Source organism: Quercus robur, chromosome 8 (genome assembly GCF_932294415.1).
Source record: "Quercus robur chromosome 8, dhQueRobu3.1, whole genome shotgun sequence".
NCBI lineage: Eukaryota > Viridiplantae > Streptophyta > Magnoliopsida > Fagales > Fagaceae > Quercus > Quercus robur.
Window position 1 is genome coordinate 55,663,295 of NC_065541.1, and position 270,556 is coordinate 55,933,850.

Sequence of the window (270,556 nt, forward strand, 5' to 3'; positions counted from 1 at the left end):
AATCAATTTATTAGTAAATAATATCCAATATTTAAGGAAACAATTCAAGAAACATTAAAGAAATATTTGATTAGAATTTTTGGAAACCCGAGAGAGATCTTGGTGCATATTACCACCTTTGTACTAATGTGCGTTCAAGGCCCATTAGTCTCCTTTATGCATCTCGAGCCGGCCTTGATATATAGGTTATGTCTCCCCCAAGGGTGGTGGTGAAGCCACCATCAAAAGTCCTGAGATGGTGGACCTGGTCCATATTTGGTCCAGTTTTGAGCTCCCTTGCACCAAAAAATTGGATATAAGTTCAAGTACCTGGTGGGTTTCCCCTCTTAGTTATCGAGTCCTTATGTCTTCATGGTGGGGGATGATTAATCTCATCAATATGGTAGGTACCCTTATGGTCCGTTTGGATTGAAGGAGAGGGAGGGGGAGTAAAGTAAATTTAGTTCAAAATTAGCTTATTTTTAGCCAACTCTACTCTACTCCCCTCCACTCTCCTCCACTCCTCCTTTTTCCCCCCTCCATCCAAACACACCATTAGTGATCCAATTTGAAATGGATTCTTGGAGAACATGTGCTTGTTTTTTTTCAATTTTATATTGTTCCTTCTTCTCTATGGTTTGATTACTCTGCTCTTGTATTGAAGATTCTTATACTTTTGATTGGGTTAATTTATAATTTTTCTCTGAGAGATTCTCTCTAGAATATAATGTTTTTGTATATTTCTTTTTTACTTATAATATATTTCTAGCAATAAAATATTGTCTTTTTTCTTAATATATATATATATATATATATATAAATTTATAAAAAAAAATCACGCCTTCCTGAAAAAGATTACAAAAAGATAACCAGTAGCCTTAATCTTGAAACAACAATTCCATCTCCATCATCGGTTATCTTATAACTTGGATTTTTTTTTTTAATAGAAAAATAGTTGTCAGTTGTTGTTGTTAATATTTTGAATTTTGATAGTTACAATAAAAAATAAAAAATTTAAACTCTGGACATTTCCGTTGGAAACATTGTCAATTTTATACCTTCAAATCTTGACTAAAAGTAGAACTCCTTATCAACAATTCATTAAAGTGAATATAAATTATATTCATGATTGAGGGACCGGGTTTAAATGCCATATTTATGATATAGGAGTAATATATTAAGCTTCCAATTTGCTTGGGTTGAATGTCTTCTGGTATGGTTCAGCTGATGTACTTGGCCATGACTATTGTGGTTCTTAATTAGCACCTTCCTCTCAGCTACTAATTTTATTGCTTCATCATTTTAGTAGCTACTGAAACGGTTAATACTTTATGTACTTCAACACATGCATGCATATCAGAGACTTTATTATCATTTAGACATCAACGTAAGCTTTCATAAAGTTAAGAAGGTGCCAGCTTTATTTACATTACTGATTTGAAAGTCTATTTTATTGTTTATAAATTTAAAATAGCTTTTATATGTTACTGGTAATTTCATTATCATCGAGTAATAGTGCCATAGCGTTTCAACAACTTTCTGATAAAGGAGCAAGAGTGACCATGGAGAGCTAGAGAGTTGGCATATGGGTGTCATTCTCTAGTTATTTAAATTACCTTTGTTTCACAATTTGCATGGGGTTATACTTTTAACACTTTTTTTTATTCTTTATACATCGATGGTTGGGAGGGAGAATTTAGGCTTAGATATTTTTGTTAGAAACACCAAAGAGTATCAGATGAACTACAAGGCTGTTGACATATTTTTTTTCCCTTTAATTCATCCAAAAAAGTTTTCCCTATCTATAGTTCTAATCTTCTAAACTTTGATATGTTTTAATATTAGGAATGATGATAAATTAGGTTTGAGATGCAAAATTTTTTTTCCAAACCCAGACCTCTAAATCTTTTATATTTGGCACTAGCTTAATTATTTGGGTTTTCTTTTGCTAAAAATTGGTTAAAAAAAAGTGTGCTCCCTATAAAATAGTGATAATTTAAGAATTTGTACATAAGCAAATAAACTAAAAAGAAAGATAAAGTTGATGACAAAAAGACTCTAAACATTTTACATAACAAACTCTCAACCTAAATCCAATTATATTTGAAAGATCCAAACCGATCTGCTTATGTTACCACAAGTCTGTTCATATGGGACGGATTAAGCTAGGTTTACCTAAAATTGAACATCAAAAATACTATTTAACAACATTCAAGTATTAGTAAATACTTTTACACTAAACTAAACAATATTTTAAGAGAAAAATAAAGGCACATTTTACTTTTAATATTGTTATCTAATTTTTATGTTACAACAATTACTAATAGAATAATTTTAGTAATTTAATTATATAATCGGGTCAAATTCGGGTACTTAAGCTATAAAAACTAAACCACCAAGAACCTTTTAACTTAACAAGTGTTCTTCGAATGTTTCTAAGACATCCAAGGTTCAAATCCACTTTTTCTGTTATAACTATTGAATTATGTACTGGATCAAAAACTCACTGCTCGCTAGATCAAACCCATTGATATTCTGTATTAATTTTGCACCAAAATTTGACTCATGAATGCCTTCTAATTAAGGAAAAGAAAAGTAGTTCAATATTTTCTTCAAAATTTAGCAATTTTACATATGGGGCAGTCTTGTCAGAGAAAAACAAATTGTGACCTAGCTAGGCAAAGCCAATGCATGCTATGTTGGCATTACAACTTTTTGTCCATTGTTTTTATGCTTGATGATTCACCCTAGGCCCACGATCGATGCAGTGTAGTGAACGTTTGTCTCCTTTCAATTCTAACAATTAATTCTAACAATTATGTGTTTCTTTCTTTGACAATTGCGGAGGTGTTTAGTATCACAACTTAAACAATAGTTTTCAGTTTTTATACAACATTACACATATTTCTACATATTTTTTCACCCACATGTATTTCCAAAAAATACAAATAACGTTACTAGAACAACATTATCAAACGGGCCCGCAACATGTCTCTGATTTGTATATTATTGCCACCAGAACTTTGCAGTAAAGCAAAACCGAAAGTTGCTGAGTTGAAATACTCACACTTATAAATCCAAATCTACCCAGTTTATGTATTGGTCCAGATTATTATTATTATTATAGCCCACAGCGAAGTATGGTACTAGTCTAGTAGTCTGAGCTCTAAACACTACATCATTGTCCTTGAAGTATATCCAAATGATTGATCCCTCTGGCTCTGGCGTCCTTAAATGTGGAATGGACTTTACTTAAGCAACTACTATTCGTATTTTTCAAGAACTTTTACACAATAATTTTTGTAGTTTTTTTTTTTTAATTTTTTATTTATTTTTTAATTTTTTTACAACAAGTGTAGGATTTCAAATTAACCTAAATAAATTCTTCCTATATGAAAAGATTCCAAGAGTGCATTCCATTTTTCCATTGATTTGGCATTACGTAAATAAAGCTTCTAAACTATTGGTCCTAGAGGAAAGTTTGAGGTTTGACGGAGAATTAGAATGACCCAAATGATCTCACATCCATCCCCATATTTATAGATGAACATATACCATGGTTTTTTGAAAATCAAAATGTTAAAAGAACTAGAAAATGTAAAGCTCAAGGGTTTGGAGGTTTAATAAGGGTGGGATTGGAAGCCAAACTATGGTGTCAAGGACTCAAGAGTGTTATATCTCAATTGGTTCACATTTTTTGGTGTTTACAAATAAGACATTCAGAGTTCAGATCCACATACTCCAACTAAAAAAAAAAAAAAAAACTATGATGCTAACACAATTAATTAAAATTATAATCAATAGATCATACTTATAAAAATACAAAATACAAAATTTAAAAATATTTTTTTTTGAGAAGAAAATATTTAAAAAAAGATTAAAAATGAACTTTCACAACTTTTATATATATAAAAAAAATAAAGCATAAATAATACGTAAAAAAATATAAATAAATCATAGGATAATAATATCCTATTCTCAAATTAGTCTCATAATACCCTGTAACAAAATAAGCCTATCCTGTAACTTATTAAAAAAAAACTCCCACATTTAGAAAACTAATAAATAAAATCTTAATTTTAATGCATTATTATTGTTGTTGGATGGCCATCCAACAACAATAATAATGCATTAAAATTAAAGTCCCTATATATTTGTATTGTTTCTTGTTTCAAATACTTTTTTTTCCTTCCCATCATTATAAAAGAGAAACGTTTCAATGTTTTGGTGGCAGTTCAGCTGGATCTTTCTCCATTTTTTTTTTAACTATTCTTCATCCTACCTAATTGACACACATGTTTTTTTTTTTTTTAATCGATATGATAAATATCAACTTATGGCATTTGTTCTATAATATTTTTTTTAATCATCAAACCAAAATACCAATTAATTTTTATACAAATAGAATTCAAACCCAAATACTTTATTCGATAACAATGGACTTTACCTATTAACTCATTGAAATCCATTTAATCACATGTTTTAAAAACACTTAATCGCATACTTGTTAAACCAAAACAATGTTCTACAAACTCTAATCTAAAAGATTCAAATATTGCGTGTATTTCTAGCATCATGGAAGTAGCTAGATCTTGTCTTTATTTTTCATTGCACGTGTTTTGTATGAATGAGTTAGATGCAACACTAAGTACACGTATTGATTCCTGTAATACAGCTAAAAACACAGCTCATCTTCATCAAGCAAAAAAAGCAAGAAAATGGAATCCATCTCGAGCGTGAATAGTCTACTTTAAGTGAAACTTTTTTTTTTTTTTTGGGTTCCATGTGATACACATATGATACCTTTTCAATGGAAAAGCTGGCCTCTTAATTACTTGCAATAAACTACACTTCTTCGAACCAAGCCAGTCAAAGAACAAGAACCAATCTCTCTCCTTCTTTTGCTCCTCTCTTTACAGATTTGGTTCTTCTTAATTAAAAACAAACAGAAATTCTAATTCAAGGCTTGTTATGAACTCTTCTTTCTTCCTTTGGATCTGGGGGGGTTTTTTCTTTGTAAAAAAAGGATTTAAGAGAATATTATAAAAATGTAAAGAAATTGAGAAAAAGGTTAAAAATTCTTAACCAACATTGACATGAAGAATAAAGTGGTGGTTAACGAGGTAAGATTTGGAATGTCCTTGTCTGGATTAGGATTAGTCCAATTTTTCTTTATTATTATTATTAATTTTTTTTTTGCATTGAAGTTCATGTTACTGTTACCAAGGAGTGCACAGAATCTCCACACAACCATGCTGGAAAGCGTCACAATAGTGACCAAAGGATGAGTAAGTTTATTACCACAACAATTTTCACAACTTTGACCACAACTCGTCCACGTGATGAATTGTAAGTAATAGAAAAAAAATAACAGATTCATATGAGTTTATATTTTCACTGCTCATAAGTCGTTAAGTGGACAAATGATAACAAAGTTATTAAAATAATTATGGTATCAGACTTAGTTCCCAAAAAGAAAGCTAGCCTACAAGATACGACATAATCATATAGTATAAAAAACTTTTTTTCCATGAGAGATATAATAATTAAGAAATTGCTTGAAGGACGTGAATAATCAATATTGAATTGCATTTGACCTGCATTGTAATGCAAGCATGGTTTAGTTGTTGTTACCTCGGGATGATGATTGCATAGTATTCCATGAAAGTTAGAATTAAAATAAAATTGATGATGACTATAAAAATAATTTAATTATGAAACGTAAAGATTTGACCTTTTGTTTTTTTATATACTATAAGCTGATGATTAACGGTGAAAACCAAGCGGTGGGTACAATCAGACAGTTCACGTGGGAAGATTCATTTTTGATAATTAGTTGTTGTTTGGTAAACCCAATCCAAAACAAACCCGATTTTGTTTTTAATATATGGCAAGGAGAGATATGGCAGCTGGGTGTATTGAAGGCTCTAACATGGTATCCTATGCAAAATTGGTGAGGGTTGATGTGAGAGAAGCTAATAAGATGTGCCGTTTTTTAGAGGACGTGCAATATATATACCCTTCACGCTCATCTAAAGGGATTTGAAGAACACACACTTCAAAGACAAGGACGTATTAACTTCATTTCATTAAAGTCAATTCACAACAATCTGTTTAAGACTTATGTGTGTGGGATGACATAAGCTCGTTAATAATATCTATTTAGAATGTATTTTTAAGATTATTATTATTTTTTTATAGATAACTTCAATTTTTAGTGTCCGCTCCTGATGATAGTTTTTTTTATTATCAAATCAAGACATTAATCAATTTTTGGTGTATATGAGAATTGAACTCTCAATCTTTTATCCAATCGTCAGAAACTTTACCAGTTAAGCATGAGATAACTCCACTTTTTTTCAAATATATTTGAATAACATGAATACATTTTCTTCAAAATGCTTTTTTTTTTTTGGAAACTATGAGAATATTTAAAATTAAGGATTATCATCCTAAATTTTAGATATATATATATATATATAGTTAATGAGACTCATTTCAACACAATTCATGAGACCAAGCGTCTTTCTCCCCCCCCCCCCCCCCCCCACCACCCCGGCTGCCGCGGGTGTGTAGAACAAAACTAGTTCTCCCATTCTTTTTTTTTTTAGCCTAGTCCCAAAGGTGATCAAGGTCAAGCTATTGGTATAAAATTGTTTGTGTGTAGATTTAAAATTTGTAAAAAATAGGAAAAATTGGAAGAGATATTGTAGATAATTATAGAGGAATATAGAAATTGGTTGGAATATGGCTACATGCTTGTAAAATTGAATATTTAATTACATCAAAGGAAAAAAAAAAAAAAAAAAAGGAACATATCACCTTGTTATAGGAAAAAAAATGGATTTTTAAAAAATTTATAACTAAACACAATTACAATGAATATACTTGCTTTACAATAGAAGTTTTTTTTTTTTTTTTTTTTTTTTTTTTTTTTTTTTAAGGACAAAACTTAGGTACAACATTCAAGTGTTGTTCATTATGTTCCCTTCTTAAGATTCAGTTATGTGGCTTTTTTCTCATGTGCAGGAGTGTATTTTTAATTAAGTGTTGTCACATGGTTGAATATTAAGAGAGAAATTTAAGGAACAACACATAAGTATTGTACCTAAGTTTTTATTTTTATTTTTTTATTTAAATTTTTAACTAAATGATTGAAATTTTAAAGAAAAATGCATTATATTGGAATACATTTTGCCAGCAGAATTACCAAATACTACCTTAATAAATTAATGATAATGTGTTCTTGTATTGAAAAAAAGATACTATATGTTAGAGTGAGATAACTTGGATTTAGTAAGAAATATGTCAATTTTGGAAGTTAATTATCTATCCGCTTAACTTGCTTAAATTAGTCCTTCTAATTTTTTTTTTTTTTTTTTTAACTTTGGGCTAAAATGTTTCTTTCTTCTCTAAACTTTACATGAATTTTATTTTTCATTCATAAACTTTGAAAAAATCATTTTTTGTCTCTATACCATTAAAAATGTTACAATTATTAATTTTCAATTTAAAAAATTTATTTTTATCCCTAAATTATTGTAAAAAGTACTTTATTTGTTCATGTGTTAGTCCCTAACCCATTGAAAAAATCTCTCCTTTAAAATTTAGGGGAAAAAGTGAGATTTATGCAAACTTTGGGAATAGAAACAATATTTTAGCCAAAAAAAGTCTTAATTAGTGAATTGAATTATCTTTTCACAACATTATAAAAGAACATATAAAGAAAGAAAATGATATAGTCACACACTATTTTTTAAATTGTTAATGTGGTGAGGAGTTATTGGTAAGTAAAAAAGTGAAATATTAATAGTGGGTCCAGATTAGAATCAATAAAAATTTGCCACATCAATAGTTTATAAAATATTGTAAAATAGTTTATAACTGTAGTATTACTCAAATAAATAAGACAAGTGATTAAAATCTAATAATTTTTATTAAGAGTTTTGTATTTCAATTGATACTTCCAAGTGTTTCTAACGAGGTGTTAAGAATTCAAATTCTTCCTCTAATGATTGACATATTTATGTCGTCATGTAAGAATTGATCAAAAAACAAAAATCTATACATCTTACTCTATTGGTTGATTTTGTGGGGGAAAACTTATCACATCTTGGGTAAAGAATCTAGAAATGCACCATTACGAGGAGGAGTGCGTGTTGTTCACTCCAATAAAAGAGCGTAGGGCCGGTCGTTAGGCTACAAAGTTACTACCTTTTGCCCCTAACGTAAGATTTACGTTCCATATATTGTCAATCCAGAACCAGAAAAGCAAAAGGGTAACTATGTGAAATGAAATCTCAGATCATGCAAGGTGTTTTATGCTGTGGCCCTGTGCGATCAAGCTCAAAGATTGCCGGGAAAAAGGCTGCATTAACCCCTTATATTAGGCCACAGTACTCGGTTACTTTTAAAAAAATTAAAAAAATTAAAAAAAATCCCTTATCATTCCTTATAATAATTGTTATTTTGAATGGCTTTTAATCTATAAATCTATATAATTGGAAGATTAGTAATATAGGCATATATGAGTAGTAAAACAAAAGATTAACATACCATAATATAACGCACAAAAAAAAAGAAAGAAGAAGAAGAACCCATGATGATAAATTAATTTGTAATTATGGTCAATAAGTGGTAAAGTAATAATCACCATTCACTCCACAATGGACAATTCACATGGTGAAAATGACAAAACTTCCAAAACAAAAAAAACAAAAACAGTTAAAAACTGTTTTTAATACCAATACGCCAAAGTCCGTAACAAAGCTCAGCCAAATCTCTCAGCTGCAACGCTGCTTCCTATACTCATTCTATTTGTTACCTGAAAAAAAGAAGAAGCCAAACATGGAAACCCATCACACAGTTTATACACATGGAAATTAGCCCAAACCCAAAAAACACAATAAGCACATGAACCCAACATCACAAAAAACACAATAAGCACATGAACCCAACATCACATATTTGCACAACTATTATATATATGGACATATATTTCAATTGCAATAGACTGTGTCAATTCACTCAATTGTAACCTAGTATTAACCAAAAGAAAAAAGAAAAAAGAAAAAAAAAACCCCCAAAGTGCAATGACTCAGCCAAGTTTTAACTTTTAATACGACAACCAGGTCATTTTCCTAACAAGAGATATATAGAATAAAGAACCAGTAACAACCCTCTCTCTCTCTCTCTCTCTCTTACCTTCGAATGCACGCCTTCCCAACTCTTTTGGTCTTTTTTTTCCTACATATATAGCACGCCACTCCGCACCTCTCGCCTCTATTTCCATTCAATTCACAAACACAAAAACGACCTCGAACACAATATACCAAAACCATGTCCACCGATCTCGAATTCTTACACGACCTCTCCAAATCCAAAACCAAAACCAAACTACTCACGGTCAAGACTACTCGAACTACATCATCATCAACAACACCTCAAGTGGGTGGCTTCAACGATAATATTGGTGCCAACAACAACAACAACAACAACAACGTAGTCGAGACACAAAATAAGAATATTAATGTCGAGGAGGATGACAACAAAGAGGAGGAGGAGGACTGTTGTCGAACACCAACATCCAAGGAACATAGAATTCCTAAGATCCTAGATTGTCCCCCGGCGCCACGGAAGCCAAAAAGAGCACCCACATGCAAAAGAAAACTCTCCGAGCTTCAATTCTTCGAGATCGTGAACCGCGAAGAGGTCGATTCGTTTTTCAGATCGAGTTTCGAGCAGTTAGCTGTTATTACGTCTAACAAGAGGAACTGTTGCTCGTGTAAATGAAGAAGAAGAAGAAGAAGAAGAAGAAGAAGAAGAAGAAAAATACAGCTCGCCAGGGTTGAAAATTTTACACGACTATTTGTTTTCTTTTTCTTTTTAAAAATTTTTTTTTCGTTATATATAATTTGTAATGCTGGGTATATGGTTGACGTGTTCATATATATATATCCATCCCACTTCTGCATAAGATTTGGATTCTGGGTCCTAATGGGTGTCTGAAGTTTTAGATTATTTGGGATCTGAACCCTCTTGGTCATATAAATTAATTAAATTATGCATTTTATGTATTTCATTTTAGTGATGTGATTATCAGAACAAAGAAGAGTTAAATTCTGGATATCGTCGGTAAAAACATAAGAAGGTTTCGATAGTATTCAGTCGGATTTTATTTTTTACTTTTTGTTGGTTTTGTTTTTTACCCTGTTGTGGGGGCCGGAGAGATTAAAGAGGTTAAAAAGGTTAATGTGTATTGCAAAGTATAATTATGCAGAGAAGGATTTCGATTTGGTAGATGTGGTTGGTTGGTTATTTTATATTTTATAAATATAATTTTATAGGTACGTAGAAGATTGGGAATTATTTTACAGGTTGTTGGTTAATGGTTCATCTGTCTTGTGTTTGACATATTTGTGTTGAGTGATTGACACGGCTTTGGGATTGATAAACTTTGATTTTCAGAGAGAGAGAGAGAGAGAGATAGAGAGAAGTTTGTACGTGTTAATGACCAGAAAACGATGCAATGTGCTATGTCGTGCGGTACTTGTATTCAATTAAATATACGATCAAAATTCAAAACTGAAAGAAATAATTTATCACATACATCATCTTTGCGTCAAAACTGTAGTCATAATTATAACTAAACCATTAAGGCTGTTCAAGTATCCAATGTTTCATTTTGTCAAACATCCAATTTGCCATTTGGCACACATCAAATGACGTTTATTGCCTGCAAATAGACCTTAATAGCGTTAACATTCCAAAATTTTATCACATCCTATTTTACTATATCAAAAAACTACTCTATTAATTATGTTATATCATTTTACAATACCTTCAGTATCCTAATTTTATTTTATAATACAACTCATTAAAATAATATTTCTTCACAATAAAATAATATATCCCAAAACCTAAATAAAAACAAAAACCCAAAAACCCCCAGAGAGAGAGAGAGAAATTGATAAAGTAGATGAATAGAATATTATTATTTAATTTTTTTTTTTTTAAGAATTGAGTTACAGTGCAATTCTACTTTTAGAATTGCACTGTAGCACTATTGCAAATTTCTTTTGCAATAATTGGTTTTTACAAGTCCAAATGTGTGGGGGGTTTTGGACTTTTATGCTAAATTTTTCCTACATAAGGTATATGTCATTCCCAATGTGAATGCTCTTAAAAGCATCCTTATCAAGAATTGCAAAAATGCTAAAACTTAAATTTCAGTATCTGAAACTCAAAAAACCAACTCCATCAAAACTTGCATATGCTAAAAGATTTGTCATCTTGTTATAGTGCACTTTCATTTTTTAGAGTGCATTGTAGCTATTAGAGTTGTCCACAGGTTGGTCCGGGTTGGGTTTGTGCCCAACCCGGAATCGACCCGCTGGAATCAGGTGGAGAAAAAAGGCACCTGCCGTCGACCCGCTGGAGTAATCGGGTCGGGCGGTTCAGAACATCAACGGGTGGCAGGCGGGTTAGTTGGATTCGAGACAACGAGAAAACGGTGGAAAAAACCTAGATTTGGCGAAAATCTCACCGGATTTTATGAGATTTCGCCAGATCCGGTGAAAATCTCACTAGATTCGATGATATTTTGCCAAATCCGGTCAAAATCTCACCGGATCTAAGGAAAATAGTGCCGGAATCTAGAAAAATATCACCGAAATCTAGAAAATTTTGGTTGGAATCTAGAAATCTTTCAGTTGGTTTGGATTTTAAGGGAGGAAAACCGAAACCCGACCCGCCAGAATCGGTTTTTGGTGATGAAGACCCGCCGTCGACCAGTTGGAGTAGTCAGGTCTGCTGGTTTCGGGTTGGATCTGGTTGGTTCTTCAGGTGGGTCGAGTACTCGGATGAATTTGGAAAGCCCTAGTAGCTATATCTTATATATAAAAAAAAATTGTTTTAAAGCTCTCTCTCTCTTCTTCTCTTTAAAAAACATATTTTATTTCTTAATTTTTTTATTCTTTCCTTCTTCTTTGTTTAGACTTGCCGTTCCTCTATTTTTTTTTCTCGCTCTCTAAAATCGATCTCCCTGTGGCTCCCCCCTTGAAGCTATCTCACGACTTGGGCTTGAACCAATGAATCTACTTCCCTTCCAATTATTTATTTATTTTTTTTCAGTGAGTTTCGATGGTGGGTCACGGTGGCGGTGATGTATGAGTTTGATTTGGAGGCATGGTGGTGAGATCGGTGAGTCTGTGGGTTGGATCTTTGGGTAACAATTTTGTTTTGATGGCTGGTTGTTTTTGCTAGATGGTTGTGGTTTTTTTTTTTTTTTTTTTTTTTTTTTCCTTCTTCCTGCAATGGGTTAGATTAGCCACCGGTGAGTGCTTGGCTGAGATTTTGTTTTTGCAGTGGCTGGTTGTTTTTGTGGTGGTTGGTTGTGATTTTGGTGGATGGTTGTGGTTATACTTTGAGTTTTTTCTTTTTCTTTTCCTCCTGTAGGTGGTTGTGGTTGCCACAGTGGTGCTGTGACTTGTGGTGGTGGTGGCTATGGTGGGTTGTGGTTGCTACAATGGTGGTTATGACAAGTGGAGCGGTGGTAGGGGTGGTGGAGGAGGTGGTTGCTATAGTTTTTTGTGTAGTTGTTTTATTATTATTTTAATGAGTAGTTTATATTATCTAAATGAAATGGTAAAAAATATAGAAGTTTCGATGTTTGATGTATCTTAAAGTGGGGTGGTATAATAGATAAAGTAGGTTTTTGAAGCGTTAAATGCTAAAATTTTTAGAATCCTTGATGGGAATGCTCTAAAGCCACAATCTTGTTCATGAAAGTTTAGGGGTTAATTACCACAAATGTAGCAATTTTATTTTATTTTTCTTGCAAGCAATGGGATTTGAATCCATGAAATTGAGTTATTGTAAGCTCATCATGTCATGGGTTTCAATTGGGCCAAATTTTGAATTAATTAATAGGTAATTAATGATATGGCTACCTCTTTCTAACATGGTCAAATTTGTAGTGACTTTGACTAGTTATGTGACTTGAAACTCATTTAGAAGAACAATTTCTATCCGTAATAACGTATCCCAACCACCTTGATCAGGAAAGATCAAAATTATTGCCACCATTTCACTTAAATTGTTCACCATTAATATTGGAGGGGGAAAATTTCATAACATGAGACATATTCTGAAATTGAACAATTTTTTTTCTTAGTAAGTCTCATGCCACAAATTTTTCACAATTACTTTTATGATTTGTTGTTGCACAATAAAAATAGTGTCAATAAGAATTCATGTAAAAGTAATATTACTCTTAGGAAGAATAGGTCATATTAAGCAATCATGGAAAAAAAAACTGTGAAAAGTATTATGTTCCAGATATATATTACTCATTTTTTCATAGAATATGTTGAGATGCATTACATGTATAGATATACTACTAATAGGCTTTTATAGTTGAAATGCTAATCAATATATATATATATTTTTTTGGTAATAATCAATCAAAGTTAATTCACATGCATGTACCATGTGAAATAACTCATACCACGTTAATATAATATAAATCTAATTTGAGGCCATCTCTCCTAGAGTAGAAACCAGAAACTAAAACAAGACATCTTTTAGTCTTGTATCTCGAGCCACATCCACCTAATTGCCATCACTCCACTTCAATAATTAACCAGTTGTATAATGAAAAATAATAACACCATGATGTAAGACATTTGGCATATAGTCCAAAACTTAAGCATGTCTTACTAGTACATTATTGGAATCCATTTCGATTTATGATATATAATCTACATGTATAAATCATCTCAAATAATGTTTATATGTAAAATACTCGAATTAATTTTTTTTCCATTAAAAAAATGTCTCAAATCATCTGAGGGAATATATATCACCATCGATCCAAGATCATATACATATGGGACATGGTCTAGTTTAAGAGGTACTTCCATGTGACAATATAAAAAGCATAGACACACTAATTAATATAGCAAAAAAGAGGTCCCTTCTGGGGACAAATCAATCCCAAACAATATTGACATTGATTGAAAAAGCCATGCAATGCATATATTTTAATGGCAAATTATGTGCTTGGCTTCAGTTTTACGTGTCTTTGAGTTGCTGCAAAAGTGGGTTTAGAATATAAATAAGGAAAATTAGTCATCCATGACCAGGAATATATTAATAACAAGGCTTTGGAGAGAGCTTAAAATATAAGCAACTCTGTGTATCTCAATTTTGACGGAATAAAGTTCATTCAGTGCGAAGGAATATGAGACACAGAGAAAAAGAAGGCGAACAAATATGCATAAAGCAATGGTATATAGCAAGTAAGCATATAAAAAACCCAAGGGAAAAAAAAGAAAGATGGTAAGCATTATTAAGATTAAAAGAGGGATTGCTACTTTTACACAGTCCTAAAAGCCTGTGAGTCAGCCAATCACAAGCTTAGGAAGCGTCAATGTCAAGGATGCTAAAGGGATCATGAGAAACTAATGAGACAACCAATGAGAACTTTACAGGTATTAGAAAAAAAAGGTATTCTTTTTCGCTTTCTTTATTTATTTATTTTTATCTTTTTTCCATATACTCAATGTTATATATTTTTAACTTACTATATGGTCCAATGGTATAGTACATATGCTGTGGTGAACTATGTACTAAAAGTGTTTTCTCACGAGAAGTGAGAACCAAAAAATTCACGTAGTCCATGCCAATTCCTCAAGTTCCTATGTCTCTTATATTAATTTTTTTTAGAAGAATTATATTATATTAATTAACCTTTAAAACCTCTTACCGTCAATGTCATATACTCACAAATCGCTATTTTTTTGTTCAACTTATTTTTTAAGTCCAATAAACTCATGAAAATAAACTCTTCCAAACAAGCACACAGTCTAAATTACCCATTACTATCATCTAAGGAGATCATGAGAAGTGAATTTCTAGAATTATATTATATTATATCCAAATGGGTATTTTTTTTTCTTATCCCTCAAAATGATTTGAGTAAAATTGGACCTACATGTTCAACGTGTTTAATTATTTATGGATGGATACTTGGATAGTGGACAACACAATGTCCAAAAATGAGACTGAGATCAAGATCTGTCCATAAATATTGTGGTCTACCGTCCAAAACGTGATGCTAAAGCCGTTTATTAATCCTTTAATTAGTTTCCCTAAACAGTAAACAACCTCTTTCCACGTTCACTCTTAAGTATTAATGTGCTCTTTATTAATTTATTACTACCGAAAGAAAAAGGAAATCTCAAATGAAATGGGAAAGGAAAAGAAAATAAATAACAAAACCGTAGGAAAAAGAAAATCAAGGAAAAGTTAAGGAAAATGGATCCCGAGAGCTAGCAACCATTTTGCACTTGAAATGGATCCCTTTTGTCTTGTGAGGTAAGACAATGGTGTTTTTATCTGTGGAACAGTGGGAATTCGATCTTTTAGTTCTTTAAGTGGAGAAAAAGGAATATAATTTCTTGGGAATCGGGATTTTAGCCTTTTGTAGTTTGTACTTAATGTTGAGCCCTAGGTAAAAGAATAAGAAACAGGAGAATTTTCTGGGATTTGGAATAGCACATCTAGCTGGGAAAGTGTGATGCGGAAGTTCTTGTAACTTGGTCTTGGGATAAACTTACAAAAGATTAAAGAACAACAAAGGGCATCTAGAGATTCTAGAGCCACAACTTTTACAAAAAATAGTGCTAGCTAGCACATAGGAAATTTGGGACATGTCAAATAGAATTAAGTTCAACTATTTTTTTAAAATTTTTTTTTTCATAATAATTGAAGGCAATATATATTCCATCTTTGGTAAAAAAAATTTGACATTTGCATTTCATCAATTGGTGATGAACATTCTCTGACTGATCATCCCCACATTCAGAGGACCAGTGTCCTTATTTTCTGGGGAAACCGTAGCATCTTGATCAGTATTGTTCTGATTGTTGTATAGAGTAGATGTGTTTTATTCATATATTGACCAGTGTTGACTATAATTGGTTCCTACTAGATTTGTGATTGATTGCATTGCACATGATATGTTGGTTGTGAAGTGTACCCACCATTAATTGTCCTCTTATAGTTTAGAATGTGATCCTTAGGCCGCCAGGCCGCCATCTGTTTGTGTGGTCACCCTGCTCTATGCACATAATATTTAAGCAGAGGCATATAATCACTTCAATTAATTAATTTGATCAGTTTGCAGTAACATTACGTGATGGACATATATCAAAGCATTTGATACCATCACGACCCAAGTTCGACCCAAGTCAGGATTTCGAGTTAGGAGAACCGATGATCTATGAAATGTGATTATTTGAGCTTAATTTATAGAGGAGGCCAAGATTTTGGCGAGAGGGTGTAAAGTTTTATTTTCCTTAAAACCAATTCAAATAAGACTCTAATATGTCTACAATTTTATTTTTTGCACAACTCATGTAGGGTCGAGCCCCCTTGGGGCCTAATGTGACTCTAATAAGGCTCTAATATGTCTACAATTTTATTTCTTGTGCAACTCATGTAGGGTCGGGCCCCCTTGGGGCCTAGTGTGGCTCTGTGGGTGGCATATATAATATAAAGCATTTTGCATACTACTTGTTAGTTTATTACACCTTTATGGCTAGGGTCTTTAGCAAATTTCTAACTAAGTTTTTCTTTAGAAAGTCATTTTTACATTTTAGTTACATACCTTTCTGCTATATTTTTAAAAAAATTTAATTTAAATATTCTTTCTTTATTTCTTTTTGGTATTTTAGAAAGAGGAAGATCTGTTGGTGGACGAAATAAAAAATCGATGGAAAACTATTTATCAAAGCTATAATACCTCAGTGAGTATCATCTAAAAATAAAAATAAACATTAAAAGCTTTAGTACCTTACACTACTGTTGAAAAAGGGAACTAGTAAATGAGAAAATTAGTGACAGATCAGAAAACAGGAAAAATGAATTATCTTGTACTATTACTTTATGACAAATGGAAACATGTGATCTTGTTCAGTTGTTTGGTTCACACACAACAAAGGGTTTGACAAAATAATTTCCATAATTCCATTACATTAGTGTGAGTAATTTTTAGTATATAATTACGTTTTAGATAGTCATTAATTTTCTTCCTCTACTGTTCACTGGTTCACTGGTTCACTGGTTCTGTTCTTTTCTTCCATATCGTACCACTCAAACTCAAGTACTGTAACATCATCCACCACAACAGAAATGAAATCTCAACCTGAATTTCAGGAAATGCACGCTTTGTTGAAATGATATCTCAATATTGAAACGTTCATATTCAAACATTGACACCAATGAGAGTTTCACTACATGCATGTCTCACTCAAAAATGGTACAGACTCGTTGTTAAGGAGCTGTCATGGACAAAGACACGTCCTTGGACATGAATAAATTTATCATGTATGACTAAGTGTTTAATGTTATATGATAAAGATGTTGTTGGAGTTGAAAGTTTGAAAACCCTACCTGATGACAAAACCACTGGCTGAAAGTGGGTTGTAGAATCCAAAGAATATTATTGTTCAGGACATCATTGAGTAAGGCACAAAAAGACATGGTTCTCATTCTAATTTCTTTTTTTTTTTTTGGATAAAATGTGTGTAATTGTTATTGTCTAGATTTGAATAATGAATAAATTGAAATCTAATTACGCATGTGCCTAGGTTTGCCGACAAATAAAACTCCAAAATTGTGATTTTAAAAGCTAGCCATATAAATATATAACCACTACAGTTTTAAAAAGAAAAAAAAAAGGGTTTTTGCAATTAGTTTTCAAAGTAGTTTTAGACTTTTAGTACACTACTCTATCCCTTCAATTGAAGGGCCCAATCTTTTGGGGAAAAATTCAAAAACATAATTATTGAAGTAGAAGTGTTTGAGATATGGGCCCAAAAGCCCTATGGTTCTCTTCTATCAGATTTTTATTTTTGTACACTTTTGTGTGGTCCTTACTTCAAGGGCCACCTTTTGATGATGGAGCTCCAAATCAAAGGGCCTGAGCATGCCACAAATCCTAGGACTTTTTTTGGACTTAATTCTGAGGCTATCTTAGATTTTTCAATAGGCACGTTTTTCCACTAATCAACCCACCTGAAGTCTGTGGACCATTTTTAATATTTCACATATATGGCGATTTTTTTTTTTTTTTGATGAGAATCAATGAAAACACTCTTGAAAGATTGAAGCAATGAAAGTGGATTTCACTAGACCCATGGTCCGTCGGCAAAATTTGATTTTTAGTAAATTTTTTTTATGGAAAATTTTTTGGTAAAGATTTTTTTTTTTTTTTTTGAAAGACTTTAGTTTTACACAAACCCAGCAAACTTTTATTTTTTCCTTTTCTCCCATCGAAACACAATGGCGTTGCTAGATAAAATAATAATAATAGTAATATTGTCCTTTGAAGTTTCAAAAATAAAAAGAGAGGTATTTTAGAATACCTCATTTTTTCATATCTCTCTCTTTCTCTCTCTCACCAGCTCTCGAACCCAAGATCTGATACTCATTATAAGTAGTCAAACCATTGAGTTGCTAAGAGAGCCGGTACAAGATTTTGCATACTTAACTATATTAACATTTGAAAAACGCGCCCTAAAATATATCAAGAGAACAATGACAAAACTATAATAAATTTTTTTTTGAGGAAAACTAACTATAATACTTAATTGCAAATATCCAATCATATATAATGAAGTTATTATTAACCCACCCAAATTATATTCTTTGCAGTCAATATCTTAATTCAAGAAAAATTGAAATGTCCACATTGCTATCCAAAATATCAATGTTCGTGCATTACTTTTGATATGATTCTAATTACAAATAATAACATGGTTATAATATTGGTTGCAAGTTCAAGTATAGGGATGACAATTTTTCCCCGCCTCGCTTAATCCGTCCTTCCCTACTTCGCCCCACACGGGTTTTTCCCACCCCGCAAAGGTGGTGAGGCAGGGATGGGGCAAGATTTTAGCCCCGCCCCTCCCCGCCCTCACCCTGCTCCGCATTACTAGGGTTATAATTATAAATTTTTTATACCCTAAAACCCTACTATTTAAACAAACATATCAATATTAGCTTATTTTATTCTACCCAATGTGGTTCTCTGCCTTTATTTTGTTATGTGTTATACTATGAGATTTTTATTATTTTTTTTTATGATTGTCTTGTTAAACATTTAGATATATTATTCAATTTTTTCTAAAAATTGATTTGATTTGATGGGATAAATTTAGTTGTAATTTTAAGTATATTTTTATTAATGAAATATGTTTCATTAAAAAAATTGTACTAGTTGTAGGACAAATTAACAAAAAAGTAGAGTTTTACGGGGTGGGGCGGGGTCCTAAGGGGTGGGGATGGGGTTAGAAAGTTTTCCTAGTCATACGGGGTGGGGCAAGGATGGGCAAGACAAAACCATGCGGGGCAGGGATGAAGACTCCATCCTTCGGCCCCGCCCCATCCCATTGCTATCCCTACTCAAGTACGGTGAATTGTCAAAAGGTCTTTTATCAGTGCATACATGATATAACATAAAGAATGAATTATGAAATTCTGACTAAGGTTTGTGTTTGATACAATCTTCTTAAAATAGATCTCACCTTTCACAATTAATGAGTGTTTTGAGACTCTTAAGCTTTTATCTCTTAGAATACAATGATCACATACACAAATAATCCGGATACATAAAGCCATAAATTATCTTTCTTTTAATGATACCCTTGAATTTTTTTTTTTTCAGGAGTCAAGAGAATGAAAAAAAATATATTAAACATATATATAAGATGCAAACTTGAACAAGTCTGGGATATTGTTTTCTTACTAATAAGACACATGTATGATGTCAAGTGTTTTATATATGTGGATCCATATCAATTACAATGGTGAAAATTTATATATATATATATTTTATAATTATTAATATGGTATGTTGTGAATAAAGTTACATCACTTGATTTAATCTGATGGTATTTTTATTAAACACAAATCAAAAAACTAGTTTGACTTAGGATTGCCTCTTGGCAGCTATTAAGATAAGGGGTGACTTTGGCAGAGCCTTATAATTAAAATTGATTTTATATATTATTATTATTATTCCTGGTGATCACAGTTTTATATGTCAAATTTGATCCCGCCCAATAATGACAGCCTTTCCACCTAATGCACTGAGAGTGAGAGAATTGGGTTTCACAGAGAAGCAAGAAGCTTTGGTGAAAGAATCATGGAAGGTGATGAAGCAAAATATTCCTGAGCACAGCCTCCGTTTCTTCACCTTGTAAGTAGAGAGAGAGAGAGAGAGAGAGAGAGATAAAGAACAAAGATTAAGTCTTTTTTCACGTTCATTCCATATATAACAATTTTGTATGGTTGAATTAATTGCTGATGTTGAATATTCAGGATCCTGGAGATGGCACCAGCAGTGAAGAACATGTTCCCCTTTCTGAAAGACTCTGATGAAATACCACAAAATAATCCTAAGCTCAAGGCCCACGCTTTCATCGTTTTCAAGATGGTGAGTTTTTATTTTCCAAGATTACATTTGTGCATGAATATTGTAAACACCCTTTACTGTTTGTTTGATTTCTTAAGGCCCAAAGGATGAAATATTGTAAACACCCAGAAAACTCAAAACTGTACTTACTATTCAAGATCTCATAATCTAAATTTGATATTTTTAGATACTTTTTCAGACCTATTGGTAGCAGCCAAAAATTTGTCTGATTGTAAATGTAAACAATACATGCACCAGCACCACACAATCTTTGATGTTTCTGTATCAAACACGTGTCCGTGTCAGACACACCAGATATTCTACGTACGTGTCACTATATTGAGAAAAAAAAATTATTTATCAAAATTCCTTTGATTTTAAATACATTTTTAAGGTTTATTTGGATACTGTTTATTGTTAAAAACTGAAAACACTATAACAAAATAATTTTTAAATTATGAATAGTACCCGTGGGACCTAGATTTATTGCTTCTTGCTGCGTTTTCCGTACTTATGGGTCTTGTGAATAATGTGCAAGATCCAAAGAAAAATGCAAAATGCCTTCCGCGTTTGCTATGCAAACATTCACTTACTTGAAACTTGTTATTTATTTTTAAAACTTAAAATAAACACAAAAAATGCCTATAAATAATTAAAATATAATTAAAGTAAATATTAATTAATTAATTGTTTTATTTCCATTGCATTGTATTTTAATTTTTCAACAATTATATACCTTATTGTTTTATCTTATAAGTGTTTTACACACACACACATATATATATATATATATATACTTTTTAAAAGAAATTGTGATTAGTAGCCATGTTTATAACCTTGGTAAACTATTTAAAATAAGACAAAATTTAGGTAGAGTATCTTAGGTTCCTCCTTTAAGATTCAGCTATGGGACTATTCTAATGTCCAAGCACCACAAGAGATGTTGGAACCATTGAGATATACATTTAACCCCAATATTATAAAAATAAATAAATTATTTTCTTGTGATTAGTGATATATTAGGTTATAAAGCTTTATATGATAAAATTAGTAGTATTCCATTCATAATTGATTCACTATATATTTCGATGTATGCATCAAAGACATGCAACTCAGCTATTCAATTGCGGGAGAAAGGTCAAGTGGTGCTGCGCGATGTCCCTCTGAAGCATTTAGGGTCAGTCCATCTCGAGAAAGGAGTCGTCGATTCCCATTTTGAGGTAAACTCCCCTAATTGTATCTATGCTATCATGGGAAATTAGTTTGAGGTTTACATTTATATTACTTTGTTTTAGAAGAACATTTATATTACTAATTTCAAACATGGTATTTTAGTAAAGATATAGAAGAACATGTAGATACATTTGCATTGTGTAGTATTTGATTTTCTGATGATTTAGGTGGTGAAAGAAGCGCTACTAGGAACAATCAAAGAGGCAGTTGGAGAAAGTTGGAGTGATGAGATGGGCGGAGCCTGGGGTGAAGCCTACGATCAGTTGGCTGCAACTATCAAGACTCAGATGGAAGAAGAAGCTGCTCAGCCTCAGTTATCTTCAAATTAACTTTTCTATGTATATATATACTAGTGGCATTTGAACGTGTTATGCTCATTCTCCACACCGTTTGCAAAAGATAATTTGAAGACTTTTAACTCCCATGTGTTACTGTTCATTAGTTTCCAAGTGATTGTAGAGAAAAATTAATGGTTGTGTAATTTATGCTTGAGTTATGTTATGGAGTGTCATACATAAAGAAATAAAATATAATAATTAAAGAAGTGTTATAATTCAAAATATAACAAGTGAACATGATGGAAAAGGATTGATCCTCTCTATTTGATGAGAAGGGTAATTTCATTTTCAAATTAAAAATTAAAAATCTAAAAATATGTTCAATAAAATTTTAAATGACATGACACTCTATACAAATTAAATTTTTAGAAAATAAAATCTTAACCTTAAAATAAGGTTTCTCCATTTCACTAATGGAGAATCTTGTGCTAAGTTTGACCTGCCTAATAAACTTTTTGTGGAAAAAAAAAAAAAATAGATGACATCATCCACAACTGCCATGGAAAAGAAAATTAATGATGGTGGACGGCAGTCTCAAGAGAAGCAAAACAAGAAGGGTGAGATTGAGGGAATAAGTCAAAACTATGAAGACAATTGAGACTTCATAAGAAAAATTGAGACTGCAAAAGGAAATGAAAAAAAGTTTAGATGAAAAAAAAATTGAAATTGAGGAAAAGTGTTGGAAAAGATATTTTGAAATTTTGGGTTACTTCGTTTGTTTGTGTGTGCATATATATATATATATATATGTGTGTGTGTTTTGAGTAATTTTGAAATATACGACTATACATGAAGAAGTTGCATGAACTTGAATATAAAAGAATAATGAACATTGATGTTATTCAAATTTAAACTTAAATGTATGCAAAATTTTCAATACTTACACCTCAGTACCTTAATTCTTTTGTCTCATAAAGTTGTTTTGCTTTTTCTAGAATTATAGTATTAATGGGAAGATACAAAAGAACAATAATTGTATCTGTTAGAGTGAAAATTCACCTTCAATTAGGTAGTTCGTCCAGAGATGCCGATGGAAGATGTTTTCGAAGAAGTGACGTTGGATGATAAGACAAGACTGCAAAAGAGAGGATTGATTGGAGGAGGCACTGGCCTAAGAGTCTTTGATGCTTAAGTTAGGACTCCAAAGAGCTAATATGCATGATGTATAGTGAGCGTGTAAACACGTACTAGAAAGTGTATGGAAAGCGTATATTTAGTGTACCTTTATATATGGAGATGAGTTTCCTTTATAAGTGTATTTTCTAGTTATTGGTTGTTTGTCAATTAATGTTGTGCATTTATCTTATTAGTTTAATGTGATAGCTGTTATTCATCCATTGGCCAATGCTGGCATTGGATGATACTTATCATTTATTACTCTGATTGAAATGTCTTTTGACTTAATGGGCATGTAGCTATTGGGTAACAATTGTTTATTACACTATTAAATGTCTCTATCAGTTACATTTTTCATTTATTACTAAACAACTAGTGGTGGAAGATGGTCTTCTTATATAGACGATCTTTTAGGTAAGATCATTCATCTACATGGAAGACCTTTTCAATTGTCTACCTGAATATGGAAGACTTTCCTGATTTTTTCTGGTCTAACAATATCCAAAGCAATAGAAATTAGTTTTAAATTTGGCCATTTTTACATATACATTCCTAACAAAATTAATTAATCAAACCTAAGTGTAGACAAACTAGCTGTAAAATAAAACCAGTTCAAATTTTTTGAATTAGTTTTTGATTATACAAGAGTTTTGACAAGAATTTTGTAGCTGGCAATTAATGCATTTCCTTTAAGTGTTGGACTTTGATCCGACAAGCCTCTGTTCGAAATGGTCGAGCTGAACATGAGACTAGAACTACCTTGTCGACCTTATCCGTACCAATTTTATTTTCGATTGTACTTGTATTAAAAATAAGCTATGATATGGTTTTATGATTTGTCAACCCTTAAGAAAAATGGGGGAAAGCATGAAAGGTAAAAAGAAAAAGAAAAGCTTAATAAACATTAACTTTATCTTTATAAATGAATACACAATTTTGCTATTAAAAAAAAAAAAAAACATATGCAAGAATATACATATACACACACAAATATATATCATTTGTATAGGAACGGGAATAATTTAGGCTGCTTTCGAAGTCAATCTTGTTTCTATTTTCTTGGCTAATCAAAGCCAAGATCCAATATAAGATACAAACATATGCAAGAATCCAAATTTCAAAGAATATGTTATCTTATCAGGATTTAATTTTCTTCAAATGTCAACGAGCGAATGTATGTATACCATTTTAGTATTTGATATCATGCATGAATTAGGTTGAAGAACTCCTAATTTACTCTCACAAGTTTAATCTCCATAAACTAAAAGGAGAGACTTTGCCATTTGTTACAAATCTAAGGCTGGCGGTGGAATTAAGATGGCTTTTGTATTAACATATTTTGCTTAATTCTGGTCAGAATGAGATTTGATTGAACACTTTTTTTTTTCTTCTTCTTTTCGTTTTGAGATTGAGTTGAGGTTTCTTTACATCATGGATACAGCTTGCACTTACGCATCATAATCACACAAACGCGACGTATGGGTCAGTGAACTTAAACATTTATTTTCAAAAACTATCACTATTAAATTACTAAATTAAATATAAGACTTTTAACTAAGGACAATTGGTGACACAAAAGTCTACTGGTCCTGGCCCTCCTGGGAGTTGGATGACAGAACAAAAGAACAAGTGTTCCAGTTTTTCGTGTAAAATTAATACTGACAATATAGCTCATTATAAATGCTCGAAAAATTAAATGCTATACAATTAAATTGACCTGCTTGAGGTTTAAAAATAACATAAAAATCTTTGTACGTGTTGGATATTCTTATAAAAAATTATATATTTCAAGTAAAAATATATATTTCGGTTTTATTTTACTAACTTATTTCAGAAACTTACCAAATACGATAAGAATGACTTTTAGTGTGTTATAATGTCATGTGTTAATAGTTATAATTTTAATACATTGATTTTGTATACAGCTATAGCCTATATGGTTATTAGTTTATTAGATGGCGAGTAATGCTATAGATACAAATTATTTTACTACATTTTTACAAACTGTTGATGTATAATATCATCACTACAAGAAAATTGAGCTATTGCGGCGGGTTTTTTGCGGTAGTTGTGAAAAGTGCCGCTATATGTCACTTATTGCGGCACTTTTTTGGCCCGCCGCTGTAGATGAGATATATTGCGGTGTTTCATTGGACCGCCACAATAGATGTAGCCTTTTGCAGCATACTACAACAACGCTATATAAAACTATTGCAATATACATGTTTAGTGGCATTAGACTTAGCTATAGCAGCTCTCCATAAACCCACCGCAATAAATATATCCTTTTGTGGCATACTACAGCAGTGGTATATAAAACTAACGCAATATATAAGCTTTAGCGGCATTTCTGTTACTTATAGTGGCGGGTTAGATGACCGCCGCAATAGATACTGTTTTGAGGCGCTATTTTCGTAGTTATAGTGGTGGTTTGGACTGCCGCAATAAACCTTTTAATTGCCCGTACCTGGACCAATGTATCCCTCTGTTGTTTTGGCCTAAGTGCCATTTTGCCTTTTCATTTCCTTCCTTTTTCATTTTCCAATACACTCTCTCTGTTGTTAGCTCTAAGAAAAAACCCACACACACACTTTCTCTCTCTCTGTTGTTAGTTAAAAAATAAAAATAAAAAATAAAAACCCTCTCTGCCACACATCCTCACTCTCAAAATCCAGCTTGGGTCTCTCTCTATTAGCACTCTCCACCGCCGCTTACCAATTGAAGGCCCAAAAAACAACTATTGAGGCTTGGACGAAGCTAAATGCTTGGCTTTTTCCATTGACAATGCCGACGAAGCAATGTAAAAATTAGTTTTTTTTTTCTTTTTTCTTTTTTAATCTCAATGATATAAGATTTTCTTTTTTGGGTAATTAGTCTTTTTTTTTTAATTGTATTGTTAATACTCAAACTGGGACTTAAGGATTTTTCTAATAAATTGTAAATTTGTTTGTGTTATGCTAAATTTAAAGAGCTATGTGGTTGTTCTTTGTTTTAATTTTTCAAAAGATTAAAAAATAAAAATAAAAATTAGCGGTAGTAGAAATATAAATGAGAATTTCTTTTAGGATATAAAGTTGGATTAGTCAATTTTTGTTTCTTTTCTTGCATTTTCTTAGCAACCAAACACCAAAACCCATTGAGAACAAAACCCAGAAAACACCAAAACATCTCAAATCCAAAACACCAAAACCAATTGAAACCAAAAATCAAGCAATCAACAAACCCACCCCAGAACTCACCACCTAACTGACTACCACTTCCACAACCATGACTCACCATCAGACCTAACTGACCACCCCTTCCACAACCACTAACCATCATCACCATAGAGGGACGAGGTAGAAAGAGAGAGACCCACTAAAAGAGAGACATTGATTTGAGTGAAAGAGAGAGTGAAGCACCGATCTTTGAGAGAGAGACATCGATTTGAGCGAGAGAGAGATAGAGAGAGACCCATCGGTTTAAGAGAGAGAAACCGGCCTAAGAGAGGAGGAGTTTGAGACATTTGGGTATGATTTTGAGCAAAATTGACAGGTAGAGAGAGCGGATCGATGGGCAATGAGCGATGAGCAAAGATGGCAGTGCTTGGTCATGGAGTTAGAGAGAGATCTGGTGGTGGCGGTGTGATGAGCGAAGATGGCAATGCTCAATCATGGAGTTAGAGAGAGAGAGAGAGAGAGGAAGGATTAAAAATGTCTTAGAAGAGTTGGAGAACCAGTTTGAGAAGGAGGTTTTTGGGTTGAAGTTGATTGTGTGAAAAAATGCTTGATAAAATGTTATTTTGATTAATTGTTATTGATCTAAGAATATGAGTTATATTTTGGAAAGAACACAAAGAACATAAACATGTTCTTCCAAAAAATTAATAATAATGAAAGGAATAAAAAAATTAATTTAATTATCTTATTTTATTTTTAAAAAATTTAGAAATTCAAAAAAAAATTTATGTGATTTATTATTTATTAAATGTTGGCTTGGAATTTTTAAAAAGCTAAGTACGATTTTTTTTTAATAGTCATGTCAGCATTTAGTGTGTAAACAGTGAACTCCGTTTACCACGTAAGCAATTTTCATTAGTGAGATAACGATAAGGACCAAATTGGAACGCATTTTTTTATTTTAGGGACTAAAATCGGTAAAATAGAAAAGTAAGGACCAAAATAGAAATGACCCCAAACTATAGGGACAAAAAATGCATTTATGCCTTTTTTTTAAAATTTTTTATCCTTCTCACTCAAAATTTCCCACACCTAACTATTTTTTTCACTCTTTCCCCCCAATTGTCTTTTCCCTTCCCGCAAAAAATTTCCCCCAATTTTTTTACCCACTTACATCTTTCATTTCCCACACAAAAGTTTCATGGACCGAACTGAACCAATCGAATTGTATATATATAACTTTAAGACATAATTGATCAACGGCTTAGTGGTATGCTCCTTGTGTTCTGCCTAACTAATCCCAAGTTCAAGCCTTCGCGTGGGATTTCTGCTATTTAATTTTTTAAAACCCTAGTAGCATGATATAAATACCACATTTTATCTTCTCTTCTCTTTTCATCAGCCGCCTCCATCCCCAATTTTCTCTCTAAGTCTCTACTCTTTCTCACTTCAACCGCCTCATTATTTTCTTTTCTTTTCTTTCTTTGAGTCCCATGGACCATGGCCATGCCTCTTTCTTCCCTCTGACTAGAGGATAGGTCCACATATCTCTATTCTTTCTTCAATTCAAATTGAAAAATCACTATAGAGACATGGTGGCAGGCTCAAGCATTATGAGACATACTGTGGCTCTTGCTATGGTACAACAACGGTAAAGTTTTTCTGTTTGGGACTGAGAGGGACATCGATGCACACACACAGAAAGAGTATTTTTTTTTGGGAACATGTTCATACATTTTCTCTGTATCCAAACAAAAAGTTGATTTTTTATTTTATTTTTTTATTTAAGGATGTTTTTGGGTTCATTTTACTGCTTTCTATTTCCTTTCTCTTTACTCTACGTTTTGTTGCTTAGAAAATGTGCTCCAAGATTTGGTTAAATTAGTATATAAAGTTTTTTCCTTTTCTATGTATGACTTTTCTTGCATTCACCCAAATGGCCAACATTGGTTTCTATGTTGTTTTGATCAGGGGAAATTGTGTTTTTGATTATTGAGAAAACTCGTGGGAAATTATTTTTTGTTTGTCTACTGACCCAATAAGAATTTTGATTTAAAAAAAAAACTTAATTTGTAATTTTAATTTTGAATTTGACTACAATAATGTAGAAGGGGTAAAATATTCAATTTTTTGGGGGGTAATTTGTAATGTTTCTACCTTGTTGTGCTTAATTTTATACTGGGTTTATTCTTCCAAAGAAAAATTGATTCTAGGTTTAGTTAAGAGGCTAAACATGGTTAAACATGCACCAAAGGTGGTTAATTTTAAGGCTTTTGGGTTATATGTAGAAAATTTTAATTAGTTGAGTAACGCAGCCAAGTTAATTTAAACTAGGTGATACTGTTTACAAGAATTTGCTTTAGTGATAGAGTTTCAAGTCTTGCCAAGGTGGGAAAAATTCTTATACGTTACTTTTATAACATGATTTGGTCAATGAGAATATTGTGGTTGATTAAACTTAGTGATCATACTTGTAATATTTTTTTCAAAAAATTTAATTGTGATTTGCACATGCTTGATTTTTCTTTGGCTCCTTTCTCTGTTTCCTCTTGCAACAAATGCTAGCTTTATAGCATTCACTTTTGTCTAAGCTCAATCAATGGCAATCAACTCAGTGAGTGTGGATGTGTCTTGCTTGATTAGAATTTGGGATTGGTGCCGTTAGTTTGCTTGCTGCTAGGTTGTAATAAGATCATCTAGTTAGTGTGCTGGTGCAGTTACCTGATGAGTTATCAGAGTTGTTTCCTAGGTTGTAATTGCTTGCTAGAAATTGAATGAATCAATATACATGGCAACTAGTTTATGCCCCTTGATTATAAGCCTCTAATTGAGTATTATTTTTTGAATACTTCTTATGAAAGACAAATTTTGGATATATGGCCATTTTATACTGATCATATTGCCACTACTCTATTTACATCACTATGGACTAATTCAATTTCTCCATGGCTTGTCAAACACACCATTGTTTAAAATACTTGGGGTAAAAGATTCATTATCCCTCAATTTTGATGAATTGTCACTTCTTTATCTTAATTATGGATTATAGTGCCAATTTCTCCTTGTCTTGTCAAACATATTATCTGTGAAAGAGAAATACACCAAAAGGTTTTTAACTTGTGTTCTTCATATCGATTCATTTGCATTATGTTGACTAGCATTTATAAAATCAATTTGTTGACCCTTAATTATTTGTTGCTCGCTTGCAGGGATGGTGAAATGCTCCGCTATCAATAGCTTGTCGTTAGGTATGAGTCAAGAGTTTTACAACTTAACTGAAACCTCTTATTATTTCCTATAAAAACGTATAAAAATTGAGTTTCTATGAATTTGAAACGTATTATTTTCAATGGCTTATTTGTTTATGTAACTTTTTTAAAGTTATACTTTTTAAAATATAATTATACTTTGATAAACGTTCAATAAAATTGTTAATTAAATCACCCATTTAAATGAGGAATTAAAGTTGAAAGTCAGAAATTTTGTAGATTTTCATTTACATAATTTTCTCAGCAACCAAATTTAATGTTTATTGTTTTCTAATCTCTAAGGGATTTTGTTGATTCAGATGAAGATGGGGAAAAGTTTGTGGAAGTGTCTAAAAATGCAAATGTTGTTCCACTCTATCGATGCATATTCTCTGATTATCTTACTCCGGTTCTAGCATATCAGTGCTTGGTCGAAGAAGACAATTGAGAGGCTCCAAGTTTTCTTTTTGAGTCAGTGGAGCCACATCCTATTGTTTCTAGAATTGTAAGTGTGCTTCAAGATATATACTTTTTTTTTTATTAATAAAATTGAATTTATTGAAAAAGATGAAAAATAATTCTTATACAAGAATAAAATGTATGAAAAAAAAAAAAAAAAAAAAAGAGAAAGGAAGGGAAAAAAAAGTAAAGAGAGGAAAAAAAGAAAGAGAATGCATTGAATTAACATGATTTGGTCTTAAGTTGCCTAAGTCCATATACAAAATAACTTGATTGAAGGCTACGTATTATTGAAAGTAAAGTAGAATTTATGTGTCTCCATAATAATATTTTAAAAGGCAATACTGCATTAATTGTATTAGGGACGGTATAGTACAATTGGAGCTCAACCAACAATGGAAATTGTTGCAAAAGAAAATATGGTAACAATAATGGACCATGAGGAAGGGAGTTTGACTAAAGAGTTGGTTGAAGATCCAATGGTGATTACCAGAAGAATCTCAAAGGGCTGGAAACCTCAACTTATTGATGAACTCCCATGCACATTTTGTGGTAAGAAAACTTTGTTGTTGACTTGTACATGTTTCTTAGTAAAATCTTGTTAGGTATGCTTAGATATCATAACTTCGTGAGTTATTAAAATTTGGCTCTTGAGTCTTGACTATACATCCTGCATATAATTTAAGAGTTGGTTGGCATGTATTTACTAGCTAGGATCAAGCTAAATTGGAAGTGAAAATTAGTTCATGTTAATTTCTGATTCAACAGTGTCATGCATTTCTATTATTACAACCCACTTTGGATAGGAACAAGATCCTCGCCATTTATAAAGTTTCCATTTTATTGTGTCATACAACTCTTTGACAAACTCGGGTTTAGAAGTAGCTAGGGATGGTGAAAAGTCCCCTACCTACTTTAATTGTTCTGCTCCACTCTATCTCATGTGAGTTTTCCCTACTTTAATTAGGAGACAGGACAAGGACAGGTTTTGCTAATTCCACCTTATCTTGGATGTGTGTGTGCATATATTTACACATACTTTTATTTAATACATACTTATATATTGATCTAATATATAATTTATTTATTGTAAGTATTTTATTATCATCCTCTAAGCATGAGTTTTTCCTTTCTTTTAGTATTCTCTCAACTAACAATCCCCTTTTGTATTCAAATAACAAAATTCCTCTAACTTGCCATATCCCATCCTGCATGATCTTCCTTGCCATGTCTCAACTAACAATCCCTTTTTTCTTTCTTTTTTTGCTGAGTTATTCTTGTACCTCTCTTTGGTTAGTTTCTTCTCCTTAAAATTATATCAAAGGTATACTTTTTGAGTAAAGCAGGTGTATGATGTTATTTTAACTTGAATTAACTTTGTGCATATTTAAGCTCTCTTTTTCTTATTGCAGGACCATTGCCTCGTTGATTTGTTGCATGGATGGCAAGACGGAAGACTACCATATAACCTGTGGAATAAGGTGAAGTTTTGGGACTTCTACCCTTCAATGAATCCTTTACATTTTAAGGTTATGACTTTACTATGGAAGATTTGCTCTAATTCTCATAAATAACTATTCTCACATTATTGAGTAATCTTGGTTTGTATGCACTTATTGAATGAGCAAGATAAAAAGTCCTAAATCTCTAAGCTTTTCTTGTCATTCTATTCGATCCATTTATATGCACTTACTGAGTAATCTTGGTTTGTATGTAGGGCATTCCTTCGATCCAACAATCTCCAGCTCTCCAAAAATCATCAGTTGCATCCCATTAACCAAGTAGCTTATAAGCAATATTATGAATACCGTTTCGAACCTTGTTTTGATTTGTCCAGTGAAATGGAATATTTCGGTATCGGCTTATTTCGGTGTACCGTTTCAAGGTGTTTCGGGGTTCCTAAAAATTTATATATATATATAAATATATATTCTTATACAACATAAAATGATCAATTCAAAGAAAAGGCACCATTTAATTGTATAAAACTATAAATTAAACACAAATCTACAAATCACAAAGTGTCAAACAACATTTTAAAAAAATTACCCAAAATCGAAATCATTACACAAATCACAGATACTACAAATCAAAATTCATAATTAGATGTATACCATTTCCTTTAAAAAGATATATATATATATATATATATCTATATCATATTATTTATCACACACACACATATATATTAGTTTAATATCAATTAATAGAATATCTTATATATTTTACAGTCAAAATATATTTAAAATAAGATAAAATGGTATAATAAATTATAGTGCTCGGAGAGGAAAATGAATGATAACTTCATAAGTTCTTAGGTTTTTAATTTTTTAGAGAAAGAGAAAACAAATATAAAAAATAGAACATTGCTATGTAAGACAGAGAGTAAAGAAAAGACAAATGAGAGAAGCAAAGAAAAGGCAATAAATGTGAGGAAGAGTAAAAAGTAAAGTAGTAGTACCTGACAATATGACATGGATGGGAGAAACAAGTAAAAGAGAAAAGTTAAAAAAGCAAATGCAGCATAACATTGTTCCGCCTGAAATTCAAGTTTCGACCAGAATTGGCCAAAATAGTCCGGAATGGCTGGAATGCAATTCCCTGGAATTGAAGCCGAGGTGGAACAAGGGGGTTTAGTATGCCAGTTTCATGACTAGAATGGAATATTCCGCCCATTCCGGCTGAAACGGAACGGAATTCACAACAATGCTTATAAGTTTTATGTTAGTGTTCGATAACCTTTTGTGTACAAAGAACTACATTTGAACAACCACATTTTTTGGAAGTGTTGAAGGATATTTTTAAACACTTTGGAACTTTGATTATGGTATTAGCTTAATTTAAGCAGTAGTTTTATTCAAATGACCACATCTTTTTTTTGTTAATCTTATGATGATTGTTATAGACAATGTTATGTATTTGATAATATATTTCTATGTTAATATAATGTTAGTTTGTAGACATTTGTGGTGTTGTTAATTAGTTACATTTGTGTTATTGTCTCATTAGAAATAAAATTATTACAGGTTCTTTGTAATAGGACTGTGGTTTTAAAACCCAGGGGGAAAAAAAAAGTTGACCTATAGCGGTGGGCAAAAAGCACCGCTAAAAGTATAAAATTATGTTATAATTGAAGCCCTATAGCGGCATTTATAGTCCACCGCTAAAGCTTCACACATATAGCAACGATCGTAACTGCTGCTAAAAGGTGCATATGTTATGTTCTATATGAAGCCCTATAGCAGCGCTTATCACTCGCCGCTAAAGGTTGTCACCTATAGCGGTGCACATATACCACCGCTGAAGGTCAATTGACCCGAATTCTAACCTTATATGGCGGTGGTTATTCGCCCGCCGCAATAAACCAAAACCCCTGCAAAATGGTAGATTTATTGAGGCATTTTTTGTTACTGCCGCAATAGATCTATAGCGGCACCGCAACAATGGCGGGAAGAACTACTGCAACAGCACCTGCCGCTAAAGGTCAAATGTACCTTTAGCGACGCTTTTTTGGGCTTTAGCGACGTTTTTGGCCTGCCGTAATAGTCCATTTTTCTTGTAATGCATCATAATTATTTGATTTGAATATATAAACGTTTAATGGCTAAATGTATATAGTAATATTTCCTTACCAAATACATTTCATAATAAAACGTTTACTCTCAAGATAGTGACTTGGTCCATACCTCAACCCTGCCATCTAAAAACATATATGAATTAATGGTATATGCTTTTTGACATGAGATTAATTTAAGGGATAATTACGCATAACCCACCTGTGGTTTGGGCGAAAATCACTTTGCCTACCCGTGATTTGAAAAGTGTCACTTAACCCACCTGAGGTATGTTTCCGTTAATCTCTATAACCCACCTCAGTCTCTGCCGTTACAAAAACACCTTTTAACCCCAAAACAAAACATAACACGAATCAAAATACCCAAAAATCAAAAACTTTTCGAGAGAGGGACTTGAGGTGAGATCAGCTTGTTCTTCGTGGTTTGGAGCATTTGGAGGAGGAGAAAACACTTGTTTTGCATCATCGAAACTAGGCAAGGTATGTGTGACTGCTGTTCATCGCGACCCACCCACGCAATTAGAGTTTTCTCAAAATTTTACCATCTTTGATGAAGTGGGTCTCGGTGTTGGATTCGTTATAGAGGCGCTACACTGAGGGAAGATGGTACTGCTTAAAGGAGGGTGATCTGGGGAGATTAAGAAATTCAAGGGTGGGTAGAGAACGAAGAGCTTGTGCGTTAGTGGCAGGCCACAAGTTGTAAAGTACAGAAGCCAAAAAGGCAGAAAGAAGAGGGGAAAGCAGAGTAATCGGAGGAGGAGAAGCGATGGGAGAAGAGAGACCAAGTGAGGTACATGGTGGTGGCGGTGAGGGCTCCGTAGCCAACGCCGAAGAGGAGAGTGATGACGACATTCAAGATGTCCTTAGTGCGGTCACAGAGGGAGCTGAAGTCATAGGAGTGACGATGACACTCAAGATGTCCTGGGTTTTATTTTGATTTATAGCTCCTGTTTTGATGTTTTTTGTTGGTATTGGCTGCTTTTTGTAAAGAGTTTGAGTTTTATTTGATATGGGTTTCGAAAATTTTGTTCATTTTGATTCATAGAAATGGTATGGGATGTGTTTGATTTAAATCTTCTGTGCCGTGTGAGTATTGAAGAGATTTTGAGGTTTCCTGAACTGGGTTTTGATTGTTATTGTGAATGATGATGTTTATTTGGGTTTACTCAGGCACATTGGGGCTTGGTACTGTCGAAGAAAGAAGTATACTTCAGTGCAATATAGGAAACAAGAGTCCTATTTTGAAGGGAAATATTGTATAGTTTGGTTATTTGTGTAGGTTGATCTGGGTTTTATTTTTTTGGATATGTTCTTCATGTTCAAGATTTATGTGAATTAAGAGAGATCAATACCCCTTTTTGATCTTGTTTCTCTTATATTTTTGTGCTATTTTTTGTTTTGGGAGGAGAGAGACATAAAATTTGAGCAAAAATATCTATTTACCCCTGATTTTAACAGAGATGGGTTACAGAAAACAAACGGATCATACCTCAGATGGGTTAAGTGATACTTTTCAAACCACGGGTAGGCAAAGTGATTTTCGCCCAAACCACAGGTGGGTTTAGTGTAATTATCCCTTAATTTAAATTATCATAAAGGTAACATCTCTCCAGTAGTATTCTCTAATTTTATGGTAATCTAATTTATATGATATGTGATTATTTAATTGATATTTTGAAGATTATTAATTGATATTTAATTTATGGAAATGTTTGTCAACTCAAATGTATACACATATACCATGAGAGAGAGAGAGGCTAATTATTAGTTTTTTCACATTATTGTACTTGCTTGTACTACTAGCTTATTACTTGTATAGTATATATTGTCTACTTATGTAAAAAGCAGTTCCTTATACTTTATTTTGCACAATTCGGCTAATTATTAGTATTTTCACACTATTGTACTTGCTTGTACTACTAGCTTATTAATTGTATAGTATATATTGTCTACTTATGTAAAAAGCAATTCCTTATACTTTATTTTGCACAATTCAATATAATAAGTCATTCAAACTTAATTGTGGTATTAGAGTCAGTATTTGATCAAGGTCAAAATTAGAGCTCACTGCATTTGACCTTGAAACAAATTGATGCGATAATGGCATAGCCATAACTATTGCAGAATGATACATTGGAGAGACTTGTGAAACTAGAGTCAACAATACAGCTCTATTCCAATCTACGGTTTGTCAAGCCATGATCAAGATAAGAAGGAAAAAAAAAAGTGCTAAAGCATCTCTTAATAAAAACCCAAATATTTTATTATGATATTCAAATTTCAAACATTTGACCTTGAGACAATTTGATGCAATAATGGCAAGGTCCGTTACTATTGCGGAATGATACATAGGAGAACCCTATAAGACTAGAGTCAACAATACAGCTTTATTCCAAACTAGGGTTTGTCAAGTCAATCAAGATAAAGAGAAAGATAATTAAAAAAAAAGTACGAAAGCATCTCTTATGATCCGTTTGGATTTAGGGGGAGGAAGGGGGAGTAAAGTAGACTTAGCCTAAAATTAGCTTATTTTTAGCCAACTCTACTCTACTCCCCTCCACTCACCCTCCTTCCCCCCATTATCCAAACGGGCCATTAATAAAAACTCAAATATTTTATTATGATATTCAAATTTCAAATAGATCAAATGAATGGTAGACATCTGCCATAATCTCCTTACACTTCTTTTTAAAAAAATAATAAAAGATCACCTACCATACGACTAAGACTTCTAATGAAACATAATAAAAATAGAGATAAACTAGAAAAGAAAATAAATATATATTCTAAGCTCAACTAGTAAAGTCTTTTGCCGTTGAATAAATCGAAACAATGGCATGAATCATTAATTTGAACTACTATTGGACCTACCGGTTAGGAAAATTTCTTGCAAGTTCAAACAATTCCAACAACTTATTTTTAATCAACTCTCATCGAATATGACCAGTTGGATGTCTTGACTCACGTGCCAAGTGTTGTTGGGTAGTGTTGGGAATCTTGGGAGTAAAAATGAAAGAACAAAATGATCCAGTAGAGAAAACAGAAAATTTGATTGACTTAGAGGCACAATTGAATACTATTCTTAGACAATATTTGCCCCCACACAAGAGTTGCTAAAGGATTACTACAAATTTGTCCCCATGATACATCCAAGTTTATTGGGTTTTACAATTAATAATATTGGAGAAGACTCACGGGATTTATTGTATTTCTAAGAAAGTCAAAAGAGAGAAAAATAGTTCCCAAAATGAATATGAACAACTATTTATACCCAAATGATTATGACTATTCGATATGCACATTTTCACTCAATAGACACATTTTCCTTCAATAGGCACATTTTCATTCAATATACACCTTTAATATATATCCAATAAGGGTCATGATATTTCAATAGGTACCTTTGATATATCCAATATGAAGGATTATGACATTACAATAGGTACCTTTAGATATATCCAATCTGAAGGGTTATGACTCTTCAATAAATACCTTTTGGTATTTCCAATTTAAAGGGTTATGACTTTTCTATAGGCACCTTTTGGATTGTGATGGGTAAACTGTTGTTTGGTTACAAAGTAATATGCCTAGTTTAAGGATATCTATCTCTATCATTGATTTTATGATTTTATTTATTTTTATACTTGTTAATGACTATTATTTATGGCTTATTATTATGTTGCATTTGTTTTATAAAAAAATTGTGAAAGTATATCTAAAAGTTATTTAATTTTTTTAAAACAATTTTGTTATTTTTATAAAATATTATATATCATTAGTATTTTAGATAGTTATGACATCATCATAAATTAGCCTTTGTTTAACAAAAAATTTATTGATAGGAAGTTCGTTGCTTTTTAGGTAAATTACAATAGGATAAAATAAAATTTTTGAATGCCCTTTTGCATCCTAAACTATGACATTTACTACACTTTGCACCTAGATGTTAAGTTTATGGTTAACTTGGATGGAAAAATATGGCACTACTTGAAAAGACTTAATTATCATTCTTCTCAATTCTTTAAAAACAAATGATAAATTATACTTTACCACTCAAAACTATATCTCTAATTACATTTTGCACCCTAAACTTATAATTTGGGTGCAAAGTGTAACAAGAGTCATAGTTTAGGGTTCAAAACGTGTATTCGAAAATTTTTGGGTACAAAGTGTAATATGAGGTATAGTTTAGAGTGGTAAAATATAATTTGCCCTTATACTTGTTTATGTTTTTTAAATTAGTTGTCATACTATTATTATTTCTCAATCTATTTATATATATATATATATATATATATATCTAAAAGCTTAAACGTAGATTTATTGTTGCTATACTCCTGTTAAGCCAACTCATCACCACGCCATTGGCTACATAATTAATTTTTTTCATATTTTTTAATTTTTACCTTTAATTTTTTTACAATATTAAATTTATATATATATATATATATATATATTGGCTTTATAAATTCATCTTAGGCGGTTTTAACTTTACATAATCATCTACTTTAATTTTGATATTGTAATCTATATAATAAATCAATGGAAAATCAAACAAAAGTATTATTTATATATATTCATCTTGGGCAGATTTAACTTTACATATTATTTTTCTCCTTCATCTTCCTTTATTTTGGTTCTTCTTATTCTCATCATCTTACTATAAATTTACCAGACTCTCCCATTTTATGCATTTTTTTCCCATACAAAAAGGTTATCTCTCTCTCTCTTTCTCTCTCTCTCTCAATTTTTTTCATTTTTTGTTGATTTTTTTTTTTTAATTTTCCCTGTATCTCTACCTTAGATTGATGAATATTTGTTTTTAGAATTCTACTTTTTAAAAATTTTCTATAAAAAAATATTCACTGCCCATAGGAGGATCTCTTACTAGAGGTTCGTTCCCTTATTGTCCTATTGTTAACTAACTCATACGTGTTCCTTGATGCAAGTATTTTTATTATTATTTATTTACAAACTAAATACTTTTAATGAATGATGTTTGATGTTGATCTGAATTGGGAAAAAATCATTTTATAATATGTCATATTTTGTGTTGTTGTCAAATTTTAGTTTATTTGGGAAAATACAAGATAATCTAGACAAGTTAATGAAGAACAGTAAGTGTAATTGAGGACAATGGTCTTTGAGCAATTTCTTTTAACTGATTGTAAATATTATGTTTAATATATTAGCGGCAAATTGTTATGTCTTTATTATATGATGTTCTTAGATGCTTAACTAATTATTTTAAACACTTACGAATATTTTATATTGTTTTTCATCTTCTTTATTTCATTAGTGTGTTCTTTGAGATTTTTAAGAAAACAAATTCTATTTTGTGTTTAAAATTATTTATTTATCTATTCATTTTTCATATGTTGGATTAGATGTTAGTTTAGATTATGACAACATTAACAGAGTACTTCTTCTTCTTTTTTTTTTTAAAAAAAAAATCTCTACTTTTTCCCCTTTGGAATTGAACTCTTGGTTTTTTTTTTTGTTTTTTTTTTATTTTTTTTTTTAGGAAAAAGAATTGCAATCTTTTATTTATTTATTGAATTGTAGTTTTGTTGAGTTTTATTAATTTTTAAGATAAGTTTCTTGGTGTTCTTGATTGTAAGGTAGAAATTTTTTGGTTTGAGAAAGTTTGTTTAAAACTAAAAGAAAGATTTTCAGATTTTATATAATTTTAAATGATATGCAAAATATTATAAATAAATTTGATTAAATAGTTAATATTTTCGCTAACTTAGATTTGGAATTCTTGCAAAAAATTGTATTGTTTTGATTTGGTACGACAAAAATTATATAAATATGTGTGTATATATATATATATGTAAGGACACGATTTGTAACGAACCATAACAATGTTGGGTTCTCACGTAAAAAGGCCTAAACAACATCATTTGTAGAGCATGGGTTTGAAAGGCTAGGTCTTGGTCACCAGGCAGTGGGTTTTTCGTGATATCCATACATGGTTAAGTCGTCTTAGCTTTGGAATTCTTGCAAAAAATTGTATTGTTTTGATTTGGTACGAAAAAAATTATATAAATATGTGTGTATATATATATATATATGTAAGGACACGATTTGTAACGAACCGTAACAATGTTGGGTTCGCACGTAAAAAGGCCCAAACAACATCATTTGTAGAGCATGGGTTTGAAAGGCTAGGCCTTAGTCACCAGGCAGTGGGTTTTTCGTGATATCCATACATGGTTAAGTCGTCTTCGCCCTAGGAGTCTTTCTCCTGGAGGCGGGCTGGGAGGTTCTGGTTTTTGGCCCTCTTTCCCAGCCCCTGCTATGAATTGTTTACTTTTCCTTTTATACTAGCCTGTGTTTTTTATCCTTCGTCCACGTGTAGGATCGACATTCCAAGACTGATACTTATCCCATCAGCCCATACCCAGAGTGGTTGGGGGTGGTTGTAAAAGCTGGAGAGTATGGCTCTGTCAGGTGCAGAGTATTGAATGGCAGTAAGGGCAGCTTTTCCTGATCGTTACACTTTCCAGCATACCCCTTTCTATTGGCACAGATATTTTAGATTTTTTCCCAAGTTGTTTCTATACCATTTTTTCCCTTTCTTCTTGTGAGATCTCGGCTGTGTCCCAAGGCTATTTCGTACTTGTATTACCGAGCTTAGGCCATCACCTTCCTCGGCTTGGGCCTTTGGACCCCAACGAATAAATGGGCCTGGCCCACGAATTATTGGGCCCCACAATATATATATTACATTTGTGATTGTCCTTATAATAAATTAAAATATGATTATAAATTACATTACTATTTATTAAATTAGTTCAAAATGAAATTATAAATAAATTTAATGAGATTGCCCTAAAAAAATTATCATGCGCAACGCGCGAGGTCCGTGACTAGTGTTTTATAGAAATTGTGAGTGTATATCTAAAAGTTATTTAATTTTTTTAGATTTTTTAAAACATTTTATTATTTTTATAAATATTATATATCATTAGTATTTTAAATAGTTATGCCATCATCACGAATTAGCCCTTGTTTAGTGAAAATTTTGATGGGATTGACGAATTAAACCTCCCTAAACAATCTCATCAAGACTAACGAGTCCGTCCTCTGAGATGAGCTAACCACATGTCCATATCATTGACGAAAGTAACGAAGCCATTCAATGCAGCCAATAATGTCCCGAGCGGTTACAAGACCAACTGTACAAACCGTTGGAAACCTCATTAAGGCCCACATTACTGAGCATAAAGCGTTGCTAAGAGAGACATTAAAGCCACATTAACAACTACAATGGATAGGGGCTATGGAAACATATATAAAGCCCTCACAGCACTAATACAAGGTACAGAGACACACCTAAAAACACTACTAGTTATTCTGATACTCTGTTATTTCCTAAAAGCTTTCTTATAATGACTTTGGTATCGAAGACGTTGTGGCAGGCACCACACTGGTGACCACCTTAAGGGAGCTATCTTACCATTTTCAAGGTGACACAGACGAAGACTCGACTCCATCTGGACACACTTACAACGATTGAGGAATTTGCACTTCATCAAATTTTATTGATTGGAACTTCGGTGCTTTTCAGGTAAATTATAATAGGATAAAATTAAATTTTCTTTCTATTTATTTTCATCTCATTATGCATGGGTGTGAGTGACTCTACCTTGGTCACGGCAAGAGCCAAGGCTTTTATCATCCTGTTGTTTGTCACTTTCACATAGACCTTGAAGAGGAAAATTTTGGGCCTACCCTAGAAAGTGACGACTGAGGCTCAGAAGGGAGGATTGCCCCTCAAGAGGGACGATCAAACCCCTGAGGGATGATCAGTCCCGAAGGGACGACCAGTCCCGGAAGGACGATCAAGCCCCAATGAGGGACGGCCCTCTAGAGGGTCGTCGGGCCAGACGATCCCTGGACAGGATGACCCATCCCCTAGGGTTTTCCCACAACTATGTGGGGCCCATCCACGCAACCTTACATAGAAATTACTTGCACATCACGACCAAAGGCATTGTCGCGCAATCAGATCTCTTATATATGGAAAGGCAATCCTGAATATCTAGGAACCCTTCACTTTACAAGAAAAATCCTATGTAACAAGGAATTTGAGTCAGCTCTCTACCACTATATAAACCTCCAGTCTAACCTTTCTTGAGGTACGTGAATTCTCCCTAGCTCTTGCACTCTTGAGTTCTTGGAGATTCTTCTTTCACTGACTTAACCTTCGAAAGGTATTTGGTCGGTACCCCATCGATGCCCTTTAATTGGTTCTTCTCTTTTGTTCTCTAGGTACACCCATTGGCATGTGTGTGGACGATCAACTCACTAATGATTTTTGTGCATCATCAATTGGCGCCGTCTGTGGGAACGTGTGATAAGCCATATCGCCATTTCAAAGACAGAGTTTTATGGTCCAGACGCGATCAATGGCCACCACCAACCAAGAGACCGAGAACCCGTCCATTGCATTAGAGAGGCAGGTACAAACCCTGGCCGCAACAGTTGAACGACTCATTCAACGGAACCACGAGTTAGAACAGTAGAATGATCGGGAGTCAAATGATCGAAACCATGAGCAGAATAGGGACGAACACAACAATGATCGTCCTCCAATGAATAACCATCAAGAGAGGGACGACCAAAAGGAAAGCAATGCCATCAGTACGAGCAACCAACAGGATACCAGTCGTCCCTTCGAGTTGGAGGTCGACGCATTGTGCATGGCACAAAAGATGCAGGTGATGAAAGAAAAGATGAATATGATGATGAATGCCATGAAGGGTCGGGTGTCCACTAGCTTGGACGAATTAGTCCATCGTACCAACTCTCCTTTCACTGCATCGGTCACATCTTTCCCCCTTCCAACCAAGTTCAAAATTCCTCAAGTGAATGCCTACGATGGATCAAGGGACCCCTTTTGACCACCTGGAATCATTCAAAACCCTCATGCATCTGCAAAGGGTTCTGAACGAGATCATGTGCAGAGCCTTCCCCATCACTCTCAAAGGACCAGCTTGAGTATGGTTCAACAAGATAACTCCCAATACCATCTCAACCTTCAAGGAATTGAGTGGGATTTTCGTCACACATTTCATTGGAGGTCAGCGATACAAGAGTTCCTTGGTAAGCCTCCTAAACATCAAGCAGCGGGACGACAAGAGCTTGAGGTCCTATGTCACTCGATTCAATAAGGAGGCACTACTAATCAACAAAGCCAATGATAAGGTCTTGCTCATTGCCTTCACCAACAGACTCCAATCCGGGAAGTTCCTATTCTCGGTTTACAAGAATGACCTGAAGACCATGGGTGACATGTTGTACCAAGCCACGAAGTATATGAATGCTGAGGATGCTGTGATTGCTAGAGGGGGCAGACTAAAGAAGCGAGAGAAGCATAACGATCCCCGTCCGGAGTGGGGAAGGAAGGTAGCCAAAATAGGCGATAAAAGGGACGAACGAAGGTCAAGGCCCCCACCAAGACGAATGGCCAACTTCACTCCACTCAACGCCCTACTCGATCAGGTCCTGATGCAAATCAGGGACGACTCCACTTTGGCATGGCCCGATAAGCTAAAGGGCGACTTAATCAAAAGACCAAGGAATAAGTATTACCGCGACCATGGGCATGACACCTCTAATTGCTATGACCTAAAGCAACAAATAGAAGCCTTCATTAGATAAGGAAAATTGCAACAGTTTGTAAGGCGAGAAAGGGCAAGAGAAAACCCACTAAAGGACCAAGAGCCAAACTGATAGGTTGAGGAGCGACCTAAGGCACCACTTGGAGAAATAAGAGTGATCATCGTAGGAGGCACAATGATCGGATCCTCAAGGAAAGCAAGGAAGACATACCTATGGATGGTACAAAATGTCCAACTCATCGGTCATCCGCCCAAGCTTTCCCGAATGGATGATCCAATGATCAGCTTCATTGAGAAGGATGCCCGACGGGTCCATCACCCACATAACAATGCCTTGGTAATCAATCTAACCATTGCGAACTCCAATACCCGACGAGTTCTAGTGGACAACGAAAGCTCAGCCGACATCCTCTACTACCTAGCCTTCCAACAAATGAGGATCGGTAGGGAACGACTCACACCATCAGACGCCCCTCTGGTGGGCTTCGGTGGAATGAAGGTCATGCCCGTTAAATCCGTCATGTTGCCAGTCATCATCAACACCTATCCTCAGCAAATCATAAGGGATGTCACTTTCTTGGTAGTGGATTGTTCGTCAACTTACAATGCCATCATAAGGTGATCAACGCTCAATGCATGGAGGGCAGCTACATCCATATATCACCTACTACTAAAATTATCAACGGAGTATAGGATAGGAGAGACCCGAGGGGATCAGGTGGCAGCTCGGGAATGCTATGTAGCCATGCTGAAGATGGACGAACAAGTGACCACCATGAACATTGAAGAGCGACGGGTAAATGTAGAACCAATGGAGGGATTGGAGACCATCTCCTTAGACGAAGGACACCCGAATTGGGTAACTCGCATCAGCATGCAGGCCAGCCCTTCGATTCGGGATGGGCTAATCCTTTTCCTAAGGAACAACCTGGACATTTCTGCTTGGAGCCATGAAGATATGCCTGGGATCGACCCGAGCATCATGGTCCACTAGCTCAATGTTTCCCCATCCTTTCTGCCCGTTTGCCAAAGGAAATGGGTCTTCACTTAAGAAAGGGACAATGCCATAGCCGAAGAGTTTCGTAAGCTGTTGGACGCAGGCTTCATTAGAGAGATTTACTACCCCGAATGGTTGGCCAATGTGGTCATGGTCAAGAAAGCAAATGGGAAGTGGAGAATGTGCATGGATTTCACTAACCTAAATAAAGCTTGTCTAAAGGATAGCTACCCCCTCCCACGGATCGACCTCTTTGTTGATTCAACAGCTGGGCACCAGTTGTTAAGCTTTATGGATGCTTTCTCTAGTTACAACCAGATCAAGCTTGAGGACGGACCAAGAGAAGACATCATTCGTCACTAGCCAAGGCCTTTTTTGCTATAAGGTCATGCCCTTAGATTAAAGAATGCAGGGGCAACATACCAAAGGATTGTGAAAAAAATGTTCATCCAACAGATCGAATGGAAAGTTGAGGTATACGTAGACGACATGTTGGTGAAAAGCAAAAAAAAAGGATCACCTGTACGATCTTAGAGAGACATTCGAAACTCTTCGCCTTTACAGAATGAAGCTCAATCGCAACAAATGTGTCTTCGGGGTATCGTCAAGAAAGTTTCTTGGCTTCATGGTGTCCCAACGTGGCGTCGAAGCTAACCTTGATAAGATCCAAGCAATCCTAGAGATAAGCCCCCCAAAGAACATTAAGGAGGTACAAAGCCTGAACGGAAGAGTCACGGCACTCAACAGATTCGTCTCGCAGGCAATGGACAAATGCTTGCCATTCTTCAGAATTCTAAAGAAAGCATTTGAATGGACCAATGAATGTCAGAACGCATTCGAAGAGTTGAAAGCATACCTAGCATCCCCACCACTCCTAAGTCCATCCAAACCCAATGAAGAACTCTTCCTGTACCTGGCCGTATCCTCCACGGCCGACAGTTTAGCCTTGATTCGAGAAGAAGATCGCATACAATTGCCCATGTACTATATCAACCGAGCATTAAGGGGAGCGGAAGAAAGATATCCCCCCATGGAAAAGTTATCCTTCGCTTTGATCACAATAGCCCGCAAGCTCAAGCCATACTTCCAAGCCCATACCATAATAGTTCAAACCAGACAAGCCTCTTTGGAAGACAATGGATAATCCAGATGCCGCCGGATGATTGGTACTATAGGCGATAGAGCTGAGCAAATTTGACATAGAGTACAGCCCGAGGACCGCGATCAAGGCCTAGGCCTTAGCTGACTTCATCGCAAAATTCATGACAGGCGAGATCGGTAACTGAGGGGCAACCCCTTGGAAGGTTCAAACGAATGGATCGTCCAACAAACAAGCTGGAGGGATCGAAATGGCCCTTCAATCCCCCGAAGGGGATATCATCGAATGCGCTGTCCTACTCCAATTCCCAACAACTAATAATGAGGATGAATACGAAGCCATTCTCACGGGCCTTGATCTGGCCAAAGCAGCTGGGGCCATATCAATGGGGATTACGAAGCTAAGGGCAGACGAATGAAAATGTATCTCAGCCTTATTAGGAGGCAGACGATTCAAACCTAGGTAAAATGCTTACAAGTCCCGAGAGGAGAAAAAGAACACGCTGACCAATTGGCCAAAGCTGCATCCGCGGAACACATTACGATTGATCGATGGATCCTATCCTTCGTTCAACAGTCCCCTGCCATTGAGGAGTTGGAGATACTGATGATTCCATGGGGCGTTGACTGGACTACTCTGATCGTCACTTACCTTAAGAACAGGACACTTCCTGAAGATCGAGATGAATCCCGACGATTGAAAGTTTGGGCAGCACGCTTCGTGCTGATAGCGGATGTACTATACAAGAGAGGTTTCTCCCTACCATACCTAAGGTGTTTAATCCTCGACAAAGCAGACTACGTCATGAGGGAAGTCCATGAAGGGGTGTGCGGAAAACACTTAGGAGCACGATCATTAGTCCACAAGCTCATACGAGCAGAGTACTATTGGCCTACAATACAGAAGAATGCACAATCCTATGTAAAAGCATGTGACAAGTGCCAACGCTTCAGCAATGTCATAAGGCAACCGTCCAAACCACTCACCTCAATGAATGCCTATGGCCTTTCTCTCAATGGGGATTGGACATCATAGGACCCTTTTCTATGGCGATGCAACAACTCAAGTTCCTAGTTGTGGGGATCGACTACTTCACCAAATGGGTAGAGGCAAAACCACTAGCAACCATCATGGAGAAGAATGTCCATAGCTTCGTCTGGAAGAGTATCATCTGCCAGTTTAGGATTCCTAGGGTCATCATCTCTGACAATGGCAAACAGTTCAACAACGACGCGTTTAGAAACTTTTGCAATCAATTAGGGATCAAAAACCACTACTCTTCACTCGCCCACCCACAAGCCAATGGGCAAGTTGAGGTTACAAACTGATCCTTGCTCAAACTGATCAAAACTCAACTGGAGGGGACAAAGGGGATATGGCCAGACGAGCTACCAAGCTTCTTATGGGCATATGGAACAACCGCTCGAACACCCACAGGAGAAATGCCATTCTATCTAGCATTCAGGAGTAAGGCTATCATCCCCACAGAAGTGGGAATAGTAAGCTACAGGATAGCCCACCATAACGAAGGGAAAAACGAAGAAGGGATCCATCTGCACTTAGATCTACTGGACGAGGTAAGGGTGGCCACTGAACAACGAATGACCTGATACCAAGACCTCATGGCCAAACACTATAACACCAAGGTAAAGCCTCGACACTTCAACATCGGGGACCTTATCTTGAGGAAAGTGACCACGACCACCAAAGATCCCACGCAAGGGAAGTTAGGACCCAATTGGGAAGGCCCATACAGAATCATTGATTACAACAAGAAGGGTACCTACTACTTGGAGACACTCGATGAACAAAGGCTACACCATCCTTGGAATATTGACCACCTCAGGAGATACTATCAGTAGTACACTAGCAGCAACTTATGTTATCACTTATGTTATTGCTTTCCTTTTTGTCTAAGTAGTTGACACACCAACTTTTTGGCTGATCAGACAACAAGTTATCAACATTTTTATTCAGTTATTTTTAAGGGAATTATTATTTTCTACAAATGAGGAAAGGCTTATAAAAACTGTAGCCCTATTTCAGGGGTAGACAGAAGATCAAGGATGCCCTCGTGTACCTGATCCAATCCTAAGTCCTACCTAAGGGTTGGATAGACGATCAAGGATGCCCTCGTGCACCTGATCAAACTTAACCTGATCAAATCCTAAGTCCTATCTAATGGATGGATAGACGATCAAGGATGCCCTCGTGCACCTGATCAAACTTAACCTGATCAAATCCTAAGTCCTACCTAATGGATGGATAGACGATCAAGGATGGCCTTGTGCACCTGATCAAATCCTAAGTCCTTAGGCAAATCCTAAGTCCTACCTAAGGGATGGGTAGACGATCAAGGATGCCCTCGTGCACCTGATCCAATCTTAAGTCCTACCTAAAGGTTGGACAAGGGTTGGACCAACGATCAAGGATTTCCTCGCGCACTTGATTAAATCCTAAGTCCTACTTAAAGATTGGACAGACGATCAAGGATGCCCTCGTGCACCTGATCAGATCCTAAGTCTGACCTAAGGGATGGACAAAGGATTAAGGATGCCCTCATGCACTTGATCCAATCCTAAGTCCTACCTAAGGGTTGGACCGACGACCAAGGATGCCCTTGCACACCTGATCAAATCTTGAGTCCTACCCAAAGGTTAGACAGATGATCAAGGATGCCCTTACGCATCTGGTCAAATCCTAAGTCCTACATGAGGGATAGATAGATGATCAAGGATGCCCTCGTGCACCTGTCCAAGTCCTAAGTCCTACCTAGGGATTGGACGTTAACATACTTAATTTTTGCCAAAATCCAAAATGGGGTAACCTAACAGCTGGGGGGGCAAAAGGTATTAGATGAGATGACCCACGAATCATCAGACTTAAGTAGCCAACAAAGAAATAAAAACAGCGAAATCGACAATTCCACAATAAACTATGGTAAACCGACGACTCAATAATGGACTATGGTGAACCGACGATTTAATAAAAATTGTAATAAACTAACGATTCAAAAGTCAAAGTAAACCGATGAACATCAACACTTGCGCAAAATATGTTATAAAAGGTTAAAGTATGAGATGTCAGCCCAAAACAAGGGGCAAAGATAAAGTTAATGCCCAAAACAAAGGGACATCATTGTTCTTAACTTACAAACAAAAGCTGATAAAAAAAGGAATACAAGTAAAAATTTCTTTTAAGGACCAACAGGAGGATCATCACTTTACACTAGAGGGTTCACTAGATCGTCAACCACCCCACCTGGCCCTTCGGTCACTTCCACCTCTTTGTCAGTCTCCACATCCTCAGGAATTGGCTTAGCAGTAGGAGTCGTCAGGGCAGTAAGCCTAATCTGGATTTGGGAGAAGTCCAGGTCTGGGAACATAAGGATAGCCTGGTTTCAAAAGTCCTCGAAACCATCCCATAGTAACCCTTCATTTTATTGAAGTAGGGTTGAGATCCCTGATACTCCACAATGGCCTCCTCTTTCACCTTTCCCATATGCTCATGGAGTGTAGCCACTTCGGACTTTAGAAGAGCATTCTCCTTTACCAGATCGTCGGCCTGATAGGTCATCCAGCCCAGCTTAGCCTTTAGATCAACCACCTCTTAGCCAAGGGTCCGAGAAGATTCCTTGAATTTCTTTAAGGCATTTGCTTCGGACCTTATGCACTCCTTCAAGCATTTAATCGACGCCTTCCTAGATGCACAATGGACCTGTAAAGCCCGCATCCTCACCAAGCCCTAAGTAAGACCAGAGTCGCCTAAAGGGTCGGTCTCATGCTCCAAGCACTCGTCCAGATCAGCGTCTCGAACGATGGAGCAGGCAGTGTCTACGACATACTCCTTATCCTTCACTAGCAAGGGAAGGGGAGGAGGAACGACCTGGCCCTAGGAGGTTATGAAACCCTTCCCAACTCCATGACAAGGAGCATCAGCAGCCACCTCGCGCACCTCTGGACGAATGGATGGAACACCGGTGCCCTTGCTCAACGACTGAACGTCAGGGGTGTGCTTCCTCTTCTTGAAGGCATGAGGAGTTTGGGCCGACGACCCCTCGCCTTGGGCTCTCAAGGCAACGAGCTTCTTAATCTCTTCCTGTCTGTTTTTTGCTGCTTGCTTATTCTTTGATGACTCCATCTCTGAAACTGACGGGTAAGTTAGAAAGTGCACGGGTCCAAGGTAAAACAAAATAAGCATGACGAATGAAAGAAAAGCACTTACGAATTCTCAAAAAGCAATCTAGTTGTCGGGCTTCCTTAGTAGGGACGGGTCCACCACAATAGGCATGAAGCTTGTCCAAATTAACAAGCTTCTTCCAAGACCTCTCCTCAAAGAGAATCTCAAAACCCTATCCAAAAAGGCCTCTTGCTCAGGGAGGATCGTCAGGCAAGCTTTGGTTGAAACAAAACAAAAAGTTAGTCAGTTCAACAATAAATGTCTACCGACGATCTACATAGACCAACGACCCAAGAAGAGACTGACGACTCACCAAACTTAAGTAATTGCCCCCAAGAATGGTCGTAAAAAGACCCTACACTATTCCACTCGTAGGGACGACAAACCCAATTAACCCCCTACACAAAGAAAAACCTGGCCTTCCACTGACGATTAGAATCAAGCATGTTAGATATCAGCCTTAGGGAAGCCCGACAACACACAAAGTTGTAAAAACCCTTGGATCGGGGAATTTCCTAGGGTTTGTAGCAATGGAAAAAGTCCTCCAAAGTGAGGGAACGGTTGCCCCCACTAAGTTGTCCCCATAGCACCTTAACCTCGATGAAGATCCTCCAAGCATTCGAGGCTATTTGACTAACAGACACACCTAGGTAGGAGGCTAATTGATGATGCATGGTGGAGAGAGGTAGACAAAGCCCCGCTATGAAAGCAGCCTTGTGAAAGCCTACGTCAGATGACTTCCCGTCGTAACACTTCTCTCCTAAATCACCCTTCCTAATAGGCACATTGTCAGGTATCTAAAAACGAGGTCTTAGCTTGCCAAAGACCTCGTCACTCATATCTACGAGAAAATCATGGATGGACCAATTTTCGGGCAGAATGACCTCTCGTGGTTGTCGCCCCGATGAGCTGGCCTCCCTCGAAGAGGATTCTGAGGACGAACTCCTATCGAATACCGACAAGTCGTCGGAATAATACTCGAGCCTAGGACTAGACAAGTCGACGGGGTACGCTCACTCGTCACTTCATTATCTCCAGACATCCCTCACCTACAAGTGATGAATGAAAACTAAGATTCTACTCCGCTTCCTATGTCCACAAATTGACCCAAAAAAAAAAAAAAAAGGGAAAGTGGAAAGAAAAAATAGACAACAAAAATCGACGAACAAGGGATACCAACGAACAAGTGATACCGACGAATCAAGCAAGACCAACAATTGAGCTCTAGGATTGAAATGGAAGAACTTTCGGATAATGAGGACAATAACGGCATTAGGCTATTTATAGGACGACATGGCACAGAAAATGAAGCGTTGCAATGCTTGATTCCACGAGTCAAAAGGTGACACGTGTCAATAGCCCTGTTAGAAAGACATAATTTCCCCTATTCATTACACGCATTTATGACAACTTCGCAACCTGTCAACCATCCTGACGACTCACAGATTGGGGGGCAGCTGATGAGGAAAATATCAGACCTACCCTAGAAAGGGACGACTAAGGGTCAGAAGGGAGGATCGTCCTTCAAGAGGGACGATCAAACCCCTGAGGGATGATCAATCCTAAAGGGACAACCAATCCTAGAGGGACGATCAGGCCCTAATGAGGAACAGCCCTCCAGAGGGTCGTCAGGCCAAATGATCCCTAGACTGGACGACCCATCCCCTTAGGTTTTCCCATAGCTATGTGGGGCTCATCCACTCAACTTTACATGGAAATTACTTGCATATCATGACCAAAGGCATTACTGCGCAATCAGATCTTTTATATATGGAAAGGTAATCCCGAATATTTGGGAACCCTTCTCTCTACAAGGAAAATCCTCTGTATCAAGGAATTCAAATCAGCTCTCTATCACTATATAAACCTCCAGCCTAACCTTTCTTGAGATACGTGAATTCTCCCTAACTCTTGCACTCTTGAGTTCTTGGAAATTCTTCTTTCACTAACTTAACCTTTGGAGAGTCTTTGGTCGATACCACAACGGTATCCTTTGTTGGTTCTTCTCTTTTGTTCTTCAGATACACTTATTGGCACGTGTGTGAACGATCAACTCACTGACGATTGTTGTACATCATCAGACCCATATTGTTTTTCCACTATTTACATATACCATATCAAAATATTGACAAAGTTATAGTCTTTGATTTTCTCTTCCAAAGAGAGCTGCAAATGGTTGAAAGTTGAAACGTTCTGGAGGTACGGCGTCCCATGGAAATACTTCGTCCTCATCGCAGCCTCGTGATTTGACTAAACTTGGTCAAACTGTATTCTTTAATGCAACGTAACAAGTCCGTTGACTTCATCTCAATCCCAAAACCAGTTCAAGCAAAACCAGTTCACCAAATCTTTTCCACAGCTACTCCTTTGTTTTCTCTCCTATATAAGTGCACCACCTCTCAATTTCTTCTTGCTTCATTCCTCTCTCTCTCTCTCTCTCTCTCATAGTAGTTACTTTGTGATCCCAAGCTTTATATTTTGTGGTTTCCAAATTAGTACATTCTAGTAAGTCATTTATTTCTTGATATTATTTAAATTCTACAAGCACCTATATATTCTTAAAATTTTTATCATTACAAATTTTCTCTTTAAAGATATATAGTAGCTTTAATCAGCCATGTCACCAGGAATGAGTTTGGCAGGTAAAAATGAGTCATTAGAAAGAGAATTCCAAAAAGGAGTGAAACATTTATGTGAGAGAGGAATAAAAAGTGTTCCAAGCAAGTACATATTGCCAGTCCTTGACCAACCCAATTCAGGGAAAGGAATTTCTAGTGCTAGTAACTCCAATCTAAAGTTACCCGTTATTGATTTTGCAAAGTTGCAAGGCTCAAATAGATCCCATGCTGTCAACTCCCTCAGAAAAGCTTGCGAAGAATTTGGTTTCTTCCAGGTATAGTCTTTAAGTTTTCCTCAAATATATCTTCAAGGCCTTAAAGACATGCATGCATGCCACAATGAAATATGCTTTTCTTTAACTTCTTATTCGATTTGATGCAGTTGGTAAACCATGACATTCCAAGGGATGTGATTGAAAACATGGTTGATGTAAGTAAAAGGTTCTTTGAGCTCCCATTTGAGGAGAGATCAAAGTACATGTTAACTGATATGAATTCAGCAGTCAGGTATGGGACAAGCTTCAACCAGAATAAAGATGCTGTCTTTTGTTGGAGAGACTTCTTAAAGCTAAGCTGCCATCACTTGTCCGATGTTCTTCCTCTTTGGCCCTCTTCTCCTATGGACCTAAGGTGATCATCATAATTGTACTCTTATTTGCTTTCATCCACAAACACATGCACCAGTTGGTTACTAGCTTAGGTACTAATTTTATTTGCTAATTGCAAAAGTCAATTGTGTTTATTATTATTAACAAATATAACTTTTCAATATTTGAATAGGCAAGCTGTGATTAACTATTCGAACAATACTAAATTCTTGTATCAAATGCTAACGGAGGCTATCCTAGAGAGCCTAGGATTGGTGGATACTAATAACAATGAGAAAGAAAATAATGAATTAGAAGAATTCAAAGACGGAAGCCATCTCATTGTGATAAATTGCTATCCAGCGTGCCCTGAACCTGATTTGACACTAGGTATGCCACCCCATTCGGACTATGGCCTACTCACACTTCTTCTCCAAGATGAAGTTGAGGGTCTTCAAATACAACATGAAGGAAGATGGGTGACAGTCGAACCACTTCCTGATTCATTGGTTGTCAACATCGGTGACCATCTTGAGGTTGGTAAATATTAATCAAATTATTCAAATCCGTGTAGGAATTTTTTTTTTAAAAAAATTATGAAATTCAGTAAGTAAGGAATTTCATGCTCTATATATCTTTTGCAGGAACTTTAAAAATTAATAATAACTTCTTTATTTACTAATAATCATTCACCATATAAATAGTTTGTAAAAAAATTTATAAAATAATTTTCAACTCTAGTATTTTTCTTTAGATAATGATAATAGCTAATCAATCTTCATCTTTAATTTTTTTATTTTTTTTACATTGTTTGACAGATATTTAGCAATGGAATATACAAGAGTGTACTTCATAGGGTTCTTGTCAATCCTTCAAAGTCACGAATTTCCATTGCTTCATTGCATAGCCTGCCATTCAACAACGTGGTTCAGCCGTCACCGAAACTCATCGATGAAGACAATCCAAGGCATTACAAGGATACAGACTTTGCCACTTTTCTTGACTATAATTCTTCCTGTGAACCCAAGGAAAAGAGTTTCCTGGAGTCCAGGAAACTGACTTGATGGGGGACAAGTCTACGCAGTTTGATTTTTCCAGCACCGACCGGTGTGTAGCAAAGATTATCAGGATGTGAGAAATTTCTAGATAACTGGCTTTTGAATATTACGGTATAATAAAAGCATATACTTTTATGTTCATGATTGAGAATCTAGTCTACTGATACTATTCACAATCTTTTTTTTTTTTTTTTTGAGAAACTACTAGTCTCACAATCTTAATCAAGTCATCCAAATGAAAAAAATAGAAATAATGAAAGTACAATAAACCTTCATCACCACCAATTCTTTGACCTCACATATATATTAGGGTAGTCATCACATCCCCTTATATATCTCCTTTCATATATAGTTAAAATCTCGTCTTTTTTGAGGGTGGTTTGAGCGAAGGTGATCAGTAGCTTAGCTTTAAAGCTGATCCTCATCAGTGTCAAAACTTGTGAGGGCATGGTCTCGAGTGGTACCTCTCCTTCTCAGCCAATGAAATAGAAGACCAACCTTTTTCCAACATCTTCGATCGGTAACCATGAATCTGTTATGTTGGAGCAGCCAAGGGCTTAAGAACCTTCAGGTAATTTAAGTCCTACGTGATTATGTGAAGGAGAAGGCTCCCAAAGTTGTGTTCCTAATAGAGACAATGCTAGATGAGAACTTAAACTAGGTTTTCAAAGTGCTTTTTGTAAAAATAACGACTCGAGGGACTCAAATGAGTCACAAAGTGATGACTTAGCTAATAATATTTTTAACCAAAAAAAAAGAAACTAATAATATTTTACCCTCTAAATCGATAGTTTTACAATATTGCAGTTGCTACTTCTTTATTTAAGGAAAAAAAAAATTAAATATATCTTTATTTCATAAAAAATTCAAATTATAAAATAATTAAATAAATAAATAAAGAAAATTTTAATGTTTCTTCTCCTAGTTATAAACATGAAAAAATTACATTGCCATGAGACCATGAGCCCATGATTCTTCGTAACATTTTAAAAATGAAATAACATGAAGAGCTTGACATTAAACCCTTGATATATAGGAATTAACGGCCTTTCATGTTATGAACCCTTGATAAAAAGTTATGTTACAAGATGAAAATATGTTGGGCACCTATCCCCAGCCTAAGTTGGTCTTATATATAGGAATTAACAGCCTTTCATGTCAGGAACCATGCAATTTATCCGAAAATCTCATTTAAAGCATAAAAGCATAAAATAAAATGAAAAGAAAGAAATCATTCATGAAAAAATCTAGAATCAAAGAACAATTGGCTAGTCCATGTGAGATGATGAAATCTAAATTGATGGATAATCAACATTCATTTTTCAGCAAATTATAGGTCATGTGATTCATTTGCATGCATGTTACAACTTATCATGCTATCTAGGGGTGTCCACAAGTTGAGTCAGATTGAGTTTGGAGTGCACTTGGCACTCGTTGACTTGACAACTTTGGGTGTTGAATTAAGCACCCACTGCCAATTGTGGGTACACGGGTCTTTGATTGCTATGACTTAGTAATTCCACTGGTTAGATCAGTCGAAGCAACTAGATTTAGTTGAGATTGGATTAATCATAGCATAATTACCATGTCTAACAGAGACTCGTTGAATATCACCAGAATTGATCAAGACCTTACTAGAAACCTGACCAGATATGGCATGCAAAGTCTTTTTAAAGCGTTAAAGCTAGGATTGCCTTTATCCAAACCCTTTCACCCTCGATGAGCAAATCTCAAATTTATGTGAAGGGGGGCATGACTAAGGAGAGGACATAAAGTAAAACGTTTGCAAAAGTTTAAGAATGAAAAACAAAACTTTTAAAGTTTGAGGATAAAAATGAAATTTTTAATAAAGATGACAAATGAAAACAACATTTTAGCCTAGCTTTTATGTTCTCTCTCAAGTTGTCAATATGTATTATGTACTATAATGATTGGTATTTTTCATATCGCTCACTGAGCTGGTACAAATACACCAATCTATATTCTATACAACTTGTATCAATTATATTGGGATTTTTCAGTTATTTTGGCCAATAATAATATTCCAGCCAGTATTGTTCTTCTACTTATCAATCTGCCAACACTTTTTTCATATTAAAGCTCAATAATGAATCAACATAAACCCAAATAATTAGATTCAAATTCATATGAAAACACTAAATCCGAAAAAGGTGGGGAGGGTGGGGGAAATACGGAGAAGGCATCTTCTTCCCATGATCTGAAGATTCTAAATTCAAAACTCACCAAAGAACAAAAAATCAAAAGACGAATTAACAACTCTTTTTAGCAAGGAAGAAAAAATTCAACTATTTTTTTCTTCTTCCTTTTTGGGTTTATTTCCCAACTACCCCCTTCCCTGCTTCCATGCAAAGATTTATCTATTTGAGAATTGCTTATTTTCTATAGTTTATTTGCATAATGTGGGATAAAAATAAAAAAGCTAGCTTATTTTTAAAAATGTAAAAGTTAGATTATTTGAAATAAAGTTAAAAAAAAAAAAAAAAAAAAGTGTGAGACCCGCAAACAGTGAATAAGTTAAGCAAAATGCTATATTTTAATCAGTTGGCAAATGAACACTTTAGTCTTCTTTTTACTCCTATCAACAACAAAAAGGTCTTCTTTTATTACTCTAGTGTTTTTTATTTTTATTTTTTATAATTCAATTAAGCACAATCATAACGTCTTATTGAGTTTGGCATATTGTAATTTTTGGTAACTTATTATTAAATGTGAGACAAAAATATAAAAAAATTAATTTATTTTGAAAAATATAATTTTATTTTTAATTTAGTAAAACGTGAGATAAAAAGTAATAAAAAAAACAAAAAACTGGAAGTAGGGAAGCTAAGTCTTTAATGTCCAATATGTACATAAGATCATTGACATCGGGTGTGTCAAATGCCAAATTTTTTGCATTCGGAACAAAAAAATATCAAAATCTTTGCTACATTACGAGGTTTTCCAAATCTCAAAAAAAAAAAATTCTAACATGCTACAGTACCGTTCTATTACATGTGGCATCATTCAAATAAGTCTGTCCAATGTAACTGGACACTACACCTAATCCTAAGCCAATCGTCTCCCCCTTGCAATCGCACTAATTGGCTACTTTTTACTGTTTACTGTTTTAAATAGCATTGTCGGTGGGAATGATAGCCAATTAAGATGGCCCACAAGCTGCCCAACCCACGCAAAATTTGTCCTATTTAGATGCAAAGGGAGTTATTCTCAACAAATAAATAAATAAATAAAAGATGCAAAGAGAGTTCCGTATTAAAAAGTCACTTTTAGTCCCTATATTTTCAGACGATTCTTATTTTAGTCCTTATATTTTATTTTTAACTGTTTTTAGTTCCTATCCTAAAAAATGCTTCTCGTTTTGGTCTCTGCCGTTACATCAGAAACGGAAAAAACTGACGTGGCAAACGGCAAGAATAAATAATAGTAAATTAATGTCCACGTGGCCTAAATTAATAATAAAAAATGTTTTTTGGCATTAAAAAATGTCACATCAGCATCTAAATTAAAAACTAAAAATTACATGAATTGAGATATAAGTGTGTCTTGAACAAAAACACAAACCCAGATCTAAGAACACAAACCCAAAAATTAAAAATCACCATTTTCTCAAACCCAGCAATATCATCAAACCCTAAAGCCTCATAGTATCAAATCAATCCAAAAATACAACACAACCAATTCAAACAAAAAAATCTCAAACTCAGAACAACCCATCTCATTTAAAAAGAAACCCAGCAAACCCACCTCAAGCAAACCCAGATCCGGTGGCCATGCTCCCCGCTAACGAGCTCTTCTCCGACGAAAAGCTCGTTCCACTACAACTCTTGTCGGTCAAATGTGAGAGAGCACATCCACCTGAAAATCGCATAGCCCATCCACCTAAAAACCCATCAGCCCATCGTGAACCCATCAACCCAACCAAATCAGGTCCAAGGCAGCGGCACGGTGGCGTTGAGTTCTCTTTCTCTCCCTCTTTCGCATTTGGCTTTTGTCGCTAGTCTTGGATTTTTTTGGGGGGTGGGGGGGGGGGGGGGTTTGTTGATTGTGTTTGTTGGGAGTGGGCCACGGTGTTTGTTCTAAATTCGTGGGTTTCATGGGTAAATTTTTGTTTGGTTGTGGTTCCAATTCGGGTCAGAGTGGCGGTGGTTGGTGGTTCCGATCTGGGTTTGGTGCGTGGCTTGCTTCGTGGTTTGGTTCTTCATTTGTGGTTTGGTTTGTGATTTATTGGTGGGTTTGGTCATTGTGATTGTCCCTGGGTTCGTGGCTTGCTTCAGACGTGGTGGTTGATGGGTTGTTCTGAGTTTGAGATTTTTTTGTTTGGATTGGTTGTGTTGTATTTTTGGATTGATTTGATACTATGAGGCTTTAGGATTTGATGATATTGCTGGGTTTGAGAAAATGGTGATTTTGAGATTTTTAATTTTTGGATTTAAATTTTTGGGTTCGTGTTCTTAGATCTGGGTTTGTGTTCTTGTTCAAGACACACTTAGATCTCAATTCATGTAAATTTTAGTGTTTAATTTAGTTTTTAATTTTTTTTTTATTTAGTTAAAATTAATAAATTAATTTTTTTAATTTAGATGCTGACGTGGCATTTTTTAATGCCAAAAAATATTTTTTATTATTAATTTAGGCCACGTGGACATTAATTTACTATTATTTATTCCTGCTGTTTACCACATCAGCTTTCTCCGTTTCTGATGTAACGGCAGGGACCAAAACGAGAAGCGTTTTTCAAGATAGGGAATAAAAGCGATAAAAATAAAATGTAAGGACTAAAATGAGAATCGCCTGAAAATGTAGGGACTAAAAGTAACTTTTAGCCTTCTTTTTATGAGGGTGTTCCGTATTATTTCTAGTAAATTACAATTTGAGGTAGTAGGTAGTGATTAATATAGCTAGTGTTATTGTATATTAATTACAACCTGCCACCATAATAATAGCTAGTTTGTATATTAAATATACAAAGTGCAAATATTTTGACCTCATCGCGAAGTGGTATTTGACATAAAGGAAATATATAACATTTATCTTTCTAAGGTAACTCGCACACTCACTTTAATTCCACTCTATATGAAAGAGATGTTATATATAAAAATTTTATCATGGCTTGTGATTAATTTGATTAAATTTGTCTTAGGTATACACTTGTGAGCACAATCTCATATTAACTAATGATAAGTAGAATAAGTAGTTAATATAATATAGTTGAACTCATTCTTATTGAGTTCTTATGAGTTAAGTGTATCATATTTATTCTCAAAATAAAATAAAAAAAGTGTATCACTATATTTTATATTAATTATTTTGTTGCATTATTTATTGCATGCCAGAGAACAAGACCTTATTTTTGTTGCATTATTTATTGCTTAAAATGGAACAGGAGCAATTGACTCACATCTTTGTTGCTGTTACTCCCTGGATCTTTACTCCATTCCTCTCTCTCTCTCTCTCTCTCAAACACACAGTTTACTATAAATTTTGATCATTACAGATTGTCTCTCTAAAGACAGTACCTTCTATCGGCCATGTCAGCTGGAACGAGTTTGGCAGTTGAAACCAACGGGGAAAATGAGTCAATGGAAAGCGAATTACAAAAAGGAGTGAAACATTTATGTGAGAGAGGGATAACAAAAGTTCCAACCAAATACATATGGCCGATCCCTGACCGACCCAATTCAGGGAACGGAAATTCTAGTGCTAGCAACCCCAATCTAAAGCTACCCATTATTGATTTTGCAAAGTTGCAAGGCTCCAATAGATCACAAGCTATCAACTCCCTCAAAAATGCCTGCGAAAAATTTGGTTTCTTCCAGGTACGTATATATAGCCTCAAGTTTTCTTCATCTTCAAGGCCTTGAGATCATATGCCATTGAAACTTTCTCAACCCTTAAGTTTCTTTTTTTTTAATTTTTTTTTCTCTTGGATTTGATGCAGTTGGTAAACCATGACATTCCAAAGGATGTAATTGAAAGCATAATTGATGTAAGCAAAAGGTTTTTTGAGCTTCCATTTGAGGAGAGATCAAAGTACATGTCCACAGATATGCGTTCACCGGTGAGGTATGGGACAAGCTCCAACCAGAATAAAGATGATGTGTTTTGTTGGAGAGACTTCTTAAAGCTAAGCTGCCAGCCCTTGTCCGATGTTCTTCCTCTGTGGCCTTCTTCTCCTGTGGACCTAAGGTGATGACAGTTCACCTTCTCTCATCCCACAAACTCAAACACCAGTAATTCTTCTTCTTCCCCTAAACTTTTAGCTGAGCAGTTGAGCTAGAACCTACCATTAATAGTTTAACTAGGTAACAATTATTAGATTCTCCCATACTACCATTATTGTGGTACTTTATTTTTCTGAATTTATAAATAAATAAAAAAATGTACACAAGTGGAAAAACACTAACTTGCACACAGATCAGTTGTCTTTCCACCTGTATAGGACGTGTGTAACAAATTTTACCAACAAAATAATAATAGCAATAATAATAAATTTTCAAATTACATTATTACTTTATAGTATTTATTTATAATTTTATAAGTTGTTTGGTCACAAACTTAGTTATAGTCAATAGTTACAACTTTATTCAATATATACTTATTAAATGTGAATTTTGGCAAATCCACAATTAAATTACATTTTTTTCTTATTTTTTTCACAAATACAAAATTTTCATAAGATCAAAAATTAATAGTTATGTCATTAATTAAATATTTAAAATTCAAACTTTTATAGTCTACAATTATGCAAAAAGAATAAGTTTATGGATCGAATAGTAAATAACATTTAATTGATAAAAATCTTGACATGTGTGTTAAGAATATAAAAAAAAAAAAAAAAAATGTAATCTAACAATGAAATTTTCAAAATATGTATTTATGTTAAATTTTTTAGTGGAAGTTGTAATCATTGTCTACAACCAAGTTTGTATCCAAATTTTGTCTGACTTAATTTTATTAGAATAATGCTAAAGATACAAACTATTTTATAAAAAAATTTACAAACTGCTAATGTGATAAGTGATTATTGGTAAATGAAAAAATAATATTAATGGTAGATCTAAATAATTACCAATAAGAGATTGACCACATCAACATTTTATAAAAATATTGTAAAATAGTTTTTGGTTGTAGTGTTAGTCATTTTATTAATGGTGTATAGATATGGCAAAGCTAGCTAGATAGAATTCATTAACCCGCCCAAACCAAAGATTAAAAATGGTTACTCGTTTTTAGCTTACCTACTATAAAATCATTCGTTATTTTACTTGCTTGCAAGAGTCAATTGTGTTTATTATTAATATATATACCTTTTAAACATTTGAATAGGCAAGCGGTTCTTGACTACTCGAAGAATACTAAATTCTTGTATCTAATGCTAACGGAGGCCATCCTAGAGAGCCTAGGATTGAAGGATATTACTAAAAATGAGAACGAAAATGATGAATTTCGAGAATTCAAAGATGGGAGCCAACTCATTGTGGTGAATTGCTATCCAGCATGCCCTGAACCTGATTTGACACTAGGATTGCCACCCCATTCGGACTATGGCTTACTCACACTTCTTCTCCAAGATGAAGTTCAGGGTCTCCAGATACAGTATGAAGGAAGATGGGTCACAGTCGAACCACTTCCTGATTCTTTGGTTGTCAACATTGGTGACCATCTTGAGGTTTGCCAAAAGTTTGTTGAATTTCATTAGAGATATATATCTCTTTTGCAAGAACTTCAAGGAATAATCTAATTTTTTTTTTTTTTTTCATCTCTCTTTTACAATGATTAACAGATATTTAGCAATGGTAAATACAGGAGTTTAATTCACAGGGTTCTTGTCAATCCTTCAAAGTCTCGAATTTCCATTGCTTCATTGCATAGCCTGCCCTTCAACATCGTGGTTCAGCCGTCACCAAAACTCGTCAATGAGGACAATCCAAGGCGTTATCTGGATACAGACTTTGCCAGTTTTCTTGACTATAGTTCTTCCAGTGAATCCAAGAGAAAGAGCTTCCTGGAGTCCAGGAAATTGACTTAAGGGGTCATGAAGTCTGAGCAGTTTTATTTTTCCAGCACTGGTGTAGCGACGATTATTGGGATGTGAGGAATTTCTAAATAATTGACTTTTGAAAATTATGTTATAATAAAGGTTTTTTTTTTTATGGGATATAATAAAGGTTTTTGTTAATAGGCGTCCTTAGACATTAATTAAGAAAGTACTAATTGGATACTGTCTGCATCGAAAAGTAACAAAAAAAACAAGTGCAAAAGTTAATTAAAATATGGACTTCTTTTATTGAAATGTCAACCTTGACAGTTATTAATCGTCATTATAAATTACAAGTCATTCTTACCTCAATCTTATTAATAGTCATTATAAATCACAAGTCATTCAAACCTCAATCTCTTTCGACACTATTTTTGATGTGTTGTTAGGATTTATGAGTATTGGCTAATTCCTACAATTTTTATTGTATTTATTGGTTTTAACTTTTAATGAAAATAGTTGTAATGAAAGTTGAAGGTTTGAGCAATTGTTTACTGTGCAAGAATGAAGACCTTGGTTGAGCGAGAATCAAGCTCGGTTGGAAGATTAGATAGAAACTCTTACTAGATTCTTGTTAGACACTTGTTCAATGGAGATCTTATTATGGAAATTCCAAGATTTGCTTCTACAGCAATTTGCGTAGCCAACTCAATCCAAAAGCCAACTTGTAGAAAACCCTATTTGCAACCCGTAAAGGAAGATGGCCAGGAAAAAAACATAAAATACACTTAAAGATAGCCTTTTCTTAGTCTTCCAAACCTCTACCATTAATTTTCCTTGAGAAGTTGAGAGATCCAAACACAAAAATCACCTTCAAAATATTGGACATGCCTCCAAAACCATAAAGGAAACGTGAAATCTTTAAGAAGTCTTAGAGTACTCAAAGAGATCGATTTGCGGCCAATGTATCAACTTGTGATAACAAGTAAAGTAGATGGCATAGTGTAAGAGTCTTCATTAGCTCCACACACATACTTAATCTGCCCTTTTAGACATTTTTTGCATTTATAGCTCCTATCTACCTTTTTTTTATACAAGATAGAACTTTACTCTAGTTTAATCTAAGTGTATATGTGTATGAAACTCCCTCCTGGAGACTTAAACACCGGTCTTTGCCCTCCACACTCCATAAGCATTTATACTTGTAGAATGACCATCGCACCAATGATGTGTGGTGGTTCCTATCTACCTTAAAACTTGAATTGATTGCCTCACTTTCTTGGTTGCAATTACATTTACTGCATTCTTCACCCTGTATCTGGAATCTAGTCAACAATTGAGGTACTTGGGTTTGTGATTGGAATCTAGTCGACAATTGAGGTACTTGGGGTTTGTTATTGAAACTAACCTAAAAACCAAAGAGACGTAACCACCCAAGTACAAGGTGATATTAAATGTATTCTATACATGTATTCACTCTTTTATATGGGAGTAGACTCTACGTTAGCAATCGGTCTGCACACACATGAAATCTGTCTCAATGAAGGAGGAAAAGTCAGAGGACTAGATTCAATCAGGAAGATTAAATAATATGCATTAAGTAAAAATATGATATTAATAACGGATTCATATGAGAACTAATGAAAGCTTATCAACTTAACAAATGTAAAAATAATTGTCAACTTTTTTGTGTGTATAAATTAAATTACTCATAAATATGTCGAAAGTCCTTTTCAATCGGAAAGGAATAGAAGTAGAATGACTTTTTCCCCATATTTAACAATTAGAAAGACAGTTTGGTGTAGCTTTCAGAGTGGGAAAATATGAAAAAATAGTTTTATCCATCCATTGGTAAGATTCTAACTAGCATATGTTGATTTGTAATGAACAATTATAATTAGGCTTCATAAACATATCTATATAATAACTAATAGCCGAAACGTTTGACTTTTCGTTGACCACTCCTCATTCCGCCACATGGCTACATAAATTGCTGAAACGTTCACTTTAAAACACTAAACAATTGTATCTTTTCGGTGGTTTACTTATTTAGTTTCAGTGAGTAACTACTTATTATTGTTTATATATGTTGTTTATTTTTTGTTTTTTGTTTTTTTTTTCCCTCTGCGAGAACAAATCCAGCAAAGGTTATGGATAAAAAACAGAGTACCCTTGACAGTACTACTATTGGTAATTCTTTTCTTCACAATCATGCTATTGTTTTCTGTTTTTAATTTTTAATTTTTATAATAACAAACATTTATAACTAAGGCGTTAAAATATTTTGTGCACACCATGTGTTTGAGAAAATTTTGCGCAGAGTAAACCAATTACCGATAAAGTGTTTTGCCTTTGTCATATTTGCTGTGTTTGCTGTGTGTCTGAGATATTTTCCAACCATTGTATAAATTTGTTTTGATGCTTGACAGTAGTATTGGGATTAATTAAATTATATTATATTAAGATATTTGTCTTCTTGAATCTTTGTTTGACTGAGCATTGGTCTATATATTTGCTGGTCTGTGCGTATTGTGCGTGCGCTGCATTGTTTGGTTTTGAAATATAGTTGGCTTATAATATATTATATGATATTAAGCCTTTTTGTCTCTTACGGTTTATTGCTTGGCTGGGCATTACTTAGATTCTGTAGTGTGTTCGTACTGTACTGCTCTTTTTCTGCAATTCGGTGATGAAGTCAAAGCAAATGTTTTATTTGCATCTCTTGGTAAGTGGTGATTGGTCATTGTAGTACATACACGACAGTATATGGTAAGGCAATGAATAACTGCCTTAAGATTTTATGCTTCATACATTTTATGGATAACAGAGGATATTTAAGATTTAATTCTTTATTTTATTTTAAACTTAAGTTTGATTTCTATTTTTCATTAAGTAATTTAATGTTTCATTTTTATACAAAATAATTTTCTCGTGCATCGCACGGATTAGCGACTAATTAAAGATTAAAATTGAAAGTTCAGGTTGTGCTAATTAACGATTCATATTACGTAGCACAGGTGTTAATTAACTACTAAGTCCACGCGTCAGTTTGTGAGAGCTGTTTAAATTAATGTGTTTGTGAACCATTTACTAAAATTAAAAATTAATTAATTAATTAAAAAGGCCGAATTGGCCAATTCCTGAAGTCAAAACTTGTAAAGAAATCTTCCTAGATTTTGTGGCTGTTGCTGAACTGTTCACCATTTAAAAAAGAGACTGCAAAGTTCTTTATTGCTAGCTAAATCTTCTTTTGTTTTTTTTTCTCCATCAAGATTCAAGATTTTTTAGAGCTTTTCAAGAGTATGATTATTCCTTCATATATGTGTAGTCATTCCATTCCATACATATCAGATAATAATTATAGGGATGAATCTCTTGTAAGTGATCTTAAAATGTTGGTTAGAAGTTTAAAACTCATGACCTCATGAATCTTATAAAACCTTAGAGACTACTAAGCCAAAGCTTCAAAAACACAAAGTCATCAAAGCCCTAACAGTTAAAACGTGTATTTCAAAATTCACTTTTTATTGTTTATATATTGTATATTGTAAAATATAAAAACACTTTAAAAATGAATAAAATGTTGTAATTAACATCTAATAACTATATATACATATAAAATAAAACATTCATGCAGCTTTCAATTTTCATTCATTTTCTTAGAATCTCTTATACGGTATTTTTTATGTAGCTTCATTTTTTTTTTCAATTTACAATAATATTTCCAAGGTTCACAATATCCTTTATATATATATATATATATATATATAAACTTATAAAATAAAAAATAAAATAAAAAGTCTATAAACACAAAAAAAAAAAAAAAAAAATCCATAACAAATAATGTGGCATCTTGTTAATGGTAGGTAAAAAATGATTTTAGTGATGGATCTAAACAAGAACGAATAAAGCTTATCAAATCAACTATTGAAAAAAATATTAAGAATTTTTTTTTATTATTTTATATGTAACATTGCTCTATAAATTAACATAAACACAAACCATTTGAAACTAGCTTTAGGGGGTGTTTTATTTCAGCATTGATAACATCATAATACTGTTGGAATAGGACCATAACATAACTGTAATGTTTTGCCATTTATATATTCTATTACTTATGATAACATGTATGACATGATCTTGCATCATGAAATCTCCTACTTTGTATATTTCTATCATTTTTTAATCGTGTAATTAAATGGTATAATAATTTTAGAAATTTTAAATTCAAGTAACAATGAGAATTCTAAAACGGTAAAGCCCCAATTATAACAATTTTATTAGGAAAATTTTTTGAAGGAAATAATTATGAAAAATTATATATAAAAAAGTAAATAAAAATAATGCAAGTCAAATATGTTTATCATTGTTTTGTAATCTAAACTATTCAAAGAAAGAACTGAAAAAATGAGAGAGAAATTCTATCCAAAATAAAAAAACTGAAACTATGAGAGATTCAAAAATTTTAAGATCAAACCAAGATTCAACCGAAGTGAAATCATGACAATATAAAAATTATTAATTCAAATATATATAATAAATATAATATTTTATAATATAAAAACTCAAGAAATTGACTTGCCTTAATGGTTAGCGTGTGAGACTAAAAGTTCGAGTCCTTGCACATGCATTTTATCCAAAAATTTTCCAAAAAGACAGCTCCATTGAACTGCTTGCCAAAAAACCGGCTGGACCAGTATATTACATATTGGCAATCTCAAGAGCTCGAGTGGCTGCTAGAGCTTCAATATCCACTGCCGAAAAAGATTGTGAGAGTTTTTGAGAAGTGGAAGCAATTACCAAACCTTGACTGTTCCCGATAACAACTCCTATTCCAGCTTAATACCATTCAGAAGTCAGATTTGGAAAACTGATTAATATGAAAGTGCCATGTGATAGGACTCAAAAGAATTGGTTCCCATACAAAGAAAACTGAGTGCGGTCATATTCTCATGTCCCTAAATTCTTCTCTGTGGGCTGATTAATCTTTTGCGTGTGATGTTTGGTCATTTGGTTAGCACCTACCTCTCGACTACACAGTCTTTATCTGGAATTACAATCCCTATTTGATGAGTTGCAGTCATTTAAGGGCATTAGACTTTAAAGATCGGATATTTATTGACATCTCGAAAAGTTGATTTCGTTTTCTTCTTAAGAACCTTCCATGCTCATTTTCTGGTTTCATTTGACATTCAACATATCAAGCAGACCTACCTAGAACTTTCAAAAAAACAATTCAAACAGAATATTTTGGTTTCCCATTTTATTTGATTCAATATCATATGTCAAAACTCTCCTATCGTTTTCCAGCCATTGTGGACTATTAATCATGGAATTTTTCCAAATTTTCTTAAAAAATATTTAGGCTCAAGAAACGACTTGTTGTAAAGGGTAATTAACATTATTAGATGCTATATGGACCATATGATTGCTCAGTTAGGGTTAGGGCTAGCTAATACCCTAGTTTTGAGACCTGGACGAATTTGACATGGTCGAAACTCGAAAGGCCTAAAATCTTGACAGCCAAGCCAGGTCGCATTCATACTCATGTATTTTTTTTTTTCTTTTCCATTGCCCCCAAGAAGATTGTAATGGCCATTATTGGGAGAAAGCATGTGGTTCTCTCTTTGACCCTATTCCTTCTATCTCTCTATTTTTGCTCTATTGGTTCATGACATAAATCCAGTTGCTGACAGCTTCAATATTCCACTTTAGTCTTTAGAATAAAATTTGGATTGTGATCTCTTTTACAATGACTTCTGTTAAACTCAAATTTGAGCCCCTTCAATCAAATCCAACCCATTTAGCATTTCTTTGATTACTCTTTTTCAGAGATTTTTACAAAATTAATTGTTTAGCTATTTGGCTCTTTGGACTAAGGGAGCTTCTAAGTCGTAACCAATAAGAATCCTTTCGCTATTGTTATCTTGGATGTTAAACAAAAATAAGATATTCTTTCATAAATGCTATCTTTGATTTTTTTTTTTTTTTTTTTTTCCTAATAATGTTATCTTTGATTTTAACTACACCTGAATTTTGAAGTTTACTTGCTAACTCGAAGAACGTAGCCAAGTAAGCAGAAATTTTGTATTAAATAATTGTTCCAACAAATTTCTGATTCAAAGTATTCTATACTGTCTTGTTTCTCCAAAAATAAAAATAAAATTGAAAATCTATACTCTATATAAGTGTTTTGGGAAGTAATTCTAGTATCATATAAAAAGTTGCAACTTTTACTGCAATTATCTTACGTGACAAACTGTGATTCATTGTTCGTTACTTTTACATAAACCCATCATTTTTTTTCACTACTCACACTCTGCCATGTCATAATTATGACAAGATATTATAAAAAAAAATTGTGGTCTTAGACTTTCTCTGTTTTGGACCATATTTGGCTACAAGGTCTACCTACTGCAGACTAATTTTTTTCCTCCCCTGAAGATAACTGTAATGAACCCAAGTTGCAGCCCAGCCCAACAAAATATCTATGTACGTGTGAAGGACATAGTGAAAGCTTAAACGACAAATGATGATAAAACTTTAATGGATCTTACTCATCAAGGCAGTTGTTTCACAAATTTATTGATGCATTTAGAAATGCTTGTGTTGTGTGGGAGCGCTCCCACACAACACAAGAGTTTCTAAAAGATCACTGCAAATTTGTTCTCAATAAACAACTAAGCATGTTAAGTTCTATTACAAGTAACAATTTTGGAGAGACCCACAAGATTTATTGTGAGTTTAAGGAAAATAAAAAATTATATTAATAATGAGAGTTTAAACACACACACATATATATTGTGTGTAAAAAGAGACAAATAAAGTGTTCTAATTGTTAGAAAAGAAAAAGAAATATTGTCCTAACGGTCACAAACATTTTAAATATCAAATGATACAACTCTTGGCAATAAATTCTTAAGAAACACAATTCTGCTTAATCTCGCCTGAAATTCAACTGATCAAGTCTTTTAAAAGAACACTTAAAACTCTCAGATAGAAAAATTCATTAAGTCTTGTTAGAATCTTGGTCAACAAATTATTAACAAAAATATAATGAAAACATAAACATAACAAATGCATGTTTTCACTTGCATTACTATTTTTCTCTGTCTCTATCTCTTCAAAAGAGATAATGATACTCTTCAACTTCCAAAATAGGATCAAAATTGTATTACAACTTACTTGGATATAAAATATCAAATAATGTATTTATGGGAAATATAAAAGTAACGGGTTTTTAGTAAGAAATGGATACAAGTGCTGTTTTTTTTTTTTTTTTAATTTAAAGATAAATAAAACTTTTGTTAGGGTAAGGCATGTACATCTCTAACATCAAGGCTAGTTAGAGAGGGTGGATTGCCCTTCATCCACACCCTACATTATAATAGGACTTAGGACACATTTGGTACATTAAATGAAAATTAGGTTATAAATAATAATTTTTATTACTAGAAATAAAAAATGTTGCAATGAAATAATATTCCAGCTATCTCTTAGTATAAAATTAGGGATCCATGCATCAAGGCATTATGAAAATTATTCATTTTTCTGAAACTCTCTTCTAAGCTCTCTTCCGAATCCTCATTCTTCTTCTTGGAAAGTAACTACCTCAAATAAATCATTTCCCTTTGCATTTTCCCTAAACATATTCCATCCCATATCCCATTGGTCTTATCATTTGGTGATGGCAAAAATAGTGATGATGGTAATGGCAATAAGTGATGGTAGTGATAGTACGTAGTATAGTGGCAATGGTAATGGTTGTGATGGACAAGGCATTAATAGTTAAGGATATAAATGAGTTGAATCGAGTCGAGAATTAAAAGTACAGAATTGTACATTCATCTAATTTTATTTCAAATACAAGCCGAGCCTAAGCTTATGAACATACTATATTATGTTCAAGCTTGGTTCATTTTATTGTTAAATAAGCTCAAATTTGTTCATGAGCTACTTTTAAAAAAACAAACAAACACACACACACACACAAGAGAGAGGGAAAAGGGTTCTAACACAAAGGCACACCACAACTCCACTCAAAAGTAATAGTAACTTTTAAGAAAGGGTGAGGCAAGTTATACTACACACAATATACTCTCTTAAACTAATCAAGTTATACTTGATTAGCTTTTTTTCCCCCTTACTAAATAGCATGACTAAAATTTAGTATCCCTTCACAAATCTAAGCTAATAATTAGTAAATTCACTATAACTATAATTATATTATTTGATTGACTTAGATAGAATTGTTTTCATTTATAAACTAATAAAAATTAGATCAAACTTATATTATTTAAAATTATATATTATTTAACCATGAAATAGAGGAATTAAATTATTAAATAAATTACAAATACTAATTTGATATTTTAAAAACTTACTTACAAACTTACACAATTCAATATCCTGTTTATATAAGTATGTCTTTATATAAATATATGTACACATAAATATATAATATCATATATATCTAATCAATACGACTAATTACAACTGTACTCCAGACACTAGCCCTGCCTTTGGTATTCCTCTCCTTGTAAAATGTGTAATTGTTTTTTTTTTTTTTTTTTTGGTAAATAAATGTGTAATTGCTGTTCACATACATTTTCCGCCTGCAATTATGTTGCCTTTTTAATGTTCTCACACACACATTTTTTTTTTTTAATACAAGATAGAATTCTACTTTAGCCTAATCTAAGTGTATATGTGTGTAAAGCTCCCTCCTGGAGACTTAAACCCCGGCCCTTACCCCCTACACACCACAAGCACTTATATTTATGGAATGACCATCGCACCAAGGGTGTGCGGTGGTCACACACACATTTTTAGTAGTATATTTTTATTGGATTTATATGAACTGTTCTTTACCTATGAAGCTGATAGGTCGTATATATGACCTTAAAATTAATTGTTAATCTATTATAAACACCATTTCTTTTTCTTTTTCTTTTTTTTATGTATAGAGTACCTTTTCGTTGTAGACATAGCTTGTTTAGTAATTTTGTTTTAGTAACGTTGTTTGTATTTTTTGAAAATATGTATGAATAAAAAAGTATGTAAAAATAAGTGTAATGTTATTTAAACACTGAAAATTATTGTTTAAACAACAGTAACAAATGGGACCTGAGATTTTAGGTGTACGAGTTACTTTACGCAAGCAAGAAATGACATGTTTGTTTTCTTCTTATTAATGCTTATTTGTTTTCTTCTTTTTGTTTTCTTCTTATTTTTTTCTAGTTGTTTAGCGAAGAATGCTTATAGATTTTTTAAAATGAAGTTACTTTCGGTACTTTTTTTTTCCCAAATTTTATTGTCTTTAATGATACTAGACTACTAGCTCATCTGCAGTACATATTTGTAACTTAGCTTTGGACTGATGATTTTACTTTTTCAAACTATGAGCAATATTTTAACAAGCTTGAAACCCATGGGGTTTTGTAAAAAAAGTTTTTTGATTGAAAATTTTAAAACTTGAAAAAAAGTTTTGTAAGAAAGCAGTCCAACACTGTGGATTGGTGAATAAAATGAGCGCATTCCACATCACATGTGAGCCAAACAGTACTTTCCCCAAAAAAAAAAAAAAAAAAAAAAAAAAAAAAAAAAATTTGAAGGCCCTCTTTTCTACAACTAATCTAAGTCATTTGTAAACTTGTGAAACTGTTGTAATATAGACTATAGGTGTTATGTCCATACCAAAAAGAAAGAGAGAGAGAGAGAGAACAATATTGGCATTCCTTTTTATTTGCTAAGAAGATGCTGCGATCAAATTTATTAATTTGGTTATGATTGTTATGAGTCAGCCTGACCTTATACATTGAGCATGAGTTAAAGTGTGTCAAAGTCTAACAAGTTTAATAGAAAATACAAGGGGAAAAATTATAAGAATATATAAAACAAGAGAACTATTTATTTCTTCAAAAGAAGTCACGCTTTTTCTTGGGTTTTTTCTTTTTTGAGTGTTTGTACTATGTGTTTACATGTGATAGTATTTTCTCATATAACAATAAAGCAGAAAGAAGATACCACTACCCAAAAAAAAAGTCCTATAGCCGCATTTTTAAAACGTGACTATAGCTCATAAAAACGTGGCTATATGACGATTTAGCCTATAGCCGCGTTTACGACCGTGGCCTAAAACCCGTGACTATAGGCCAAGACCAATGATCGCATTTCTAAAAACGTGGCTATAGGTGAAAGCTATAGCCGCGTTTTAAAAACGCAGCTGTAGGTGACCACTATAGCCGTGTTTTTTTAATGTGGTTATAGGTCACTTGTTTCCGTGTGGAGGACATATTTTAGCCGCGTTCAAAAAAAATCAAAGAAGTTCAACTTATGAATGGAAAATCCCAATGAAAACCACAATCATTTCATACCCACAAATACATACAATCTTCAATACTTTTTTCTTCTTTACTTGTTTTGCATAAAGCCCATTAATCTCTTCAACCCAGGAAATAACACTAAAAGAGAAGATTTTGCGGATGGGTTCTCTTCCAGCAAGTATTCCTCAACCATCTCTTTCACAAACATAGCAGACAATGGATGAAAATCCACACTCCAATCTGAAGCAAACCTTTTAACCAAAACCCATTATTGATCCAACGCTACTAGCTACGTTCTCTTTTCTCTTAAGTCCCTTTAATATTAAGGCTCTAAACACAACAAAAAAATTTTATAGGTACAAAACCCCACCACCAAAATAATGAAACTATCAATGAGACCCGTACAGCCATGCACATTTAACCAACCTTCAACTCCAAAAGTCCCCCACTTCAACAAACTATCAACAATCAAAAGCAATTCCCTAGAATCAAAGTCGTACCAACGTGAAAACCAATCAGAACCTTAGAATAAAAAATATGAAGTTCAACAATCAGAAGCAATGCCCACACTTCCATACCTGATTTCAATCAAATAAGATGAGCAGCTTGAATCGCCGATCGAGGTCCTCAAACAAAATGTTTGAGAAAGCCTGCGAGAAACAAAAAAATGGAGGAAGTTAGGAAGTGATCTAAAAAACTGGGTTTAAAAATTTACCTGTGGGGTGTGAGGGCTTAAGATCGGAGAGATGGAGGGTGAGGGCTTGAGAGTGAAAAATGGAGGGTGAGGACTTGAGATCGGAGAGATGGAGGGTGAAGGTTGAGATCGGAGAGATGAAGGGTGAGGGCTTTAGAGATGGAGGCTTGGAGGGTGAAGGTTGAGATCAGATGGAGGGTGAGGGCTTGAGAGATGAAGGCTGATGATGTGTGATGGGAGAGGGTTGGAAATTTTTTACTATACTATTTATACAAAGCCTAAAGCCGCGTTTTTAACCTGCAGCTAGGCAAATCTGAAGCCACGTTTTAAACATGCGGCTATAGACTAAATTTATAGCCGACGTTTCCTAAATGCGACTAAAATTGAAATAGGAAGGTCCTATAGCCACGTGCTTAAAACGCGGCAATAGCTCCACCCCCAAAAATGCGGCTATAAACACTAAAAACGCAGTTCTAGACATATTCTATAGCCGTATGTTTAAAACGCAGCTAGTTTTCAATACTTTAAGATGCGTTTTTAAAAAACACGACTATAGCCCATCTGTAGCCGCATTTTTGAAAACGCGGCCTAAGACCCACGTGTTTTGTAATGTATATACTAAATAGTAGAGGTATGTATTCACTATTCATGAAAAGAAAACGAACCAAAGTAGTTATCCAGCACCAACAGCCATACTCTCTCTCTCTCTCTCTCTCTCTCTCTCTCTCTCTCTCTCTCTCTCTCTCTCTCTCTCTCTCTCTCTCTCTCTCTGTGTGCATGAGGTATAAGCATATATATGACAAGTGTTTCTATTTGTGGCAATGATGAAGAATATTTCATTGAAACTACGAAGGAATTGATCTTGCAACAAACATCTGGTTTCTTGAGAGTGAACCCTCTGAGGTTATGAGAGAAAGTAACATGTATAAAACTCAACTTAAGAGGTAGGTACAATAGTATATTTCTGTTTATAAATGTGCCAATTGTTTCCAAAGTAAGACAGACAAGTAGCAATTGAATGTTGAGTTCTCTGATTCCATTTCTCACATATAGATGTAGTTCTTTGAAAGTTTTGAGTTTTCAACTATTTACATCGGTCAAGCATCCTCCAGTATAACTTTACTGAGACTTGGAAGAGCTGCATTAATATTTTTACATCCCACAAAAGAATTTCTAAGTGCCCATAACCCATTGGCCTAATACGTGTGGCGCTTTATTGACCTCCCTATGCACCCAATCAAAACTGAACCTATGACACTCCTGAGCTAATTAATAACACTTTGAGATAATTGAGTGACTTTCCAGCTTGACTTCAATCCTTTTCCTTGAATAGAATCAAAACACAATTTAGTGTCTCCTCCTATGGTAACATTGTGGCTTCCTTGTTGCTCATTAGTGATCATAGCCTAGTTGATTCTGTTTCCACTATCGCTGGCTTAGTGGCTTGATAATTTTTAGATGTAGCATACAGCATGGCTCCCATGCTATCTTTAATTAATCTAGCTAAGACAGCGTGTGACGATGTCACAACTGTGTTACAATTGATCTTTAGGCTACTCTGATCTGATGTGCTCTACAAGTTCATGAATTGATTCTCATTTTTATACCCAAAAACTACCAACTCTTATAGATTCATAGAAATTCAAAATCAAAATATCCATCTAATTAATTGATAATTGACCTATTTTCAAATTTTGTAACTCCCACTATAACTATGGGTTCTATTGCATTGTGTTATAAAATTAAGTAATTTAAGATGTAGTCTTTTGGCCTTTGCTGATAGGTCAAGAATGTATTGACCCCTTATAATGAATTAATTAAGTAATTAGCTAAGTTTATTAATTAATCAAATTAACATGCAATGTACGTGGCAGCATAAACAAATCACCAATTAAACTAAGTATGCAGCGGAAATTAAATTAACATGGTGATTTGTTTACAAATGGGGAAAACCTACATGGCAAAAATCCCATCAGGTGATTTTAAGGTCACCATTCACGAGAATCCACTATTATCAAAACAAGTGGTTACAAATAAAGGAATCTCAGTTCCTTATACCAACCTACAGTTGAACCCTTACCCCAATACCCAATTGGACTTATTCTGTAGTAACAATCTCTCCTTTTAATGCACAGCTCTTAGTACATGACTAACCAATTACACGAATCACAGTACACGACTTCAATCACCAACTAGAGAAGGTTGTTGGCTACAAAGTTCTTCAATTCATCACATAATGAATATCGAGAAACTCCTTGGTTACAAAACCCTACGGTGCCCAAACACAGCAGCTTCTTCACAATAAAGATAAACTAGGGCAAATTCTGTCTCCGGTCACAATTTGCTTAAACAAACTTTTCTCAATACTTGTGCAACTTGTGTCACCTTTGACGGCTCTTAAAATAGTCATTTTATATGTCTAGAGTTGTGAAAAAAGAAAGCCCAAACATATAATCACGGACTGGATGAAAAACAGAACAGAAAATCTGAATTTCATAAACCTCGACAAATACCCTATCTGTTGAGCTGCTGTTAAGCTACGGGCTGGAATAGCTCTTCAATGCTCGATAGATGCTAGCTGTCGAGCTTTAATGAACAGCACTTTTCACACTTGAATCTTAGACAGACTTGCATAGCTTTAACACTTGAACTTGAAACCTTATTTCTTGAAATATTAAACACATCCTAGATCTACCCAAATACAAGTAAAGTGCGTTTTGTCAAAAGATTAGCCAATTACATAAAATAGTGACATATGTTCCTAACAATGGAATCACGTATGTCTTAACAGTAGGCCATTAGGCTGAACCACGTTTGTTCTTTTCTTTCTTATCTAATTTCTTTTGCTTCCTCATCTTCTACAATTTTCATTGTCCTCTTTAATTTTCACAATAATCCTCCATAAGTCAAGACCTCCATTCTTTTTTGGTTGGCAAAGAGCACTCCACACCTTTAAAGCTAAGAACCTTCCTTCCTCATTCTAAGGCTTCCACCAAAATATTTTTAAGCAAAGAGCCAATGAAATTACAGAATCAAATGACTTCACTATATCTGCTAGTATTATTTAATTGTTTCAAGCCAGAATATCAAAAATCTTACTGAGACATGGTTGTACATAATTCCCAAACCATTCTAATTAATGTCCTACCTAGAAAAACCATCCAAATGTTGTTCTCAAATAGCTAGCCTCATTTGCAACTCCAAGAACATACTACATCTCTATAAGATATAAGACACATACCTTGGCACAAAAGTCACATACTTGGTGGCAAATACAAAACTAATGTTAATGAAGAAACTAAAACTATTCCCATATTATGTAGTGATTCTAAGTTGCTAACCATTTTTGTTACTGCTTCTTTGTGTTCAGTTTATCATCTGAGGGACAAAATCAATATTTGGATACTCCAGAGAAGTTGACAGGCCAAGATCCAGTAGCAAATAAACAGGAATGTGAGCAAAGGATATCATTACTAGAGGTTGAGTTGAGAGACTTAAGTGAGCGTTACCTGCATTTGAGTCTAAAACATGCCAAGGTTAAGGACCAGCGTGAGTAACTGGTGATGAATCTCAAGGCCAATACTAATGGAACAAACCAGTTTCCATAGTTGTCATGGATTCCCAGTTCTTTGATTTCCATTATCCCCTTTTTCATTTTGTTCTTTTATTGATTTTGTATCCTAAATTCATATACTGGCTAAGTACCCTTTTATTATTTGGGGAAAGAAAATTGCTTCAAAATATTCATAAAATTTTTTCAAAAATAAAGGAATAGAAGCTTGAAAGTAATGCTTCATGGCAAAGGATATCATTACTAGAGGCTGAGTTGAGAGACTTAAGTGAGCGCTACCTGCATTTGAGTCTAAAACATGCCAAGGTTAAGGACCAACGTGAGTAACTGGTGATGAATCTTAAGGCCAATACTAATGGAACAAACCAGTTTCCATAGTTGTCATGGATTCCCAGTTCTTTGATCTCCATGATCCCCTTTTTCATTTTGTTCTTTTATTGATTTTGTATCCTAAATTCATATACTGGCTAAGTACCCTTTTATTATTTGGGGAAAGAAAATTGCTTCAAAATATTCATAAAATTTTTTCAAAGATAAAGGAATAGAAGCTTGAAAGTAATGCTTCATGGCAAAGGATATCATTATTAGAGGTTGAGTTGAGAGACTTAAGTGAGCGCTACCTGCATTTGAGTTTAAAACATGCCAAGGTTAAGGACCAACGTGAGTAACTGGTGATGAATCTTAAGGCCAATACTAATGGAACAAACCAGTTTCCATAGTTGTCATGGATTCCCAGTTCTTTGATTTCCATGATCCCTTTTTTCATTTTGTTCTTTTATTGATTTTGTATCCTAAATTCATATACTGGCTAAGTACCCTTTTATTATTTGGGGAAAGAAAATTGCTTCAAAATATTCATAAAATTTTTTCAAAGATAAAGGAATAGAAGCTTGAAAGTAATGCTTCATGGCCTAAATTCTACCACCATTGCATTTGGATGTAACTTTTTGTTGAAAGTTTGTCAAAATGTCATCTTAAGAAAAATATCGTTGCCAAATAGACATATAAATATATATACTAGTAAGCATCAACCCCAACTAAAGGGTACATTGTCGGCTCGCCCAGGCAACCCGGACCTGTCAACACCAATGTAGTTGGAGGGGATTCTTCCAACTATCATTTACTTGAAAAATTTTAGAAGGCCATTCATAAAATTGGCATTGTACAAATTTTATAATGAATTCGTAATTTTTTTTTCAAGTGTTATTTCAAATCTCATTGCTTCTACACCCTAAGCAGAAGGTTTGATTCATTTAAACGAGAAAATGAGTATTAATCACCAATTTCGTTTTTAATGGAATTGGGAAAAAAATCTCTAAAATATCATGTAGGGATGAAAGGCCCAGATAAGGATATTGGACTGTGGGCCGCACCCGAGGATGTCAAAGAGCCCGAGGACAGACAAGTTTTAGTGAAGGTAAGTAAGTTATTGGGCCGAGGAAAAGGTCTGGTCATAATAAACAGGTGATGTTGTTCGAGGAGCCACCCTTCCTCGGCCAACAGAGTGGAAGCCTGAAGTCCGACCACCCATCAAGTATTGGGCAATGGACAACCGTGCTTGGGAGGATAAGCTTTAGAGAGAAGTAAGTCAAAGGATTGAAAAATATCTGGGAAGAAAGCTGCTACCACCGCATTGAATGCTCTGCACCTAACCAACTAGCCACATTAATGTGGAGGTGATACCTGAATAGTGACTTCTAACCTCACAACTACCCATAAAAATTTCAGGAATGTGCTGATGGGACAAGTGTCAAGAAGATTAGCCATCTGATCTACACGTGGACGGCTAAAATGAAAGAATAAAATGGATATAAAAGGAGGAGGATTCCATTACAGGGGGGATCATCAGAAAACTAGAAAAGAAATGACTGTGTAACCAAGAACTTGAATATTTGTATAAATTTAAGGGAAATATATAAGAACATACCATCCTTGGACTTGACCGAGGAGTATTTTCTTTTCAAACTGTTTGTTTTATTCATTCTTACACCAACTAGCCTACTGTGATCTATACTTTAACTCATTGAACATTCATTAACAAGCCCACTCTCTAACAAATTTATTGTTTTGGGCTTATTGGGCCACTGTCCAAATCTCTTGGGTTGTGGATCAAAACGTGTCCTTACATATCCCATTACTACAATCATGCATATTATATCATTCTAATTTCATTATTGATGCATTTCGCTACATATATTTATGTCATATCGAATTTTCATATTTCATTTTTATTGGAAACACCACTTGGATTGCGGCTTATGGGTATTGGTTGAAAAACACAATCACATTCAAGAAGTATCATTATCAATATTAGTTTTAATCTTATGTTAATGTTTACGGTTATTTTGTTCATGTTTATGTGTATTGTTATTGATAGCATTATGGCCCTTAAAATGCATTCATTAGTGATAGTCTGCTAGAGTCTGTCCAAGTGTAAGTAGAAGAAAATAGTTCAATTTAATTCTCTTCTTCTTCTTCTTTTGGTTAGGCTTGGGTCTAGTGTCCAGTGACACTGGACCCGTTAAGATGGTGACACATGTCCACTTTTGGACACATGTTACCATCTGACTAGGTCCAGTGCACTGGACCTAACCAATTCCCTTTTTTTTTATGTGTTTACATCTAAACCAAGTCCTTTTTTTTATGTGTCTTAGTTTTTTTTTTTTTTTTTTTTTTTTTTTTTTTTTTTTTAATTCTTAGTTTTCTTAAATTTCAATGTTGAATTGTTATCAAACTACAAGTACTTAAAAGTTGAAATTGGATGCATGGTGTGGAGGGAATTTGTTTTTGGTTGTTGATTTTAATTTCTTCTCATTATTACCATACTCTTACTAGTTGTAGATCTGACAAGTTCAAATCTTGTGATCTTGATTTCATGATTATTTGAGGCAAAAAAAATTAGTTTCTAATTGAATGTTATTATATTCATTTCACTTTTTTTTTCTTTTCCCTCCTCATTGCTCTTTCTCTATGACCCTACCATTTATTTGACCTGACCACACCTTCATATGAATCCATCACAATGGGATATTATACTAGCTTCGATGTAGCCAATTTAATCGTGTTGGTGTAGGCACAAGCAATATGTTCCTAGCTTCTTCATACAATATATGGTTAGCCCAAGCACAAATTAAAATATTGTCCAGGTAGAACAGAGTTGGAGTGAATTTGGTGCTTCTACTAGAATTATAATGGATTTGCTCCTAACTTTATGACTACTGGTAGCAACTTATTTTAAATCTCATTGCTTCCACAACCTAGTCAAATAGGTTTTGACTAGATCATGAATGTTTGGAATCCATATTATGCCAGGAGAGATTACTTTTGCTAATTCAAATTGAAGGATTTGACAATATATATATATATATATATATCACATAACTATAATAGCGTATATTATATCTCATCTGGTTATCCATTTTCATTTTTGATGGTATTGGGAAAAAAAATCTAAACAATATCACATAACTACAATAGTGTATATTTTATTTTATCCAATTTTGGTCTTGATACATTTTAGTGGATTTGTCAGGCAGCCAAGCACATTTGTTGGGTTTACAATTTCAAGTCCAAATTATTAAAGCCAAAAATGCATGACAATAAAATAATTTAAGTATCCACATTTGGATGAACCCTTGCCAACTTATAATTATTGGTAAAAAAAAAATTTACTAATGAAGGCTTAAGGTTAAGGGTATTGCTTGGAAAACAAAATCACAATCAAGAAGTATCATCATCATGATTTTCTATCATTATTAGTTTTAATATTACGTTGATATTCATTATTATTTTTAGTTTATGTTTATGTTTATGTGTATTGTTATTAACAATATTATGTTGTAACCTATGCTTACACATAGAAACATTTAACTCTAGTGATGATGAGGTGGTCTTACCTAGGTGAGTAAGGTGGTCATCTCGTCTTTTGCGCTATGTATTATGAAGAGCCACTTGGATTCAAAATTAAAAAGATTAAATTGAACACATGGTGCAAAAGAATACAACAATTAAAAACTAATTTAGATTTTGATTGTGCTTCACCTTTAATATAATATATATGATATATGATAATCTTATTAACACACAATATCTATTGGAAATATGGGTTTTAGCAAGTGTTTGGTTTGCTATTTTTCAGCCAAACTTAAAGTGGGACGCATACGCATAGGTCCAAAGTGGAACATATTCTCGTCCATGAAGACATTATCATTACCTAAAACTATTTAAGGAGTGAATAAGAAATTGACTCTTAGAGGGCCCACTTATACGTGGTGTAAGTGGTAAAATCCGTGTTTCCCACATAAGAAAGATGATGGACATTTATGAGATTATGTCTGTTTATTGTGCAGTATTTTTTTATTATAGAACAATATGTCTATTCATGTTGCACCATCATAAATAGTAAATCTCTTATTTATTCTAGAAAAATTTTAGTTTTCCATTTCATGTTCATAGTCAGAGGGAGAGAGAGACCATTTTGTTCATTATAGCATTCCGACTGTTGTGCTTCGTTTGTTTGTCGTGATCAATGTATCCTGGGAGATAGAAGTCCAAGAAACTTAAAGCACTGATTGTGATTCCTCAAGGAGATAGTGTCAAACAGTAATCTTGATCAGATTTGCACCATTCATTCTTTACACATCCAACTTGTGAGTAATTCCATTTATTTTACAAATTTCTATTTGTTGTATTGTGTACAAATTCTATAATTGTTTTGTTTATAGCAACTGTTTGTGTTCTTCATAATTGGATTTTTTTGTGTTCTTATTTACATCATCAAAAAATTAAATTAATTTCGGCAAAACTTCCAACAATCCTACCATCAATCCTAAAGGAACAGCGATTTAGACAACTTAGGTGTCAACTTTATTGAGATCTCATCAAATCTCTTCGAGATCTCTTCGACACTGTTTAGATCTCATCAAATCTAGTCAAGATTTGACCAAAATATCGCAGAGAATGGTAAAGAAACCATCATATCGGCAAAAAATGGCAACGTCTAACGATGGAGATTGCTCGGATCGATTGGAATCAAATTTTCTTGCAAAGACCCACTACTCATCCCGCCGTCAACCATCACATTGTATGGATTCGATCAAGTCTCAAATCAATCCCAATCAAATCACTTGGTTTATTGGGTACCAGATCGGATTTGGACAGCCTCATTGTCACACATTATGAAGGAATTACACCTCATGTAGACTTCTATTAGGATTGATGAAAGTGTTCCTAATTTAATTTGTGACATTTCTCTCTTTTTCTTTGACTTCCTTTTTTTTCTTTTTATAATACAATGATTTTGTCTGTTTCAAGGATTATTATTCTCACCAAGGCAAATCCACATCTAAATTACTGGCTTTATAGTTCAACCCCCATAATTTTCCTTTTCCCGCAAGACATGAGTAACATGGCCCTCTAAAGACAATGGCGTACAAACATTATATTTCTTGTGTTCTTTGAAAAGTGGCTAGAGTTCAAATCCCAACAAGAGTATTATTGTAATGGAAAGAGAGGGGTTTTTTGTTTTTTGTTTTTTTTTTTTTTTTTTTGAGAAACCAAAAGAGAGGGAATATAAGAGGTTGTTTGGATGGCTTGTTTCCATAACTCAATTCTCTATTTCCATAACTCATAACTCAAAAATGGTGGGACCCATAGCTAGAAGTCTGTTTGGCTGCACCATAACTTTGTTTCCATAACTCTGTTTCCATCACTCAATTCTCTAATTTTTTAGTTATGAGTTATGGAAACTGAAAACATATTTTGGCTGTTTTCAATTTCCATAACTCATAACTCAATGGCATTTTTGTAATTAAACACACATGGGACCCACTAGTAATAATTCAGTCGCAACTTTTGACCAATCTACTTTTTTTTTCCTTTCTTCTCCTGGTTCGGTCTTCAGTTCTTCCCTTTCTTTTTTCTTTGTTCTTTCTTCTTTCACTAGGTTCGGTCTTCAGTTCTTTCTTTCTTTCTTCTTTTTTTCTTTTTTTCCTTCTTCTTTCACTGGGTTCGGTCTTTAGTTCTGGGTTTCTTTCTTCTTTTTTCTTCTTTTTTTTTCTTTTTTTTTTTTTCATTGGGTTATGTCTTCAATTCTGGGTTTCTTCTTTTTTCTTTTTTTCTTTTTTTCTTCTTTCACTGGGTTCGGGTTTCTAGGTTTCCTTTTTTTTTCTTTTTTTTTTTCACTGGGTTCGGTGAGTTTGGGTACTTGGAAAAAAAAAAAAAAAAGTTGCACTAAGTGACAAGTATGGGGCCCACAAACAGTGTGAAAAATATCAAGTGATGAGTAATGAGTGATAGTGCCAAACGGATAGGGTATTTTAAGTGATGAATAATGAGTGACGGAAATTAAGTGATGAAAAAAAGTGATCCAAACAGCCTCTAAAGGCTTCTATCTTTACTTTATTCAAGGAAAAAAAAAAAAACTTTGTTCTGACTTTTTTTTTTTCCCGTAATTACTGTTGTGACGTGATTGGTTCATATGAAAATCGTGTTGCACCTATAGTAATTTGTTACCTCAATATGCTGTGAAAAAGGTAGTTACATTTTTTGCGCTTTAGCATTGCTCATCTTAAGGATTAGCACATAGGATGGAGAAATCTAGTAACACTGTTAATTAAACAAAGATAAAAACAAAAACAAAAACAAAAAACAAAAATATATATATATATATATAAATAGAATTTTGGTGAGGGAGAGAGAGAGGAGTCCGTTTTTGTTATATGGACAAGGTGAGAGAGTCCATGAAGAGAGACATCAGGAGTTCGGGAGGTATGGTTTTATCAGATTATTCATAAGTGTTGTTGGTTTTAGTAAGAGGAAAATTCTATCAAAAGTTGTAATCTTGATTGCTTGAAGAGTTCGTTTTAAAAACGGTCTATTAGGGAATTTTTATTGTAGATGGAAACTAGCAATTGTCTTAAGAACTGGATGATTTCTCAAACATATACTAGAGACGTAACAGAAGGGGAATAAATAAAAAGAATCGACATTTTATTTACGCAAGAATGATGAATCAACAATGCCATTTGTTATTCCAATTATACAATGCATGATGTTCCATATATAATCAGAAAAACATTGGCAATTACTAAAACACTCTACTACTCTACAGACAAGACAAGAACCTCAAGAGCTTCCATTTGATGCAAGTGAAATGACATTTACTCCCTCAGATCTCACCGCACATTTTACTCATAATTTTTATTCTTCTTTTTTTCTTTTTCTTGTAAACCTTTCTTTTTACAGTATGGAGTATGCTCGGATCACCTCAACAATTGGCGCTCGGCACAATGGGCATTTTCCTCCACCACGAACCAACTCATTTGCACATTTTGAACAAGTGCACATGTGCCCGCATCTGCAAAAGGTTACAGTTTTTAAGGGAAGGAACACGGCCAACAACGAAAATCAGCACACCCTCAGAACAGAAAATAATAAAAGTTGTTCAAAATATTGGTGCAAGTATACCTGTACAAGAGTGAATCAATATGGCTATCACAACAAACACAGCAAGTTCCTTTCCTCACATGACCCCATTTAGACCCATCTTCTGATGTCTCAGCACCCAAGCCTGTAACATAATTGCTTCTTTCAGCTCAATTATATAAGATCAAAGATAGAAGCATAAACAATCAATGTATTTCATGATTATGATAAAAGAAAATCAACAATGAAGGAAATGTGAATGGAAGGAGCTGCACTTACATTCTGTTCCCACCCCCCAAAAAAATACATATATATTTTTAAATTTTAAAAAAGTAGAATAATGATGAACGGTATTGAGTATGTAAACAAACCTTTTTCACCAGCTGATCGATTCAGAGCCGCAGAGACTTCCTGTCTGACAGAACGCTGCAACTCTAGTTGCATATCCATGCAGGCCTCCAACATCCTCTGCATGTGGCTCATGCCTTGATGAAGTCTTGCCATGTCTGCCCTCAGATCATTAATCATCTCCCATTCCTGATCCAAATCAATATCCACATTAGGGGCAACTTAAAAGGCAGATATAATATGTAAACTGGAGATAGATCTGGAATTCACAGGTTTTGGACAACATAAGAGAAAAAACCACAGCCCACAACAACAACAACCAAGCCTTAGTCCCAAATGACAGCACACTTCCCATTTATGTTAATCATCAGCAGAACATGTCTTATTGGCACTGCAAACAAGACTTACTAACCTGGACATCCCATGAATAATTAAGTTACATCAATAATATTCCATATAAATACACATTAGATGATTTCAGATGGCCACAACCATAACACACGATTGTAACAAAATATTGGAATGACCTCAATCTTAATATCCTCGATTATAGTTCCAATACTTCAATGACCCCATATCTGGTTAAGGGTCGTACCTTAAAAGGCTATGTAAAACATGCCATTTAGTCAGGAAGTCCTAATGCTAGCTTCAACTTGTTCTACCGTTATGATAAAAAGAAACAAAATGCATGACATGAAACTTAATGGGGAAAATTGAGTTTATTAGCAACAGCAATATTTGGTTCCATAATTTGTAGAAGAAAGATTGCTCACCATTTCTGAGCGATGCATGCTATGACGAGACCAGCCAGTGTGATGCAAGTCCTGGTGCCAAAGCGGCTGTGGAGGGGGCACTGGTGGAGATGGTAGAACAAGAGAAGGTCTGTTAATGGCATCACGTTGATCCTCATTCTGGTCATCCCTCTGCTCCTGATCCCGCTCAGGTGAAGTAGGAGTTGGTGTAGGTAAGTTTCTATGCAAATCCCAGTCAATGGGAGCCCGACCCTGCCTCTCCACATATGACTGTATTAATTGGTCCAGACTTTCACGGAACCCACTACGAAGAAGATTAGAAACACTTCTCCTACAACATTAAGGAAAAAAAGTCCATCATGTGTGTTAAATTACCGATTGTCCCAAAAGCTTAAGCTTTTAGGAAATTGTGAATTTAATCACTTAACCATAAGTCTAACACTCCCCCTCACTTGTGGGCCTAAACTTTCCCTTAATAAGTGGGAGCCCAGCAAATGGGAATTTAACATTTTTAAAATGAGAGGTAGAGTAAAGCCAGGGATCGAACTCAGAATCTCCTACTCTGATACCATGTTAAATTACCGATTGTCCCAAAAGCTTAAGCTTTTAGGAAATTGTGAATTTAATCACTTAACCATAAGTCTAACAATGTGAATGTCAAAAGCAAAGGTTCAACATCCACGGGGGTCTTAACACCTATGAAAATTCTGAAAATGATCAAATACCTGCTCAAAAGTTCCCGGAGTTCCATACTGTACACATTATCATCATCTGGCGGATGAAATCTATTGAATCTTCTAAATGGAACAGCACGACGATTTCTTGGAGGAGCAGAAGGCCCTTCTGACCAATTTTCAACAGTTTCCCGAGAGCCATCCTCACGCCAAACCCCTTGAGCTTCTTGTCGATGCCCCTCCTCCCCACTTGTATTCCTTAAAGGTTCCTGAGTCCAATCATTGACTGAGTTTTCTTGCCAATTTGTATCCATATCTTCAACATTGTCATCTCTCCACCCGTTAAACTGACCATAGGTTGTCTGTTGCCAGTTTGCTCTCTCATCTTCAGTAATTTGTTCCTGCCAATCCCCTCCTTGATTAGCAGTTTCTTGCCAAGTTATATTCTCAACACCTCTGTGGGTTTCCAAGTTCACTGTTTGATCAGGCAACTGATTGACGTCACTTTCCTGACTCCTGGACTGTAATTGTTCATGATTTTCATGTTGGATGTCCTGTGAAGAGTTTGTTTGAGTCCGATCATTTCTAGAATCATTGACATTATTGTTAGATGTGGTATCGGAATGGCTGCCTACTTGACCACGAACAATAGTTTCTAATCTGGAGCGGAATCCATCCCTAAAAGAGAAAGTGAACCTGTTATTGAACCAATCAACTAACAATCACTACAGTTCCTTTTATGTTTCAGCAACAATCAATATAATTCTTGTGCTTCTTAAAATAAAAGACAATGACTATCAATACAAAAATTTGTAAAATAAATTGGGAAAAAAAAAATTGAAGAGAAATGCCCAATGTACACCACATGCAGATGAGCTTTGTATTTCTATAAATGCAAAGTATACATCCAAGCTCCAACCATCTAAAGGGGAGAATTTAGAAAACAAATAGAAAAGAAACTGAATATAACTGCATATAAGAAGATAATGTGCAGGCATGTGTCACACATGCTACAGAGCAAGCAAGACACAGAAAATTTTTTATCAAGGTACTTAAAAGTTATCCCAAAATGCTAAAAAAATTATATTTTCAGAAATCTTATTTTATACATATTCAACAAAGGATCAAGCAGACATGAGAACAATCAAGAGATGACCAAACAGATTAGGTAAAACAATGAAGATTGGACAGGATGTTGTCCAATCATTTAAAACCATGTAAATTCTCCATCATCTTTTTTCCCAATGATCAAGGCTACTAATACAAAGCCAGAGAGTATATACTATGGGCTATCCCAAAACACATAACATGATCAGATCTCCCCCCCCCCCCCCCCCCCAAAAAAAAAAAAAAAAAACCAACAACAAAAAAAATCTGAAGGATTATAAAATAAATAAAAAGTTTGTGTACCTTAAACCAGAAACAGTATGTCGTTGTCTCAACTGAACTAACTCACTCGCTGCCATAGAAGGAGGTCTCTCCTCTTCAACAGGTCTTTCATTTCGCAAGAATCTGCCTCTAAGTAGTGACTGGAAAATGTATTGGCATTAGTAGCAAACCATGGCTATACTGGCAAGCAAAACATCCTAATGTTGTATAACAAAACATCACATCAGCTAAAAAAGTGCTAAAGCTGACCTCACTGAAAATGTTTTTGAGTACCAAGTACAAAAAACACACAATCACAAGCTAGGACACCATTAGTATAATAAAATCTATTGAAACTTGAAATATATACATGTAAAAAATAAAAATCTTAAACTAGCAAATGACATAAAGTCAATTGATAGGAACTGATTCCATAATAACATGTTACAATCATTTACCTTACATCAAAAGAATTCCAGAAAAAAACAAATCTAATCTCACCTAAGCGAAGACTTAATACAAGTATAGCAAGTTTAGCCTTCTCTCAACAATAAATATTACCTTTTATAATATAATTACAATTAATAAGCATCCAATCATACAAGCATGATTTTATTCTGGTGATTTAATATCTACAACTAAAGGAGGAAAAAAACAGATGGTGAAGGAGTGTTTTGCAATATATAAATACATGAAAATATCTTCATGTCAACCTAGAATAGAAGGAAGTGCAATGTGCTAGACAAGACCTATCTAATATAATTTTTTTTCAAAAAGACTAATATTTACATAATCATATAGATCTAGATAAGTTTCAACAAATTCAAGCTTCTTAATGAAGAAAACTAGAAAGAAAAGTCCAGTAGTCCAGACTATATCCTAATGAGATAAAAGCAAACAGGGAGAAAATCCCAGTAAAAACTGTAAAGAAGCAGAACGAAAAAGAGTATTTACATAACTTGCAGGTTCAGCCTATACTCTGCAAGGAAGAACTTTGGGAGTTACACACTAAAACATTTCTTGGGGCAGGGGAAAGCTATCCTTCAGAAACTGATTTATCAATTCCAAAACAAATGCAGAGTATTTTAATTACAATGGTATACAGCTACATGACACACCATGGAATTCTATTCTACAAATAAAATCTATAAACATTATGCAGCTCAATTCCACAATCAAATACTATTTGCCAACTTTTATCCATTTTCCAGTAGCTTATTTGCATAGTGTTTATCAAAAGATATAATTTTTGGTAGCTTTTATACAAATTTGTGGCAAAAAGCTAAAAGCTAGCTTATTTTAATTTTTAGGCTTGCTAAACACACAGGCTTGCTAAACGCACAATTATACTGTCGATTTCCTGTTGATGGGGGGAAATATAACATATTCAATATCATGGGACTTAAATTAGTAGCTTAGAAGTATGAAAAATTGAACAACCTTCTTGATAAGCAACTGACCTGAATGCGGTTGCGATGAGCAAAATCTGAGACAGCCCGATGCTCCAACAAACCCTGAAGTTCCCTCTGCCTTTCTCTCTCAATCCTCACAAGCAAATCAAGTAGAGCCTGTCTTCCACGCAACCTCAGCATATCCCTACGGATATGCTCAGGTTGGCCTTCATCATGGTCAGTAACCAACCCATCACGAACTTGATCCACCTGATCACCAGGTCCAGTGGGCTGATCTTCCCGCCGGCTCCCACGAGCTCCTCTCTGCTGACTTGTCATTTGCACCCACTCCCGAACAATTCTCACCCTTTCACGCTCTGTTTCACCAAGCCATTCTGATCTGGGACTATTGTTCCTCTGAGCAACATTTGAAGAAGGCTCACTAATGCCACTCTCCATCCAGCCCCGAACTATTTGCCTCACTCTCTCCCTCTCAACATCGCCAAGATCGGGAGATTGCTCCCTACTAGACCTGTTATTATCCACACGTTCATTCTGCAACCCCATCTGATCATGGGCCCAACTGCCAAAGTCATTTTCACTCTCACTCACGTCTCCCAAACTCCCCTGAATCTCACTCTCCCGACTATCTGACATGTTTGTACTGGACATATTAGTATTAGAGTCCTCAACACTCCTCCGTTGCCTCAACCTCTCCCTCACTCTGTCACGAGCCCGACTCAACAAATGCTCATCCTCCAACTCGCGCCACATTTGCAAAATCGTAGATGCCTGAGTGCTCGGCCTCTCCACAGCCCCCTGCCGCCTAGAGGTCGGGGACTGCGACTCCCTCAAAAAGGAGGAGTCCAGCATCGAAACAGTGTGCAAACCCGCGAGAGCCATCAACTCTGACTCCCGATTCCTCCTCTCAATGGTGGTTATCATCTCCTGCGCCTGGCGGGCAGCCCACCTACTCAAAATACGAGAGTGGCGATGCCTTGCAGCCGAAGACTCTGCCAAATCATCACCCTCCAAAGCAGACCTCCTCCTCCTCCTCACGAGCTGATCACCACCCTCATCATCCTCATCATCTGGAGTCCGTGCAGAGCTACACGAAGCGAATGACATACATTCATCCAAGTGCCCACGCATGAATTCCTCCAATCCACGCTCAAAATCAGAGCAGGCATCAGTGGATTCCGGTTTCTGTTGCAGTGGTTCAAAATCGGTCATCCTCACCCAATTCCCAATTCCCCCACCAACAGAACCCACCACCACCTTCAATCCCTCTAACAATGCAACCCCACCATTACAATTGAACCCTTAACCCTCCATTTCTCAACCAAAAAAAAAACAAACAAACCTTTTGCTCTATAATACAAAACCCCCAAATAAAAAAAGCAAAAAAAGAAAAACCCAATTTGGGTTTTCTCAAACTCATACAAAAAAAAAAAAAAAAAAAAACAGTACCCCACTAATCAGAATTAAAATTCACAGTGTCATTAACACACACCACCTGATAAACAATAACAAAGTCAAAATAAATAAATAAATAAATAAATAAAAATTTCCAAACCCTATCTAAAAATATATATACCCACAATTTAAAATTTTTGACTGGATCAATTGGAAGATGGAAGAAAAAGATTGAAGCTTTGAAATGAATTGTGGAAATTAGGGCAAAATGGCAGAACAAGGAAACGTACCTTTGAAGAAGCTCCTATATGTGTATATATATATTTATATATGTATTGTATGTGTGTGTTATGTTTGCAAAACCCTAAACTTTTTTTTTTTTTGGGTGAAAATGGTGAAAATTTTTGTTGAAGACCCAGAAAAAGAGAGATCAAAGAAGAGGATGGTATGAGAATTTATAAATTACAAAAATGAGAGAGAGAAAGAGATGGCTTTTTTTATTTTTTATAATTGAAAATGGATTTTTTTTTTTTTTTTTTTTTTTTTTATAAATTTTTATTGCTTTGTGAATTGAAAGGAGAGACAGCGGATCTAAAGATCAGAGAGAGAGGGGTGATCCATAGTGGATGAACACGTAGATTTTTTGAGATTAATAATTTGGATTTTGACACGTCATAATGTGTGATTAGAGAAGCCAATAATAAAGAAGGACATTAGTGTTTTTTTTTTTTTTTTTTTAACTTTTAGTAAAGCACATAGTTCCCACTAAACTCCACATAATTAACCCTTGGGATATGGTTTGCGTATTTATTAAGTGATTGAGCAAGGATTGAAAATTAGAATGTGTTTTGTATTTTCCGTAAAGTTGAGTTTTGGATACTTGAATTTGGATTTGAATTTTAAAGTGATAGATTTAAAATGGTTTAATTTTAAATTTCTAAATATTAAATAGATTTCTAAGATTCTATGGGTTTAAAAGTTTATTTCAAATTCAATGATTTTAGAGTTTAAAATCTTTAGTGGATTTATCAAATCCAAATCTTTGATTCTTTTTAAATTATTCAAACAAAGTATTTGGATTTTAATCACTCAAATCCAAATTTATGTGTCCATATCCTGCCATCCAAACATTTTTGCATTCATACAAATTGTATGGATTCTAAAAAAAAGGTTGTATAATAGTAATAAAATTATGATTATATTTAGAAGAAATGATATATTGTATATAAATTGACCCTAAAAATAAGAGACATTTTAAGTTCAAACAAATAAGAACTTAAATTTTTTTTTTTTTTTTTTTTTTGGGGGAGTAACAATAGGCCCTTAAATTAGTTGGAAGAAGTAGATAAATTCGTTACTCAAAGAAATCTTTATTAGACAAGTTTAAACGCGTGCCCATCATGTCCAAGAAGTTCTATCAAACTGAAATTAAGAAACAAAGAAATTGCCTTTTTTTGGGTAAGAGATTCACAATTTTTAGTAACAAATATTTTATGGGTTTTCTTTTACTAATTAGAGGAAAATATTGTTTGTAAGGTTTTTTTTTTTTTTAAGCTTTACAAAGGGACCAAAGACATTCCTTAAAATTGTGTTGTTATTAAGAGAGTGCTTTAGTTTTTTTTTTTTTTTTTTCAAATGATTTATCAATGAGTTATTTTTTCCAATTATGTTGTAAGTGTTTTGAAAATATTAGAATAATTGTATATTATTCAGCTGTATATAGAAACTGTACAAAGAAAAAACTTATTTATAAGGACAAATTACAACTTACCCACATGTGGTTTGGCCGAAATTTAAGTTGTCTAGTTTCTCAAAAAAAAAAAAAAAAAATTTAAGTTGTCTACCTGTAATTTAAAATATAACATTTTACCCACTTGAAGTTAGTTCAATTAGATTTCCTTAACCCACCTTTATTTAAAAAATGGCTAAATATGTGATTTTGCTTCACTTTTATGTTTTTCTCCTCAAAAAAAAAAAAAAAACAAAACAAAACAAAAAAAAAACCCATAAAAATACAAGATCAAAAAGAATCTAGCGGAACACTTGCATCATGGGATTTCAAATCACAGGTAAGCAACTTAAATTTCAGTCAAACTTCAGGTAAATAAAGTGTAAAATTTTAAACCATAGATAGGTAACTTAAATTTTAGTCAAATCACATATAGGTAAGTTGTAATTTGCCCTATTTTTAATCATATTTTGTGAGTGAAGTATAAGTAAAATGAGTATTATACAGGTAATGGGCTATGACTCTTATGTATAGCCTACAACTAATGAATGATTTAATAGCATTGCTCAAACTCAATATGGATTTGTAGAAAGCCAAGTTGAGTGATACAAGATCATGGAATCAGTTTGGCAAATGAGATTTAGTAAAGATGTCAACTACTTGATCATCAAAAGGAATGGATCGTAGATGTAAAGTACCCTGAAGAAGATAGTGATGAACAAAGTGGCAAACGATGTCAATGTTTTTGGTCCTCTCGTAAAAGACATTATTGTGTACAATCTATGTTGGACGCAAGCCCTCTCCTCTCTGTCTTTCCCTTTGTTGGAGTGATCAATAAAGTATTTATTCAGCAAAAAAAAAAAAAAAAACACCCACATTCTGAAGAAATCAATGCAACTAAAAAAAAAAACTCAAATGTAATATCAATAATTGCCCTATATTTTGCTATTGTGCTAGAAATGCAACAATATATATCTTCTTGCTACACTAAGACAAGTGAGTTGCCAAGTATAAAACATAAGCCAATAGTAGATAAATGATCAATTGGATTTCAAGCCTAATTCGCATCAATGTAGGCACATAATGTAGGTGGTGATTTTGAGGAGAAATTGAATCTAAGAAACAGCGTACCCTTTAATAAATATAAAGAATAGTTGTAAAGTGAGTGGTTTGTGAATTGTGGTATACTAAAATGTACTGACTGACTATATGAACTACATTACAAATGTTTAGATGAGTCAATGTAAGGTATTCTAGGTTGCCAACTAGGTGTTGCCTTTTATTAGAAAGTGGTATAACATGAAGAGTTTAGCCACCACATGAGTTAAATCGTGTGTTAAGCTCGAGTTGTGTATCGATAATCTTTTTTTTATTATAAGGTGTATCAATAATCTTACTATCATCAATCTTGGCAATGGAAATTAGATCATAAATGCACTTGGCTTGAGTGAAATAGTAGTAGTATAAAAACGATGTTACTTATTACCTCAAGACAAGTAGTAAGTTGTCCAAGATTTTCTTTCCATATTTAGTAAATGCATTTGATAAATAACACTTAAGTCATACAAACAAGCAAAATAATTAAGATGACCTGTACTAGTGTTGAATTTTTTGCTTTTAAACATTAGTATAAACCGCTTAGCCTGACTAAGGTAAATGCCTCTAAATTACCTAAAAATTAGCTTTGGTCGGTGAAGACAATTACTCATGAGTTTTACTTGTTAGAGGCAAGTCCAAATAGCTCTTCTTTAGAATGGTTTTCTACATTCTCTTTTTCTTTTTTCTTTTTTAAAGTTGAATTTTGCAAGCTAAGTTTGAGTTGCTTTTATAAGTTCAGGGCATAACCAAGTTGACACAACTTGCTAGGATAATGAGGTATGTAGCACTTTGTTTCTTCATAAAATTTGAACTCTAGACATTAAAAGAGGTTAAAATAAATAATCAAGCCTCAATGAAGCTTATAAAACTTGTTGAAGTCATCTTAACTAACATAGGCCATGTTTAGTATGCTATAATAGATCATATAATGCAATGATTATTCATGAAGAATAACAATTCGGTTATTTGATTACATCTTCATTATGGAGAATAGTTATTCCTTAGTAATGACTATTCCTTAAATTGAGGAGTAGATATTCATCTCTAAATGGTTTGTAATAACTACTCTATAGTAGGTGTAATAAATTTTAAAATTAATATATCTCTTAAAAAAAATACAAACTATCCACATTCACATAACAATTATAAAAAGATAATCTCTCTTTCTATCTACCCAAATAGAAACTTTCTATATGCACATAACAATTATTTTATTCTATTTTTTTATAATTAACAATTAATTTTATTCTAATTTTACAACAAAATGTATGACTGGTAATAGTTATTAATATTACAACATCTTTTATTATTAGGAAAAAAAATTACCATTCCTATCACAATTTTCATTTAGTACACCAAACGGGTCATTAAATGATAATGAAAAGGAAAATAACTTATAAGATTAGCATATAGGGGCATAATTTAATTCCATTTTGATGGCAATAATTGGCCCTTTTGTTCAATACAGATTATTGAATGGAAATTTTACTTCCACAGAGGCAATAGTAAACGAAGAATAGATTTATTTTCCAAAAAGAGAGTGGCTAAAGACCCTTTTTGTTCTTTTTCAAGAAATAAATTTAAAGCATTTTTCACCATATAAAAAGAAACAATAAGTTTATTCATTAAAATGTCAAGGGGAAAAAAACTTTAAATTTTAAGAAGTACCAAAAGAAAAAGACGTTAGTTGTGATCTTTCACAAACAATTTGGTGTCGGTGCATATAAATTAAAAACTTATCTTGGGAAATTGTCATTGTCATAGCTACCATAGAAAAAATTATTCCTAATGAGAAACACATGTCCAAACATCAATTTTCGGGAAATTCGTATGGGAGTCATTAGTAAAACATGTGTTTTTAGATTTTCACAATTGCAAGTAAACATGTCTTTCTCATTAGTGGTCTCAGATTTTCGGGAAATCTTTTTTTTTTTAAAAGAAATAATTACAGCATGCTGCTAACTCCGCAGTTTGAACCTTTTTTTCCCTAGATCCCCAAAAACTTTGTATATGGAGAGATGTCAATTCAACTACAAGGCCTTCGGCAGATTTTCGGGAATTCTTATGATCAATTTAATCAATAATGTTTATGAAAAAAATTAACGAATATTCTAAGAGCATTTATTAGTAAATTATTTTTAAAATTTTTTTATTAGAAAAGAAAAAAAACAATTAATATTTTGATAAATTTTTCAATTTCTCATAAAAATGTATAAAAAAAATTCTTAAAATAATTTATTAACAATTGTCTTAAAAGCACCCATTAACATGACCCTTCATTTATAATTAAGATCAATTATTTTTTGTTTGAGAATATAATTGAGATCAATTAATTTCTGACTCATGGGAAATATTATTTTTAGGAACTTACTATTTTTAGATGTTTTTCGGTATTGATTATAAAAGATTTCTCTTAGACTTTGTCAATTTCTGGCGGAATTTCCATTGTGGTTTCTCTTACTTAATTCTCAATAGTAACAACTATTTTAAAAAATAAAATAAAATAAAATATATTCTTGAATATTTCCACATTGTAGGTCTTATGTACGTTAAGATGTCAAAGTCCTTCTTAAGTCCTAATGTTGACTTGTGCCTTTGTGCGAGCATAAAGGTAGGAATTTACCTATCCAAAAAAATAAGGTAGAGAAATTTAAGCGAAATTTTTGGAAAGTTCTCAGAGGAATGATTAATATTAATAAAATAAGTTCGATAGAAAACGAAGAAAAATACACCAATAAAAAAAACTTTTTTAAAAGTTTGACTACATTTTGGTTTATTTCTTTATTTAATTATTATATAACTCTGAACAACAAATAAGGAAGAGGGATTTGAACTCAAAAATAACACCACTTAGCCAAAGAGGCTTCTTTTCTTTTTCTTTTTCTTTTTTTATGGAACCAAAAAGGCATTCAGATGTGGGTTCTAATTAACTCAGCTGATAAAGTCTCTAATAGTTAAATAAAAATTCTGGATTTCAATCTCGGTCTACACCAAAAACCAAAAAATCTTTTTTTTTTTTTTTTTGAACAAAAAAATCTCTAGGCATTCAGTAAACTCAAATTTGCTACTGATTTTTAATATACAAAAAGAGATGAATGAATGGAAAATTATAATACTAAACCAAAAATAAAAAATAAAAAACCTTAACAAAACAAAATATATTGATTTCAAATTTTCAACTATGTACAACTCAGCAAAATCAATAGTGCTTTATCATATTTTTGTTGTAACTTGTAATAAGGGAATATTAACTTGCCTCCTCAACGAAAAATTATAAGGTTCTCATGGTGGACAAATAATGTGGTTCATCATTCCACTAAAAGAATCCTACTTACTTAAAATTGCTGGGTCAAAAAAAAATTTAAATAGAAACTGATTACTAATTCAACAATTTTGAACAAGTGAGAGTTTTTTAGTGGAATAATGAACAACTGACGTAGTCAACCATGAGGACTGTATAATTTCTCTTTTTCAACTGCATTATCTATTCTTTGTCATTTAAAAATTAAAATACCTCCATAAAATCAAAAATATTTCAGAATTTGTGCAATCAATATGTACTATATATGTTTATCAAAAATAAAAGAAAAAATATGTACTATATATGGAATTTGGATAAAGAAATGTGTGAGCCAGACATCGAGACTAGGAAAATGTACAGTTTTAGGATCAAATTATGACAAATTAAGAGACTGTTTGGATCACTTTTTTTCATCACTCAATTTCCGTCACTCATCACTCATCACTTAAAATACCCTACTCGTTTGGCACCATTACTCATTACTCATCACTCAATATTTTTCACATTGTTTATGGGCCCCATACCTGTCACTCAGTGCAGCTTTTTTTTTTTTTTTTTTTTTTTCATTCAAGTACCCAAACTCACCGAACCCAGTGAAATAAAAAAATAAAAAAATAAATTAAAAAAAAAAAAGGTAGATTGGTCAAAAGTTGCGGTTGAGTTATGACTAATGGGTCTCATGTGTGTTTAATTACAAAAATGCCATTGAGTTATGAGTTATGGAAACTGAAAACAGCCAAAATGTGTTTTCAGTTTCCATAACTCAAAAATCAGAAAATTGAGTGATGAAAACAGAGTTATGGAAACAAAGATATCGTGCAGCCAAACGGACTTCTAGCTATGGGTCCCACCATTTTTGAGTTATGAGTTATGGAAACAAAGAATTGAGTTATGGAAACAAGCCATCCAAACAGCCTCTAAGCTTCACTTAAAAATTGAGAAAGATACACAATTATGGGAAAACCGAAAACCACATTAGATTAATAAGATGCTTAAGTGATAATGATGACAATGATATATATACACACAAACATGTTGAAAGTGCTACAGTTCAGTTCTCTCTACCGCAAAAATAAATAAATAAATTGTAGGTGAAACAAGCTTACTTTTATGTGTGTGAGAGAGAGAGAAATTGGATTACAATACTTACCCATAAGGCCACGGGTGATACTTAGTGAAAAAGTGGATTTATAACACTAATTACAAATTGACATATAAACTTGATGTGAATTTAGGTGTGAGTTTGGATGTGTCACTAGAGTTTATATATATATTGGTCTCACCAACATTAGGAAGGCCATGTTGTTATATCTAATAAGGACTGAAACATCAATAGGCTGTCAAACACACGAAGAATTATCTTTTGCATTTGATGCACGTATTTGAGGTCTTATAACATGTAGCATGTAGGTTATACAAGTGTCTAAATCCTACTAATTATGACATGTCTGTTACATACAACAGATACATGAGATATTTTCTTCACATACATAGACACATCTATTGACAATATACTGATATAAAATTCTGAGTTAAGGCAATTAATTTTGATGGCAGTTGAAGATAATTTCCTATAAAATAAATATGTGTATAATTTGAATTTTCCTAAGATTTTTTTTTTTAAATGATTCCTTCCTATTTGTCACTAAGGCCTCCAAAGTTATGATATTCTTCAAATAGAAATCTCAAAGAGGAAATCTGACTTGGTCAGTGTCGGCAAATGAGGGTGTAAAGCTTAATTAGTTTTGACTGTTCATATTAGATTGATGCCAACTAGGTAGCCATTTGGTTCATTTCAATATAGAGCTGGTCTAGACTCTAGAGCTAACAAGGTACGTAGGGGCAGCAAAACGGACACTACAATTTGTCTGCTTGAATGTTGGAAACTAGGTTTAAATTTAACAAATGAATATTTATATTACTAATGAATTAAAATTCCTTAAACTTCTTAGGACAATTCTATCACTGAGTTTATAAAATTCTATTAATTTGTTTTAAAATAAGTGAATTGGATTTTATTACGTCATTAATAATAGATATATAAAACTTATCAAATAATGAGATTGTAATTCTATTTAAATAAACATAACTTGAAATTTTTTAAGAAATTATATGCTTTGAAAAATTATACACACACACATATATATATATATATATATATATATATGTATATTTTGGGATTTATAAGCCTAGGTACTTTGCCATTTCATATTAATAAGATTTTTTTACATAAGATTAAAATTAAACAAATTTGGGGGACCATGGACCCTAGCCTAAGGATGCTCTACCAGTGACAATGAAGTTATCCTAAGAACTCTAATATATATATATATATATATATATATATATTCCTGATTTCAAAAATGAAAAGATTAGTATTGTAAACAAAATTTTCAAAGTATCTCACCAAATTTTGATGTTTTTGGGGAGATAAATTTGATCGTTACAACGAGGAATGAAATATTTAAACCCAAAATATCTTCGTTAGAAATACTAGAATGTGTCAATTAGTTGAGCTGCATACACCTTATTTTGATGTTATAATAATATTTTTGTGAAATTATCTAAAGGGCTAAAAACATATTATTTTAGGGATTTTTAAATAAATTAATCAAAAGAAAAAGGTGATACTAATCTCCTGCTGGCACACAAAGGGAGAAAAAGTAGAGGGACAAGTGGAGCTTAATCACAGAAAAAGTTATGTCTATTGAAGTAAAAAAGATAGGGTGACAAGTACAGTAACACCTAGAGGGAGAATAACTTCAGGGTGTACCAAAGCAAGAAAGTAGAAAGTAAGAGGTCCTTTTTTTAAATTTCTTTTTTCAACAAGAGGGACCAGTTTGATATCTAGGAATTGCCACGAGGGAAATCAGGGCCTTGTCTTACTCTTAACGCTTATTGGAGGTTGAGCATATGTATCATTCATGTATGTTGGGCTTCCTTTTTCAATGCTGCTGATGTTGAAAATTGAACTCGAAAAAAAAAAAAAAAAAAAAAAAAAAAAAGGTCATGTTCGAGGCACAAGTGTCTTTGAGAATGAGAATATACTTCTTTTTTTTCCCCCCAGATTGATGACTGATTAGGAGCCTCAAAAACAAACGTCACTGATTGCTCTACAAGTACTGGTTTTTTTAGACTTGTACCAAGTCAAAAGTCTTTGTTGGGTTTGTTTCCAAAATGTCTCACATTTGATCACCTCATCCAAAACACTAATTTTGTTTTTTTTCTTTTTTTTCTTTTTTTTTTCTTTATCATTTTCTTTGGAATTAATGAAAATATACTATAGGTTATAGGTTTCAAGTAGAGTCTAGCTAGCAGGGAATAACCGAATAAGAGATTTAAATTGGAATCATGTCTATATCAAAATTCAATTGATACTTTTGTTTGATGATAAAGAACAATTACTATAAAACATATACAGCATACTATAAGTTCAAATTCTATAGGGGTGTTTGGTACAGTTGTTTAAACAACAGTTTTCAATGTTTAAACACTACAACACGTATTTCCACAATATTTTTTAACTCATACGTATTTTCACAACACTTAAACAACGATATTAGAAATCTCTAATCACACGTTTAAAAGGCATTTGTGCTCCACAATTGTTCACAAATCTATCCTTGGGACGAGCTTAATTCCTGGTTTGTGTGGTACATCTATTATCTATTATATTAAGTCATTTTATGTCGAAAGCTAGCTTCATCTCTATGTATATTTTTCATTTAAAGGAGACAAATTTGTAAAATAAAAACTCACTATTTGAAACTTCTCACTAAACTCACGTTTTCAGCAGTTTACAATCTCTTTATCTCTTCTCCTTTTTTGAAATTTAAACAGACAAACTCTGTTCTAATCTCTTATCTTTTTTAAAAAATTTAAACAAATTCACTATTTTTTTTCTTGCTAAACTATGAAACTAAACCCCCCCTAAAAAAAAAGTCATATCGCACGAACAAACTGTGTAAAAAGTCACATCGCACGCACAAACTGTATGTGATGAGGCTAGCTACTTTTATTTTTACTTTGAGGCTAGCTACTTTTATCTTTACTTTTTTGAAGGGTTAGTTCAAGTATACTCGAGCATTTTATCTCCTCTCTAATTTGCAATTCGATCTACCATCTTCAATGATATAATGATTCATGTATGAGCTGGTGGGGTTGAACAATTTTGCCAGAAAACCAGCTGCCTATCTTTTTTCATTTTAATCTTTGAAAGATTAAAGTAACTATAGTCATAGAGGTGATGGTCCATGGACAGCTAAGGCCGAAAAGTGTTGATATTTTGTTGTGCATGGCAAGTACAACATCTTTGCCCTCACAATAATTTCCTTTTCACTGTAAAAAATAAAAAATAAAAAAAAAATCCAAAAAAAAAATCTTTAGAAAATCATCTTCCTTTTTATTTTGAAAATTATTTTGACAATACTAAAAATACTCATTTTATAGTTGTAGGAAAAAAGGAAGAATAAACACAAGCATAACTACTCTATAAACAAATTGGTAGATTATTGATTTTTTTAAAACTTATCAACTATTTAACACTATTCAAGAAAAAATATATATAGGTGGGCTTCATATCTGCTACCACCCCATTAAAATTTTGAGGAGAAAAAAACTAGTATGAAATATAATGGTTAATAAAATAAATAGGAACACATATATATTAATTGAAGTGCAATAAACTATTTTAGCTTGAATGAAAATAAAAGGATAATTAAGAAAATATTTTTGCTTAAATACTAAAGTACTTTAGTCATTTATGTTGTGTTAAGATAGCTTAACCCCGGTTAATTAATTTAATTACCCAAGTTGATTAATTAGATCAAATTACATGCAAATCGTGGAGGCACCAACAAATCACCAAATAAACTAAATGCAGTGGAAATTAAATTGACACAGTGATTTGCTGACAAATGGGAAAAACCTTTCGTAAGAAAAAAAAAACTCTCACTGGGTGAATTTAACATCACTGCTCCCAAGAATACACTAATCAATAATCAAGCAGCTACAAGTATGAGGAATCTTACTATTACCCTAGCCTATCCCAAAATACCAACTTACAGTTAAACCTTCGCTCCAATACCCCATTGGACTTTATCTTGTAGTAGCCTTCTTTGCTTTGATGCACAAATCTCCAATCTATTACTACTTCCTTTGCACGGATCCCAGTACGTGACTAACTCCAGCAACTTGAATGATTGTTGTTGGCTACGAAATTCTTCACTTCATCAACAATGAGGATCAGGAAACACTTGTTTACAAAACCCTATAGCATACAAATGCAGTAGCTTCTCACAGAAAAAATTAAACTCTTAGTCTCTGTGTGCGTATGTGACGGCTCTTAAAATAAGTCTTATATATGTCTAGGGTTGTGAGAAAAAACACCCTAAACAAATACATCAACATGAGCCAAATTTTAGACCTAGAAATCCTGAAATCTTAATTCTTGATAGATTGAGCTTGTGTCAAGCTTCCCATTTAGTCTCAATAGCAGCTATCTGTCGATCTTTAATAAAACAGTTTTTCTTCACTTGCTTCTTGGATCAATTTTCATGTATTTAATACTAACAGTTGATATGTTTGAACAACATATTTCTTGATGTATTAAACTCAACTTAAATCTACCCAATTACAAGTAAAGTGCATTTTGTCAAAGAATTAGCCTATTACATAAAAAATATAACCCTAACAACTTAAAACAACAAAATTGTAGAAAATCATTTTCAAAAATTCTTTTATATTATATATTTTTTCAGGAGGGCCATACGTCACAACCTAACTATTCATTTCATTTTTCTAGAGCCTCTTTGAACCAATTAATTTTCTTGGGGGGCCAAACTTTAAATGACTATATAAATATATTTATTATGAAAAAAAAAAAAAAATTAAAGCTAGGGAGAAGAAAGGGGTATTAGCAAATTTGTCAATATTGTATTGTATTGGTAGTGTTGACTGATATTTTCTGAATCGGTCATTAAATAGGTATAAATACCCCTGAAATGTACCAATTAAAATATTAGCTTGTAAAGAAAAAAAAATTCAAGTGTTTTCATCGATATAAGAAATAAAAACGGTTTTAAAACATGCTATTAGGACTAATGTAACTAGCTAATCTGTTGAACTTATAAAATATATTAATTATAACTTATATGTTTATAAATAAATAAATATTACACCAATATTTATTAGTATCGAAATATTTCTGTGAGGGTAAAATCCATCAGTCGACGTTGGGCCATAGTACATATACTAAGCCCAATCACGACAAGAAGAAAGGGCATGGGCATAGGATACCCCGGCCCAACCATGTTGGGCCGGGCCTGCTTAGTGGCGTCCGAGGAGGAGTACCTCCTCGGACTCGCCAAGTGTGTGTCCGATTCACACCCTATGCATGGCGAAAAGTCATCCAATACGAAGGAACAGTGCATGACGTTCAGGGAGGGGGGCAACCATGATTGCCGCATTAAATGCCAAGGAGCTACTTTTCCAGCCGCATTAATGTGGAAAGGACAGGAGCACAGAATTATCTTGGCCAATGCAACTCACAAAAAAGGGGGAGGATGTCCTATGGGACAGGCACTCAAGTAGAGGCCCAGATGATTAACAAGTGTAGGGTCGTGATCTTAGGAAGGATGCTATATAAGAGAAGGAGATCCCCATGGCCAAGGGATCGCAAGTAGGAAGAAGAAAAAGATAGAAAAAGAGAAAGGAGTTAGAGATAAAAAGCAGAAGATACAGCCCCACGGACTGTTATTCCCAAAAGCTCGGAGGAATATCCCTACGTCCAACTGGTTGCATGGCTTCTTCATAACTACGTTTCCTCTGTCAAAGACCTAGTTCTGTAACCTACTCTCTACAAATTCATTATTGAGGGACTTTTGGGCCAGAACCACTCGCCTGTTGGGCCTGAGCCCCAAAAACCGCCCCCTACAATTTCTTTATCCAAATTAAATCAAAATGGCCTTTTGTAAAATAGTTACAAATTTTAGGTTGTTTATTTATTTATTTCTATATTTTTGTATGAAACAAATCTAGGTCCTTATTTATGAGGTCCATCTGTGTGTGTATATATAAATATATAATAAATCTTCCTTTTCTTTTAATTGTATCTCTTACATGGGATGCAAAGGGGACAATAAAACGAGTTAATTAATAGGCCACAATTGGTTTCAAAAAAAATAATAGGCCACAATTGAAAGCTCTATAGTGATTGGAGAACAAGATTCTTTAAAGTTGCTTTCTCTCAAAGTCAAGAAAGTTTTTTAATAAAGAAAATGTATACTTGATTGCAATCTAAAGCTCAAGTAATTAAGCTACTACTCATTGGCCATCTTTTCTATAAAGTAGCTAGATAATATTAAAGGGGTAATTAATTAAGTTCTTTGATTAGCATGCTTACATAAGATTGAAGCCAAACAAAATTATTTTGTTAGCGGGGCCATTGATTGAAGGGTTTGAATTGCCCGATGACTAAGGTTTTAGAATTAAAGGCTACCCTAGCCAACCTATTTTTACTTAATCATTACTACTTAAGGGGGAAGATGAAATATGGTAGCCTCTGTTTTATGTAGAATTTTTTCTTGGTTCCAACATTGGAAAGGAGTTTCAAATATAATAAAGTTCTCATTTTATATTCTTTGAAAAGCACATCCTATCGCTGGGTCTGTTGAACATAATAATCTACTCTTGGCCAAAAACTAGGAGATTGTTTTCTATCTTAAAAAAAAATAATATAAAAAACTAGAAATTGTGTGATGTATTTTTTTTTTTTCATTAAGTGGTTACGAGATTTTTTTTCTAATTTAATAATTTGATAATTAGAAGATAATAAAATTTAAACTCCGAACGTTTTCGTTGGAAACATCAAGAAAAGTAAACTAATTGAGTTATAAAATTCTTTATCATAGTTGCATTATCTGCGTATCACGGTGATTATAGTAATTAAGCTATATAATGGATGGTAACTTTTATCTATTAAAAATTTGGAGAGAGAGAGAGAGAGCATATGTCACCACTTACTTCTAAAGTTGATGTTATTGCATGGTAAAAAAAAATCACTTCTCCAATTTTAAAATTTGATTTTATAGTATCCAATTTTCAAATTCAACGTAGCATCACTTGGTATAATATGAGTGGTTCCTTTACTATTAGTATTAGCCTTTTTTTTTTTTTGGTTGGCCAATTAATTAATAGCCATGAATTACTTCCCATACAGTGTCCGAAATATCTTTTTTTTTAAATGTCGTAATAAGTACACGACTACATGCGTACGTTGACTTCCATTCGATATCATTAAAACTCTTTTTTGAAAGAGAGAAAAGAAAAAAAAATCCTTAAAGTTATTTATTTATTTATTTAAATATAAGCATGATAAAAGAAGGGGGGTGTCTCTTATATTTCGCAAATAATAGGTATATAAAAACAAATAAAAAAGACAATTTCTAAAAACAAGAATCATAAAAATTACGATTACTTAAAAGGATGGTTCCATAAAAATGACAAATAAAAAACTCTTTTTTTTTCTTTTTTTTTGTGTTCTATATTATACTATACAAAATATAATATGTACTGTGAATTTTTTTTATTTTATATTTATATATATATATATATAAAAAGTGTAACTTCAGCCTATCAAATACTTTCTTTTTTTTTTGATAAATAGTGTCACACCAACAAATAACAATTGTTATTGTGATATAAACATCTCAAAATAATACTAAAATTTGGGAACATATTTTTAATTCCAGGTGTCATGCATTGGGGTCTATATATCATGTTGTGAAAGGAGGAATGTTCCCTCATGGAGCCCACTTGCCTTTATGCATTTGCTTGGCAACATAACTACGTTCCTTCCTCTTGCCTTGATTTTCAAGGTTTTTTTTTTTTTTTTTTTTTTTGATAATGTAAAACGATAAAACCCATTCGAACTCTTGGCATGTATTGGTAAAATAAAATAAAGAAATGGATAAGGTGAAAGCTCACCTGAATATATTATAGATATATATATGCGCGCATGATGCAACCCATCTAATAATTATAATGATAAGGATAGGTCAAGGAAGTTTTGTCGCCATTTTGTTTTTTATATAATTCTGACATATCAAATCGGAAAAAAGGGTACGTGTCTTTTTATATAAAACTTTTTTGGATTAACCATGCTTAACTTGGATCTGTTTTAAGGATAATGTTGTAGGGAAATAGAACAATGACTTGCTTGACCAAAAGAAAAGGTGAATGAGAGTGCCTGAAAATAATATAACAATGACTTGCCTGAACAAAATGTTAATTTACATCTGTATCTTCTTATTTGGTTATTAATTATTAATTTTTAAATCAAATTACAGATAATTTATTATATTAGATAAGTAACATTCAATCACTGCACACTCTTGGTGCGATGATCACCCTACAAGTATAAATACTTGTGAGGTATGGGGTGCAAGAGTCAGAGTTTAAGTTTCCAGGAGGGAATTTCATACACATATACACTTAGATTAAGTTAGAGTAGAATTCTATCTTGTATCAAAAAAATAAAAAATAAAAATAAGCCCAAGATATCATTAGCTTGACCTAACTGTTATTAGTAGTTTGTACACTCTCATATTTTTAGTTATATTATTTATAAATTCAAGGGAACATGGCTTCCTTCATTTTCAGCTCATTTCATTAAACACAAGATTGTAACTGAGGTTTAAGGGCTATTTGATTAGACTAGCAACTAGAAATTCTTGAATAAAACAAGGTTTTACAAAAAAAATAAAACTAGCAAATTGATTACCAGTACCCTGATGTTGTAATCAGGAGACTTTTCAGCATGACTTCTTTGTGGACAACTTGGAATTAATTTGAGCCACAAAACCCAATTATGGTTTTCTGAATCATTGAAAATGACCATTAGTCATTTACTCTGTTGTTCCACAATTTCTATATCTTCCAAAAGTTCTAATTAAGCATGTAAAGCTAAATATGGAGGTCATATCTTTTAAAAAAATATAAACCATTAAATAGTCATCCAAGATTTAAAAATAAAAAATAATTCTGCCTTTTCATGACAATCCAAGATATGCCAATAAGATATATAATAAGGAATAATTGCTTTGAAAGCTATACTATAAATTATAGAACTCTTGATTGTATCTTATTGAAATGTTTTTGACCACATTATTGACATTATTCTTACACAATAATGTGAATGAATATATGAGACCACAAAAGTTGCTCTCGCTCTAAGGAACAAACCATATGCGGTAATGTACAATATTGTGTGCATGAAACGTAATTCTAGGACAATAATTTATATGTGTCCATTAGCATTGAGACAAAGACTTTGGTATATAAAAAACAGTGTTAAGTTGTGTTAGGTAATCTATTATTATCCTCCGTCTCTATGCAATTTGTCTCCTTTCCATCAACCAAATCATTCTATAATGTTTTAGCAAAAATCCATCTCCATTTAGCCAGAAAATAATTTCCTCCATTACTCTGCACCTTTGGAGTTTCATGGTGTTTGATCTACTATAGAGATAATATATAACTTGGTCAGAATTGGTAGCCTCTTTGGAAAACAAAATCACATTGCAGTTGGAAGTGTCTTTCCTGGATTTGGGGTTTTGAAGGTGGTGATGAATAAGAGTATATATAGAATCCTAAGTTATTGATAGAATTTGGGAAAAATGAAAGAACAATAATATTTTTGGGTCCATGCATGTAATTGTAACCCATACATGGGTTGGACTTTGCTGCTGTCTAGTTCCAGTGTAGGGAATATGCCATTTCACTCCATGAAAAGCCCCATAACTTTCTGTGCATAATCCTACCTTTTTTTTCCTCAATCAACGTGCCTGTAACTATTATGCTAATAGAATCATATAGTAAAACGTGAAAAGTAAGATAAAAAATTTTTGTTCGTTACGAATAAAATTGACAAAAATTAAGAGGGAAATAACTCTTATACATACTCTAAAGTCACCGTTCTAGTTAAAAAAATGTGTATATGTATAATAATCATTGCTCAACTAAAAACCCCGCCAATTGCCAAGTTTAGTTGTGCAATACACAAGTGAACGTCACTCATGTATTTGATATATTATTACTCAAGTTTAGAATCTGTTTGTTAATTACTATTTTTTTTTTCAATTTTTTGTGAATTGACTGTTTGAAGCAACTGTGCCTTAAAATAAAAAAATAAAAATTAATAAATAAATAAATAAAACTGTACTATAAGAAAATACGATTTCAAAACGGGAAGTCACGACTAACTCTAAATTCTAGAATACCACTCTGTCTGAACCTCTCCCAAAATAAAAATAAAAAAAGAAATTGATGTGATGGGAATAAAGACTGAGGAAGGAGGACAAGATTTATGAGGAAAAAAAAAAACTATATGCACAATTCCTTTTAACAATTATAAACGAGTGTCAGTTTCTTCTTCAAACTCTTCTCTTGATACATTTCTTCCCTTTTCTCTTTTATATTTTATATCTCACTATTTTATCCAATCTTTATTTTAATCTTCATCTTACTTTATCAATAGGGTATCTCCCATTCAATCTGTATATTTTTTTGAGTAAAATCTGTATAATCTATCATTGTGTGTTTAGGACTTAAAGAGATTATAAATGGTTTCTTCACCACTATTTTTTTAATACAGTAAGTCATGTTAATAGACTATATCACGTTAAAGAGAATGGTATAACTTTATTAAAAAAATAATTAAAATAAGAAGATATCAATTCCTTGTTAAAGTTAACAAAATTGCATTTGAATTTTATTTTTTATTTGGGTAAGATAGTTTAACAAGTGATGAATTGATATAAGATGCACTGTGCACTTTGCTTTGAGGATTTGTTTTGATCATTTTCTTTATGTGGTGATGAGGATTAATACGTTAACTTCTCCTTCCTATTTTAATACAGCCAAAAAGCCCTTGTGGAAGTGGACATGTCCAATATTATTGAGCTTTAATAGATTAACTTAAGCTCTTATTTCCTAATTAATCTCCTATAGCCTTATGGTTCAACAGGTATATCTTGGTGTATAATTAAATTAAGTTGTTTAATTAATTAGCTTATGTATAACTCTTTTAAAACTTTACTTAAAAAAAAGAAGATACAACTATAAATTTTTTTAAACTTGTTTGTTAAGTCTAATAAACCATTAAAATAAACTCTCTCAAGGAACAGTGACTTAATTGAGAGAGGGAATATCATGTTTCAAGTGTATTCATGTATTCACCCAGCCTGTCACGCACAACACATAGGATCCACTAGAGTCGTACGTGTTGTGAAAGACCCTGTGTATATATCCGAAGCATAATATCCTCTTACAGTCTTACCTTTAATTGGACAGCACAAGCACAAACTAAAGAGATTTACCCCCAGCCCCTGGTTTACAGATTACAGTTTTATACTTTTTATCCAGCGAAAAGGGAAAAACCATAGTCATGTCTTCTGCATAATTTCATGGTTCTGATGGGTCAACATGCGAATTATTAAGTGGCTCACATGTGAACATCTCATTTTCTTTTTAGTTTCTTCGTCCATTTGGTTTGTTGCAAATGATTTTCCACCAGATTTTTAGCTTATTAGAATATTGGCGGCAGAGTCTTGTGGACGCATAGTACCCCAAAACAAGTGCAATGCACCACCAACCAAACTAGCCCTCAGACTTAAATAAAAAATGAAAAATTCATTTCAACGTGTATTCTTTTTAGCCATTTGGAGGCCTCTGGTTGTCTTTGCTCTATATTGTTTTGGAATTTAGTGATTATAAGGGGAAACATCCATGGATTTTCCCAGATAGCCATGGCCTACATAATGGAACATTATCACTTTTAAGTTTTAACCATCATTCTAATTGAACTCTTCACTACTTCGCGTCACTTTCTTTTCCTTTTTTCTGAGTTATGGTAAAATCCTCTCCGTTTTTGTCTTTTGCCCGTGACCCCATATATGTCAACTTTCTAATTAGGGCTCTAAATGAACAAAGTGGTTCAAAAACATCTTGATGATTCGATAAAAAGAGCATTAATGTTTGTTTATTTATAAATAAAATAAGTTTAAGCCTTAATTTTATATTTGTTTGGTAAACGAGCCAGGCTCAAGCAGAATAAATAAATAAGTATTTTGTTTATGAACAAACTAGTCAACAATAAGCTCGATAAAAATATAATAAAAAACAAGTTAAGCATAGGCTCATTTATGAACTTGAAAAATAAATTTATATCTTACTAAACATTTAATTAATTGAGAGCTTGGACCACCCATCCAAACTAAATGGGTTTAATAATATGGATTTTATAATAACTTGTGTTGAATCTCAAGCTCGACTTGACTAATGAATCAAGTTTAGCGAAGTTGAGCTCAAGTTTTTAGACTTTTGATGAGTTCAAGTTCAAACATTATTTGTAGGCTTAGTTTGAACTTGAGCCAAGCTTGAATATTTTACTTACTAGACAAAACTTAGTTCATTTACAATCCCAATTAGAGTGACTCAACCATCCAGTACTTAGCCTCAGAAAATAATAATAATAACAATAAAAAAGAGGGGCTCATACATTCTACATCCTTATTTTATATTGTTATATTAAAAATTACTTTCCTCTCTAGGATACAAGCAACATTAGAGAAATAAAATTTTTACAAATTTTTCATAACTTGTTAAGCTAATAAATTGTTATTGGAGTAACATTGTTTTAATATAGTTCAACCTAACACTTCGTGTACACACAAACCATTTCATATAAAAAAGTTATAAAAATTTGTGTCACTAAACTTAATGGTAAGATATATTTGTGGTTTAAATTGTTGAATTGGAATTTTGTTCTTGAATAATAGGCACTCAATTGGGTCCTCAAATAAATTGCTAAGAAATATTAGTGTAGACACTCCATTATGCACTCATATTACCGGTCTCTCACATTTAGCATGTGGCTCTTCAGAATTTTTTTTTAGCCAAATCAAAGAGCATTATTATAGCATTAAAATTTTGCAAAATGGTACGGTTCTCAACTAGTTTGAAGAGCATTATAGCATTTTGTAAAATCGTTCCTTCTCTTCTTTTTTTTCCTTTTTTTTTTTTATTCAGACTTTCTCTCTCCCTCGCTTCTCTAAAGAATAACTTATGATAAATCTTAGTTAGGTATATAAGAAAATGAAAGGTGAGACATAGAGTATGTTTGAAAATATAACAAAAATAGGAAAGTGGTATTTCATTTTAATATTGATTTTTTTTTTTTTTTAGAAACAAACACACACACAAAAGGAAGAGGGAAAGGGGTTCTAACACAAAGGCACATTACAACTCCACTCAAAAGTCATGGTAACTTTTAAAGGGAGAGTGGGGGCAAGTTATACTACACACAACACACTCTCTTAAGTAATGTGGGGACAATTTATAACACACACACACACAAGGAAAAGGGAAAAGGGAATATTGATTTAATTTGTAACACAAATATTGTCATAAGATTAAATTAAAAGATTCTCATATCATATGTCGTGGTATATTTTCAACATATGATTAAGTGGATCTTGACTTTAATGATAAGAGTGAATCTCAATCTCCATCCAAGGGAATACGAGGCCAAAGCTTGAGGGAGTTTACTTCTAATCTGAACACGGAACATCAAGACTTTCTATTTTGTGGATTTCAGTTAACTCAACTGATAAAGCCTCTAATAATTCAATAAAAAGTTTGGGGTTCAATCCCCTCCTAAGTAGCAGCTCCAAAAAGTTTTTTTTGAGGGTGGTCATTAAAAACACTTAATTTAAAAAAAAAATTATTAATAATAAAACTTGAATATATTAACATCACAAAATAAAAACATATTCAAATACATAAAGTTTTTTTAAAAACCTTCTCCCCTCTCCCTGTGTATTAGTGTTAAAAATATTTAGTATTCTAAAAAATAAAAAATACATAAAGTTTTAAAATTTTCTTTCACAAGTTTTCATATTTTAAAATTGTTGTATGATATGATAGTTTCACTATTAATATTATCAGCTACATCTTTTTCAATATACACAACCAAGCAATTATTAACTTACCGATCTCCTATTCAATTACTAACATATTGCCTAAATAAGTACTAATATAAAGGGAGAGTGGGGCAAGTTATACTATACACAACACACACTCTCTTAAGTAATGTGGGGACAATTTGTAACACACACACATAAGGAAGAGGGAAAAGGGAATAGGGAATATTGATTTAATTTGTAACACAAATACTGTCATAAGATTAAATTAAAAGATTCTCATATCATATGCCGTGGTATATTTTCAACATATGATTAAGTGGATCTTGACTTTAATGATAAAAGTGAATCTCAGTCTCCATCCAAGGGAATACGAGGCCAAAGCTTGAGGGAGTTTACTTCTAATCTGAACACGGAACATCAAGACTTTCTATTTTGTGGATTTCAGTTAACTCAACTGATAAAGTCTCTAATAATTCAATAAGAAGTTTGGGGTTCAATCCCTTCCTCAGTAGCAGCTCCAAAAAAAAAAATTTGAGGGTGGTCATTAAAAACACTTAATTTTAAAAAATTTATTAATAATAAAACTTGAATATATTAACATCACAAAATAAAAACATATTCAAATACATAAAGTTTCTTTAAAAACCTTCTCCCCTCTCCCTGTGTGTTAGTGTTAAAAATATTTAGTATTCTAAAAAAAAAAATACATAAAGTTTTAAAATTTTCTTTTACAAGTTTTCATATTTTAAAATTGTTGTATGATATGATAGTTTCACTATTAATATTATCAGCTACATCTTTTTCAATATACACAAACAAGCAATTATTAAGTTACCGATCTCCTATTCAATTACTAACATATTGCCTAAATAAGTACTAATATAAACAAAATACATTATCTTTTTGAAAAAATATATCACATAAATCCAACAAATTTGCCTAAAGACTAAAGCAAATACTAACAGACTAGCTATTTGAAAAGTGTGCATTTTTTTTATATAAAAAAAATAGCAATTTTAAAATATGCCAGTTGAAACACAATTTAAAAAATCACAATTAAACATTTGATTTGAGATTTTAAGCTAATATGTTTGTTTGAGCAATTTTTGAGAAGTGTTATGTTCACAGCATTTTTGCAACACTTTCACAACAAAACCTTAAGTTTTTACTGGTTCTAATTTGAACTTGCTACTGAAATTATTTTATATTCATTAGTAACAACTTGTTATTTAGGATTTTATACGAAAATATTGTGAAAATAACATTTCTTGCAATTTTTTTTTTCAACATTCAACGGACAAAAATTTTGGAGAGGTTGATTTTTATTTTTAATGGGTTCAATTGTTTATTAAGGGTGTTCAAGCATTTTTTTTAGGGTGGTCAAAAAAAAAATTTTTTCTAGAGTGGTCAAAAGACCCATATTAATTTAAAACTCAAAATTTTTGAAGTTATATTTAAAAAATAAAAAATAAAAAAATCAAGGTGGACAAGACCACCCTGATTAACACTTGGCGTTGCCAGTGCCCCTCCTACACCAAAAATCGATTAATGTCTTAGTCTAATAATAAAGAGTTATCATCAAGAGCGAATATCATAGATTGAAACTCTAAAAAAAAATAATAATAAATAAAACTTTTTATCTTTTTTTTTCCTTTTTCTTTTTCAAGCAAATATCATTAATAACAAGAATAAAATATAAGAAAATTCACATTAGTCCATCTATAATATAAAATAAAAAAAAAAAAATTAAATGTGTAAAATTTACACAGTTTTGCCTAAAAATAACTCACATCAGTCCATGTATAATGTGGAAATTTACAAGTTTGCTATAATAATCGTGTAAATTTTTCACACAAACACTTTTCATTTTGGATTTAGTTGTTTATTATTTCTTTACGTATCTCAAGGATGAAGGAAGAGAATAGATAGTAGTTGTTGTGTACAAAGAAAGAGAAATAACTTTAAAAATTCAAGAAGATTGATGTTTTTATAAAATATAGTTTAAAATAGATAATTTGATGTGGATTTTTTTGAAAAATGAGTATGTAAAATAGAAAAAATAAATTCTTACACTAAAATGAACAAAAAAAAAAATTGCACATGAAAATGCTCTAAGCAATAAAAGCATATATATTAGTTAACAGATAACGCTAAGGGTGGAGACCCAAGTGATACAATTAAAGGCCCAACGGGCTAAAATTATGGGCTGCCCAATTTTCTATTTACAATTTCAAAAAGGTTTGTTCAAAGTTAGACATAATTTCAAAGAATGGAGTCGATCTTGGCACAAGTGGCTTTTGGGCTACTACCATAGGTAGACATGGCACACAATGGAATGGAGGAGGAAATTGAATTAATAAGAACTAACCTGGCAGCTTGAGAAAGCAGTTTTGATTACCATCCATCAATTCGCAAAGAGAACATAAGAGATGAGATGCAAAGATTTATCAAATTTACACAATCTTCATTAAACCCATACTGATTCAAGATTCCCAAAAGAAGCTCCATTACATTTTGTCGAATGCCTTTTTTGTGTCAACTTTTAGCACTCTCTACCTTCCTTGCCTTTTATGGTCCATTTGGATCTAAGGAGAGGGAGGGAGAGTAGAGTAAGCTAACTTTATTTTACTCTACTCCTTTTTTGCTTTCCCTCCCTCCCCCCTCAATCCAAACAGGCAAATGATTCATTGATGCGCAATAATCTTATTTTATAGAATTACTCTTCCGGACACAGGCCACTTGCGTGATTAGGAATGGTAGATGGTATTTAAAGCCTATTCGGTAAAAAAAAAATTGGAGGTAATCTTGTAAGCAACGTTGCAGAAGTGCAGAACCTTATAAGCCTAAATTGGTTTACTGTTGAGAACTTGAGGCTCTGGAAATTTGAAGATAAATGCACTGAAAGTATGGATGAATTCTCTTATGAGCGATTAAAAAATAAATTGTGGCTACATTGGTAATACGATTAATAAAGCAAATTCCTACTTAGCCTATGTTCAAGACCCATGCCCCTACATTGGTTTTTTTTTTCTTTGATAGGTAAGAAAAAAAATTATAGAAGAAAAAAGGGCTATTTCATGTAGAGAGATGAAATAGCCAAAAGAATTCTGGCATTTCTACTTCATCCGACCACTGGAGTCAGAATTTTTGTTTCCTTAGGATTTCTTCAAGATTCAGAGCTTCTTGAAATTCCTGGATTTAGTTTATTTTTCTTTTTCAAAAATTTTTATGGTTGAGCTTCTTGTTGGATTGAATCAATCGCATGTTTTAGATAGGATATTTTGTTCTAAACAAACAAAAAGAGTTTTTGTTCCACCACTTCAACGTTTGGTTCATAGATTGATCTAAGATAATTTGTAGGGAGAAGAACCAACTGCTTCTATCCAAAGCATCTGTCACCACTACTGAGCTATTCTTATCCGTTGTCCATATTTCTTCAATTTTGAAGAGTTTAGGGTAGCTTTTCTTCTCCCTGTAAGTGAACAAAACCATTGGAGCATGATCCAAGGATGTAACTAGTAGATCTCTAACCAAAGCATAACAAAAACAACTCTCCATCCAATCTTTGACATTTGCATGAGTTGGTCTTTTGTTCGATGAAATGTAAGGGTTTTCCCCAGAGGTCCTAGATCAATCAAACCTTCTTAATTCATAAACCCCCATGAATCCTTCTCTTAAAAAGCTTGAAAAAGGATTCCCCAAGGTAGCGTTAGAGAAAAAAAAAATATTGAGTTTGTACCATATGCAATCCTCATACCTCCCTGGCCACTCGCAAATTTCCACCTACATAGCAACTGACCAAGCATGGTTGCCAAAGCCATCAGGTTCATACTCTCTTGAAGGCATAAATCCATATCTAACCTTGCCAATTAATTTATCTTCTTAATTATTGGAATTCTAATTAGTTTGGTGCTAAGAGCCTTATAACTCAATAACACTACCCAATTCTCTCTATAGGGAAAATCTGAGTTCAAATTATCCCACTCACTCCCACTTAATGTAAGGAAAATGGTGAAAGAGAGGGGGGGGGGGGAGAGGTTCACCTCAAATTTTATCAGATAGAGAGAACAAATTTTCTGAAAACCCTTTCCTGAAGTTAATGAATGCTGAATCAAAATTTAAAGATTTACTAGTATTTTCAAAGCCCACTAGAATAACTTGTTGAGCACACATTATATTTATTTCCTTTTCAATCTGAGTTTCAATATCTCCTGTTTTGAGGTCTATGATTTTTTTTTTTAAATGAAGTGGAACCTCACCAAGGTAGGGCTCTTTTGACTCACCCCTAAGAAGTAAATCACGAATACACGATCCTACCTGCCAAAACTGTGTATTAGGTAATCCAGGGAAACTCTTAGTGGGGATGAACCCAGGATGTCTGGATCTACAAATCGTCTCATCCCAAGCCTCCAACCAATAGGTTGCACCCTGACGAGTTCTATGAAAATATATAGAGCTGAAGATTTAAACAATAATCTCGGCAGCCCCACTAAATCCTTAGGGAGCAAGGTAAAGAATTGATTGCGGGAGAACTAAGTCCAAGGAAAAGTTATTCACAAGATGAAATTGTAACAATCAATAGCAACAAGTTAAATAAATCATTTCCTAAATAAATTTTAACAATACTACAATCTATGAAACAGTGAAACGGTATACAGTAAAAATATATAATAAGCACGTCAAGAAAAAGCCAGTACAGTGGCAAGTGCTGTTATCCACAATCTCATATTTCACCTGTCCCAAGAGGCTGCCTTGAAGTATCACCAGAAGCCCATGCTTGATAGTCCTTCACAAGCTGCACAACCAAGATCAAAAACAAAGCATCGATCAAGATTAACATAAATGGCTCTATAGAATAAACTCTTTAGCCGAAGCATATTCTTATGTGAAGATTTTACTCTTTAGATGATCAAAAAGAATCAAAATGGAAGGTCAACCAACTATTGGAAATAATTTGGGGAGAAGTGTCATTGCAGACATTGTAATAATGAAAAATTTGGGAAGCAGTAAATAGACCTCAAGCATTAAAAGGAGAGTGAGAGATAAGCAGGAATGATATAAGTACTTTAGCACCATTCTGCCTATCTATACTTTCAAAAAAAGCATGCCAAACAAACATGCCTAAGTTCTTACAATGCTATTTAAAATTTTGGGAAAATTCCAAACACACCCATATAGATTTATACTTAAGAAAAATTAAACTCTACACTTTAAATTGTGCCAATTTAAATGCCACACGTTCCAATAAATATCACATGTATCAGATATAAGCACCCTCCCTCTCACAGTGTGAGGATCCCACATTAATATGGGACCCACACTTTTTGTGTGAGAGAGGATATATATACATCCACTGCATGAGATACCTCTTCTGCACTTTTATTACTAAGACAATCAAACTCCCAATCCCACTTTGTTAAACTGAACCTCAACAGAGAGAAAGTTGCACCAATATACACACAAAAATGACACCATTTTTTCCTAAAGACAATAATGATGTTTTTGTTGAGTGAGAAAGAGAGAACAATAACAGTTTCAATATCAGTTTTTGCATTTCGGATAAAGTTTTTCATTATCTCTCTCTAATGTTAAATGATGAGTTATACAGGTTAAATAAAACAGTGCCTTTTACTGTGTGTATTGGTGTAAAATTTCTTGTGCAGAATTAAACTAGGATAGGGATTTTGATTGTCACAATAATAAGAGTGTAGGGTTTAAATTGACACAATTAAAAGCATAGAGTTTAATTAATCATAGGTATAAAATTAGGGTTTTTTTTTCCCCTAAATTTTTTTGTGGAGTATCATTTGATTGGTTTTTCCTAAGGAAAGGTTGAGATGGGCCTGGGTCCATTAAAATAAGTAGGCACAACCAATAGAAGTTTCCATATGGAGCCTTCTCTGCCACAACACAGGCAAGAAGTTGTGATTGAAAATGTTGCATACCAAAATGCTATCTAATTATCATATTCCAGATTCCAATATGCACCCAGGTAAGGACATATGACTAAATCTAATCGGAATGAATTATGTGGAGGCTTAAGATTTGCAATTGCCACTTTCCTGTTTAATTGGTAAGAAAAGCTAATAAAAGTTTCAACAAACCTGTGCTGTAAATCGGGGAAGCATAATCCTCAGTACTTGTTCAAGGACTTGGGTACCAGTTGATTCAATTGCTTGCACTGGAATTAGACTAAATGCAGAAGGAATCTCAATGCCAACCTGGATGCAACATAATAATCCCAAATGAAATTTTTAGATACTTATAAACACTTTAAATTATTATGCAATGACTAGAAACAATCACTTCAAAATCATTACCTCGATGACAGTATCTGAGGTCAGTTGTTGCACAAATGAGTTGCTTTGGTTGCTCCCACATGAAACTTGGTTCACCATAGAAGCTGCATTCCCACACCAAATCAATGTCAAAGCATTCCTGAAAAAAGCATATACCAAATGACTCAACATGATTAAGGTTGTTTTTCAACTAGGCTTTTTATGTCCACTTCCATGTTATACAAAAATAAATCAAATATATTTACTTGCGTGTAAGCTTTCCTTGTTAACCTCCCCAACTTCAAATCTTTGCAACCATTATCTACATAGACCACTTTGTGAAGAAGTGTCTCTTTCAACCTAAAATTTTAATTAATCAATAATGAAATGCCATCAAAGTTATTCAATAAAGGAGAGTCATTACACTCCATAACCATACCACTTCTGTACTTCTGTTATTGCATAGCATCAGACTTATTCAATAATGAGACAGCAGTTTATCTACATATCCATCAACATCTGTGCTTCTCTCTCCTGTTATTGATTGCTTAGCATCAAAGTTATTTAGTGACAGCTCACTTTCACTAATGTCAATAGCAGTATACTTGTCTGCTTATTGATATTTACTACATTTTGGAAGTAAAGCAATAAAGAATAAAAATATTTGCTAGAGGCCTATGGCCTGTTTGGTTGTGTTGTTTAAACAACAGTTTTCGCTATTTAAATAACACAACACCTATTTTCACAACACTTTTTCACCCACACCTATTGTTTGCAAATTTGTCTTAAGAACACACAAGGTACGCTATTGATGGAAAACATGGACCTTTTATTAAATTAATCCACAACAAACTGTATTAGCATGACATCAAAGTTTCATTGCTTGGGTTAGTATCTTCTCTTTGGGATGGCTAGATTAGTCATGATAGTCCTTATTATCAGTTACACCATATCCGCTAATTGATTTCTTACTTCAATTAAATATCCCACCCACCCTCTATTTTTCTATAATGCCATCAAATCTGTATTAATTTCCATGCCATTAAAAATGTATAAAGTAACCGTTTTGCTTGTAAGCTAAAATTTTCAAGTCCAGCCATAAGTTACCCTCAAAATTATTTCTCCCAATCGAAAACCCATGTATGTGGTAATACCCAAATCCAGGTGTTTCTAACGACAATAGTGTAACTAACCTCAATGACCAAGATCTGTTAGATAAGATGAAATTCAAAATTCATTTCAAGCAAATGGCTTGGCTATGCAGTAATAACCGGCTTTGATAAGTATTAAGTATGTTGCAGAGAGTATAGTGATCAAAGATGTCCCGTACAGAGTGAAACTAACTGAATTTGCCAGCAATTAGTTGTATCTACAAAACACAGCCAAGTTTTTATATTGCCACTCTGCACATATATAGTCATTATCAACAGAACTCTATCATGAACTCCACGCTGATTAATAAGTAGTTGTAATTCAAATGCTATAGCAACCATATATCATTCCAATTTGTCTGGTGATAACGCTAATTCAAAAACCAATTACAAAATCACTCACCCTCAAATTTGTCATTCTGCGCAGCAACCATTGGAGACCCCTCGAGCTGTACCAACAAACAATTATCAGAACAAAGGCCAAAATGACACCACCAGATTCAAACCAAAAGAAAAACACACACACACACATACAAAAAGTAGAGAGCAAAAGCAGAAACCTTGCAAGACAAGAGCCTAATGCAACACCCATTAGGCTGCTCTTCCACTCTAACAAGCAAAACAGGGCAAACCTCAAAAGCAAAGAACTTAATCCTATAAATGTAACACCTAAACGTGTTCTCATCCACCCTCTCAATTCGCTCCGCATCCAACACCGAGTACTGACTCGCCGGCAACCTCATATACTCAACTGTCACAACAACAACAACAAAAAACCCATCAAAACTTTCCAAAAACCCACTTCACAGTTCTCAAAATCAAAACCAAAAAGTCCATCCTAACATTACTTAGAGGTCGTTCGAGCTGCCGGACTGTAACGGACTCTTTTCGCCGAGCAACGAACCGGGCTTTCTGCGTTGAATCCGCCGAAATGCGAATCGAGGAGGGTCTCCGAGATTCCTCACGCTCAGCAGAGAAAGCTAAACCCAACTGACCATGTCTTAAACAGTGACGAGCTTTTCTAGGGCTTGCTCTAGGACATGAAATGCCACCAAATCCAATACTAAAAGAGCAAGATGAGCTAAATGCCATCAAAGCCCAAACGAAAACAGAGAATCACTGAAATAAATTGCTTCGATTTGAGCCTGAGATTTTGAATAATACTGGTATTTGTGAATGGATGAGCCTTGTGTGTGTTACTGTAAACTCAGATAAAGACCACGAACTACGCTGTCTGCGCGCACGTGAGAGTCACGTGACTTAGCGACAAAAATTGAAATGAAAATTTTTTCATTCATCAGTGAAAAAAAAAAAACTACATTTCCCAAAATGCCCCTACATAGAAAAAAAAACCACAAATTTTCAAGAGCTAGTAAACTTGGTAACCGCCTTGGTTCCTTCGGAGACCGCGTGCTTGGCGAGCTCGCCGGGAAGAACCAGCCGCACCGCCGTCTGGATCTCGCGCGAGGTGATCGTCGGCTTCTTGTTGTAGCGAGCGAGCCTCGAGGACTCGCTCGCGAGCTTCTCGAAGATGTCGTTGATGAAGCTGTTCATGATTCCCATGGCCTTGCTGGAAATCCCAATGTCGGGGTGGACCTGCTTCAACACCTTGAAGATGTATATCTTGTAGGTCTCGACGTTGCGCTTCGTCCTCTTCTTCTTCTTGTCGACCGAGGAGGCGGCGCCGCCTTCCTTCGGGAGCTTCTTCTCCGCCTTAGGCTTCTTCTCCGCCGGTGCTTTCTCCGCCGGCTTCTTCTCCGCTGCCTTTGGTGCCATTTTTCAAATTCTAGAGAGAGAGAGAAAAAAGAGAGGGAATTTCAAATACTCAAATGTGTGTTAGTTTGTTGCTTTGTGCTCAGTGGGGTTTGGGAGTTTTGTTTATATAGAGGCGAACGGTGAGAGCTGATTGGTTGAGGGCTAGGGGACGCGGATCGATGACGTGGATGGTTGGATCTTTTTAGGGATGTGAGTTGACGGTGGAGATTGGTTTTGGTGGGAAAAGAAAAGGAGGGATTTGGGAAATTTTTGAATTTTGCTTTTTGACTTTTTATTTTTTATTTTGGATTTTGGAGTTTGGGCGGCAGAGGCTAATTTCGGCGGTCCAACTGGTTAGGAACTTTAGGTGGGTGAATGGTTAGCTGGATCAAGAAGACTTTGTTTTAGCTGTTCGGTGGGCTCTGGGCTCACAGGTGGCAAATGGGATTGTTAGGTAAGGTTACGCCTTTGGTTTGAGTTTGACCCCTTTTTTTTTATGTTTTCTTTACTTTACAAATTTCTAAATTATTACCTATTTTTTCCAATAAAAATGAATATTTTTTCAAATTAGCCAATCCAACTTTGATCCCTAATACCCTATTTTTATAAAATAAAAAATAAAAAATTTACTCCAACTTTAAAGTTTAAATCACTTATTGTTATTTGGTGATCCATTCCTAACAAAATTAGGCTTCTGGGCCTAGAGCCCCAATTTACTTGTATTTTGGGTTAGGCTTATCTCATAATGGGAGGTCCAATAAATGATTCTAAAAGTTACTGATGGAGTTAGAGTGTTGTTTCGGCCCTAAACTCTCTTGATCTTAGCTCAGCCGAGATGATGACTATACAACAAAGCCCTTTCCCTAAAATCCGAATAGGAATTCTTAATTCTCAAGATGTGTTGCTCCTTACTACTCTTGTGTGTCTCACTTCCTATAATTTTCCACCCCCCCACTCCTTCCTCTCCTCCCCTATTTATATCCTCCTCTTAGTGGGGTTATCATGATGAGGCCATATTCCCCACATCAATAAGCCCCCACCGTATCACATCGCTGAACAGAGGGGACCCACCTCCTTCTAGTGATATGACTTCCCAGTAAGTTATGCATGACGCTAATTATTACTAAGCGAGCAGAATCCCCCTAGGCATTATTTCTTATTCACGACACATCTTGGGATATTTAGTTCTAATGTTCGGCCAAACCCATCTCCGCTTGGCTAAGTGTGCTGAAATGGGCTGAGAAAATTCAATGAGTCGATCTGCATTTCAAAACCGACTTGCTATTCTCAGACCATACAGTTACAAAAGTATTACTTAGGGTATTTTTGTAAGGATTTAACCTTTTTTTCTTTTCACCTATGCCTTGGTCTAATGAAATCTAAGATGTGTCTCTAACAGCATTAAACCTATTTTTCTCTCCATTTTGGAGAGCAAACCCACAAAAATCAACTCCAACGGTCTCTCCAAAATGCAAACAAAAATTGGAGCAGCTATTATCACTCTTTTGGTATGGAGAGTACTGTAGCTTTGCTATTGGACCACCTTTTTATTTTTATTTTTATTTTTTATACAGTTCTCTCTCTCTCTCTCTCTCTCTCTCTCTCTCTCTCTCTCTCTCTCTCTCTCTCTCTCTCTCTCTCTCTCTCTCATGGCTATAGGCTAAGAACGTGGATGATCTTGGCGAAGTAGTGGATGTAGACAACAAGGGTGGTGTCATGAGCTGCAAAGGCGAGCGAGCCGATGAACATGAGCACCTAGTCGAGCATATTGATGCAAGCAAAGAGACAAGAGAAAGGCACGACAGCTGGAGGCAGCTCAATCTCTTATGACTCTCTGATCTCATCATTTGACTTTAAGACGCACACTAACTTAATAAAATTGTTGGGATCGAAGCCAACACCAATCTCTCTCCTCTCGTTGATCTTAAAGCCACAATAAAACCCACTCAACACAGTCTCTCTCTAACTTAAGATTTTGGGTTAAAACAAATAAAAAAATGTGGGTGTTGGTGGATGATAAAATTTGAGCAAAAGAAATTTGGATCCTATTGGTTGGTAAAAATATGGGCAAAAAAGAGATTTGACTATCATAGATTGTTGAAAATGGAGAAAAGTTTTGGGTGTTTGTTAGTTGATAAAATGTATCAAATCTTGGAAAAAAAAAGAATAAATAATATGTAAATGGTGATTGAAAAATGATAAAGAACCTATTAGAAATTGTATTTGAAAAAATAGGTAAACAAAATGCAAAAGTAATTGTTCATTTTTCAAATAGTGTAAATTTTGGAAAAGCTGGAGATGCTCTAATATGTTGACTATTTAGAATTCTTTTTATAATCTCAATCACACACGATGAAACTGTAGGTGTTTGTCTCAATTCCTAACTACAAACTCTTCAATTTTGTTCAACCCACAAACAATCAAATATAATAAATAAAGGTTAAAACACAATTTGTGTTCATGTACCATATGATATGTTTTAATTTCATTTTAAAAAAATATAGATTCAAAACCATTCACGTTCATATCTTCATCCAGCCCCTAAGACTCATTTCGCAAATTACTCGACAAGATTCCCGTATACTATGCCATAGAGGTCGCCATCTCCCATCACCCACTTGATCATGACTACAATAAAACAGCTATTGTTCCTCCAAAGTTGACCATTCATAAAGGGATTGCTACTGTGTTGGCGAGACAAATCAAAGCCATGGCCCAAAGTATAGATCATTCTTTAAAATTTGAATGTCTTGGTCTTTGTTTAGGGCACTCATAATCATTTATGCCCCAACACACTGCATCTACAAACTAGAAACTACAATAGAATATTAATTAGTAGACATTCGTATTGGAAATTCTTACACACCACATAATTAAGAAGTTCTATAATGTCATGAAGTCAAAGAAATCTCCCAATTAATGATAGAGATATATATATTTTTTTTGAGAAAGAATGATAGAGATATTAAATAATTAAAACCTTCCATAGTGGACCAAATTAGAAGCTAACATCACAATGTCTCACATCACCATGAAGCACGGAGCTGTCACCCTAAATATGGCTAAAATTGTTTTTCCACGATAAGAGTTAGGCTAAACTGCAAAACCCATGTCCTATGTTTCATCCAAATTCATTTCAGTTTTTTAATTTTGTGTTTGCTCATTTTTGTCCTCTAACTTTTAAGTTTATTCAATTAAGGTTGTTTCATCAACTTTTGTTATATGTTGTGATTAATTTTATAATTTTTTAAATATTTCTTCAAAATTTGTAAATAAACAAAATTAAATTAATGATTGAAAAATAATTTTCAGATTTTTGTTTTCAAAATTTTTTAACAAAAGTTGATGGAAATACCTTAATTGAATAAATCTGAAATTTAGAAGATTGAAATGAACCAAAACAAAATTAGAGGACTGAAATTAATTCTAAAAAAACTTAGAGTGGATTTTGCATTTTAGCTTAAGAATTATATTGGCATACTTTGCAATGAATAATGGATAGATTGTCAAAACATAGGGACTAGATATGGATGGCAACATTGAAACAACATAGAGTCTTGATCTTCAGTAAAAATGTTGGCTTTTAAGACTTCATAGTAAAGTAGAGTTTGTCGGAAATTAGAAAAACTGGCCCATAAGGGTTTGATCGTATTGGTGAATTCATATGATGCATGGCCTTTGAAGTTTGATAGATTATCGAGAATATCAAAGATCTTTAAGTTATTTTAGGACCATAGTCAATTTTACAAATATTTTTCATAATTATCTTATGTGGCAAATTGTGATTGCCCGTTTGGTACATGTGTTTAAACAACAGTTTTTAGTTTTTGGAAATACGTGTGAATGAAAAAGTATGTAAAAATACGTATAATATTGTTTAAAAACTGAAAACATGTGTTTAAACACATGTATCAAACAGGAATGTTTGTCACTTTCAAGTTGATTTACTACTTTTTTTCCATCATCCATATCGGATAATTGTGAAAATTGGTGTGAAATTGATTATGGTCTTAGAAATTTTCAAGAACTTTAATTGTCTATTTCAGGAAATTATCTTTTTATAGTGTTTATTTACGATATAGTTGTATTGCCCAATCTCAACTTAGAACTGGCTCTTTCTCAAAAAAAAAAAAAAACCTTAGAACTGGCAAAAAGAACAAGGAAGTATATTTTTGGCTAAAAGAGTGCCGTTAGTTTCTTTTTCTACTTGTACACGAGGATATTTCATGAATAAAATAGCCACTGTTTTATCTAAAGATTTTTTTATATATATATAAAAAAAAAAGAAAAAGAAAAAAGAAAAAAAAAAAGCCTTCTCAGTTCTCATAGGCTATACATGTGCTCAGAGGCCTTTAAAAAGAGTTTTCATTTTTGTTTTTGTGGTTCCTTAAGAATTGGGTCATTTCAGATTATTTTATGGGTTAATTTTGGCAATATATTTGTCATTTGAGAAATTTTTTTTAAAAAAATGGCCATTGGCATTTCACCATATAATTTAAGGAATATTTAATGATTTTTACCTAAAACAATACCACATGAGATTAAATATTACATTTAAAATTAAAATGAAGAAAATTAACGGAAGTGAAAGTGGTGAAGTAATGTGAATGCAAATTTCGTTTGTCCAAATTGTGTTATAAAACATTTGCGCGTGTGTATATATACATGTATGTATTATTAATTTATGTTTTTAAAAAAATAAATTTGAACTAGATATTAGCGATGTGTTTTTGAAAGTAAATTATTAGGGGTATTTTTGAAAATAATGAAAAGTGGACTCCAAAAAAATTATTCTAATCACACTCATAATGAAAATTATTAAATAAATTTTAAAAATGGTCCAATACTAGGAGTGCAATCTCATTATAATTTCTTCATATTTTTTTTTTTTTTTGTTCTCATTAAATAAGAAAACTTGATGCTAAGATTCTCATAACTCAAGTGACACTTTATGATGTTTCAAACTGAAATATTTAAAGTTCAAACAATCTAATATGAAACATTAAATATCTAAAAAAAAAAAGGGATAAATTATTGCTTAGAAGTAATCCAAAAAAAATAAATTATTGCATAGAATAAGGAAATCTTTTTTTTAGTTAATCAAATTACTTTTCCCCCCTTCTCTATTCATATTGGCTTTAAATATAACAAAGTAAATTATTTTATTAAAAAATATATAACCTTCTTTTAGGAAACATTTTGACAATGCTTGTTGAGGCAAACTAGGTTTGTCCAAAAACTCCTACTCATTCAACATACTCCACACATCCGACCTATTTGTGTTGAGTCGCCAGGCGTTGTCAGGGTCAGTGATTGACGAGGATCGTTCGCCAATTACATGATCATCCATCACCAACATGGTTGGGCGAGTGAGAACACTTAACTCCTCAAAGTGATATAAATATTCTACTCTACATTTATGCGCACATGGACATAGTTACGCACCATACCATAAGAGGTCCCCCACAATTTCGTACCCCCCAAGTACAAGATGTTGAACCTAGTGATTTCAATGCCATTAACTCACTATCTCCAATACATTAGTATATCCATTATAGCAAACGTGGTCACTTGAGACTCCTATATAAATACCAAAATATCATAATTTTATTTATAACTTAACCATCGAAGGATGTTTGGTTTTATGATGACGTGGCTTACGAGCTTTTGAATCATCACCTTCTATTATACTTTTCCTCATCCTTGTTCAACTTTGAGTTATTGAAAATTCCAATTTGTTTTTTATTTTTTATTTTTTATAATCATTTACTTTTATTTGACAGCAATTGCAAACTATAAAATAAATAACTTTTTTTTTTTGGTTAAAAAATAAATAACTTTTAACCATCACATTCTTTATTTTATTTAAAATTTGTCCTTTTTCGCTTTCAATTAACGTGATAAGAAAAAGTTCAAATTCTGTTTTTTTACGCTTTCATTCTCATTAAAAAAATTGAAAAACAAAATACCACACAAGTACGAGAAGCTGTTACACACAATAGAGAGAGAGAGAGAGAGAGAGAGAGCCTAATAGTCTAATAGATATAGGTAGCAGAGTCAGAGGCTCTAACTCACAGCTCAGCCTCTCACAACTCCTTGAACCCAATCTCCACATTTCGTCGAGAACACACGCTATACTTCTCTCTCTCTCTCTCTCATCTTTCTTCTTAAACCTCAAATCTTCTTCTTCTTCTTCTCTCTCTAACCTCATTCCAATTTTTACGCTACAGCGTATTGCTGTGTGTGTGTGTGTGTGTGAATTTTGCTGCTTTAGCTGAAGGAGGAGGAGGAGAAAGAGCAATGGAGTCGACGGAGTCTTCTTACGTTTCGTCGCCGGAGGCACCGCGGAAGAGATCTCCTCCGCCACCTAAGTCACCGACATCAGGTCTCTCCTGATCCGATCTGCTTTCTCTCTCTCTATAAAATTTTATTATTATTATTTTATATATTTTTTCGGTGCTGAGATTCGTTTTGGTTACTTAGATTCAGTGCCATTGTTTTTGTTCATATATTCGTGTTTGTGTGGTAGTGTGTTGAAGAATAATATTAGGTTTGGAACATGTGTTTACCTTTTTTTACGTTGAAATTTGAAACCCTAACCCTAAGCCCTAGGCTACTGAGGAAACGAAGGAACAGAGATGGAAACGTAAGATCCCGTGTGTTAGGCCTTGTTTGGTTGATGAGAAAGTGTGGTTTGAAATTCTATTTTGAGTTACACCTTTACATCATTTACAATAGCTTTTGGAATATCACTTTTCACTTTTGACCATTCCATTCATTCCTTTTCTCTTCAAATATGGTAGAGAATTGTAGCCCAATCTAGCTTGCAAATAATGCTTTTAGATCTTGCTTATGGCCCACTTTTTTCTCTCGTTAATCTGATAGTTGAGTTGGGGGGATTTGAACCCTGGACATCTCCGTAGGTGCTAGTTGAGCTACAAACTCTTGGCTTATAGCTCACTGCGATTCAGAATCCCAGCTTCCAAAAGTTATGACACAAAGGCACGTCCTTAACACTTATTTTCGTATTCTTCTTGTATAGGAACATGCGAAAAAGAAGTGATTGCGAGACCCCAGTTTACTTTTACAGAATTGATATAATAAGTCTCCATTGTATCCTCATTTTTTGACAACTTTTCTTTTGTAGCGATTATGTCTTTATTTGTCAACCAACTTATAAAGCAAGCTTGTTTATGTGGCCTGCAAACCAAATTAACTTCCACTGGGTAACATTTTGCTGCTTTTCTCTAATCTCCTCCCAAGAAGTACAGCTAAAAAATTATGAAAAAAAGAAAAGAAAAAAAAAAAAAGTATTGCTAAATTTCCTATTTGTAGTAGCAACGCATAAAATGACCCTTGAGCTACCTTTCTTTGAATCAGCTCCATCTCATCTGATCTAGCAGGGGACCATAAACAGTTTCCATTGTGAATAACACTTGATAGTTGACCAAACTTCATGTACAATGGGTCCTCTGGATGCCAATTATCGTGCCAAAGGAATATGGGTCCTTTGTTTCCCACTCTAAATCTCATTAGATGCCTAGCAATAGTCCTCAGTTGTAGTAGCTTTAAATTATAACTTTGTTCTGATCTGCCGCTTTTCTCAACCCCTGCTTGAATAAGATGATTGGTTCTATGCTGAGTTTTCTATTCAATGATTTGCATAATTTTACAGATAAGTATTTGCTATATGCTTGTGATCTTTTGGTTGTTTTTGCCAATTATGCACTCTGGCCATTTAAATTTGTCCCAGCTTTGTTATTTCTGCTTGTATGTAAACAAGATCTAACACATACACACGTACACACATTAACTCTTAATGATATATATTAAATTGCTAATAGTTATAAATTTGTACCAACTTTGTTATTTCAGCTTATTGATTCTATTCTCTCATGCTTTTTTCTACTAGATTCAATGGAAAAGCCCACATATATCAGGTTTCTTGTATCAAATGCTGCAGCTGGATCTGTTATTGGAAAGGGTGGCTCTACAATCACTGATTTTCAGTCACAATCTGGAGCACGAATTCAGTTGTCACGCAATCAAGAATTTTTTCCAGGGACAACTGATAGGATTATTATGATATCTGGAGCAATTAATGAAACACTCAAGGCTGTTGAACTGGTTCTTGCCAAATTGCTGAGTGAGGTAATCTTGATGTTTGTTTCAGTCACATTTCTTAAAAATTTTTCTACATATATCTGATACTAATTACCGATCAAAAAAAAAAAAAAAAAAATCTGATACTATTTACATTTTTTTTTTTTTTTTTTGGTTGGGTAGATTCATGCTGAAGAAGGCGATGATGTTGAGCCAAGAACAAAAGTGAGACTTATTGTTCCAAATAGCTCATGTGGTGGCATTATTGGGAAGGCGGGTTCCACCATCAAGTAAGAAAACCGTACCTTTTAATTTTTCAATCATAAAACATTTTTAGATCTGTGCTCGTAATACTTACCGATAGATGAGCAGTTCTTCTTGACCATGACATCAAAACTCTTGTGATTGAAATGTTTCTTCTATCTTTTTTCCTTGTCAGAATGGTTGTAGAGTTTCTTCATAATACTCATCTGCATGTTCTCTGTTTTTGATGATTAATAGCATTAGTTTTGACTACCAATTTAATTTGGATGATATTGAAATTTGTTTCACACAATTCTAGTTTACCCAGAGATAGTGGATCTCTAAATTTGTTCACTGCAGTTGTATCATTTCCTTTTCATTGTGAAGATATAAAATTTTTCTTCATGAAAATGGCTGTCATGTACAACATGTTCAAAAAAATTGATTTTACAGCTTCATAGAGCACTTAAACTATGCCACTTACAAATCTGTGAAGTGCAATTAAGGCTGATAATGAACTTGCTTGTGATGAGGCAATCCTGCACACATATAGTTGGGTTTCAGAATTGAGAGCAAACTTTGAGGGTTATATAGGCTAGAGGAGATAATTTTTTTGATAGGTAAGTTATGCACCTAGTGGGTCTTAAACACATGAAGTCACCCTCCATCTAGCATTTAGAAGGCCTCAGGTGCCAGTTAAGTTGGAGCTCATTGGCAAGGAGATACTATATGTATTTGCAAAATGACAACGTTGAAGCTTGTGGTGAGGTACAGCCTGTGTTTTGCTCAGGAAACAAATTATTTCAAGTCCATTTCTTATGCCACCAAAGAAAATTTGTCCAAGGTTAAGTGTTTTGTAGTGAATAAATCTTACATGAATTGTATTTTTTTTTTTGGGGGGGGGGGTGGGAGGGTGGTGGTGGTGGTATTATAAGGTAAGGAGTTTACATAGTGTTTAACAGGTAAGGGGAAGAATAAGGAAATCCATCCTTTCCAATCTACTTCTCATGCAACTAACAAAATATGTCATTTAAAATCTTTTATAGTGATTAGGTCTTACTTGAAATTGGACTTGTGTTTAGGAGACTAGAGCATGGGAAATGGAATGAAAAGGAACTTTTTTTTAAAAGAATATTCTTTTCATTCTCTCGTTGGGGAGTTTAATAGGAGGGAATGAAATGGAACCCCTGCTCCAATCCTTTCCCTCTTAAGCCCATTTTTTAATCATTCCAAAATTTGGATACTTTCTTTCTTTCTTTTTAATTCTATAATTCATTTCCTTTCAAACATCCATACAGGAGAGAGATTAAAGTTTATTCCTTTCTATTCTATCCATTCCATTAAATTCCTTTTTAACCTCCTAAACATGGTGTTGATGGGCTTCATTAAAATTACTATGCTAAGGATCTTGAATAGCTATTGTTACGTTCTGTGGTATATAGTCATTAGATTCTCCAAAAAAGTGATAAGAATTAAGAAGCGCACAATGCTAATTGACATTTAGACTTTGTCTCCAGTTACCTTTTTTCTCCCTGGTAGGGTGAAGAGAGGTTGGGGTTGGGAAGTCTTGAATTACATAATTGATGATTCCTGTAAGTCAACACTCAAGTTGGACTTGGAATACCTTAGGTAAAGAATAGGTGCTCAAAATTGCAAGATAGAGGTAAATCCCACCCTTTATAAGGTGGATATTGAGTCACCTAGAAGATTAATTGTAGAGAGGGAGTATTTTTGAGGTCCTCAATCTTCGAGTGTTAATCTACCACATTTGTATTTACTAAATGTATATTTTATTATTGCTCTGGTAATCTTTACTTTTCAGTAGTTGCTCAACCCCAGAAAAGCATTGACATATATTGACTGGATAGATGCAAAATATTTCATTATTCCTGGCAGAAATCTTGAGGATGTTTGGGAGCCTTTCTTTCCAAAATTTTGGTGTATTTGTGCAGGGAGATTTTTTTGAATGTTTCTAGGTCTTTATGATTCAGACTGATGGACTGTCTTTGTAAACTGACTTAATAAATGATTAATGTGGTACAAAGACAAGGAGATTTGTGCTTAGACGGCAGGAAGGCAGGCAGTTTCCAATTTCATTATGGTGCTATTTATTGAGAATGTGCAACAATCTAGACCACCATCTTTGTTATAATTTAAACCTTGTAACCACCATTTCTCAACTTTGTTACTTGCAAGGTCAAGTACTTCTTGATTTTGTATTGCAGGTTTCTGTTTACATATTTGCCTAAAAAAGTGGCTATTGCTGATATCTAGTTTTTCAATTGAGCAGGTCCTTTATTGAAGAATCACAAGCTGGCATTAAGATATCTCCTCAGGATAATAATTATTATGGGTTGAATGATAGGCTGGTGACGGTTACAGGAACTCTAGATGAACAGATGCGGGCTATTGATTTAATTCTTTCTAAGCTAGCTGAAGACCCTCATTACTCCCAGTCTATGAATGCTCCGTTTTCATATCCAGGTGTGCCTTCATTTATGAGCTTATCAATTAATGATTCTGTATTTTCACTCAGCAGCTCATAGTTTTCATATGCTACTAGTGCTTTTCATGTTTTTGTTTTTGTTTTTTAATCTTCTCGGGTCATATGGATTGAGTAATGCTCTTGAGTTCTAAATGGTGCCCTATTCTGTATTTTTGTATGCGTTTTAGCTAAATTAGCTCCTGTGAAGTGCGAGTTTACAGTTTGGTTAATGCATATTTGGCTCTTGTTTAGAGTTTTGCAGTGAAAATCTAGTAGAAATGTAGCATGCTATAGATATGTGCAAGGTTTAAAAAATGGACCGGCCGGTTTGACTGTGAATCGATCAATTTTCTGGTCTGGTTAAAATAAAAAACTGGAGATTTTTCATTTAAAACCAGAAACTGGCGGTTTGACTGGTAGAATTGGGAAGCAGACTGGTTTTAAACAGTTCAAGCCAACCCAATGGTCAATGCTCTTTGTCTTTAGTCTTCTTCTCTCTCTAGTCCATCCCCATTCTCTTGTCTCTTCTCCTTTGACGACTTTTGGGAAATAGCCTGTGTGTGCAGCCTTTGAAAATGACACAAATTTCGCTGGAGAGGAAATAATCATGATTAGTGGTGGTGGTGAGGAGGGGGGAAATGCAATTTCAGTCACAGCATCACAATTCAGTGGGAAGCAACATCCAGCTGAGTGACGACAACTTTTTTTTTTTGGTTTATTAACATCAGGTGACTATTAGGAATGATGTGTTTAACTACTAATAGAACATATTAAAGTTGGAATTATTAGAATATTGGAAATTAACCTTACCTCCCATTGAGCCTTTAGAGAGAAAAATTGGATATAATATTGGAAGGCAGCAGAATATTGCATCTGATGAGGTTGATAAGCAGAGTAATCACCGTCACTATTTCTTGATATACATCATCTCCAGCACCAGTATCACTACTCCTATTAATTGGGCTGAGGAGCTTAGTGACCTATTTGATGTTAAGAAATTAGTATGTTCCCTAAGAACATGGATTTGGAAAAATAAGAACTGAAAAATCTCTTGAGCTGTTTATAGGAAGAAATCACAAAAAATACGAGTTATCCAATGGCAAGAGCAAAAGCCACAATCATCATGATAGGTAATGTTAACCATTTTTATAGGAAATGAATTTCAAGTATGTTAGAGATAATGGCTCATATTCTAAATGAGAAAATAAAATGGTTTCTAGTTTAGAATACAGGTCTCATGAGCATAGCTGTGGAGCAGAGCCAATTAGGCCCAATGCGGCCTTTATTTAAGTTTGTTATGCCTGAGCTGAATAATGGTTTAGGGGATGCAGGGGTGTGGTATTGGGAAACTCAATGTACAAGGTTAGGGTTTCTTGGGGTAATATAAATGCACTGTAGACTTATTTTTTATATGGAGGAATCTCAGTCGCTTGCTCCCATGGATGTAGGCACACTGCCAAACCACATAGATCCTTGTGTTGATCTTCCCCCCTCCTATCTCGAATTTTCACTAACATTGTTCAGATCTGAAATCTTCAACATAGTAGTTGACTCCTATACCAATGTTACAAGATGATGAAAGTTGATGTGTAAATTGTAATTAATGAAGAGGATCTCATGAGTGGTTTAGTACTTTAGTTCTCCAAATAAGTGAACATTTTATTGAGTTACTAGCTTGCTGGCAAGGTTGGTTTGGTCTAGAATGCCCTTGAGTCTAGTATGCTCTTCAAAATATCATGGGAGGGTAACTCTATTGATGAAAAGACTAGGGAGAGAGCAGCTTTAGATGATTTGGCCAATGTGTGGAGGAGAGCAATTAATGCACTGGTGAGGAAGAGTGAATTAATTTAATTCAAGGGAATAAAAAATTGTAAAGGATGACTTAAAATAACATTAATAGAAGTAGTAAAAAAAGACATGTCAATTAAGGAGGTGATAGAAAGTATGGTTTTAGATAGGATAGAATGACTTTAAAGAATAAATGTGGTCAACCTTGATTAATATGTTGAGATTCCATAACTGACCCCAAAGTTTTGGGGCTAAAGCTTGGCAGCGGTTGTTGCTGTTTAACTTCCTGTCCACCGACTAACTGATTTTAAATAGTCTGTTGAGTGAATCTGTTGCTTAAATTTCCTGTAGGTATTATTGTTTAAATAATTGCTCAAGTATCGTGGACTCCTCTTGAGGGAAAAAAATCTTCATAGAACTAGGTGATATGAACTTAGTAGTTCATTAGCATTTAAGCACAGATAATATTGAGTTGAGTCAATCAACAAGGCTCATGAAAAGTCTTGTACTAGACATTCTAATGTTCTATGTTTTAAAACTGATTCTAGATGGCCTTCAAAAATATAAAAGATGGGTAGACCATTCTAGTTTGTAACAAAGGTTCAACATATCCTTAAAAAAAGGGTTTATAGCATGGTTTTATGGTTGCTTATAATGTACGCATGGAGTTATTCTAGTAAAGTTTGATATCTAGTAAGTTCTCTTGAACTTGAATTTTAGGTGTTTACTTCTCCGGTTTTCATGGTATGCCATATACACATGTGCTTCCTTCTGTTGCAACAGTAGCCCATAACTCAATGAACTATGGACCAAATGGAGCTGGAGGGAAGTTTCAGAACAACAAGGTTTGTTATATTCAATAATACTTTAGTTTCATTGATGTTTCTTGATGTTAATTACACTTATTACATATATATCATTTACCTAGGGAGGCTTTATCAACTCATTAGTATACTCCAATTTTGCATGCATGGGCACTGATGTTCCAATCTTCAGTGAACTCAATAAAAGACTGTTTTATGTATCATGTTTTCCAGATTATTTGACCTTTTTATATATTTAAATTATAACCTTGAATATATATATATATATTAAAAACTAATAAGTGATTTTATTAAAGAATTATAAATACTGGAAGAGCACAAAAGGGGCAAATAAATATTACAAACGAAAATTCAGATCCAAAAACTCTTGGAAAAGAAGGGACATGGACAACATCACAAACCAAAATTCAGTCAACTAAGATTTAAAAAATATTGATTTAAGCTCAAGAGTGGAATCCTCAACATGGTTAAATGTTCGATAGTTCCTCTCCCTATGAATTAATCTACGTAAAGCAGAGGGCAATTGCTTTCAATCTGCATTTCAAGAAGTCGTATATCACTATGGACATCTTTCTGTTGCTAAACATTTATAAAAATAAAAATAAAGTTTCTGTTGCTAAACATTTAGCTTGAATGATTTGAAAGTTTTTTATACTTAGTTTTTAATAAATTGATTTGGATATTATTATGTCTCCCAGAAAAAAGAATGAATTTAGAAAACTTCACCTGTATTTCATGTCCTTCTCCTAGACCATGCTTACTGGAACTGAAATTTGAAGTGGTTTGTTCTAGATATTTTCCACTGCTTTGTTCGTAGACAAAGCAAATATATTAAATTAGAATCTTATGTGGTTTTAAGAATATAGTTGAATAACTATATAATTACATAATTGTTGCTGTGTACCTGATTCATAGACTTTAATAGCTTGATGCACACTAGAGCAACTCATGGGCTTGATCTTTTAATGTTTCTCTTTCTATCTCCACTTTCTACCACATTAAGATTTTAATATGCGATAAAAAGAAACTATGCTTTGCAAGTTTAAGATGACAGATTGTTTTCTCTTTCTATCCTGCTTTTCACTGATAGAAACTATGCTTTGCGATCAAAAGAAAGTATGCTTTTCTACTAAATTGAGAACCAGCAGGGTGGGATGCATGTTCTTTGATAGGACTATTTAGCACAAACCTATCACTTATCAAAAAAATAAACCCTATGTAAAACAAATCTATCATCATTTCTGGTGAACCCTAGTGTTGATAACAAAAAGATCCATATCAAATTGAATGTGTTTCTGACCAATCTGGTCTGTCACTGTACAAGCATTATCTTAGTGAGTGCATTCGTGTCTGTCCTTTTTATTTCATTCAATAATATTTTGGTATTGTTTTGAGATTTTTCAAGTCGGGATGCATTTGCGCCGTGTATGTTTTATGAATCATGATTTACAGAAAGGCTTCTGATGTTTTCCAGGAGGATCGAAGTAACTCAGTGACCATTGGCGTTGCAGATGGTCATATCGGGTTGGTTGTTGGCCGTGGTGGAAGAACCATAATGGAAATCAGTCAGGTATATAACTAGCAAACAGTGTCATTTCACCCATAATATTGCATATGCACTAATTTGACCACTTTGATTTTGCAGGTTAGTGGGGCCAGAATAAAGATATCGGATAGAGGTGATTTTATGTCTGGAACATCTGATAGGTAAAAAAGGAATTGCCAATGCCATCGTTCATCAATTTGCTTGCCTATAGGATTCGTTCTTTGGCAATAAATATTTTAACATCTTGTTGTTTTGTACCTTGTTCTGCAGGAAAGTTACAATCACGGGGTCACAAAGAGCAATCCGTGCAGCTGAGTCCATGATAATGCAGAAAGTGGCCTATGCTTCTGAGAGGGTGATGGAGTAGTTTTCAAATGTTTCCATTCAAATTTCTCGTTAAGAATATTTTGGTGACGCTACCTGCAATTTCCTTATAGATATGGTCATTTTTTAAAAATGCATCCACATTCGTTCTCACATGATGATATAAGTTGGGAGAGATCTGCATACTTTGGTAGGGGCAAGAGCGGAAATTTCCTTTTTGTTGAGAGAGATTATTGTAATAGGGATTTGTATGAGATTATAGATTATTTTTCCCAAAGAAAATGTTGGAAAAAGCCATTGTTGATTGACCATATAGAATTGTTAGCTTTATTTATTACTCTGTTCACAGTTGTAATATCTAAATTATCAGGTATTATGTCTGACCTATATCTTCATTGGATATTGAGTTTTAACATTTGAAGATTTTTCTAATGGAGCATTTCCGCTGCAACTCAGGATAGTTACGTACTCTTTGAATAAATTCAAATTCTGTGTCATAATTTTGCGGGTTTCTTCTCAGCCATAGATTTGATACGGACAATCTAAGGAAGCTGGATATGTGAGACTCCTGTTTGTAAGTTTGTACTCATATGTTTCACCTTATTTTTAGATTCAAGCACGCCTTTGGTAGCCAAGTTTGGGTTGGTTTGTTTGTTTGTTTTGTTATGATTTTTTTGGGCCATTTTGAGTCTCAAAATTTTTCATTCTCCAACCAAAAAAAAAAAAAGTTAGAAAATTTTCATTTTGACTATTTAGGTTTGATTTTGTTTTCATATTAGGCTTGTTGTACATTTCTATTAGTAATTAGACTGTTAAGTGTCATTTAAACAAATATAATCTGATCATGAATAAATGCATATCTTTCCCTCTGTCCATATATGGACTTGGTTTTTCTATTTTACTTTATTTAAACAATGGATTTGTTGGATTGGCTGGGATATGAGAAGCTTTTATTTATTTACTATTTATTTATTTTATTGAAAAAAAAAACGGATAAGATAATAATGGATAAAATAAGATTCAAACTATGTTTGACTATTTCATAAAATAATAGTTCTAAAATATTGTAGAATGTTGGAATTTTATGTTGTAAATAGAAAAACATATTATTGTGGTCAAATTATTAACTGAAATAAATAGCTAACCCAATATAAAAATGGAATGAAACATAAAAGAGTAAAATGAAAATTTTGAAATATAAAATGGTCAAAATGAAAAGACCCCAAAATTTGAGACCCAAAGGAGTACTTTAGACTTTAGAGTTTAATTTTGTCCCAATGCAAAGTTGTGAACTGGAAGAAGTGGCTAGCCACAAGCCCACAATTATGGCATGCACTGTTTGGGGAGACAAACTCTCTGGTTCCTATGCGCAGGCAACATTTTAATGAACCTATCATCATTGGTTATAGTCTTATAGACTTGTAGTTTGGTGTTTTCTTGCACGGGCGAGGCCGAGACAGGAGTCTCGAGTCCGAGAGTGTGAAAGCACTGTATGAACCATACAACTTAGGTACTGTAAGTGTTTTAGAGCATTCATGTTGGTGGAGGTAAAAATTTGGCTATTTAGCAACTATAAAATTCATTTTATCTATTTTATCTCTTCACTTTATAATACACCAAACATCAATAGATCTATATTTTTAGTTATTTGATTAAAATAATACAAAGAACTTATTAGAATAATAATAATAAAAACATCCACCACAAACTTCAGGAACCAACCACAACCACCACCACTACCATTGTGGCAACCACAGCTCACGACAGGAAAAAAGAAAAGAAAAAAGAAATCAATCAACCAGCTCGATCTATCCACACAACCACCACCACCACTGTGGCATAGCCCACAATAGAAAAAGGGAAAAAAGAAAAAGAAAAAAGAATCAACCAAGCAGCCCGTTTTACCCACACAACCACAACCACCACCACTGTGGCAACCACAGCCCACAGCAAGGAAAAAAAAAATTAGCAAAAAAGCTCGATCTACCCACACCCACCTGATCCTAGCCACCACGACGAAACACCCACACCCACCCGATCCTAGCCACCACCACAAACACACCCACAACCACCCCCACAAACCAACACCAACGAACCCACCCACCCACACTGATCTACCCACAAACCCACCCACACAGACACCAAACCTAGTGATCCACCCACGAACCCACACTGACCCACCACCACGATCCCACCCATGAGAGGAAAATGAGGGAGGTGCTGTAGAGAGAGAGAGAGAGAGAAAAAAAAAAAGGAGAGAGAGAGAGGAGTACATTTTTTTAATGAGAGAAGAGAGAGAAGAATAAAGAATGAATTTTTTTATACCTTCTTGCTACAGTAAAACAGCTACCCTAGGTTGTTTACAGTATCAAGAAGGAAAAAAAATTTACCTTTGGCACCACCAATGTTGAGCACTAATTGGAGTTTGTGGTGTTACAAATAGCTATTTAGCTTTGTGGTGCTAATTCCTAAGCTTATCTCTCTCTCTCTCTCTCTCTCTCTCTCTCTCTCTCTCTCTCTCACATACCTCTAGCGCTTTGTTTGTTTCGCTAGAAAACTTTCTATAAGGATAGTTTTTCACATTTTCCAGTATTTGGTAGCATTAAAAAAGATTGGTTAACGGAAAACTACTTTTAGTCTGCAGAAAACTCTTATAAAAATGAGACTTATTTTCTATAGGTTGTTTTCCAAGATTTTTTTTTGGAAAACAAACTCTCTCTCACATAGTGCATAACTCTTATAAATATTATCTTCTTCTGGCCTAGGAAAAAATATTTTCTTTCGCTCATTCAGCCTTTCTCACAATAAACTCTCTCACTTCTTCTCCTCCCTTTGTTTCTTCTCTTTTCTCACACCCTCACTGTCATCCCTTCTGGTCTCTTTTCTTCTCACAAATTCTCTCTATCTGCCCCTCTTCTCTTTTTTCTCCCCTCTATAACACCATTCTTTAATAAGGTTTTTACTTTTTTTTTCTCCTCACAGATCGGTCAACGGTTCTATAACAATTTTTGGTATATTTATCATACTATTTGTACTGGATTAGTTTGCCAATAAAATTATTTGGCCTATATGGCATTTTGAACTATTTAAAATGGAACTTAAGGTTATAATGATTATTTTGAATTATGAGAAGTATGGTTTATATATATATATGATGTATGTTACTGTTCATATACATGAGTTAGATTAGTATTTGAGATCATGAAAATTGGATAGGTAATTTTGATTGTATCCGTTGTCAAATTTTAGTTTGAAAACCAAATTCATTCTTGGTTTTTTTTTTTTTTAATTATTTATTTATATTGATTACATTAGATAGGTTTACATAACACACATATTATACATGTTTTAAATTATATAAGAAATGTTATAAAAACTGTGGATACTAAACACCAGAAAACATTTTCAAGTCTATTTTCAAGGTTTTTACCAAACATTAAAAAATGAGATAGTTTTCCAGAAAATGCTCTCTAATAAATTAATCATTTTTCAGAAAACGCCGAAACAAACGGAGCGTAGCATGTCAAGAGAGTGATTTAACTTTAATATTTGTAGGCCGGCCTGCTGTTGTGCATGCATGATATCACTACAATTCATCAATTGCTTTAAAAAAAAAAAAAAAAAAAAAAAAAAAAAAAAAAAAAAAAAACTGAAATTAAATCATCATACTCAAGTTAACAACAACAACAAAGTAACTTTTATTTTATATATATGAGTAATAATACAACAAAGTAACTTTTATTTTATATATATGAGTAATACTAATGTAGTAAGGCTAGCTAGTAGTAACAATGCTTAATAATACAGTGCGAATTCGCAGACATGCACGTACGTATGCAACTTCCACCAACACATATTCATGCATAAGGTAATATGGTGATGACTGATGAGGCTGCTGCAAATTTTATTTTTAGAATTACAAATGCCAAAAGCCAAACCATCAAATGCTACTAAAACAAATAAGCCTTTTATGTTCATGGGAAATCATAACCATGGCCACCCCCCTCCCCATATCCTTCTCCATAGCCTGAGCCGTAGCCAGAGCCAGAGCCAGCGCCTGAACCACCACCGCCACCTCCACCTCCACCCATACCTCCTCCACCACCTCCACCCTTACCACCTCCACTTCCATATCCCCCACCACTTCCATATCCCGAGCCATAACCAGAGCCACTTCCACCTCCTTTCCCTCCACCTCCACCTCCACCACCACCACTACCACCACCTCCTCCACCACCTGCTCCACCTCCGTTCCCTCCACCAGACCCATATCCGGACCCATAACCAGAGCCACCTCCAGACCCATATCCAGACCCAGAAGCACCTCCACCCCCTCCCCCTCCTCCTCCCTTACCACCACCTCCTCCTCCTCCTGTTGCACCATATCCAGAACCACCACCAGACCCGAACCCCGAACCATACCCGGAACCATACCCAAGGCCTGAACCACCACCTCCACCACCACCACTGCCACCACCTCCTCCTCCTCCACCACCTAATGATCTAGCAGCAAAGGCAAGGTCCACAAAGAGTAAAACCAAGAATGCAGCACCAATCAGCAGCCTAGAGCTGGCCATTTCTTATCTTCCAGTACTCAACGTGGGTTGATTGAGACTCAGTTATATAATTTTTTTTCTTTCGAAAAGGGTGATTGAGATAGAGAACTCTGCGTGTATAAGCACTCACTTACTATATGAGAAATGAGAAAGCAATACTTTGTGGGTGAAAAAGGCTAAGGTAGGGGTCCTATATATAGCAATCCTAAAGGGTCACATATTCCATGCTTGTTTGACATTCTAGTATCTTCTTTTTCACTTGGTACATTAGATCATGATAATTAGGAACGTGTCTGTGGGATTTGATTAGTGGTGTTGGTGGTGATGGTGGCGGTGGGGCTATACATTGTGCATGATAACGTGGTGGACTCTCTTCTTCTTGTCTGTCTTCATGCAATTCTGCCCAAAGAATATAAAGTCTTCTCCCACTTTTGAATTGGATTTGGATGCATCCTACCTAGAAGAATGATTTGTTGTTGGGACCAATGTGATGTAATAGCACTTTGTTGATCTGTTCAAACTTGGAAGTGAGTGCATATTTCATCAATGACTGATGAGGGCTACAATTTTTTAATGAGTAAATTGTGGACAATTAGGGAATTTGGGTGCTAATATTTTATTAAAATTGACCAGCCACATTTTAAATACAAAACCACAAAAGTGATGTTAGGATTTATTGGCTATTATAAATTTTACTATATTAATTTTATAAATTAATGTGTCAACTTTAAAAAATATTAAAATTATTACCAATTTTATTAGGAAATATTTATAAACTAATGTGATAATGAATGTGATTAATACCACATTAATAATATAATAAGCATTTTTTTTTTCTTTCTGTGTTTAGTAGTTAATATATTAATTAATAAAATTTACGTAGCTAAATTGTTAATAGTCACATCATTATTTGTCCTTGTCATGTTAGTTTATAAGTACTTGTAGTACCTTTAGCATCTTACAAACCACTTGAGTAATATAAAATTTTACTTATTATTTTGTTGATGTGATAACAATAACATAAATTATCATGTAATTTATAAATTTTATTGTAGTAAAATTAATAATAGATTTAATATTTTTATTTGTTAATAAAAAAAGGAAAGAGGGAAGTGGTTACCTATTTTTTTCATCCACCTGGATTGTTAGGGTGACAAATTAAGTAATAATATATAAACAATTATCTTCTTGAGCATATATATATATATATATATATATGTATGTATGTATATATAAAAGTCTAACATAGAGTGCTTGAGCCGTAAATACAAATCACATGCAAGAGGAATTTTTTGATACATCATAAATAGGAATGAGATTTAAATCCTGAATGTATCAATTAAAAATATCAATAGTGCTTATTGACCTAAAGGTCATTAGTCATCTTCTAGAAGAATTGTACAAGCTAATAGGATATACTCATTTATTCTATTACCAAGTTACAATAGGCTGAATCAAACTACAAATGATGTTTTTGTATTAGACTATTACCATCTCCTTCTAAATTAGATGACAACAAGGTTGTATGAGATCATATCATAAATGCCTATGGATTAGGGAAATTCCTAGTATTTTCTAGGAATAAAGAATTAATTTTTGTATAGTTCTTACTTGCATTAACAAGTAGCGCACTAAAACAATTTTTTATTTTTTATTTTATTTTTTTATACAAGATAGAAATTCTACTTTAGCTTAATCTAAGTGTATATGTGTGTGAATCTCCCTTCTGGAGACTTGAATCCCGGCCCTTGTCCCCCACCCCCCACTAAAACAAATTCTAAGGACTAAGGAGTACTACAGACTAATTAATGACTAAACAAGAGTAGAAGTGGCTAATCACAATTCTAACTTGGTACTTAACAAGTGAATTCAGCCATGCATGTCATCTTCTAGAGCAATTGCACAAGCTAATGGGATCAGGGGCGACTTTACATAGAGTTCAAGGTGGTCACAAGACCACCCTGACTTGGAAAAAAAATAAAATTATTATTTATAAATTTAAAAAATTTATGATTTTTTTTATCTTTAAAAAAACTTTGTGACTACCCTAAATTTTTTTTAGGCCCAATGTAATTAAATTCTAGACAAAATTTGGCGACAAGCATGGTTGTAGATTAAGGCTACAACTCTATTCAATATTTTTTTATTGAACGTGAATTTTAACAAATCCACCATTTAATTACATTTTCTTTTTAATTTCTTCATACTTGCAACATTTCAAGAAGATAAAAGATCACTAGCTATGTCATCAATTAAATATTTAAATTTGAAGATTTTGTAGTCTAAAATTATACATAAAAAATAATTTTATGGATCGAATGGCAAATAACATCCGATTAACATAAAATTTTAACGTGTTTTAAGAATATAGAGAATATGCAATTCATCGATTAGATTTTCAAAATATGTAACAATGTTAATTCATTTAGTGAGAGTGACTATAACAAAGTTTGTAGCCAAATTTTTTTCTTAAACTTTGGTCCCTTTAACAATATATTAGGTCCTAACAAATAAAAATAAAAATCCAAGAAAAATTTTATTTAACTAAACTTTTGAAGAGATGTAACTTGCAACATTAATAATGAGACTATCATTTAACGATTTCAAAATAAAAAGATTTGTAGAATGAAATTGTAAGATTTTATGTATTTGCATGTTTTTTTTTTTTTTGGTCAATATTTGAAATTATCTTTTTATTAGATTTTATATAATTTAAGTTTATTAAAGATCACCCTCAAAAAAATTCTTGGAGCTGCCACTGAGTAGGATATGCTTTATTCTCTCACAAATACCAAGTCACAAAATATTAAAATTATTACCAATTTTATTACGAAATATTTATAAACTAATGTGATAATGAATGTGATTAATACCACATTAATAATATAATAAGCATTCTTCTTTTTTTTTTTTTCTGTGTTTAGTAGTTAATATATTAATTAATAAAATTTACGTAGCTAAATTGTTAATAGTCACATCATTATTTTTCCTTGTCATGTTAGTTTATAAGTACTTGTAGTACCTTTAGCATCTTACAAACCACTTGAGTAATATAAAAATTTACCTATTATTTTGTTGATGTGATAACAATCACATAAATTATCATGTAATTTATAAATTTTTTTTGTAGTAAAATTAATAATAGATTTAAGATTTTTCTTTGTTAAAAAAAAAAAAAAAAAAAAGGAAAGAGGGAAGTGGTTACTTATTTTTTTTCATCCACTTGGAATGTTAGGGTGACAAATTAAGTAATAATATATAAACAATTATCTTCTTGAGCATATATATATATATATATATATGTATGTATGTATATATAAAAGTCTAACATAGAGTGATTGAGCCGTAAATACAAATCACATGCAAGAGGAATTTTTTGATACATCATAAAGTGCTTATTGACCTAAAGGTCATTAGTCATCTTCTAGAGGAAATGTACAAGCTAGTAGGATATACTCATTTATTCTATTACCAAGTTACAATATAGGCTGAATCAAACTACAAATGCTATTTTACGATGTTTTTGTATTACACTATTACCATCTCCTTCTAAATTAGATGACAACAAGATTGTATGAGATCATATCATAAATGCCTATGGATAGGGAAATTCCTTGTATTTTCTAGGAATAAAGAATTAATTTTCGTATCGTTCTTGCTTGCATTAACAAGTAGTGCACTAAAACATTTTTTATTTTTATTTTTATTTTTTTTATACAAGATAGAAATTTTACTCTAGCTTAATCTAAATGTATATATGTGTGAATCTCCCTTCTGGAGACTTGAATCCTGACCTTTACTCCCCACACCTCCACTAAAACAAATTCTAAGCAGTACTACTGACTACAACTCTATTTAATATTTTTTTATTGAACGTGGATTTTAACAAATCCACCATTTAATTACATTTTCTTCTTAAATTCTTCATACTTGCAACATTTCAAGAAGATAAAATATTACTAACTATGTCATCAATCAAATATTTAAATTTGAAGTTTTTGTAGTTTAAAATTATACATAAAAAATAATTTTATGGATCGAATGGCAAATAACATCCGATTAGCATGAAATTTTAACATGTTTTAAAAATATAGAGAACATGCAATTCATCGATTAGATTTTCAAAATATGTAACAATGTTAATTCATTTAGTGAGAGTGACTACAACAAAGTTTGTACCCAAAGTTTGTTCTTAAATTTTGGTCCCTTTAACAATATATTAGGTCCTAAAAAATAAAAATGAAAGTCCAAGAAAAATTTTATTTAACTAAACTTTTGAAGAGATGTAACTTGTAACATTGATAATGAGATTATCATGTAACGATTTTAAAATTAAAATATTTGTAAAAGGAAATTGTAAGATTTTATGTATTTGCGTGCGTGTTTTATTTTTTATTTTGGGTCAATGTATGAAATTATCTTTTTATTAGATTTTGTATAATTTAAGTTTCTTAAGGACCACCCTCAAAAAAATTCCTGGAGCCGCCCACTGAATATGATATGCTCAGTATCAAACTACAAATGCTGTTTTAGGGTGTTTTTGTTTTGCACTAATATCATGTCCTTATAAAAATGGCAACGGAATGAGACGAGATCAGATCATAGATGCCTTGTGGAGTTACAGCCATGGCAATTCCTGGTATTCGTGAAAACATCTATTAGCAGTGCACTAAGGCAAACTCTAAAGGACTACTACGTACTAATTAACGAACTAAAAAAAGAGTACAAGTGACTTGTCACAATCCTGACTTGGTATTTGACGAGTGAATATGCAGCCATGCGCGTCATGATGTCGAACCAACATTTTCTTCCTTTTCGATTGACCATTTGAACCACTTCCACGTTATCTGAATTTGATGAGTGTATATTACATTTCACACTATACATTCCTCCGCATTGTTCCAAAAAAAAATTATTAATCATAAAAATACAAGCACCCATTTATAATATAAAGTATATAAAACAAGAAGAGTGTTGTACCTTGTAGTCGTACGCGTGTCCAGTCCAATAGTGCTACCCATTATGACATTATACGTACTCCTAGGAAACCGCAAAAATCTCAGGCCACAAAAAAATTCCCACTAAAACTCACCTACTTCGAAGTCTTGCTGTCCAAATCTCCTATACCTTAGTGGGCTGTGTGCTACCCTTTTTCTTTTCTTCAAATTTAAGCTTGAATGACATTTGGCAATGGCATTCATACTTTACTATATTCTTTTTCTTGTGTGGTCATATATATATGCAAAGCTAGCTTGATTGCACTTTGCCTGCAATCATAGCAATATAGCCATTATATACGATCTTAGCCAAAGAACATGGGCTAGCTATCGACAATTTTGACTTTGCTATGAACGTATATATGATCTGATTAGCTAGTGGGATGATCTGATTAGCTGATTGTTATGGTGCTTAATAGAATTTGTTAACAAAGTTTTCAAAGTGATTTCATAGGTTACATGATCCATATCCAATCGAGAATTGGGTTGGGAGACACGAATTAAAAGTAATGATTAAAGATAAGATAAGATAGAGTTCCATAACTAGTAAATTATTTAGAAAGAATGCAAAAAGGTTCATCAAAAAAAAAAAAAAAAAAAAAAAAAGAAAGAATGCAAAAAAAGAAAAAGAAAAAAAAGTACTATGACTTGGTGGATGGTGGTACGTATAATGATGATCATGCAATAAATGTCGGTGAGTTGTTATGAGTTTTTTCTCAAAAATTGTTATGAGTTATGAGTTAGAAAATCAACTTATTAATTTCTCCGTAGCATTTCACTTTGTAAATTGCACATAAGTTTCTAAGAAAATTAGTTCTGATGATGGCAGAATTTGCTCTTAGGACTATGAAACAATTACTTTTAACTAATTAATTTAATGCCTTACCAAAGCCCTTTCAAATTTGAACAAATTAACGTGGATCAGAATTCAGAAACTCCTATAGGCTCTAGCCATTTGGAGAGTAAGCACTAAGTAGGCTTGGAGAACCATCATTCAAGGGTCAACTCAGTTAAGACTAAAAATAGTCAAATTTATGAAACAGGGAAGTATTTGTGGGAATATTCAAACTCACATCAAACATACGATGGAATGAATGATCAGATTGAAGAAGTAACCCACATTGAGCAACAAAAATAACAAATAAAAAAGAAGCCGATGGAATGTACATCAACAGTATTTTATAAACAACATTAGGGCTGTCCACGGGTCGGGCCGAGTCGGTTTTGGACCCAACCCGGACTCGACCCGCCGGCGTCGGGTGGAGGGACTCGGACTCGACCCGCCGGAAAAATCGGTCGAGTCGGTTTCGGGTGAGGATGAACGTCGGTCGGGTCGCCGGAATAAAGAGAGCATCAAAATCTGAAAAAAAAAAAAAAAAAAAAAAAAAAAAAAAAAAAAAAAAACTCGCCGGATTCTGGAAATATTTGCCGGATTCTGCATTTTCTCATCAGATTCTGCATTTTTTGGCTAAAAATTGCTGGGATTTGGCTGGATCTCCTCGAATCTAAGCTCGATCTTACCAAATACGGTCGAGATCTCGCCAGATCTCCTCGAATCTAAGCTTGATCTTGTCGGAGTTGGCCGGATTTGTATATAACATCGGTCGGGTCGGGTGGCTCTGGTTTTGGAGAAGAAAACCGCCACTCGACCCACCGGCGTCGGGTCTTGGGCGCGGAAACCCGTAACCGACTGACAGGAGCGTCGGTTCGGGCTGAAATTGGGTGGAGATGGGGCGGTTTGGTCGGTCCGGCGGGTGTGGGTCGGGTACTGGACACCCCTAAAAAACATGATTTGATAATTCCCATTCAACCAAAAAAAGAAAAAAGAAAAAAGAGAGAGAGAGAAGGAAATCTGAATCTTTATCAAAATCTTTGTGATATATGGAATAAACAAATTAAATGATTGAAATAAGATTTATGGAGAAAATAGGCATTTGTCCATTTCGCCAAAACTTTTCAACAAAATGCCCCATATCTAAAACTATTTAGGGAAATGCTCCTGTTTTAAAACTCGATTTTTGAACAATCGAGTTATAGGGAACTGAAAATTATATAATAAAAAAAAAAAAAATCTTGAACTCGAGTTCCATGTGAAGTACTCGAGTTCATGGAACTCGAGTTCCAGAATTTTTTTTTTTCCTTTTTAAGTCCACATTCGCCATAACTCGATGTTCCAAAAATTGAGTTTTACATTTGAAACTCAATTTTTAAAAAATCGAGTTTCAAAACAAGGGCATTTCCCTAATTAATTTCAGACACGAGACATTTTGCTGGAAAGTTTATGAGAAAGGGGTAAAAGCCCATTTTGGCCTAAGATTTACGCAATTTTCTTTAAAGACCTCTTGCCTCTGCTTCCCTGCTTGCTTTTGCTATCACCTCAACCTCAACTCTTTTTTTACCTACTTTGCTACTTAGGATATAATGTATCATGAATCTTCATCGTAGTTCCCTCTCTCCCCTTTTTATTCCTGGTGTGAACTTTTACTGAATTGAATTGTAAAAAAGATCTTTTTTACAATTTGATATATTTTAATTATAACATATTATTCTTTTACTATACCAAATCACCATTGGCCCTTTGGCTCAAGTGGTAGCTCATTGCTTTCCCATTTGAGCTAGAGCAGATGAGTTTGATCTCCAAAGGTTTAGTTCGCCTTCACTTACTGAAACCCAAAATATAAAAAGAAAGAGAAAATTGCACCGAATCTAAAGGCCTTTTTGGTAAGAGTATTTAAATATAGTTTTTTTTTTTTTTTTTTTTTTTTTTTTGGTTTTTCAAGCCATAAAATGGTGGGTCTCACACTTGAATTTATTGTTTGGCTAATATTTTTTAAATACAGTTTTTAAAAAACTGTATCCTATTTTCCTAATTTAGAACAGGATTTTGAAAACAGCTAAAGGGTGTTTTCAGGACACAAAAAATGTTTTTAATAACATAATTGTAAATAAATTGATGACAGTGGACCTCAAATATTTGTCTAAACTCTATTATCTCTTAAATTAAGGAACTTATCTTTATCACAAAAAGAATCCCCATATTTCAAATTTGAAAATTATCATTAAAAAAAAAAATGAACTCTATTCACTTATCATTATCTACCAAAAAAAAAAAAAAAAAAAAAAAGTAATCTACAGATTCTACATGTTATTTGTAGGGATGAAGGGTCCAAATGAGAATATTGGGCCGTGGGCCATGCCCGAGGACATCAAATAGCTCGAGGACAGACTAGTGCAAATGAAGGTAGATAGATATTGGGCCAAGGAAGAGGTCAGGACATGATGAGTAGGTGATGTTATCTGAGGAGCAATGTCACCTTGGCCAACAGTATGGAGGCCTAAAGTCCAACTACCCATCAAGTACTGGGCAACAGGCAATCGTGTTTGGATGGATAAGCGTCAGAAAGATATAAGACAAAAGAGAAGTGAAAAATATCTGAGAAGAAAACTGCTACCACTGCATTGAATGCTCTACATTTAACCCCCTGGCCGCATTAATATGGAAGTGATGCCTGAACAGTAATTTTCAGCCTTATAACTACCCCTGAAGACTTAGGAAAGTGTTGATGTGACAAGTATCAAGAAGACTACTAGTCTGATCTACACGTGGAGGGCTAAAATGAAAGAAAGAAAGGAGGTATAAAAGGGATGAACCCCCTTCCAAAGGGGAGAGAGTGAAAAACCAAAGAAAATATCACTGTGTAACCAAAAACTGTAATTTTGTATGAGTCTAAGAGAAATATATAAGAACATACCTTCCTCGGACTTGCTTGAGGAGAGCATTTTTTTGTTCAAACTGTTTGTTCATTCCACTAATAACTACTCTATTGTGACAATATCTTTCTAACTCATTGAACGTTCAGTCTCAAGCCCACTCTCTAACAAATTCATTGTTTTGAGCTTATCGGGCCATTGTCCATCCATTTTTTGGGTTGTGGAGCAAAACGTACCTTTACATTATTTTTTGTAAATATATATTTTTTAAATATCAAAAATAAAAATGGTCTACCAAGCAATAACTTTTTATTTTTAGTAAATTGAAAATTGTTCATAAAAGTGAGAGCCAAACACGTATAATATAAAAATTATTATTTGAAAACTAGTTTCAAGTTCAATTTTTTGAAAATTGTTTTTATACTGATTTGAAAACAAAAACAAAAATTCTCTTACCAATCAGGCTCTAAAAATGTGTTTGTTTAGAGTTGAAATAAGGTGGATGGAAAACTTTGGAGAGAAAATAAGAGAGAAAATGAGTTTGTGTTGTTTGGTTGGGAGAGGGGAAAGAAAATTTTTATGAGGGGCCCAGGCATTTTCCACCCGGGCTCACACAAAATTTGTCTCTCCAAAATGGAGAGAAAATTGGCTGGGGGGAGTTTGACGGTGAAATGACAAAATTGCCCATGTGCACTGCACATGGGCAAAGTCTAGTTGCCTTTTTATTTTTTTTTATTATTATTTTTTTTATAACTATTTTTTAATATATTTTTTTTTCTTTTGATTTCCAGGGCATGGTGTTTTGTGTTTTTTTTTTCTTCTTATGGTTTCCGGGCAACGTTGCTTCCTTTATTATTATTTATATTTTTTTCTTTTGATTTCCTGGGCATGGTGCTTTGTGTTTTTTTTTTGTTTAACTAGAAATAATTTTTTTTTATAATAAATTTGGGTGATTTTTTTTTTTTTTTTTTTTGTTGCTTATCACTTTTTGTTTTAATTGTGCATCATTTTTTAACAAGAGTATATGAGTAAATTTATACAAACTCATTTTTTCCATCTTTCACTTTTTCACTCCCAACCAAACAAAAATAAGGGAAATTGAAATCTTTTCTATCTTCCCACCATTTTCTATCCTTTCACTTTTCCACCTCTCCAACCAAACACACCCTAAAATACCATTATGTGACCTGTATAAGGCTTCGTTACCAAGTAAAGCCCATTCCCAACACCAGTATTTTTGCCACTATTGGGCCTTTGATTATTAATTTTTGGGTGAGAATAAGTGTTGGGCCTATTCTGGATTGGCCCATCTGTGCACCTATAGTAGCCCACATTCGGACCCAAAAAAAAAAAAAAAAACCGGAAAAGAAGGCCCAAGAAATTCATTAAATCACGTCACCCTATAAACAGAAAACGACATGTCGTATAAATGTAAGCGACATGCAGCTGATCTATCACATCGACGGAGAGAGAGAGAGAGAGAGAGAGAGAGAGAGAGATCTATTTCAACTAAAACGGCGAGTCCGTGCTTTTCCTCCGTACGGAAACACACACGCACACACAGAGATTGTAGGAGACACAGAGAGAGAGAGAGAGAGAGAGAGAGAGAGAGAGCTAGATCTCTACGGTGCCGTTCGGTTCTTCGCATCAATTCGGAGAATTTGCATTCTGCACCTTCCGATCTCTCCTCATCCATTTCAACCTCTATCTCCATTCTCGGTCCGATCTAAGGTACGCCTTTTTTTTTTTTTTTTTCCTTCTCGTATTCTATAAATATTGTGCTTCAATTTTGAATTACCAGTTAATTCAATGTTTTTCAGCTCGAAATCTGTGGTCTGTTTGGTTCCTGAGAAAAAAAAAAAAAAAAACGAAAGAAAACGAAAAAATGAAATTGAAAATTTGAATTGGTGATTTGTATAATTGAACCAAAATAATACAACACAAAACTGCTGTATTGAATTTTGTGAAATTAGCACTTGTACTCAGTTAATTGATAGTTAGTTAGGATAAGCATTAGAGTATTGTACATTGTTGGTTAAGTCTGTTGGGCTGTGAGGAGTTGTACTCTTCTGGTTCAGTTAGTTTAGCTGGGTCATGTAGTCAAGTATAAAAGACTGTGCTGAGATTGTAAAACTGATTCAAGGAATTAGAATTCCAATTTGTTTTGGAGGCCTTGTTCCCTCAAAGAACTACCAACTGAGTGAGTGAGTGAAGTGTTAAACAAAGTTTGGACGATCAAGATACAGCAATGGAAACTAATACCCGAAGGATAGAGGAACTGGGTACTAGTGTCAAGGTTATGCAGACTGCAATCGAGGAAAGGCTACCACTACCAGCAATACAAGGATCGGGACCACAGCAAGAAGTGCCCCTTCTTGGGGCAGAAATTGTGGAGCAACCAGAACAGCATGAGGTAGGTGTATTGATACCCAAACCCATTAAGCTGGAATTGCCAAGATTGGATTTTTAGGGCCGTGTAATTGTTTAGTTATTATAACGTACTTGAAGAAGAACAAGTCTTGACTCTTGAATGCTTCTTATCATTTAGATGATGAAGCACTTATTTGGTTTGACGATTGTGAGAGATCTTTGGATTCTTGGGAGACTTTTTTTTAGGCTAATCAAGTTAGATTTTGACCCTGCTTCATATGATAATCCTATGGAAGCGTTGACCAAATTGAGGCTTACCACAACTGTGGCAGCCTACAAAAGCCAATTGAAATATTGAGTAATAGAATTAGGAATTTAACTGAATCTCATAAGCTTAGCTGCTTCATGAGTGGGCTAAAGGATGAGGTTTGATTGGCAGCAAGGATGCAAAATCCAAGAACCTTGAGTGCTACCTTTGGAGCTAACATTTTAAGAGGAATATTTTTCCACCTGTAGGAAAGCCTGTAAACCTTTGCAAGAAGTAATTGGCAAGCACCAATACTGGTCAAGTATGACCAGGGATGTACCTAGGTAAGGGGGCCCCTCCATCCCCCCATTTTTTTATTTATAATAGAAGCGTAGTATATATATATATATATACAAAGAAAGTTTGAAATTTTCCCAAAATATATATTATTGCCCCCCCTCCTCCCAAAAAATTTACAAATTAACCCATGAAATCCCACCAAAAAAAAAAAAATCCTTCATGGCTCCATACCTTTTCTCCAGCTCTACCAAGAACAACCACAATACAATCAAAAATCCTCAATTTTTACCCATTTGGTTTTTTCTAGCTCAGTATGCCCCTCTCACCTCTCATTCTTCCTCCACTCCACCAGTCACCTCCGTTAATCGATCCTCACCGCTGCACGCCAACAAGTCCCATAGGCATGGGTTGGAATAATTGTGTACGTGTCTCCATTTCTCCTGTATGGACTCATCACTCATGATTCTCATGAATTTCTGATCTCTCTTCTCTAATATCTATCCTTTGTGTGTGCATGTTGTCTCTGCGCTTTTATAATTTTTATGAAAGCCTGTACCTGCCTCTCTCTGATATGATGATGATATCTCCTCTGAGTGAATGTGTTCTGTGATGAGTAACTAACGTGTTGATGTGTTAGGTCCTTAGTACAACACAACACTGCTGTATTGAATTTGTGTAATAAGCACTCATACTCAGTTAGTTGTTTGTTTGTTTGTTTTTTTGATAAGTTTTTATACAATTTTTTGGTAAGTGTTAGTTGTTAGTTAGTTAGGATAAGCATTAGAGTATTGTACTTTGTTAGTTAGTCTGTTGGGCTGTAATGAGTTGTACTCTTGTGGATCAGTTAGTTAGTTGGGTCATGTAATAAAGTATAAGACTCTGCTGAGACTGTAAAATTGATTCAAGGAATAAGAATGTAATTGTTTTGGAGGTTGATTCCCTTGAAAGGATCATAGGAGGCCTAGTTCCCTCGAAGAACTACCAACTGAGTGATTGAGTTGTTAAGATCATTGAATCTTAACAGGTGATGCTACTTTACAAGTGCTGAAGAAGACACTTTTTAATGTAAATACAAAGAGAATTTTTCATAGTTAAAATTGAATCTTTGGTTGAATGGTTTGAGTTACGGCAATTTGTTTGTGATTAAAAAAAATATTTTTTTTGAGAACAGATTAAAAAATATTTGGATGGCTATCCCTTATTGTTTGATGTGGTGCATTTGGCGGGAGAGAAACAACCGGTGTTTTGAAGACTCTGAAAGGACTATAGCTGATTTAAAACTTTTCTTTTTTAAAACTCTATTGGATTGGATGTCTATCATAGGAAGTCATTCTATTTCTTCGGTTTATGATTTGATGGATGCTTGTAATTTATGTATTTGATTATGTTGGTCCCCGGCTGTATTCTTCCTGTATACTCAGGTGACTCATTATTAAGTTCTTGAATAAAATTTCCTTTACTTATCCAAAAAAAAAAATTATTGAACTTTTTTTTTGGAGAAGTACTCGAGTTTGCTCATTTATATAATAGTAGCAGCGTTGCTGAATTAGATTAAGTTTCGGAACCATTTCATAGTATGTTTATGTTATGATATGTGGCTTTCCCTTTTGATTTTCTTTTGGTTATATATATATATTTTTTGGTCAGACTTTTGGTTATATTTTAGTTTGTTAATTTTGCTTCTTTTTTTATTTTTTATTTTTTATATTTTTATGACATTGATGATCAAAATTAACTGATCATCTTAATGGGCCACAATTATTGAAGCGGAGGTCACTAGTTTGAAATTTCCCTCAAAAGAGAAAAAACTGAAAGAAAACTTAGCTTTAAAAATATATATATATAATTCAATAGTTATAATGTGTGTGGGGGAGTTTGAAGTTTGGATGTTTTCGTTGGAAACAACAAGAGGTGCTAGTTAAGCTATAAAGCTCCTGGCAAAAGAAAACTAAGCTTAATAAAGACTTAAGGTTGGCTTGACAGAAGTTCTTTAAGACCAATCAGCTCAGGTGTAGGCCATAATTTCTTTTATCAATGGCTTGACCAATTCTTTTGGGCCTTCTTTTTGTATTTGTAATGTCTTTTGACTTGTTTTGCATCACCCCTTCTTACAAAAGACTGTTATTGACTATTGCATTTGATGATCAAGTCAGTCTAAATACCTTCTATCATCTTGTTCTTCATTAGTGTTATCCCTAATCCTTCACAATCACAAGATCATTGGCTTCTTATTCTAGTAGTGGTTGTATCTTTTTTCTTCGATTTAAGTATTTTTTGCTGTTTATAGTTATATGCTAGCCTTTCCCATTGGAAATTTTATATTCCTTGTGATTTTCCCCATATTTTGTAATTTTTTTCTCCAAATTATCGCAATTTCTTCATTGAGATTATTGTTAAAACAATTTAAATTGATGGACTTGAGTGACATGCAGCCAGCTTTTATGGAAACAGAGTGGCAATCAAGGTTGGCCCATGACCAGTGGACAGCAGTCCCTGTATCTGGTTCACGGCCACCGGCTCGCTACAAGGTGAATGAACTGAATTATATTGTTGGTTCTAGCTTAAGAAGAGATGGTGAGGTTGTGGGTTTAAACCTATTTTGTTCATTTGTAACCTACCAATAAAAAAAAAATGTTGGTTTTAGTACTTTTTGAACCACTAAGGTTAAGCCTATTTTCATTTGACTATTATAAGTCCATGATCAGTGGCATATTTTTCTGAAGCGTTTTACTCTTCATTATGGACCATATACTTATCATACTATCTTATCTTTTAACTTTAGCATGCTGCAGTGGCAGTTGATGAGAAACTGTACGTTGTTGGTGGGAGTCGTAATGGCCGGTACCTATCTGATGTTCAGGTATTGGATTTGCCCAATTGCCCATCCAGTTTTTCATATTAAACTTCAAGTCCCTTCTTGCGGGTCATTTGGTAAAGGGATAATTCTGCAGGTATTTGACCTTAAAAGTTTGGCATGGTCTAATCTAAAACTGAAACCAAATGCTGATAAATTTGAAGAGACAGGCTCACTGGATATTCTTCCAGCCATTTCGGGTCACAATGTGGTAAGAAATTAGATGCACATTGTCCACATGCGTGTGTGTATTTCCCTTTTGTCTGACTTCCATCTTTTAGTCTAGCGATTCAACTTATTTTTAAGTAATTACTTATTTTAAGTATACATTGTTTTGATAGGTTAACTGGGGAAATAAACTATTTCTTATTGGTGGGCATTCAAAGAAAGTAGCTGACAAAATAACAGGTTTGTATATTTAAGAGCCATATTGGCATTGGTAAGGGTTATCTGATTTTGAATCTTTTGATGCTGCTGTGCGATATTGTGTATTGTTTAGCCCCTTATTTGTGTAAATTTACTTGTTTTAGTGCTATTCATCGATCTTGAAACACATCTCTGTGGTGTTGTGGAGACCTCAGGAAAAGTTCCGGTAATTAACTGATTCTATTGGCTGCTAAGTTTACTTCTTCTCTTGTGCTTATGCTTTGTCAATTTGCCATCTAAACTTTCTTTTGTTATCTATTTATTTAGCAAGGAAAATAATTGAGTCTTTTGTTTCTGCTGGAGTTGATTTGATGTTCTGTGAATTTGATTGGCATGCTGATGGAGAATGTTCCAGGTAGCTCGTGGGGGACATTCTGCTACACTTGTTGGTTCTAGAGTGATAGTTTTTGGTGGAGAAGACAAGAGCAGGAGATTGTTGAATGATGTCTTCATTCTTGATCTGGAGACAATGACTTGGGACATTGTGGAGGGAACGTAAGTGTCTACTCCACATTTTTGGACGGCTACTTGTGTGCTTTCAGAAGATTCTTTATCACTTTCTTGTGTTTTGATAGGCAGACACCTCCAGCTCCCCGATTCGACCACACAGCAGCAGTGCATGCAGAACGCTACCTTCTAATTTTTGGTGGTTGTTCTCATTCTATTTTCTTCAACAATCTGCATGTACTGGACTTGCAGACTGTAAGTATTTTTTTTGGCAGGATTTTTTACACTTATTTTTTGGGTCCAAATTGATATGTAGACTCTTCCACCTTGAACTCCTGACCTTCCCACCACCTTGCTCTTACAAGAGAAGGAGGTGCCATTGGAGTTAGAGCTCATTGGCCACTTTGATATATAGGCAGTAAACTGAGTATCTTTTTATTTTACTTTTTGGATAAAAGAAATGCTACTTTGCTTCCATTCTATATTAAGAAGTGTCTCACTAGGGTATAACGTATACTGCAGTTCATTTTTGGAATAAAAATGTGGTTCCTTGATCGTTAATATTTGCAACACCTATGAATACAAGTGTGCTAGAAAGTGTTGAGTTGCAAAAACATATTACTTGTATGCCTTTTGTCCTTATTATATCTGTTTTCCTGAATTATCCTATGTATCATAAAATTATGGCTTGTCGTGAGGTTATGCTAGGAATTCATTGAATCTCTCAATCCACAGATTTTTTATTTTGATATAGAGGGGCATGTCCTATATTTTTTGAATCATGACCGATCTTTTGAACTAGACTATTGAAGGAAACCTCCCTTTCTGGATTTTCCATGGCCGTTGGATTGGACAAACACTCTCACACACCAACACAACAAACATGCAGATGTGCCCAGATTTTGGAAAGTTGTCCTATTTGACACTTAGGAAGTGTAGCAATGATGTCTATTAGCACATGTATTCAATTTCATGAATTCTATGTCAATGTCAAAGATTTATGCTTATAAAGGATCTAATTATTAAATTGCCAGTAATGGTTTCACATTTATAAAACTTTCCTAACTTTGCCATCAAATAGAGACCTCCATCCATTTAAAGATAACTTCATTTGATGGACTTTCAACACTGAGACACTTTGAAGAAGATTAAAATATTCCATCAATTTGTGCTTGTGATTGCTTTGGTCACTGTATGCCTGCCTTCTATCTTTTGCTTGGCTTTCTGTGGGGTTCTAGAATTATTGTTGATATCATTATGGGGTATTTCTATGTCAAGCAGTTGATGTCGATGATGTATGTCAGACCTGTAGAAAGAATTATCAATCACCATGAGATTTAGTCATCAACATAATCAAGGGGGCCGTGCTCATTTCTGTTCCTTGAAATTAGTGCTTAGCAATTTAGTTACTCATTCTTCTGAGGAAGATTAAAATTTCATATTTTCTGTTAATACAAAGAGACAAGGATAAAATTTCATTCACCTACATTTGTTATATAGTAGGTTGGTTTTAATCTGCTTTGAAGCTCTTACTGGGTTGAAAGTTAACGTGGGTAAAAGTGGGATAGTGGCTGTTGGGGAAGTGGGTAATTTGGCTGCTCTAGCTAATATCTTTGCTTTAAAATTGGAAGTCTACCAATAACCTATTTGGGTATGCCTTTAAGGGCATCCTATAAGACAGCCTTGGTTTGGAATCCCATTTTGGAGAAGGTGGAAAGGACATTGTTGGGCTGGAAGAGACTATATCTATCTAAGGGAGGTAGCCTTACTCTGTCAAAGTCCACTCTCTCTAGTCTTCCCACTTAATTCTTGTCTTTATTTACCATTCTGAAGGTTGTGGCTGATAGAGTGGAGAAGATTTAGAGGAAGTTCTTATGTGGATCTTTGGAGGAGTTTAAATATTCTTTGGTTGCTTGGGACACGGTTTGTTCACCAGTTGATATTGGGGGTTAGGGGATTAGGAGGTTGGTGCATTTCAATCAAGCATTGCATGGTAAGTGGCTATGGTGGTATGGGCTTGAAGTTTCCTATTTGTGGTTACGAGTGATCATCTCCAAATATGGGGAGGATAAGGGAGGTTGGTGTACAAAGATAGGTAGGGGTACTCATGGGTGCAGTTTTTGGTGGAGTATTTGATCCGCATTTGATATTTGGAAAATGGTGCTGGCTTGTTTGAGTGGCTTGTTTGGAAGGAGAGGAATAGTCATACTTTTGAAGACATGGAAAGCTCATTGGATCAATTGAAAGCTCTGTTTGCTCGTACTCTCTTTGATTGATCCCAGGTTTGGGGTTTTACACAATGTTTTTCTGTTTTAGAATTTTAAGTTTACCTTAGATTTTCCTTTTGAGTCTTTTGTACTTCTATTCCCTCTGTGTTCATCATTGTGAACATAAGGTTTTACTTGGTTCTCAATAAACATTCATTACTTATAAAAAAAATGAAACAAAAGAAGGGAAAAAAACTTTTTTCAAGTATAGTTGAATCATTTACTGAAATCATACTATTATTTGTGCTTACCTACAGTGTTGCTGGATCTTTTAGTTTTTTTTCTTTCCCTTCTCTTATTTTTTATTCCCACTATGTTAGTGTGATAAGCTGTCATGTATTTGCAGATGGAATGGTCTCAACCACTTGTTCAGGGTGATTTAGTGACTGCCAGGGCAGGTCATGCTGGTATAACCATTGATGAAAACTGGTACATAGTTGGTGGTGGAGATAACAAAAGTGGTATGTAGAATTATGTGCTTATCAAATATTATTCTGCATGCATATGAACCCTTTTGTGCATTCATGGATGTATGGCTATATATGTTTGCAGGTTGCCCTGAGACTCTAGTGTTAAATATGTCTAAGCTAGTTTGGTCAGAATTGACAAGTGTGAAGCAAAGGGATCCGCTTGCTAGTGAGGTCACCACTTTATTCCTTTTCTAACTTTTCTCTCCCATTGTAATGTCTTCTGATGTAAAATTGCATTTTCTCTAGCAGATTGAGATTGTTTGTTTGATAAAAACACCTAATGAGCAAAATTGGTATATGATTATAGTAGACTGGTGCTCATTTGGCAAAGTAGAGGGTTTTATGGGAGAGAGTGATTGATCTTATGTTTGGCTGGAGGAATTGGATGGGCAAACATTCTTCGGATATTTGGAATTTTGGCTCCGCTATGTTTGATGTGGACCATATGGCAAGAATGAAATAGACGTACGGTTGTGGATGTGGAGACTAGAGGGTACGGGAATCAGCTAATAGCCACCTTTGCATTCTATCTATTTGATTGGTCTTGTGCATGGGGTTTTATGGATAAAGATTACTTTTCTTTTTTCTTAAGAGTCTTTGTTCTTTTTGTAATTTTTGTAATTCTTTAGGCTAATTTGTGTCAATTATGCATGAACTAGTCTCATTTTAATAAAATTATTCTTACCTTTAATAATAATAATAAAAAAAATTTCTGGCATTAGTTTTGGCGTTTACCATTGTTTCCTGGCGTGAACCTATAAATTTTTTATTTATTATGGACAACACTACTCGGGTTTAGTTAAGGAATCTATGGTTCTGCTTGAAGTGTGATGATGAATTGTTTAAAAAACTTATATCTATGTTAGGGTGGAGAGTCGGTATTGTCATGCCCCTCGTGCTTCATTTCATTAAGGGTTTCACCTTAGAGCACATGAATATGTTGATTTTTTACTTGATCAGTGATCATAAATGTGAAAACAGGGGCTCAGTGTGTGCTCGGCTATTATTGATGGAGAGATGTATTTGGTTGCCTTTGGTGGCTACAATGGGAAATACAGCAATGAGGTATGTATTGAAAGTTTAGTTTGAATGAATGCAAGTTCCCTCTTAAGATTAAATTTGTTTTGAGCGTATCAGCATGTATTGAAACGTAGTGTTGGTAATGTCAATTTTGAATATTATTTGTGCCTATGGCATCCCACCCCCTTCTGTGGGGTTTTAGTTCCAAGGTTCAAATCCCCTCATTAACACTTGGAAACAAAAATTCACACCGCACCTAGTATAACTATTGGCTAATGTTGCATTACCCAATATCTTTTATTGGCTAAGTTATTGTCAAACCTATCATTGGATTATAAGATTTCCTCATTCCTGGCAGACTCGTCAAATAAGAGATTTAGAATCCTCTCATCTATAAATTGTTCAAAAATTTAGATGCTTATGTTTTTAAAATATACTAAGTGCAAAGATTTATGGATTGCATAAGGAATGACATCCAGTATTAAATTTGGTGTGCATGTTTAGCAAGGAGAGAATGTGTGATCTGATGGCAGGATGCACATTAATTGAATTTAAAGTTATTAAGTTGTTTAACTTTAAGGGCACGTTTGGTACACTGTAATGATTATTACATGAGAATAGGAATAAGTATTATAAGGAATACATTAAGTTGGAATGTAATAAGTATTACTATTTATTAGTTTGGTGACTATTTAGGAATTGAATTCTGAATATGCATTCACAATTTAGTAGAGTATAAAAAGAAGGCGTAATTAAATCATTTTTAAGTCAAATTTCTTAAAATACACTTATTTTAGGGTGTTCAAAATAGAGCTAATAATTAACAATAAGGAAAATTTATTTTCTTTCCTTTTGAAGATGTGGCAACTAATGGTTTTTTAGGAAATTTTATTAAAAAGTTATTACATAAGGTGAAAGAATAGATATTCAGTACTTTTGATAAGGAATAACTTATTCCTCATTTTGAAGAATAACTATTCATAAGGAATAACTATTCATTATAATAAAAACATAACTAATGACACGTTTGGTAGACTGTAATAGATACTGTAATGTAATAGATATTCATATGGCATAATTATTCGATTGTTTGGTTATGTTTTTATTACAATGAATAGTTATTCCTTATGAATAGCTATTCTTCAAAATGAGGAATAACTATTCCTTATTAAAAGTACTGAATGTCTATTCCTTCACCTTATATAATAACTTAAAAAAAAAAATTCCTATAAAGCCATTAGTTGACACATCTTCAAAAGGAAAGAAAATAAATTTTCCTTCTTGTTAATTATTAGCTTTATTTTGAACACCCTAAAATAAGTGTATTTTAGGAAATTTGACTTAAAAATAATTTAATTACACATTCTTTTTATACTCTATTAAATTGTGGATACATATTCAGGATTTTATTTCTAAATGGTCACCAAACTAATGAATAGCAATACTTATTACATTCCAACTTAATGTATTCCTTGTAATACTTATTCTTATTCCCATGTAATAATCATTGCAGTGTACCAAACGTGCCCTAAACAACCGAATAGTTATGTCATAAAAATATCTATTACATTACAGTGTCTATTACAATTTACCAAACGTACCCTAACAAAAGATGCACCAGGTGTAACTTAAGTTTTAACACACACACACATATATAGGTCAAGATCAAATTCTTTATTTTTGGATAAGTAAGATGAAGTTATATTTGGTGTCACTCTTAGTTATATTTTAAAATTTGACCATTGGATTATTTTTTCTCATTCTTAACAAGTTTGCCAAATTTCATGCTAATAAGAATGGTATTTACTATTTGATACATTAGCTCATGTTCTTTGTATGATTTTAAAATATAAAAACTTGAAATTTAAACATTTTATAGATGAGATATCTATTGATCTTTGATCATCTTGAAATTTTGCAATCATGAAGGGTAAATGTAATATAATGGTGGATTTTTTCAAAATTCTCGCATCCAATAAAAAATTATTAAGTGGTGTAACAAACCAAAAGTTACATTGTGCAATTTCAACCCAACCCTATATGTATACACACACTTCCCTTAACTCATGTCCTCAAGGCTGTTTGAGAGATCTCTATCTCTGTTCTTACTAAAACTTGAGTACAGTACATAACTCATCAAATTTGTCCTCTTAAGGGTTAGTGGTGTGTGCACCTCATGAAGCGTCATTGTAAAATTGTTGATTTTCATTTAATACTATTTTAGCAATATGTAGTGTTCTAGACTATCATGACTAGTGAGATGACGATAGATGCTACACAATGTTTCTGTTTCACCTCAAATCTAGAAAGGGTGGGAAAAGTCATATCACTCTGCTTTGGGATGTGGCACCTCAATGGCTCAACCTAATTGCTTCTTCTTTTTTTTTTTTTTTTTTGGGTTTTTTTTTTTTTTTTAAGATGCATTTTTGTTGCTTGTAAGTCCGATTTACTGCAGATGCTTTGATTTTTAGGTACTGACCCTTAAACTGCAAATTCTGCTGATTTTTATTTCTACCTGGGTTTCAGTTATTTTCCTCTAGATTAGTCTTGTAGTAGGCACTAAATCCTAAAGCCTATTTGTCTGCTAATATTTATTACAAAGTTTTCAGTGTGAATTCTTGTCAAAAGTTCTGGATTTATTTCAGTTGTTGCAATCTAAGTCTGTCCTATGCTTTCTGTGCCTGCCCCTTTTATTTCCTAGGTTTTTATTATGAAACCCAAACCTAGGGACTCATCACGTCCCAAGATTTTCCAGTCACCAGCAGCGGCTGCAGCTGCAGCTTCTGTTACTGCTGCATATGCCTTATCCAAAGCAGAAAAGTTAGATTTCACCAAAGCAGAAGATCCAAGCTCCAAGGGAGCTGAAAACAGTATTTCTGAAAAAGATGTCACAAATGGTGTTAAGGCCATTAGAGAAGAGAAAAATGTGTTGGAACTGTCACTTGCAGAAGTCAGAGCAGAAAATACTAGGATCAAGGGACAGATTGATGAGAAAAATGGTACTCTTTCTGAGTTGTCCAAGGTATGCTTTTATGATTTAGTGCCACTTAAGGTGATTTTCCATTGGTCAGCTGTTTAAAACTCATGGTTTCAACCATATTCATTCAGGAACTCCTTTCTGTCCAAGGTCAACTTGGAGCTGAGAGATCAAGATGCTTTAAGCTGGAGGTCTCCCTTTCTCTCATTCCTTTTTCATTTTTTAATCTGTTGTTCCTTTGTTGACTAACTGGGTCACTGACTAAACTTATTTGGTATTGGTGATGTCCAGGCACAAATCTCAGAACTGCATAAGATGCTGGAATCAATGCAGTCCATAGAGAATGAGGTACAAGAGCTTCGGACGCAAAAGTCTGCATTTGAACGGAATATAGAGCTAGCTTCAGCAGTCCAGAAGCAAGGTTCAGGTGGTGTTTGGCGATGGATAGCTGGGGGAAATGGCAATGCATAAAGGTTGAAGGTTGGTGCCTAGAAATTAAATCTGGGAGCAATTCAATTTATCATTAGCCATAGCTTTTTTCAAGCAAATATACGATCTTAAGCTTAGGCAGATTATAGCAGTTGCAATTTCGAGAACTAATGGTGAAATTCAATCATGGTAAACAAGCATAATCTTGGAAATGCTTGCAACGTTTGACCATTGTTAAGATCTTCTAATGGAGACGAAACTAAACTTGATACAAGAATATAGTCTATGCTCTTTTTTCTTTTAAAATTCTTGGAATCCACAATCTGTTCATTTTTTTTTTCTCTCACTTTCTAATTTATTCATATGTGTTCCTTGTGTATGTGATGGTGACAGTCACTCATTTTACCCTTTCATTAGTTTTTGTACTTAGTACAATTGATTTGCATCAGTTACAAGATTCTTCTGGCTTGGCAATGAATTCTTACATATTCTGGAATTTCATTACTCATCTTGGACTAGAATTTGTTCATTGATCTAATATATGCTGAATAAGTTTCACCTGAAGGTATAACAATTCATATTAATTAGTTGTGGTATCTATGTATGTAATTTGGAAGAAGATCTCCTACATCATGGTCCTTTTGCATGCTATCCTTTATTTTTTCCTCTTAAAAAAAAAAAAAAAAAAAAAAAAAAATTCCAATAGGCTAGGCACTACTTCTTCTTCCTTTTTTTTTTTTTTTTTTTTTTTGGGGGTGGGGGTGGGGAAAGGAGGCACTAGTTCTTTTAATTGCATATATATAATATTTAAAAGCCGAAGTGTAGTATTTATTGTTTTTACACTCCTAATAAGTCTCATCAATTCTAAATCTATTAATAAATAATTAAATGATTTAATTTAATTATTTTGTCTAAATCTATTACACATGAAGTCATTTAAACTTTATTTTTTAAATATATATTAATCAAATAATAAGGTCTTTTAAATAATGCATCTTGTGAGTGTTCTTATTTAAATTATTAATAGTAAAAAAAAACATTTAAATGATATCATTATTGGTTTGTTTCACATCAACAACATATCTAACAAATTCATAATTATTTTTTAGTGTCTGTTGAGACACATCATCGTAGTATTTGGTCAACTTCGGTCGATTTGTGTTAATTCGGTTCATTTCGGTCCATTTCAACTTTAAAATCTACTTGTAAATAATTAAATGAGTTAATTTAATTATTTTGTTCAAATCTATTAGTACATGAAGTTATTTAAACGTTTTTTGAACTAATATTAATCAAACAATAAGCTCTTTTAAATAATGCAGCTTATGAATGTTTTTATTTAAATTTCTAATAGTTCAAATTAACCAACCAATTATGGTATTTTTTTAAAAAAACTCCCTTTAATAACAGCTTGTCCATTTATATAAAATAATATTATAATTATGTAAATTAAATTTTTTTATATTAAATTACGTTTTTTATATATATCACTATGTATTGTTGTCGAATGTAAAATATATTATATGTTTCATTACATATAACTTATAAAAATAGAAAATACGTTTAAGAGAGAGTTTGGATTGCATTGAAATTTCATTTCAGTGCATTTGTGTCTTTGTCAATGGGTCCCGTTCACTGTTCATGGGACCCACAAGTTGTCTAATTCAACAAAATTTTCATTAAAACTGGGTTCTACGGCATTATTCACACATTTAAAAATAATTTTGCTATAATGTTTTTAGTAATAAGCGATATCTAAATAGACTCTAAATAACACATGCACTATTTAACCTACAAATTTTAGATTTTATTCTTGTAAAATAATTATATTCTACATTTTCTAGCTTTCAACTAGTTTTGTTATAAGAGTCATGTCTTCCCAATTAAGCAATAGCCTGACCATAATGGTTTGTGCAAAATGAGATATGTGTCTATGAGTTATGACAATTCTATGCCAAATGGAAGAAAATGTTACCTCTCATTATAATGGTATGCCTCATATAATACAGAATATTAAAGATTGAACATCATGCTGGCAATGACATATTATTCAAACAATAGAGTTAATATTCTCAACCATCAAAAACTATAATAATCTCTTACTAATAACTGGTCCTATACTGTTCTAAATTCGAACCATCTCACATTTGGGAACATTAGGGGCAAATGAAGTTGTTTTAACTTTATAACAGTCCATTACACAAAATGACCTTTGAAAGGCCTATATATCTTCTAGACTGCTGAAGATGTAGTGATTGAGCACTTCATTTCTTGAAGCTCTCTTATTTAGGTTCCAGCAGCAAAGGAAATCAAAAAGTGGAGAATTTTTTTACAACTTGGAGATAAGTTGTTGTTTGCTTTGTGAAACCAGATCCTTTCTAAAGATCTTGCCTGCAGCTGATCTTGGAATAGCACTAGTGAAACTAACTCTTCTTACTTTCTTGTATGGAGCCACCTGAAATTTCCATATACACAAATTAGGGGGAAAAAAGAGAGAGTTCAGCAATGGCTACTGAGTAAAGAGGACAGAGTTAGAGCCATGACAAACCTGGCTGGCTACGAATTGAATTACTTGGTCTTCTGTGAGTTCAGAACCAACTGCTTTTACCACGTATGCCATTGGTATCTGCCCTGCTTCATCATCTTCAACCCTGCATTTTTTTTTGGTTAGAGAGAGAGAGAGAGAGAAAGAGAGAGAGAGAGAGAGCTAGAGTGAGAGAGAAGTGTTAAAGGTAACACACGGTATAACTGCTGCATCCATAATAGTGGGATGACTCAAAAGTATTGCTTCCAATTCTGCTGGAGCCATCTGCATACACATTGAGCACCGATCAAGTAATTAGTTTACTATATCGTGTTGTCCAATAATTATTTTATGCTTTTATGCTTTTGAGAATAAAAATCCTCTGTCTCACTCTGAGTATTCTACATTATGTTCAATCATTCAGAGTTTGTCGCACTTTTATTTATTTATTTATTTTTTATAAAATAATTGAAATTAACCCTGTTTGTATTTGTGCTTAGTACCATATATTTAGTTCACTGCCAATCTCAAGCCTGGGTAAAGGAGGAGCGTTGTGATAGGTTGACAATTCAGACTAAAATTTAGTCATTCTCTTATTATATGGATCCAATATGGATAAACATTGGGGCTCTTTCTAGAATTAATATGACTGGCCCATTTTAATCTATTGAGGATACATAATTGACTCCAAATTTTGAGGCTAAGGCTATGTTATTATTATTGTTATAAAATAATTGAAATTTAAAAAAAAATCAAAAGGTTGGACACTAACAATGAGATAAAGGATTATCATTAGTTGATGTGAAAATATATGCATCATTCTTCTCACAGCATGTGAATCTTACATGATACACATTGTAAGAAGGAGGGTCCATATATTAGATGTATGAAATACCTTTTCAAAGTTTGGATTAGTTAAAACTTAAAAAGACTAAATTTGTGCAAAAATTTCAAGTTACCTGATACCCATTATGTTTGATGAGCTCCTTAATCCTATCCACAATGAAAATAAATCCATCCCCATCAATATAACAAAGATCCCTTGTTTTCAACCACCCATCAGAATCAATTGTTGCTGAAGTAGCTTCCACATTTCCCAAATAACCTTTCATAATAGTAGGGCTCTTTAGCCACAGCTCTCCTTCCCTATATGGTGGCAAAGCCTTTCCAGTTTCAATATCCACCACCTTAGCACAGAAGCTTGGAACCAACCTTCCTGCTGACCCCGAACGAGCTTTAGCATCATTGTCTGACACAAAAAATGTCGCTGCTACACAGCTTTCTGATAGTCCATATCCTTGCCTTGTCTCCACCCATGGAAACCTCTCTCTGAACCCATCACCCAGTTCTTTGCTCAAAGGTGCAGCCCCTGAGCCCACCCTTCTCAACGAAGATAACTCAGACTCAGACTCAAACCCTGCTTTGCTTGTGTACTTTACTAGCCCAAGTATCACTGGTGGCACAGCAGGTATGTTACTAACTTTGTGTGCTTTAATTGCGTGAAGCATAGCTTGGAACTCAAACTTTTGCATCAAAACCGTAGTGGTTCCCGAACAAAACAATCCTAGTGCAAAAAACGCAAGCCCGTAGATGGGAAACGTAGGAATGAAACACAAAAACACGTCGTTTTGAGCTGAGGTTACGTCCACAGACCATCTCAGTAATGTCATAACGGCAATGAAATTTGCATGCGTTAGAATTACACCTGTTAAAATAAAAGAAAAAAAAATTTAGAGAGCAGAAAGAAATTTGCATGAGTTAGAATTACACCAGTTAAAATAAAAGAAGATAAAAGATTTAGAGGAAAAAAAAGGATTTACATGATTTGCACGTACATAACCAAAAACTTTTTGTGATTACATTTTTACTGTTCTAAATTGTGTATTACCAAAACCCAATATAACACATATAATTATATACATAATAAATAAGGCATATTAGCCATTGATTAAGCAAGGAAATTGATATGCGTTGATTCCTTGATTCTGGACATGATAAAGATACATGACTAAGATACATATACAGTAACATATAAAGGACAAATATAATACTAAGTCATAGTGCATATACAGTAATACAAACGATACCTTTGCTTGTCCCAGTAGTCCCAGAAGAGTATAGTATAGCTGCTGTGTCTCACTGAGCCAACTTGGGTTGTGGAAACTCTGACTGATCACAGCATTCAATCAACTCTTCAATGGGCAAAGAATCGTTGTTGGGATTTCTTGATGTTAAAATAATAGGCACCCCAGTTGGGACTAATTTGTGAAGCTCTTCAGGTGCTGAAATAGCTAGCTTGGCTCTCGAGTCACGTACTTGCTTGACTATTTCTGACTCGGTGTTAAGTGGATTGGCTGTGGTTAGTATTGCACCAATTGAGAACACAGCAAGACATATGGTTGGATACAACAGCGAGTTTGGTGACAAGACAAACACCACGTCACCTTTTCGGACCCCCAGAGCATGGTACAAACCTGATGCAAGTGAACGAATTGATCTTTGGAGTTGTGCATAGGTGACCTGTTGATTAGGGGAAGAGTCTATGAGTGCAATTTGTGACTCTGCTTGGTGGGGATGTGGGAATTGTGATAACACATATGTGGCAGTGTCAAGGTCTGGCATAGTGGGGATTTTTTGGCGTTCATCAAGTTTATCAAGGGAATGGTAGATTCTGGATTGCGGGTCGAACCCACTTTTCGGAACATGTGGTGGTTGAGGGTTGCCAGAGACTTCTTTGGTGGTGGTGTTCCATGCCTCTTCTGCTGACATTTCTTGATGAATTTGCTAAGCTGTAGGAAATGTGCTTAGACAAAACCTTGGGGTGACAAACTAATGTTAATTGTTGTGGGTTATATATGGAAAAAATCTAGTACTGAAAAAATTTACACTTCACCAAAACTATAATGTGGAAGAGTGTGTGACTTGTGGAAAAAAAAATTAAAATTAAAATAGTAGTTTTATGTATAAATGATAAGTAACCACTCATAATCTGTCATATCAGAATTATGATAAAAAATTGAGAAATAATTTATAGTTCTGTACCCATTCTTGTATATACTTTGCTATTGTCTTCTGCTTTGCTACTGTCTTTTATGTTAGACAAGATCTAGCATTGACATTGATTAGCACGTCAATTAGTGTATGTGATGACTAGGCGATCAAGGCATGGTGTCTTGTAATTAGATGAATCGTACTTGATACCTTAATTATCCTTTTTATCCAATAAGGCATAAGCAACCGAACAAACAAATCACAAAACAATATATAAGAAAAACATATCAGGTGCAAATAAGAGAAAAAAGACAATCTTATACAGCTTTTGTTGAAGTTGAAACATATTGTAATATTTTTTTAATTGGATGTGAATTTTGACAAATCCATCATAAGATTATATCATCTTCATATATTCTCTATACTTGCAAACTTTTGAGGTGATCAAAGATTAATAGTCATGTCATCAATCAATTGTTTAAATTCAAGTTTTTGTAGTTTAAAATAGTGTATAAAATACAAGTTTATAGATAGAACTATAAACAACATCCAATTGACATGAAAATTGGCATGAATGTTAAAAACATACAGTTCATGAAATTCAACGGTAAGATTTTAAAAATATGAATTTTATAATAAGTTTTTGAGTAGTGTATCATTACTTAGAGTTACACTAGGTGTAACTTTAAGCAATGCTACATCACTCAATATTTTTTAGTTGGATGCAAATTTTGACAAATCTACCGTTAGATTGACATGAATGTTAAAAACATATAGATCATGGAATTCAACGGTGGAATTTTCAAAATATGAATTTTATAACAAGTTATTAAGTGGTGTAACATTACTTAGAATTATATTAGGTGTAACTTGAACCTAACCTTTCTCTCTCTCTCTCTCTCTATATATATATATATAAATATTCTTTTAATAGTATGTTAATTACCTAAGACTTATTACTTTGATCTTTTTATGCCTCTTTTGGGATTGTAAATGTGTAATTTTTAATAAATTATTAGTTGTTATTTTATTAACAAAGCCTTGTAGTTTAATTGATACTTCTCCGGTCTCCATGTACACTTGTAGCTTAATTGTTATCTCTCCAAATACCAAACGCAAAGTGCTTGGAGGTTTAGGAAGGAAAGAGTAAGTATTTATTTATTTATTTTTAAATGTCATCTTTTATTCACATTAAATTTTAGGTTTAAAATGTTCGACATGTAAAATTTAGGAACAAGTAGTATATTCTGGCTCATTTTCATTCTCAAAAAAATAAAAGAAGAAGTATATTTTGGCTTTTTTGATGATAAATATTTATAAGAAAATTAATGAAGGCCAGATCAGAAGAGGGCCCTAAACAGTTATATACTGTTTCACTTGACAAACCGGCAAAAATGGCCCATTACCATCAATTTTGGAAATAATTTGCCCAAAAACACTGTTTTTGAACTATATAGCAATGTACCACTTTTTCGGGTACTTGAGCTTGGTGAGCTCGAGTACCATGTTTTTTTAATCCACTGTCGCCCCATATTCAAGGATCCCTATAGTGGCGTTTTTAAGCCCTATAGTGACGTTTTCGGGCCCTATAGCGGCGTTTTCAAGCCCCATACTTAAGGGGCCCTATAGTGACGTTTTCGGGCCCTATAGCGGCGTTTTACTGCAAAATTTTTTTTATAAGTCCCCATAACAGGTTCAAGGGGCCCTATAGTGGCGTTTTTAATCCCTATAGTGACGTTTTTGGGCACTATAGCGGCGTTTTCCTGCAAATTTTTTTTATAAGTCCCATAACAGGTTCAAGGGGCCCTATAGTGGCGTTTTTGGGCCCGAAAACGTCACTATAGGGCTTAAAAACGCCACTATAGGGCTCCTTAAATATGGGGCAATAGTGGATTAAAAAAACATGGTACTCGAGCTCACCAAGCTCGAGTACCCAAAAAAGTGGTACATTGCTATATAGTTCAGAAACAGTATTTCTGGACAAATTATTTCCAAAATTGATGGTAATGGGCCATTTTTGCCTGTCAAACCTATGGGGAAGCTCAAGATGGGTGTGAGTCTGACCTGTTACAAGAGAAAAGCCCAATGTATCAGGTTATGGGCTGCTACGTAACAAAGCACCAATTTCTCAAAATTGTTTAAAAACGCTATCAATGGGATTCTCCAATGGACTTAAAACGTCTAACCCATTTTATAGTCTGATGATCCCTTAGAGATTGCAAACGGGACTGCTCTCTCTCCTCAACTACCCAAAGCTTGCATGTTGCTATCGTTTCTCCATGTACAGTTGCAACGTCAAAATTCAACTTAGACCCAATAAACCAAAAATGGAACTCAACCACCACCATTGCCGTAATCATCACCAACCCAACTCTGCAAATCATGGAGTCATCATGCACGCGCCGGAGGCTCCCACACTGGCTTCATCACTCACACATTACCCGTGAGTCCGGTCTTAGCGTTTTGTGCTCTAGCTGAGCTTACGCCAATGATATTCAACACGCCCATGTGCTTTTTTCTCAGATACTTATATGTGGAAAACTATGATCATAGGCTACTGTAAAGCCAAATATTCTCGTCGTGGGGTTTTCCTATTTTCGTCAAATGATTCGAGAAAACGCATCGAAATGGAGCTTCGTTTTTGCGCCCTAGGCGTGCGAACATTTTTTTGTGTAGTTTTTAGTCGGAGAATCAGTTCATTGTTGGGTTCGGACTTTTGAGGATGGGTTTTTGGATAAGGATTTGCTTGGGCGAATTGGGTTGAATTTTGCACGTGAAGTGTTTGATCAAAGTTTTGTGAGAGGGTAGTTACAGGTTAGGTAGGCCATCATTTTCTGAGGAAAGTTTCGGTGGTGTAATAACATTAAGAAACTCAAAAAAAACAATGAACGTCCCTTTTGAGAGAGACAGAGAGCGTCATTTTGGTCTTGGACAAGCCACCCTTGACGAAGCTGAGTCTGATATTGAAGAGGATTCCATTGTTAATGGGTTTGCTTCTATAACTCTATCCAGAGAAGATTTAGCAAGGATTAGAGCCCCTTGGGCCTCATCTTTGATAATCAAAACCTTGGGCAGAAGTGTGGGGTTCATGTTCCTGTCTTCAAAGATTAGAGTTATGTGGAATCCTTCAGGTAGGCTAGACTGCATAGATTTGGGTCATGATTTTTTTCTCATTAAATTTGAGCTTCAAGAAGATATTGATAAGGTGCTAAAAGGGGTTCCATGGTTTGTGAGTCAGCACTTCCTAGCTATTCGTCAATGGGAGCCTTATTTTAAGGCTTCAGCTGCCACTTTCTCAAGTGTTGCGGTTTGGATTCGTCTCCCTGAATTGCCAATTGAGTATTACGAGCCTGAGGCTTTGAAAGAGATTGGAGCGGCCATAGGTCATGTTTTACTTATTGACGCTCATACTATTAATGGACCTAGAAGGAGATTTGCCAGGTTATGCGTCCAAGTGAATTTGGAGCAACCGTTGATCAAAACGATTATGATAGGAAAGTTTGCTCAATCAGTTATGTATGAAGGGCTTAATGCTCTATGCTTCTCCTGTGGCAGAGTCGGGCATAAAAAGGACGTGTGTCCCTATCTAATCAGGGCACCTCCTTCACCTCCTACCCAGAAAAATACACCCTCTCAGGCTGACCCAGTGCCATCAGTGGATCAACAGGGTGATCAAAAGGAGTATGAACCTTACGGGCAGTGGATGGTTGCCACGCGGTGTAAGAAACCCCGAAAGCTTAGTCCAAAGGTTCAACTAGGTGCGAAAATTCGAGTTACTGATGTTCAGGTAACAACCTCATCTGAGGGTGTTGAGGCTTCTACAAAAGAATGGGTAGCGGTTGCTTGGCAAAAACCACCTCCTGGTTGGGTAAAACTTAATACGGACGGATCTTCTTTTGGGAATCCAGGTCAGTCTGGTGGAGGGGGTCTTCTGAGAGATGCTGAGGGAAGATGGATCATAGGCTTTGCTGGAAATTATGGGAATCTAAACAGTATAATGGCTGAGCTATGGGCCCTTAGAGATGGTTTACTTCTAGCTAAAGACCAGGAAATTGAAAACTTGATAGTGGAAATTGATGCTTTAGCTGTTGTTCACCTTATGCACAACTCCACTGTTAATCATTCACTTGAGCCTTTGCTCACTGAATGCAGGAACCTTTTGAAGACTTTTTCCAATATGCAAATTGAGCATACTTTTCGGGAAGCCAACCATTGTGCTGATGCATTGTCTAAGCTTGGGAACAGTAGTGATGTTGTTTATGGTTTATTCCAATCTCCACCATCTGTGGTGGAGCAACTAGTAACCCTTGATAAGAAGGGAGTAGCTTGTAATAGACTTGTGTCTCTTAATTAATGTTATGCTTCTATTTCACCAAAAAAATGAAGTTTTGTGAGAGATGTTACTTGGACCTCGATGATGGATGGAGATATGGTGCATAGTTCTGCGGAGAAGGCTTTGGAATTGTTTAATCCGATGTTATTGAGTGATGTTGAGCCAAATGAGGTTACTATCATTGTTTCTTTTTCGATATGCTAGCTGAAAAAGGATTTAACTATTTGGAAAAGCATCCGTGGGTATATAAAAAGATGAAAGTAAATTATAGACTGAATTTGCAAAATACCATATTATATTTAATTGAATTTGGAAAGCTGGATTATAACCAAAAATCAAAACGGGCAAAAAATTATTTGATGAATGGAAGGTCAAATGATCAGAACCATGATTTATGTTTCCTTCTGCCTGGCTGCAAAATAATACTACCTTAGCTGAAAGCAGGATAGCTATACTCCACTCGTACACTTTTTATTACTATTATTATTATATTTATTATTTTGCTAAACCTTTTCATTACTATTATTTTATATAATTTGGTAGTTATAAATTATAATAAGAAAAGTGCTAAAGATATAAGCTATTTTATAATAATGGAGGAGGATGAATTTAAACCTTAATTCTCCTAATAAAGGGGTGCAAGTCATGCCGTTGAGCTATAAAGCTTTTAACAACTTTGATCCGCATTTTTTTGAGTCCTTATTTATGAACCCATTTGGCATTATTGAATAAAGTTAAAACTTTTAGCTGAGAGAAATGGCAACGCATAAAGGTTGAAGCTTGGTGCCTAGAAACTTAAGCTCAGGCAGATTACAACAATTGCTATGTGAAGAACCTATGGTGATATTCGGTCATGGTCAACAAGCATAATCTTGGAATTGCTTACCAACGTTTGACCACTGTTAAGATCTTCTAATGGAGATGACACAATCATGATACAAAAACATAGTCTATTAACAAATCCTTGGAATCCACAACCTGTTCGTTGTTTTTTGTTTTTTTTTCCCCATATTTGTTCCTTGTGGATGTAACAGTACCAACTAATTCTTACATCTTCTAAAAAAAAACTAATTCATACATATTCTAGGATTTCATTACTAATATCTTGGTAGAATTTCGTTCATTGACCTAATATAGGCCGAATAAGTTTCACTTGAAGGTATAACAATTCATATTAATAAGTTGTGGTGTCTACGTATTTAATTTGGAAGATCTCTGATACATCATGGTCCTCTGCATGTTATGCTTTGATTTTCATCTTTTTTATTATTAAAACTTTTATAGGTTAGGCACTGGTTCTTAATTTGTATTTTCATATAAAGTGCATGTCTTTTCTTCCCTGCTATAATGGTTGCTGCAAAAACAACAAATAGTCAATCACCATGCAAAAAGCCCAAATCTATCAAATAAATTCAGGGGAAGGGTAAATAAGTAATAAAGAATGGTTACCCGAGACTTGGATGCAAATTCAACAAAGAATGGTGAGGATAAACAGAACAAGAGCAGAGAGATGGCAATGTTGTGAAGGAGTACAGAACGAATGATCTAAGAAAACAAAGGAGATATATATCTATTGGGAAGAATAGGCTAGTATTTTGGTCCTTAAGTATAAAGTTGGGGCTTTTTGAGATTTTCTCAAATAAGAAATTTTCAGTAACTAAAGATTGCAAATCGTGTGATTTTGAAAAAGTACCTAGAAGTTGCTTATTCTAAAATGTGAAAATCTGCAGTTTTAAAAATCACAATCTCACTGATATCGCATGGACCAACATTTTAAAATATTACATTTTGGCTAGAATCACGCATTTGGTTCCCAAATCATGGGCCAAACAGACACTATGTTAAACAATCATGTGCATTACTGATTAGTTCTTACATATTTCAAAATTTCATTACTCATATTAGTAGAATCTCTGTTCATTGACCTAATATGGGCTCCTAAAGGTATAACATCGTATTAATAACTCGGATGGTATCCACGTATATAATTTGAAAGATCTTTGATACATCATGGTCCTTTGCATGTTGTGCTTTATTTTTCATTAAAAAAAAATTCTATAGGTCAAGCACTAGTTCTTAATTGCATTTTAATATAAAATGCATGTATTTTCTTCCTTGCAATAATGGTTAATGTAAAATGAGACATGATGTAAATTCTATGCCAAATGAAGAAAATGGTTATCCACATTCTAATTGCCAATTCATATATTATGACTTATGAATAACTGTCTACTACTTTCCCATGAATCCGTTATTTTTTCTCTATTATTTATAGTTGACCACGTCATAATTGTGGCAAAAGTTGCGGTCACATGCTTTTTCAACATGCTTATAATGATGTATCACATATTTTTTAAACAACCAAGTTATAATACTCTCAATCCATCAATTAACCAATGTAATCTCTTAATAATCGCAGTTTATCCTGAACTGTTTTACATTAGAATTATTTGTCACATTCTGGAACCGCAAATTAGGCAGGCAAACGAAAGTTGTTTGAACTTTATTAATACAAACCATTATACAGTTTGACCTCTAAAGGCCCATCTTCTAGACTGCTGAAAATATCATGGCTGATCAATTCATTTCTTGAAAATCTTATTTAGGTTTGAGCAGCAAAGAAAATAAAAAAGAAGAGAGAAAACTGTTACAATTTGGAGATAAATTGCTGTTTGCTTTGTGAAACCAGGTTCTTTCTCAATATCTTGCCTGAAGTTGACCTTGGAATTGCACTAGTGAAACTGACTCTTCTAACTTTCTTGTATGGGGCCACCTGAAAGTTCCACATACACATAAATTACAAAAGAGTTTAGTGATGGTTACTAAAGAAAGAAGACAGAAGAGCCATGACAAACCTGGTCAGCCACAAATTTAATCACTTGGTCTTCACTGAGCTCAGAACCAACTGCTTTTACCACGTATGCCATAGGTATCTGACCTGCTTCGTCATTTTCCACCCTGCAAAATTTAATATTTTTGTTAGAGAAACATAGAGAGAGTTAGAGTGAAAGAGAAGTGTTAAAATAACATACGGTATAACGGCTGCATCGAGAATTGAAGGATGACTCAAAAGTATTGCTTCCAGTTCTGCTGGAGCCACCTGCATGCATACACATTGAGCACCAGTCGAGTAATCAGAATACCATTTGGTATCCTTTCTAGTTGTTTCATTTAGCACCAACCAAGTCAAATTTTGCTTTCCAAAGTAGGAGTAATTAAGCCATTAATCCCTTAGTTTGGACCATTAATTTAACAAAAAAAAATGCTAAAGCTACTGGTAAATCTTTTCTAAAAAATTTACAAACTTACATGACAGTGAATAGAATGTTATCACTTCAATAACATAATAAATGAATGTCTAAATTTCTTTTTTTATAATTGATAACACGTCAATTTGTGAGACTTATGTAGCAAAATTTATTATATCCCTAGTATCACAAAAGTTAAAAACTGAATTAGTGCTAAAATTTTAAGGTACCTGATACCCATTATGTTTGATGAGCTCCTTAACCCTATCCACAATGAAAAGAAACCCATCCTCATCAAAATAACAAATATCACCGGTTTTCAACCACCCATCTGAATCAATTGTTGCTGCAGTAGCTTCCACATTTCCCAAATAACCTTTCATAATAGAAGGGCTCTTCAGCCACAGCTCTCCTTCCCTATAAGGTGGCAAGGGCTTTCCTGTTTCAGTATCAACCACCTTAGCACAAAAGCTTGGAATCAACATTCCTGATGACCCCGAACGAGCTTTAGCCTCTTTGTGAGTCGGCGAAAACGTTGCTGCTCCACAGATTTCTGTTAGTCCATATCCTTGCCTTAGCTCTACCCATGGAAACCTTTTTCTGAACACATCACCTACTTCTTTGCTCAATGGTGCAGCCCCAGTGGTCACCCTTCTCAACGACGATAACTCAGACTCAAACCCTGCTTTGCTCGTGTACTTTACTAGCCCAAGTATCACTGGTGGCACAGCTGGTATGTTATTAACTTTGTGTGTTTTAATTGCTTGAAGCATAGCATGGAACTCATACTTTTTCATCACCACCGTAGTAGTTCCCACACAAAACAATCCTAGCGCGAAAAAAGAAAGGCCGTAGATATGAAATATAGGAAGGAAACACAAAAACACATCGTTTTGAGCTGAGCTTACGTCCACAGTCCATCTCAGAAATGCCACATTGGCGATGAAATTTGCATGTGTTAGAACTACACCTGATTAAATAAAAGAGAATAAATGATTATCACGTGGTTTGGTCCACAGGGAAAAAACTAGAACTACACACAAAAACTAGTGCACGCAGTGTGTTTTACACAAAATACACTGAAAACATAAAAGCGATTGTATTTGGGTAGTGCATATTTGCACACATTATGTGCAATAAAGATGGCCCTGGTCCAAAAGCTTGAGCCTACACTAAAATATGCTTAGCGACTATATTTTTAGTATTTGAATTGTGAACTGTCAAAATCCAATAGAGGGTATATATATATATTCAATAATTAATGCAATGGGTTATTATTATGCTTGAATTACGGAGTGTTGATATGTCTTGATTCAAGGCATAATAGTCAAAAAGTCTTGAACTTGATTGAAATTGTTTGATATTTTCGACAAAAACTTTTAACTCTCTCATTGTAACTAATGAATTATTAAAAAAAATGACATATATATCAAGTCTTTGTTTTAATATTTATGCTAGAAACAAATAATAAGTCATAATAAAACATGTGATTGTACTAACAAGACGCACCTTTGCTTGTCCCGGTAGTCCCAGAAGAGTATAGTATAGCTGCTGTGTCTGACTGAACTAGCTTGACTTGTGGCAACTGATATAAATGATCAGAGCTTTCAATTAATTCTTCAATGGATAAGGATGACGAATCTTTGTTTGGTTTTCTTGATGTTAGAATTGTAGACACCCCAGTTGGGACCAATTTGTGAAGCTCTTCAGGTGCTGAAATTGCTAGCTTGGCGCCTGAGTCACTTACTTGCTTGGCTATTTCTGACTTGGTGTTAAGTGGGTTGGCTGTGGTTAATATTGCACCAATTGAGAACACTGCAAGGCATATGGTTGGGTACAAGAGCGAGTTTGGTGACAATACAAATACCACATCACCTTTACTGACCCCAAGAGTATGGTACAAGCCTTTAGCAAGTGAACGAATTGATCTTTGGAGCCATGCATAGGTGAACTGCTGATTTGTGGCTGATTCTATGAGTGCAATTTTTGACTCTGCTTGGTGGGGATGTGGGAAATGAGATAGCACATATGTAGCAATGTCAAGGTCTGGCCTAGTGGGGATTTTATGTTGGTCACCAAGTTTATTAATCGAATAATAGATTCCGGTTTGTGGGTCAAACCCACTTTTCGGATAGTGTGGCAGTCCAGGGTTGCCGGAGTCATCTTTGGTGGTGGTGTTCCCTGCTTCTGCTGCTGACATTTCCTGATGAATTTGCTAATAAGATGTAGGAAATGTGCTTTAGATAAAACCTCGGGTTTGTGAGTGTGAATGTTATTGATGTGGGTTAAATATGGTTTACTATTGGCTTTTGTGTTAGCCAAGCTCCAACATTGGCATTGATTAGAACAAGAATAGGACGATTTGGACCAAGTCATGGTGTCTTGTAAGTAGATGATTCGAATTTGATACCTTAGTTAATCGTAGGGATCCGTCTTTTATGTTGTGTTTAATGGTTCAAAATGACAATCACATGTCTTGTCAGTTTTGTAATGCTGCAGCTAAATTGAAAGCAAGAACAAATAAAGTGGTGATTAGATGAGCTGAAAATGATTGGAAATAACGTATTGAGAGCATTCACGTTGGTGGAGATATTTTTTTAGCTATTTGATACTATAAAAAGTTAATTTATTTATTTTACTTACTTACTTTACAAAACATCCAGCATAAGTGAATTTATTTTAGCTTTCAACACAATAAAATAATATAAACATCACAATAAAATTATATATTTACTACAATAGTAGTGTGAACACACAAATAAAAAAATAAAAAAAAAATATATATATATATATATATAAGAAAAGAAAAGAATATAAGAATAAAAGAACCATAGCAGTGTGAAAGCACAAACTATATATTGCAGTGTAAACTGTAAACACTATATATAAAAAAAAAAAAAAAAAAGTGTGAACGAAAAAACAATAGCAGTGTAAACGAAGAGAAATGAGAATAAAAATGAGTAAAATAATAAAAAAATAGTGTGAATGCACAAATAATAAAAAAAAAGTTTCTTTTTACCTTTCCGCTACAGTGCACTGTTAAAAGTAGCTGTGCACTATAGCTGTGGAGCTAAAAAAAAATAGTTTGTCTCTACCATTGTAGGGCACATTTTGGTATTTGACTACTTGGTGATGCTAAAAATAATAATATAGTTATTTAGCACTACCAATGTGGATGCTTTGACATATGACATGTCCATGTGCATCTCACAACTCATAATATTATTGTCAGAGTCAGACAATGTAAGGACAAGAGGCTTTGTTTTTGATCTTTTATAATAAAATATTTATAATTAGTCTCAAAGATATATCTAGCTAGCCCCAAGAATTCAATTGGCATAAAGATGTTACAAAAAATAAAAATAAACCAAAATAGGGTAGGTCGGTTGGTCCATGATAAGAACATTCACATTGGGAATAGTATATGCCATATATTGGTTCAATTTAGCATAAAAGCCCAAAACAACCTTTACATTCGGACTTGTAAAAAGCTACTATTACAAAAAAAAAAAATTGCAATTGTGCTATAGTGCAATTCTAAATATAAAATTGCACTGTAGCTCAATTGTAAAACAAAATATAATATTTTATTCTAAATATCATCTTTCTCTCTTATTCACACAACACGGTCTCTCATCTCTCTCTCTCTCCATCGCTGAGCTTCACCAAGCCTCTCTCTTCTCTCTGAAATTCACACAGTTTCTCATCTCTCTCTCTCGCCATCGCTAAGCTTCACCAAGCTGATTTACTCATCTCATAAATCCAACACTCTAGATAGCTCTACCCATTTAACTCTTCACTCTATCACTCTCTTTTCAAACCGAGATTCTTAAGGGTTTTTAGGTTTGGGTTAAGATTTTGTTTGCAAAATCTCAAAATGAAGTTTCGTCAGTGATGGGTTTGGATACGTGGATTGGTGTATCATGGGTCAGGTGGTGGCATGGGTTTGGATTGGTTATGGCCGATGGGTTTGGATCGAAGCTGGGTTTTGGATTTTGGATTTGGGATCGACGTGGATCTGCAGAGATCAGAGATCGTGGTGATTTTTTTTTTATTTTTTATTTTTTGCTTGGTTTGATGGTGGCTTCGATGGTGGGGTTTGGCTTGGTTTGAACTAATGCTTTCATGGTTTTTTTTTTAATGTGGTTTTGGCTTTGGTTTGATGGTTCGGTGGGTGGTGCTGGGATATGTGGGGGTGACTGTGTGTTGAACTGTTTTGGTTTTATTTGTTGTGGCTAGCGCTAGAGGTTGAGGGAGAAAGAGAGGAAAAGGAAGAGAAAAAGAGAAATAGTAAAAAAAGGAATAAAAAAGAATATTTAAATAAAATGAGAAAAAAAATAGAGTTTTGGAATATTGGGTGTATTGAAAAATGGTATGATATAATTGATAAAGTAGTTTTTTGAGATGGTAAAATATGATATGATGCAATTTTTGAATGTGAATGCTCTGAAGTGTGGCCGTCCTCCCTTTCCCGGAAAAAAAAATGGTTACAAGTTTCAACATAAATATTTTTTTAAAAAAATTATATTCTATGTTTTTTTGGTGTTTTATGCTTCTTTTCCTAATTATGATAAATTAAGGACAAACCAAGAAATAAAAGGGTAAGGACCTTCAAAGATTGTATCTATATTATAAGGTAGCTTCTTTCCTTTAATATGCATATGTATGCTTTAAAAAAAAAAAAATCAATATATATACTTAATATTATTTTTTCCCCTCAAAATTAATATTGATGGATTGGCAGTAGATCCAAAGCAAATATATGTTTTGTTCAATTATTATTTTTGAATTGTAAGAATCGAGTAGAAGATCAATGCACTACCAACTTCTTTTTTTATAAAATACTTGTACTTGTATTTACCCTTTTTGTTGTTTTAACCGTAACTATAAAACAAGTATTTTTAGCCATATATAAATATTGATAAAACTAAGCTTCACAACGAAAGAGATATAACTTTCTAAAGCGGTCTTGGACCAACAAAAGATAATATAACTTTCTAAAGATAATATTGACAAAACTAAGCTTCACAACAAAAGATAATATAACTTTCTAAAGATAACATAACTATGAAATTTTAGTACAAAATCAATTATATATGATTTCCAAGATTTAAAAATATGTTGACTTCTATTTTGATTAATTAGAAATGTATTGAGTAGCAATAAACTTGAGCCTTTTGTTTTATTTATTGTAGGGACACGATTCGCGTTGGACCACGGTAGGGTTGGGTTCACACGTAAATGGACCCGTACAATATCATTTGTAGAGAATGGGGTCGAAAGGCTAAACCATGTTTACTCAGCCGTGGTTTAGTTGAGTTGTTCATGCATGATCTAGAGGTGTTCACCCCTTTAGGTCTTTTTTCCTTCCGGAAGAATCCCTCTTTTAGGTTGCAAATTTTCCTTTTATATTAGCATGCATTCAATTTCCTTCGTCCACGTGTAGGGTCGAACTTTCCTAGCCTGACACTTGTCCCATCAGTTTAAGAACTGAGTTGTTGGGAGTGGTTGAGTAGGCTAAAGAGACACGACTCTGTGAGAGGCAAAGCTCCGTTTAGGGCAGGTAGTTTGGGCAGCCTTTCCTAGATATTTTAGATTTCTTACAAGATTATCTCTATGCCGCTTTTACCCCTTTCCTTAGTGTAGCTCCGGGCTAGCCGAGGGCTGTACCCTCCTCGGCGGTTTCTATGGCCCATTGGTGCTTTGCGTTTATTGGACTGGGACTACTATCCTCTTCGGCCTGGGCCTTAAGTATTCCTGTGAATAGGTGGATCTGGCCCATCTATTGTCGGGCCCCACAATAGCCCCTCAAAACCCTGCTATCCAACTCCTCGGTTGGAAAGGTGGGTTTTGACGATACCGAGACTCTATTGCGGCTCATTAAGTTCGGCCCTTAATCAACGTCTGCGACTTTTCACCTCCCCAAGGAATGCGCCGGTCTACGAGGTATTTCCCTTGACTTACGCGTGATGCGTTTATTCCGTTTGGTCAGCCGTAGTGCGCTTTTAATGTCTTCCTTTTACGAGGCCTCTTTAGGTTGGCGATAATTAGGTTGTTCTACCATCTCCATGACACGCGAGCCTTAACCTTTTCCAGTATTTAAGCCGAGGAGTTCCTTCATTTGGGCAGTTGATTTCCTAAGCAACCTGAGTCCGAAGACTATGCAAAACCTGGGTTCTGTCCAGGACTTATGCGTTTTATCCTAGGTACTTGATTTTTCCTTTAGTTTGAGTCCGAGGACCATGCAAGCCTTAGGTTCTGTCCGAGACCAATGTCTGCACTAGTACTTGGTTTTTCCTTTTAGCCTGAGTCCGAGGACCATGCAAGCCTTAGGTTCTGTCCAAGACCAATGTCTGCACTAGTACTTGGTTTTTCCTTTTAGCCTGAGTCCGAGGACCATGCAAGCCTTAGGTTCTGTCCAAGACCAATGTCTGCACTAGTACTTGGTTTCCCCTATCTTTGAGCATTTCCCGAGGTGCCCAACAGTGATTGTCCTCGGCCATGGTCGCTGCTCGGCGTCGGCCAAAGTACCTGGGCCCTTAAACAAAGCGGCCCCGGGGCCACGAATTCACCTAGCCCATGAATTAAGAGATATTTCTACAACTTCTGGCCACGTGGTACCCTTTGATGTCACGATGACCGAAGCACGCCTTTACGAGGCTCTTTAATCTTGCGGTTGCAATTGATGTTGGAAGTTGAGCCAAGACTGTTTCATCTATAGCGTTTCTCGGGACACCACATGAGTTGACTGCCATCACCTTGTCTTTTCCAATAAATGGGAAGCAGAGAAAGTTGCTTTATATACGCACAAGTCCTTCAGATTTTCTCCCACATCACAGCTTCCATATCCGGAGTTCTCCCTTCTTGGCATAACATGTTGAAAGTGAGGGTTGGGAAGAAAGAAATGTCTCCGCCGCAGAAGCGCCATGTCTTCATGAGGATTATAACAGTAAGGTATGGATACAGGAAGCATAAGTTCAGGAGAATATTCCATCTCCACCGAGGGAGAATGGCATCTCTCCCTCTTTTAGCCAAAATCCGAAGCAGGGGCTGCTCATGCCAGCACTTTGGTATGGCAGAAGAAGGGTTTTCCTCCATCAGCGCCTCCGCTTTGCGGCAGGTGTATATTTAGAGAAAGCCCCATCACCTCCAACTCCCTACACCTTTTCTTCAACGGTGTCAGGTTTAAGTTGGGTCTTTTTGGCTGCCTGAGTTATGGGCAGGTAAGGGTGCGGGGGAAGAATGAGGTCTCGGAGCTGTAGCCAACCTTTCCTCCGACATACCTCCTCGGCTTTCTACAGCTTTCTTGTATTTTTCTTTTTCTTGCTTATGTAGTACTCATGTGGTAAGCTTTGACGTAGGCTGATTCCAGCTTTTCATTGCACGATGTATTATTTCTTCATCGTAATAAAAATAGCAGTTTATATACTTGTTTTTGGGTATGGTTCTTTTGGCACATCACCTCGTGAATGAGTGTACTCCCCATATGTGCTTTCTCTCAGCGCTACTTAGGGCAGGAGCCCCTTGAAACACGATTCAACTCGTTCTATTTCGTTCTAACTTACCTATACTACCAGGCATAATAATAATCGACAATAAGTTAAATTCAGGAAACTAACCTAGGTATCGGTTGAAAGTCCCGTGATATGGGCGGGAATGCTGTCCGAGAAACGATGAACTCCAAATAATTCATTGAAGGGGGTGACTGAGCATCGAACGACTTTGATTATGTTTTTAGAAATATGTTACTCCATTTCATATCGGCCCTTTTGGTGTTGAGGGTCCGAGACTTGTATGCTTCCCTTTGAGTAGTTGGTTTCCCCAGAGGCTTGGGTCCGAGGACCATGCAAGGCCTTGGTTCTGTCCAAAACTTGTATGATTCTTTTTAAGTAGTTGGTTTCCCCAGAGGCTTGGGTCCGAGGACCATGCAAGGCCTTGGTTCTGTCCAAAACTTGTATGATTCTTTTGAAGTAGTTGGTTTCCCCAGAGGCTTGGGTCCGAGGACCATGCAAGGCCTTGGTTCTGTCCAAAACTTGTATGATTCTTTTTAAGTAGTTGGTTTCCCCAGAGGCTTGGGTCCGAGGACCATGCAAGGCCTTGGTTCTGTCCAAAACTTGCTTTTTCTTTGTAAGTAGTTGGTTTCCCCAGAGGTTTGGGTCCGAGGACCATGCAAGGCCTTGGTTCTGTCCAAAACTTGCTTTTTCTTTGTAAGTAGTTGGTTTCCCCAGAGGCTTGGGTCCGAGGACCATGCAAGGCCTTGGTTCTGTCCAAAACTTGCTTTTTCTTTGTAAGTAGTTGGTTTCCCCAGAGGCTTGGGTCCGAGGACCATGCAAGGCCTTGGTTCTGTCCAAAACTTGTATGATTCTTTTGAAGTAGTTGGTTTCCCCAGAAGCTTGGGTCCGAGGACCATGCAAGGCCTTGGTTCTGTCCAAAACTTGCTTTTTCTTTGTAAGTAGTTGGTTTCCCCAGAGGCTTGGGTCCGAGGACCATGCAAGGCCTTGGTTCTGTCCAAAACTTGCTTTTTCTTTGTAAGTAGTTGGTTTCCCCAGAGGCTTGGGTCCGAGGACCATGCAAGGCCTTGGTTCTGTCCAAAACTTGCTTTTTCTTTGTAAGTAGTTGGTTTCCCCAGAGGCTTGGGTCCGAGGACCATGCAAGGCCTTGGTTCTGTCCAAAACTTGTATGATTCTTTTTAAGTAGTTGGTTTCCCCAGAGGCTTGGGTCCGAGGACCATGCAAGGCCTTGGTTCTGTCCAAAACTTGCTTTTTCTTTGTAAGTAGTTGGTTTCCCCAGAGGCTTGGGTCCGAGGACCATGCAAGGCCTTGGTTCTGTCCAAAACTTGCTTTTTCTTTGTAAGTAGTTGGTTTCCCCAGAGGCTTGGGTCCGAGGACCATGCAAGGCCTTGGATCTGTCCAAAACTTGCTTTTGTTTCTTTTTATTTGCTTGTTTTCTGAAGGCTTGACTCTTCGAACAAGGTGGGGGGAGCTGGCCTGGTGTTTGAAGCCCCTAGGCTTGTCTATGTCGTCGACGACGTGGAACGTAGCCCCTAGTAAGAGCTTATGTTGGAACATCAGTAATATGTCGCCGGTGATATAGGCACCTTCGTAGCCCCTTGTTCGACGGAAGCTCAACTTCACCATCGCTCGAGCTAACATGCAAGCCTCCCCACAGACGGCGCCAATTGTAGGGACACGATTCGCGTTGGACCACGGTAGGGTTGGGTTCACACGTAAATGGACCCGTACAATATCATTTGTAGAGAATGGGGTCGAAAGGCTAAACCATGTTTACTCAGCCGTGGTTTAGTTGAGTTGTTCATGCATGATCTAGAGGTGTTCACCCCTTTAGGTCTTTTTTCCTTCCGGAAGAATCCCTCTTTTAGGTTGCAAATTTTCCTTTTATATTAGCATGCATTCAATTTCCTTCGTCCACGTGTAGGGTCGAACTTTCCTAGCCTGACACTTGTCCCATCAGTTTAAGAACTGAGTTGTTGGGAGTGGTTGAGTAGGCTAAAGAGACACGACTCTGTGAGAGGCAAAGCTCCGTTTAGGGCAGGTAGTTTGGGCAGCCTTTCCTAGATATTTTAGATTTCTTACAAGATTATCTCTATGCCGCTTTTACCCCTTTCCTTAGTGTAGCTCCGGGCTAGCCGAGGGCTGTACCCTCCTCGGCGGTTTCTATGGCCCATTGGTGCTTTGCGTTTATTGGACTGGGACTACTATCCTCTTCGGCCTGGGCCTTAAGTATTCCTGTGAATAGGTGGATCTGGCCCATCTATTGTCGGGCCCCACATTTATATTTTGTTAACATTGAATGGATGTTAGTTTTTATTTTTTATTTTTATGTAGTAATCTAGTTTTAAATCCTGATATACTTTTTTTATTCTTAAATTCCAAGAAATTTTTTATCCATACATTGTCCTTTCCAAAGCTGAAATTTTGGTTCCAACCCTAATTAATGTTATATAATTACTTGACTAAAAGCTACTCGAGGAGTAAGGATAAAGCGTACCTTGGCATTGTAGTTTCAATTCACAATATGAAACAAAATTATATTTAGCCAAAAAAAAAAAAAAAAAAAATGCATGGAACTAAATCATACTTTAGCAAAATCTAATAATATAATATTGATCGAAGAAAATAAAGAAAAGAGATAATAAAATTACGGAATGATGGATAATCAACTTACTTGAAGGCAAACACTTGAATATAAAACTTGAGAAATGGTGAGGTACAAGAGAATTGCACTTGTTTGAAGAAGCCAAAGGATTACAATAGAGATGAGAAAAGATTACAGTTTAGAATTTGAAAAGGTTTACAAGTGAAAATGTAAGAGTTAGCAAGAGAGAGGAGTCTTCAGAAGATTTGAATTCTGCCCACGCCTTTTTATACATAGCTAAAAGCCTTATAGTCGTGACCAATTTCCCGACAGTACTGCTGTATAATCCAAATGCCATGTGAAGGATTCGTCATGATGAATCCTTCTTCACATGGCATTTGCAGGGAATCTTTCCCTTATTACTAGTCATTGAATTATGGCACTTGTCGTCCTTTTCCGGGGTTCGAATTGTATCAATCCATTTACAAGTGAGTGGTTTAGATTGGTAGCAAATGGGAAACAACTGTTTTCAATGTTTGGTAACAGCGATTGAGTCATAGTTTTTAATTTAATTAGGGTATTGTTTTTAATTTAATTGGGGTATTTAAGCACTGTATTTTGAGAATTCAGAAGTAATGACATTTTTTATATATGATGAAAATTGTGGGACCTACATGATTTGATCAAACATAACTGAAACAATTGTTCCCCTATCTCACCCTCTTCTGTGTAATTTTATGCAAACAAAGTTCCTTTAGACTCTTTTCAATTACGCTCCTCTTTCTCTCCCCCTCTCTCACAAGTCACAACGAAACTTAGAAATCCTGATTTCCTTGTATCAGTTTTGGAGATTAGATGAGCTGAAGCCCATAGAAATTCGTTTGTTTCCTTCTATCTCCAGGCCACAACATTGATGTTATTATAATTAATATGGCGATAGTTATATATTGTGTGAATAAGATACAACTAAAATTGTGTTTTGAAAACATGATTTCAGTTATAGTTATGAAATGATGAAACACGATTTCACAGTTATTATTGAATAAAAACACAATATCAATTGAAATGTGAAAGTTCTTCTAAAAAAAGAAAAAGAAATGTGAAAATATATAATTTTTTGGTCATAAGGTTTTAGGAGAAAAAATCTCTCGACTTAAAAAAAAAAATACAAAAATAATTATGTGCCCACTCCATGAAACTTAACGCATGGCACTTCCAAATTGTCCAGGAATTTCAAGATGGGTATGAGTCTAACCTGTTACAAGAGAAAGCCCATTGGATCAAGTCATGGGCTGCTACAGTAATTTCTTTGACCAATTTTCAGAAACTGTTTTAACAGCCACCCTAATGTCTTCACTCTTCAGTGACCAGGTTAATGGTCCATAGAGGAGTATCAAATATCAATGAAGTTCTTCAATAATGGACTTAAAACATTTAACCCATCACCTTCTAGAATTATACTTCAGAACCCAGTCTGATGGGCCCATTAGACTGCAAATTGGCCTGCCTTGGGCTTTCTTTCCACAACGGGCTACCACTCTCTCCTCAATTACCCAAGCTTGCATTCATGCTCTTTTACTTTCCACATAATTGCAGCTTCTAGCCTTCACATTCAACAGTTCAACTTTAACCCAACCTATCAATTAGCCGAGACAAGTTTATTAATATTCTTTTCCCATTTATATCACAACAATTTTTTTTTTTTTTTAAATCCTTCACATATCTTAAATTATAATATTGTTTGAATTAATTAGATAGAATGATTTCTTTTCTGAACCCATAAAAATTAGCTTCACAGATCTTATATTATTAAAATTATATATAATTTTCACTAAAAAATAGACTATTTATATTATCAATGACTTATAAATAATAATTTGATATCTTATTGAATTAATTACAATCTTTCACAATCTAATTTCAAATTTATATAAAAAAAAATTATTATAAATATATACATATAAAATATATATTTTTTTTTATATTTAAATCGAGTCTCATGTTTAAAAGCTTGTTTATGAACAAATTATTATGTTTAAACTTAACTTGTTTAATAATTGTCTCTAAACTTAGACTTAAATTTAGCTATTTGTTAAATAAACAATATAAATTTGAAATGTTCATAAATAAATCAATTTATTTAAATACGAAAATTTCAGAAATTAAGAGATTCTGGACCCCATGAAATTCATGAATATAAAATGCCAAGGCAATTTATTATGCATGGTTAGCAATACATCGCATGTTACTAAATGAGATATGGACCTCTTTAAAGCAACGTACTTGTATTTTATATCAAGAGAGCAGAATCAATCACCACCACGACGGCACAACCAAACATTCTTGACCACTCAATTGTCAATATTGTACGCTAAATCTTCCAAGTTTCAACACCATCGCATCAACAGGATGTCTAAGTTTTGGATTTTGGCTATTGGGAACACCTTTGCAAAATGTTGTGCTTTTTTTATTGGATTTGAATGGAAGGTTCATATGAAATGAATCATATCTGTAACTGTAGGGTTCCTTTTTTTTCTTTTTTCTTTTTTCTTTTTTTTTAAGTCTTGAACAAGAAATTGGAATGCTATTACAACCAATAAATCAAAGGGGCAAAATTTTATCTGATGAATGGAAGGTTATATGATCAGAACCATGATTTGTGTTTGCTTCTGCCTGGCTGCAAATTAATAATTTAAGCTGAAAGTAGGATAGCTATATTACACACTCTTGGACAAATTATATTAATCAGCTAGTTGAACAAAACAATTCCAATAATTTCGATCCATACTTTTGAGTCCCTAAATATTATATTGTTTGTAACCGGCCGTTTAGCATTATTGATAAAAAAAAAATTAAATAAAAAGAAAAAGAACTTTAAATTATAGAGTTTTAGTTGTAGAGTTTCTGGGGAAAAAAAGTAACTTAATTTCATAATTGAATTTGAATAAATTAATTAATGGAGAATTTTAAAATAATTTATACATATTTTTTCATCTTCTTCATATTTCTTGCAATTTTTTTTTTTTCTCTTCTTTCCCCTCTTTGTTTTCCTTTCTTTTTCTCCCCCTTTATTTCTAATCCTTTTTTCTAAATCTAACTTTTTATTCAAAAGTGGATTCAAGCAATCCAAAGCGACCACAATGGCTCTCCACTCCTCTCTTCTCAAGAATCCATACATCTCTTATTAGTATATGAATAAATATCTCTCGAGCACTACTATCCATTTGAAGCCTAAATGGAGGAAGCCTAAATAATTTACAACCGACTTTATAGTTTTCAATGGTCATTAGTATTTCAAGATCGAGAACATACTTGAAGAACTTTCATATTTTCATAAATCATTCATACACATATAATGGGAAAATTATTGTATAATCTTAAGTCCTGACTATCCAATAAAAGCCCCGTGACTCAAATTCAAGATCTTTACCTTAGAGAATAGAACAGTAGCACTATACTAAAAAGTTTGGTAGCAAACTCAAGAAAATGATTTTTTTTTTTTTTTTTTTTTTTTTTTTTAGAGCTCAAGAAAATGATTGATATTGTCAGTTGCTTCAACCAATTGATAATAATACAATGGAATATGAAATAAATAAAACAACGCACATGACACATGAGGGTCCAATGTAGTATTATACTGGAGGATTGAACCCCAATGGAAATTCTCAACAGCCACTGATAGGCAACTTGAAGTACAGCTGAGTACCAAAACTTCTTACTAAGTTGAAGAAAGCAAAGGAGACTATCAGTGTGTTTCTTGAACCTTTGGTTGTTAAGTATTTATATGGCAGACTACAGCGCATAGGGATTGCAGCGACCAATTATTGGAGAAACTCAAGGACATTTTCTAACCATTTTGACTAGCATTTTCTTTACTGTGGCATCTCCAACCAATGAAGTTAGTCATTTTGGATAAATTGCTACTTTAACTCTCAAAGCTCAACACATTTGAAAAGTAATTTTAGTTTTCCAAATATTTATTTTATCATTTTGTTTTCCTTAAAGAGATAAGAGTTATAAGAAGAATATGAGTAAAGGAATAAAGAATAAAGAATAAAAAAAATATTTAAATAAAATAGAGATAAAAAAAAAAAAAAAAAAAAAAAAAAAAAAAAAAAAAGGTATAATGAAAATTTGACCAAAATAAAAATGGAAAAATGATATATATATTTTTTTTAATTTGTAAATGACATTTTGATCAACTAAAAGAGGACACATATTTCCTCTATCACACATGCCAAAATTCAGAAGCCACCTAAACTAAGTGCCTTGTACTGTTAAGTCTGTAACTGCAATTCAAGCCCACCGTAAGTAGCCGAGTGCGAAGAGATTTCCTGACTCACATTTTGTTGACAAGTGTCAATTGCAGGGCCTTATACTAATATTTCTCAAGGTGAGTAATCTCTTCTTACTTCCTCTGCCTCTCTTTTTCTCTTCTTCTCTCCCTCATTCCATTCAATACCTTCAACCAGAGAGTCTCACTATAACAAAAACCCTTTCTTTTCTTAAACAGAGCTTGTTTATCTGACCCTTTGAGTCTCTCTCTTTATTTCTTTATTTATTTTTGTTTAGTTTCCTCTCTGAAACTTTCATTCTCTCACTTTCTTTGAAAACTCTCTGACTCTGCTGCCATGGCAGTGGCAGAGCTATCACCTTCTTACACAAAAGCCCATTTTCACTCATCCCAGCTCTCTTCCTTATCCACCCGTCTCGCCAATTTTCGTCACTGTGCTTTTAGACCACTCCCTCGAGCTCGAAACTCCCTCACTATCTCTTGCTCTGTTGCACCAAAGTAAGCTTCTTTTCAACCCTATCTGTTCTTTCTCTGATATTGTAGTTTCTTTATAGTCTTATGGGTCTTAAAAAAAAAAAAAAAAATTGTTTGTTCTTTTGGTAATTCTCAGCCAAGTTGAAGCTCCAGTAGCAGTGAAAAATGAGGAACCCAAGAACAAGACCGAGTGCTATGGTGTGTTCTGTCTCACTTATGATCTCAAGGCTGTAAGTTCTTACAAATTTTGTGTCTCTTTATGTTCATTCAATGAGTCATGGTGAAATTCTATCTAAATTTTGTAGTTTTTTTTTTTTTTTTTTTTTTTTTTTTTTTTTTTTTTTTTTTTTCATGTTGAGCTCCAGTGTCTAATATAAGTGCATTGATTGTTTGTCAATATGTGTAGTCTTTAGTTTTTATATGAGGGCTGAATAGTAATGACTAACAAGAAACATAAAAAGAGTCCAATGGGACAATTTTTATTCTGCAAATGCATTCCTCATGACTAGATTGTTTCCTACTTTGGTGGTTGCTGAAATTAGTTGGGTTTTATCGATGTTTTGTGGTTATTTACATTTTAGGAACTCAATACGCCCAATTCTCCATGGTCTATAACTATTAGATTTAGTGCACATGCAGTAATTGATTTTTATTCCAGAACTATAAATATCTTTTATTTTAAGTGAGAGGTGTGAAACATGCTTGCAAGATCAAGTTTACTATTTAACTCATAAAAAATAAATCAAGTTGATATTGTTATTTATGTAACATTTAAATCTTGGTAATCAATAATGCTAATATAATTACTGTGGAATGGTGAAAGAAGAAACGAATGTTACTGGCTTGGATTTTTTAACATAATGCATATGAATTGTTACTCAAGGCGAGTGCAGAGAGCATTATCTTGATTTTGTATATACAAATTATTAAATTTTGTATTGAGTACTGAATCCCTCTGATGGTGGCACTTGATCTGACAATGAGAAATAATCAGATACAGATTAAGTATGGACATGGGGTACACCATTTTCGCATCTAGTAATGTCTTGTTTGTTTGTGTGGGTGGATGGGGGTGTTAGAAGATGCAAATTCATATCCTTGACATCTTTTTAGCTGTTTTGGTGCAGTAATAGCTTAGCAGGAGATATTTTCTTCCATTGTTTAATCCACATTGACCACAGCTAACAAATCTTTTTAATATGTGGCCCCAGGAAGAAGAGACAAAATCCTGGAAGAAATTAATTAATATTGCTGTCTCAGGTGCTGCTGGGATGATTTCAAATCATCTGCTTTTCAAAGTAAGGATTTCTTAGATCCAAAGGTCGGAGTATGCTGTTTTTGGGTGATTTTTGATTTTTTTTTTTTTTTTTTTTAATTTAAATTTTCCTGGACTCTCTATTGCATTTGAGTTGATATTGACCTGTATGTCACCCTAATTGTTCACAGGATGCATAGAAGTCTAGCTTACAGTTTGACCCAATAATCATATCAACATTAGCATGTTCCCATAAAAGTAGGAACCCTATTGTCTTTTGAAACTGACAGATACCAGTCTATGGTAAAATTTGCCCCAGCCTGTTGACTTATTTAGCTGTAAAATTTTAGCAATCCAGTGTTGCAGGCATGGAGCATAAAATTGAAGAAGGAAAAAAAAAGGTTATTATATGCATATGTATTACACCAAGGTATTGCCTCACTCATTAGTAGGCAGTGAATTGAGTTCAGTTGCCTTTGACTGACTGTCCAATATATTAATATTATTGAACCATCTTCAGATTATTGGTGCCCTTGGAAAAAATCATATAAATCAAATCACTCCATTTTCCATTGCATTGAGTCACAAGAAAGAATACTTAGCTCAGGGTGGGGGGGAAAGAAGAGTCATAACAGAAGGAATAACATTATGACCTAGTCATAACAAAGGTTGTTTGTTTCAGACGTGTAATCTGATTTTGTTTGTTCTGCCAGCTTGCATCTGGTGAGGTTTTTGGTCCAGATCAACCTGTTGCATTGAAACTTTTGGGATCTGAAAGGTCGTTCCAAGCTCTTGAAGGTTTGTTTCTCAAGTCAACATACTCTGATAAGACTATTAGTTGCACCACTCAATAAGCAGTGTTTTGTTCCACCTAAGCAAACGAAGAAGTTATAACTGAGGGGAAAAAAACTTTACACATATTTCAGACAATTACCTTTATTCTTAGAGCATGGTTTGTTGTGAAACCAATGATGATTGATTGAGGTACCAGACAAGAAAATTCCTTCCATTTAGATTGCAGCACTATGACTGCTGACTGCTCTGCCTTTTATTAACATTGAAATTATCTGTTTCAAGTGAATTCTAATAACGTATGCTTTCATAAGGAAAAAATGAAATATCTAGTTCATTCTTGAAACAAAATGAAGGACAATCAATATTGCAAATCAATGATGTTCTGAATTTAAGGCCCATAAGACTCTAAAAAAAGAAAAAAAAAAAAAAGAGCATTGCAGCTGAGTTGTACCTAGTCGGCATTGAAGACTGTTAGCTGCCTTAGCAGGGGTACTCCATCCAGTTTGCAAAAAGGAAGTTTGTGATACATCTGCAGCAATGAATGTTTGTCCTTCCAATTTGGCTAGTATTACAGCTAGAAAATCAAGCAAAAAGAAGAAGAAGAACCTATCATGGAAGTCATTTGCAAATTAGTTTTCAAAAAAAAAAAAAAAAGTTCACTTTTCCCTGTTGAGGATTTTGACTTCCAAAAATTCAAGCCTTATTATCTTGTCCAAATACAATTCATTTACCATAAATTCTCCAATGTTAAGAATATCAAAGTAAAAAATAAAAAATAAACTTTTAACCTTTCTAGTTGTTTTATGTTTATTTGTATGACCATATGTCTTCAAATTTACTATCATCTAAGAATAAGTTCTTTAAAATGATGATTGATGTATCTCCATAATGATGAATAAATTCATGCAGGTGTCGCTATGGAATTGGAGGATTCCTTGTTTCCTTTGTTGAGGGAGGTAAGTATAAGTATTGATCCATATGAAGTGTTTCAAGATGTAGAGTGGGCCCTACTAATAGGAGCAAAGCCTCGAGGGCCTGGAATGGAACGAGCTGGTTTACTGGACATAAATGGGCAGATTTTTGCTGAGCAGGTACCACTATTTGGTGTGATTTATGATTTTTTTTAGCAACAATTGGCTATACTGAATTGATTCTTATATTTCCTTTATTATTTTATTATTATAGGGAAAGGCTCTCAATGCTGTTGCATCCCGTAATGTCAAAGTGATAGTTGTGGGCAACCCCTGCAATACCAAGTAAGAGGGGTTCTATTTTAGTGGTTGATGAACAATTGAAGTGTTCCATACTGTGCCTGTAACTGCCTTGTGTTTCTTTTTTATGCAGTGCATTAATTTGTATGAAAAATGCTCCAAATATACCTGCAAAAAATTTTCATGCTTTGACTCGGTTAGATGAGAATAGGGCAAAATGTCAGGTAAAGTCAGCTAATGACCATTGCCGGTGTTGATTAGCAGTTGTCATGACCAAAAGGAATTATTATTCTAAATAATGGCTATGATTTATGCAGTTGGCCCTCAAAGCAGGTGTCTTCTATGATAAAGTGTCAAATATGACCATCTGGGGAAACCACTCTACCACTCAGGTTATTAAGAGGTTCTGTTATAAATGCATGAAAAATTTCCCCACTCCTCTTCTAAAGTAACTTTATATGTAACTTTACCAGGTTCCAGACTTTTTAAATGCTAGAATCAATGGATTTCCTGTGAAAGAGGTTATAAGGGATCAAAAGTGGTTAGAGGAGGAGTTCACGGAAAAGGTCCAGAAGGTAAGATTTTCATAGTGCTAATATATATATATATATATATATATATATATAGTCCGGTAAAATCAAATGTGTGGGTTTCACGTTCAGATGCTAAAGGCAAGTTTTGATTTGCAGAGAGGTGGTGTGTTGATTAAAAAATGGGGAAGATCTTCAGCTGCATCAACTTCTGTGTCAATTGTTGATGCAATACGGTCCTTAATTACTCCTACCCCTGAGGGTGATTGGTTTTCATCAGGAGTAAGTCTTTGTTTGTTTAAAATGCATGCATACAGATATATGCTGTCAGTTTCTTGAGAATAAATTAGAAATCCCAAGTAACCATAATGTCAGAGATCCACTAACTTCATCCAAACTAATGCTGGGAGTAAATAATTTGGCACAACCCGTATGATGAAAATAACAGAAGTGACTACCGGAAATCATTCAGTTAGTCTCAGGAGTTTTCTATGTTCTAAATTTTCTTCCTATCCTTTACTATTTGTCCAAAACAATAATATCTTTAGTATCAAAGACATACTGGTTTTTGAAGCAAATCAGCTAATTGAATGCCACTTGCCAGAAGATTCCTATCAGGTAGCATAACTTGTCTGTACAACCATACAATTATGAACATGGTACAACCTAATAAAAAGGATTATAAACATGGTTTTTTGATATTATTTGAGTCACTTCAGTTGCAAACAAGTTAAAATACTGGCTTTAATTCTCCAGTCTCATTATTGCAATGCCATTGTAGGTTTACACCACTGGAAATCCTTATGGAATTGCAGAGGATATTGTTTTCAGTATGCCATGCAGATCAAAAGTAAGTTTAGCTCAGAGTTTTCTAATGATAATATTTAATTGACTTTTCCGTAAAAACGTAATCCCATTCATTCTCCAGGGAGATGGTGATTATGAGCTTGTCAAGGATGTAATATTTGATGACTACCTTCTTGAGCGAATCACCAGGGTGAGCTATCTTCTCATCTACTAAGGGAATGTCAGAACTTATCATGAAAAGAAGAAAATCCCCATTTTTTTAAAAGGAAGTTGATGGAAACTAATGATATCATAATTGTGATACCTTTGATAATGTGAATTGGATTGAAGAAGTGTGTGTTATGTAGGCGTGTTCCAAGTCTACCTTTTTTTCTTTTTTTCTAACACCATTATTATGCAGACTGAAGCTGAACTGCTAGCTGAGAAGAGATGTGTGGCACACCTTATAGGGGAGGTAGATATTCTGATATTGTAATATTTTCTAACTATTGATTGATGCATCAGTATATGAGTCATCTTCAAATGTTTTGTTTTTTAATTTATTTTTTCAGGGCATCGCTTTCTGTGATCTACCTGAGGATACAATGCTTCCTGGAGAGATGTAACGCTCATCATCAGACTGCTCTTTTATCTGAAGAATTCATGCGACAGCCAGCTACCACAATGAGCTGTGAGGAGGGTTAACAGATATATGGAAAATTAAAATTATACTGTTATTTAATGTAGAATGTTTTCAAAAATAATTTCCCATTTGGTAGCAAAGAGTCAATGTTACTTACCCAAAATAAAAAATATATATATATATATATTAAGTCACTGTTGAGCCATTTGTTGAATTTTGAAATCATGTCTTTTGCGGTAAGCATGGGGCTTTCACGTTAAATGCATATTCCTTGCTTTGCTCGGGTGAGCGGTTCTCAGCTAAACCATCTATATGTACTTGTGTTGTAATTTTGTTGAAGTGCTTTAATAAGCTAATCTTGTATCGTTTGGGTGCTGTATATCATTCTTCTTCAAGCTCTGTTGCCGATACTGTAACATGATGGTCCTTTATGATAAGCAGAGAGAGAGTTTCTCAAGGTTAATAACTACTATAATCTGATTAAAACATGAGGACATTCCCGATAGAAAAACTGTTCAATACCATATCAAATTAAGAGCATAGTTCAGTTCAAATCACAATACGTTTACGGTTCACCCCAATGCATAAAATCTGTGGCTCAATGAGTCAATGGTATGGCAGGGGCGTCTCTTGAGACCTTTTCTTCTAGGCCAGTTTCTCACGGCCGTGTGTATACCGGAAAACTACTACACTAAAACCCTCTGGCTATTCCATCATTAACAAGACATCCTCAATATTACAGTTCATAAAAGTAAACAAATATGGTCATAGCCTGCACGCTTGACTAAACATACAAGTCATCCCTTTGAAATGTTACTCTCACCTTTTGAAATGTTATTTTCACCGAGATCGGCTCCCTCAGCAGTCAAACTTAACAGCCAAAGCTCAAAAGTCAAAACCCAACTAAAACACCTGCTCAACGTGATAACAATCAAGCTCAAATTTTACATTGCATTAAGAAAGTATTGACTAGGGACATAACAAGCAAATGCACGTAATGGCCCAAGATGTAGGGAAAATTAAAGTCTGGATCACAATGGATATGTGGTATAATGTTGCAATTAATGTTTACAGTACAAACCCTATCAATGAAAGTGTATGTTTCAGGCAAATTTTAAAATTAAACATCTTTTTTAACCCTTGAATATGCATCAACACTAATTAATTGCTCGCACTATAAGAGAAAATCCTAAAACCTTTCTTGCTAACATATACTTTTAAGCCTCGCTTTTTAGAACCATTGCAACATCAAAGATAGGGTGGCTACAACTATCAATAAAATTATTGAAGGCACGAAATAACCCATTATCAGTTTAGTAGTCAGTAAAATAACACAATATGCAACTATAGAATGTAGACAGTGTAAGAATTACAATGAAATCACAAGGGGTATAAAGCACAAAGTATCAGTTTGGCAGTCAGTATGAACTAAAAAACAGAGCTGCATCTTCGTGACGTCCTAGTCAGTCTATAGAGTATATAAATTTTAACCATGAACCAACCCAAGAATATTCAAGATGGGATAATCTGTATGGTTTCACATAGGCAACTTTCTCACTAATTCAGCATTACTTGATGCAGATGTAGCTTCCAATCTTGAAGCTCACAGAGAGTAGTAGGACCCAAAAGAACAAAAAGAAGCACCAGCACCGTGAAACTACAGACGATCCCTTGCCAGTGAGTGAGACAGCCAACGGCACAGAATTGGCAGAATTCATGTCAGCTTGTGGCAGCACATATGACAAGAGGAGGCTGACATCATTATTCTTGCCAAGTGACCAGTCCATCCCATTGCCAGTTAAAGTTGTGTTTCTTATTCTGATCATACCAGCAGTGACACGAACTGAGCTGGAGGATTGTGCAGCAGAGTGTAACCTAAGAGCTGCATGATCTTTTGCAGGGAACTCTGCAGCAAACGCGGGAGGAGCAGGGATGCTTCCCAACATATGACTGGCCCGTTTGACAAATGGATGCTTATCATCTGCACCATAGATCAGGCACACAAGAATAAGCAAAATCAAAAGAAGGGAAAAGGGAAAACAAGACCAGACCTACATACAAGTCTCAAGGGACTATATGGCTGCTTCAAACTTTTACCACTCTTCACATATTTATGGACATAGAAACACCAAAAAGTAAGTGACTGGAAGAGCTGAGAGATTTTGTCAAATTAAGATAAATCTTACCTGATTCATATATTGTGGCCTCAGGCTTATGCTTTGAAGATGATGCATCATTGTTGCGTTGTGCCTCTGGTAGATGCAGAGTCTCATTGAAGACTTGGTCAGTTCCTCCATTCTCATGCTGTTACAGAGTAATTAAATTAAGTAAATGCTGCAATGACAAAATCCCAACATACAGGTATGAGCTAGTGTATTTAAAGAATTAATCCTTTACCTTCTGAAGTGCTTGGTCAAAAACAGAGTTATCAGTCCCCATGATTTCAGACGGATCAAATGTTAAAAATTGTGTGTTGTCATCATCTGCATCAAAGAATGTTAGGTACTCATCAAGCATGTCAAAACCTTCAGGATCTGCCTCCACAGGATTTGAAAGATCATTAGCTTCAAGATATAATCCATCACCCATTGGAGCATTATCAGCAGCATCCATGTAGAATTCATCGAGCGAGTAATTGACTTCAGCTGGATTCACATTATTGCTTGATTCAACAAATCCTCCAAGTGAGTAATTGACTTCAGCAGGATTCACATTATTGCTTGATTCAACATAATATTCATCTTTGACTGGATTTGTACCCATCCCATATTGTTCTGGTATGTTTAAAAATTGGTCATACTGTGGCTCAGAGGTTTCACCAGCGCCTATGATAGGCTTTTGATCATCTTCAATGAACTCCCCAGAATGCTCAGCATGGTTGCTCGTTTCCCCATAATAAAAGTTCAACGGGGGAGGATTTTCGGATGGAATATTTATCTCAAGATTCTGGAAAAGCAAAACATGTTTACAAAATTTGAGAATTCAGAAATGACTCTGTGTGGATGTTTTTTTCATACTAAGCATAAACTTGAATCCAAGGTTGCAGCTTATGGAGGGAGGGGGACATTAATATAATCAACAAATTCACATAGAAGGCCAAAATAATGAATCCTGCTCTACCTTGATTCCAATCAGTTTCCCAAGTGTAGATAGATCATGATTTTTGAACCATCTATAAATTTGTCTTTGGCTTTATAGTAAATGCATCAGCATTTTTGCCCGAGAAGTCATAGATTCTGGACTGAAATCAACACCCAAAAAAAGAAAAAACAACATACCCAGACTCCTGCTTCTGCAGGGTTTGAGGTTCAATAAAGCAAAAATTACAGTAACTGTAGGAGTTTCTGAAAAACTTTCCCAATATTTTGAACTTAAATATAATGGAAAGCTTATGTATACATCTAAACCATAACTAATCTAATTTCACTAGTTTTTGCTACTAATACAGAACTCATCATATTAAAATCTCCTTTTCAAATAATGTGCACCATCCAAATTTGTCCTTACAGCTTTCCCTAAAGGGCCTAAACACATTAAGGGATTACCATCAAAATTTCAGCTTTCTTATTTTGATCCCCCAAAGAATCTCATTTCACATGCCTAACAAATAGCGTCAATTCTTATCATCCAGCATATTCAAAAACAGCAACAAATAAACAGTTCCATCAATCACATAACACTACATTACAATTAAGTTATTCAATTGCAAAAATTTCACAAACCTGGTCAAGGTCATTCGTTTCAACAAAAGCATCATCACCAACCATCACTACTTCAGCCGCAGCCGCTTCACCGGGCATGAAAACCTCCACGTCATCATCTTCCCATTCCTCCTCAACAAACGGAGCGCCATACTGCTCCCCATTCTTCGGCCCCGTCCCACTCTTCTGGAAAATCCTACACAGCACAAACGCATCCTTCACCCAAACCCACCCACAAAACGACATCAAATTTTCTTGATAGATTCAATAGAGAATTTCATCTCAGGGCATCCGCTCCATGATGATTGCTCTTTATCATCATGCCAAGACACCATATAGTTTTCAGTGTGGGCGGGGTTTAAACCCCAGATCTCTTATTCGCCAACAAGAGACTTTACCAGTTGAGCCAACTGGAACCCACGTAAAAGAAAAAGCCAAAATCAATTCCAATACAACCATAACAAAACATTTCCAACAAAAAAAACACAAATTAAAAACAGAAATGATAATCAAAACAAGAATCTTACAAGAACAAGTCCAGATTTTTCCAAATCCTCGTCGATGAGGCGGTACTCGTGCATAACCCAATTGGACCTAGCTCCACGAGGAGCACGACCATTGTGGTAAACAAGGGTCTTCTTCATCCCAACAGTGCGAGAATTCTGACGAATAGGACGGTCCTTCCCAGTGGTTTTCCAATACCCCTTTTCAGTAGCTCGATTCGTCCTCGAACTATTCCCATACTTCTTGTCCAACGCACTGAAGAAATACCACTCCAAATCCCTGCTCTTCAGCTTCGACTTGCCTATAAAAAATTTTACCCAAAAAATCAACAACAAAGATTCAATCTTTAACCCATACATCAAAAAGAGAGAGAGAGATAGAAGGGTTTACTAGGGAGGTCCCATGGTTCGGACTTGTAGATATCGACGACGGAGATTGGGTCGAATTTGAAAGGTTTGTTTAACACCTTGCGCTTCAGGTAGTACCGAACGAGTTCTTCGTCGGTTGGGTGGAATCGGAATCCGGGAGCGAGTGAGGTTGCTGATTCGTCACGGCCCATTAATTCAAATCAATTCGAACTAATTAGAGTTTTAGAATTGGGGATTTGAAAGAGAGAGAGAGAGAGAGAATAATTAGGGTTAGGGTTTTGGATTTTTTCAGAGTTTTCAGTCAGAGTCTAAAGGTTGAAAGCTGGAGAGAGAAGAAGAAGACGAGGAGAGCGATGCCATTGAGCTAGAGAGACAAAATGAAAAAGAGAAGAGTCTACACAAACAAATTGATAAATAGTGGATACTTCTTCAGGAAGAAATTTGGGTTTGGTTTGGTTAGAGTCACAGCGTCGGTGATGAAATTGGATTTCAATTCAGTACCCATTTTGTCCACGTGGCAGTATCTTTGTGAGTAGGTAGCACTTGCGATGCGGAACTGTTGGGTGTTGGTGTACTGTTTGTTATTCTAGAATGTGCCATTGAGGGGGGGGGGAGGGTGACGTAATCACATCCGTCAAAGTTAGATTGATAGTATTAAATATCCAATACGAAGTAGGCTTAATTTGTAAGGGAAAATGACAACCTTTGGTTGAAAATCATATCATATCCGTCAAGTAATAAAATTACTATTGGATTTTAATAAGTGTTTTTTATTTTTGGATTATATTAAATTTCTTAGAGCTTTCCGAAATCTGGGAATTGTTTCATCCACACAAAAAAGAACACACACACACACAAATCTAGGGAACTAGATCACTTTCCCTTGCGTGTAAATTATGATAATATAATGATGATGATTTCATATCAATTTTCATGTGATTATCAATAATTTTGTTTATTTAAAATAGAATATAAAGTTGTTTAATTTTAAATACTTTTGATATATAAACAATCTCGTTGATTTGTAATTTAATCAAATTCAAATTATACATAAGTTTTTGTTGATATTATAGGACTGAATTACTTTTTATTGAATAAGTTTCTTTTCTCCCTCTAGGAATTATTGAATGAGTAATATGATATATCTATTGACTATTGTTAGATTATATTATCTAGAGATGCTATTACAAATGAATTGATGGTTATTAATAATGTAATGTTAATTAAAAGTTATATTTCTCAAATGAGTAAATAGTTTAAATTTATGTCATAAAGATATTTCCTAAAACATAAAGGAATATAATATGCATTGACTTCCTCCCATATATATACATTGACTCTGTTATTTAGCTTCAAATGACTTTTTTTTAAATGTTAAAACCGTGTGTGAGGCATATAAATATGAACAATAATTTTACTTTTTTTTAGAATCAAATATATGAAAAATTAAGCTATAAAATCTAGGATCCTAAAAATTATTTTTGGTTCAAATGGAACATTGAGATGCATTGTTTTTGGCGCAGTCAAAGCTAGAAATGTACCATTGGATTGATCGTCTGGATCTACAGTTATGGAACTCACTAGGATCTTTCCTTCTTCTTTTTTTTTTTTTTTTTAAGGCGACTTGATGCACATTTTTGCTGGAACAGAACAGACAACTTTCTATCTAGGTGGCTTTGGACTTTTACTTTAGAGTATAGACCACAAATCTCTTACTCGAGGAGTCATCTATTAATAGCCACCAGCCAACGCCCTCACTACCCTACATATCTTTTAAACCAAAGTAGAGTGTCATTGGTGTATGTAAATTATTGTTTTCCTAAGTTTGCAGTGTCATAAACAATTTGTGTTACCCTATGTTGCTGCAGCTGATGATAGTGAGTAACATGAAGAAGGCACGCAAGCAAGATAAGAACCTCGAAATTTCAGAACACGCAGCAGTCGTCATTGCCAAGACTTGTGTGAGTTGCATACATACACGTACACAACTAAATTGACTTGATTGAGACTTGTTTATCACATGATCTTCACAGTACATGTAGTTTGTAGGAGATGAACCCATCACCATCAACAAAGATTCAGAAGTTATGATGTCTTCTAGTCCAGTTGTATCATCTCTTTAAGTTTCAGCTAATCCACCATTCATAAAAATCCTTGAAAAAAAAAGGGCAGTGCATCACCATCAAACTCGTCATGGAGTCATGGGGGCAATGCCATTGACCCAATTTTTTTCTGTGAGCCTTGGTTTCAGGCTTGGGTTCTTAATAAATAAGAAAATTTTTAATTGTTTTACTAAGACTGTATAAGTCTTAAATTTTGAACCAAGAAGTCTACATTACCCTTTTTTAAGAACAAAGGCTTCGATAGCCGATACAACATTACATTTTGACATTCTTACAAACAAATGTTCAACAACAGTAAAAAGCTCCTGACCCTAGAAAAGAATACATGATCTCAGATCAACTGATGTGAGAGGGAAAAGCCCACAAAGGGCTGCAAAACTTACATAACATACGCCTACCATTCACTTGACATCTCGGACACTCCTCTTCAAGTCCTCATTTTCCTTGTTCAGAAGATCAATTCGAGATCGAAGAATGTTTAACATGGTTTGGGCACTCATCAGTTCAAACTTCAATGTCTCCCTCTCTACTGAAATTTTATGTATCTCATTTTGCAGATCTTGTATGAATTTCAAGCAGCTAGGAGGCACGGACGAATCAAGATTAGCAATATCAAACGGAGGAGAAACTGAAAGACTATCTTTGGGTTCTATAGATTCTAATAGAGAATATTCCACGAGTGCGGAAAGGAAATTCCTTGTTGCTGGGGCGGTGGTGGTGGTTGTCAATGGTGTTGCTGCGGTGGTTGTTGTAGATGAGCAATGATCCTGACTTGTCCTAGTTGAAGTCTCTAAACCATTTGAATGATTAGAGTTCGATTCATTATGACGCCTTCTTTTATACCTTAATAGTGGGCTGGGTCTTGGATTAGCCAAGCACGGTGAAGGATAATCATCCATTCTCTCACTCTTGCAGACAACCAGAGCATTTTGATTCTCTCTTGGTACTTCACTAAGAGGAACCTCATTAATGGACTGAGTATCCTGAAACAACCAACATTGGAAAGTAAAAAAGACTTTTTGGATATAATGAGGCTTGAAATACTAAGTATAGGAGCTACATCATACACAACTAACGGCATAATAGATATAAACATACCCACAAATCGGAAGAGCACAACCAATATCTATCGTGGAATAAACAAATTAAGCCTTCACACGTTTTTTATTTATTAGGTATAGGGGGAGGGGGGCTGGTGGGGTTCAAACCGCAAGTGCCTTGGCATCACAAGAGGGGCTCAAACCACACTCATTTAACCAAAGATCATATCAAGTATTGACTTTATAATCATTACTCTTGGATCTCTAACACTGTGACCGTAATTGTTAGAAATGGGGGTGGTGTCTATCATATCAAAGAAATGGATCAAATCACTAGTAAAGAATTTCAAATTGTTTGGGGGTATAAAAATGGTCATAAATTGTATGATTAGTATGTTTATTTTCCAAATCTATTCAAGTAAGGTGTTTATCGTATTGAACAATAATTTCTCTTTCGTTTTTCATTATGATTTATTTTTTCTTCTTCATATTTGGGGTTTGATGGAGACTTTAGATTAGACCAATTGTTTTTAGTTTATGATTGTTAGAATTTAATTGGATGACTTTCCCCCTTATATATACTAGTTTGAAGGCAATTTATAACTCTATTCTATTTTGGCAAGATTATGAGAAAGACAACTATTTGCATTACATACCATGTGTTGTCACGTTTGGTGTGATGTATTTTAATATGGTGTGAATTATCTACTTGATGCATTGTAACTTGAAAATATGATCATTTTGAAAATTTTGTAAATATATCTTAATTAAATTTTTTGGTTGAATTTCTAAAATATTATTGTATAAATGATGATAAAATTGGTCATATATTGATTATGTCTCAAGCTTGTAATTCGTGTCTTTTTATAGATGTATATCTTATATCTATAATATTTAGGGGTGTCCAATGGATGGGTTTGGGTGGGTTTGGGATGGGCATAATTGGATTGGGTATATAAAACCCATTTACCAATTAAAACCCATTTAACTAATTGTTTCTAACCCAAATTCAACCCAACCCAATTATTATGGGTAACCCCCAACTCACTTAATTACCCAATTATCAAAATTACCAAAATGCCAGTAAAGTGAAAACCCCAACACTTTCTTGGATTTCCTTTTCCACTCTCTCTAGTCTCCATTCTTGGGATTAAAAAATTCCACATAAGCATATCCACATCAGCAATTATATTAAAAATCCAAATAAAAAAATATTTTCTTTTCTTTTCTTTTCTATTTTCTCTCACTTTCTTGGCAACCAAACAGTGCAACAAATACAAAGAAATGTAATTTCAAGCATTGCACAGTGAATACTCACTCCCTTAAAACCACGAACGCGGTCTTCCCTTTGGCGCGGATCCTCTGTGCGCAACCCCGCACCAGCACGTTCTGGTCCTTCAACGGCTCAGCCAGCTTGCCGATCTCGGTCCAAACCCTAATACCGGGAGCGACCTTCAACTGGAGGTCCAAAATTGGAACGTTGCCGTAATTGTCGGTGAGCGGATCCTCTATTGAAAGTAATTGAATGTCGGAGGCCACGGCGGCTTCCTAGCGGCACATTAGCTTCTCAAGCTTCGCGGCTTCTTTCTTGCTCTAAGGTTTGGAGGATTCATCTTCTTCTTCTTCTTGTTGTTCTGGTTGTGGTTTTGGTAGCTGGGGTTCGGAGGACGACATGGATGTAGGAGCAGAGAGAGAAAGAGGGGGTTTTGGTTTGAATGGGTTTTGCGATTTGTGAAGAGCAAATGTGCACTGCACTGCGGTTTTGTCAAGTTTTTTCAAGAGCCGAATCTATGGGTAAGTGTCATTGCCATTAGGAGGATCCGCCATCATCAACTCCTTAAACTCAACTGAAAACTTGAGCATGAGTACTCCAATGGATTCCATGAGTTCTAGATGAGAGCTAGAGAAAGAGAGAGAGCAAGCGAGAGAGAGAGAAGTGTTTGGAGGCTAAGAAAATGAAGGAAAATGAAAACCCAAACACTGAAATGCCTGAAGTTTTTTTTTTTTTTTTTTATGGGAAGGGCTGGGTTGAATTTGGATATATTGTTTTTAGGTTAAATGGGGTTCAATGGATTTTTAGTTAAAACCCGATAATCATTGGGTCTAATTGGGTTGATGCCCATTTAACCCAACTAATAATTGGGTGGGTTTAAGATCAATTAGAGTGGGTGGGTTTGGGTGGGCAAATGGGTTTGAGCTTACTTTGTCACCCCTAATAATATTATTGTTCATGTATTTTACAATACATGACACAAAAACTTATATATCGATTCAAGATAAGATTCATTTTTTGACAACAATACACATAACCATGATTTAATATGGAGAATATACATTCCAACTCTCTATAACCACAAATGGAAGAGTCAAAACTGACTATCAAATATAAAAACCTAGTGGTATAGACCTAGCCTGTCCAATTTCTCACTATACTGCAATTCTTCCATACAATACAAGGTATTTTGTCCCCCAGGAGGGTGGGAGGATAAACAAGGATACGGGTAGTATGCAAATGAGATCATTCAAAAAATATATTGAGAGGGAAAAAAAATCTCAATGCCTAAAGTTAAGGTCAACAGAAAACCTAAGAAAGAGGTCAAAGAATGGACCAACACCCAGCTGAACAACACTTTAAGAAAGTTAAACTTTATTACCTCCAAGGAATTCTCTCTTCAAGCCCTCTTATTTCTTTCCAGCCAAATATACTAAATAAGGCATGATGGAGTAGCTCTTTATACTACACCCTCAAGAAGTCAAGAACTGATCTGAGCATAATCTGATGCACTCCAAAGAGTGAAAAAGGCAGAGACCATAACTCACAGGCAAATGAAAAATGAAGTGATGCACAGTTTCACCATCCTTCTTGCACATATAACACCAACTAAGAATATAATTCTTAGATGACATTTATGTAAATTATCTGCAGTCCACACAAAGTAAGAATATGGAGGGAATTCTAAATGCCAAATATTCTTACATGGGAACTGATTCTTCAACAAACCATGTGGTTGAAAATAGAAACTCCTACCATCTTATCTACCACTCTTGTTCAATTTTCAATTTAGTGTCTTCCCCCACTTCACATACCATGGCAGCATAAAGCATTTCAAGAATAGCATCAACAGATTCATCCTCCCAATCTTTAACTGCCTGAAAAAACTCAAATCCTTATGCAAAACCCCATCCATCCAACCCTTGCAATCAGCTACTTTAACCTCTTTGTTCTTGTTATAGAAAATAAATCTGAAAATAGATCTTCCATTTGTAAATCAGAACCCACAAATCCTGCCAAAAAAAGGGTCCTGCTTCCGTCATGCACATAAACATGTGAATATCAGAACACCACGTCATTGCAAAAAGGGTCCTCTCCCATCCTTCAACCTCACATATCACTTCAACTAAACACAATCTTCTGGAGATAAGAAGGAAACGCAATCCTCTCCCAAAATTATCAGATGTGTGCAACACATCTACGAGTGATAACTTATGTTCCAAGTAGGCAACTAACGCCAATTACACCTTATTACTACTTACAATAAACTAACGAAAAAGCACCTTTGGGATTATCCTTTATATATATATAAAATACATAACCTTAGGGACTAGTATCAATCTAATACAAAGAATCCAAAATTGAACCAATTCACGTATTAGATGTAAACATGCTTCACTGAAGGTGCACACCTCCAACAAAAAAAAATTATATTAATAAAGTCATCTCTCCATTTATCTAGTTTCGAGACATCATCTAAGCAAAATTTATGCATGCCAAAGTTATCACATCTGAATATAGACCATTTGCCCAACAAGTAAGCAAAAGGCCCAACCACTCAGCTGGTTCATATCATTACGTGCACCATTTAATAGGTTGATTTTATAACTGACTACACAAGTCTCACTCAAACACCTAGCTAGTGTGAGTTGGCTTGCTTTCACTTCCATGCTTTAAGGGGGTAAAAAAACTGAGGATTTCACAGACCAGAAAGCACATGATACGAGTAATAAAATCAAATTAACTGAGGACAATGCTTCTTCATTTATAGTTTTACCTTGTTAAATATTCAAAGATGACCTTTTGTCTTTGAACCATACTTCTTATATATTATGCTACCATTACTACAATAATAAAAAGTTCACCTTGTGCTTCAACAATTTTTCCAAATGGTTTAACCATTTACCAGCCTGGCAGCCTCCAAACTGGTTGACATTCAATCCAAGTACATGCACAATGCCAAGAAACCTCGGAGAAAAATCCCAGGCTCAAAAATCAGCTCATGCTAGAACAAGTTTCCAAACCTCTATTCAAACTCTTAACTCCAGATTAGCAAAATGAGCTCACAAATGGCTTGCAAGCTTTAGAAACTTGGGCCAAAATTTGTTATTTGAGGAGAACAAAGGCCACTTCACATTGCAAGCCCGTCACTTGACAAGTTTTATTATCTAAGAGGAACATGAGGAACCTCAAACTGCAAGCCCATCTTTTTGTTATTAAAGAAAGTTTGAGCCCACACAAAGACAAGCATTGATACATAAAACGCTTGGGGGCATAGGTGTTCATAAAGGAAAAGCCTTATCTACCTCCAACTTTGCGATGTGGAATTCCCAGCCAGCCTTCTCCCATATCAACAATCCCACATAAGAAGTGATGCCAATTACATTTTTTTGCTAATAAATGTATCACATGCCCACTCTGTCTTTCATCCATGAAGTCTAAATGTCTCAAATAATGGACAAGGAAGCCTTTATAAGTTGGCCAAAAACTTTGTAACATCTCCTATAAGAGCTGGGCTAGCGAGCCAACAAGCCAAGCATCTTACTGCCAAGGGCTTGCTTCATTTACGAATGAGCCTTAGAATGTGTTCAAGTTTAGCTCATTCACCACAATGAACAAGCCGAGCTGGGCTTTGACCAAGCTACTCATGCATCTCAGAGCTCTCACAATTCCCCCATCATCTATGTGAAGGCACCTATTAAAAATTTGTCAGATAAAGCCATGTTCAACCTATCAGAACCCAACTTGTTCAAAAGATTCAACTTCTTTCCAACTCCCACCGATTCTTCCTCTTCAATAGGTCTTTTAAACTACCCGAAATATAAATGCTCTATATCATCAAACTCAAAGAGATCCAACTCGAGAGACCACACTCGCTTCTCAAAAGACCTCTTGAAAAACTCAGCTCTACTTCCAACTTCTCTCAACACCTTCCTTAAGAATTTCACAACTGGCCATTCTATGCAAACTTGCCATCCAATTAGAAGTTTCAGGCTCTGTCACTTTTTAGCAAGAAAAACTTCTCTACGTTGCTTCCAATTGGTTTCCAACTCAAACCAAACAACCAAAATCCCTTCCTTTCCTGCTTCTCAAAAAAAAAAAAAAAAAAAAAAAAAAAAAAAAAATCCCTTCCTTTCCTCTCCAACAAATCTACTAGCCTCTGGATATTTCCTTATTCACATTCTAATTTTCACTTGGAGCTTTTAACTACTTTTCATATATAAATCTCAATACACCTTCCTTAAATTGGAAGAGACTCTGCCACCTTTCAACCGAATCCATGAAAACATCAACCCCAGCCCACATATTCTCGACAATTTTTTTTCCAATTCCTTTTATACCCATGAACCTAGCAATAGGGAAGTAAGATCATAGATAGGTATTGGAGTATAGAGGTTAAATCTATTTAATAAACTATTACACCATATAGACCTATGTGCTATCGCACGGGGGGGGCGTGTGTGTTGGGGGTCAGACTGGAGTATGAAAACATAATTGAATTACACACACTTATATACATGTACATATACACATATACGCGCATGTGTGAAGTATGAGGAAAGATTCTTAATTCAATTATCATTTGCACTTGATAACATTATAGCTTTTAATTGGATACTTCCTCTCATCTTTTTTTTTTAATCAATAAGTTTTGGCCCAAGGGGAGGGGAAGGGGAGATTTGAACAAGAGACCACTTCATGAGGCGTGATCCTAGCTGATTATGCTACTGCTTAGCGTGATATCTTCCTTTCACATAAGATTGTAAAAAGGCTTTACTAAAAATTGCTATATAATATTGAATACTTTAAGACTCAACTTTTATTACAAAAAAATAAATGAGAATTGGACATCTATGGTGTCTCTATAATGTACTTATCTCTTTATTCTTGTTTTACAAGATAATTTTGTTTTCTTGAAATTCCAATCTTGTGAATATATGAATTTAAGATACCTAAATTTTCTCTTCTTTTGTTTCCATTTTTCTTTTCTTTTCTTTTTTTATAAGATTTCTCTTCTTTTGTTTTTCACGGACAGGGTGCTCATAAGGTTTAGGTGGCCAAAGCACAAAAAACTTATTTTTATTTATACTCTACATTTATCCCTCAATGTTTTTGCAACAATAACATGGCGTAATTCAGTATCTATAATTCAACACTTCAATGAAGGACCGCTAATAAGTATAAGTACTCTTTCAAGTTTTCCTACTTATTTCTTTTTGATAAGTATGTTTTCCTACTTATTTCTTTTCTCTCTTTCCTATTCTAGTGGAGATGGCCAATCGGATTGGGAATTACAAAGAAACTTTTTATAGAGAGGGATTGGTGAGGAACCTAAATTCCATCTAGTTAATTGGGCTCAAATTTGTGAACCACTGCAAAATGGGGGGTTGGGTGTCAAGAATTTGAGAAGATTTAATCAAGTATTGTCAGGAACTAGTTGTGGAGATATGAGACCGAGAGAGAACTACTTTGGAGGAGTATCATAGAAGTGAAGTACGGGAGTGATTTTTTTGGGGGTGCTAGTGTCCTAAAGGTGTGTCAGGTCCTTATGGTGTTGGTCTTTGGAAATCCATAAGACGGGAGTGGTTGACCTTTTCCCGGTTTGATGTGGGTGATGATGCTAGGGTGAAGTTTTGGCATGATTTATGGTGTGGTGCTAGTCCACTTAAAGAGGCCTTCCCAGAATTATATAAAATTAGTCGTGATAAGGAGTCTTCTATAAGGAAGGTTATGCAAGTCTCTAATGAGATGACTCACTGGGATGTTCAATTCACTAGATCATTCCAGTATTGGGAGTTGGAGTCTCAGGCTGCTTTTATGGACTTAATCTATTCTAGGCCAGTGAGGACTGAGGGGTGAGGGGCTTGATAAACTTAGTTGGAGGTCAGCCAAGAGTCCGGGTTTTGAGGTGCGTGGGCATTACCATTCCTTAAATTCATCTAATGGCATGTCATTTCCTTGGAAGTTGGTGTGGCGCTTGAAGGTTCCTCCTAGGATAGCAATCTTTGCATGTACTACTGCCTTAGGGAAGATTTTGTCTACAGATTATGTATGGAAGAGAGGTATTATGGTTGTAGATTGGTGTGTTTGTTTGGTCGTCAATGGGTTATACCACAAAGGGTTCTCGATTTGTTAGCAACATGGCAAGGTTCTTTTGGTAGACATCAAGATATAGCTTTTTGGAGGGTTGTGTTGCATTGCATTATGTGAGTCTTTGGCAGGAATAGAATGCTAGAAGCTTTGAGGGATGTGAATGGTCTATTTTTGAGATTAAATCTTTTTTCTTTCATACTTTGCTAGATTGGAGTGTTACACTTTTCAATATGTTCCTTGTTCTCCTTTTTTAGATATGCTTGAGCATTGTAATTTCAGAGATTGATTGCACTGCTCCCTAAGTTGAGTACACCGCCGATGTACATGGGTTGTTTAATTCAATAAAATTTTACTTATCAATAAAATAAAATAAAATAAAAGAATCAAAGTTAGAAAAATAACCAACCTGCTCAAAATTATTCCCTTCAATAAACGAATCCTGACGATTTTCAACGCATTCAACATAACCATTCTCAACATATTCGTAACGGCCATTCTCTTCAGCACATACAACATTGCCAACGTCTTCATCACATTCATCATGACCAGCCTCTTCAGCATATGCATCATAGCCAGCCTGTACATCACATGGATTGTGGACGGCTACCACTTCCTTCCCAGCCTGTTCCCCCAGAAACAAAACCGGCGCACTATCATCCCATTCCTCCTCAATAAAAGGAGCATATCGGTGGCTATTCGGTGGTCCAATATTATTCTTATGAAATACCCTACACAGCACATATGAATCCTTCTCCACACAAACAAAAACCCAAAACATAAAGGTTAACAAAATAATAGTAACCATACAATTCCAATTTGGCAAAACATAATAAAAATGCTTTTTAGTTGCTGAGAAAAATGTAGGAAATGAACAACCTTGAACTTCTAAATTGAGATTCACACTTGGGGGGACCCAAATTGACTAACTCCTCCAGCTCACTAACATCAACTAAAAATCCCAAATGTGGTGAGTCTTTCATTCAGTCAAACCAGAAGTGCACAATCCATAAGTTCCAAAGTTCACATTTCAACTCATTTGATAAACATTCTCAGCAACTAAATGAAAAACTGCATAAAACCATTAACTTGCCACATCCCTCACCTGCATAGTAGCCCCAGCCCGAGCTTTCTCCAATTCTTCATCGACAAGCCTGTACTCATGCATCACCCAATTGGTCCTCAATCCATCCGGGGCTCGGCCACTATGAAAAACCAAAGTTTTCTTGAGCCCAGCCGTCCTAGAATCGTGAAGAACTGGCCTGTCATTCCCGGTGGCTTTCCAGTACCCTTTGTTTGTAGCCCTGTTCATTCTCGCCCCATTGCCATACTTCTTATCCAATGCACTAAAAAAATACCACTCTTGGTCCCTCGTCTTCAATCCCGACTTATCTAAACACCCAATTCATTTTTTTAAAAAAAATAAAATAATAATTAAACAAACAAACAGGCAAATCAGAACCCACTAAATAAGAACAAACAAATTATACACTTATAGCCCCCCCATCAAAAAATACATAAAACAACACTTATACTCAATAAATCAAAAAATAAATTTAAAAAAAATAAATAAATAAAATACCCACCACAAAGTGATCAATACCCACATAAGAAAAACACGTGATCAATACAACAACACTAATAAAACACATGAACAGGAAGTTTTATAAAAACATAAAGATATAACCTTAAACGAAACAAAAACAAAGACCCAACAGAGACACAGGTACAGGATATAACCTGCGAGGTCCCAAGGCTCGCTTTTGTAGATGTCGACCTCGGAAATAGCATTGATTCGAAAGGGTTTGCCGCAAACCTTGCGTTTAAGGTAGTATATGACAAGCTCTTCGTCCGTGGGGTGGAACCTGAACCCAGGTGCCAACGCGGTGGGTGGCGGTGCTGGCAGCGACGGCGTTTCACGGCGCATAGTGTTTTGAGATTTTTTTTTTTTGGGGTTGCTAGGGTTCGTTTGGAAGGAAGGAGGGATATAGGTAGCGAAGATGAGGGTTGGCTTTGAGTGACGCTTAAGGAACGAACGGTGGGTACCTTCGATTGCAAGGCAATGGTATTTTTGAATTTTCCTGTGTGTAATTTGCCTTTTTAAAAACCTTTTTTTTAGTTTTGTCTGTTGTGTTTTTATTAATTTTGTGGATATATTTGAGGTGGTTAAATTGGGAACTTAATTTGTAATTGTAAATACTGCTTAAAATGGAAGAAAACGCATTAAATTTGGTTTGAGATACATGGTATGAGAGTTATGTGGTGTTTTAAAAAAAAAAAAAAAAAAAACACAAAATAAAACAACTTGAAATGTGAGTGTGGGTTTTTGAATTTCATTATTTTGTATTGTACTAATTGTTTGTAAAAAAATATTGATGATAAATGAGTTTTAAAATATTACTAATAAAAGTTTTAATACTATTGTAAAATTATTTAAGAGTTATGGTTTGAGACTTCTCGGTTGGGATTATTATTTAGGAATTTTTAGGATTTTTAAAGATTTTGTTTAATTTTCATATTTTAGTCATAAATAGTTTAAAGGATTTAGATACCGTTAAAATTTACTTATGTCAAAATGTGGTTTAAAGGATTTGGATACCAATAAAGTTCACTTTTGTTGAAATGTAATTTAAAGGATCTAGATACAGTTAAAATTCACTTATATAAAAATGTGGATTACGTTTTAAAAAGTGATTAAACGTAAGGCAATATATTAAATACAAACCTAATAACTTGACCTTACCAAGAGCTATCAGAGTCTCTCCATCACATTCAGTTCGTCATCAAAAACAACAAAAAATAGAGGTTTATACAAAACAATGATTGGCTTCATTATAAACATGATCAACAATCATGTTAGGAAAATTCCTTAAAAAGCATTTGATATGAATAAGTAAAAGCTCCACTACTTAGTTGTTGCAAAGATTATTCTTAGCAAGAAGAATAGCAGTCTTTGCATCGAGTTCAAATGAATATTGGTGACACCGAGCTTTAATGCCAATATAAATCCATCATTGAGTGCCTAAAGCTCGATCATCACACTTTCTAGCCAATTGATCTAGCGAGTCCTCTTAGCCAATTCCTTTCAATATTTTTGAGGAGTCTTCCTCCCTTTACATTGCCTAGATTTCCAAACGAAGATTCACCCGTGTTAAGTTTAGTTCAGTTTTATGAAGGTTCCATTTAATATGTATATTGATTACTTTTCAAAAAGATAGGTATTAGCATTCACTTAACTTATGAAAGGTATACTTTTGATGTGACAATAACAACCCTAGTTTATTCACCCTTTATCTACCTATGATATAACTATTTTCTACAAACTTGAGCAAAGCAACCCACGATATTGATATTATGAAAACATATATGCATTTAAAATTTTTTAACATTTTGATTTATTTTGGATTTTTAGAATTAATGTAAATTTGTTTGTTTGATTTATAATTTAAGACTTAGCATTGATGAAAATTGAATGCTAAACATAGTGCATTAATTGTATCATTTATTGAATAATGGGTTGAATTAGTTAATTGAAATCCTTTTTTTTTCTTCTCATTAGGGTTGACAAAATGGCCGAAATTGAACGAACCAACCTAATTCTATAGGGTGGGTTAGATTGGTTATTAAAGTTACATGGGTTGGAAAACCCAATGAGGTTGAGTTAGAGCTAGGTATGTTTTAATCCAAAATATTTCATTTTTAAGAAAGTTAGGTTGCTCGATATAGGATCTTTGTAGTAGGCTGGACCAACATTTAATTGAGAGGTACCCAAAGGCAGACTTGGTTTAGGTCCAGTGTATCTAGTGCATTAGACCCGGTTAGATGGTGATATGTGTCTAAAAGTGGATACATGTTATCATTTCAACAGGTTCAGTGCTACTGGACACTGGACCTAAGCCTAACCTCCCGAAGGCAACTAGTTCATCTTTGATGTAGGTGTTGTTGGGTAATTATGTGCCTCTCGCACAACTGCCTATGCATCTATTTATGTACTAGTGCCTTCAATAGTCTCCTAGCCTTACAATTGGATTAAAGGATCGAAATGTTAGGATGATATATTAGTGTAAAAGTCTTTAAGGTTGCTCTAATTCTATAAAACCGAGATTCCAAGACCTAAAAATGATTATTTGACCATATTTTGGGTACATCACCAAATTCTCTTTCTCATTAAAGTCATGTCAAACTGAGTTGGTTCAACTGGTTAATATAGGAATCAATCCTTACCCAAGGTTTGCAATACATTGTTCAAAATAAATTTATATAAAAAAACCATATACGTAAATTTTTATGATAACTATTTTTACATAATAAATAAATGGATAGAAATAAGTGCCCTCAAATGCACACTCATTCTACGAGAAAAAATGTATAGAACTTTTAAAGCATTTACATTAGCTTATGGAAAAATTAATGTCTATTTTAGAATAAAAAACTACTATTTTTTTCTATTTTAACTAGCCATTTCAAAATACCTATATTTGGTTATTTATTTTATACTTTATTTCATTAAAGTATTAATGAAATAAAACGATAGTTTCTCTCTCATAAATTCTCTATTTGTTACGTGAGTAGGGTTTGGCGAATATCAAATAATTGGTACAAGTTTAAATATACTTTACTATTTTATGACTTTATCAACTTTTTTTTTTTTTTTTTTTTGGTTGAGGAAAACTAAAATTAGTTAGTATCCATATATCTTATACTCAATTTTTGTGTGACAATGACATTTCCTTTATTTCTACCCAAAAAAAAAAAACCTTTATTGAAAAAACAGCATTTATGAGACAAACCTACCTATAAATTATTATTAGGAAAGTAGCTTAGGATAATAAATGACTGGGATACCCCAGGTGGAAAATGCATCTCTTCCAGTCATGTAGCCAACTCTTTCTAAAAATAAAAATAAAAAGTAGCCAACTCAGTGCCAGTGTCATTTTCTCAGAAAGCAAAATTAACAACTTTGTTATTATTAGGGACCTTTTTTTTTTATAAATATAGTTAAAATTAATGACACTTTTTATTTAAGTCACAACTGGCTTCAGCAAATTGGGAAAGAAAGTGTAAAATAAGCTGTCACAACCCATAGACTTTCAAGACAATGAAAGGCACCACATGTGTCCGTGGGGTTCTGGAGTGTCTGAGATCCGAATCTATGTTCGTCTGTGGACAGTGCACATTCCAGAAAGCAAACACAGGAAAAGCTTTGGTGTGAGAGTGAGGTTTGCCATAAGTTCGATCACTTTGGTTCGCGCACTTAGAAAAGCACTTACTGTTTTTCTTGGATTTGCTAGAATTTATATGTGGATACCATAAATCAAAGGAATAAACAATACGTTTCCATCAAAGACTTGAAGACTTTACCCCTAAGGCAAGTAATTGCTCGTGGGGCCTCTAAAATTATGAATCAGCTTATTCTAAATAAATAAATAAATCTTAGCGTAGATATCAGATCCGAATTGGAAGTTTAATCCGGTTTAGGAATTATTGGGTCATTGGTTTAATTAGTAGGTCACCGGTTGAACCACACGAATATAAATATAAGTTTGAGAAATTGTAAAGTAAAAATAAATAAATAAATATGTATGACTAAATTACTAACTAAAATTCAGTCTAAAAAACTAGTTGCCTAAAATAAATCAAAATCAATATTTCACAAGTTAACAACAATAAAAAGCAAAAAAATAAAAGAATAACATAAAATTGCAACAAAGTCTTTGCTAAATTTAATCCTATTAAGGTCTTAAAAAAAATACCTATTTAATTTCTAGATTGACAAGTGAACAAATGGATATCTTATTTTTATTTATTTTTAAATTAGTATTTTTTTTTTTTGGAATTACAAAGCTGATTGGGTGAAGATCACCGATCTAGATTACAAAAAACTCACTTAATTTTATCGGCCCAATTGCATAAATAGTCCAATTAATCAATCAGATCGACTTAGGTATTAATACACCGGATTACCGGTCCAACTGGCTGGTGGGTTTAAATGTTTAATAATTATGCCTTTTGAGTACCAAGCCCTTTCATGTTTGATCACGAGCATGGTTTTCCATGTACTTGAGGTCTTAATTGCCATCACAGTTAATTAACTAAAGTAGCCTTAACGTGTGACTAAATAAACAAATGAACACTAGCCTTTTAAAAAAAATGTTATTTGTTCGCAGGTAATTTTTTTTTTCCCCTTCTCTTTGATAAAAAGTTTTTTTTTTTTTTGGGTGAGAACAGATAAAAGTAAATTATGCTCAAGAAAAGTCTAACACAAAGACTAAAGATGTTATTGTGTAGGGTATGCAACAGTGACCCTTATCATAAATGGCATATTCTAAATTAGAATATTCGAACTAGAGTAGTGCTTCACTTCTTCTACTAATGAGTGATGATGATGTTGAATCTTTTTTTTTTTTGGCTGAATGATGATGTTGAATCTGACCACTGCTATAAGCACTTAGAAGTTATCACTATCAATTAGGGATACCAAGTTAATGAATTAGATTCATGTTCATGACATCCAATCATTGTATTAGATTCATATTTATGCATGCCATGTAGCAATTGATGTTGGGAAATTGCCTCAATTTTCTATTAAGACTAGGTTAGTTACTTGGGTTTTCTTGGTGAAGAAGGAAAATTAAATTGGTTATTGTTGAATTTCTTTTATGTGGAAGAAAATTAAAGTTTATTTCTTAACATTGAAGCAAAACATTTTTTCTTTTGTTAAAAAAGTATAATTGTATTTTTAAAATTTTCAAAAAAGTAATATATTTATCATCCACCAAAGAATATGAATATGAAATTATATATATTGATAGTGTTGCAAAGAATTTGATGGTTTTGGACTAGGATCCTTCCCTATGGACATAAGAGAAAAATCTTAAAATTGAGCATGAAAGTGAAACCAATAGAGAAAAAGAAGAAGAATAAGAGATTCTCACTTGAAGGTAGTGTGAGCGCAAGAGAGGGAGAGAGGGAAAAAATTTAGGCTTTTTCTAAAATTTATGTAAAGTGCACAAATCAAAGAGAACTTGCTTTTGTCTTGCTTTTGTGCGAGAACAAAGAAAATGAGGAGAATTTTTGCTACTTCACATGAACTCAAATGGGTTAAATTTCTTACGCTGGCTAACAAGACAATAAATTGACACATTTGTTAGCCAAATACACTTTGGGCATAGATGATGTAGGGACACGATTCGTAACGACCCATGAATGACGCTGGGCTCGTATGCAAAGGGCCCCAACAATATGATTTGTAGAGAGTGGGCTTGAAAGGCATGACCTTGGGCACAGGTAGACGGTTTAATCGTGGCGTCTATGGATGTTCTTACATGGGTGGACTTGGCTTGACTAGCTAAGCCCTCCATTAGTACGGGTTGTAGGATTTAAGTCCTCGGACGGCATCCGAGGAGCCTTATATCCTTCCCTTCCTCCCTTTCATCGTGGGAGGGAGCCCCCTCTTTCTTCTGGGGGTTTTTCCTTTTATACTAGTGTTTGTTTCCCCTTTTAGAGTCCACGTGTAAGTTTCACTTTTCGGGAATGCAGACCTGTCCTGTCAACCCATACCTAGTGTGGTTTGGGGTCGTTGGGAAAGTTAAAAGGCATGGTTTAGAGTATGGGCTTGTCAGATACAGGGTTTTGTATTATGATGTTGGCAGCTTTTTCCCTTGCCCTACCCTTACACTCTGTTTGCCCCCTTTCTTCAGGCATTTCGCGAGGTGCCGAGCATGAGGTCATCCTTGGCAATGGCTCTCCTCGGCTTGGGCCCTGGGCCCTAATGTAGATTGGGCCTGGGCCTCGAATTCTCTGCCCCCACAATAGTCCCTTAAAATCCTGCTGCCCGACTTTTAGTCGGGGAGGAGGGTTTTGGTAATGTTGGGCTTACATCATAGCTTGTTCAGATTCTGTACTCTACTAAGATTTGTGTTTTTCCATTTACATGGGAGACGTGCCATATTAGAGGCATTCCTTTACCCACTCACGTGGAGTCCTTTGACGCTTCAATACTCAAGGCGCGCCTTCACGAGGATCTCCAGATCCTACAGTTGCGAATGGCGTTGGAAATTGAGCCAACTCTGCCTTGTCCGTAACATTCCTTGGAAAGCTGCATGAATTGAATGCCCCCACCTTACCTCTTATATAAGTAGGATAAGAGGTTATTTTTCTTACACACAAACCCTTCGATTCTCTTCAAAATCATAACTCTTCAGCTATAATCACAGTTTTCGTCTCCAGTGTTATCCGCCCTTTGTGCGATATGTTTGAGACACAGACAGGGGTAAAGGAACTCTATCCGCCACAGAGGCGTCGGGTCCTTCCGAGACTCAAGGTGGCGTGGTCTGGGCAAGGGAGGCACAGATTCAAGAAAATCTTCTATCTTGACAAAGGGGGAAATGGTATTTCTCATTCTTTTAGTCAAAATCCGAAGCAGGTACTGGTCGCACCAGATTCTTGGTGCGTCAGAAGTAAAGTTTTCCGCCATCAGCGTCGTCTGCTATATCGCAGGCGTGGTTACATGGAGGCCCATCAACTTCCGGCTGCCTGCACCTTTTCTTCAACGGTGCTGGCCTCAAGTTGGGTTCCCTGTACCTTTTCTTCAGCTGCGCTAACCCGAAGTCGGGCTCCCTGCGCCTTTTCTTCCACGGTGCAAGCCCCGAGTTGGGCTCTTTGGCTGCCTGAGTTATAGGCATGTAAAAGTATTGAGGAATGACTCCCTTAGACGAAATTTTGAAGCTGCAGCACGTCTCTTCTCTGCACCTCTTCTTCGGCTTTTTTCTTCATTCTCTTGTATCTTTTCTTTCGCTTGTGTAGTTAGTTTCAGTATGTGCTTATTTAAGCTCTTTCATTGTACGCTGTACTGTCTCTTTATCTTAATAAAAGATGAATTTATTTCTTTTTAAATATTTTTCCTTTCTGCAACAATTATTTTGTGAATGGGTATGCTACATGTGTGTTTTCCTTTGATGATACTTAGAGTAGGAAACCTTGAAACAGAACCCTACTAATTCTAATTTATCGACATTACCAAGCATAATAATGATAATTCCCAGTAGATTAAACTCATGAAACTAACTGAGATAACAGCTGAATACTCCGTAATGCATGCAAGGCGACCGTCCGAGAACGATAAACTCTAAATAATTCATCCGAGAGGGTAGCCGAGCAGTGAGGGACTTTAATTGTGTTCTAACAACGTATGACCCTATATTGCAGTTGCACCAATTCCCTTGGTACTGAGAATCCGAGGGTAGGCTGGGGAATCCATGCATTTCCGGGATTAGCCCAACTATCAAATGGGGAACTCTTTCCCGGGGTAGATTCTAAGGGCCATCTAACGTCCAGGTTGTTGTAGTTTTTTATTTATTTATTGATTTAATTTCCAAAGGTTAGCCCCTTAACCCAGGTGGGGAGGGGTTAGCTTAATGTTGGAAGCCCCTAGAATTGCCCGCGCCCTTGGCACTGCCAGGCATAGCTCCTAGTGGAAACTTATGTTGGAACAACAACAACATGTCCCTGGAAATGAAGGCACCCTCGCAGACCTTTGCTTGACAAAGGCTCAACTCCGTCGCCGCCTGAGCCAACGTGCAAGCCTTTCCCACAGACGACGCCAATTGTAGGGACACGATTCGTAACGACTCATGAATGATGCTGGGCTCGTATGCAAAAGGCCCCAACAATATGATTTGTAGAGAGTGGGCTTGAAAGGCATGACCTTGGGCACAGGTAGACGGTTTAATCGTGGCGTCTATGGATGTTCTTATATGGGTGGGCTTGGCTTGACTAGCTAAGCCCTCCATTAGTACGGGTTGTAGGATTTAAGTCCTCGGACGGCGTCCAAGGAGCCTTATATCCTTCCCTTCCTCCCTTTCATCGAGGGAAGGAGCCCCCTCTTTCTTCTGGGGGGTTTTTCCTTTTATACTAGTGTTTGTTTCCCCCTTTAGAGTCCACGTGTAAGTTTCACTTTTCGGGGGTGCAGACCTGTCCTGTCAACCTATACCTAGTGTGGTTTGGGGTCGTTGGGAAAGTTAAAAGGCATGGTTTAGAGTATGGGCTTGTCAGATACAGGGTTTTGTATTATGATGTTGGCAGCTTTTTCTCTTGCCCTGCCCCTACACTCTGTTTGCCTTCTTTCTTCAGGCATTTCGCGAGGTGCCGAGCATGAGGTCGTCCTTGGCAATGGCTCTCCTCGGCTTGGGCCCTGGGCCCTAATGTAGATTGGGCCTGGGCCTCGAATTCTCTGCCCCCACAGATGATTATATAACTTTGATTGAGGAATGCCCTTATTTTATAGAACATGCTCTATTTTAGGATGTAGTTTCTCTTTCGGTTGAATAAAATTTTCTATCTTTGCATAAATAAATAAAAAGAAAATTGTTTTAGTTGTGAGACACACACTAATGTAGAAACATATGAGTTTTCTTTGGAAGAAGATATTGGGTGTTGTAACTACGCAGAATTCGTAGTGATTGAATATTTTAGATAAATTATACTAATTATAAAAGAATTGTTATCCATGCATTTAATGTGGATCTCAAGTTAGGTATAAATTTGGAAACGATTGTAACAAATTTTTTTAAAGGGAGTTTGTTAGGAATTGGTCCAGTGGTTTTTTTGATAAATCATTTTCTAAGTAATTTTTTGTGTGTTCTTGTGTGTGAGTGATCAATATCTTATCTTGGTTTGGTAATATTATTGTTATATATATTTTTAAATTAGTTGAAATGTTTTGTTTTGTTTTTTATTTATTTAAATTCATATAATGCTTGGACGGAACTAGAATTTTCTCATTATTTAATAGTGAGAATGATACAAAGATCCAAACAATAATAATAATAATAATACATAAAGATAAAACTTATGTCTATTCAATGTTAGCATAATATGAATAAAAGAAAGACATAATAATAATTTTTAGTTTTTACTACATTTCAAATAATCTTCTATCAAGTACTAAATTTTGTAAAAATTATTGTATACATTGAAGTTAGAGGCTACCCTAAATTCTCTTATATAAATACATTTTTATATGATATTTGCCACTTAATTTCAAACCCAAAAAGTAATATATATATATATATATATATATATATATATACACATATACATATAAAGCTTTGAGAACCAAAACATGACATGGTATATATAGTTGGAAATTTGAAGTTCTCAACTAGAATATCTTTTTTTATGACCCTATTACATAAGAGGGTATGTCATGTTTTAGGTGTATACACTCGGTTTTCTTACAACACGTGGAACCCACTAGTGTGTGAGTCCCACGTGTTGTGAGAGAGCTAAGGGTATACACTCAAAACATAATATCCTTTTGCCTATTACATGGTAGTATATAATTTTTTTTTAATCATATATAAGAAAAATATTACCTATTATCAATTAAATTAGTAGTTATGACATCTTATTAAATTTAATACGACACACTTACCATATTGTTTTATTTTTGTTTACTCATCCATTTTGTATCTACATGAACATAAAAATATGTCCCATAATGCTCCATCAAAACTACTCAGTTTCAATTTGTCTAAAATCACTGCTCATTACCTTGATAATAATCCTTATATTGTAATATTGTTAGACCCAAAATTTCCCTCCACTTTTCCTTCCATTTGGTTTTGTTGGTACAAATACGATAATAATGGAAAAAACACTTTCTCCCTTCACCTCCCTTTGCGCACGTATCTAGACTAATATTTGAATCAATACATATCAACCCATTAATCATCACAATTAAAAAGAATAAAGTAGACTCTCTCCTTTTCAATGTGAGATTTAAAATTTCACAAACTTCTTATCTTCCATATTAACTCCCATAACATTATATTTATAGGAAAATTATTGTGTACTCCCGAAGTACCATAAATGCGTACTCCTTCCTCTCATATGAATGATGGATCCCACTAATTGAATTCATGGTAGGACTTACCATTCATGTGAGAGGGGAGAATACACATTTACGATACTCCAAGAGTATCTAATAATTTTACATATTTATATTATCATATTTATTCATTTTAATTAAATAATATTAAAATGATCTAACAAGTTTTAAATATATTTTGAGCTATCTTTTTCAACTTATTAAGAACAAATTATATGTGGGTTCTAATTAGCTCAACTGATAAAATTTTTTATGGTTGTATAAGAGATCTGAGATTCAATCCCCGCTTACAATAAAATCTGATTGGTGTCTTGGTCTGATAATAAAGAGCTAAAAAAAAAAAAACAGACTATATGGGGTCCGTTTGGATTGAGCTTATTTTTGCTGAAACTGAAAACTGAAACTGAAAACACTGTAGCAAAATAATTTTTAAATGTGTGAATAGTGCTGTGGGACCCATTTTTAATGAAAAAGTTGATAAAAAGTGGAGTTTGTGGGACCCGTGAACAGTGCACAGGTGCACTGTTCATAGCTGACCGGGTCAAAAGTTGCGGCTGGAGAGAAAAAAAAAAAAAAAAAAAAAAAAGAAGGAAACGCATGAAGAAAACGCAGACGGGCTATCCAAACCCAGCCATGATTATTCATATGTAGTTTTGTAGGTTCCAGCGAACGTCATTGATTGAAATTCTCTTAAATAACAAAAAAAAAAAATGTAATTTTTTTAAATGAATCGTATGATTTTTTAAAATAATACACATTGATAATTTTATAATTTGTTATATAATGGACTAAAAAAAATAACTCCAAATATTTGTAGCAAATTTTTTTCATTTTCATCTACTCACATTTCACTCGAATCACTCCCACCCGAGTAACTTTTTCCATCCAATAAATAAATATAAAAGAGAAGAGGTACAAATTCAATTTCCATTATATATATTTTTTTAAGGCAATCCCCATTAAATTGAAAGAGAAAAAGGGCAAAGAGGCTGTGTACAAAATTCAAATCGCGCACAGATCCTTCTAGTGCACAGTGATTGGTTGGTTGGTGCACCAAGTCCGTGACTCTGTGTACTTGCATTGCAAAAAGTTGAACAAACCAGCTAGATAGAGAGCTGGTCAAGCAAGGACGTAAGGTGCCTTAAGGTTTGTTCCCACAAATTTAGCCTTTTACGTGTCGTTGTTGGCACGTGTCAAGGGCCTGGGCATTTGCCACTGCATGGAGCCTGCGTGGCCCTCCTTCATAAAACAGTCATGAATAAATAACGTTTTGGCCATAGATTCATTCAGCAGGGGCACTTTGTGTGTTTACACTTTTAAGGAATGAGAAAGTTCGAAGTTTCTATTTTTTATTAGGCTGAAACTCACACATTAAAAGAAATTAAGAAAAGAAAAAGAAAAAGAAATTAAAAAAAATAAAGAGAATTGATGGAACTTTCAAACATTGATACATACCTACCCACCCATAAGTAAGCCTCTTTTTCTTGCTGAATCATAGGGTCAAACTTGTGCGCCACAACTTTATATTTTAATATTAATTAATAATTGCATATTCTTTTATCATTTGTGAGTGGATTGTCATTTGTCAGTCTTCTTCACATCACATTATTAGCTATTCTTGGAGTATCATAAATACGTACTCCTTCATCTCACATAAATGGTGAGTTCCATCATGAATTTAATTAGTGAGACCCATCATTCATGTGAGAGGAGGAAGTACACATTTATGGTACTCCGAGAGTATATAATAATTTCCCCTTGTTCACATATACTAGGAGGCTAATAAAGTAGTTGATGGACTAACTAAAAGGGAAAGCTTGCAAATGGATAGAATTTTTGTATATAAGTCTTGTTTGAGTTTTGTGTATGAAGAAAAGTATCTCAACAATGTTTATCAAATTGGCACTCTTAGAGCACTATCATCAGGTGTGTCAAATGCCAAATATTTGGCATTTGACACACCAAACACTAAAAATCAACCACCATTAGATATCTCAAATCTCAAAATTTATAACACACGGCTATAGTACCATCTCATATTTGAGACGGTACGGACAAATGCGCCAAAATTTTTATTATTATTTTATATGCTTTTTCTCTCTCCTCCCCAGACATATCTCTCTCTCCGCCTGGTTCTCTCTCTCCGTCTGGTTCTCTTTCTCAACTCTCTTCTTTGTCTAGCCCTCTCTGTTGCTCTTTCACAGCCACGTCGATCTCACCACAGTGACCACCACGCCGCGCCGCTGAGCTTCGTGCCATCCACCACGTCACACCACGCCGCGCGAGCTTGCCGTACCATCCGCCACGCCACGCCACACCGCCGAGCTTGTCGTGCCATCCACCCCCACGCCGCCGATCTCTCACAGTGTGAGACATTTCTTATCTTTTGTTTTCTAATGGTGGGTTTTTTTCTTTTTTTGGTTGCCGTGGGTTTTATTGCTGTGGCTATTGGTTGATTTTCATGGGTTGTGGTGGTGGCTTTTTGTTGTTGTTGCCGGTAGGTTGTGAGGTTCAGGCTTATCTAGAGGGATTGGAGGTTGGATTTGTTTGATTTGGGATGGGTTTTGAGGGTTGTGAATGTGCCGAGTTGTGGGTTAGTTGTGGCAGTGGTATTGTAATTTGGTGGTTGTGGTGGCTGTCGGTGTTGTTGGTGTGGTCATGGTTGTTGTGGCCGTGGTGGTTGTTGGTGGCCGTTGTTGCGGCATTGGTGGCTGTGTCGTTGTTGCTGTTGTTGATGAGTGGAGTTAATATATTATTTTAATGTGGTGTAAATATTATTTTAATGTATAGAATTGAAGTATAGAATATCTGATAAATGGTAGATTGTAAAATGATGTGCTAAAATGATAAAGTAGGTTTTTGATATGTTAAAATGACATTTTTAATGAGAGAGCTGATGAGAATGCTCTTAGAAAGTACTATGTACCCTCTTAAACTGTTTGTTTGAATAAATAAAACTTCCCCTTTTGTGCCAAAAAAAAATTGGTGGTACATGATATTTCTTGGCATGAACTGGCCTTGAAATATATGCTTACTAAATCTCATCAATTTCACTTTTCTAGTTAAGAAAATTTCTTATGAGTGACAAATACCATGAATGCACCCATCACTAAATAATGAAGAATTTTACATATTCATCAACCAAATTGAGGGATAAGGATAAGCACATTATACAGTAAGTGTTTTAGACCTTTGTAAAAAGTAAAGGAACAACTCATACTAAAAAAAATTCCTTTATAAAAAATATTTTCTTCCAATTCTATCATACACTATAGTATGACACCTATGCATGTATTCTTATTAGCTTCTTTTCGTGAATCTCTTTTTTGCTTTATAAAATAAGATCACGAGTATAATATAACCTTTTCCAATATATCTATAAGTGTCTTCTCTTATAAAATTTTGGGTGCAACTTTTATTTTTTAAATTAAAATTCAATAAAATTTGGATCCACCAAGATTGATAATAATTTATTTATTTATTTTTTATTTTTTATGGTTGATAATTTCTTTTCGGCCATATTTGCAGATAATTTCTTTTCTGCCACTAAAAAAAACGCCACAGTTGTAAAATAACGAAAGCTCAAATTACCAAGATTGATTGTGAAAATATTTTAGGCTTGCGAAAGATCTCCAAACTAACAATAGGAATGAAGAAAATTAATCCAAAAGAAAATAGACACAAAACACCAAGATTTACGTGATTCGGCAATAGTTTACATCCACGGGAGACGATAAACAAATTTCGTTATATCAAATTTGGGATAATAGAAATTGGTGTAGAGGCACTCTCACAAACCCAAATCATAAATACAACCAAATAACTCTCTCTCACAAATACAAAACCAAAGAACCAAAGATTCACAACTACCAAACACGAATACCAAATACCAAATACAAATTGCGCACAAACCAAAGAGAGAGTCACAAAGCAAATCCAAAAGTTGCAACGTACCAAGAGAGAGCAAATCACTAAACTGCAGAACCAAGCAACAACAAATCTCTCTCACTATTCCAAATTGCAACCCACAAATATCGAAGAACCAAACAAAGGAGAGCCTCTTTTTCTCATACCCACACACTCTATTTTTCATGCTCTTCAATTGCAGCAACACACTGCTTATATAGGATGTGAAGATACAAGTCCTCCAATCAGTAGAATTGTATTCTGTGCAAATACTAATCCAAGCAACTTAAAGTAGAACTCTAATTCTTATCTATTGAGCACGTGAGGTCCAATATCAATTCCAAGTTGAACTTGGAAATCTAAGCCGGTTAGGTAAAACAATTTGGAAATATAGTTGCACTTGAAATAGGACATCAAGTCTTATACGCCACTCCAAAACAAGCATGGATTAGGATAAGTTCAAGCCACCAACATCACAGCCACCTATAGGCAGCATTTTTTTTTTTTTTTTTTTGTAGTGATAGCATTCTAAACTAAACTATAGAAATAGACATTTCATCTGATAATTGGGCTCAACTTGCAACTATAGTATTGTAGTTTTCAGATGGTTTTTTTATGCTTAAAAGTTAACACAAAATATGCTCAAAAAAAAAAAAAAAAAAAAGTTAACACAAAAAATATTAAAACTCCAGTATTAAAGAAAAGTGATCATACAAGAAAACAAGAAAAGGAATATAAGATAAAATTGTATTGCGTGCATGCGTGATGATGTGAGTAGGTAGCTAGGGGTAGTTTCGTGTTGGTTGCATGGTGCACACTTGTTTAGCTGTGGCAATGCTACTTGTTTCTTGCCAAAATTGCTTAGCTTAGCTCTATACTCCTTGAAGGCTCGTACAGTTAGACTATTTGTCCACTCCTAACTCCTTACTCATAGCTTTTATTGGTGTTAATTTCTAACCAAATTTATCACTATATATATATATATATATATATATTTGGGGGTTAATTACGCCTATCTAAACACTTGGTTGGTCATTGTTGTGGGTTCTAGTTAGCTTAACTGATAAAGTTTTTTGTCGTTTGAAAAACCAAAAATCAATTGAGTGTCTTAGTCTGACGATAAAAGACAATCACCAAAAATGGATTCCATAGATTAAAACTATACCTCTCAAATAAAAAAAATTGGTTATTGTTTATTGATGTCACATTCTAACCAAATTTAGGCCACGTCCATATACTTTCTAGAAAGATTGTAAGGATATTTTAAGCTTCATTATAAAATATAAATGTGTCATAATTTTTTTTTTTAAAAAAAAAACATAATTTAATATGCATTTATTATGCAATTATTTTTTTATGGGAGCATTTATTATGATATTAAAATCTCCAATTACATTCATTATTCTATTAATAATAATTGTACGGTATGGGATCCCCATGCCCTTTGGGCCTTTGACCCTGACCCTATGGTACGATCCCTGGCCCCGACCCCTTGTACGGGGTAGGGCCTTAGGCCCGCTAAGCCATGGGCCCAGGCCTTGTGCTGCGATGCTTGACCTAAGGCACATTGGGCCTGTAAACTTGGCCTAGACACACCTTGGGGTGCAATTTAGGCCTTGCCTGGTTAACTGCGTCTTGAACATGAACATGGTCGCTCGGGGTACCATGTCTCGTCTGCCTGGTTTAGCCTTAAGGAGTATCGCTGCCGAACAACTTTTAGGAGGTGGGAACTAGTTCCAATGCTACTACTACCACTCCCAACGAAACAACCACTTAGGAACGATGGAATTGGACCCCCATTTCCACTTATAATCAGAAATAATCATGATACTCCCACTAACCTCACGCTATAAATAAGAGACTAGGATGAGAAGTTTAGGGAGAAGAAACTTTGAGAAGAGGACGGAGAGAGAAGAGTGACTACTTTAGAAAAAAGGAAGTGACTTGGTGAGAAAGGAGGGGAGAGGCTTGCAAAAACAATAGTGAGTAACTGGGCCTCCAAGCAAAGGACTACCCATAGTAGGAAACTCAAAACCCACGATACAAATAGATTGTGAGCCCAAGAATCAGACTAGCCCATTGGCCCAATCTTGGGTGCCCACAATAATAATAAAGTTGGCATTGCTATAATTTGATAGCATGTGGAGATGGACAAATAGAAAAAAAATTAAAGTATTAAAACTTGATAAAACATTAAACTTGAGGAAAAAATTGATAATTACTTGAAACTTACAAAGATTAATTTCAAATTTTGAATTTTGAAGGACTAAAATGATAGCAGTTTGAAAATTTAAGGGAAGACGGTTGAATAAGGTGACTGAAACATTTAAAATGGAGAAAAAAGCCTAGTTCAAAGGGATTTGAGGCCGGTTTTCAATTCGTTTCCCGCCATGCGAAGTTCAAACCTTGCTGAAGAGAGAGAGAGAGAAGGAACGAAAGCTGGCCGAGAAGAGAGGTTTGGCCATGGATAGGCGTAACCTTTGGCATGAGATTTATCAACTAAGCCTCGCTATTTGCACCCCTTGGCTTAAGGTGTCGGTAAGCTTTTAAGTTTTTTTTTTTTTTTGAAAAGAGAATGTTCATTCATTTAGATAGATAAAAGATCATGACACAGAGCATCCAAGGCTGGTGGGGGAGAGTCCTCCAACCAGTACAAGTCCTCATCTAATGTTTGTCTAGCATGTTGAGCCAAAGCATGGGCTACCCTATTCCCACCCCTTCTAATACAGCAAACCTCAGACCAAATCAAACCCCTTATCAAATGGCGAATATTATCCACTACATTGCCGAATGAAGAGGTGTTTTCCTCTGATGAAGATATATCGTGAATGACGTTACTGTTGTCACCCTCAATGATCAATCTGGAAAAGCCAGCATCCACAGCAAATTCTAAAGCTCTTCGGCAAGCCAGCAACTCCGCTTCATCACTAGTTTGCATAGCCGGTCCACAGGTAGACATTGCAGCCATTACCTCTCCCTTTTCATTTCGAACAATTGCTCCAATCCCTGTTCTGCCTAAATCCGGAAATGTTGCAGCATCAAAATTGAGTTTGTACGCCTCAAAAGGTGGTGGTTTCCATACTTCCTCATAAGGTTGCTGTCTTGGCTGAGCATTAAGTCGTGTTTCAGCCCGTTGGTAATCTTCCATGCATTCCTCTGCTCGTTTGTTCAAACAAATTGGGCTCTTCATTTTTTCACCATGCAGCAATGAGTTTCGCTGATTCCAGATCAACCAAGCTTGAGTCCAGAATAGCCCAAGCTCTTCCAAATTCAATCGCTCCAACAATTCCTCCGTCAGTTGCACTAAATCAGACTGGCCATGCTTGTGTTTCTGCAGTTTATGAACACTACCAGCCCAAACGTCCTGAGCTACTGCACAGTCCCACAAAGTATGAATGGTGGATTCCGGTTCTCTTGTACATAAGACGCATATATCTTCATGAATAATCCTTTTTCTGGTCAGGTTCACAGCAGTAGGCAAGATCTCATGGCAAGCTCGCCATGCAAATACTTTAATCTTGTTAGGGATCCGTAACTTCCAAATTGTAGACCAAACCTTTTTAGCAACACCACCTCCAGATGTTCCAACCCGCGTTGCATCAGTAAGAATTCTTCTCGCCACATGATAAGCAGACTTGACAGTAAAAATACCTCGTGAGTTATGCATCCAAATTATAGTATCAGCTACAAATCTTCTGCTCAATGGAATTTGGCAGATTGCATCCGCTTTTTGGCTGTGAAAGATGGTTCTAATATCCTCATATCTCCATGTATTAAGCTCCGGATTGATCAACTCACACACCATCAAATCATCCCCATTCTCTTGGATCGGATTAAGGACCTTGTTTGTGGGAAAATTAGGAAGCCACTTATCCTTTAAAGCATTAATTGAGAATCCATTCCCAACCCTCCAACAGTGACCGGATTGGAGAATAGGCATTGCAGCCATCAAACTTCTCCACACATATGAGCAATTTGGTGATTCTTTAGCCTCAAGGAAATTTGATCTCGGAAAGTACCTTGCTTTAAAACATTGATAGAGCAACGAATCATTGTCCTTTATCATCCTCCACCCTTGCTTGGCCAGCATGGCTAAATTAAAGGCTCTTAAATCCCGAAATCCCATGCCACCTTCTTTCTTTGCAATAGTAAGCTTATCCCAACTTTTCCAATGAATTTTCCGTTCATTGCTCACTTGACCCCACCAAAATTTTGCGCATAATGCATCTAGCTCATCACAAAGTTTCAAAGGTATCTGAAACACACTCATTGTATAGGTGGGTATGGATTGTGCCACAGCCTTGATGAGGATTTCTTTGCCAGCTCTAGACAATAAGGTGCCCTTCCATCCTTGGAGCTTCTTCCAAATTCTATCTTTCGAAAATGAGAAAGTGTGATATTTAGCCCTCCCAATCAAAGTTGGTAGGCCAAGGTATGTTTCAAACCGGCTAACCTCCTTCACTCCCAATGCACCCAAAATCTGACCCTTCTGGCTATCTGAGATGTTGCTGCTGAAGTAAACTGAAGACTTTTCTAGATTAATACTCTGCCCAGAGGCTCTTTCATAGATTTGAAGGATCTCAGCTATGGTTTCCCCCTCATCCCTAATTGCCTGGCAAAACAGTAATGAGTCATTAGCAAACATAAGGTTCGTGACCTTTGGTGCCTCTCTGCAAATGGAGACTCCCTTAATCCGCCCTTCTGATTCTGCTTTGTTCAACAATGCAATAAAACCTTCATCACATAATAAGAAGAGGTAGGGTGATAATGGATCTCCCTGGCGGATTCCTCTAGAAGGATGGATCTTTCCATATGGCTTTCCATTTATCAGAATAGAAAAGGATGGTGTTGTCACACAACTCATCACCCTTTCTATCCAAACAACCGGAAATCCCAGCTTCTCCATAATTCGTTGAAGAAAGTGTCACTCCACCCGGTCATAGGCTTTACTAATATCCAGCTTCAATGCCATGGACCCCTTCTTCCCTTTTTTCCTGGAATGCATGGTATGGAGAGTCTCATATGCCACCAACACATTATCAGTAATCAACCTCCCCAGTATAAAGGCACTCTGAGTGTGTGAGATGATCTGAGGCAGAACCTATTTCAACCTGTTTGCCAACACCTTGGAAATAATTTTGTAAATAACATTACAAAGGCTTATTGGTTTAAACTCAGACATTCTCTCTGGATTTTTGATTTTAGGGATAAGCACAATATTTGTATGATTAATATCAGGAAGCATATTACCATTATTTAAAAAATCCAGAACAGCAAGAACAACAGAGTCACCCACCACATGCCAGAATTTTTGATAAAAAAGGGCGTTCATACCATCAGGTCCTGGAGATTTTGTTGGTCCCATTTGAAACAAAGCCACTTTAACTTCTTCAGCAGTAAACTCAGTAGAGAGAAATTCCCGCATGTCATCAGTCACCTTACTCTCCATTGCATTCAGGCACTCCTCCATTTGATCCCCCAATCCTGCATGAAAAAGGTTGTCAAAGTAGGCTGAAGCAACCCCAACCACCTCCTCCAACTCTTCCACCCACTGCCCATGATCATTTCGGATACCCTTGATATAATTTTTCCTTCTTCTTTGTGTCGCTTTGGCATGGAAAAATTTGGTGTTCTTATCTCCATGTTTTAACCAATTTATTCTAGACCGTTGGGCCCAATAAATTTCCTGCTTCTGTAAAAGTTCATCCATTCTTTTGCTCAAACCCAAAAATTCTGCTTTTGCATCTTCAGTCAATTCGGCCTCATTCAATCTGTCTAACTGTTTTTGAACTTCTTTGATGGCTAAGGTATCTAGATCAGTTATGGGAGAACCCCAAGTCATAAGCTCCGCTCCACAAACCTTTATTTTTCTTGTATTGCTGCCAAACCAACCTTTTCCTCCCCTGCCTTCCCCCAAGCCTCCTGAATAACTTCTTCACAATCCGCCCAGAGCAACCAAGCTTCCTCAAACTTGAAGCTTCTACCACGTTGCTGTCTCAGCTGTGAAAAGGATTGAACATCTAGCAAAATTGGCAGATGATCCGAAGCATGAGTTGACAAATGCACAATTTTACTCAATTGAAATCTATTTGTCCATTCCTTGTTTGCAACACCTCTATCAAGCCGAATCTTGGTATTAGCTTCCCCGGGTTTCTTATTGCTCCAAGTGTATGGATACCCCTTATATCCTAGGTCATGAAGATGACAAAAATTTAAAGCCTCCCTAAAGGCCTCAATCTGAGAAAACTGTGGCTGCCTAACACTTTTTTTTTCTGAAGCATGTAAATAAGCATTAAAATCCCCAAATACTACCCATGGGCCCACTACAAACGATTGTAAATGTTTCAACAACCTCCATGAATTTTCTTTCTGCTGTGCTTCTGGCCACCCATAGAAACCAGTCATGAACCACACAAAACCATCATCTTCCGTGACTTTTGCTAAAACATGGTTAACCGTAAAATTAATTAACTCCAATCTAACTTCATTATTCCACAAAAAAGCCAACCAGTTCAGATGTTTAACAATGATCTTATTTTGGTATGGTAAATTTCCATACAAACTATCAAAACCATCTTTATCAAGTCTAGTCTCCATAAGAAAACATACCGTGGGAACTTGCTCCCTCACAAGCTTGCGAAGGCTTCGACCTGTCCAAGGGTTCCCAAGCCCTTGGCAGTTCCAGCTTAGCAGCCTCATTGCTCCCGGCAAGGGTGACTCTCCACCCCCGCCGATACATTGTCTTTGAATTCCTCTTCATAGCTCAATCTGCCTTTCTTCAGGATCTCATCTTCAGACAGCCCCCCTTGTGTTTCATGCGTGTTTCTCTTTCCCAGGCCAGGTAAGGCAATGGGCTTGGTGGATCCACTTGGCCCAAATTCCATTCGGTTTATACAAGTCCAAGTGCTTTTGGGCTTTTTTGTATTAGTCCCAATCAGGTCCGGCTTGGAAGTAAGACTCCTAGATTCGGAAATCTGGTCTTCTAATATATTAAGCTGCACGTGACTCCCACTTGCCTTATTAATCTTCATCTCTGCTCCCTTCACTTCAGAAAAATCTATGACTGGCTGATTAGGATGCTGAAATTTAGGACCGGTTACATCTAGTATATCTGCTGTGGTTGTAACGTCTGCATGGCAATAACTATCCAAGCTGTCAACGTGCAAAAGTTCCGCCTTTGTTCCTTGAATCACGCCCTTTTCCTTATCCGTTTCTTTAGGGTTTCCAGTATTGAGTGGCTGCGCCGTCGTCTTCCTCACCTGATTTCCTTGCTCCGCCTGGACAGCATCCTTCCCTGCCTCACAGCCCGTATCTACCTCAAAGATAGCACTCGGACCTGCTGCTTTACTCCCCGGAACTCTAGATCGGCTCCCTAGTGCCCTTAGGTAGTCACCATATTGATATTCTATGTGGCCTCCTTTTTTCTCCATAGCATAATGGCCTGCACAGTGCTTCAGATCGTGGCCTAAAATTCCACAATAGTGACAAAACATGGGCAAACTCTCATACTTAAAGGTTACCCATGACTTCAAACCATCTGAGCCAGCTATAAAACCACCCCTTCGAAGAGGTTTAGAGATTGGTAAGGCAACTCGGACTCGCATAAACATATTGAGATCATCCTTTTTTTTCTTCCATTCCACCTCCTCTACCTCCCCCAGTCGACTACCAACTTCCTTCGCCACTTGAGGGGAAACCATATCAAAAGGTGCCCCCCATATTTGGACCCAGAGTGATGCCGCCTCCAGTCGAATATTTCCCACAATCATGCCCTTTTTCCACCTTTGCAGTAATAGTAATTGATTATCAAAAGTCCAAGGACCTCCTCTCAAAATCTGATCCAAATCAAACTCGGATTGAAATTTGAACTGGAAAAGATTCGGCCCTACTTCAAGGATTTGCATTGAATCATTTAGTCCCCAAGCTCTCCTTATTGTATTCTTTGCAGCCAATTTATTAAAAGACTTACATGTAAGGAATTTCCCAATCAAACTCATGTGACAACTTTCAATTGCTTCCTTTCTTCCTTCATCCGAAATAGCAATGGTTTCCTCCTCTTCAATTGTCAACTTCATCTTTTCAAGACTATCACACACATCATCCTCCATTTTTCTTAAAAAATTGAAATGATTACCCTTCGCACACAGCCAAGGGAGGGAGTACTCGTACTTGAGTTACCAATTTATAGCAACACCAACTTTAGAGAATAGTTATTAAACTCATACTAAACGTTAGCCAAGTCTAGGAGTTGGGTTATTGGGTTATTGTTTCAATCAATGGGCTATCAGTCGAACTGTGAGGTCAAATAAAAAATAGAAAAATAGAAAAATAAGTTTGAAAAATTATAAAATAAATATGTAAATTGAAAAATAGACATGCTTAAATTTATAATTAAAATTAGTTTTAAAAAACTAGACATGTTTCAAAAGTAAGGACTCTAGAAAATATAAATTATGATTTCAGCTAAAACTTGAATTTTTATGGAAAAGTCCAACATCAACCTCATTATAAAATCTTATGTGTTTATTACCATTATCATTTAGAAAACAATATTGGAATGGAACCTTAAAGGTAATTTTAATTAAAATTACAAAACATGCTGAGCAAAAATGACCCGTTCAGGTTGCAAGAAACTCATTCAGTTTTACCGATTTAATTGCATAAGCGGTCCAATTAAAGAACCGTACTTACTTAGGTATTGAGTCAAATGATTAGTGGACAGTCTGGATTTAATAACTATTTTGGAGTGATTAAAATGTATTTAACTATTTTTATTATACTAATATATATCATTTGAATCCTATTTATTACACTAGCCCCCAAAAATTGGTATTCTTAAATTGAAAATAAAGAGATGAACAATGAGTAGGGACAATTTAAAATCTTATTTTTAGGATCCATGTGGGATAGCTAATTTCTATTAAATTATTCTGTTAACAAAAAAGGAAAGATAAAAAGTTAATTTTTTTAAAAACTGCTCGCAAAACACTAAAAATAAATTGAGTTTTTATGTTTATTCAAACACACAGCGATTAACTTTGCTATGCCATCATCTAAATTTAGTGCATGTACAAAGCTAATCCACATCATAGGTTATGCTTTTGATCACCACCTACCAAACTCTAAAGGTATTGGTTTGTTTCCAAGGAAGGGAATTTGGAGAGAGAAACAAAAGGGGAAGAACCAGTGGTGGAGCCACACACAAGGGTGGGGGCCAAGGCCACCCAAAATTTTAAAAAATCATTTTATAGTAGGTATATTATTTACATTTTAAAGAATATAGCTTGTGAAAATTGAAGTTGCTCCCCTCAAATTTTGAGTCATTTCAATGGTGCTCTTAAAAGAAAGGGAAATTATATTTAAAATCATATAAATAAAGAGGTTTAACAAATTAAACTATGTAGAAAATGATAAATTTTTGTACATGTCTAATATAAGAAATACACGACTTTTATATACTCATTAAAATTTAGAAGATGATAAATTCTCTTAATAAATTAATTTATATATATGTGTGTTTGTGTGGAGGCTTGTTTTAACTAATATATTAATATTACAACTTGACCCCTAAACCAAAATCTTGGTTCTGCCCCTAGGAAGAAGGAAGGAGTACTAAAATTTAGTACATCCTAATAATCTTTCATTCTCCTCTCATCTCTCTTGAATTGCACCAAAACATAGGTAAACTAGTTATTGTATAACTTAGCCCAAACAATAAGGTTACTGACATTATAAATTGTTCATAATTGTTGAAATGATTTTTTTATTTTTTATTTTTTATCTTATTGTTGGTCATAATAAAAATTGCATGTAAAAATGATGCTATATTAATCCTTTTTAGAGATATTAAAGATATATCAAGCCCAATATACTACGCCTAAACTTAGTTCTATTTAGTATGCAAGTCAAGTCTGATATTTGTACCGTAAGTCTATTAATCATATTTAATGTATGGTTAGTCTAAGGTTTAGCCTATTATAAATATTTATATTGAGTTCATTGTAACATGAGTAAAGCTTGGGTCTAGTATCCAATTGCACTGGACCTATCTTGATAGTGACACGTGTTTATTTTTTACTACATGTCATCATTTCAATAAGTCTAGTGCATTGGACCCAAGCCAAAGCAATTGTAACTTTAGATTTGTATTTCACTCACATAATTATTATTTTTGGTGCTATTGCTTCCACATTTAACTTGTATCTCATCCAAAGTATTTAACAATTCTAATTTACCATTTTAACAAATGGTAAAAAGGAAAAAAAAATTATGGCCCTGGCATTGGTAAGATCTTTTTATTATTTTTTAGAAAATGGTATTGCTCTGATCTAGGCCAACAAAATCTATAAATGTTGGAAGCTAGTCACTGTACTAAAAATTCCACTGTGACACTTACTCACAATGTGACAAAACATTAAATGCCAAAAAACAGGCAAATGCAGGCGCTTGCAGAAGCGCGTGGAGCTTATAGAAAGATCCGAAAACCAGTTCAAAGGATTGAAAGACGTTTGTCCTTATAAAACCATTCTGAATTGCCACATTGTTGAACTCCACGCCTTAAACATGCATGTACATATACTAGTACTACCCGCAAGCCCCACCACCAGTGTCTCAATTCTCATCCACCCCACACGAAATTTCGCATTTTTGTGCGTGTGTGTCTCTCAAAGTTCTTTCTTTCACAGTGTTTTGTAGCTGATAAAGATAGAGAAGAGGAACACTTGCAGAGAACTGAAAAGGGAAAGAAAAAAAAAAAGAGAAAAGCTTTTGAGTTGAGTAGTATATAAAAGAATTATGGGTTCAAAAGTAGGGAATAACAATTATGATTACTCTTTCAAGGTACTGTTGATTGGTGATTCTGGTGTTGGCAAAAGCAGCCTTCTTCTCAGTTTCATTTCCAACTTTGTTCATGACCTCTCTCCTACCATTGGTACCTTCTCTGTCTCTCTGACTCTCTCCACCATATATTCCAAAACCTTTGTTCCAAACTCTTGTAGAATATTAAGCTTTTGTCTTTTTGCAATTTGTTTCTTTGTTGTTGAAGAAATTGAGCATGTAATAAGATTATACTTATTCTTTTAAAGCAATCTCTATGGAAGTGTGTAAATTTTATGAAAAAGACTATGATTGAAAGGCCCATTTGGTGTTATATGTGGCTTGAATAATGAAGGTTTAGAAAAGATGATTTCTTAAATCAGGGGTGAAAAAAGAGAGTTTTTGGTAGCTCTCATGTATACATAGTAGTTCTTGGGAATGCATATTTAATTTCATAGGGGTATTGAATTGTGACTAATCTTATATTTGATTCTTAAGATGACTAAGTTGAGCGGAAAATACGAGGCTATATAACTTATAACCCACATAGAAACGGGAACAGTGGAGATGAAATAGGAGATTGCACATTTGCACTAGAGGAAGCTCAAGGACTAACATTTGGGTGTAAAAGTTAGAGCCATGCTTAAGCAGTTTCTATTTAAATTTCTCATTGTATTTGACTTCATTACTCTCAATTCTGTATTGTACACTATCCCAACGTTTGAGTTAAATAGTCAATATTAGCTTGGTCTGAGAACCTTATCAAGGGATGCCACTAGCTTCCTTAGTCTCAGTACTATTAGGTGCACCAAGAGCTTTCATGTACATTTTCTCTCTTTTTCTAGTGATTCACCATTTTCAATCCTTAGATTTTATTATGAGCCTTCATTATTGTTTTAACCATTTCCAGGTGTGGATTTTAAGATCAAGCTGCTCACAATTGGTGGGAAAAGATTGAAGCTTACAATTTGGGACACTGGTAATTGCTGGAATTATTTTGAATTATAATTTCATTCAATTTTTTTATTATTAAAGATGCTTTTTGGAAGTGATAGTTATTGGGAACAAGTTATCCTTCTCTTCTTTCAAGTTTGTCACTGCTTTTGATGCATAAATAGATTGTTTGTACATTAGCCAATCTCTGCATAAGACCCTCCACTTTTTTAGAGAGTATGTTTCACTCATTGGTTGGTTACCAGAAGAAGTAGAGCTATTGACAATTGATGAAAGAGATATGAGAATATGTATGATGTTTGGTTAGGTTGGTTAGGTGAACTTTTGGGTTTAATAGAAACATTTAACCTTTGGATGTCGAAATATAAACAAGAAGGTAAAAATGTTCTGGAAATTCAAATTTTGAGAAAATGATCAATGGAACTTTGAAGTGTTAAAGAGACAACAGTGTAGACTTTGGCTTGAAAAGTACTCAAAAGAAACTCAAGGACAAGGTATTAGACATGTATATTGGGGAAAAATGTATGCTAATGACATCTCCACTCAAAACTGTGAAGTGCAACACACTTCTGATTCCAAGATGCTATTCAAGTATTAAAACAAATGTTTAACATTGTATTTGCATAACACAGAGTTCCATAACACAGATTTTGGATTGCGGTGCACTAGAGAGTCCACACATGAATGAAGCTTTAAGTACAAGTAAACTTGCATATGTCATAGACCTATAGATAAGGCAAGTTTTCATGTTAAGATAGATTACATGTCTTTTTTTATATGGTTGAATACTGTAAAAACAATCAGCTCTGGCAGCTGTAAGTCATACCTTTGATAAGTTTGGGCAATTTCAACTTTGATTTTGAATTTGCTATGGTTAACAATTTCTATTGTATTTGCAGCTGGACAGGAAAGGTTTGGGACATTAACAAGCTCCTACTACAGAGGTGCTCATGGAATTATTCTTGGTATGCCACTGCAATTGTGAATTCGAAGATTTTTTACTACTTTGCAAAAAGAGTGACTATATATTTTTTAAAAATTAATTAGTACTTTTATTTCTTCAAGATTTTTTGGTTCAAAATATTTTTCAAAATATTTTAACTTTTTAAGTGAAAATTAACTGCATTATAAAATAGTTAAACAAATGAGCATATTACAAAATCTATTTGTGGGAGCATTTTTTGCTCTAAGGAAACTCATGTTTATCCTTAGACAATTTTTGCTTGTCCCACGTTGGAAAGATGACCTTCCCCTTTCTAGCTACCAAACTAGTGGTACTCTTTCTAATTGGCTCATCTCTTATAAGCTGTTTATCTTTAGGCAATTTTTGCTTGTCCCACATTGGAAAGATGGCCTTCCCCTTTCTAGCTTATAAGAGCATCCACAGCAGTGGAGCTAAATTTTTAGCAATTTAGCTCCACCAAAAGTTACTTTATCTATTTTAGCTACACATATACTACAGCAGTGGATCTATTTTAACTTTCAACACAATAAAATAATATATTCATCACAATAAAATAATATTTCTACTACAATAAAATAATAATATTTTTACTACAATAAAATAATATATCATCACCATCACCACCACAACCCAAACATCCTCCTGTACCACCACCACCGGCCACCAGTCCACAGCAGGAAAGAAGGAAAAAAAAAAAACCACCAACCCAAATCGAACCCACAAATCCACAACCACCACCGGCCACCAGTCCACAGCAGAAAAAAAAAAAAAAAAAAAAAAAAAAAAAAAACCCAAAATGAACCCACAAATCCACAACCACCACCACCACCACCACCAGCCACCAGTCCACAGCAGGAAAAAAAAAAAAAAACCAAATCTCCGATCGGCAACGTGATACAACCATTGACGGCGTGAAAGAACCAAATCCACATGCAAGCACTCCGCAGCAGTCCACAGCAGGAAAAAAAAAAAAAAAAGCCCAAATCTCCGATCGGCGGCATGATACAACCATTGGCGGCGTGAAAGAACCAATATCCACATGCAAGCACTCCGATCAGCGGCGAGCTCCATGGGTTTCCCAGTCAGGCACTCCGATCAGCGGCGAGCTTCGTGGGTCGGTGATCGGAGTTGAGAGAATGAGACCGGAGTTGAGAGAGTGAGCTTGAGTCGAGCTTCATGGATCGGTGACCGGAGTTGAGAGAGTGAGACCGGAGTTGCAGAGTGAACTTGAGAGATGAGAGTGAAAGAGAGAGAGAGAGAGAGAGAGGCATGAAAGAATGAAAAAAAAAAAACGGAAAGTGTATTATTTTAATAATCCAACCGAATAAAATATATATATATTTTTTTGCTCTCAGCTACAGTGCACATCTATATATAGATGTGCACTGTAGCAAATCATCTAAAATTTTAGCTTTTGCCTCCACTGTTGCAGCGTGAGTTTTGGGTGTGTGGAGCTAAATTTTAGCAATATAGCTTTATACCTCCTCTGCTGTGAGTGCTCTAAGGGATGAGCCAATTAGAAAGAGTACCACTAGTTTGGCTAAAGATAAACATGAGTTTTCTTAGAGCAAAAAATGCTCCCACACTATTTATTAAGGAATTTCTATTTTGGCACTGAAGCCTTATCCTATATTGTGAGTTAAGTAGGTTTGTAGAGTAAAATATTGAAATTTGTTGGACAGGTTTATGAGCTCCAACAACTTTCGTTTGATTTTGCATGCATATAAGATATAGAACCCTTTTCCTGTTTGAATAATGTATATTGCAGTAACTTGGATTGGGTCTAAATGAGTCTATTTATAAGCTCAATGGGCCTCACGAAATTACTACCCAAATTAATTAGATCCATTATTATGATGTAGTGGGTGTTCAATATCTAGCCCTTCACCTTCTCCTTGCGCATGTATCTAGCTCAATATCTGAGAAAATTCATGTTAGCCCATTAATCACCACAATTAAAAAGAATAAAATAGTTTCTTTCTTTTTTAAATTGGGATTAAACATTTTCACTAACTCCTGATCTTCTATATTCACTCCCACATCTTTACATTTATGTTGTAACATTTATTCATTTTAATTATTTAATATTAAAATGCTCCAACAGAAGCTAAATAAAAATAAGGCACAAATTCACTCAACGTTTTTACATGTTGTTGCCTTTTTATCAACTTCTAAACTTCTTAAATTCCATGACTCTGGTATTACTCTCTTTCAATAAGGAATGTAGGTCTAACTGTTTTGTGATTACTTGCAATTTTAGTGTATGATGTGACACGGCGTGAAACCTTTACAAACTTGTCAGATGTATGGGCAAAGGAAGTACAGCTCTACTCCACTAATCAGGAGTGTATCAAGATTCTACTGGGGAATAAAGTTGATAGGGTAAGTTCTAAGGTCAAACTATCTTTTCCTACTGTGGATAGACACAATTACATTCATGTGAATAAAATTTTAGTGCCCGTAAGGTATAAATAATGTCCAATTTATTTTGTATTAATTGATAATCTATATATCTTATAACAGATACAAGCTTCATCTTTCCCTTAGTCATACCATGTGAAATTATACACATTTCATGCAGCTGATATTTCTCATTCTTATGTTGAGAAATATATTCTAGGAGAATGAGAGGGCAGTAACAAGGGAAGAGGGGTTGGCTCTTGCACAGGAACATAAATGTTACTTCCTTGAATGTAGTGCGAAAAATAGAGAGAATGTTCGGCAATGCTTCGAAGATCTCACACTAAAGGTATTCTATTTCAGAAAGTCTTACATTTTATTTAACTGTCATCTTGTATCAGCAATGTTTCAATAGCTTGTTAGACTCTGCCTCACTTGGTAATGTTCCTGTTGTTATATATTGGAGGATGAAAGAATCCCTTGCTGGTTTGATTGATGATAGCCGGCCCTAATTTAATTGGGATTAATGCTTAGTTGAGCGGAGTTGAATTGCTTTGATTGGTGAGTATTCATTACTTCGTTTAGAACCTACCAGCCCATGTAGTACTTCTAGAATGGAGTTGTCCAGTGAATGAAAGGACTAATTATGTCCATTGTATACTTCTGTTTCATAATTGCAAGAGTTGCAAGAATTTATGTCCTACAACATGATTTTTGCAACCTGAAAGGGCCTTCTAACTGTGTTGCTGAAATATATTATGAATGTTAAATAGTATCTTATCATCAAGAACACTGCTTCCTGTGGTCGTTAAAAATCATTCTTTGGTGACAAATGCACCTTAAGTTACCTTTGTTAGTAAGTTGGCACCAAAAGTATGACTATGCTCTAACCTCCTGAGCCAGCCTTGAATCCACTCAACATCAGACATTGCTATAATGAAGTTGGGCAAAGCAAATTTCAGGTCTGATGTGGCCTATTTTACTATGAAAACCATTAAGCTCTTAACAGCAATGACACTTTGAACCAAATAAGTCAGCTTGGTTTCTGCTGAGGCTGGCAGTGCCTATTGTCATGTTCTCTAACCTAGTTAGAAATAAGCCCACTGATGATGCAAGTTGTGACATTATTCAATTTTACAATGTTGGCTAGTGGTCATTGCTGGGATGTATGGTCATATATACCGACTTCATTTCACTTGTATGGTATTGGTGGTAATAATAGTACTTCTAGTGTTAGTCCTGACACAATTTTTTCTATATTGTTAAATTAACACGCAAAATACAACTTATAAACACTAGGCGAATGCTGTTATAAGATGAACGCTAGTAATAGTAGCCAATGTCTAGCATTATATTCCTAAATTAATGCCACTTCCTGAATTGTTTTACAGTACTACATCTAGAATGGCATTAAGAGAATCTTTTCTTCATATTCATGGCTTATATTTAATTTGATGCTTTACACATATTTTAACTGAGTTTAATTAGTTACAGATACTTGAGGTTCCAAGTTTATTAGAAAATGGATCCTCAGTTGTGAAGAAACAAATACAGAAGCAGGTGTACTCAAAAACTCATAGTGGTGGTTGCTGCTCTTGATCTAAATGTTGCATGCCAAGGTTCAACACCAAAAACTACAACTTGCTGCAACAAAACAGAAGACCTCAAGAAGTGGTAGAATTGGCATGCAGTTGAACCACATCATCTTAAGACAATTTCACAATCGGTTGGAATGTATGATTAAACACTCGTCAGCAAACTTTGCAAGCCATTTTCTCACTTCTATAGTCATGGGAATTTCTGGGGTCTTGTAACATCTTGTGGTTCATGTAAATATGTATCGTTGTTGAATTTACTTGATGCTGTTAGCCTGTTAGGTTTAGCTTGACATTGAGTGAATCAGAAACATGTAAAAAGAATATATGGATCGTGAAGTGAATAATGGTTCTGTATTCAAAACGGTTTCTAGTATATAATATGTTCATGTAAGAGCTGATGTACAGGCTGAATGCAGAAATTGTGCTTGCTTTCTTGTGAAACTAGAGCATAACTAGTCAGAACTCTGATATTTATGTAATTGAAAAGATAAACTTGAAAATGATAGTATGGAAATATGGGTTGGGCTTGTGTCCAGTGGCCAGTTCCACTGGACACGCTAGGATACGAACACGTGATTAAAATTGGACACGTGTCCGCATCTCAATGCGTCTAGTAAAACTGGCCATTGGACACAAATATCTGACATTTAATAACATATGGAAAAATCTAGGAAATATCATTTTCAAGAACCTATCAAGATGGTAGGCTTTATTTCATTGACAATTATATCATTTTCAAGGTGATAGACTTTAATAACATACGAAAAATGTAATTTTATCAAGAACCTATCAACATTCTGCTGAGAAGGTGATATATAATTGTCAATGAAATAGCTCATCTTTCTACACAAAGCTCTCCTTCCAAAGCATCACCAGAGTGGACTAAAATGAACCGAACTGGGTCGAATGAGACCAAAGTGGGGTTAAATGGACCGAATGGACTGAAGTGGACTGAATGGATTGAAATAGAATGAATGGACCGAAATGTTAGGTTGATGTCTCTTAATAAGAGCGTAGCAACAATAAAAGCTACGCCATAACTTTTAGATATTTATAGATATAGAAATATATTGTGGAATAGTTATTCCTATCTAAAATGGTTATAATAATGATTCCTTAATACACATAACACCATTTAAATTTACTATATTTCCAAAATATACAAACTTTTCATATGCATCATTTTGTATGAATTTCCCATAGTTATCTACCAAATTTATGAATAGAAATAATTATTCTATAATAATATTTTTTATAACCAATAATAAGATTATTATTTTTAACATAGCTCCATTCAATCTACTAAATGCGTCCTTAAAAGTTAAAATTATATTGTCATACATTTTAGTAATTGATGGAGAATAACTATGACGTATCAAATCAGCTCGGCAATTGATGAAGTGACTGATGTGGTAGCTTGGTCCAGCTCGGCAATTGATGAAGCGATTGATGTGGCAGCTCGGACCAATGAGGAGTTAGCTCGGCCTGTAGGGAATTAACATGAAATTCTCAAGCCTGTGAGAAACAAAAATAGAGAAAACACACGCCAAAGAAAAATAATCACATGCACAAGACAATATTTACGTGGTTCGGTAATTTGCCCACGTCCACGGAACTGTAGGGATTTCACTATTATCAGAAAAAAAATACAAAGTGCGGCAGTACAATTTTTTTCTCTCTCAAAAACTACATCAAGAAAACCCTAATCACCAAAAATAATGGTTTCTATGTCCTGTGCACAGGATTCACAATGGGCTACAAAACAGGCCAAAAGTTTTTCTTAGGGACATTGCCCCCAGACCCCCAAGAGGCTTGTCCATGAGTACTACAGCTTAGGCCTATTGGCCTAAGCCTTCGCTCCATGGACTAAGTTTCAAAAAATCTCTCATTAAAAAACCACACAACATTATTTCAGGTCGAGCTATTATCCAAATCAAATACAACTAGACTCCACAAAACCCAACACGGGCAAAGCATCTAAAAGCCAGCCAAGTTCACCAAGGTCAAATTCCACATTTATGGGAAGTCCTACGTATCCTCCTGTCATCTCTAAATCTCATGCCACAAACTCGGGTAATTATCGAGCACTCCCAGAGTACCATAAATGTATACTCTCCCATCTCACATAACTATCGGTTTCACTAATTAAATTTAAGGTGGGACCACACAATTCATGTGAAATGAGAGAGTATGCATTTATGGTACTTCCAGAGTATTCAATAATTTTCCCATAAACCCTTAGTGGATAAATTGAGATTCCTAAATTAAAGGAAAGAGACTGAGTGAGAAAAAATCCCCAAAATTTTAGAATAATTCAATCTTCAATAGCAATATAAATAACACCTATCATCAACTTAAGTTACAAGATACGCATTTACACAACTTCTTAACTCTTAACTCTCTAATTGGTTACTAACTTAAGCATTGGAAAATCTCCTTGCCGTAATTCCGATAAGTCTTTGGTATTTGGTGTAGTTGTTCTTGGATCTAATATAACCTCTGATTAGTAATAATCCACTAGTTTCCCAGTTTGAATTGATTGGAACTTCCTAGGAAAATTGAACAACTCAGGAATTGTTGGATTTACTAGAACTTACAACCATATTTAAAGCAATGGGTGGTCCTTGAATGCTCCATAACCCACATGAAAAATTGTGATTTGTCTTGTTATTATGTAAACAATTACTAACCTTTGGTCAATGACAGGCAAAGAACAATTGACAATTATACTCCAATAGGACAATCCGACCATCAAATGTGTGAAAAAGAAAGAAAATTAATATTACATGACTGTATCCAATCTCAACAAGGCCAGCTTTGATCTCTCTTTTTTGGCCGAGGCGCAAGCGACAAAAATGGTTGAACAAAACTATGATATAAAAGAAACATTTTGTTATTGTCATAATCTCACTATATATATAATCTGCCGGCTTGCTTGGTTCAAAACTACATTGAATAACCACATTGTAAGGAGGAGTCCACCTTGGTACAAATGCTTGGTTTTTTTTTTTTTTTTTTTTCCTGGTTATTTTATTTACTCATTTTCTTAGTAAGATCCACCCCTTTAGACCACCTCTTGCTATATACATTTAAGCTCAAAGTCCACACACACACACACACACACACACACACATATATATGTCTCCCATCTCCAACATAAAACCATATAAATAGAAATCAAAGTAGTTTTAGGATCACAAATTATTCTATAATAACTTTTTTGCCACAACTCTGACATGACAAATTGTAAGTAGTTAGCTATCACTAAGACTACTTACATATGGACTCACTATTTTTTCTTCACCAATTATACTTTGTAACATAACAATTATGGCAAGAAGTTATGAAATATTTTATGGTCCTAAAATTTTTCATAGAAGTGTTATAAGATAAACATAACATTCATCTTCAAAATGAAACACATTCTTATCTACCACAACTAGATAATGCTAATTCAGAGCATATAAAAATACGAGATGAGAAGAGAAAATTTAGATATAGATAAATACCATAGTGGTGGTGCAGGAATGGCATACAACAAAGATTGAACTCATGGCAAGATGGAGTGTCTGGCACAAATTGCCCAATCCAGCCCAGTAAGAATTGGACTTATGTGTTCCAGACCAAGGACCAGATTGGGAGCTTCTTTTATTTTCCCTCAATCAACTTCTATAAAGCTGGTGGTGGGTTTGGGCCAACTCGAGTTAACAATCGGGAAGTCATAAAAGTACCATTTCCCAAACCGGAAGCTAAATTTGACCTTCTTATTGGTGATTGGTATCAAAAAAGTTACAAGGTATACTTCCACTTTACCATCTTTTGAGACTAATCACATTTATTAACATGTCATTTTATAAGTTGTTTTTTTTATAGTAAAATTGATAATAATTTCAACCTCATATTATATGCTCTCTAATAAAAGTTGTCTAGAAGTTATGGTTGTGTCAAATGACTATCTCCTCTTTACAACAAATGGTTAAAATACTAAATTTTAAGAAATTTAAAATTCAGTTTCTCAAAAAAAAAAAAAAAAAGAAATTTAAAATTCTACTCTAACTATAGTTCAGTTTAGGAAAAACTCTATTAGATAAATTTTAAGAAATATAAAATTAATTCTCCAATGAAAATTATATTAAAAGAAATTTCAAGAATTTTAAAATTTTAATTTAATTATTTTTGATCATCTATCATAATTTTTTTTATTTTAATATAATAAAATTCTTAAGCCAAATAGCCTAATATATGTTTGCATTTCGATAAGTTAATTTAGATGAAACTCTAATAAAATTTCAAGTGATTCACTAAAGTTTTGATAATTTTATTTTATATATAATTTTTAAATTCCGTATATCGCAAAAATTCATACTACTAATATTAAATAAAAGTGGTACGAAGATGTTACAGGATATCAGGTCCTCGATGAACACTACGGTTATAGCCAATAGCAGCCTCCCAGATATGATGCTTATGAATGAATGGCAAAGGCCCATTTTTGAACCCTCTATCAAAAACCTATGAGTCCTTTACTGTCACACAAGGTGCAAAGGCAAAATTTCTGACTGTCCAATGGGCCATTGAGCCAAACTTTTTGGGCCCATTGGGCTATTCAACACAGTTGTAATTTTTTTTTGACAATATTATGATTTTATATAGGGAAGATACAGATTTAGGATATCAAATGTGGGTATTGCGTGGAGTTTCAATTTCAGAATTCAGAATCATCGAATGGTGGTGGTTGAAACAGAAGGATCTTAAACAAATGAATAACTTTGGACTCTCTTGATGTGCATGTTGGCCAGTCCTACTCTGTTCTTGTCACAGCCGATCAGATCACTGCAGATTATTTCATTGTGGCAAGCCCTAAAATGTGGGCTAGTGGGCATTGGTGTGCTACACTATGGTAACTCTACTACCCCTCCTACTGGGGCTCTTCCAAGTGGGCCTCAGCCATTTGATCTCGAATTCTCCATCAATCAAGCTAAATCCATTAGGCAGCGATCAAAGTAGGGGTGTTTCTCTACATCTTCTTCTTCCCGATTATGGCTAAGTTTATTTTTAATGAAAGTTCGAGGTTTTCTTTTACAATATATATGCATTCTTATATTGCATACAACAAGTCTAGGAATAAGCTTCTTTTACAATGGTTGGCGTGATCAGCTTTGATTGGCATATAAAAAAAAATGATATTAGTGGTAGGTCTATGTGAAAGTCATATTATTACAATTGTAACATGCCACCTTAACAAGTTGTGAAAATTGTTATAAAAAAAATTGTGTTCTTAAGATTGCTTTTTTGGCATAACTAAGGCCTGTATAATTTAGGAGTTATTATAGGGTACAAGATATGATTTAGGCTCTCTTCTGATGACATTTCCATATATTTAGTGTACCTATTAGAGTTTGCTCTTATAGCCTGATTAAAACACACATGAACGGACATAGAATGCTTTCTACTTGGCTATTTTTGTAACATTGTATATTTTCCATAAATCTCTAACAATTTCTTGTATTTTTTTTTTTTGTTGTGAAGATGGAACATGACAGCAGGTGCTGCAAAGGCCTAACCCACAAGGAACTTTCAATGTAACAAATGTGACATTATCTCAGACCTTCATTCTCAGTACATCAACAGCAGAGATCAATGGTGCACCTCGCTACACAGTTAACAATGTGTCCTATCTGACCCCAGATACCCCGCTAAAACTGGCTGATCAATTTGCCAATGGGTCTGGTGTTTACGTACTCGATGAGTTTTCAACTAATTTTACGAATCCTGAGTCTATGGGAGTTTTTGTTGCAACTGGGAAGCACAGAGGCTGGATAGAACTGGTGTTTAAAAATGATCTAGACGTTATGGATACTTGGCATCTTGATGGTTTCGGATTTTATGTTGTGGGGTAAGCCTCTTCATTACTAATTCCATCATGATTCATGAAGCTTAATTGGATTTTCCCTACCATCAGTTAGCAAAGGCTAAAGGCCACACGGTTTGTCAAAACACAAGGCCATGCTCTTATCTCGTAGGAGTTAGGACCTTAAAACAATAGGTTAAGGCTTCATTCCAATGCACTAGAGTATTGAACAGGTTACGAGAATTAATATGAGATCAATTTTAGATGTGTTGTGTCCGTATCACGTATGGTGGTTTATTGCATTGGACAAAAGCCAAATCTAAAATAATATTGCTAAATTACGTGATAAATGACGGTTTGTTTAAAGATTTTAAATTATTAGGAAATATGATGAATTAATTATTTAACCATTATTATTCTAACATTTCTTAATGTGTTTTGTTAATCTATCTTTAGCTTTGGTAAAGGAAAATGGTCACCTAAATCACGCTCTACTTACAACCTTTCCGACCTTGTTGTTCGTTCAAGCGTTCAGGTCTCCCTCTCTCTCTCTCTCTCTCTCTCTCTACAAAATAATAGTTGTAATTTTAACTAGAATCATTTTTCCCCACAAGACATAAGGCTTAGGGGCCTTACAACACAAGGTAATAAATGTAGTGTACATGCATGTTTAGGTATACCCTGGAAGATGGAGTGCAGTTTATGCATATCTTGACAACCACTACAAAACGTGGGGGCCTTGGGCCGCGTTTTTTAAGCCGTGGCTATAAAAAACGCGGCCCAAGATAGACTGAAGCCGCGTTTCATAAAAACGGGGCCATAGAACCTTTTTTTTGTAGTGAACCCTGGAATGTGGAACTTGAGATCACAACTCTTGAAAAATTGGTACTTGGACCAAGAACTCTATCTAAGAGTTTATGATGTTGATCCCAACCCTGCCAAGGAGCGTCCACCCCACGAAATCTCCTTCTATGTGGTTAGTGCATGCCCTATTTAATAAGTTATATGACTTGTTTAAATATTTCAATAAATCATGTGATTTATATAGGTGAATAATTTTATAAATCACTACATAGTGGATTAGAGAAGATTCATTCAAACTTATTATGAGAAAAACTTTGTCCTTATTCTCCCTCTAATATATTTGACCTCTCAACTATTAATCATGTTAAGTTAAATCATCCAACTTTCAAATCAATTTCTTCATCGAATTTGTTCTCATTTAAATTTAACAAAATTAACAGATGTAACAAATTGTACATTTGTTAAAAAGTTATTATGAAATGTAAAAAATCTTAAAATCTCTTTATAATAAGTTAACCTTATTTTTATCTTCTTTTTGTCGAAGTTATGTTTCGGTAGCTTATTTTGTTTCTTAATGCTGTTTACAGGAAAGTGCCAACCTTTAGCTCCCCCACCCCAACCCTAACCTCCACCTCCACCTCCATCGTCGGCTAGTGGATTGTCTTCACAAATATCATGGTAATCAAGATTTTGAATCTGTTATGAAATAATTTCAATGTGTTTATTATGTGGTCTTAGCACTGCAAGAATATGCAATTTCTTGTGATTCTAAATAATTTCCCTTTTGATCATTTCACTAATATATCTTTTCGTCTCTTGTTGCTCTTCTTGGTAGGTTTCACAATGCCATGATTATCATTGTGACACAGTTCTCTACATTCATCAACAGTAAGAGGTGGTGTTTTCCTTATGCAGGAATGTTCACTGAACTTGTTTATAAAGTGAAATCGTTCATGAACTTTGGATCTCTATAATTTTTGGAAGTTGCCTTTTGTGAGAATTCTCTTGGAACTGTCCTATAGTTACAAAGGAATTTCTCATTTTATGGGCAGTTTATGGATGAAAGCCAAAAAGAGAAATACCGGTCCCAACACTAGTCAATGTAAAGAATGTATAATCTCATCCAGAATGATAAACCAATTTTCAAATTGTATTCTTGAAAAAAGCAATAGAAATTGTAATGTATCAAGTTAAGCTAATACAAATAGCTAGTTTGACAACCATACTACCAACACCCACCTCTAGATCGAAGGGTATAAGTTAAACTCACAAGGAAACAAAAAATTTTAATCGGTTAATAGATTGTAAAAAAAAACAAAGAAAAAAAAAAAAAAAAAGAAGCTAAGTGATTAATATAATTAAAATAAATTATGAAAAAATTATTTTAATTTTCTTGACAGTTGAAACATTTAGTAATAGAATTTTAATAGGAGTACCAGAATTTGGGACTTTGGTAATAAAGTTTTACATATAGAAGTAATCTGTCTTAATTATTTAGATGTATTTATAGTGAACCACATGTCAAAGGCAGTATAATATGAAATAATCTATATTTATATATATCTAAAAGTAAATGCTACGCTTTAGTTGAGCCACATCATCAACTATATGATTTTTTTTTTCCTTCATTTTTTAAACAATATTAATATATAAATAAATAATACAACTTTACACATTCTCTAACTCATTAAATCCAACTCACTATGAACAACCTTACACATTCTTTAACTCATTAAAACCAACTCACTATTAATTTAGCCTTCTTCCAATTCTCAACTCTTCATTTTCCCCTTCAAAACCGTTTCGCTCTTTTGAAGTTCAAACCCTTCAATCACCACTCCTGTGATTAACTATGTTATTTTTAACACTATAAATTTACAGTTTCTCTCTACTGTTGCTCTCTCTACTTTCAAAGAAGTTGCCAAAGTGGCATCAGATTTGGAAAGTCTTTTTGAGTTTGTTCTTTCCCTTCTTATTTTTTCTTTTCCCCCAATTTCGGTTTTTCCATTGGATTTCTAAAGTTTGTGGATGATATGCTTTTTTGTAGGTTGTCAACAATATGATCACTTTGGGGCAATGGGTGGCTAGGATTGGTTTGTAGGTTATGAGAAGGGTTTTTAAGAATTAGAAATCTCTACAACAACTTCTTATTTCATGTTCATGTTGTACAATTTTTATTTTATATTTGTGTTTTACCCGTTCAGTTTGTTTATCTTTAACATTTTAGTTTTCTTACATTTGACATTTGTTTAACTCTATGTAAAAAAAAGAAGAAAAGAAAACCAAAGTTTAATATATTTACCTATGATTGTTTTTAGGATTGTCCCCCAACCCATATTCCCGACCAACCCGAGAAACTCGCCTGAGCCCGAACCGACACTTCAACAGTCGGTGGCGGGTGGCCGCCCTCAAAACCCGACGCCTTCGGGTCGATTGACGGGTTTCCTCTCCCAAAACCTGAGCAACCCGACTCAATCATAAACCTAGAAACCTCCGGCGATATTCGAAGGATTTTCGACAAAAACTTACAAAGACCGGCGGTATTGGAGTTCTCCAACAAAGGTTACTTGAAATCCCATCAGATTCGACGAGATCCGATGAGATCTAGTCCAGATCCGACGAGATTCGATGTAATCTCGTTGAGATTCGGTGAGATCTCGTCGTGATCTAGCCAGATCTTGACGGATTCGGCCAAAATAACATCACCGGCGATACAACCCGAAACCCGATCATTCAACCCAAAATGCTATGAGACCCAAACTGCCAGATCCGACTAGGATTCCAAGTCGGTTTCGGTTTCCGTTTTCACCCACCCGAAAGTTTCGGGTCGAGTTCGAGTTGGGCACAAACCGGACTTGGCCCGACTTGTGGACACCCCTAATTGTTTTGAAACAATAATAGAGTATACGCTGTAATTATACTCCAATTACTGCTTTCATATTTTTGACTCAATGGTTCTTTTTTGTTGTGGAATCTTCCTTAATTTTTGTTTGACTTTGACAAATATTATGTTTAACACACTTTTTCTTATTATGTGCAACACATAATAATTTGATCTTGCAATCCAATAGATAATAAAAAATTTATCTCAAAAGTTTGGTCACAAGGAAATAGAAAATCTCAAAACATGATTGCGGGTTTAATTTTTATCTAATTTTGATAATGCTAAATGTGGAGTTTGGTTCTTGCAGGGTTTAGGATCATTGACTTAGATACATAAGAGTTTGACAATGAAGGTTTTTTAAGTGGCCAAAGACATTTCTAAGGAACTTTAAGAGAAGAAAGGCAGTTTTTTTTTTTTTTTCAAAACTTCCATTATTATATATAGTATAGATATTGTAGGGATAAGGGGCCCAAGAACATATGTTGGGCCTTGGGCCTTGTTCGAGGACGCTTTGTGGTCTGAATATAGATAAATAGTAATGAGTATGTAAGACTCAGGATCCCATGAGCGAACTACGGGTGAGAAAGTTGAGGAAGGTAAGCCGAGGAGGAGGATCTCCTCGGCTAAGCGAAACATGGGTTAGAAAGAGTGTCTCGTCATCTAGGGTGACCATCTAGGAAATTCTGGTGATAACGTTATACGTCATGAACGTACAGGACAACTAGGAGGTGAGAAATATCTAAGGGAAAGCTGCTACCACTGCATTGAATGCTCTGCAGCTAACTCTCTGGCCACATTAATAAGGAAGTAATACTTGAACAGTAGTTTTCAGTCTTACAGCTACTCTCTAGAGATTTCAAGAAGGTGCTGATGTGACTCGGATCAACACTAGCAATCTAACCTACACGTGTAAGGCAAAGATGAAGGTGAAGGCATAATATAAAATAGGAAGGAGGCAATGAGAGAAAGGGATTGAGAAATTAAGGGAAAAAACACTGTAATAATCAAGAATTGAACTTGTAATCTAACTTGAGAGAAATATATATAGGAACTGGTCTTCTCGGACTGTGCCAAGGACAATTTTATTTAGAATAAACCAGTCTATCTTCATTTTCTTGTCATTTGAATCTACTCTACTTGTTGTATGATTCATTAAAACCTAGTTTTCCAACCCACTCTCTACAAATTCATTGTATTGGGCTTTTCGGGCCTTAGTTCATTTATCTTTTAGGCTGAGGACTCAAATTGCGTACAGATATGTATAGACATTGTTTTTTGTTTTTGTTTCTTCATTGATTTCATGATTTAGTTATTTAAAAAAAAAAAAAACCCAAAATAATAGAACGTAAATAATAATACTTTTAAAAATAGTTCAATTTTTAAGGAGAACAAATTATTTTCAATAATTTTTAGAGAATAAATTATACATTATAGCATATTACAAAATAATTATATATTCCATCGCATCGCATGGGTTTGCGACTAGTTACATTAATATGCATGGCTAAACATGGAGTTCAACTTTCGAGATATGTGATCTATATATATTATTAACAATGTGTAAATTATCATTTTTTAAATTGTTGAATAACTTATATACCATATATGACGAGAGTTTTGTAACTTAATGATATTATCTTAAGTTCTCTCCAGATAAAACTTAGATTTGAATTCTCTTACATACTGTAAGGGGCACAAAAGAAGCAGAAAAAAACTAAAAGCTCACCCACTTAACCAAATATAAACCTTCAAGTTTTACTCACTACTTCATTCTTATGAAAATAGGAGTACTGATGTACCATTTAGTTGCCATCAAGATTTATATTATGATCATAATTATGTAAATGTCACTAAAAGTTGTGACCATTATTGTGTTTGCAGCACATTAAGTACAATTTATTAAGTTGGCTAATTTTTTTTTTTTTTTTAAATTGTAAATTTTAATACCAATTATTAATAATTTGTTGCCGTGATCATATGGACTTGGATTTATGCTCCACGGGAGAAGCCATATTCAACATTAGGCACCAATGATAGGAATGGATCGAATGGTATAAAATAACCAAAAAAAACAAACTAGTAGCAGTAAAGGAGAGTCATCCTCGAGATTTATTGGATAAGTATTAGAAATTTAATGACCTATTGGCCAGGGAGTTGGTATTCTGGATTTTGTTTGTTCTAAAGAAAATGGGAGAAAAGAATGAGATACACGGAATCATGGAACGAGGTGACCACTTGTTTTGTTTGGTATTCCATTTATAGTTTCTAGTAGTTTATTTGCGGGTTTAGCTTACCTTCAGTATTTTATTTTAAAGAAATTTCATTTTGTTTTAATGAGAGACTGTCATATTACTCACTAACTAAATAAAATGTGGAGATTAAAATTCACTACTATTTGTCATTGTATATTTAAAACAAAATGACAAATCTAGTTAAAAAAATACTAGAGGTAAGTCACATCCTTTATTTGCTACATATGAGGAAAAAGATATAATCTTTATAGTTTTTATGCTAACTGTATGACCAGAAATTTTTTTTTTGCTTTTTCTCTCAAATTTTATACATAAAGTTTGAGAGAAAAAGCAAATTTTTTTTTCCCAAGCAGACGATTAGTCTATTAGCAGTGCATGCCTTGAAAAGATTAATTTGGGGGTGAGCTAGTCAATTTCTTGTTATTGTTTCACACTCACTTGGGTTTTGAGTTTTGACTCTTTTGTGTGGGAGAGAAGTGACTAGTGAGGGTTGACAAATGGGTGTGGATTTTTTGTGGTGTTACTAAACAGGGGCTTAAGTAATCCAAAATTACGGGAAGGTGGGTTGGTTTTTTCTTTTCTTTTCTTTTTAATTAATGGTGTAAGGACACGATTCTCAAACGGCCCAACAATGACGTTGGGCTCGCACGTGAAGGATCCCTCACAATAAGATTTGTAGAGAGTGGGCTTGAAAGGCTAGCGTTTGGTCACAGGGCGTTAGTCCAAACCGGACTTTAGGGAAACTTAGGTAAGAGAGGACTACAGTCAAGATATCCAAGCCCTACAGCTTCATAACCTGAGAAATTGGACTCCTCGAATCCTGTCCGAGGAGCACGAATGCCTTTCCCCGGTTACCCGGCGGCGGGATTTTTTGAGGTGGCGTCCATATATTGTCTGGGCATTCTCATCCCTGGAGTTTTTCCTTCCAGGCCGGATGGGGATAGAGAAAGAGAGATCCCCCCTCTCTAATTTAGTTTTCCTTTCCTTTTATACTAGCTTACGTTTGCTGTCCCTCGTCCACGTGTAGGGTCAACTTTTTCAGGACTGATATTTGTCCCGTCAGTCTAATCCCAGAATTGTTGGGAATGGTTAATAAAGCCTAAAAATCCGGTTCTGTTAGGTGCAGAGTCTTATCAGTGAAGGGTATTAAGGACAACTTCCCCGAGATATTTTCTGATCTTTAAAGTTTGCCCGTATACCACTTTCATCAATGAGACTTTGGGTCTGCCGAGGACCAAGCTGTCCTCGGCTGTATCCCTGGGCCATTTTGAGCTTCTTATCTTTGAGCTTGGGCCATGGCCTTCTTCAGCTTAGGCCTGTGGACTCCCCATAAGCAAGCGGGCCGGGCCCGTAAATTATTGGGCCCCACAAATGGCTTTTTGTTTTTGTTTTTTTAAATTTTGGAAACCTTTTAATGGCTTTCTTTAATTAGCCATGTACTTATGCTTTTGATGTTTAATATATTATAATCTTTTATTAATAGCTTTTGGTATCGACCATTGGCGTTTGGCGTTTGGCAAAGATAAATGTTCGAAGAATTTATTCCAATTCTTCCCAATAATTTTGGTATGGTGAAAATGAAAGGAAAAGAAAGAAAGCTTAACTCCAGGTTGTTAGAGAATAATAACAGAATAATCTTTGATCAAGTTTCTCGACCTTTTTGACTAGAAATTAATCAATTCTATTTTTTGAGTCTCACCTTTTAAACTTATTATGATTGAATACGTAATAGAATTACCCTTAATTTCACAATATTGTGGTGTATTTAATTTTTTTTTAAAAATTGATAATATTGTGGTGTTATGATCCATATGGGGTTTAGAGAATCAAAAGTTTGAAATTATAGTATTATTCTTTGTCCAAACAGGACAGAAATACTAAAATTGATGGAACTTCCAAAAGGAAAACATGTTCTGGACGTCAACATTAACATGCACGCGTGTCTTAAAATTAAAAAAAAAAAATCTTAATTGTTATTTTTCATTCAACTTTTCACAATTCCTAAAATTTCGTTTTGTCCCTTTGTCATTTCCACTTTGATTTGCTCAATGTTCATGATGTTTACGGAATCCATTTTCCACTCAATTCCTCTAAAGCTAGTTTCCAAAGAAAAAAAAAAAATTATTTACACGAAAACTGAGTTACTTGATACTCCACGGTGCCTGATTTTCTTACGCAACCAATTACAACCTCAGACGTGCACATTACAAACTCGGAAAGCCTCAAAGACAATTTTTGTACGCCCAATTTCCTGAGTATCACTATACAGTGAACACTATGGCAATAGTTTCTTTGAATTTATTCATTAAGAAATTTTTTTGGAAACTCAATAAGCCACACCATAAATCTATAATGTTCCGTATTTTATTTGTTTTTATTTTTGTGTGTGTGACAGTGTGTCTACCACTAGTCTTTTTCCCTTTGATAAATTTGGGTCCAATTTTGCTAGATATTTGTTAGAAGTCGGTAAAAATAAAAGATTTTTAAAAAATGTACATAAACAAATAAGTTAACAGATTGGGTCCAATTTTGCCAGATCAAATTATTTGGTAAAATTGGTATTTTTTATTTTTATAAATTGTACATAAACAATTAAGTTAGTAGACTCATGAAAAATTTAATTCAAAGGAGCACATGAAAGGTGTGTTGGTTTATGACTAATATCCCCATCATTTTTTTTTTTTTTTTGAAGAACTTTTATAACAAAGGCATAAATTAGTAGACTCTTGCTCCATAGTGGATGTGAAGGCCTTATGTAATTATTGTCGTTAAATAAGGAATCTGAGGTATACAATCACTGATCTACATCAAAAACTAATTGGTATCTTAGTTTGATGATCGTAAAGAGCAATTATTAGAAGCAAAAGCCTATAGGTTGAAACTATCTTTCCAAAAAAAAAAGTGCTTGGCTTACATTCAGTATTTTTTTTAACTAGACTTCTCATTTTGTTTTAAATAACAATGGCAAGTGGTACGTAGTGAGTCTTAATCTCCACCTTATTTAGTTAGTGAGTGATGTGGCAATTTCTTATTTATACAAAAGTAGATTCCACTTAAAAAAGTACTGGAGGTAAACCAAACCCAAAAAAAATCTAATACTTTCGTAATTTACCAAATTGAATATTATTCATAATCTTTTAGCTTCATAAATTCAAGCCACACATAGTTGTTGACTGTTGAACTCAATCAGGCTTATTGAAATGAAACTATCTGAATTGGTGAATCCCTCACAGATTACCACATATATTAAATATTAAACGAAAAGAAGAAGAATTATTTAAAAAAAAAAAAAAAAAAGCATATGTAGCCCAAGAAAATCACCAAAATATAACTACCTAATTTGGCACTTTTATCTGTAACCTCACAAGTTGCTTATCTTTTATTTGGCTCAAAGAATTGACCAAACTCCCAATTTAGCACACTGCTCAACTTGGCACCGTTAATAGCAATCTCAGTCACAAGTTGCTTCTCTCTCTCTCTCTCTCTCTCTCTTTGTGAGGTAGACATACACCTACTCTTAGTTTAAAAACAGCTAATTGATGTTTAACAATGCCACAAAAGTAGGACGAGGTTTTGGTACACGGTTATCTCTCTCTACTTAATATCCTACCTTGAATGGTATTATCCCTTATTTTGTGCTAACATGTACTCACTCAAACTAATTTTATTAGTACAAATTAAGTAAATCTGTAACTTATTACATGTGAACCGTTGGCTGTCTTTTTTAAACTAATTATCCTACTTTAGTTATACATATATATCTAGTGGTCAACCACAATTAAGCAATAATAATAAATTCACTAATTGAGATCTAGTAACTAAATTCCAAAAAAAAATTCTAATCATGGGTTTAATTTGTTTAACTAGTAAATTAATTTTTTTTTCCTTCTTAAGAAAAAAAGAAAAAAAAAGGTAGCATTGGCGCAAATCATATTGAATCAATTAAAGAAGAAACTTGTAATCGGATTTACTAAATTAAGATTTGATGAGACCAAACTTCACATGCCCCAAGTTGAGAAGTTGAATTAAAGTAGTGTATCAGAAGATTCAGAACCTATTGGAGCATTGTAAAGGCTTGTGGGTCATGGAGTACTGGACGAAAGCTAATGTTGCTTAGGTGTAATGTGTAGGCTGTTAACTAACAGAGAGGTGGACCAAGCAAAGAAAAGAACAAAAATGGCTAATTAAGAACATTATTTTAATGCCACTTTGTTATTGAAAAAGGAGAAAAAGGACAAGAGGTGGATTCATGTGGGAATTGCAGTTACTGGCTTTCTATACTTTTATTCTATTCTTGTCACTGGCTATAATATATGTGTGTGTGAGAGAGAGAGAGAGAGAGGCTTTCTTTGTAAACAAAATAATGAAACCTAAACCACGCTTTTGGTTGTGGTGGTGAGTGGTGACAAACCAAGCCAAACACCCATAGTTCTCTCTCTCTCTCTCTCTCTCTCTCAAAGTGTTTATCACATTCCCTCCCACTGAAAAGAACAAAAACCAATCAAAAAGAAGATGAAAAGGACTCTATATCATGCACTTTTCATGAATTACAACATGCCTTTAAGAACACAACACAACTTGCTTTAACAAAGAATTTTAAGTCCATATATATGAAGGAAATTAAAATAAAAATAATTGAAAGAATCTTATAGTATTTGAATGGTAAAATATATATAAACAAAAAAACAAATTACCGTATAAAATTCTCCTCAAATGAGCTTGAGAAATCGTACAAGATAAACAAATTGAAAATAAACAAATAAAAAAATTTCTGACCCTTTTGTTTAGTAATGACAGTCCACCAAAGTTGGGGCGGAGAAAACAAGACTAGTTGATTGTTGTTGCTGTTGTTTCTGTTGTTGTTGTTGTTGTTGCTGCTGCTGTTGCTGTTGTTGCTTTGGTGCAAATGGGAATTTCTGTTCAACTCCATGAACATGATCATGATCATGATCATCTTCTGGGGCAGGAAGGTTGAGATCCAAATCCAATGAAAGCATGTGTGTTGGCTTCTTGTTTGGTGGTTGTTCCTGATGATATTGATCAGATTCCAAAGCTATTGGAGCTGTCAAAGACAAACTAGTACTACTACTTGTCCCCATAGGTGAACGGTGCCGTCTCATGTGACCACCTAAGGCCTGTCCGGACGTGAATTCCGCACCACAAACCGAACACTCATGAACCTTATTATTATTATTATTATTATTATTATTTGACCTGTTAATATTGTTATTATTGCTATACAAACCTCTAGAACTATTACTCAATTGTAGAGAAAGAGATGACGAGAAATGATCATTATTATTCTTCTTGATGATCACTTGTTGTTGTTGTTGTTGTGCTTCTTCAATACTATCATCCTCCGAAGACAATAAAAATTGCTTCTTTTCTTCTGCTGCTGCTGCCAAGGCCTTAGTCTTCTTGTGACTTGCCCTATGCCCACCGAGCGCTTGGAATGATTGGAATGTCCGGTTACATGTCTTGCACTCGTAAATATAACATCCAGCCTTATTACTCGTGTCTGTACCTGTACCCGTACTCGTGCCTATGCCTGTGCCTGTGCCTGGACCTATTCCCGTGCCTGCCTCTCTCCGACTATTAAGCTTATAAGCAGAAGCAGAAGCAGAAGCAGCAGCAGCAGCAACATCTTCTTCAACTTGTTTGAGGGACTCACCGCGGCCACGAACGGATTGTCCTTTAGCTAGAAGGATTAGGCAATTGGCCATGTCCTCTTCTTCCTCAGTGCTGTCTTGTAATTCAGTTGAAGTAGTGGCAGGAGGTGACCAATTGATAATATTGTTGGTATTGAGGATATCAACATTGTAACAATCGCCGCCAGTAGTAGTGCCGCCGCCGCCGCCACCGCCACCACCACCACCAGTAATATCATCTCCACTTGTAGTAGTGATCATGGCAAAAGGGATGGGGGATTGAGGCCTTTGGCGTTTGGTGCGCTTGCCTTTGACGATGTGGGTTTGATCTCTAGACCCCATCATGACTTCTTCTTGAGCTTCCATTTGTTCCTCCTCCAATACCCCAAACAAAAAAAGGAGAGCTTTTGTGAGAAAGGTTGGAGGGTATGAAAAAAGCAAGGGAAGGAGAGTGGGGTAGTGAATTTATATATAGAGAGAAAGGGATATATAAATATTATTATGGATACCCAATAGAACAGTGAGTGTGAATTAGTCTGCCAATGATTCTTTGGTTGGGTTTTTTTAACCCCCGAAGTTACACATATTAGCCTAGTTTGGATGGAATTGGGAAGTTATGGGATTTTTAGTGAAGCACAGAGAGAGAGAAAGAGAGAGTTAATTGGAAAAATAAGAGATTGTATTTAGGCAAATTAAACAAAGGGTGGAAACTAAAAAAAAACAAAAATTGTAACCGAAAATAGGCAAAATTAGAGGGATGGAAAAGAATGGTAAAGGTTGTTAAGCGTATTGAAGTCCGTTTCACACTCTCTTTCTCACACTTTGCCAACGCACTCTTCACCAATTGAAAACTAATCCCACCACCAAGGCTTAGTTGCACGGAATAAGCGTGCTACCCCCCCTAATTTTTGCCTATTTTAAATATATATTTATCCAAACCTCACGCGCAAATACCGTCCCACGTCTTAGCACAAGCACATTCCAGAGGCTGGCAGTATATTACTCACTGTTTATCACCATCTAGATTTTAATATGAGACTCGGAAATTGTTAAGTTTGTCGTATTTTTATAACACTTTACGTGGTAAATTGTTATTTGCTGTTATTGGTAGGCAAAAACATAATTTCAATAGTAAATTTATATTAAAAACATATAATAACTTACTACTTAAGATTTGTTATGAAAATATTGTACAAATAGCATTTCTCATAAGACTCAAGTTTATTTCCCAAATTGTAATATGATTTATAGTTGAGATTCAAGGATTTGGCCATATCTTTTGAAGTTGATTGAATTCAAGCGTAAAAGGGTCTAATTTTTTAGTGCCAGCCTTTAGTAACAAGAAGGAATAGTCCTTTCTTTTTTTTTTTTTTTTTTTTTTTTTTCCTGGTTATATTAAAGCTATTTTCCAATTCATGAAATATAATATATTTATTCTTTAATTAATGTTTCACAGAGCTTGGGACTTGAAGCCCACACAAACAGAGTACATGAGATATTTCTTTATTTGGGTTGGGACCTGAGAGAAAAAAGGGGGAAGCATGTTACATTATACTGATGGTTTTGAAGGCGCGTATGGATCAGTAACAGTGCTATGTAAACTTTCAATTTAGTTACTTCACACACGTTTTACTGAAGAAGAAAAAAAATACTAGTAGAAACAAGAAAGCAAATTACAGGCAGATTTAGGAGCAAATTACGTGTGGGATCCAGAGAAAAGAGATATTTGCACCGGATGCATTGAATACCACTTCTAAATTTAGATGTGTACATACTATTTTGGAAATAAAGAGAGAGAGATTTGGGATAAGGGTGGGTGTGTGTGTGTGAAGGGTAACAAGCAAAGCAAAGCAAAGCAAAACCCATTACTTTGCCTCAACGATTGTGCATGAGATGATTGGAGTGCAAGCCTGGAACCCACGGAATCTGCGGTGCTCCCTCCACTTTCTTTCCCTTTCTTTTTAATTTCTCCCTTCTCTTAATTTGTTATGTTTGCCCTCATGCTTGCATTACCAACCATTGCATCAAATTCTTATGTGCCCTCTTTCTATTTTTCTAGCTAACACTCACCCAAAATAAGCTATGCCAAGTTAATAATAACAAGAGAAACACTTTCAAATCCACTATTGTTTTACACTTCTATTGTGTCAAAAGTTAACACTCACCCAAAATAAGCTAAAAGCCAAGTTAATAATAACAAGAAAAACACTCTCAAATCCACCATCCAATGATGTTTTACACTTCTATTTGTATCCAATAGTGAGAAAAAAAAAAGTCTAAGAATACAATATTTCTCGTAATTGCTTATATGTAAGTGGTGCATGCTAAAAATGGTGTTAGTGATAGATCTAAGTGAAATTGATATTTAAATTACAACAAATTATATCATGTTGTGAAAAAAAATTTGTATTTCTTATTTTACTTATTTGGAAATGGTTATTAGACTCAAATTATATTTCCTTATTATTGATATGTAATCTTCAGAGTTGAAACTTTTTCTACTTTTCGGATATTCATTAATCTTGCTTTTTGATAAGGGTCTTTCTAGCTAGTTTCTTCACAATCCAAGTGACTGCAAGAAAATTTAAGATCGAAAAGAGGAGGGGTCCTTTACAAGTAAAAAGTGAGGAGGAGTATTGTGGCTTTTTTTCACTTTTTTGTTGCTTGAAGGGTTTCTTGTTGAGTCTGTGCAAACTAAACTCTGTTGCATGTAATATTCATATCGAAGTGTGTACTCTAGCTTTCTTTTACTTCTTCTGTAAACAATAAGCTTCACAAAATATATGAACACAGAATTTCTTAAAAAAAAAAAATTGTATCTTTGTGATTGTTACATAATGCATTATTATGTCATGCATACTCCTTTCTAATCAATCAGTTCATGTGTTAGTGACCCACCCATCCATCTAGTTTTCATTAATTATTGTGTCACCTCTTGAATAACCAAATGACTACTTGATTTATAAAATAATCTGGGGCATAGTTTATGCTCAAAGCCAATCATAGAGGTTCATTAATTTGATTGGATCGGATGATATGGATAGACACCACATGTATTGATTGAAATTCCACATTTGTGAGAATCTGGCTTTAGTGAAATGAACACAATGTTGAAACTTGAAAATAACAAGCCCATACTACAATTCCGTAGCAAAGTAAAAAGCTATAACATATTTAATGTGAGTTCAAAGAAATTAAAAGCAAAAGCCACGAAAAGTCTAGGCTCTTTCAAGTACTGAGGCTTAAAGATGGTAACCAAAGTTTATTATTCTCCAGATTTATTTGAAATAAACACTTTGTGCTATAATAAAACCAATATTTATTATATAGAGTTGGCTAGAAGCCATAACAAAGTCCATGGTTGGCACGTACAAAAGTCCGATTTTGATACATATATATAATAAAACTGAGGGATATTTTAAGAAAGGTTAAAAGCATGCTATAAATCAACATCATAGCGTAAGAGTTCTGAAATCTTACTATAATAAGCAAAGCATACCGAAAGTTAAAAGCAATTTGGGGATAAAAAATGCATACCTAAAAGTTGAGCCATAATAAGCATTAAGCAAGTAATAATATTTGAAAAAGAGAAATGCCAAAATTGTCCTTAAAATTTGATATAATTGACAATTTGGTCAATAAACTTTCGATTTGAACAATTAACCCATTGCAAATTAAGTTTGTAACAAATTACACACTCTGTTAGTATTTATCTTAAAAATTAACAGATTTTTTTTGGAATAAGAAAGCTATAATATTGTTACTAAGGAATAACCAAATCAACTAATATTACAACGTTAAGATGTGGATGACTATCCTCCATCCACATCAAAAAACTACTGACATGTCTAGCAATGTGATGAGCAATAGTTACCCGATCATTAACAGATTTAATCACGTGTTCATAATAAAAATGATACATTATAGATGATATGGAAAAACTATATATACATAATGCCCTTAAAGAAAAATACTAATAAAAGTATAATTTGTTAATTACAAAACTAGAGTGTAGGGTTTTTTTTTTTTTTTTTGGGAAAAATTTAGAGAATAAATTGTTCAAATCAAGGGAATAACACTCCGTTTGTTTCGATGAAAAACTTTGTATAAATATAATTTTCTGTATTTTCAAGTGTTTTGTAGTATCAGAAAAAATGAGTAAAAATGAAAATTATATTTGGTCAACAAATTAAATGTGGTTTATATTTAGAGACTAAGTATGGCTTTTATCTTTGGAAAACAACTCTATCTCACAAAAAAAAATTTATATCAAATGATACCACGTCATCCGTATCAAAATTCAATAAACAATAGACATATGTGCAAAAATAATTATCCACTAACACATGTCTTTCATTTGTTAATGAGATAGTTATTTTTTACAGACATGTTTTATACTTATTGGATTTTGATACCGCTGACATGGTATCATTTAATATCAAATACCTTCTCCTATCTCACAGCAAGCTAATTAATGAAAGTTAGGAAATTTTTTTTCAACTCATTTAAGATTATTACTAAACATAGGAAGATAAGATAGTTTTATAGAAAATATTTTTGGGAACAATGACTCATTTTCTAGAAAACATTATCACCAAAATAAATAGTGTAAAAATCAAATGATAGTCACATTAAAGTTTAAGGGTGATATGTGTAAAAAGCCATAATAAATTAATTAGTTTTTGTTTGAGATAATTTAGGGTATTTATCTTCCAAGGAAAATTTCTTTTTCTTCCTTTCCAAGGAGATGACAAATTGTTGACGTACATGCTAGTTAATAGCCCGTGCCATGCACAATTTTGGTCATAAAAATATATAATATATTAGTTTTATTGAGAAATACTAAAAATGATAATATCACGTGACAATGTTGAGTAAGATATCATCACTTAGTGCAATCATGATTTTTATAACCTAATTTTCATCATTAAAAAAATGATAATATCACAAGATAATGTTAAGAATTAATTTTCTATTTTGAGCGTCAATAATAAAAAAGAAAAAAAAAACTTTATTATATTAATGACTCATTTTTTAGAAAACATTATCATTGAAATAAATAGAGTGTAAAAATAAGATGATAGTCACATTAAAGTTTAAGGATGATATGTGTAAAAAGCCATAATAAGTTATAATTTTGGATATAACACACTTGTAAATTAATTCGTTTTTGTCTGAGAGAATTTATGATTATCTTTAATTACTTTTTGTTCAAGATAATTTATGATATTTATCTTCTAAGGAAAATATTTTTTTCTTCCTTTCGAAGGAGATGACAAATTGTTGATGTACATGCTAGTTTTTTTTGAGAAGCAAATTGAATCGACTATTATTAATATGTAAGGTTAGCCGGCATCGGCTAAGAGTACAGGTAAAATGTGGGATGGAACCTCCTCCATCCAAACTACTAAACCGCTAACATGTCTAGCATGTCTAGCAAGGCTATGTGCTACAGAATTCATATTTCTTCTAACATGAGAAATTCTAAAACTGAGAAAAGATTCTGCATGCAATTTTATCTCCTCAATGAGGTTACCATAGGAGGCTAGGGACTGCTCCTCCGCTTGATGTACATGCTAGTTAATGGCCCGTGCCTTGCACAGTTTTGGTCATAAAAATATATAATATATTAATTTTATTGAAAATTAATAACAATGATAATATCATGTGACAATGTTGAGTAAGATATCATCACTTAGTGCAACCACAATTTCTCTGACCCAATTTTCATCATTAAAAAAATGATAATATCACAAGACAATATCAATACCCTTAGAGCATTCGTTAACTTTTCCCTTGATAATATCACAGTAAATGTGGCAATTGAGTAGGATATTTACTTGGCATAACTATACTTTCTAGGATAAAACTTATAGAATAAATGATTTGAATGATAAAACTTCTAGAGTAAATGATTTTTTTTTTTTTTTTGAGAAGGTCTAGGGTAAATGATTTGAGTGTACCAATGTTCATCCTACTGCACATCAACACTGTATAATCAATTAATCATGCAAACAGCAACTTGATAGTAAAGTCTTTAATATAGTGATCATCTCGTCAAACACAGTTTTGTAGCCATAGCAAACTTAGCTATGACTGGGTGTGAGTCAAATTTGTGCTCTATATTCCAGCTTGGGCGCCTCTATTAATAGGGCTTGATGTGGAGCTTATTTGACTACAAGAGTTAGCAAACTTAATTTTGCTGAATTTAGGAATCCTTAATTCGGTCAACTTAGCTTAAGCACTATTACACATTATCAACTATACTTTACTTTACCAACAAGTTGATAATAACATATTATTATGCTTAACCAACTAATCCGTACAATCTTTTTTTTGCCACTAACATATATTATATGTATGTCATCGATTTAATCCAACTTCAAAAAAAAATCTCAATCTCTTTTCTTTCCCAAGGATTAGATTACTCAAGTTGATCATGTTTCCTCTTTTTAGGTTAGGAAAGGGGATTTTGACTCAGAAAGCTAATCCAAATATAAATCCAACATTATTTTCGGTTGTTAAAACTTCACTAAAAAAATTTACCAATAATAGTTCAAACTATGTTACTTAAACAAGCTAATGTTTTCCTCTCATGTGTTCTTTCCATACTAATTCATGTAGAAATTTCCTCTTTTTAAGCTAGGAGAGGAAATTCTAACTCAGAAAGCTAATCCGAGTATAAATCTAACGATTCCTTTCTCTTTCTATTTTTTCTTTTTATTTTGGGTTGTCAAAACTTATTTTTACCAATAATAGTTCAAACTACGTTACTTAAACTAGCTAATGTTTTCCTCCTATTATAGTTCATCTCATGTGTTAATTCTTCCCACAATAATTCATGTAGAAATTAATTTCCACCCACTTAATTATAATAATTACCATAATATGCAAATATTGACTCTCCCTATAACAAAATCAATGGCATTATACATGCATTATTGGTAGTTACTTGTATATAATATATATTTGATGGTGATGAGTCAAACGATAATAAGTGGGTTGAGGAGAGCAAGTTCTTGGCGTGAAGAATTACTATAATTATTGGCGGCTTGGTTGTGTGCTGCACGTTAGAGGCAAAACCAACCCATAAAAATTGGAAAGTAGGAATTAGAGGAAGCAAAGGATCCTCTTTGTTATGGGGTTCCTCTCCCCTATTTCTTTCTAATCTAACCTTCTAGTCTAGGATATCTCTCTCTCCTAAGCACAAGACAAGCATATCTTAAAATATAAATATATTTTGCTTTTATATAAAAGTGTATATAGCTAGCTTCAAAGAAATTTCTAGCAACAACTATGCCAGTGGATATAACCGACATTTCAATTATTTTATAGTTTATACTAGTATTATACTATTTTTACTTAACACGACATCTATAAGTGAGAGAGAGAGAGAGAGAGATTCAGTAGCTTCTGAGCCACTCAAATGACATGTTTGTTGTAACTAAGCAAACCCAAAAACCAAAAATAAATTAATTAACCTTAAAATAGAATGTGAGTAAACGAATCAATCAAATTATATATGCTCCATTCTTGTAGTCAACGTTTTATAATATTCACTACAAAGCTTTTTAATTTAAGGTGATTGTGTATTTGAAAATTGAAAAAATTAAAAAAAAAAAATGGGCAAATCAGAATGAGGCGGATGTAAATCTCTAATTGGTCATTCATCCAAACCCAAAGAAGAAAAAGAAAAGAAAAGAAAAATTAAAGATTTGGGGGGTTACCAATTTGGGGGAGGTTTATCTTTTTGCTTGGGTCTTTTACTTTGATCTTTACTCATTTCTTTTTACTTCTGAGGAAATAAAAAAATAAATAATAAAACACAGTCTCATATAAAGTGGGATCGAATGGCTATGTTTTATTTTTTTAGATATGAACACCATTTTCCATGCATTAATTGAACCATATAAATCTAAGGCCAAATTAGTTATAGAAAAAACAAATGTTTTGTCCAAGAGTCAAGACTCACAAGCTTTGATGACACACTAATGGAGTGGAGTGGAGATGGGAGTCTATACTCTATACTCTAAAAGTCTTCCTTTTTAAGCAATTTGTCTGGTATCAAATCAATTGTATAAAAGATTGAACAAATGAATAAATGCTTGCAAATTTTTGTTGAAATAATTGTGCAGTCGAGTCACATCTTACGTAAGCTAACTTGCTAGTGAAATCAATAAAGAATGCACATATTAAGAATTATACTTATTTGAAAATCAATCATCAATTTAATAGCTCGAGGGAGGAAGAAAAAAAAAAACTAATCTATTACAGTCGGCAGCTAAAAACGACTTAAAATGAGCTGACTTGCGAGTGTTTTTTTTTTTTTTTTTTTGAGATAGTTACAAACTTATTTATGTATTTGTAATTTTATACTTCCCATTTATTAGTAATCTGTGTTAAAAATTACTTTTGCTCAATGTTTCTGAGTATATTTAATATATATTATGAATTATAATTATATGTATTTTTTAGTATATTTTTTTAATAGGAAAGTAAAATCTTACGAGATACTTGTGCCAATTCTATGATTCAATCGCTGAATTCTATCATCGATCCTATGTTGAATCTCGATTCTGATAACCTTGTGTGGGATGCATTTAAAATGTTCGAGTTACAATGTTAGCAGTATATTGTAAGTTTATAACTATAAATATATATAAATATATATATATATATATAAGTTAACAAAAATAATTATTAATTAATAATAATAATAAACTTGATAATATTAAGTGTGAGAAAATTACACAAAAGTTAGATTACCAGAAAGGTGGATCTTCACTTGAAATTCAATTGGACAAACAATTCATAGTTGCAATTTGCAAAATGGCCTCTCTCTTTTTTTGTTGTAATTTTTCTATTTTCTTAGAAAACGTTTTCCTCTCAATTAACATATTCCATACCGACACCATTAAGGATCATTTTCTGAAATTGAGTGCTTCAATATGAAATTAATGTTTAAAATGAATTTAGTGTGCGAAAAGTGAGAAAACAACATCTTTAGTATTGACAGCAGTCATGTTCCTAAATGAGTAGTGTATTTCAATTTCAATCTGAAATTAGTGGTGAATATGAAATGTTTTAATAACATTTTCTAGCTCTTTCTGTCAAGGTTGTGGTGTGTTTGGTTCGCTGGGCGTGGTTTTGATGTCAGTGGCCAGTGATCTTGATAGTAGTGGCAATAGGTATGTATATGTTTCTAAGAATTTCTTTTGATTAGTTTTATTCCATGTTGTGGAACTGGAATCAAAACTCTTGCTTTCAATGGATAACGACCTTATGCCTACTCTAACCCAAGATTGATTTTTTATTTTCTTGATTTCATTTAAAATCCTAATATGTCTATATATGTAGTCACTTGCTACATCACTCTTACATTCGTTGTTCTAAATCTAAAATCTAAAATCAAACCATTATAAGAATTGAAAATACATTTGTTGTTCTAAATCTAAAATCTAAAACCAAACCATTATAAGAATCGAAAAAGCGAGAGGTTTAAGGTTTTGAGGTCGAAAAAACAAGATTTTAATAGAATTTAAATTGTAATAATATAATAATTAATTTATAAAAAGAAAAAATTGAAAAAAAAAAAAATAACAATGATATCTAAGATGTTCAAATACTTCCACTTGATCAAGTGGCTGGCTATAGATTAGATAATTAATTAATTACTAAAATGATTTTTTTTAAAGCACCTATGTTAATGTTTACTCAAAGATAAAAGGAGGTTAGGATTTTCTCTATAAATTTGTAATTTATCATTGAGAATGAATTTGTTGATTTAATGAATTTGAGTTTGATGTAAAGGTGGCTTGGTGTTTTTGAATCTCTTTGGAAAAGAATTGTGGACCTATAAATGCGAAGTCTCATACATTGGAGATTTTTACTTATTTGGTAGACTATTTGGGT

General features: G+C 34.4%; 17 protein-coding genes and 2 pseudogenes across 28 annotated transcripts; 9 read left to right on the forward strand and 10 right to left on the reverse strand.

Annotated features, from left to right (window-relative positions):
- Positions 1-9,176: 9,176 nt before the first annotated feature.
- Positions 9,177-10,065, forward strand: LOC126697142 (cyclin-dependent protein kinase inhibitor SMR1). The gene has a single exon (XM_050394010.1). The coding sequence runs from the start codon at positions 9,319-9,321 to the stop codon at positions 9,769-9,771; it is 453 nt and encodes a 150-aa protein (XP_050249967.1). The 5' UTR covers positions 9,177-9,318; the 3' UTR covers positions 9,772-10,065.
- Positions 10,066-20,026: 9,961 nt separating this feature from the next.
- Positions 20,027-22,118, forward strand: LOC126697143 (non-symbiotic hemoglobin 2). Its single transcript, XM_050394011.1, has 4 exons — positions 20,027-20,245; positions 20,368-20,482; positions 21,565-21,681; positions 21,862-22,118. Exons 1-4 carry the CDS (start codon positions 20,112-20,114, stop codon positions 22,021-22,023), a joined length of 528 nt encoding a protein of 175 aa, XP_050249968.1. The 5' UTR covers positions 20,027-20,111; the 3' UTR covers positions 22,024-22,118.
- Positions 22,119-51,903: 29,785 nt separating this feature from the next.
- LOC126697146 (probable 2-oxoglutarate-dependent dioxygenase SLC1) lies at positions 51,904-53,899 on the forward strand. The gene is made up of 4 exons (XM_050394014.1): positions 51,904-52,387; positions 52,495-52,742; positions 52,893-53,235; positions 53,518-53,899. The coding sequence occupies exons 1-4, from the start codon at positions 52,112-52,114 to the stop codon at positions 53,761-53,763; spliced, it is 1,113 nt and encodes a 370-aa protein (XP_050249971.1). The 5' UTR covers positions 51,904-52,111; the 3' UTR covers positions 53,764-53,899.
- A 5,221-nt stretch (positions 53,900-59,120) lies between these two features.
- On the forward strand, positions 59,121-61,957 carry LOC126697144 (probable 2-oxoglutarate-dependent dioxygenase SLC1). Of its 2 annotated transcripts, none has more exons than XM_050394013.1 (4): positions 59,121-59,594; positions 59,717-59,964; positions 61,105-61,447; positions 61,585-61,794. In XM_050394013.1, the coding sequence occupies exons 1-4, from the start codon at positions 59,307-59,309 to the stop codon at positions 61,648-61,650; spliced, it is 945 nt and encodes a 314-aa protein (XP_050249970.1). In that variant the 5' UTR covers positions 59,121-59,306; the 3' UTR covers positions 61,651-61,794. The 2 variants fall into 2 exon arrangements, with proteins under 2 accessions (XP_050249970.1, XP_050249969.1); XM_050394012.1 differs by having other exon boundaries at positions 59,124-59,594; positions 61,562-61,957.
- A 21,358-nt stretch (positions 61,958-83,315) lies between these two features.
- LOC126697147 (uncharacterized) lies at positions 83,316-90,195 on the reverse strand. Of its 2 annotated transcripts, XM_050394015.1 has the most exons (8): positions 90,011-90,195; positions 88,374-89,820; positions 86,956-87,074; positions 85,597-86,241; positions 84,893-85,202; positions 84,143-84,308; positions 83,814-83,916; positions 83,316-83,703 (listed from the first exon to the last, which is right to left on the reverse strand). In XM_050394015.1, exons 2-8 carry the CDS (start codon positions 89,535-89,537, stop codon positions 83,586-83,588), a joined length of 2,625 nt encoding a protein of 874 aa, XP_050249972.1. In that variant the 5' UTR covers positions 89,538-89,820; positions 90,011-90,195; the 3' UTR covers positions 83,316-83,585. The 2 variants fall into 2 exon arrangements, with proteins under 2 accessions (XP_050249972.1, XP_050249973.1); XM_050394016.1 differs by having other exon boundaries at positions 85,597-86,223; positions 88,374-90,193.
- A 25,170-nt stretch (positions 90,196-115,365) lies between these two features.
- LOC126697148 (uncharacterized) lies at positions 115,366-119,389 on the reverse strand. Of its 2 annotated transcripts, XR_007646157.1 has the most exons (7): positions 119,110-119,389; positions 118,822-119,012; positions 118,665-118,710; positions 117,377-117,432; positions 117,153-117,270; positions 116,937-117,053; positions 115,486-115,627 (listed from the first exon to the last, which is right to left on the reverse strand). XR_007646157.1 is itself a non-coding variant. In XM_050394018.1 (6 exons), exons 1-6 carry the CDS (start codon positions 119,351-119,353, stop codon positions 115,556-115,558), a joined length of 753 nt encoding a protein of 250 aa, XP_050249975.1. In that variant the 5' UTR covers positions 119,354-119,389; the 3' UTR covers positions 115,366-115,555. The 2 variants fall into 2 exon arrangements, 1 of the variants encoding a protein (XP_050249975.1); XM_050394018.1 differs by lacking the exon at positions 117,377-117,432 and having other exon boundaries at positions 115,366-115,627; positions 117,153-117,235.
- Positions 119,390-119,534: 145 nt separating this feature from the next.
- Positions 119,535-120,126, reverse strand: LOC126697149 (probable histone H2B.3). Its single transcript, XM_050394019.1, has one exon. The coding sequence runs from the start codon at positions 120,035-120,037 to the stop codon at positions 119,624-119,626; it is 414 nt and encodes a 137-aa protein (XP_050249976.1). The 5' UTR covers positions 120,038-120,126; the 3' UTR covers positions 119,535-119,623.
- Positions 120,127-126,026: 5,900 nt separating this feature from the next.
- LOC126697150 (protein BTR1) lies at positions 126,027-135,780 on the forward strand. Of its 2 annotated transcripts, none has more exons than XM_050394020.1 (8): positions 126,027-126,401; positions 127,929-128,167; positions 128,303-128,409; positions 130,653-130,846; positions 133,356-133,480; positions 134,934-135,029; positions 135,105-135,166; positions 135,276-135,780. In XM_050394020.1, the coding sequence occupies exons 1-8, from the start codon at positions 126,317-126,319 to the stop codon at positions 135,370-135,372; spliced, it is 1,005 nt and encodes a 334-aa protein (XP_050249977.1). In that variant the 5' UTR covers positions 126,027-126,316; the 3' UTR covers positions 135,373-135,780. The 2 variants fall into 2 exon arrangements, with proteins under 2 accessions (XP_050249977.1, XP_050249978.1); XM_050394021.1 differs by having other exon boundaries at positions 126,028-126,401; positions 133,419-133,480.
- Positions 135,781-139,303: 3,523 nt separating this feature from the next.
- LOC126696508 (glycine-rich cell wall structural protein 2-like) lies at positions 139,304-139,906 on the reverse strand. The gene is made up of 2 exons (XM_050393234.1): positions 139,807-139,906; positions 139,304-139,701 (listed from the first exon to the last, which is right to left on the reverse strand). Exons 1-2 carry the CDS (start codon positions 139,904-139,906, stop codon positions 139,304-139,306), a joined length of 498 nt encoding a protein of 165 aa, XP_050249191.1.
- Positions 139,907-150,115: 10,209 nt separating this feature from the next.
- On the forward strand, positions 150,116-162,901 carry LOC126697154 (acyl-CoA-binding domain-containing protein 6). The gene is made up of 14 exons (XM_050394029.1): positions 150,116-150,324; positions 153,943-154,038; positions 154,293-154,370; positions 154,462-154,575; positions 154,706-154,772; positions 154,895-154,956; positions 155,146-155,285; positions 155,366-155,492; positions 157,851-157,965; positions 158,057-158,145; positions 158,956-159,039; positions 161,696-162,016; positions 162,103-162,162; positions 162,263-162,901. The coding sequence occupies exons 2-14, from the start codon at positions 153,952-153,954 to the stop codon at positions 162,440-162,442; spliced, it is 1,524 nt and encodes a 507-aa protein (XP_050249986.1). The 5' UTR covers positions 150,116-150,324; positions 153,943-153,951; the 3' UTR covers positions 162,443-162,901.
- Positions 162,902-164,449: 1,548 nt separating this feature from the next.
- LOC126697156 (probable CoA ligase CCL5) lies at positions 164,450-167,696 on the reverse strand (annotated as a pseudogene).
- Positions 167,697-174,721: 7,025 nt separating this feature from the next.
- Positions 174,722-185,877, reverse strand: LOC126697151 (probable CoA ligase CCL5). 6 transcript variants are annotated; one of them, XM_050394025.1, is made up of 7 exons: positions 185,682-185,877; positions 177,907-177,989; positions 177,006-177,699; positions 175,727-176,466; positions 175,281-175,348; positions 175,104-175,206; positions 174,722-175,021 (listed from the first exon to the last, which is right to left on the reverse strand). In XM_050394025.1, exons 3-7 carry the CDS (start codon positions 177,694-177,696, stop codon positions 174,896-174,898), a joined length of 1,728 nt encoding a protein of 575 aa, XP_050249982.1. In that variant the 5' UTR covers positions 177,697-177,699; positions 177,907-177,989; positions 185,682-185,877; the 3' UTR covers positions 174,722-174,895. The 6 variants fall into 6 exon arrangements, with proteins under 6 accessions (XP_050249982.1, XP_050249981.1, XP_050249979.1 ...); XM_050394024.1 differs by having other exon boundaries at positions 177,006-177,711; XM_050394022.1 differs by having other exon boundaries at positions 177,907-177,995.
- Positions 185,878-189,970: 4,093 nt separating this feature from the next.
- On the forward strand, positions 189,971-195,958 carry LOC126697155 (malate dehydrogenase [NADP], chloroplastic). The gene is made up of 14 exons (XM_050394031.1): positions 189,971-190,383; positions 190,496-190,589; positions 191,571-191,657; positions 192,328-192,412; positions 193,319-193,500; positions 193,595-193,665; positions 193,754-193,844; positions 193,938-194,012; positions 194,094-194,195; positions 194,310-194,432; positions 194,932-195,000; positions 195,079-195,147; positions 195,358-195,411; positions 195,509-195,958. Exons 1-14 carry the CDS (start codon positions 190,223-190,225, stop codon positions 195,560-195,562), a joined length of 1,317 nt encoding a protein of 438 aa, XP_050249988.1. The 5' UTR covers positions 189,971-190,222; the 3' UTR covers positions 195,563-195,958.
- Positions 195,959-196,877: 919 nt separating this feature from the next.
- Positions 196,878-200,556, reverse strand: LOC126697153 (NAC domain-containing protein 53). Its single transcript, XM_050394028.1, has 6 exons — positions 200,175-200,556; positions 199,808-200,085; positions 199,302-199,496; positions 197,977-198,525; positions 197,766-197,883; positions 196,878-197,560 (listed from the first exon to the last, which is right to left on the reverse strand). Exons 1-6 carry the CDS (start codon positions 200,341-200,343, stop codon positions 197,148-197,150), a joined length of 1,722 nt encoding a protein of 573 aa, XP_050249985.1. The 5' UTR covers positions 200,344-200,556; the 3' UTR covers positions 196,878-197,147.
- Positions 200,557-202,455: 1,899 nt separating this feature from the next.
- Positions 202,456-212,810, reverse strand: LOC126697157 (NAC domain containing protein 50-like). The gene is made up of 4 exons (XM_050394032.1): positions 212,419-212,810; positions 211,784-212,070; positions 211,088-211,429; positions 202,456-203,258 (listed from the first exon to the last, which is right to left on the reverse strand). The coding sequence occupies exons 1-4, from the start codon at positions 212,603-212,605 to the stop codon at positions 202,677-202,679; spliced, it is 1,398 nt and encodes a 465-aa protein (XP_050249989.1). The 5' UTR covers positions 212,606-212,810; the 3' UTR covers positions 202,456-202,676.
- Positions 212,811-232,336: 19,526 nt separating this feature from the next.
- LOC126696509 (uncharacterized) lies at positions 232,337-233,173 on the reverse strand. Its single transcript, XM_050393235.1, has one exon. The coding sequence runs from the start codon at positions 233,171-233,173 to the stop codon at positions 232,337-232,339; it is 837 nt and encodes a 278-aa protein (XP_050249192.1).
- A 3,844-nt stretch (positions 233,174-237,017) lies between these two features.
- LOC126697158 (ras-related protein RABC2a-like) lies at positions 237,018-243,596 on the forward strand. 3 transcript variants are annotated; one of them, XM_050394035.1, is made up of 6 exons: positions 237,018-237,404; positions 238,200-238,268; positions 239,143-239,208; positions 241,510-241,589; positions 241,828-241,956; positions 243,096-243,596. In XM_050394035.1, the coding sequence occupies exons 1-6, from the start codon at positions 237,269-237,271 to the stop codon at positions 243,204-243,206; spliced, it is 591 nt and encodes a 196-aa protein (XP_050249992.1). In that variant the 5' UTR covers positions 237,018-237,268; the 3' UTR covers positions 243,207-243,596. The 3 variants fall into 3 exon arrangements, with proteins under 3 accessions (XP_050249992.1, XP_050249990.1, XP_050249991.1); XM_050394033.1 differs by having other exon boundaries at positions 237,022-237,404; positions 241,468-241,589; XM_050394034.1 differs by having other exon boundaries at positions 237,024-237,404; positions 241,468-241,589; positions 243,102-243,596.
- Positions 243,597-244,572: 976 nt separating this feature from the next.
- LOC126696510 (monocopper oxidase-like protein SKU5) lies at positions 244,573-250,465 on the forward strand (annotated as a pseudogene).
- A 9,157-nt stretch (positions 250,466-259,622) lies between these two features.
- Positions 259,623-261,313, reverse strand: LOC126697159 (zinc finger protein ZAT5). Its single transcript, XM_050394036.1, has one exon. The coding sequence runs from the start codon at positions 261,008-261,010 to the stop codon at positions 259,781-259,783; it is 1,230 nt and encodes a 409-aa protein (XP_050249993.1). The 5' UTR covers positions 261,011-261,313; the 3' UTR covers positions 259,623-259,780.
- Positions 261,314-270,556: the final 9,243 nt, after the last annotated feature.

Bases quoted from the DNA above. Each gene is read 5' to 3' on its own strand.
- LOC126697142 (XM_050394010.1), top strand. From the start codon at position 9,319: ATGTCCACCGATCTCGAATTCTTACACGACCTCTCCAAATCCAAAACC.
- LOC126697143 (XM_050394011.1), top strand. From the start codon at position 20,112: ATGACAGCCTTTCCACCTAATGCACTGAGAGTGAGAGAATTGGGTTTC. The intron at 20,246-20,367 runs GTAAGTAGAGAG...TTGAATATTCAG, and splicing joins AGCCTCCGTTTCTTCACCTT to GATCCTGGAGATGGCACCAG. The intron at 21,682-21,861 runs GTAAACTCCCCT...CTGATGATTTAG, and splicing joins TCGTCGATTCCCATTTTGAG to GTGGTGAAAGAAGCGCTACT.
- LOC126697146 (XM_050394014.1), top strand. From the start codon at position 52,112: ATGTCACCAGGAATGAGTTTGGCAGGTAAAAATGAGTCATTAGAAAGA. The intron at 52,388-52,494 runs GTATAGTCTTTA...GATTTGATGCAG, and splicing joins AAGAATTTGGTTTCTTCCAG to TTGGTAAACCATGACATTCC. The intron at 53,236-53,517 runs GTTGGTAAATAT...ATTGTTTGACAG, and splicing joins ACATCGGTGACCATCTTGAG to ATATTTAGCAATGGAATATA.
- LOC126697144 (XM_050394012.1), top strand. From the start codon at position 59,307: ATGTCAGCTGGAACGAGTTTGGCAGTTGAAACCAACGGGGAAAATGAG. The intron at 59,965-61,104 runs GTGATGACAGTT...ACATTTGAATAG, and splicing joins TCTTCTCCTGTGGACCTAAG to GCAAGCGGTTCTTGACTACT. The intron at 61,448-61,561 runs GTTTGCCAAAAG...AATGATTAACAG, and splicing joins ACATTGGTGACCATCTTGAG to ATATTTAGCAATGGTAAATA.
- LOC126697147 (XM_050394015.1), bottom strand. From the start codon at position 89,537: ATGACCGATTTTGAACCACTGCAACAGAAACCGGAATCCACTGATGCC. The intron at 84,309-84,892 runs GTGAGCAATCTT...GATTTGGATCAG, and splicing joins GCATGCATCGCTCAGAAATG to GAATGGGAGATGATTAATGA. The intron at 83,704-83,813 runs GTATACTTGCAC...AACCTTTTGCAG, and splicing joins ATTGATTCACTCTTGTACAG to ATGCGGGCACATGTGCACTT.
- LOC126697148 (XM_050394018.1), bottom strand. From the start codon at position 119,353: ATGGCATTTAGCTCATCTTGCTCTTTTAGTATTGGATTTGGTGGCATT. The intron at 119,013-119,109 runs GTAATGTTAGGA...TTGTTGTGACAG, and splicing joins GCAGCTCGAACGACCTCTAA to TTGAGTATATGAGGTTGCCG. The intron at 115,628-116,936 runs GTTTGTTGAAAC...TTGGTTGTGCAG, and splicing joins TTCCCCGATTTACAGCACAG to CTTGTGAAGGACTATCAAGC.
- LOC126697149 (XM_050394019.1), bottom strand. From the start codon at position 120,037: ATGGCACCAAAGGCAGCGGAGAAGAAGCCGGCGGAGAAAGCACCGGCG.
- LOC126697150 (XM_050394020.1), top strand. From the start codon at position 126,317: ATGGAGTCGACGGAGTCTTCTTACGTTTCGTCGCCGGAGGCACCGCGG. The intron at 128,410-130,652 runs GTAAGAAAACCG...TCAATTGAGCAG, and splicing joins AAGGCGGGTTCCACCATCAA to GTCCTTTATTGAAGAATCAC. The intron at 133,481-134,933 runs GTTTGTTATATT...GATGTTTTCCAG, and splicing joins GGAAGTTTCAGAACAACAAG to GAGGATCGAAGTAACTCAGT.
- LOC126696508 (XM_050393234.1), bottom strand. From the start codon at position 139,906: ATGGCCAGCTCTAGGCTGCTGATTGGTGCTGCATTCTTGGTTTTACTC. The intron at 139,702-139,806 runs GTGGTGGCAGTG...ATGGTGCAACAG, and splicing joins AGGTGGTGGAGGAGGAGGAG to GAGGAGGAGGAGGTGGTGGT.
- LOC126697154 (XM_050394029.1), top strand. From the start codon at position 153,952: ATGGAAACAGAGTGGCAATCAAGGTTGGCCCATGACCAGTGGACAGCA. The intron at 154,576-154,705 runs GTAAGAAATTAG...TTGTTTTGATAG, and splicing joins CCATTTCGGGTCACAATGTG to GTTAACTGGGGAAATAAACT. The intron at 157,966-158,056 runs GTATGTAGAATT...ATATGTTTGCAG, and splicing joins TGGTGGAGATAACAAAAGTG to GTTGCCCTGAGACTCTAGTG.
- LOC126697151 (XM_050394026.1), bottom strand. From the start codon at position 177,696: ATGTCAGCAGCAGAAGCAGGGAACACCACCACCAAAGATGACTCCGGC. The intron at 176,467-177,005 runs GTGCGTCTTGTT...TTATTTAATCAG, and splicing joins GACTACCGGGACAAGCAAAG to GTGTAGTTCTAACACATGCA. The intron at 175,022-175,103 runs GTTTGTCATGGC...TGGAACTTTCAG, and splicing joins TTAAATTTGTGGCTGACCAG to GTGGCCCCATACAAGAAAGT.
- LOC126697155 (XM_050394031.1), top strand. From the start codon at position 190,223: ATGGCAGTGGCAGAGCTATCACCTTCTTACACAAAAGCCCATTTTCAC. The intron at 190,590-191,570 runs GTAAGTTCTTAC...ATGTGGCCCCAG, and splicing joins TCACTTATGATCTCAAGGCT to GAAGAAGAGACAAAATCCTG. The intron at 193,666-193,753 runs GTAAGAGGGGTT...TTTTTTATGCAG, and splicing joins GGCAACCCCTGCAATACCAA to TGCATTAATTTGTATGAAAA.
- LOC126697153 (XM_050394028.1), bottom strand. From the start codon at position 200,343: ATGGGCCGTGACGAATCAGCAACCTCACTCGCTCCCGGATTCCGATTC. The intron at 200,086-200,174 runs GTAAACCCTTCT...AATTTTTTATAG, and splicing joins CGAACCATGGGACCTCCCTA to GCAAGTCGAAGCTGAAGAGC. The intron at 197,561-197,765 runs GTAAGATTTATC...TCTATGGTGCAG, and splicing joins GGCCACAATATATGAATCAG to ATGATAAGCATCCATTTGTC.
- LOC126697157 (XM_050394032.1), bottom strand. From the start codon at position 212,605: ATGCGCCGTGAAACGCCGTCGCTGCCAGCACCGCCACCCACCGCGTTG. The intron at 212,071-212,418 runs GTTATATCCTGT...TTGGGTGTTTAG, and splicing joins CGAGCCTTGGGACCTCGCAG to ATAAGTCGGGATTGAAGACG. The intron at 203,259-211,087 runs GTTGGTTATTTT...TGGTTGTTTCAG, and splicing joins AAGGGAATAATTTTGAGCAG to GATACTCAGTCCATTAATGA.
- LOC126696509 (XM_050393235.1), bottom strand. From the start codon at position 233,173: ATGAGGCTGCTAAGCTGGAACTGCCAAGGGCTTGGGAACCCTTGGACA.
- LOC126697158 (XM_050394033.1), top strand. From the start codon at position 237,269: ATGGGTTCAAAAGTAGGGAATAACAATTATGATTACTCTTTCAAGGTA. The intron at 239,209-241,467 runs GTATGCCACTGC...TTGCAATTTTAG, and splicing joins TGCTCATGGAATTATTCTTG to TGTATGATGTGACACGGCGT. The intron at 241,957-243,095 runs GTATTCTATTTC...GAGTTTAATTAG, and splicing joins TCGAAGATCTCACACTAAAG to TTACAGATACTTGAGGTTCC.
- LOC126697159 (XM_050394036.1), bottom strand. From the start codon at position 261,010: ATGGAAGCTCAAGAAGAAGTCATGATGGGGTCTAGAGATCAAACCCAC.